The 288358-nt window shown below is 42.4% G+C and overlaps 3 protein-coding genes and 1 pseudogene across 5 annotated transcripts; 1 reads left to right on the top strand and 3 right to left on the bottom strand.

Moving 5' to 3' along the window:
• Positions 1–85006: 85006 nt before the first annotated feature.
• On the top strand, positions 85007–202263 carry ocrl (OCRL inositol polyphosphate-5-phosphatase). Of its 3 annotated transcripts, XM_078547056.1 has the most exons (24): positions 90819–90896; positions 105408–105450; positions 115539–115767; positions 120922–121013; positions 123727–123765; positions 125543–125650; positions 129555–129674; positions 132075–132183; positions 133279–133440; positions 135862–135963; positions 138174–138288; positions 139442–139558; positions 140978–141165; positions 142476–142587; positions 143562–143671; positions 147150–147285; positions 169318–169428; positions 171890–172055; positions 177775–178010; positions 190018–190137; positions 191018–191102; positions 193236–193363; positions 195442–195553; positions 199826–202263. In XM_078547056.1, the coding sequence occupies exons 7-24, from the start codon at positions 129605–129607 to the stop codon at positions 199948–199950; spliced, it is 2304 nt and encodes a 767-aa protein (XP_078403182.1). In that variant the 5' UTR covers positions 90819–90896; positions 105408–105450; positions 115539–115767; positions 120922–121013; positions 123727–123765; positions 125543–125650; positions 129555–129604; the 3' UTR covers positions 199951–202263. The 3 variants fall into 3 exon arrangements, with proteins under 3 accessions (XP_078403180.1, XP_078403181.1, XP_078403182.1); XM_078547054.1 differs by lacking the exons at positions 105408–105450; positions 115539–115767 and adding an exon at positions 85007–85150 and having other exon boundaries at positions 90817–90896; XM_078547055.1 differs by lacking the exon at positions 105408–105450 and having other exon boundaries at positions 90814–90896.
• Positions 202264–213662: 11399 nt separating this feature from the next.
• On the bottom strand, positions 213663–239176 carry LOC144684038 (protein eva-1 homolog C). The gene is made up of 8 exons (XM_078547755.1): positions 238976–239176; positions 235417–235540; positions 232532–232731; positions 229590–229713; positions 220268–220420; positions 217365–217508; positions 217202–217273; positions 213663–214033 (listed from the first exon to the last, which is right to left on the bottom strand). Exons 1-8 carry the CDS (start codon positions 239174–239176, stop codon positions 213663–213665), a joined length of 1389 nt encoding a protein of 462 aa, XP_078403881.1.
• A 28717-nt stretch (positions 239177–267893) lies between these two features.
• Positions 267894–286585, bottom strand: rab33a (RAB33A, member RAS oncogene family). Its single transcript, XM_078547057.1, has 2 exons — positions 285935–286585; positions 267894–270071 (listed from the first exon to the last, which is right to left on the bottom strand). Exons 1-2 carry the CDS (start codon positions 286187–286189, stop codon positions 269631–269633), a joined length of 696 nt encoding a protein of 231 aa, XP_078403183.1. The 5' UTR covers positions 286190–286585; the 3' UTR covers positions 267894–269630.
• Positions 282569–282687, bottom strand: LOC144684106 (5S ribosomal RNA; annotated as a pseudogene).
• Positions 286586–288358: the final 1773 nt, after the last annotated feature.

Raw genomic sequence — 288358 nt, 5'->3', positions numbered from 1 at the left:
GGCTTGCTATTTGAGAAATGTTGTTATTTCTCTTCTTACATAAAAGCAAGAAATACAGGTGAACATATCAGATGTGCCCTGCTAGTATCATTATTTTACTAATCCAGACCAGGCCTGCAATATATTTTGATATTAACTCTCCCCTACTATTCTTAATTGAATGCCAACAGTTTTCTCGATGTATTAGTGCTGTGCTCATTACACTCAGTAGGTGAAGTGCTCCACAGAACAATTCCTTAGAAAGGTAAAATATCTTTTTGCCAAACAGTAGTAATCCTTATTAAGAAATGATAATGTAGAAAATTGTGAATATAACATTGAGTGCCCTCAATGGTCTAGCAGATCCCAAGTCGAAAACCTGCTTTGTGCACTTCTGACAGTCATTCTGTGACCCCTTCTGTAAAGTGCTTGCGTGTAATTTTCAGAGGAGAACAAACTTGATTGGGTTATGATGCTCCTATAGTGGAAGAGCCTGCTGGCACTCACTCTCTGGGTTAATACATCAACAATGAACACTTGAGTCAGGTATTAGAAGACTAAGACACATGTGGGACCTTACTTCATCAAGTCAGTACCAACAAGAGAGGAAAAGAGTAAAGGGGAAAGATTAGAAAGAAAGAAAACTCATACTCAGCAATTTCCCCTGTGGTATTCTAGTTGTACAATGTACAGTTTTGTTATTTTAGTGGTAAAAGCCTTCACCTGCTGTCCTGCTTTTCTTGCTCATGGCTTATATAATGGTTGCAGTAGTTTTAGACACTGAAAGCTGCCTTTGAGGCAGTTGTATCTTGAGTTTTTGCAGAAAACTCAGTGGCTATTCTCCAGTTAAAGTTGCTATGGCTACAGCTGGCTGCCTGCTGCTAGGCACCAGTGCACAACTGCTTGAATTTTGTTGTTCAATGACAGTGGTCTGCGGCAAAGCAGTCGCATTGGGTTCTTACGTGACATGTACTGTGTATCTAATGTAACAGTTTTTTACCACAAATACTGCATACACATGTTTTTTTTTATTTCTTTTACTGATATAAACATCACCTTATTAACCCACAAAGGTTCAATAACCAGGGGCAGAATTTTGCCCCTGGCGTGCAGGATCGGTGGGGGCTGGCAGGGGCAGTCGGGAAGCTGCCTGCGATTGGCCGCGCACCGTGATTTTATGCCCGCCCATTGTGATACACGAGCAGCAGCGCTGTGCAGGCAAGAGAAGGAAGGCGAGCTGGTCTAGCATGCAATTTGCGCACGCGTGCAAAAGAGTGCTGAATAGTCGCCCTGAGGCACAGAGCTGCCTCAGGGAGATGAAAAATAATTTGAAAATATTAATGAACTGCAGAAGAAATTAATGAAACGTGTCCCCTCATCTGACTCTGTCATGAGCAGTGACGTGTTTTTAATTAAAAATTAAAGTTTTTAATTTATTTGTAATTGATTTTGGAAACCTCATCCTGCCCGTGGATGAGGTTTCCAAAAAAACACAAAGGCCGCTTTGCCTTTCCGCCTGCCCGTCAGCCATTAGGTTGAATGGGCAGTGAAAAATTCAGCACAATTGTTAACTTAATGGCCTTAATAGGCCTTCTAATTGTCAGCGGGCGCGCTGCTGGCTCCGGCGCAAGCCTGCCAACCAAACTATCGCGGGAGTGCGCGTTGACGTCAGCACGCTCAACTGATGTCAACATGCTTCATTTCACGTTCGGGTGTGTTGGGCGCGTGCCCGCACGCCAAGCAAGCAATCCTGCCCCAGGTTCTTGTGTAGTACAAACCATCATTATTGCCAAATAAATCTAAGTAACCTGTACTAAGTGAAAAATTCCTATGGTTCCAGCAAATTGGAATATGGAACAATGTTAATTTGCATTTCATCTAAAGACTTACCTTATCTGTAAAAAATATTTATTCCATATGAAGTCCTCTTTATAGTGGACAAGAACATTTGTTAATTTGAACATTTCCTTACTTAAGTTACTGATGCATGCAGGAAATATAGGTAAACTAACAAGCATCCCCAATAGTGCATTTTAAAGGCATTTCTAAAGATTCAACATACTTGACATTAAGTGATCATTGGAAATATATTCCCTCAATATAACGAACACCAGTTAAACAGAATAAATCAGGTCAGTATGGATCAGTCTATTGTAAGAGCATTGTGTCATATCCATGCTGCATCTAAACACCACAATGTGGTAGATGAGGATAAATGTATATTCTCAAGCAAGTAACTGTTTCTGATATCAAGCACTGGAGAACGTTGGCTGCTGGACATGAATTTTTAGCCATTTGCATTTCATTTCCTTGCTCCTACTGTGCATTACATTCATTTCCTCAAGATTTTTATAAGTATAGGATGATGCAAGGGCCACAGCACCCCTCGGCTACAGAGATGTGAAAATATGCCATATTTCATGATCCTGAACACTATGCAGTAACCACCTGCTTGGAAATGGTGCAGCCATTGTCTGGGAACAGGATCAGGCTTGGATCTGATCCTTTCCATGGTTGAACAATCTGTTTATACTATTTCATAGGGTTACATAGAATTAAATAAGATATGCAGCACAGAAACAGGCCATTCAACCCAACCAGTCCATGCCGGTGTTAATCATCCATTTGAGCCTCCTTTCATCCTTTCTCAACTAAATCTACAATTGTAACCATTTATTCCCTTCTCCCTCATATGCTTGTCTAATTTCCCCTTAAATGCATCTATACTGTTCATTCCAACCACTGCCTGTGGCAGTGAGTGCCACATTCTTGCCACTCTTCCGGCGAAGAAGATTCTTCTGAATTCCCTATTGGAATACTTGGTGACTATCTTACTATTATTAATGGTCTCATCTTGTGCTCTTCCCACAAGAAGAAACATTATCTCTGTATCCACTCAGCAAAACCCTTTATAATTTTCAAGACCTCTATCAGGTAACCCCTCAGCCTTCTCTTGCAAAAGAAAAGAGACCCAGCTTATCAATTGTTTTCTTATACATATACCCACACATTTCTGGTATCATCCTTGTAAATATTTTCTGCACCCTCTCCAGTGCCTTTATACCTTTCTTATAATATAAGGCAGAATTTTACAGTCCGTCATGCCTACCCCAACCTATCTGTAATTTTATGTGGGTCAGGCGAATCCTAGGGTGGCCCTCCCGGCCATGCCCCAATTGAGGCCCTTAAGTGGCCAATTATTAAATTGTAACATAGCAAATACATACCAAGAGAGTTTGAGAGTAATTGTTAGGAAATTAAGCAGAAGTTTATTTAATTAAAAGGTTGGTTTTGAGTTTTTTTTAAAAAGTAAAATGAGTTAGGAAGCTCCAAGATGATGAGGTATGATGATTGAAGATGACTGAGAGTGAAACAGATGGAAGGGATGCAGATAAAGCCAGAATCAAGACAATTAAAAATTAATTAGATGGTTTTCTCTAACTACAACTTTTAAAAAGTTACAAAATAAGTAAAGCAGTGGCAATACTGCTGTAGATGCAAATAGGTTAGACTTGTGGTGGAATTCATATTCTTTGGGCATTCTGAATTTGCTTTTGTGTCATCTACTATTTACCTCATGTCTTATGCATCTGGCCTTGAGAAACCCAGAGCTTTGCTTTTCAGTCAACTTTTAAAAATCATGTAATTTGAAAAGTAAATGTGAACCGAATTATCAAATGATAGTAGTTCCTGTTTGTTGTTTTCCATAGGTTATAAAATGGACTTTGTTTTAGTGGAACACTGCTTATAGTGAAAGCATTTCATGGTTCCAATTCACTCACTGTGTAAATGGATGGGAGAACATTATTTTAATGAAATTAGGGCCAACTTGAGTGCTGCTCCTTCATTGTTTAGCCTACAAAGAGCAGTGGAATGTGCCTCCCTGATCAATGGAATTCAATGCACCCAGTCATAAAGTGCTTAATCTCTGTCTGAACACTCACTGAAATCCCTTAATTACACTTTGAAATTATTCATTGGAGAAAAAACAGCCTGCCTCGGGAATGTATTTTATTCGTTACAATTTCCATTGACCAGTGGCATTCCCAGTTGGTTATAACTGTAATAACCCTGTAGGTGATTTCAGTACATTTCCTGCTGTCAGAGTGAAACATCAGAGTGATTTCCTGCTCTCAAAATCCAGAGTTAATTTGAAATATGCCTGAAAATAGATTTATTCTGTTCATTAAATGATATCTGCATTTCAAATTTATTACAAGCATGCAGTTTTACTTATCATTGTCACATTTTATATGAGATGTCATATTGTATATGAGGTCCTACCAAAGGTTGCTTCAAAAGTGTAATAAAATCTACAAGATAGCCGAGCACCTTTTGACAAATCTTGCAGTTGCACTGTACTGCTGGCATTAGACTGGTATCTGTGGAGCACGAAGCACAGACAGCAGCATGTTATACTCAACAAGTATAATAATAATATATGGATGGGTAGGGGCTGAATCTCTCCGCATAATCTGGCTTAATTTGCAATCATATGCTGCTCCTCTTCATCCAGCATCTAGATCATGAAAAGTGGAATTTGCATTGGGAAACCCATTGTGCAGCCCTTAAACCCATTGCTCAGCAATTCCTGGGAAAGGAAAAAATGCATTCCCAAAGTAAAACAGAATATCGAGGGAGCCTACCTGAGTATAAAAATGAAAAAAAATCCAATTCTGCAGTCAGTCCCAGGAAATGTCCAAAACTCTCTGCAAGCAATCTAAGTGAGCAGTGTCCCTTGAACAAAATACTTTCACCTTGATGACTGAGTCATGGTGAGTTGCACTTTTTATACATTGACATTCCAAAGGATGGATGGGAAGGAGGAAGGCCTGAATGGGTGAAATCAATCATTCTAGTTCTGTCATTTACCTTCTTCTGCAAGTTAAACTCAATTTCTATTCAGTCCCCCAGTGGAAACCCTCCTGTTGTGCAATTTTCAATTGTTGTTTTCCCCTGGTATTCTTGCGAAGTGTCCTGATAAGTGCAAGTTGAAAAGCTTCAGCATGTCTCTTTTTTCAGTAATGCTGTTTTCAATTTGGTAAAACGATGTTACACAGTCTATTTTTACTGGAACTGTCTGCCAGACCTGATGTGAATGAGCCTGTGAACACATCCAGTGATGGAGTGTAGTTTCTTAGATATTTATTTTGAAACTAGTTAGTCTTTGGTGGAATTACACATGGGAGTTGTATCTGATTAAGCACAGTTTGGCACTAGGGCTATACTGCACCAACACGGGGCAGGGAAAGGGGAGGAACCAGAGAAGATGGGGCAGTGGTCAGGGGAGAGGAAGAAGGGAAAGGGTTGTGCCAAGGAGAAGGAAAGAAGGGTTCAGGAGGGAGAGGAGGAAGGAGAAAGGGGGACAGAAGAAGTGAAGGTGAGGGGGAAGGTGAGTGGAAGAGAGAGGGGGAGAGGGAGAATAGGTGGGGGAGATGGATGGGCAAAGAGTGTTTGGGGAAAATCAGAGGGGAAAGGGATGTGTGTCAAAGGGGAGGTCAAGAGTAGCAGGTTGTAAAGATTCTTTTGCAGGTGATTGGTAGAGGTGGTTGGCCCAAAAGGTCCATCAGCAAGGAGATGAAGGGTATGCAGGGCAGAAAGTACCGAACAAATGCAAAATACTGCAAATGCTAGGAATCTGAAATAAAAACAAAAAATGCTGGAAATGATCAATAGGTATGGTGGCTTCCATGCATGGAGAGAGAAACAGAGTAAACATGTCAGGTCTATGATCTTCCCTTGGAATGATACTGGAGATACTGTATGTGGGCACGGAGGGAAAGAAAATGATGATCAGCAGAACCAGGAAATGCAGATAGAACTTAATGGGGAAGGGTGGGGAGTGAAGGTAGTGGGGTACATTAAGACTGAAAAAGGAGGGGATTTTAAAGTGTTTCTGAGATGGGGGTAGGAGGTTCACAGCCAGAAAAGATCAGCAGAGGTTGTGAACCTCCCTTCAATGGAGAATATGGTTTCCAGCCCTGAAAAGATGAATGACAGAGGGCAGCAAATAAAGTTTGTTAGCAAGGGGTGAGAGTATGCCAGCTCCAGAAGGTCAATCAGAAGAGGGGGAAAGGGAAGGAGGCTGCCACAGGAAGTCTGTCTGTAGGAGGAGAGGCAGCCTCAAGTAGTCCGTCAGTGGGGAAGGACACCCCAAAATACTGTCAGCAAAAGAGCAAAAGGTCTGAACTGCACTAACGGGCTGGTCGAGAGCTGGGTGGGTTGAGTGTTGCTCTGTGCTTTAATAAGGGTTGGGAGACCAAATCATAGCGGCAGAGAACTATAGTTACACTAGAAGGTTATTAAGCCTGTTTGTTAGTCAGTTGCTTGACCACTTCCTCCGTTGGAGGGCACTGAGAGTGGTGTTCATGGCTTCATTCCTGATGCTATGAGGTGGATCTCCTCTATACAAACATTCATTCTGCATTGCCACCCAATGGACTTTAATGGAACTGCACTTTTTGACACATTGATTTTTACAGCCAAAATTCCAGTTTGGAGCTAAGAATATGCAAAGGTCCTTGAACATTATAAGTGCCAATCACAGTGCACCAAATAGCACTGCAGGTGAATGGTGACACTTTTAAAATAGTTTTTTTTTCCATTGACAAAGTCTGAGGTCATTTTCAGCATATTTCAAGATGGAATGTTGACCCACCAAAATATTTTTAATACATAATGAATATTTCTACAGGCCACGTACAACTAAATATGTCATATTTGTACAAAACATCAACCATAACAGACTTTGATTTCATTCAAACTGTAGTCTATAGTAGAGCCCTCATTATCTTCCCTGATGACTTCTTCCCAATTTTTGAAGTTGTCTTCCCTCCTCTACAAAAGGTGTTGATCTGTTTTGTGATATACCCTACATGCATAAGTGTTTCTTCAGTACTTTGCCCAAATCGTAATTCTTCATGTTAGAGGCAATATAAACATAATACAAACACCATAACCAAAGTAAATCCTATCTGTTCCCATTGTACGAACTTTCCAGTGCATCACTAACTGAGAATCAGGAGCTTGAATCCTGGTGGATTTGTTTCTTCCCTACCTGTCCTACCTCAGCACAGACAAAGAGCTTTGTGTTATTTTCATTAAACAGAGAATGTTTTCACATTCTGCAACAATCATTGACAGCCATTTTGAAACAAAAGTGTGTTTATGACATGATCTTTCTTTTCTGCAATGGGACCAGATGCATTGCTGAAATCAATGTCTAATTTCACATCACAATTTGTCAAAATATGCAAAAATATCAAAATTCATAATATCAGCAGATTTGTCCAGAAGCAAATTGCACTTCCTAATCACATAGCAAACTGCCACGCTTTTCAGGTAGAATAGGGTATCATCCTGTTTAAAATAGATGGGGGTGATTGCACAGTTACGAAACAAAGAGGTGATTGGCAGTAATATTGCTGGAGAAAAGAACTAAGATAAGGAAGGTTTGTTTTACTTTTGCCTGCTTCTGCCTTTTCACAGTTCCTTCATATTTCTATCTCAGGACGCCAAGCTCTTTCTTGAGTGCATTGGTCTAAGTAATTACCCCTCCTAATAAAGAGGACAAATATAACACTTAGAAAGTTCTGTATTAAAATGGTCAGTCAAACCCACAGGCCTGGATTTTCATTCTTGAGGTGGGTAGGGCAAGTTGGGAAAATTTTTGGCTTGGCCTGCCTGCCTCAGGAGAAAGTGTCAGCCAAGGTGGCATCTTCATTGCTAGGGGACGAGTGTGAACTAGAATTGGGCCAGCCAGCCCAGGAAGAGGTGCGGAGGCAGCCACAGGGGTTGCGGGTGCGGAGGCCAGCTGTTTAAAAGGACAGCCTCAGTACCACGGAACTTTGTCCCAGTGAAAAAAAAATATAGGTCCTCCAGCCTTCACCCCTCACACCCCCTTCACCCTCCAACCATTCTTCATACCCCATCCATGCCACCTCATGCCCCCACCCACCCCCAATGTCCCTGCATGCCCACAATGCCAGGCTTTGCCCTTCTACCCACCCCATCAGGCTCCTCATGGTCCCTAAGGCAGGCTCTGGTACTCCCATGCCCATTGACTCACTGTACACCTTCTGGAATCAATGAACACCACAGCGTAAAGTGGATAGATGTCCGTTATTCTAATAGATATCTGGCCTTTTAGCCAAGCCTCATTATGTACACTTGGCTGAGAGCCCAGACATCTATTCAAATAACAGAACACCTGCTCCCCAGAGGAAACATTGTTTGATTGACAGCTCAGGCTCTCTGATCTTTGTCAATTTCACAATGTTTGTTGACATAAGTGGAAGGTTTGTGGGTTTTGAAACTTCAAAGGGCCTGGATGATTGACACTTTTATTAGCTTGCCGTCCAATTTTTTTTTCATACGCGGAAGTGACCAAAGGATTAGCTTTTTGTCACAGTTTTTCTTTTTACATGTACCACTCTACACTGCAGTATTCATTGTTTCTAGAAAATGGACAGTGGGTCAATGGGCATTGACATGACAGAGCCTGGCATAGGGGTCATGAGATCCCTGAGAGGGTGGGTAGAAGGGCAGAGCCTGGCAGTGGGGGCATGAGGGGCCTGAGTGAGTGGGTGGAAAGGCAGAGCTTGGCATGGGGGCATGAGGGGACATAGAGAAAGGGTGGAATGGCAGGCATTGGCATAGGGGGCCTCTTGCACCTACCTTTTAAAAGGTTCCCTCATGCACACTAGGGCTCATGACTCCTCTAAGGGGCCATGAACCATGACTCTTTAAAAACATGGCCCAACTCCATGGAAGTTGCAGAGGAGCGGGAGATACCTATCTCCGCAATGGAGCTGGCCACGTCAGAAGTGCCAGGATTCAGGCTTCTGACAGGAAGTAGCCTGCAGCCATTAAAGGCACCACCAAAAATCAGACAGCCCAGGAATGGGGTCGGGAATCAGGACCCGCTGTCATTTTTAAAGGGCTGCCAAGTCAACCCGAACTTGGTGAAAATCCAGGCCACAAAGTGGTTCAACGCTAATATCTTTAATGACTTGTTCCAGGAAAATGCTTTTATTGATTAAGCAAAATGTAAACCCATTCTGTCCTGAAGAGATCCAGCCATTTTTAATATTTCCCCCACAGGGTTGATTCCTTTGAAAGCCCTTTGAATCATGGCATCAGTTTCCAGATGTACATGGACAACACCCAGCCTTACCCCTCCCCCACCTCTCTTGATCCTTCCTCTGTCTCTTAATCATCCGACTGCTTCTCTGGCATTCAGTAATGGATGGAGAGAAATTTCTTCAAATTAAATATTGGTAGACAGAAGAGATTGTCTTCTGTCCCCATCACAAATTCCACTGCCTCACCACCAACCCCATCCTTCTCCTTGGCAACTGTCTGAGCCTGAACCAGACTGTTCACAGCCTGCTTGTCATATTTGACCCCGAGATGAATTTCCTAACACACATCCTCACCATCACTAAGACTGCTTAGTTCCACCTCCGCAACGTCACCAGAATTCAAACTTGCCTTAGCAGAGTCAGCACGGCTTCATGAAGGGAAAATCATGCCTGACAAATTTATTAGAATTCTTTGAGGAGGTAACAAGCAGGATAGATAAAGAGGAACCAGTAGATGTAATATATTTGGATTTCCAAAAGGCATTGGATAAGGTACCACACAAAAGGCTATTTAATAAGATAAGAGCCCATGGTATTGGGGGGTAGTATATTAGCATGGATAGAGGATTGGCTAACTAATAAAAGACAGAGTTGGGATAAGAGGGGTGGGGGGGGCAGCATTTTCAGGATGGCAACCTGTAACTAGTGGAGTGCCACAGGGATCATTGGGCCCACAATTATTCACAATATATATTAATGACTTGGATGAGGGAAATTAATGGACTATCACCAAGTTTGCAGATGACACAAAAATAGATGGGAAGGCAAGGGGTGAGGATGACACAAAGAGTCTACAGAGGGACATAGACAGGTTAAGTGGATGGGCAAAAACTTGGCAGATGGAATATAATGTGGGAAAGTGTGAGGTTATGCACTTTGGCAGAAAGAATAGAGGAGCTGAATATTATTTAAATAGAGAAAGACTGAAGAAAGCTGCAGCACAGAGGGATTTGGGGGTCCTCATGCGTGAATCCCAAAAAGCGAGCACACAAGTTCGGCAGGCAATAGGTAAGACAAATGGAATGTCAAACTTTATTTCAAAGGGAATGGAGTATAAAAATAGGGAAGTCTTGCTAAAACTATACAAGGCACTAGTTAGACCACACCTAGAATACTGTGAACAATTTTGGCCCCCTTATCTAAGGAAAGATATACTGGCATTAGAGGCAGTCCAGAGAAGGTTCACTAGGTTGATCCCAGGTATGAAGGGATTTTCTTATGAGGAGAGGCTGAGTAGGTTGGGCCTGTACTCATTGGAGTTTAGAAGAATGAGAGGCGACCTTATTGAAACATATAAGACTCTTAGTGGGCTTGACAGGATAGATGCTGAGAGGTTATTTCCCCTTGTGGGAGAGTCTAGGACCAGAGGACATAACCTCAGATTAAGTGTGTGCCCATTTAAAACAGAGATGAGGAGGAATTTCTTCTCTCAGAGGGTAGTCAATCTGTGGAATTCTTTATCACAGAGGGCTGTAGAGGCTGGGTCATTACGTATATTCAAGACTGAGATAGACAGGTTTTTAATCAGTAAGGGAATCAAGGGTTGTGGGGAAAAGGCAGGAAAGTGGAGCTGAGGATTATCAGATCAGCCATGATCTCATTGAATGGCGGAGCAGACTCGATGAGCCAAATGGCCTACTTCTGCTCCTACGTCTTATGGTCTTATGGTCTTATCTGCTACTGAAACCCTCATCCATGCCTTTATTACATTTAGGCTAGACTATTCCAACTCAACCCTGGCTGGTATCCCACATTCAACCCTTGAAGTTATTCAAAACTCTAATGCTCGTGCCCTTACTCACACCAAGTTCCACTCACCTTCTTCCCTGTGCTCACTGATGTACATTCGCACCTGGTCAATAGAGAACCATAGAAAGCCATTCAGTCCATCAAGTATGCTGCGATTCTTTCAAAGAGAAATCCATTTAGTCGCAAACCCCCTACTCTCTCCCTCTGCTCCTGAAAACCTTTCCTTCTTCCCTTTTGATGGCTATTACTGAATCTGCATCTACCACTCTATCAGTCGGTGCATCTCAAATCCTAACCATTCATTTCATTCAGGTTGTTCCACATGCCATCTCTTGGTCCTTTGCCAGTCACTTTAAATCTGTGCCCTTGAGTTATCAACCATTGAAAAGTTTATCTTTATTTATCTAAACCAGGGCTTCCCAAACCTTTTCCCAGTGTGACCCCATTTTAACATTTAAATTGTTGTGACCCCAAGTGGGAATGGGAACTGCTCTTGAGCAGGAGGCTGGGAGAGAGTTGTTGAGCAGAGGTGGTAAGAGTTGTTAAGCGGGAACCATTAGTTTTGTTCACAACTTATTTGAAGTCTGCCAGGACCTCAGATCTATGAATTGCTCAAACACATGTTTTGGAGGCATGGCACCAATCCAAGGCTGGTCCCACCAATTGCTACAATGTGTGTCCAAAGCACCTCCTCCAATAAATGCATTCACAGAAGTCCCTGATTAGCCAAGCAGAGCAACGAATTGAAAGACCAGCCAGGGCACTGCAAGAATGACCAATGAGGACACAGGGAAGTTGTCCCATTGACGAGCCATTTAGGGCAATAATATTCTCGACCTAGCCAGAGCCTCCACTCAAAAGCCACCATTGTTGTCTCGGAGCTTGCCATCCCAAATGATCGTCCTGCAACCCCAATGGGAGATGCAACCCATGGTTTGTGAACACCTGATCTAAACCCTTCATGATTTTAAACATCTCCATCAAATCTCCTTTTAGCCTTCTCTGCTTCAGGGGAACAAACCCAGCTTCTTCAGTCTATCCAAGTAACCATTATCACTTGTCCTTATAATAAGTCTAGTGAATCTCTTCTGTGCCCCCTCCAAAGCCTTCACATCCTTCCTGAAGTGTGGTGCTCAGAATTGGAAAAAATACTCCAGGTATGACTTGGTTTTTATACTGGGTTTTATATAGGTTTAGCATAACCGCCTGGTTTTTGTGCTCTATGCCTCTGTTTATAAAGCCCAGGATCTGATATGCTTTATTCATTGCTTTGTTAACCTGTCCAGGTTCAAAGATTTGTGCACAAGCAATGCCAGGTCTCTCTGTTCTTGCAAAATCTTTAAATTATATCATTTAACTTGTATTGTCTCTCCACATTCTTCCTACTGTCAAGGTCAGAGTTTATATGTTTTGTTTTTGTCCCTGATCGAAATGTTAATGTGTAAGGTTAGTGTGCTTTCTTACCCTCAGGTTTGTCCCAATTTAAATGATTCCAGCAGCAATCTTTTTGTGAATTCAAAAATAAAGATTATTTATTAGCACACACTTTCTCCAGAGGTTTACACATAATTTGTCTTACATGCTATCATACGCACACAAGGAATAGATACAGATGAAGAAAAACACAATACCATTACAATCTGGAATTATTTCAGTATCTTTTGTAGCAGGCCTGTAGTTTCTTGGGTGAATTGATGCTTTAGCTGGATTGGAGTTCTTGTAAAAACAAAGGATTCTCAATAAGCTGCAAGACTTCTTACAGTTGAGTTGCCAGGAGGTCGGTTCTCAGGTGAACTTGAAGATGTATCAGGTTGGGGGAAGAATCCTTCTCCCACTTTCAAGGTATAATTGTTTTACCTTGCCTGCATATTTGTCTTGCAGCTGGCTTGATGGCGTTTCAGATGGTGTTTCAGATGGTATCTGTCATGGTGTTTCTGATCAGAATAACTTCTGCTGTTACTTTTAAAAAGAACAAGTAACAAACATGGCTGTCTTAACCATGTGACCTGTGATGAGTCCAACGTCTTTCTTCCAAAATACGTGATGTGTTGGGCTGATACACGTCCTGTATTGCAACTTTTCATACTTTGAGAGTCTAAGACATCCAAGTTCTTTGTGTTTGGATGTGCAGCCATCACAATGCCATGAAAGGTCGATAGGATCCTTTTCATATCCGTCTGCCAGCCATGGAGTTTCGATGTCTTGGTTGTCCCTGCGAAACATGAAGCTGAGTTATTCTGTGAACCCCAATGTCTGAAGGTTTCGTTCCATTCTTAAACAATGATATGTGAGAACTGGCTGTAAGATTCCTTCATTCAGGTCCATGTTTAATCAAGTATTGGCCTCAAACTCTATTATCTAACAGTTCAAATGCAAAGAAGTCACATGGTATGCTGCAGCCATCTTAATTTTTGTTTATATTTTTAAAAATAGCTTTAAAATTTGTAATATTTTCATACCTGTTCTGGGCATGACACTACCAAAATACATCTCTTCACGCTTTTCTATGTTGAATTTCATTCACCATGTGGCTGCTATTCTACCAGCCTTTCTCTATCCTCCAGAAGTTTACGATTATCATCTGGTTTCATTCCTAGCTTTGGGAGTTTTTTTTTACAAAATGATAAATAAGATTTTAAGTTGCCAATTACAGAGCAACAATGGAATACACTCTTGCATAACATGAAAATTTACTCTTGAGCAATACTATGTAGTTTATGTTATGGTTCAGTTTACTGATGCAGAAAAATTAAGCTTTGCTGGACGGTGCTTTTTTATCAGATGTGTGCTCTTCTCACACCTTTCGTGACACTGCACTGGTTGGCAGTTCTTGGGTATCTGAAATTACAAAAGCAGGGTGAGGGAAGTGGAAAGCAAAAGGTCCATAGTCACACCTTCTGCAACTTGCACTTCATTTCAGATAGCAGGATGAGAGTGAAGTGAAAATTGGAGGTGCATAAGGTAGGAACATAACATTCTGAATGTTCTTGGCGACATCAGATGCAATGGCCTCAGCTACTGTTGGCCCTCTAATGGAAGCGTCATCCCCTTCAAAGGGTTTAGGAAATACAGGTGTATCTGTCTCCTGCTGGTTCTCCGTTGCTCCCTGGGGTTACGTGTAACCTTGTCCTGCAAGAGAGAGGAAAGAATATCAGTCAGTGTTGTTGTAGGTTTCTGTAATGGGCCTGCCATAGCTGAATAGTTGGAAGTGTATGAAAGCTGAGATGTATGTGCATGGCTGGAAGCATTGTGTGAGGGTAAGGTGAAGCATCTGAAAGTTAGGAATGAGTCCTGACTGCTGACGGGTGTCAATGCTTTATTAATTACATTGGTAGGTTTGATGGCAATCACATTGTTAAGGTTTAATGGCAGTCACATTTGTTAAGGTTTAATGGCAATTACATTGTTAAATAGGTGATGGGCATTTGTACACCTATAAATGGAGATAGCCGGGATACTGGTTGATTGGAGTAGTGTTGACTGTGAATTAAGTCAATAAATTCTCTCCAGCAAAGAAAGCAGCTGTGTCTTTGTTTTCACTTCAGTAAATGGCATGGATCTGAATAACAATGGGTCTGAGGTGTAGTGATCAGTATGAGAGATTGGTGGTGTGTGGGTAGGAGATGTCATTGTAAGATGCATATACCTGTTCAGTATGAGGTCATTGAACTTTTTGTGGCCAGATCCTTGGGCCACCTATTCCCATTCCCTTTGTGGAGTGTGCCTTGATGGTCACCTGACCTCCTGTGGAAACAGCATCTCAGCATTTGAGCTCCTGTACTAAAGTGCCCAATGCTGCATCAGAGAACACAGAGCCATTCTGGCCTGTTTTTTTTTATTGTAAAAATATACTTTATTCATAAAAAATCTTCAATCACATTCAAAACCATTTCAAAAACAACATTACAAGGGTACAATCCAGGTTAAACTTTTACAAAATGTATCACCAGGTGCATCAGTACAAACAATATTACAATCATTTACAGCCTTTCATTTTGATCTGTACAGCCCGAGGGGCTCTAAACAGTTCCCAGTCTCTCGGTGCGCTGTGGTAGAAAGGTCTTAGACAGCGACCCTTCCCCATTGCGCCTTTGCGGCAGCTGCCCCAAGCTTTAGTGCGTCCCTCAGCACGTAGTCCTGGACTTTGGATTGTGCCAGTCCGCAACAATCGGTCGGGGACAACTCTTTGTGCTGGAAGACCAACAAGTTTCGGGCAGACCAAAGCGCGTCTTTCACCGAGTTGATGATCCTCCAGCTGCAGTCGATGTTTGTCTCGGTGTGTGTCCCTGGGAACAGCCCGTAGAGCACAGAGTCCTGTGTCACAGAACTGCTCGGGATGAACCTCGACAGCAACCACTGCATCTCTCTCCAGACTTTCTTTGCAAAGGCACAATCCACAAGGAGGTGAACAACGGTCTCTTCCCCACCACAGCCACCTCGAGGGCATCGTGCAGAGGGGGTGAGACTCCTGGCGTGTAGGAAGGATCTGACGGGGAGGGCCTTTCTCACCACCAGCCAAGCTACGTCTTGGTGCTTGTTGGAAAGTTCTGGCGATGAGGCATTCTGCCAAATGACTTTGACAGTCTGCTCGGGGAACCATCCCACAGGGTCCACCCTCTCCTTATCCCTCAGGGCCTCTAGGACGTTACGTGCTGACCACTGCCTGATGGACTTGTGGTCAAAGGTGTTTTTCTGCATAAATTTTTCCACCAGGGACAGGTGGTACGGCACGGTCCAACTACTTGGAGCGTTCCGCGGCAGCGTGGCCAGACCCATCCTTCGCAACACCGGGGACAGGTAGAACCTCAGCACGTAGTGACACTTGGTGTTTGCGTACTGAGGGTCTACGCACCGCTTGATGCAGCCACACACAAAGGTGGCCATCAGTATGAGGGCGATGTTGGGCACGTTTTTTCCCCCTTTATCTAGAGGCTTGTACATCGCGTCCCTGCAGACACGATCCATTTTCGACCTCCAGATAAAGCGGAAGATGGCTCGAGTGATCGCCATCGCGCAGGAGTGTGGAATGGGCCAGACCTGCGCCACGTACAGCAACAGCGAGAGTACCTCACACCTGATGACCAGGTTCTTACCCGCAATGGAGAGGGAGCGTCGCTCCCACATGCCCAGTTTCCTTTTCACCATAGCCACTCGCTCCTTCCAGTTTCTAACGCATGCCCCGGTCCCTCCGAACCATATCCCCAGCACCTTCAGGCCGTCAGCCCTGACAGTGAAGGGGACAAAGGATCGGTCAGCCCAGTTCCCAAAGAACATGGCCTCGCTCTTCCCACGATTTACCTTGGCTCCCGAGGCCAGTTCGAACTGGTCGCAGACGTGCATCAGTCTGCGCACCGACAGCGGATCCGAGCAGAAGACGGCGACGTCGTCCATGTACAGGGAGGCTTTTACCTGAGTGCCTCCACTGCCTGGGATCGTCACTCCTCTTATGCCCGGATCCTTCCTGATGGACTCGGCAAAGGGTTCTATGCAGCACACGAAAAGGACAGGCGAGAGAGGACAGCCCTGCCTGACTCCAGATTTAATCGGAAAGCTATCTGTTTCCCACCCATTGATTGAGACTGCGCTACTGATGTTAGTGTAGAGCAGTTGGATCCAATTTCGAATTCCCTCCCCAAACCCCATTTTGGAGAGCACATCCCCCATGTAGGTGTGCGATATTCTGTCAAAGGCCTTCTCCTGATCCAAGCTGATGAGGCAGGTATCCACACCCCTGTCCTGTACATAGGCAATCGTATCCCTGAGCAGCGCCAGGCTGTCAGAGATCTTCCTGCCTGGCACAGAGCAGGTCTGGTCAGGGTGAATCACCAATTCCAGAGCGGATTTGACCCGGTTGGCGATGACCTTGGACAGAATCTTATAGTCCACATTCAACAGTGAAATGGGTCGCCAATTTCTAATTTCCTCCCTTTCCCCCTTGTGCTTGTAGATGAGGGTGATGATGCCTTTCCTCATGGATTCTGACATGCTGCCGGCCAGGAGCATACTCTCGTACACTTCTAGCAGGTCTGGGCCGATCAAGTCCCACAGAGCCGAATACAACTCCGCCGGCAGGCCGTCGCTTCCGGGGGTTTTACTCTTCTCGAAGGACTCGAGGGCCTTAGTCAGTTCGTCAGGAGTTAGCGGTTTGTCTAGGCTCTCCCGCGTACTGTGGTCTAAGACCTCCGTGATAGAGGACAGGAAGGACTGGGAGGCCGTGCTGTCCGTGGGCTTCACGTCATACAGACCGGCATAAAAGGATTTGCTGATCCTCAGAATGTCGGACCGTGATGACTTTACTGAGCCGTCTTCTTCCTTCAGGCTGCTGATCACAGAGCGCTCTCTGTGTACCTTTTGGAAGAAGAAACGTGAGCACGTCTCATCCTGCTCCACGGAGCGGACTCTGGAACGGAAGATGATCTTGGAGGCCTCCGAGGCAAAGTGCGAGGCTTGCTGGCCCTTCACCTCTTGGAGCTCCTCCTTGACATCGACCCCCATCGACTGCAGCCGGAGCAGATTCTGCATCTTTTCCTGGAGTCGGGACATTTCCCTCTGTTCCTTTCTAGCTTTCTGGGTGCCTTTGCGGATGAAAAACCTCTTGATGCTTCCCTTGATCACTTCCCACCAGTGTGTCAGGGACTCAAAGAGGGGTTTCACGGTTCTCCAACCTTTGTAATCCCTCTTGAGCTCCTCAATGTTCTCTGGGGTCAGCAGTTGCACATTTAGCTTCCATGCCCCCCTGCCCACCCTCAGGTCTTCCTCCAAGTGGCAGTCCGCCAGTAGGAGGCAGTGGTCAGAGAAGAACACCGGCTTGACCTCGGTGGATCTGACTGTGAATGCACGGGACACAAACAGGAAGTCTATCCTGGAACGAATGGACCCGTCTGGCCGCGACCAGGTGTATCTACGCTGCGCTCCGTCTGCAGGGTTGCTGAAGACGTCGTGCAGCTTGGCATCCTTAACTGTTTCCATCAGGGATCTGGACGTAGCGTCCAATCTGCTTCCGGCCCTGCCGGATCGTCCAGCCGCATCGATGATGCAGTTGAAGTCCCCGCCCAGAATGACCGGCCTGGAGGTCGCCAGCAGCAGTGGGAGCTGCTGAAAAACCTCCAGCCGCTCAGCCCCTTGTGCCGGGCCGTACACGTTAATTAACCGGAGTGGAACGTTCTTGTACATTACGTCTGCTACCAGGAGTCGCCCGCCCACCACCTCCTTGACCTCGGAGACGGTGAAGTTGCCTCCCCGCAGCAGAATACCCAGGCCGGAGGAACGAGAGTCGTTTCCGCCCGACCAGATCGATGGCCCGTGGGACCACCATCGTGACCATTGCCTGTAGGAGCTGAGGTGCGGTATCGCACACTCCTGCAGAAACAACAGGTCAGCTTTGACCTTGGCTAGGTAGTCCAAGGTCGCAACACATCGCGTAGTAGATTTAATGCTACGCACATTTATGGATACAATCTTTAAACCCATATTAAAGCATTTATTCTCCTACCAAACCCACTGTCTCTGAGAGTCCCAGACCTTTAGTCTGCTCCTTCATACCCGTAGTGAGCTCAAATTCCTTCACTTTGGATGGGCTGAGGTAGATCTCCTTGGCCGTGTTCTGCTCCAGTGGCATCTGGAGGTTCACGTAGTGAGCGGGTTTTGAGATGACCTTTGCTGGAGAAGCTTCTCCAAAACTCACCCCCTCTGGGGGGTTGCTGTTCCCGGCTTCCTGGGGCTGGGGTGCGATGATTGCCTCACTGCTCCCAGATTCCAGGGGCTGTGGTGCACTGGCCTCCTCAGGTTGCAGGCAAAGTTGGGGTGCGCTGGTCTCCTTGTTGTCTCCAATTTTCTGGAGCTCGGGTGTCTCGTCCTCCAACGCCCTGGAGCTTTGCCGCCTCTTCTGTCGGTGCCGCTCTGGCACTTCATCATCCGAAGAGCTGCTGCCCTTGTCATCCGTGTCGGATGGGAGACGCCTCTTGCCGCTTCTCTGGGAAACGCCTTTGCTTCTTCTTCGCTCCCTCTTACTTTTCTTGTTCTTCACCGTCCGCCACTCCCCCTGCTGCTTTTCCACTGCTGCCTCCTCCTCCATTGATTCGCTGTCCTGAGGACTGGAAGGTTCAGGGGGTAGTGCTGTTGATTGGCTCTCTGTTGCCTCAATCTCTTTCTCCACCTTGTCTCTCTCTGTGTCCTCCTTTGTCCCGTTGAGCTCCCTGGGGGCCTTGGTGGTTGGAGTGACACGGAACCTTTCTTCTGCTTCCCCCTGGTCGGCTTTGGCTGCCTGTGCGTAAGTACGGCAGCGTTTGGGGCAGGTCCTGTAGAGGTGACTTGCCTCGCCACACAGGTTGCAGCACTTGGCCTGTTTGCAGTCTTTTGTCTGGTGCCCTTCCTGTTTGCAGATCTTGCAGAGGGAGGCGCTGCAGTTGGCCGCCACATGACCAGCCTTGCCGCATGAGCGACAATGCTTGGGTTGCCCAGCGTAGACCAGGTAGCCCCGGTTTCCCCCGATCGCGAAACTGGAGGGAGGGTGGAAAATGGCTCCCTTACCATCGGTCTTTAGCGTGACCTTAAACAGGCGTTTGCCTGTCCAGATCCCCAAGTCGTCTCGAATCTCGGTGCCGCTCCCCACCTTATCGAAGTACCTGGTGAGGAAGGTGACCACGTCGGCGACAGGGACGAAGGGGTTGTACACGCCTGTTGCTCCACCAATAGTGTTATTCCTTCCCTCCAAGCCCTTTACACATGGTTCCATCAGCTGCTGTAGCCTGAATGCACCTCCCCTTTAAGACATGCTGGGAGTGTCATGTTAACCATGCTGAACATGCAACCAGTCAGCAACATGTCTCACACTAGGTTGCACACCATAATTGTTGAAATGAGCATGCAGCACAAAGTTTGAATGTTGCCTGCTTCACAATGACTGGACATGTCCAGTCGTTATCATGCATAGCAACCTCAAAGCCCACTAATGGACCTAATTGAATTTTTAGCTTATCCAGTATATCAAATTCTCAACAGAATTAAGACCTTGCCCCCCTACAAGAACACACCTACACATCACTTAGAGCAATCGAAAGTAATCCAAATACACAAACATAATCCAATAAAGGGTTAAGAGGTGCCCTCATTTTACACACACATGCACAGATTATTTTAAACCCTTTACACTACCATTGTCAGAAGTCATGTGTTTTAAATTTCATAACTATTTAAATTATAGAATTGCAAGTATGAAACAAGTGTTTATACATAAGTAATGCAGTAATATTCATTGTGAATCTATTAGAATTAGCTTTTCCAACTCTTCTGTCCGATTTAATACACATAATGGACCCACTCAATTACATTACAGGCAGAACTTTACGCCGGCGGGACTTTACAATCCCGCCAAAGTCAACGGACTTTGGAATGGCTCGCTGCAATTCACGGCCCTGCCCTCGCTGCGACAGGACCATAAAATTCCATCCTATATAATTGAATTGTTCTCAGTTGATACCAGGAAACATTTGTGGTACAACATTTTTATGATAAAAGTAGTTTAATATTTTTTTAAATCTCAGTTTAATCCAATTCATACTGCTTCATGTTTAAATATGCCTGTTGTTTTAAAAATGCTGCTTCTTGTACTTACTAAGATATTGGCTTCCTTAGCTTCTCATGGAATGAACAGTATCATTTTTAAACACTGCACCCAGTATTTCTAATAAAACAAATGCTGACAGCACTCTAAAGCTGGTTACTTTTTTTAAAGAACTATATGTGTTGATCTAATGTTTTCATGTTCAGTTTCATCTGGTTGAGTAGGTATGTGGTGGTCTATCTATGAATTCACTTCCAACCCTTCACAGATTAATTTGTCAGTGTGAACCTAACTCATTGCTGGACAGCTGTATAGCATACATTTGATCCTCTGCACACTACTAAATATGTATTAACATGCTAGTGACAAATGTGAATTTGTATCGTACTTCATTGTGTTCTAATATACTTCCAAACTCCCAACTGGGTAGTCTTTGGCCTTAGCTGGCATGTGCGTGATGGGTGGAATGACCTCCTTCTCTGCTGCATTATTCTACGATTCTCACATTTTTCACAGTACTACTTCAGCCTTGGGTTAGAGAGGGAAAATCAGCCAGGGTTCCTGCTCCTGAACCCTGTCACTTCCTCGTCACTCCCTCTGTGTCCCCAGTAAAATCCTTGTTCCCTCCCACCCTGGTCAAATCCTTGGTACAGAATCTATCCTTACTCTCTCAAATCCAAGGCACGCAGGCTTGAACATATCAGGCAGATAATTAGTTTAGTCATTCATCACCATGTCAAGTTGGGCCATATCAATTACTACTGGGCCTTGCTCTCCTCTGCTTACCATTCCTGGATCATCCTGGAATGCAAAGTTAAGCCCTGGTTTATTTTCTTCACAACCAACCATCTCCTTAAAACCTTCTCCCCTTACCCCTCCACTCTCAACTTCAAGAACAAGTGCAATGAGTTCACCTGCAGTTGCTGACTAATTGGATATTAATGGGGTAAAACTGATTCAGAAAATACAGTTAAAAGAGGTTAAGTAGACTCTGGTTCTAGGTAGCTATTTTACCTAACCTGTTTTATCAAGTAATAGGGTTCCACCATACTTAACTACAGAGCAGACTTGCCTGAACTGCAATCTTCCTGGCTGGTGTCTACTGTCATGCTGTGACTACCACCTGCAGGTTAAAACTAGAAGTACATTGGAAATGTATCAGCACTTCTTAACAATTCAGTTCATATCCAAATTTTATTTCAGATCCTCCAAACTGTAAGAAATAGGACCTTTAATAAATGATACTATAAGTATAGGATTCTTATGGAATTGGCAGGCAAAGCATAAGGCCACTCCAGTAGAGAAATAGTGCTGTTAAGAAGAGAGTTCCAGGATTTTGACCCAGGGATAGTGACGGAATGGCGATATTGTTCCAAATCAGGATGTGTGTGACTTGAAGAGGAACTTGCAGGTGATGGTGGTCCCATGCATCTGCCCTCGTCCTTCTAGCTGGTGGAAGCCTCTTGTTTAGTAGGGGCTGATGAAGGAGCCTGGTGAGTTGCTGTAGTGCATCTTGTAGATAGTACTCACTGCTGTCACTGTGCATCAGTGATGGAGGGAGTGAATGTTTAAGGTGGTGGCTGGGGCGCCAATCAAGCATGCTGCTTTGTCCCGGAAGGTGTTGAGCTTCATGCGTTTTGTTCGAGCTGCACTCATCCAGGTAAGTGGAGAGTATTCCATCACATTCCTGACTTGTGCCTTGTAGATGGTGGACAGGTTTTGAGGAGTCAGGAGATGAGTTACATTCCGCAACATTCCCAGCCTCTGACCTTCTCCTGTGGCCACAGCATTTATATGGCTGGTCCAGTTTGGTTTCTGGCCAATGGTAACCCCCCAGGATGTTGATAGTGGGGGATTTAGCAATGGTAATGCCATTGAACATCAAGGGGCGATGGTTAGATTCTCTCTTGTTGGCAAGGTTATTGCCTGGCACTTGTGTGGTGTGAATGTTACTTGCCACTTGTCAGCACAAGCCTGGATATTGTCCAAGTCTTGCTGCATATGGACACAGATTGCTTCAGCATCCGATGAGTCACAAATGGTGCTGAACATTATGCAATCATCAGCGAACATCCCCATTTCTGACCTTATGATGGAGGGATATTTCCCCCTGCACCAACCCTGAGCTCATTTCTCTCCTATCTCCCCTCATGCCCTCGCCAAGTTCAACTTGTCCATGAGACCCACCTGCTTCTCCCTTGACCCTATTTCCACTAAACTACTGACCACCTAACTCCCTTCCTGGTCCCCATGTTAGCTGATATTCTAAATGGTTGTCTCTCTTCAGGTGCTGTCCCTGTCTCCTAAGCCTAATCCTCTCTTCCATCATCACTGCTCTCCTTGTGAAACCAACATTTGAGCCCACAGTAGTTGAAAACTACAATCCCACCTCCGACCTCCCTATCCTTTTCAAAATTCTTGAATGTGTTATTACCTCTCACATCCATGCCCATCTTTCCTGAAACTCAATGTTTGTATCCCTCCAATCAGGTTTCTGCTCCATCACAGTACAATAACAGCTCTTATCAATCCTATGCGATTGTAAAAAGAGTAAGCTTTTCCTCCTCATCTTTTTTGACCTATCTGGTTGACCACACCATCCTCCTTCAATGCCTCTCCAATGTCATTCAGCTGGGTGAGACTGCATTTGCCTTCTTATCTATCTAACCATAGCCACTTGAAATGGCTTCACTGCCCACTCCCTCACCTTTACCTCTGGTGGCCCCAAAGATCTATCCTTGACCCCCCTCCTTCCAAAACCACAGCATTGGGTTTTCTGATGACACCCAGCTCTACCTCACTAGCACCTCTCTTGACTCTTGCCTCTAAATTGTCAGACTGCTTGTCTTTCACCAAAACTGGATGAGCAGCAATTTCCTCCAATTAATTATTGGAAAGACTGAAGACATTGTCTTTGGACCCCGCACAAAATTCCATTCCCTAGCTACCAATTCCATCCTTCTCCCTGGCAACTATCTAAACCAGACTGCTCTCAACCTTGCTATCATATTTGACCCTGAGGTGAACTTCTAGCCACATATTCTCACCATCACTAAAAGCACCTATTTCTCATCTCCCTAATATCCCCCCATTACACCCCTGCCTCAGCTCATCTGCTGAAATCATCATTCTTGCCTTTGTTACCTCCCAGCTTGGCTATTCTAATGCATCTCAGCCAGCCTCTCATTCTACCCTCGGTAAATTTGATGACATCTAAAACTCTGCTGCCCATGTTGTCATGACTCACTGGGGATAATGAGCTGTAATGTCAATCCCCATTGTTCCCCAAGCCGCAACAAATGTGAAAAGATTGACCAAACCACCAGATTACCCCAATTCTACCTAACTGTTTAATTTAGCTTAAGAGAATACGAGCACCATGTTTGTAAACTTAATAAGTAAATAACTGTTTATTGAACAAACTGTCGTTAACCAGTGGCAAAAGAAAGAAATATGAACTGCTAATTTCTAACATGAAAACTTAAGCTCCACCCCATTCTTAAATCCCTATATATACACACACACAAGACACATAAGACACACAAAAAACATGGATTTTAAGGGTGGGATAAAACAGTTCAAAGCACCAATTCTGGAGTACAGGATTTGATGGGTTGATTTTGATCGATGTCTTCCAAATTCCTTTCAGTTCTTGTTGATGACATGAGGTGGTCTTCCAGCACTCTCAGTATTTAGTTCACTGGTTGATCACTTGCCTATCAATGTCTCTAACAATGATTTTTCCCCCTTGCCTCTTGACAGGGTCTTCAGAGAGCGAGAGTCGGTATAGAGATATGAGAAGAAAAGCCAGCTAACTATTATTGTGGAATTACTGGAATCTTCCACACACAGAAGAAAGAGGTTTTAGGTCTTGTTCCTTTCATGCTAGGATCTATTCTGCTGCCCTGCTTCTCACACAAAACCTGGTCACCTGGTCAGGAGTCAACTAAAATATTAAAATATTGTTGCCAGGCAGCTCCCTTGCTCCAGGACTCCTTTCCAACACCATCCTGTCTTTCATACCACTCTGTTCCAGGGCTGCAACATTGTATATATCTCTCATCCTGTTCCAGTGGACATGTCTTTCAACTTGCAGCCATTAGAATTTTAATCCACAATCCAACAGAAATAAAAAGATATGTTTCTTACAATGTCCTTACTCACACCCATTCGCCTATCATCTGTATGCTCACTGATTACATTGACTCCCGGCCACGGTTATGGTAAGTAACATTGTGATTTTAAAATTCTCATTCTTGTTTTCAAATTCACCCTCGTCCCCATGGCCTTGCCGCTCCCTATCTCTGTAATCTTCTCCTTTGAAGGGAAAGAGGCTGCCTGTCCTGCTGAAAATATCTGTTCTCCTCTATATCCAGCTGCTTGAACATCACCAGCTGATGACTGAGCCTGCAGCTGCCTAGGCCCTAAACCCTGTAATTTCCTTCCTAAAACTCCCTCCCCTCTATCTCTCGTTCTTCCCGTAAGATGCTACTTAAAACCTACCTATTGTCTAAACTTTTGGCCTAAAATTGCCTTATACAGTATCCAATTTTGCTTTGTAACACTCCTGTGATGCACCTTGGGTAATTTCATTGCATTAAAGATTCCTGGGATAGCTTCTCCTATCCTCAAGATCAAACAAATCTCTCCCCCCATCCTGGAGTCTACCCCTCTCCATGGTACAGGCTGTTCTTGTCCTGCAATGTCCTCTGGTCTACTCGAGTCAAGAGGCCCCAACCCCCACCCCCATTGCACCCTGGGCTACTCCCCCAAAGACTCCCTCCCCTCCGACTAGCTGCCATGCCCTGACCGCACTACCCCATTCCCCCTAACTACCGTCCTGAACTCCGACTACCCCCCATCCCCTGACTATACCCCACCTCCCAACAGCCCTCTCTCTACCACGACAACTGCCCGACACCCACCCTCCAGCCCACCCCACCTGTCCCAAACCCCCACTGCTCTCTGACCACACACCACCGACCCCCTCATCACCCATGGCTTCACTTCCCCTGATGCTGCTGCCCTACACTGGAAGGACTCTGGAGCTGCTGTGTTGCATATTTCTCACCAGGCCCAGGACGGAAGATCGGCTGAGGAATGTGCAGCTCCCGACCTGAGTAAGTAAAAAGGAGTGGAATAGCAATCCAATGGTGATGGCCACTCCTTGGAAGTTCTGAGCCGTTGTCTCTGTGGGAACTCCTAGCATGTATTCAATATCTCTCTATGGAGCACCCTGCAAGTACAATCCACATCCTACCACTCTGACATGTAACTCATTGAGATTGTGCTAATAAATTGTCCAAATTGTTTATTTTCATTATCTTACAATTCTCCAAATTTCATACATGTGGTAAGATGTTATGATACTGGTACTACTTGAATGCAGTTGCTTCTCTTCTTGTAGTACAGTGAATGAAAGCAAAACCAGTACAAGTAGGAGGATAAACAATCTCATAAATGGAGATTAAATTATATGATCAATAATTCCATTCTGTAGGAAATGGTTCTTTGCATTTGGTAACTACCCAGGGTGGCACACTTGAAACTGGGCACTAGTATCATGCAGGTTGATTTCCCCTCATTCTGTGGTACAGCATGTTGGAGCATTACTGACAATAATCCTCAACAGGCTGTAGAAATCTCTCAAAAACAATACAAAGACAGAAGACCTGGACAGTACACCAGGAAAATGTATTTCCCATACAAAACTTACAGAACCAGTCAATTGGACAAGGCAATTGTTGAGATAAAAGCAAAGGCTGCAGATGCTGGAAATCTGAAATAAAAACATAAAATGCTTGAAATAACCAACAGGTCAGGCAGCATCTGTGGAGAGAAATAGAGTTAGCCTTTCAGATCCATAATCTTTCATCAGAACAGCTTGTGGATTGAATTTTTGCGAGGAGCTGGAGGTCACCCTGCTGGGGCTGAAAGTGGGAAGCAATCCCACTCTGACAGGCAGCAGGATCCCTGGGACGGCATTTTGCAGCAGCAGCCAATTATCAGGACACTGCTGGGACTACTGTTCAATGGTGGCCTGGCCCAAAGAGCTGCTGACCCATTAGTGGGCCAGCAGCTCAGTGCCACCTCTAGCAGTACCCCCTTAGGTTTGGGGGTGGCCATTGCTGCTGGGGACCCTGTCTGTGGGCCATGGAGAGCCAATTAAGGAGGCCGCACCCAGGAACCCATAGGGAAGCCACCAGGGTTTACCTGGTGGACTCACCATATGGTAATGGGTCCTCCCAATGCAGGAAGTGGTATTTAATTGGCCCAATAAATGGCTTAATTGGTCATGCCACACCACTGTGCAATGTTCAGCACTATTCGTGACTCCTCAGATAGTGAAGCAGTCCATGTCCAAATGCAGCAAGACCTGGGTAATATCCAGACTTGGGCTGACAAGTGGCAAGTAACATTACCTGACACTTTGTGATACTTATGTGGCACAAATGACCATCTCCAACAAGAAAGAATCTAACCATGACCCCTTGACACTCAGTATTGCTGAATCCCCCGCTATCAACATCTTAGGGGTTACCATTGACTGGAAACTGAACTGGCCTAGCCAGTTGGATCAAAATCCTGGAACTCCCTTCCTAACAGCACTGTGGGTGTACCTACACCACATGGACTGCAGCGGTTCAAGGCGGCAGCTCACCACCACACTCTCAAGGGCAACTAGGGATGAGCAATAAAAATGCTGGCCCAGCCAGTGAAGAACCACATCCCATGAAAGGATAAAAAAAATATATATATACTGAGGCTACAAGAGCAGGTCAGAGGCTAGGAATCCTGTGACAAGTAACTCACCTCCTGACTCCCCAAAGCCTGTCCACCATCTACAAGGCACAAGTCAAGAGTGTGATGGAATACTCCCCACTTGCCTGAATGAGTGCAGCTCCATCAACACTTAAGAAGCTTCCATCCAGAACAGCTTGTTTGATTGGCACCTCCCTCCACCACCGACAAACAGTGGCAGCAGTGTGTACCATCTACAAGATGCGCTCGAGAAACTCACCAAGCCTCCTTAGACAGCACCTTCCAAACCCACGTCTGCTACCACCTAGAAGGACAAGAGCAGCAGATACATGGGGAGACCACACTGCAAATTCTCCTCCAAGCCACTCACCAACCTGACTTGGAAATATATCGCCATTCCTTAATGTCGCTGGGTCAAAATCCTGGAACTCCCTCCCTAACAGAACTATGGACTGCAGCGGTTCAAGAAGGCAGCTCACCACCACCTTCTCAAGGGCAAGTAGGGATGGGCAATAAATGCTGACCCAACCAGCGAAGCCCACATCCCGTAAACGAATTTGCAAGATGCCATAGTCTCAGGAAGATGTTGATCTCACCTCCCAATGCCTTCTCCGCTGCCTTCCCACCCTCCCAGCATATCTCCATGGGTCAGGAGTTCCCAATTAGGCTGGATTTTAGAACAACTGACAATTGCAAGTGATACATCTTCAGACCATCAAATATCACTCATTTGGATTAAAAATGTACTTCACTCCTGAAAAACACGTCAAAGGCCTGGTTAGTACTTGGATGGGAGACTGCCTGGGAACGCCAGGTGCAGTAAGCTTCTTCCATGGCTACCTTTGCGGCCGGGTGTCCCTGGAGAGGAAGCACACGGTGTCTGCCGGCACCGTCCAGGCCTTCCGTGCTCGGTGGGCACCGCAGGGACTGGGATGTTTTATTGACCCCCTTAATCACGTTTTGGTTTAATGTTGGTAAGTTTTCTTTAAACTTTGTCTTTGGTTTTTCAGTCTCCCTAATTTAGGGGCTGCGTTTATTTTGTTCGTGATTTTGTTAATTTAGTTTATTTGGTTGACTCTAAAAGAGTTTAAAAAAAACATGTCAACCCACTGCATACGGAGAAGCTGACACAGTCCCAAAACAGATGGTAAATCAAAAATAACCTACAATTTAAAAACACACTGAACAAATTTCTATGGCTAAAACCTTCAAAGCAACTGAATAAACTACATTTATTTTCTAAAAAAATGCAGTGGCATCTGAACTTTTCATGACTTCAGCTGCAGTATTACCTAATATTCCTGCAGCTGCATTATATAGGGGAACACTAGTGTCATTTTTACAGTAATGGTTGCAGACATTTTGAAGGGAAAAGTGAGCTCTGATGGTGTAATATTTATCTCATTAGAGATCCTGGAGGCTTGATTCTAATTAAAATTTCATGTTTGACACTTTTTTTTGGGTCTATTTCCAATACCTTAATCAACTCTTTTTAATGTCTGTTTACATATTTTTATTTCCATCCTTGATAACCCCTCCATCTTTCTCCCTGGATGATATATCTGTGATCACCTAATGCAAAGTGTAAGTACCCTGCAAGCTTCCACAAAGATGAAATGATATAAATAAGCCAGTCAATTGGTTTTTGGTGGTAATAACTGAGGAACTATGTGAATATGTGGCTGTGATAAACTATCTCCCCTCATACTTATTGACCTGTCTGCAGCCTTTGATGCAGCTGGCCACACCATCCTCCTCCAACACCTCTCCACAGTTGTGCAGCTGGATGGGATTGCACTTGTGTGGTTCCATTTTTATCTACCCAGTCATAGCCAGAGTTTCACCTGCACTATTTTCTCTTCCCACTCCTACATCATTTCCTCTGCTGTCCCCCAAGGAGCTATCCATGCCCCAATTTCTCACCTGCATGCTGCCCCTCAATGACATCACCTGAAAACATAGAATCGCTTTCCACATGTATGCTGATGTCATCCAGCTCTACCTCGCCACTACCTCTCTCAACTCCTCCACTGTTGCTAAATTATCAAACTGCTTAGCTGATATCCAGTACTGGATAAGCAGAAATTTTCTCCAGCCAAATGTTGGGAAGACTGAAGGCATAGTCTTTGGTCCCCATCACAAACTCCGAGCCATCCCTCAGCTGTTTGAGGCTGAATCAGATTGTTCCCAAAATTTGACTTAAGATGAACTTCTGACTACATATCCACACTATCACTGTTTCCACATCTGTAACATTGTCCAACTCCTCCCCTGTTTTAACTCATCCATGCCCTTGTTACTACCTCTAGACTTGACTACTACAATAAATCCTGGCTGGCCTCCATCTTCCATAAACATAAGTTCATCCAAAACTTTGCTGCCTATTCCCTAGCTCGCACCAAATCTTGTTTACTCACCCTGCGCTCACAGACTTAAATTGGCTCCAGGTTAAGCAATACTTCAATTTTAAATTCTCATCTTGTTTTCAAACCCCTCCAGCCTACAACCCTTCACATTATCTGCACTACTCCAATTCTTATCTCTTACAATTTTAATCACTTCATCATTGGCAGCCTTGCTTTCAGCTGCCTGAGCCCTGAGCTCTGGAACTCCCTGTCTAAACCTTACTGCCCCTCTTCCTCTCTTCAGACATTCCTTAAAACCTTTTTCTTTGACCAAGCTTTTGGCTGTCTGACCTAATATCTCCTCATGTGACTCAGCATCAAATCTTGTTTCATAATTCTTCTGTGGTACACCTTGGGATGTTTTAGGGTATTAAATGTGCAATATAAATGCTTGTTGCTGTTGTTGCTAGATTAATGTTGGTCAGAACACTGACATATGTCTTACTCTGAATAGTGCCAATGTTTTCTTACCTGCTGAGTGTAATTAGTGGAAGGCACTACAAATACAACAGAACAAGCAGCAAACCCACAACACACCATTTCATCAATCACATGTAGCCTCGGCCTTGAGTGGCATTATCAAAATCAGTGTGAAGGTGAGGTGGAATTAGATTCCACTCCCAATCAGCAAAGCCTGTTTACTTTGTTATTTCTTTAGCCAATTATCAACTTGCACTCACACAGTGTTGGTCAAAAGCAGAAAGCCTTGCTTTTTTGGTGCAATGAAACAGATGATCCCTAAACAGAAAACAAAGATTTTATCTTTCTTATTTTCCACTGTCACAAGAAATATTTCCTATGGCAAGAAGGTGCACACTGAAAACATTTAGGCTTGCCCTCATACTGGTGAAGGGAGAGTGAAATTGACGATCACAGCAGCATGAGTACAACTGAAAAAGCAAACGGGTTATGTAAAAGAGGTGATGGTTGACAGCCATGAAGCTTGGAGCAGTTACTGCAAAGGCACAGAGGGGAAAAGCCCTTTGAGCCTAGTATACCCAAGGCCTAGAAACTGAAACACCCCTCGGTCTGTATATAATGAACCTTGTAAATATTAACTGTAATTGTAAATGTAGTGAGTAACATACAATATTGGAAGAAACTGATTTGGTTTGCACCTTATATAATGTCAACTTTGAACGATCATGTCATGTAAATTTTATGAATAAGGTATATTTTTGGAACAGGAGAAATGGTTGGCAGCCAGGAGCTCAACTTGTTCAAACATCTTATGCAATCTATCTCACTCATTTTGGTCCTTAATCTTACACCTGGCACTTTCCTGATGTTTTATCGGCACAATCAGAATAGATAAGCATAATCAGAATAGGTTGCCGGTCTTTTGCATGACTCATAGTGTTGTGCTATAGACCAGTGTCTGAAGAGGTATTGAAGCAAGCCTTTGGCTCATTTGTTTGTTTGGTAAATGATACATCACACAGAAAAACACAAAGATGAAGGAAATATATATTCCAAATAGTAATGGGGTGTAGTGATAGATTTAGCTACAAGAAGAGTGCTCACATTTCTTAAGGAAGAGAAGGAAGGTATAATATTTACACTAAGATAAAAGCAAAAAACTGCAGATGCTGGAAATCCAAAACAAAAATAAAAATACCTGGAAAAACTCAGCAGGTCTGGCAGCATCTGCGGAGAGGAACGCAGTTAGCGTTTCGAGTCCGTATGACTCTTCAACAGAACTAAGTAAAAATAGAAAAGAGGTGAAATATAAGCTGGTTTAAGGAGGGGGGGGCGGGGGGGACAGGTAGAGCTGGATAGAGGGCCAGTGATAGGTGGAGATAGCCAAAAGATGTCATAGACATCTTACATATAATATTTACACCGTCTGCATGCTAAACCATTTAGTGCAAGAATGGACATTATACCAAAATATTTAGGTAAATAATTAATAGATTTGTGTTTGGATAGGCTCAAACTGGATTTACAAGTGTCACATGAATGTAGAGACTGCAATGCTAAATAATTAAACGTATGTGAACTCTATACTCATAATACAATAGATTTTAAACATGCCTTTTTGTAACTCTATCAGGATGCACCCAACTGACTAATTTCAACTGAGAGGTATAATCAATTATTTGGGAAACAGCCACTTGGATTGACAGCATATGCTGTACTCTTTATAAGAAAACATCTGCTTTTCCATGTTAAAAAATCTCTCATTGCTTTTTTGGAATATTAAACTTGTATTCTCTGGCCAAACGGCAGGACCTGTAGTGGGCTGGAAACCCGTTGAGAGCTGAAATAGTCTTTGCAGGGCTATTTAACTGAGCAGAGCAATAGCATTCCGCTTTTGGGTCTTGCAACCAATCAGAGGGGGTGGGGTGGAATGACGCGCTGGATCTGTCAAAAGAAGGATTTCTCATGAAAGGGATCCAAGCATCAGTCAGAAAGGCTGAACCGGAGATGGATTCCGGAGGCAGCAGCAACCAGAGGAATGGAGAGGAGACCTGCCAGCCCCCAGGTTTCGGACTCTTACCTAGGGGATCTGAGAGTCTGCAGTAAGGAGATCTTTCCCAAGGATGGGAAGAAGAGCACAGCCTCTCAAGCTAAGCAGGATGAAGCCAAGGAAGTTAGCATTAGGAGTGTGTTCCCTCCAACTTGGAGATACTGCACCAAGAGGATCAAGGACCACAGGAGGGCAGGAAAGCTCCACACTCCAACACTTTCCCAGCATTCTCCTGCAGATCACTCCTCAGACCAACAACACACCTTGCAGATGCACTCATTCCCCTCTGTCCAGGAGTCTCCCCACAACCCCATCTGAACAGCCAACATTCATACTCGTCCTCATCCCACACCCTCTCACACATATGCCTCACAGTTACACTCCACAAATATTGTCCTTCCCTCCTCTCCACACAAGCCATTTCTAACAATCATAGCTCTCTGCTTTCTCTCCTTGAAGAGAGCACATAATCGTCATGAGAGCCTGAGCTTCCTGGGATGCTAGTGCTCAGCCATGTTGAGAGACCTGATTCCCTGCCTGTAGATCCTGTGTTAGGGTTTTGCCTCCTTGGAGGTGGATCTCTGTTCATCCCATCTACCCCGCAGAGCAACATATAACTAAGGAGAAGGCAGCAGGTTCTGCTGGTGTTGTAGCTCCTGCTACTCCCGGTGCCATTGGTCTTATTTCAGTGCTCCGCTTGTTCTTCATCAGAGGCATAAGGTGGAACTGTTTAAGTTGCTCCCACGTCATGGTGAAGGCCGGCAGCAGGGAAATGCAGCTGAAGGTGTGTGAAGTACAAGACAGGTGAATGACCTGCAAGAAGTTGGCAATCACCTGCCAAGTACTGTAAACACTCCTGAGAAGGAGCACTGTGAGCAGGAGCCTCTCACCTTGCTGTGGCTGGGTCGCTTCAGTTTTGCTATTCAAAGGCTCCCCAATCTCAATATCACCGTAGTAACATCCCGCGATGTGCACTCATCTGGTTGACCCTGACAAGTTACCGACAGCTAACGAAACAGATTTGCTGGCTGTCAAAGCCAGGATGCTTGGTTAAAACAGTAGTTAATGACCTATTTGCATACGAGAATTATTTATCCGGGAGCTTCGTGGGGGTTCCTCGCTCACCCACAAACCCGCCTTAGTGAAACCCAGAAGTGGGCAGCATGATGTCGGCATCTCTCCCCTCTGAAGTCACTTTTAGGGGATTTAACTCCCTACATGCACCCAAACCAGCCTCTCCTTGCCTGTTAAAATTCCTCTAGCAATTAAACATATCCAGAATCGGTTCCATTGAACTTTAACTGGATATGTAAGTGTCAGGCTGCAGTAACTGAAGGTATAGCCTCTCCAACTGTCTATCAGGGGTTTTGTGATGTTATTGGAGGCTCTGAACTATGAGCCCCAAGTGCAGGTAATCGGGTGGGGGTGAGCTTCCTTTCAAGTATCCTGTTCAAGCATGTAGCCTCTGAAAAGCTCCCTGTAATAAAGTTTTATCTGTTTCTTGTTGAAACCTATCTGGCCCGTCAAGTCAGCATACACTCATAGAAGTTTACAGTACAGAAGGAGGCGATTTGGCCCATCGCGTCCACCCCAGTCAACAAAGAACTGACAACACTAATCCCATTTTCCAGCGCTTGGCCCAGAGCCTTGGAGGCAATGGTAACGCAAGGGAATATCTAAATTATTCTTAAATGTTACAAGAGTTTCTGACTCAACCACCCTTTCAGGCATTGAGTTCCAGACTCCCACCATCCTCTGGGTGAAAATATTTCTCCTCAACTTCCCTCTTGGCCTTCTACCTCTTACCTTAAATCTATGCCCCCTGGTTATTGACCCCTCTACTAATGTAAGAAGTGCCTTCAAATTCACTCTATCTATGCTCCTCATAATCTTATACACCTCTATCAGGTCTCCTCTTAACCTTTGCTGCTGCAAGGAAAACAAGCCCAGCTTATCCAATCTTTCCTCAGGGCTCAGACCCTCCAGCCCAGGTAGCATCCTGGTAAATCTCCTCTACACCCTCTCCAGTGCAACCCCATCCTTCCTATAATGTGGTGACCAGAACTGCATGCAGTACTCTAATTGTGGCTTAAACAGTGTTTTATACAGTTCCAGCATTACCTCACTGCTCTTGTATTCTACACCTCAGTTAATAAAGACAAGTGTCCCATATGCTTTCTTAACTACCTTATCCACCTGCCCTGCTACCCTCAGGGAACTGTGAATATGCACATGAATGTCCCTCTGATCTTCAGTACTTTCCAGGGTCCTACCATTCATAGTGTAATCCCTTGCCTTGTTAGCCCTCCCCAAGTGCATTACCTCACACTTTGCCAGGTTGAATTCCATTTGCCACTGCTCTGCCCACCTGACCAATCTATTGATATCCTCCTGCAGTTTATGGCTATTCTCCTCACTATTTACTACCCTACCAATTTCATGTCATCCGCAAACTTCTTGATCGTACCCCCTACATTTAAGTCCAAATCATTTATGTACACCACAAACAGCAAGGGCCCCAGCACCAAGCCCTGCGGAACCCCACTTGAAACAGACTTCCAGTCACAGAAACATCCCTCTACCATCACCTCTTCTTCCTGCCTCTCAACGAATTTTGAATCCAACGTGCCACTTTGCCTTGGATCCAATGGGCTGTTACTTTCTTGACCAGTCTGCCATGAGGGACCTTATCAAAAGCTTTGCTAAGGTCCATGTTGACCACATCAAATGCATTATCCTCATCAACACTCCTGGTTACTTCCTCAAAAAAATTCAATCAAATTTATCAAACACGACCTTCCCTTAACAAATCCATGCTGACTATCCCTGATTAATCTGTGTCTCTCCAAGTGCAGATATATTCTGTCCCTCAGAATTCTTTCTAGTAACTTCCCCATCACTGAGGTTAGACTGACTGGCCTGTAATTTCCTGATCTATCCCTTTCTCCCTTTTTTAATAATTGAACAACATTAGCAGTCCCCCAGTCCTCTGGCACCTCACCTGTGGCCAGAAAGGATTTGAAAATTACTGCTAGAGCCCCTGATATCTCTTCCCTTGACCCTCTCAACAGCCTGGGATACATCTCATCCGGGCCTGCGGATTTATCCACTTTTAAGGCCGCTAAACCCACTAGTACCTCCTCTCTCTCTGCCTTTCACAGTCCTCCACCTTGATGTCTATACCTGCGTCATCCTTTTCCATTGTGAAGACCGACGCAAAATATTCATTGAGGACTGTACCCACGTCTTCCGAGTCCACACACAAATTAACTCTATGGTCCCTAATTGGCCTTACTCTTTCCCTAGTTATTCTCTTGCTCTTTATATGTTTAAAAAACCCCTTTGAGTTTTCCTTTATTCTACACACCAATGCTTTCTCATGCATTTTCTTAGCTTTCCTAATTTTCTTTTTAAGGTCCCACCTGCACATTTTATACTCCTCTAGGGACTCTGCCATATTGAGTACTCAGTACCTGCCATAAGATTCTCTTTTTTTTCTTAACCCTAACCTATATGTCCCTTGACATCCAGGGTTCTCCGGACTTGGTCCCCTCCTTTGTCTTTACGGGAACACATTTGCCCTTTTCTCTCGCTATTTCCTCCTTGAATACCTCTCACTGCTCTGACACAGTTTTATCTGCAAGTAGCTGCTCCCAGTCCACTTGGACCAAATCGTATCTCATTTTAGTAAAATTAGCTTTTCCCCAGTTTAGAACTTTTATTCCCAGCTCAACCTTATCCTTAAACTGAGTTATGGTCACTATCTCCAAAATGGTCCCCCACTGATACACCTTCCACCTGCCTGGGTTCATTTCCGAATATTAGGTTCAGAACTGCCTCCTCCCTTGTTGAGCTTTCTAAGTTCTAGCTGAAAAAGTTCTCCTGGATGCAACTTAAGAATTTTGCTCCCTCCCTACCCTACACGCTAAAACTATCCCAGTTAATATTTGGGTAGTTAAAATCCCCTACTATTACTGCCTTATTATTCTTACACTTCTCTGAAATTTGATTACATATTTGATCCTCTATCTCTCCCTGACTGTTTGGGGCCTATAATATACACCCAACAACGTGCTTGCCCCTTTTGTGTTTTTTACTTTTACCCATATGGCCTCATTTAATGATCCTTCCAAGATATCATCCCTCCTCACTGCTACAATTGATTCCTTGATCAATATTGCGACCCCCAAAACACACCCCCCACCCCATCCTCTTCTATCGCCCTCTCTATCTAATCTGAATACCCTATAACCAGATATGTTGAGCTGCCAATCCTGCCCTTTTAGCCAAATCTCAGTCATAGCTATGATATCATACTCCCATGTGCCTATCTGTGCCTCAGCTCATCTGTCTTACTCCTCAGGCTCCTTGCGTTAAAATATATTCCATTTAGCCTTGCTAAACACACCTCTTTCTCATTTAGCCTATGTTTCATCTGCCTTACAGACTCACTTCCTAGCGTTTTAGCTTCTAATTCCATCTCAGCTTCTCTCCCGTCTGACCTACTTTTCAGGATTCCATCCCACTGCCAACTTAGTTTAAGTCCACCCCAACAGCATTAGCAAACCTCCCCACGAGGATGTTGGTCCCATTCCTGTTCAGATGTAACCCTTCCAACTTGTACAGGTCCCATGTTCCCCAATGCCCCAGGAATCTAAAGCCCTCCCTCCTGCACCATCACTCCAGCCACACATTCATCTGCTCTATCCTTCTGTTCCTATACTCACTACTACATGGCACTGGAAGTAATCCGGAGATTACTACCTTTGAAGTCCTGCTTTTCAATTTCTTACCTAACTCATAAGGTCTGCTTGCAGGACCTCATTTCTCTTGCTTCGTATGTCATTGGTCCCAACATGGACTGCGACCCCTGGCTTTTCACCCTCCCCCTTCAGAATGCCCTGGAGCCGTTCCATGACATCATTGACCCTGGCACCTGGGAGGCAACATACCATCCTGGAGTCACATCTACGGCCGCAGAAGCGCCTGTCAACTCCCCTCACTAATGAATCCCCTACCACTATTGCCCTTTCACACTTCTTCCTCCCCACCTGAGCAGCTGGACCACCCACAGTGCCGTGGCCTTGGCTCTGGTTGACTTCCACAGAGGAACCGTCACTCACCGTTTTCCAAGACCAAAAAACAGTTTGCGAGCGAGATGCACTCAGGATTCCCTCGCTACCTGCCTGGTCCACTTCTTCTGTCTGGTAGTCACCCATACCCTCTCTGCTTGCACTTCCATAAGCTGAAAAGTGACCACGTCCTGAAACGTGCTATCCACGAACCTCAGCCTCGTGAATGCACTGTAGTGCCCCCATCTGCCGCTCAAGCTCCAAAACCTGGAGCTCGAGTTGCTCCAGTCGGAGGCACCTCCTGCACACATGGTCATCCAGACCACCAGGAGAGTCTAGGATTTTCCACATAGCGCAGGATGTGCAAATCATGGGACTGAGCATATTTTAACTAAATAGAATATGGACCCTTGCATTTATTTTACCCTTACTCTTACTTGAGTCACACTGTTTTAATCTCTCTCTTCTGAAGTCAAACTGAAGTCCCCGCTGCTCTCCGCACCCTTTTCAAACTGAAGACAAAGGTAAAATAGGTCCGACATTGCACCTCGCCTTGTTAACGTGAGTACATGGAATCTTAAGAAAAAGAGAAAAGTCTATTCACCAGTCATGCCACTCTTCAGCAGAATCAATCCTTACAATGCAACTATGAAAGACTGGAGCCAGTATGTAAAGCGCCTTGGTTTTTATTTCATAGCAAACAAAATTACCACAGAGCAGAAGCAGAAAGCAATCCTTTTGTCTGCATGTGCAATCTTCCAAAGGACAATGGAGGGTTTTTTGCAAGGACTTCCCCAAGTGGTAGTATACCTGGATGATGTTCTAATCATAGGGTCAACCAAGACCGAACACTTGGCCAACCCGGAAGAGGTGCTGAGAAGATTCTTGGAAGCCGGTGTACAATTAAGGAAAGAGAAATGTACATTCCAAACATCAGAAGTCACTTACCTGGGTCACAGGGTAGACGCCATGGGTTTGTATTTGGTAGAAGGGAAAGTTCCGGCAATTAAAGATGCGCCTTCACTGTCCAGTGTTAATGAACTTAAGTCTTTCCTGAATATGATCAAACATTATAGCCGCTTCTTGCCAAACTTATCAAGTGTTAGCACCATTAGACTTGTTGTTAAAAAGGAATCACCGCTGGTTGTGGAATTCACAACTAGGAGAAGCCTTTGTTAAAGTAAAGAAACTATTACATTCATCGTGTTTATTGGTACACTATGACTTATCGAAAAAATTAGTATTAATATGTGATGCCTTTCCTTATGGTGTAGGAGCCATGTTATCACAGAATGGAAAATGGATCAGAAAGGCCCATTGGTTATGCCTCGAGAACCCTCTCCACAGCCGAGAAGGGCTATTCCCAGCTAGAGAAGGAAGGTTTATCGGTGATATTCGGAGTGAAGAAATTCCACCAGTACCTGCATGGACGACATTTCACAATTGTATCGGACCATAAACCATTAATGAGTTTATCCAGTGAGGATAAGGCCATTCCGCTAATAGCATCAGCAAGAATACAGCGTTGGGCTTTGTTATTATCTGTGTATGAATATACTTTTATGTACCGTCCTGGCTTACATATTGCAAATGCAATGCACTCAGTCACCTCCCATTACCAGATAGCATTGTATATGCTCCAGTGCCATAACAAGTTGTGCTTGTACTGAATTTCTTGGATTCTTTGCCTGTGTGTGCGAAGCAAATTAGATATTGGACGAACAGAGGTCCAATTTTGTCAAAGGTCAGAGACCTTGTTTTGCAAGGGTGGTCAAAGACCTGTGTCTGAAGAGATCAGACCACTCCGTGCCCGAAAAACAGAGTTAACTTGTTAAGCTGGAACATTGTTGTGGGGTCTCAAGAGTCGTCGTCCCTTCACAAGAAGAGAACCACTCTTGACAGAGCTTCACAGTGCGCACCCAGACAAATCGTGAAACTATGTCTGGTGGCGAGGCATTGACAGTGACATTGAAAGCATGGTCAAGCACTGTCTCCATTGTCAGCAACAACAGAAGTTGCCTGTTTCAGCTGCACCGCATCTGTGGGAGCGGCCTGGTTGACTCTGGGTTAGACTACATATTGATTATGTAGGATCATTCTTAGGTACCATGTTTTTGTTGATCGCGGGTGCACATTCTAAATGGATGGATGTGTATGAAGTCAGATCACCAACATCGAGTGCAACTATCGAAAAGCTGCGTCATTGTTTTAGCATATTTGGCCTACCGGAAATCATCGTTTCTGATAATGGTAGTCTTTACTAGTACAGAGTTTCAGAGATTCATGAGTTTAAATGGAATCAGACATATTAGACAGCACCGTTTCATCCCTCATCAAATGGTTTAGCTGAGACAGCTGTGCAAACTTTCAAATCTGGAATGAAGAGGTTATCAGAAGGCACTCTCGAAACTCGACTTTCCTGCTTTCTTAGTTATCGCACACCACATTTGATTACGAGTTCAGCATCTGAATTATTGATGAAACGTTGCCTATATACAAGGTTAAGTCTGGTATTTCCAAACTTAGAAGGGAAGGTAGAAAGGAATCAGAGTAATCAAAAATTGAATCACGATATTCATAGCAAAACTTGCACATTCACTATAGGAGACATAGTATTCGTGTTGAATTTCAGAAGTGGACCTTGTTGGGTCCCTGGAACATTGTCTCAGAGACTGGTCCCTTATCCTTCCAGATGGAATTGGAAGACAAAATTGTTCAAAAACACATGGACCATATTCATGATAGTGAGACATTTCAACATCCAACTATTCTGCCTGTGGTTAATGTCAAACCATTAATCCCTGTGGTGACAGATTGACCTAGAATAGACATGTCCTATGTCTCTGTAGACTTGCCAAACTTTGAACTGCCACTTTCTAATGATGTATCTAGTGATGCAGTTCCTGATCATGTCGATCTTGTGGAAGAACCTCAAGTGGCAGAGCTATTTGACTCCTAACCAAATAAGGAGTCATGTCTCAAATTACTCATATATTGTAACCCAAAATGTTATGCTCTGTAATGAATATAATTGAGTTGTATAATTGAGTATACATTTGAATGAACTAATGCTAACTGCTTCCATCGTCTGCTCAGGAAGCCTGTTCCATAGATTGGCCACGTGCTCACTGAAATATTGGACTTAATATTTAAGGAGCGGTGGACAGTGAGCACCATATGGAGGAAGTTCAAAAGTCCTGGGAATGCAGAGGTAGAACCTCATTATTATTTTCATCTTTTGTTCCACTCTACCCCTCACCCCTCCAGCAGCCAGCTAGATTGACTACCAGCGAAAAAACAGGGGCAGGAGGCCATAACCAGGGACATTTGGAGATAGTGTCCAGAAATCGATGAAGATCGGGCCTGGTGAGGGAGCTGGGTAGGGTAGAAGCTGGGTAGGGCGGTATGTGGGTAGAGTGGCAGGGTGGCAGGTGGGTAGGATGGCTGGTGGGTGAGGTGAGTGATATGAAGAGATAGGTTGGTAGGTGGGTCTGGGGAATCAGGTTCTCAGAGGGCTAGTCGGGTGATGGGGGCTTGTCAGGTCGGGTCAGGGGGAGTCCGGATGTCAGAGTGGGGAGTTGGAGGTTAGGGAGGAGTTGGGACTCCGGGCATAGTTAGGGGGTCGGGGGAAGTCAGGGAGTCAAGGGGCAGTTGGGGACAGTTGTATAGTTATCCAGGAGTTAGATTAGGATTTTTCAGTCTAACATTTCCTGGGTAACTATCCAGGTAAGTAAGTCGGAACTGTCTGAAGTCTCCAACTCCAACTCAGAGTTGGAGACTTTTGCAGGGGGTCCCAGGAAGCAGGGAATTTGCCCATCGGAAGTTCAAACTGCCCGAGCAATTCCCACAAAGTCAGTACGTCGGCACTTCTGCGGGGTCATGAAGCACATCTTGGGGTGCATGTTTGGTCTCTGACTATCTGGAGACCAGGAAATCTGGGCTAATATACTTTTACGAATTTTATGAAAAAGGTATTTTTTTTATGAAAAAAGTTCAAAACTGCATATTTCCATCAGGGTTCTCTGAGCATCCACTGTAGCTTCAGTGGACAATCAACAGCAGTCCCAGAAAAAAAAATGGAAATGGCCGTTAATGCAGTTATTCCAGGATTTTCACCATTCTTCAACTGGAATTACAAGAAATCAATTTACTGCATTCACATATTATTATACTAAGAATAAAGCCTCCGAACACCCTGGATAGCTAGGTTTTCCACAGGATTTGGTTGTTACTGAAATTAGACTTAAGACGCTGCAGAATCCCAATATGTAGGTGTCTGCCAGATTCTCAGGATTATATTTTTTACCAGCTGTATTGATCAGCTTTGCAACAATCTACAGCAGAAACCTAATAATAGGTTCAAACAAAATTCCTTGAAGAAACTCCATCTTGTTGATATTGAAGACCACAATTCTGCTTGCATTTATTCTGTTAATGGAGGGCATATTACTGTAGTCTCCTCTAGTGTATATCTCAAAGCTGTACTTACAGTTTATGTTCATTCTAATCTGTTCATCAACAATTTCATCCCTGGTGACATTCTTTAAGGTTCTCACCTTCATTCTGACTAACCTCTTGCTGATATAGCATGAGAAGCATTTTACTGTTGCGCTCAGCACCTTAATTCAGTTCAAGCTTCCTCTTTGTTATGAGTTGAACATTGCTGTACTCCTCTTAATTGGTAACCTCACCTTGCCCCCTACAAGCAATATGAGGTTCAGTTTTTCTATATTCACCTTAGATCACCCTGTAAACACATTTTGATTCACCTATTTTTTAGTCTGTGCATGGTAATCATGGGTAGGTATTACCCAACATGTTCTTTAGCATGTGTTTGAAGTTATTCCATTTGTCATCAACAACGACATCAATAAAAAGAAAAATTAGTCTTTGCTCTTCCCTCATACCAGAAAATATCAAAATTAACGGCCCACATATTGCTGTGTAAGATGGCAAAGCTGTCAGCATTCACTGTCAATACTCCACTGAAACCGACAGCAACTTCAGAAGTCTGCACATGCGCAGAATAACATGGAGATCCAAGAGTTGCTGTCAGTGAGTGTACACTCCTCCATTTGGTGCATTGTAGAGGTTCCCATAGCCTGCAATCTCCATTGCAATCATAATTTGACAAGAACTTCTGCTCCTACATTGTTAGTTTCACTGTAAAAACTCTTAAACATGTTACACCTTGTTGAATGAGGTGTAAGTGGGTTGTTAATGGTGTTATAACTTATAATTAGTGCTAACCACCTTCACTGGCCCAGAAAAGTTAAATTTATATTTGTAGAATTTCAAATTCCTCCACAATGATAATAAAGACCCACATTGTTTAAAAAACCAAAAAAAGAGTATTTTTTAAGAGTCAGTCACATTGACTATTTGAAAATTTAAATTAAAAGTGAATGGATTTTAAGAATTTTTAGTTTTCTGGCTTATTGTGTGAATGCTTCAATTCGGTTGGTTACCTTTCTGCTCGATGAAATTGCTGCATCAAGGCATCTCCTTCACTTAGTGTTGAATTTAAGTAGCTGTTTGGAAAGGGGAAATTCCTGCCACAGGAACCGATGGATCTTTGTGGGCAGCTTTCTTCACCACTGACCACAAAATCCTGGCCAATAATTTTGAGGTAGTTCTTAGCCCTGTTGCCACAGCTTTCATTTTTTGTATGCTGCCACTTTCACATTACTTTATCAAATTAAGCTAAGAGCTGCCTCTCATTCATTCTCTGACATTTTGAACAATGATGCATTTACTACTTGAGACACTAAATCACTTTGACAACATCAATTTATATTTGATTGAAATTCCATGTTGATATTACCTACTTATTTTCGCACATCCTCTTTCTCTATCTAGAAAGTATTCCGTTCTTATTTTGAACTGGTGCAGTGCAGCAAACCCTTTGTTGTATGTGAGCTGACTTTGTCAGAAACACCCAACAACAACATCTTGCTTTAATGTAGAAAGAAACATCCCAAAGTGCCTCACAGAGGTATAAAAAAAACATGAACATACAGACAAAAAACAGATTTTAGGATAGAGAGTCAAAGTTTAATCAGAGAAATGGAAACATGATGGAATACACTCCACTTGCCTGGATTAATGCAGCTCCAGAAGTATCCAGAAACTCAAAACAAATTAGTACAAAGCAGCCTGCTTGATTGGTACTCCATTCAGCACCTTGAACATTCTCTTGCACCACCACTAGCACACAATGGCTGCAGTGTTTATCACTTATAAGGTACACTGCAGCAACTCACCAAAGGGTCCACAACAGCACCTTCTGAACTCATGACTTCTACCACCAAGAAGGATAAGAGTAGTAGGCACATATAAACACCACACTCTCCAAGTTCGCCCCCACCCCACCCCAAGCCATAAGTCATGACTTGGAAGGGGGATTGGATTTGCCACCTGTTTCATACAACACTCAATTTGCTTTGCAGTGAAGTTAATCCAATCGCATCAGTTTATTATGCCGCAGGTTATGTCAAAAGACGGAATTGCATAGAATTTACAGAACATAAACATATTACTCAGCCCAAGTCATCTCTGCCAGCTTTTATGCTCCATATGAGCCTTTTCTTAAGAAATATGGACATTATGGCAAGACCTAAAATTACTGCACATCCCTAATTGCCCTTGAGGAGGTGGTACCACTGCAGTTTGTGTACTGAAGGTACTCCCAAAGTGCTGTTTGGTGGGGATTTTATAATTTTGACCAAGTAACAATGAGGGAATACTGATATTTTTCCAAGTCAGAATGATTTATGGTTTGCAGGGGGCTGGGGGTGGGGGAGGGCGTTGGTGGTGAATTTGGAGATTGTGGTGTTTCTATCCAGGCAAATGGAGAGTATTGCATCATGTTCCTGACTTGGACCTTGTAGATTTTGAAAAGGTTTTGGAAGCTGAGTCTCTCATCGCAGAATACGCAGCTTCTGGTCTGTTCCTGCAACCACAGTACTTACGTGGCTGATCCAGTTAAGTTTCTGTTCAATGGAGACCCATGGGGTATTGATGCTGGGAAATTTGATGACGGTAATGCCACTAAAGGTTAAGGAGGGGTGGTTATAATCTCCCTCTTGTTGCAGATGATCATTGCCTGGCACTTGTGTAGCGTGAATGTAGTTGTTACTTATCAGCCCTGAATGTTGTCCAGGTCTTGCTGCACACAGGCATGAACTGCTTCATTATCTGATGAGTTGAGAATGAAACTGAACACTTTACAATCATAAGCGAACATCCCCACATCTGGCCTTTATTATGGATGGATAGTCATTGATGAAGCATCTGAAGATGGTTAGGTCCACGGCACTGCCCTGAGGACCTCCTGCAGTGATGACCTCCTTCCACCCCTCTTCATCTGCCTCTACCAGCACATCATTCTATGGGCAGAATTTTGCTGTCAGTGAGCAGGGGGCAGGGCCCGCTCGCCGACGCGTAAAATGATGCGGGATGATGTTGGGCAGAACCCTTGACGTCATCCCACCCCATTTAAACTTTCAGGAAGGCGGGCCCACTGCAAAATCAGCTGCGGGCCTGCCGACCTGCCAATGGCCAATTGAGGCCATTGACAGGATCATTTATACAACTAAAGGACCTGCCCGTCCAACCTTAAGGTTGGCGGGCAGGCCAGGAGCCCCAGCGGCAAATAAATAAAACATGAAACCTCATCCACCAGCGGGATGAGGTTTCATGCAGGGTTTCAAAAATTTTAATAAAATTATTATGTAAATAATGAACATGTCCCATCCCATGTGACATTGTCACATGAGGGGGATATGTTAGGGATTTTTTTTTCTATTTTTAATATTTTTCAAAGTGTAAGCAATCTCCCTGGGGCAACACTTAGCCTCAGGGAGATGTGCGCTCTGTCATGCGCATGTGCGAAAGAGCGCACTCTCGCTTTTGGGGAATCCCCCCCCCTCCCCGCCCACACAGGTAGCGCATAGCCCTTCCCGCCAGATGTCATGCTGGGCGGGCCTTAATTGGCCCGCCCACGTAAAACGGCAGCGGGGCCCACTTCTCCGGCGAGGATCGGCTCCCTGTCCGCCGGAGATTGGGTCGGGCCCACCCGCCCGACAGGCAGAAAATTCTGCCCCATGTCTTTCTTCCTCATATGCTTATCCAACTTCCTCTTAAATTACCACTTGTATTTATATAAGACATTATTATATTGAAACATCTGAAAGTGATTCATACATTGAATTACTTTCAACATATTAATATGTGGGAAACACAGCAGCGGTTCTACACCAGCAATATCCTATGAATAGCAATAATGTGAATAACAAGCAAACTCATTCTTTTCATGGTTTTAGTTGAGGGAGAAATATTAGTCAAGACACCAGGAGAATACTCTGTCCTTCCTAAAAGTAGCATGGAATATTTACCATCCTCCTGAACTACTAGAACAGATAGAGGAGATTACAATTTAATATCTCAACCAAGATTGAACAAGTGCATAGAGGTCTAAATTTCATGATGTACCAAGAGCTTCCCAAAGAACAATTAGATTGTGCAACTTGTAAAAGCACAAGATAAAATAAATTCCTATTAAATCCTTACTAATTTCAAAACAAAGCATCGTTGAATCTTGGAATATAGAGTAACATCTCACCTCAAATCCCAGTACTGCCCAGCCACTCTGGTAACTGAATGCAGGACTGGGATTCCATGGGTAATCATGGAACACTCATTAGGACAAAACCCACAAAAAAGCTCATTGTCCAAGCAGCAACTTGTCAACTCATTGCTTTTTAGGTTGGGAATGGAATTTAAAAGAGGAAGGAACTGTTATCACCATATTGGAATGTGGCAGAGAAGTGAGGTATTTTCAGTTGTGCACCCAAAAGTCCTGAAATAGATGAGAGGTTATATTGAGATTATTTAACAAAGCACTGCAATAAAGTCAGCCATCCGTTTAAGTTAATGTCATCTTTTTTTCTACTTGGAATATTTTGCCTATTAACTCTTTAGTACAAGAGGACATTTTTCAAAAATATAAGATCTGAATATTTATGTTAAACAAATTTTTTATTGCATGCTTGGGACAGATTTTAAAAATAACTTGATATTCATAAGAGTTTGAATCTTTGAGATGTAATAATTGTACAGTATGATTAAAAATCCTTATGTACATAAGTACTCAGCTTGAGTTTGAGTGTTTGTTTAAAAGTGTATGTTACAAATTCAGAGCCTGCTGTCAACAACCATTTCAGGTCCAGTGACATTAATTGCTCTCATAAACTAATCTCATTGGGGGGAAATTTGTTAAAGGCCATTTTCAGGCATGTGTTGGTCATGCAATCATACCACAACTCGTCCTGTTGAGGCAAGCAACATGCAAACTATGCATTCCCTCCTCATCTAAATAATTTCAATGCGCAGTCCAGTGCAGAACACACTTCTGATTGGCTGTATGCTTAACAAGGTGCCCAGCAACATGCATAGCTAGCACAACACACATCAAACCTACACCTCATAAAGACAATCTCCACCACTTAAAGGGACGCAGCACTTATATAGCAGCTGTTGCAGATTATCTTTGGAAAACTTGAATAGAAGAAACAGTACACCAAATTGAAGAACAGGCCAGAGTGAGGGCTTCCAGGTTTTCTGATGTGACACTAGAGGCATTAGTCCAGGAGTTAGAAAGGAGGAGAGACACAATGTTTTCACAGGGAGCCAGGAGGCAACAAGGCAGATCTTGAGAAGGGAACAGGGGAGCAGGTGACCAAGGGGGTCAATTCCTAGAGTCTGGCCTGGAGGACCTGGCTACAATGCTGAAAGAAGTTCAATGATCTCACACAAGTGGTCAAAATCAGTGAATGCACCTTCACATGATTTAAAAAATTAAATTAAAAATTTAAATTAAATTTAATTTAATTTTAAAAATTTAATTAAAAAGTACTATAAAAATTCCCTGCAGTATTTTGAAGAAAAGCAGGTGACTGAGCTCCCCCTTGTGCCCCGGCCAATATTTATCCCTCAACCAATATCACTAAACTAGATTATCTGGTTATTGCTGATTGTGAGATTTTGCTGTGTGCAAATTGATTGCCTATATTAGAACAGTGACACCAATTCAAATGTACTTAATTACCAGGATTATGCCCGGGCTGGAGAGTTTTAGTTATGAAGAGAGATTGGATAGACTGGGTTATTTTCCCTGGAGCAGAGAAGATTGAGGACATGACTGAGGTGTATAAAATTATGAGGGGCATAGATAGGGTACACAGGAAGGAACTTTTCTCCTTGGTGGAGGGATAAATAACCAGGGGGCATAGATTTAAGGTAAGGGGCAGGAGGTTTAGAGGGGATGTGAGGAAGAATTTTTTCACTCAGAGGGTGGTGGGAATCTGGAACTCACTGCCTGAAAGGTTGGTAGAGGCAGCAACCCTCATAACATTTAAGAAGTATTTGGACGTGCACTTGCGATGCCATGGCATACAAGGCTATGGGCCTAGTGCTGGAAAATGGGGTTACAATAGTTAGAGGTACTTGTTTGACCAGCGCACACTCGATGGGCCGAAGGGCCTTTTTCTGTGCTGCAGACCTCTATGACTCTATGATATCCCCTACCCACCACACCACTCAACGCACATTACCACCATCATTCAACCATCAGAAATCTCTATCAATTCAAACTCATGCCTAATATTCAGGTACTCTTCCTCACCCTCACATACCTACCAGTGCTGCCAGCTTCACACCCACCTCTCGCTGCTTTTACGCACCTGCAGCTATTCAGCCATGGCAAGCACATCACCAAAATTTATTGCAACATATTCACTGACATTCTTTCATGAAGACAGCATTCGTCCTCCCACCACCGCCATTCTGCCAGTGCCCTTGTTGTTACCTTTCTGCCAGTCAGCCCAGGCTGCTGCCACCCATGTTGAGACGGTGCATTCTGAAGCCAGAGTTTCAAGGGCCAGAACTGCTTGAGGTCTTCCTGCAAGGGCATCTGCAGTATTCCCCATTGAAAGTCAACAACCTTCCACCAGCCATGCTGCAGCCACTGGGGTATACTGTCTAGCAGCATTAAGGCAGTGCAAGACCTGCAATAAGGGGATAGACAAGGATGAATAGTTCAATATTGTATGTATTTGAAGTGTTCCTGGATAATTTTTAATCCTTATTTGTTGACGGTGTGATGAAATCTATTAGTTTTATTTTTTTTCTTTGTCTCTGTGTTCTTGTAAGTTAACACCTGTGGAAAGAGGCATTTGGTTAACTGGAGATTGTAACATTCAAGGCATCAAATGTTCCAGTGGTTGATACATTCGATTCTGCCGAGGACCAGGGGCAGGACCCTGTTCATATATTTTAATAGGTCACACAGATCTGCTTGAGGGTCAGTGAATAGTAGTTAGTGAACAGTTAGTCGAGAGCAGGTAAAGAGGCTCCATGCAGTTAAAGTGCTGCTGAAGAGGCAGCTGAAGGTTGTTGGCTCTGTGCAATTGGGGCCCAAGGAAGCCCTGGGGCACTTATCAACTTAGTGGAGTGGAAAGGAAGCTGTCTGTTAGAGAGCTGGAAGTTGGGCAAAGAAAAGCCTGTATGCAGTAGTGGTCTGTTGGTGAAGTTGGCAGTTGGGGCAAAGGAAGGCCCGTGGCCGGTAGGGTTCTGCTTGGAGGAGCTAGAGAGCTGGAATTGTGCCGGTGATTAGATGCTGGAGTGCAGCCTTGTGAATTCAGTGCAACAAAGCCTCAGGAGAAGAGATTGAGCAACTGGGATGTGAGCAATCAATGAAGCAGTCTGAATTGGAGTAGTTTTTAGGGGGAAATCAGATTCTAGACCTTCAAAAGAGAAGAGCTGAAATCCCTCATGGGGGAGACAGAATTTTTGTGACTCACAGTGATCGCTCTCATCTGGGTGGGATGCTGAGAAATTCATAGTACCTGTCTTGATTGTGCCTGCTATTTAATGTGCAGTTTATGGTGTGTTCGACCACTGTTTGCTGATTACCTTATGTTTACCTCATGTTAATTCTGGATGTTAGAGTATAAGATAGATATAGTTGATTGTTTGCATTGCTGAATTTAACCACACAACAATGAAGGAGCTGTGAAAAAGTTCCAAGTCAGGATATTGTGTGACTTGGAGGAAAATTTCAGGAAGAATAAAGAAGTATATTATCCAAACAGTGAGAAATTACAGATTTTTGAGATTCAGAGGGACCTGGGTGCCCTATTGCATGAATCACAAAAGGCTAGTATGTAGTACAGCGAGTAATTAGGAAAGCTTTAGAGTGTTGTTGTTTATTGTGAGGGGAATTCAATATAAAAATAGGAAGGTTATGCTTCATTTGTACAGGGCACTGGTGAGACCATATCTGGAATACTGCATAAAGTATTAGTCTTCTTATTTAAAGAAGGATGTGAATGCATTAGAAGCAGTTCAGAAAAGGTTTACTAAACTAAAGTGTAGACATGTCCGCACAAAGGAAAAGGGTGGTATTGCCAAATCTAGAGTCCCCTGGTCATCCAGAAGTATACAGGCCAAGATAAAGCAGAAAAGGACAGCTTATGGCAGTCACTAAAGACTTAATACTGTAGAAAGCCTAGAGGAGTATAGAAAGTACAGAGGTGAGGTAAAAATGGAAATTAGGAGAGCAAAGAGAGGATACGAAAAAATATTGGCAGGCAAAATCAAAGAAAATCCTAAGATGTTTTACAGTACATTAAGAGCAAAAGAATAACTAAGGAAAAGGTAGGGCCTGTCAGAGATGTACATGGTAACTTGTGGGTTGATGCAGAAGATGTGGGCAGAGTTCTCAATGGGTACTTTGTCTCTGTTTTCACTAAGGAGAGAGATGGTGCAAACATTCTAGTTAAAGAGGAGGAGTGTGAAATATTAGATACAATAAGCATAATGAGAGACGAAGTATTGGAGGGACTAGCAATCTTGAAGATGAATAAATCACAGGGCCAGATGGATTATATCCCAGGCTGTTGAAGGAAGTCAGGGAAGAAATAGTGGATGCTCTGAGGATAATTTTCCATTCCTCACTAGATAAGGCAAGGTCCCAGAGGATTGGAGGTCTGCGAACGTTGTACCAGTATTTAAAAAGGATACGAGGGATAGGCCAGAAAATTATAGGGTGGTCAGTGTGACTTCGGTGGTGAGCAAATTATTGGAAACAACTCTGAGACAGGATAAACTGTCACTTCGAAAGGCACTGATTAGAGGTAGTCAGCATAGTTTTGTTTGGGTAAGATCATGTCCTACTAACTTAATAGACTTTTTTGAGGAAGCAACAAGGAGGATTGATGAGGGTAGTGCACTGGATGTTGTCTACATGGATTTCAGTAAGGCATTTAACAAGGTCCCACATGACAGACTTGTCAGGAAAGTGAGATCTCATTGGATACAGGGGAAGGTGGCAGGTTGGATCCAAAATTGGCTCAGTGACAGGAAACAAAGGGTAATGGACAATGGGTGTTTTTGCGAATGGTAAACGGTTTCCAGTGGTGTTCCACAGGGCTCAGTGTTGGGGCCCTTACTGTTTGTTGTATATATTAATGATTTAGACTTAAATGTGGGAGGCACGATTGGGAAATTTGCAGATGACACATAAATTGGCCGTGTAGTTGATAGTGAAGAGGATAGCTGTCAACTCCAGGATAATATCATTCATTTGGTTTAGTGGGCAGGGAAGTGGCAAATGGTATTCAATCTGGAAAAGTGTGAGGTAATGCATTTGGGGAGAGCAAATAAAGCAGGGGAACATTTGATAAATGGAAAGTTATTGAGAGGGGTTGAGGAAGTGAGAGACCTTGGAGTGCATGTCCATAGGTCCCTGAAGTGGCAGGACAAGTGGATAAGGTTGTAATTAAAGCATATGGAATGCTTTCCTTTATTGGGCAAGGTATAAAATACAAAAGCTGGGATATAATGATGAAACTATATAAAACGCTGGTTAGGCCACTACTGGAATTTTGTGTGCAGTTCTGGTCACCACATTACAGGAAGGACATAACTGCTTTGGGTAGAGTGCAGAGGAGATTTACAAGAATATTGCCAGGGCTTGAAAATTGCAGCTATGAGGAGAGATTGGATAGGCCAGGGTTGTTTTCCCTAGAACAAAGGAGGCTAAGGGGTGACCTAATTGAGGTGTACAAAATTATGAGGGGCCTAGATAGGGTAGGCAGAAAAGATTTGTTTCCCCGAGCTGAGGAGTCAATTACCAGGGGCCATAGATTTAAGGTGATTGAAAGAATTATTAGAGGGGACATGAGGAAAAGCTTTTTCACCTAAAGGGTGGTGGGCATCTGGGATTCACTGCCTAAGTTGGTGGTTGAGGTTGAAATGTTTAACTCATTTAAAAGGTACCTGGATCTGCATCTGAAGTGTTGTAACCTGCGAGACTGCTGACCAGGTGCTGGAAGGTAGGATTAAAATGAGTGGCTAGTTTCTTTTTTCTCTTTTTGGCTGGCACAGACACAATGGGCTGAATGGACTCTTTCTGCACTGTAACTCTTCTATGGTTTTATGGTTCCAATACCAGGGATAGGTGGGTTGTCTTGAAAGGAAAGGTTGGATGGACTAGGCTTGTATCCGCTGGAGTTTAGAAGAGTAAGAGGCGACTTGATTGAAACATATAAGATCCTGAGGGGTCTTGACAGGCTGGATGTGCAGAGGATGCTTTCTCTTGTGGGAGAATCTAGAACTAGGAGTCACTGTTTAAAAATAAGGGGTCGCCGATTTAAGACAGAGATGAGAAGAAATGTTTTCTCTCAGAGTATTGAGACTTCGGAACTCCCTTCCTCAAAAGGCAGTGGAAGCAGAGTCTTTGAATGTTTTCAAGGTAGATAGATTATTGATAAGCAAAGGGGTGAAAGGTTACCAGGAGTAGTCGGGAGGTTTCAGTCAGATCAGCCATGATGCTATTGAGTGGTGGAGCAGGCTCTAGGGGCCAAGTGGCCTACTCCTGCTCCTAGTTTGTATGTTTATATGTAAGTTGCAGTTGGTGGTGTTCCCGTGTGACTGCTCCCCTTGATCATCTAGGCAATAGAGATCTCAAGTTGGTCCCCTGGCTTGCTGGTAATGGTACAGTTTAGAAAGTGCTGTCAAAAAAAGCTTGATGAGTTTCTGCAGTGCATCGTGTAGATGGTATGCACTGCTACCACTGTCTGCCATTTGTGGAGAGAGTGAATGTTTGTGGATGAGGTGCCAATCAAGCAGCTGCTTTGTTCTGGATGGTGTCAAGCTTCTTGAGTGTTGTGGAAGCTGCCCTCGTCCAGGTAAGTGCAGAGTATTCCATAACACTCCTGACCTGTGCCATATAGATGGTGAGCAGGCTCTGGGGAATAAGGAGATAAGTTACTCGCTGCAGAATTTCCAGCCTTTGCCCTACTCTTGTAGCCACTGTATTTATATGGCTGGTCCAGTTAAGTTTCTGATCAATGGTATACCCCCGGATGTTGATGGCGGGGAATTCAGCAATGGCAATGCCGTTAAATGTCAAGAGCAGATTGCTCATTTCTCTCTTGTTGGGGATGGTCATTGCCAGGCACTTTTGTAGCACCTATGTTACTTGAAACTTATTACCCCAAGCTGAATGTTGCCCAGATCTTGTTTCATGAGGACACAGACTACTCCAGTATATAAGGAGTTGCAAATGGTGTTGAATATTGTGCGATCATCAGCAAACATTCCACCTCTAACCTTATGTTGGAAGGAAGGTCATTGATGAAGCAGCCAAAGACGGTTGAATCTAGCACTCTACACTGATGAAATTTGGTAGAGGCAGAAAGTTCAAAAACTTGCCATTTTCTAGCCTCCAATCATCCATTTTCGATTTTATCCTATGGAATGAGTTCTGTATACAGTCACATCATTGCCAACCTTCAAGTAAAGCAAATAGCCCTGTAAATTTCAAATTTCATAGCCAGTAATAAAGTGCTGTACAACGATACCCTAAATCCCCACCAGAAGTCTTCTGGCAGCTGTTTTGTAGAATCAGATAATGGATGTCACAGTCTATTTTTGGTGGGGACGAATTAAACTGACATTTCAATCATCTTGTTTGGTCTTACAAATATTGAATAGTAATACCATGTAATAAGGGATATCTGAAGGTTGAAGTTACAAAACCAGTAGGCGCATACTTTGAAAGCAACTACTAGTGAAATTTCATAACAACTGTTAGCACTTCATTCCTGGCTGACAAACATTTATCAGCATTCAGTCCAAGCTTGCATGGGCAGCTGAACATTTTTTTCTGACAGTTTGTCTGAATCACATTACATAACTCATCCTTTTTATTAATCTTTCACAGTGTGTCGCCATTGCTGGCAAGGCCAGCATTTATTGCCCATCCCTAATTGCCCTTGAGAAGGTGGTAGTCAGTCACCTTCCTGAGCCACTACTGTCCTTGTGGCATAGGTATAACCATGGTTATTTTAGGAAGGGAGTTCCATAATTTTTATCCAACTTCAGTGAAGGAATACCGATATGGTTCCAAGTCAGGATATTGTGTGACTTGAACATGAACCTGCACATATTGATGTTCCCATATTCCTGCTGTCTTTGTTCTTCTAAGCAATAGAGGTCATGGGTTGGTCCCCTAGCTTGATAGTAATAGTAGAGTGGGGTTACGCTGGGCCATGGGGTTGCAGATTGTGGTTGAATACAATTCTGCTGCTGCTGATGACCCACAGAGTCTCATGGATGCCCAGTCTTAAGCTGTTAAATCCGTTCCAAGTATATTTAGAATGGTGGTGATGTCACATAACACAATGGAAGGTGTCATCTTTATGAAGATGGAACTTTATCTCCTCAAGGACTGGGCAGTGTTCACTTCAACCAATACTGTCATGGAAAGATCCGTCTGTGACAGGTACATTGATGAAGGCAAGGCCAAGTAGGTTTTTCTCTCATGTTGGTTCTCTCACCGCCTGCCACATCAAATCTGGCATATATATCCTTCAGGACATGGCTAGTCGGTGCTAACAAGCCATTCTTGGTGATGGGAAATGAAATCTTCCACCCAGAGTACATTCTGTGTCCTTGGTACCCTTCATTACAGAAAAAGCAGAAGTCATCCAACATCTTAAAGCCCCAGTGGAAGCGCAGACTGAAGTAATGAAATGTCAAATTATTGCCACGCATGCCCAGCTTGGTGCCATGCAGGCTCAGACTGCTGCCATCATGGCTGTGGATAAGAGTGCTCAAAGGGACTTGCAGCTTTCACAGCAGTCCAGCAATCTCTGCTCCATTACTTAGATTTAGGAGACGTCACCCTGGGTGAGTGGCAGTGGTATGCTGGAGGACCATTCTGCTGTCCTCCCTCAGGAGGAGAGTATTCAGTAGGAGGCATTCAAAAGCGAGATTCTATGGGCAGAGTGTAGACATGCCCCCACAAAGAGAAAAGGTGGTACTGCCAAACCTAGAGCACCCTGGTTACCTAGAAGCATACAGGCCTAGATAAAGCAGAAAAAGGAAGCTTATGACAGTCATAAAAAACTTAATAGGAGTATAGAATGTACAGGGGTGAAGTTAGAAAGCAAATTAGGAAAGCAAAGAGAGGATATGAAAAAATATTGGCAGGTAAAATCAGACAAAACCCAAAGATGTTTTACCAGTACATTAAGAGCAAGAGAATAACTAAGGAAAGGGTAGGCCTATCAGAGATGTACATGGTAACTTTTGCATTGATGCTGAAGATGAGTATTTTGTCTCTGTCTTCACTGAGAGGGATGATACAGACATTCTAGTTAAAGAGGAGGAGTGTGAAATATTTGATACAATAAGCATAATGAGAGAGGATGTACTGGAGGGACTAACATCCTTGAAGGTGGATAAATCACTAGGGCTAGATGGATTGTATCCCAGGCTGTTAAAGGAAGACAGAGGGGAAATAATGGATGCTCTGAGGATCATTTTCCAATCCTCACTAGATATATGCGAAGTACCAGAGGATTGGAGACCAACAAATGTTGTGCAATTATTTAAAAAGGGTGCGAGGGATAGGCCAAATAATTATAGGTTTTCAGTGATGGGCAAATTATTAGAATCAATTCTGAGAGACAAGATAAACTGTCACTTAGAAAGGAACGGATTAATCAGGGATGGTCAGCATGGTTTTGTCATAGAGTCGTAGAGTTTTACAGCGCGGAAAGAGGCCCTTTGGCCCATCATGTCCACTCCAGTCATCAAGCACTTATCTACGCTAACCCATTTTCCAGCACTTGGCCCACAGCCCTGTATACTATGGCATTTCAAGTGTTCATCTAAGTATTTCTTAAATGTTGTGAGGGTTCCCACCTCTACCACCCTTTCAGGCAGTGAGTTCCAGATACCCCCCCACCCTCTGGGTGAAAAAACTTTTCCTCAAATCCCCTCTAAACCTCCTGCCCCCTACCTTAAATCTATGACCTCTGGTTATTGACCTCTCTACTAAGGGGAAAAGTTTGTTCCTATCTACCCTATCTATGCCCCTCATAATTTTGTACACCTCAATCAGCTCAATCAGGTTCCCCCCTCAGCCTTCTCTGCTCTAAGGAAAACAACCTCAGCCTATCTAGTCTTGCTTCATAGCTGAGATGCTCCAGCCCAGGCAACAACCTGGTGAATCTCCTCTGCACCCTCTTTAGTGCAATCACATCCTTCCTAGAGTGTGGCGACCAGAACTGTGCACAGTACTCCAGCTGTGGCCTAACTAACATTTTATACAGCTCCATCATAACCTCCCTGCTCTTGTATTCAATGCCTTGACTAATAAAGGAAAATATCCCATATGCCTTCTTAACCACGTTATCTACCTGTCCTGCTGCTTTCAAGGATCTATGGACATGCACACCAAGGTCCCTCTGATCCTCTGTACTTCCTAGGGTCCTACCATTCATCGTGTATCCCCTTGCCTTGTTAGTCCTCCTAAAATGCATCACCTCACACTTTTCAGGATTAAATTCCATTTGCCACTGTTCTGCCCATCTGACCAGCCCATCTATATCATCCTGTAGTCTAAGGTTTTCCTCCTCGCTATTTACCACTCCACCAATTTTCGTATCATTTGTGAACTTACTGATCATACCTCCTACATTCATGGGCAGAAGTTTTCGCTCGGCGGGTGGGCACATGCCCGACCCACTCAAGCATGAAATGATGCACGTTGATATTGGTCAAGTGTGCTGATACCAACACACAGTCGCACGGTAGTTCGGTCGGCAGGCACATGCCGGAGTCGGCAGCACGCCTGCCGACAATTAAAAGGCCTGTTAAGGCCATTAAGTAATCAATTAAATCTTTTTTTTTGCTGCCCATCCAACCTAACGGTTCAGCAGGCAGGTGAAAAGGCCAAGCGGCCTTTGCATTTTTTTGGAAACCTCATCCACAGGCAGGATGAGGTTTCCAAACGCAAATGACAATAAAATAAAAGTTTTTAAATTTAAATAATAACATGTCGATGCTCATGTGACAGAATCACATGAGGGGACATGTTTTATTACATTTTTACTTTTTTAATTAATTTTTTAAATATCTCTTCCTCTCCCTCAGGCAGCTGCATGCCTCAGGGAGATTATGCAGCGCTCACTCGCACGCATGCGCGAAGTTCGTGCTCGGCCCACTCGCATTTCCCTGCCCCCGCCCGCACAGGCAGCACTCAGCACTGCCGCTCACATTTTACACTGTGTGGGCATTAATTATTTCAGCGGCAGGCGGGGATTCATCATGCAGGGTCCAACAGTCTTTCTCCTTTCTCCTTAACCAATGAGATTTATGGATTTGAGGAAAAAAAGAGGAACGATTGAGAGCGGGCGAGAGAATTAAAGTGGGTGAATTAGAGTAAAATCAGTTACAGAAATAGAAAGGGAAAGAAAGATGGGATTGAGAGAGTGAGAGAAAAGAAAAGTAAGAATGAATATAGAAATAATAAAATTACCAGTTGCAAAGAAAATGTGGAAGGCTAAAGATTCTAAGGTAAGGGGCAGGAGGTTTAGAGGGAATTTGAGGAAAAATCTTTTCACCCAGAGAATGGTTGGAATCTGGAACACACTGCCTGAGGAGGTGGTAGTGGCAGGAATCCTCACAACATTTAAGAAGTATTTAGATGAGCACTTGAATTCCATAGCCGACAGGGCTGCGGGCCAAGTGCTGGAAAATGGGCTAGAGTGTCACAGAATCACAGTGCAGAAGAGGCCCTTCAGCCCATCGAGTCTGCACCGACACGTGAGAAACACCTGACCTACCTACCTAATCCCATTTACCAGCACTTGGCCCATAGCCTTGAATGTTAGACGTGCCATGTGCTCATCCAGGTACTTTTTAAAGGATGTGAGGCAACCTGCCTCCACCACTCTCCCAGGCAGCGCATTCCAGACTGTTACCACCCTCTGGGTAAAGAAGTTTTTCTTCACATCCCCCTTAAACCTCCTGCTCCTCACCTTGAACTTATGCCCCCTTGTGACTAACCCTTCAACTAAGGGGAACAACTGCTCCTTATCCACTCTGTCCATGCCCCTCATAATCTTGTACACCTCGATCAGGTCACCCCTCAGTCTTCTCTGCTCCAACGAAAACAACCCAAGTCTACCCAACCTCTCTTCATAACTTAAATGTTTCATCCCAGGCAACATCCTGGTGAATCTCCTCTGCACCCCCTCCAGTGCAATCACATCCTACCTATAATGTGGCAACCAGAACTGCACACAGTACTCCAGCTGTGGCCTCACCAAGGTTCTATGCAACTCCAACATGACCTCCCTACTTTTGTAATCTATGCCTCGATTGATAAAGGCAAGTGTCCCATATGCCTTTTTCACCGCCCCACTAACATGCCCCTCTGCCTTCAGAGATCAATGGACATATACGCCAAGGTCCTTTTGTTCCTCAGAACTTCCTAGTGCCATGCCATTCATTGAATACTTGTTTGTCAAATTACTCCTTCCAAAGTGTATCACCTCACACTTTTCAGCGTTAAATTCCATCTGCCACTTATCTGCCCGTTTGACCATCCTGTCTATATCTTCCTGCAGCCCAAGACACTCAACCTCACTGTTAACCACCTGGCCAATCTTTGTATCATCCACAAACATACTAATCCTGCCCCCCACATAGTCATCTATGTCATTTATATAAATGACAAATAATAGGGGACCCAGCACAGATCCCTGTGGTACGCCACTGGACACTGGCTTCCAGTCACTAAAGCATCCTTCTGTCATCACCCTCTGCCTCCTACAACTAAGCCAATTTTTAATCTACCTCATCAAATTACCCTGTATCCCATGTGCATTTGCCTTCTTTATAAGTCTCCCATGTGGGACCTTGTCAAAGGCTTTGCTGAAATCCATATAAACTACATCAATTGGACTACCCTATCTACACACCTGGTCACCTCCTCAAAAAATTCAATCAAATTTGTTAGGCATGACCTCCCTCTGACAAAGCCATGTTGACTATCCCTGATCAAACCTTGCCTCTTCAAGTGGAGATAGATACTCTCCTTCAGAAATTTCTCCAATAGTTTCCCTACCACTGACGTGAGATTCACTGGCCTGTAGTTCCCTGGCTTATCTCTACAACCCTTCTTAAATAGCAGAACCACATTAGCTGTTCTCCAGTCCTCTGGCACCTCCCCTGTGACCAGAGAGGAATTTTAAATTCGGGTCAGAGTCCCTGCGATCTCCTCCCTTGCCTACCTCAGCAGTCTGGGACACAAATCATCCAGACCTGGAGATTTGTCCACTTTTAAGCCTGCCAACACCTCCAATACCTTGTCACTCCCTATATCAATTTGCTTAAGAACCTCGCAGTCTCTCTCCCCGAGTTCGATACCTTCATCCTCATTCTCTTGGGTGAAGACAGACATGAAGTATTCATTCAACACTCTAGCAATGTCCTCTGGCTCCACCCATAGATTGCCCACTTGGTCCCTTATGGGCCCTACTCTTTCCCTGGTTATTCTCTTCCCATTGATATACATATAGAATATCTTGGGATTTTCCCCACTTTTACCAGCCAGAGCTTTCTCATATCCCCTCTTTGCTCTAATTGCTTTCTTAAGCTCCACCCTGCACTTTCTGTACTCCACTAATGCCTCTGCTGATTTGCTTCCTTTGTACCTGCTAAAAGCCTCTCTTTTCCTGCTCATCGTAACCTGAATATCTCTGGTCATCCATGGTTCTCTGGGCTTGTTAATCCTCCCTATCACCCTAGAGGGAACATGTTGAATCTGTACCCTCCCCATTTCCTTTTTGAACACCCCCCACTGTTCCTCTGTAGATTTCCCCACAAGTAACTGTTGCCAGTCTACCTTGGCCAGATCCTGCCTTATCCACTCTCCCCCAATCCAAAACATTTTTTTGCAACTTGTTGATTTCTTTGTCCATAACAAACTTAAACTGTACCATGCTGTGGTCGCTATCACCAAAATGCTCCCCCACCACCACCTCAGCCACCTGTCTGGCTTCATTCCCCAGAATTAGGTCCAGCAATGCACCGTCCCTTGTTGGACCCTCTACATATTGACCTAAAAAGTTCTCCTGTACACATTTCAAGAAATCCACTCCATCCAAGCCCTTAACACTATGTCTATCCCAATTAATGTTGGGAAAGTTGAAATCACCAAATATAATTACCCTATTGTTATTGTTTTTACACACCTCCACAAATTGTGCACATATTTGCTCCTCAATTTCCCGCTGACTATCTGGGGGTCTATAATAAACAACTAATAATGTGGTTGCCCCTTTTTTATTCCTAAACTCTACCCACAAAGCTTCATTCGATGCCCCCTCCAAGATATCATCTCTCCTTACTGCAGTAACGGACTCCTTAACTAATAATGCAATGCCGCCTCCTCCTCTTTTACTCCCTCCCCTGTCTCGCCTGAAGATTCTATATCCCGGAATATTGAGCTGCCAATCCTGCCCTTCCCTCAACCACATCTCAGTGATGGCTACTATATCATAATTCCACATGTCAATCCTCACCCTTAACTCATCTGTTTTACCTGTAATACTCCTGGCATTAAAGTAGAGGCCTTCCAGCCTTGCCTTACTCCCTTGAAGCTTATTGCAGCTATATTCCCTCTGACTTGATTGTTTTACTATATTATGATGTGTCCCTATTCTGCTAACATTCTGTGTCCCCTCCCCCTGCCGAATTAGTTTAAACTCCTCCCAATAGCACTAGCAAACCTGCCTGCAAGGATGTTAGTCCTGCTCTGGTTCAGATGTAGACTGTCCCGCTTGTACAAGTCCCACCTTCCCCAGAAATGGTCCCAGTGATCCAAGAATCTAAAACCTTCCCTCCTGCACCAACTCTTAAGCCACGTATTCATCTGTGCTATTCTCCTATTTCTGAGCTCACTAGCACGTGGCACAGGGAGTAATCCAGAGATTACAACCTGAGAGGTCTTGCTTTTTAGTCTACTGCCTAACTCCCTGAATTCTTGATGCAAGACCTCATCCCTCTTTCTACCAATGTCATTGGTACCAACATGTACCATGACCTCTGCCTTATCACCCTCCTCCTTCAGGATGCCTTGCAGCTGTTCAGTGACATCCTGGACTCTGGCACCAGGGAGGAAACATACCATCCTGGAGTCACGTTGACGGCCACAGTAGCATCTATCTGTTTCCCTGACTATAGAATCCCCTATTACTATTGCCCTTCCTCCCCTCCTGTACAGACAGGCTGCTTATGGTGCCAGAAGCTTGGCTCTGTCCACACTCCCTGGAGGAACCAGTACCCTCATCAGCCTCCAAAAATGGAATACCGGTTTGCGAGCAGGACCCCAGGGGACTACTGAACTACCTGTCTGTTTCTCTTGGACTGCCTGGTGATCACCCATTCCCTTCCTTCCTCAAGTCCCTTCATCTGTGATGTGACCACCTCTCTAAATGTACTATCCACGATGCTCTCAGACTCGCGGATGCTCCACAGTGTCCCCAGCCGCCGTTCCAGCTCTGAAACCCGAGCTGCCAGGAGCTGCAGCTGGGCACACTTCCTGCACACATGCTAGTCCCGGGCACTGGAAATGTCCCCGGCTTCCCACATGGAGCACACCACAGCTTTGAGCGCTCCTGCCATGGCTTATCCCTTTTAATTAAACCTTTTAAGTCAATCACTCTAGGGCCCTTCTTTCCTGATCCACATTACTGTAGAGTATACAAACTGTAAACCACAAAAAGGCCTTAAACTATAAGCAATTAAAGTAGTGAATACCTTACCTACTACTTACCAGTGATTCCTTTCCCTTGTAGTCTCTACTGCTGCAGCATGCCCTGAAGATTTAAGAAGTTGGATAGCAAGGAGAAAATGCAAAGAACACCTCGTCCCCTATGCACCGAATTCCCGCTTTGCACAAATTCCGAATACCCACTCTGGCTGTACCCCATTCAGGCTGTGCTCACTCTCCTGTTCCTGTGCAAGCACATTGTAGCGTGCTTTTAGATAGTCCCTTTCTTAAATAGAGCTGACTTGACTCACCACTAGTTAAGCTTCAAATAGTAATTAACCCCTATTCAGGCCCTAATCAGGCTTCAGGTGATTGACAGTTAACTGTCGCACAATCAGCTGAGTCAGCTACCTTACCAACCTTTTAACTAGACTACTGAACTTGCAAAAATTATAGAGAAAGACTTAGCAGTTCAATTCCCGCTTTGCACCAAATTGCAAATACCCACTCTGGCTGTGCCCCATTCAGGCTGTGCTCACTCTCCTGTTCCTGTGCAAGCACATTGTAGCGTGCTTCTAGATAGTCCCTTTCTTAAATAGAGCTGACTTGACTCACCACTAGTTAAGCTTCAAATAGTAATTAACCCCTATTCAGGCCCTAATCAGGCTTCAGGTGATTGACAGTTAACTGTCGCACAGTCAGCTGAGTCAGCTACCTTACCAACCTTTTAACTGGACTACTGAACTTGCAAAAATTATAGAGAAAGACTTAGCAGTTCAATTCCCGCTTTGCACCAAATTCCGAATACCCACTCTGGTTGTGCCCCACTCAGGATGTGCTCACTGTCCTGTTCCTGTGCAAGCACACTGTAGCAGGTAGTAGATGGGTGTTTGATGACCAGCATGGACACAATGGGCTGAAGGGCCTTTTTCTGTGCTGTATATCTCTATGACTCCACGACTAAGGTCTTTGATCCATCTGGCCCCACCAGTATTCCATTGGTTCATTTCTAAGAATGCTGAATCCTGACCAGAACCTGTCTAGCTCCTTTTTGAATCTGTTAATCTGTTGAGGTTTCTTATTCAACCACCTATGCTGATAATATAACTTGTAGCTAACATCTTGCACATCTTTGTATTAGTTACAATCTGGACATCAGAAGATTCGGAAATTATTACTTTCTGGGTACTCAACTTAACTTTTATGCAACCTTATCACTCCTTAAAATCTTTAGCTTGGTAGCGCTCTTTTCTCAAATTCATAAGGTTCTGGGTTCAAGTCCTACTCCAGGACTGGAGCACAATATGAAGGTTGACACTCCAGTGTAGTACTGAGGGAGTGCTAGTGCTGCATTGTCAGAGATTCTGTCTTTCAGGTGAGATGTTAAACTGAGGCCTGCTTGGATGGATTTAAAAGATCCCATGACACTATTTTGAAGAAGAGTAGGGGAGGTATCCTTGGTGCCCTGGGCAATATTTATCCCTCAAGCAAAATCACAAAAGCAGGTTATCTGGTCATGTTCAAATTGCTATTTGTAGGAATTTGTTGTGAGTGAATTGGCTGCTGCATTTCTTACATCACAACAGCGACTACAATTCAAGAAAGTACCTCGTTGACTGTAAAGCATTTTGAAACATCGAGTGGTCATGGAAAGCACAATAAAAATGCAAGACTTTATTTTTCAGTCTTTTTTCAAGATGTGCCTATCTTGCAAATTTAGTTGAATGGTGTTCAAGCAGTTAACATTTTTAATGCAAAAGCAGCACAGGAGCAGTGTTGGAGACATTTTTTGTAAGAATACCCATGTGGAAGCTGGGACCCTCAAAAAATGATGGAGACCTGGTGTAATCAGGTTAGCTTGTCTCTAGCCAAACTTGTTTGACCCTGAGAGCAGCATTTCTCTTTTCTTGATCTGTATGCCAGAGGGTTGTGAATGCTAAGGCTCAGATAGAAAAAAATTCTGGTCTCACAGGGAATCAAGGGATATGGAGATCAGTTGGGAAAGTAGAGTCGAGGCAGAAGATTAGTGATGATCTTATGAAATGGTGGAGTAAGCTTGAGGGGTTATATGGTCTTCTCCAGCTCCTATTTCTTGTGTTCCTATGTTCTCCTCTCTACACAATATTTGTTATTCAATTTGAAAAGCAAGCTCATGTAAGGAAAAAGACAATATTTCCTCACAGCTGAAAACTGAAAGAAAAGTAAATTCCTGCTTAGCGCAGATTTAGAAAAAGAGTGAGGAAAGAAGGCAACATATACTCTGATCACCAAGAGGAACTTAATGAATAGAGCAGCTTGCAAAATGCTTAAAAGAGGAAAAAAGCAGTTACTCATTTAAAAAGTTCCTGTTTCTCTGTAAAGCATCTTGCATGTCATTCAAACTATAAACTTCCTCTTGGTCACTGTGGTACATCCTTGCAATGAAAAGTAACTATTTATGCTCCATTGAGTTGCCAGGCAGTTTTTTCACTTTGTTTTATGCAATTGTTGTTAACTATTCCTTTCCAGGGTGTAAATTAATAAGAATTTATGCCACACGCTTTGTGATGAAGTCTATGATGTGTATTATAATTTTTTAAAATATTCACTACAAAATTTGGCTCCATAGCACCACTGGAACCCAGAGCTGGGAAACTGCAGGTCCTTCCCCTTCTGATAACTCTTGGCACAGCCCCCAATCATTGCCATGTTAGGAAGGGCAGGAGCATGGGTGTTCTCTGTGTGTATCAGAATCATGCAGAGTGAGCAGATCAAATATCAATTATGTCTAACACTGATCTGGTATCCAGCTTGCACTTTGTACCTAATAGGTGTGTTAATGCCCAGGGCACTCCCCACTAACACTATTTAAAGGGCTCACAATGGAGCTTTCAGGTGAAATGCTTTTGACTTTCTTCTGTTGCTACAGTGTTGGTGGAAGTAGTGTACTGTGTTCTCAGAGAAGCTCACACAAGTTCTTGGAGTCAGAGGGAGTGGTGCCATACCTTTGCAAGGAGTTGAGTGGATTTTGGAAGTGTCTGGGCAGAAAGCTTTCTTGGGCTGCAGCATGACAGAGAGATGGAGCAGAGGTAGCAGAGAGCGGAGGCAATGCACAGAGGGAGGTGCAGGAGGGCTCTCAATAGGAGGCGTAGGATATTCAGATAACATGTCTCCTGCTTCCACCTTAGCAGGACCAATGTCTTAGGTGTCTGCAATTCACCAAGTGGATCGTTACTGAATTGTGGGGCCTCCTCCAACTGGACCTAAAACTGCAGAGCAAGACAAGGACAGCACTTTCAGTGGCCATCAAGGTCATCATTGCCCTCGATTTCTATGCCTCAGGATCTATCCAGTCTGGCGCCAGTGACATTGTCAACATCTCTCAGTTTGTCATGTACTGCTCCATCAGGGAAGTCAGTGAGGCCTTGTATGCAAGGAGAGGGTGCTTCATAGCCTTCTTTCTAAGCAGAGAGAAGCAGGATGAGTGGGCATGTGTCTTTGCAGACTAGTGGAATTCCCAATGGTGCAGGGGGCCATTGACTGTTTGCACTTGGCTATCTCAATGGCGAGATATTACTGGAACTGAAAGCGTTCCCGTCCCTCAATGTCCAGTTGGTGTGCAACCATGCTCAGAACATCATGTTGGTAAATGCCACTATCCTGGCAGCAGTCACAATGCTTTTATCCCGTCCCAGTCAGCCACTCCCGCCATTTTTGAGCCATCACATTGAACAATTGGGTGGCTGGTCGGCAACAAGGGCTACACAACTTCCCTGTGCCACTTAACCACACATAGTACCATAGAAAAGTTACAGCACAGAAGGAGGCCATTCGGCTCATCTTGTCCATGCCAGCCCGAGGACACCCAGGTGCCCTTTCTAATCCCACCTTCCTGCACCCGGCCCATAGCCCTGCAGCTTACAGCACTTAAGGTGCAGATCCAGGTACTTTTTAAAATAGTTTAGAGTTTCTGCCTCTACCACCAACTTGGGCAGCGAATTCCAGACATCCACTACCCTCTGCATAAAAAAGTTTTTCCTCATGTCCCCCCTACACCTTCTGCCACTTATGGGCAGCATGAGAGCCATGCTGTCACTAGGAACATCATGGAACCAACCATTGGCCTCCTCAGACAATGGTTCCGCTGGTTGAACCACATGGGAGCCTTCAAATTCATGCTGGAGCATGTCTCCAAATTTGTGAAAGTCTGATGTATCCTTCATAAACTGGCAATCATGAGGACACTGCCCTTGCCACCAAGCCTTGGGAAATCACTTCAGAAGGAGGAAGAAGAGGAGGATGAACGTGAAGGTATCTAGGGGATCACAGCTCCAGACAGGCTCTCCATGAGCATGACTCTGGTTCGCCTGAAAATATCCCCAGATTGGTGCTATTCCATAATTGCCCACCTTACCATCCCTTTGCAATGGACTGGCACAGCATCCTCTTAGCCAAAATCCTGCAATAAAGCACACCACAAAAGAATAATTGCATAATAAACTTCCAATAACGTATACAAATCCTCTGCTTTCACTTTGTGCCTGTCTTGAGGCTGTCTTTGCCTAGCTTAGTGATCCAAACATTACTACCTCAGCAGCTATAGCATGGTTGGCTGATGGCGTTGATTTTCACGAGGGGGAACTGCAGATCCCTAGTGATTCATATGCTGGTTGGGTGGCCTATTTTACTTTGAGTTACTGTGGTCTGACTCAGGTAGTTACTTCCTACTGGTTTATTAACACTATGTACAAGATAGGTTACAGAGTAGGTAAGTCTCTCATGAGTACAGACTATTCCATCTGCTCTCTACAGATTCTCTAACACATGACTGCTGATGTCACTGTTACATCATGATCTACATTATTAACTCGTTAACCATAACTATTCAACTAACCCATTATACTATGCCACTCTCAGTATAATATCAACTTCCTTAATTTTTTTTTATTCGTTCATGGGATGTGGGCATTTTTAAGAGTCAACCACATTGCTGTGGGTCTGGAGTCACACGTAGACCAGACATTCACATTAGTGAACCAGGTGGGTTTTTACAACAATCGACAATGGTTTTGTGACTTTTAATTCCAGATTTTTATTGAATTCAATGGTGGGATTCGAACCCAGGCGCCCAAAGCCATTACCCTGAGTCTCTGAAATATTAGTACAGTGACAAAACCACTATGCCACCACCTCCCCCCAAATAACTATGTTAAACTATTTACATTACATTTCTGTTATTTCCATTTACTGTTGCCAATTCTATGCAACTCCTACTCTTCCCGCACCCCATCCCCCAAGTTACTGTAATAAGGGATTCTATCTTCTGCAACGCCCTCAGCTGTCTGAGAAGACATCGTGGAAACATCTGGGCGCTTCTCTAGCCCGTGGAGGACATCAACATCAGCGAATTAGGGCAACAGTTTTCCAGGCCTGCTGGTAATTGGGGTGCAACCTTCACAAGAGCTGAACAGTAAGGGCTATGGAACCTTTTCAAAGAAAGACTGATCCAAAAAAGAAGACTGAAGGACATCCACACTTGCACTCTACTGAACTGGAAGAAGATAGATTAGGATTTGCTCAGGAATCTTCTGCTCTCTCATAACACACCAGGAAATATCTGAGAAGATGAAGTATCTTCAACTCCAATGAAGACTCTCATCACTGTATCATTCACTGCTGCATTGAGGACAAAAAGGGTATTGAAGATCTGAGGTTCAAACAATTCTGAACAACAAGAAGAAGAACAACAGAATTCCAGTAGGCATTGCAGAAGATGAAGAAGAGATGATTTCTCGATGACATTTCAGAAATGACATTCACTTTCTGTAGGTTGTAGTAATATTGCCACACTTTCCTCAGTGCGAGGCTGCTGAAGGACAGCTTTAGTGAGAAGAAGATTTTCCGATGTGGCTGAATTGTGGGCTTCAACTTACTTTCACCCAAGCTTATGGGCTCTACCAACATTCTGGCAATGTGATCCTCTATGCAATCAAGCATTTTGTTCTCCCTGGACAATTCTTCTTGGTCAACCAGTGATATATAAGGCATGCATTGGTGGGTTCAGTGGGAAAAAGATACGATTGCTGCTCTTCCACAGCAAACACAACTGACTCCTCAAAAACGAAGCCAGCGACTTCATATGCTTCGCCAGTAGATTTGAATAGCGTACCAACCTTTAGAACCTCATCTTCCAACAGATCATTCAGTGCTACAACGGCTTCTTTCTCATTACCTTATTCAGGAGAGAGCAAACCCAGGTCCAAAAGGTCTTCTTATAGATGGCCCCAGTGCCTTCTGTATCCGCATCCTCTGGCCTAGATTCAAAAAGAACTGAGGGGTCCACAATCTCAATCTCCACTTCTGTCTTAGGTAGGTTTCTAGATTCTTGCCTCCATCAGGTTTTCTTCCAGTTTCGTGCTGTGGGTTTTCCATCGATGGCACCAACCCTTCATTAGATTGTGTCACCACCGCTGATAGCTTGTTTCGAATGCTGGTTGGGTGACCTATCCTACCTTGAGTTACTGTGGTCCGACTCAGATAGTTACTTCGAACTGGTTGATTAACTCTATATTTAAGAGAGGGTACAGAGTAGGTAAGCGTCTCATGAGTACAGATTGTTCCATCTGCTCTCTACAGAATCTCCAGCACATGACTGCTGATGTCACTCTTACATCATGACCTACATCATTAATTCATTTCCATAATTATTCTATTAACCTATTTTACTAAACCTAGCAGGATGACTTCAAGCAGCTCTGGCCCTTGAGTACCCTGCTTTGGACTGCGCCAGATCAGCATGGCTGACAGCAGTCTAGACTGGCTGGCTAACAGGTAACAGCAGGGGCACCAGAAGAATGGAAATGGTAGGAGTATGAATGCTGTCATCCTGAGAAAGAAGGGCAGGCTCTTGCAGCATAGAGGCACTACAAATCCCTTGGGGTAGCACCTCAGCAATCCTAGTCATCTGCTGGAGTACAGATTGTTGGACAGCTGCGAGAGCCTACATGCCCCTTTGAAAACTGGTATCCACAGCCATGATGGCAGCATCCTAAGCCTGCATGCCCCAAGCTGGACATGGCAACAAGCAAGAGATCTCATGACCTCAGGCTTAGTTTCTACTGCAGCACTGAGATGTTACATGGTTTCTGCTTGTTTGGCAATGGAAGCTGAAGCATTGACCATTAGACACAGAGTATGGGTTACAGGGAGAGAGGTGTGGGGATCGGCTACAAGGACAAAGGGGTGGGCTCTCAGTGGACCCCCCTGGGCGCCACCCCCATTCCTGATGTCCAGTTCCTCACTTGATTGAAGGACCCCGGCCCACCCCCCACTGATGTCACAAGATGGGTTAATACCAGTGGCGGCGGGTTGAGGCCCTTAAAGTGGTCATTAATTGGTCACTTAAGGGCTGCAATTGACAACTGGGCAGGAAGGTCGACCATGGGCCTTCCCAACCTGAACAGAATTCTGGCAGAGGTAGGAAGGGTTGCGATTCAGGTACAGCACCCATCCTGTCTAACTAAATGCCCTTCCTGCAACCAAGTTGACCACAAGAGAGAGCAGAAGATTCCACCTAATATATCGGCACTTGATTATTGTTGAAAAGAGAGATTTGTTACTGAAGCTTTTCATCTGGAACTCATCAGGACTAATGCAAGAATGCCAAATTTCAGATGATCACAACAATTTATACTGCAGGAGAAAAGGTGCTGAAAGGTTGGCAAGTTAACTCTGATTGGCTGAGAAAGCAAAGGGGAACAATAGGTTCCCCAAGCTCTCGGGTAATTTCAAAAAGGCCCGAGGCTTGAACAAATTCCTTTTGTTTGCAGAGAACTGGTCCCTGCATATGAATGTATGTTACTATTGCAAGTAAAAATGAGCCACATTACGAGCTTGACTGATTATCTTAAATTGGTTGTTTGTTGAGAGGAGGCAGTGGTGTAGTGGTAATGTCACTGGACTAGTAATCCAGAGACCATGGCAGATGGTGGAATTTGAATTCAATAAAGATCTGGAATTAATAGTCTACTGATGACCATGAAACCATTTTCGTAAAAACCCATCTGGTTCACTAACGTCCTTTAGGGAAGGAAATCTGCTGTCCTTACCTGGTCTGACCTACATGTGATTCCAGACCCACAGCAAAGTGGTTGACTCTTAACTGTCCCCTGAAATGGCCTAGCAAGCCACTCAGTTGTATCAAACCGCTAACAAATCCAAACAAAGGAATGAAACCGGACGGACCACCCGGCATCGACCTCAGCACCAGAAACAGCAACAACAACAAACTCAACCCTGTCAACCCTGCAAAGACCTCCTTGCTAACATCTGGGGGCTTGTGCCAAAATTGGGACAGCTGTCTCACAGACTAGTCAAGCAACAGCCTGACATAGTCATACTCATGGAATCATACATTACAGATAATGTCCCAGACACCACCATCACCATCCCTGGGTATGTCCTGTGCAACCGGCAGAACAAACCTAGCAGAGGTGGCGGCACAGTGATATACAACCGGGAGGGAGTTGCCCTGGGAGTCTTCAACATCAACTCCAGACCACATGAAGTCTTATGGCATCAGGTCAAATATGGGCAAAGAAACCTTCTGCTGATTACCACGTACCATGCCACTCTCAGATGATGAATCAATTCTCCTCCATGTTGAACACCACTTGGAGGAAGCACTGAGGGTGGCAAGGGTGCAGAATGTACTCTGGGTGGGGGACTTCAATGTCCATCACCAAGAGTGGCTCGGTAGCATCACTACAGACCAAGCTGACAGTGTCCTAAAGTACATAACTGCTACACTGGGTCTGCGGCAGGTGGTGAGGAAACCAACAAGGGGGAAAACATGCTTGACTTCATCCTCACCAACCTGCCTGCCGCAGATGTATCTGTCCATGACAGTATTGATAGGAGTAACCACAGTGGAGACAAAGTCGCGTATTCACATTGAGGATACCCTCCATTATGTTGTGTGGCACTACCACCTTGCTAAGTGGGGTAGATTTTGAACATATCTAGCAACTCAAGACTGGGCAACCATGAGGCACTGCAGGTCATCAGCAGCAGAATTGTACTCAACCACAAACGGTAACCTCATGGCCTGGCATATTCCCCACTCTACCATTACCACCAAGCCAGGTGATCAGCCCTGCTTCAATGAAGAGTGCAGGAAGGCATGCCAGGAGCAGCACCTAAAAATGAGGTGTCAACCAGCTAAGCTACAACACAAGATTACTTGCATGCCAAACAGCATAAGCAGCAAGTGATAGATGGAGCTAAGTGATTCCACAACCAATGGATCAGATCTAAGCTCTGCAGTCCTGCCACATCCAGTCATGAATGGTGGTGGGCAATTAAACAACTCATTAGAGGAGGAGGCTCACAAATATCCCCATCCTCAATGATGGGGGACCCCACCATATCAGTGCAAAAGACAAGGCTGAAGCATTTGCAAGAATGTTCAGCTAGAAGTGTCGAGTGGGTGATCCATTTCAGCCTCCTCCGGAGATCCCCAGCATCACAGCTGCCAGCCTTCAGCCAATTCAATTCACTCCACGTGATACCAAGAAATGGCTGAAGGCATTGGATACTGTAAAGGCTACGGGCCCTGAAATATTCCAGCAATAGTACTGAAGGCTTGTGCTCAAGAACTAGCCATGCCCCTAGTCAAGCTGTTCCAATACAGCTACAACACTGGCATCTACCCAGCAATGTGGAAAATTGCCCAGGTACGCCCTGTCCACAAAAAGTAGGACAGATCCAACCAGGCCAATTACCTCCCCATCAGTCCACTCTCAATCATCAGCAAAATGATGGGAGGGGTCAGCAACAGTGCTATCAAGCAGCACTTGCACAGCAACAATCTGCTCACTGACACTCAGTTTGGGATCCGTCAGGGCCACTCTGCCCCCCACCTCATTACAGCCTTGGTTCAAACATGGACAAAAGAGCTGAACTCCAGAGGTGAGGTCAGTGTGACTGCTCTTGATATCAAGGCAGCATTTGACCAAGTTTGGCATCAAGGAATCCTAGCAAAACTGAAGTCAATGGGAATCAGGGGAAAAACTCTCCACTGGTTGGAGTCATGTTTAGCACAAAGGAAGATGGTTGTGGTTATTCGAGGTCAATCATCTCAGTTCCAGGACATCACTGCAGGAGTTCTTCAGGGTAGTGAGCTCGGCCAAACCTGCCTCCCCCTGCTGCGGACACGTGTCCATGCGGTGACCACCAGATTGTGAACCCAGGCCTGCTCTAGATCTAGTGTGTGTCTCTGCGCTGGTGGTGGTTATGGGTAAGCGCTGTGATGAGTCTTCCAGGCTGATTATTTCCAGCTCTTCAAAAGAGGAGGTGTCCTCTTGGCTGGAGGTGAGGACATGGATGGAGCGTCTCTGCCTGCTCTCTGATGAAATGGTACCCACAAGTGCGTGCATGGAGGTCTCCATGGGGAGGATGATGGATGCCATGAAGACCTTAGTCCAGCAGAATGTGGAGATGCACGCAGACCTGCACTCCATTGCGGTAGCCATGGGTGAGTTCCTGCAGTGGCAACGTGAGAGAGAAACGTTCTTCCAAGTGCTCCTTCCCCTCAAGGAGTTAGGTCGGGGTCCTCAGGCATCCAAAGGGAGGAGAAGCAGCAGCTGGACACCCCTGGGTCATCCACTCAGGAATCTCAGAGGCTGTCCGCTCCCTCCAAGTCCCATTTGCCTGTCACTCCCTCTCCTCGCACTCTGTCACTGTAGCTGGCCCACAGGAAGACAGCCAAAACAAGCGGGGCCTTCCACAGCCTTGGCTTTCCAGAGGACGCTTGCTGAAGTCATCAGAGGCAATGGGGCCAACCATTGCACAGGCTGTCTTCACGCCTGCTGCGGATGTCAGGGCAGCACCTAGAAGAAGTGGTAGGCCTAGAAAAGTTAAGAAATTTTGATCACAAGTGGTTGCACAGCTGAACACATTTTGTTGCTTTATAATCTGAAAATATATTCACTTTCACTAAATAATGTGTAATGTTGTCTTTCAGCTTCATGAGTCCTCCCACTGCATCCCAACCCCACCCCGCCAACTAGCAGTTCAGCTGCAAGCAGCCAGACCATGTATAATTCTGCAGGGAGAAGTGTGTGTGTGGCAGGGCCTTTCGGAGCCTCGTGCAAGCATTCTCCCAAGCATGCAGAGCCTTCATCCATCACACTTATCTTACTGTCCAGAACATTTTCAATGCTGACTACTGGGGTTTTCTTTCGATTGTCCATCTGAGCTAACCGTCCAACACGAATCTCCACCCACTTTCGATTTCGACAACCATGGTTGTGGTCAAGTATCTTGTCAGCTCCCCCGTTCTTTCCCCTCCCCCACCATCCAAGTCCTTCCCCCATCACTGTGGACCCCCCGGCATCACCTTCCAGCTCGCCACTGTCACCTACCAATCCCAACCTTTGTTATTCCAGGATCTCCAGGTGAATGTGCACGTTCCCTACCTCCCTGAGAATCCCATCCCCATCCACATTGACCTCCCCAACCTCCTCCTTCCCACCGCCAAGGTCCGTGTCTGCCTCCAAGTCCCTACCAACCACCCTCACCTTCCCTTCTACCGTTACCGATATACCCTCACCCTCCCACCCTACCGGCTCCCCCTGCCCCCTCTCACATTCACCATTCCCTCCTAACACATCCACCCTCAGTTCGCTCCCCAGGAGGCAGTCATTGACTCCACGTTGCATGTTCATCAGGACATCCCCCTGCTTACTCCCCCCTCCACCCTTACTCCCTCCTCCTCCCCAGATACCTTCCTCCTCCAAACTCGCTTTTCTCCCCACCGGACATCACCCCCCCCAGAATTCTTTCCTCTCCCTGAACTCCTTCCCCTCTCCGAACCCCTCACTTACACATTCCTCCACCCCTGTACTCCCTCCTCCCCCTCCCAACCTCACCCCCTTACACCTTCGTCACCTACCTCCCAATCTCACCCCCGTGACACATTTGTTCCCCCTTCCCAGTCTCACCCCATTGATACCTTCGTGCCCCCCAACAAAACCTCACCCCCCGACACTTTTGTTCCTCCCCTCCCAACCTCACAGTCCCCATAACACCTCCCACCCCCAACCTCACCACCACCCCCCCTCCCTCACCCCCAGTACACATTTCTCTGCCACTCACAGCTAGGTCTTCCTCTCCTATCCCTTCACCAATCATCCATAGCAGCCCATGGCCCAACCATGATGTTCTGAAGCAGACCCGATGAATCAACTGAGACTTCCCACCTTCCAAGAGTTCCTTCGCGGCAGAGCCATGTCCATGAGAATCCACCCAGCATGCAATGCATGTGTTCCTCCAGCATTCGGTTGCTGTAGGGTTCCAGAATCATCATCTTATTTGATGTCCGTGATCTGAGCAAGGCCCTAAATGTGAGTGCCGATTTCTGCATGCCTCGCTCGTCCAGACGTGTTCTGGGCCAACATGTCTTCCCGCCGGCATAACGGTAAATCGGGCATGGGGAACTATTCCGGTCAGGCCTTGCTTTGCATCCCTGGATGAGTACAACTCCAACAACACTGAAGAAGCTTGACACCATCCAGGACAAAGCAGCCCACTTGATTGTCATCCCATCCACAAACATTCACTCTCTCCACCACCGACAAACAGTAGCAGCAGTGTGTACCATCTACAAGATGCATTGCAGGAATTCACCAAAGCTCCTTCGACAGCATCTTCCAAACCCATGACCATTACCAACTAGAAGGACCAAGGCAGCAGATAAATGGGAACACCACCACCTGGAAGTTCCCCTCCAAGCTACTCACTATCTTGACTTGGAAATATATCACCGTTCCTTCACTGTCGCTGGGTCAAAATCCTGGAACTCCCTTCCTAATAGCACTGAGAGTGTATCTACGCCACAGGGACTGCAGCGATTCAAGAACACAGCTCACCAGCGCCTTCTCAAGGGCAATTAGGGATGGGCAGTAAATGCTGGCCTAGCTAGCGACGCTCACATCCCACGAATGAAAAAAAAAATCCCATTACTGGGTTGCAAATTGGGTTCACGCTAGCCTCCAGCAGGTTTCACATTCCACCATGGCAGACATCATCAGATGATCCTACTGTGATTTCACACCAACATGAAACTGATTTCTGCCTCTCATGCCGAATTGTGCCCCCCACCCGCCATGACAGCCGCCGCCAATTGGACTGGACGATTCCACCCTATAAGTGGAATGTGGGTTTGTTAATGTACATTATATCAATTAGGCCATCATTTCCCCAAAGGTTCCTTGATCAGTGACTCTCCTCCTCTAAACATCCCCTGGATTTAAAAAAGAAGCTTGTAGCAAACTGTCAATTCCACACAAGACTACTGAATTTTGGGGAAGTTGTAATGGCTAATACTTAAATTCTCAGAAAGTCAAGGCAGACAAAAGACTCATACATGCTAGTAACTCCATGGCTGGAGTTTTACCAAGCCACTGGAAATGGGCTGGGAGGCGAGGGGGATGGTAAAATGGCGTTGGAAGGGTAGCCCAATGTGGTCCCATTGCCCTAGGACATTCTCACTGGTGGGAACGGCATCGGCTCGGCTTCCCACGTACCAGAGATAGGTGGCCAATTAATTCAATTAACTGGCCTATTGACGGCAATTTACTCGGCTGCCAGGATTTTACAAGCATCAGAATGGCTCCCTGCCACATGGGGATGCTGCCAGCTACATCATTAAGTAACCTTACAACAGCTTTCTAATGTGGCAAATGCGGGGAACATTCCTTCCCGGAGCCTCCATGTCGCACAAATGGGCCACCCAATACCAATTGCCACCTGTAGCCCCGACACCAGCGTTGGAGGGATTAAACCTCCAGTTGCCGGGACCTGCCTGCCGGTATGGTCCTGGCACATCAACATTTCAATATGGAGACACCCTTTCTTTCCCCTAGCAGCCTTAGCAGTGGTCACATCTGTTGGTGGCACTGCCAATGTTGCAGAAGTGCCAGCACTCTGACAGGGCGGCCCTCCCAGGGGCGAACTCATAATGGGCTGCCACTGATAAAATTGCTGCTACAGTTCCATCGTTTGCCTCGTAGGCTTGGGACTCACATTGGTTTCACAATGTGTGGATAGAATCCTGGCCCAAATGTGTCCAATTAAAACATGATGCTAGATTAAGCAAGATGTGACTGAATCACAGAATCTCACAGCGCAGGAGAGGCCCTTCGGCCCATCGAGTCTGCACTGACACTTGAGAAACACCTGACCTACCTACCTAATCCCATTTACCAGCACTTGGCCCATATGTTATGACATCCAGGTACTTTTTAAAGGATGTGAGGCAACCCGCCTCCACCACCCTCCCAGGTAGCGCATTCCAGACCGTCACCACCCTCTGGGTAAAAAAGTTTTTCCTCACATCCCCCCTAAACCTCCTGTCCCTCACCTTGAACTTATGAATCAACTATAGTTGTTGGCCATAATAGTTGTGCTCTTTAATGGGGACTTGATTTCTAAATATAGACGTGCTGCATGTGAAAATATCATGCTATGGCCGGCAAACCATAAAAAAGGTTAAAGGCTTAATTGAATAAGAACCTAATCAAATAAAAGTAAACCTTGCAAAATGTATCACAACTTCCTTTTTTGATAGCACAAGTCTCTGAGCAAAGATAGAGAAAATTAACAGTAGCAATAAATACAAGCTTATCTGTGCAAGGTTTGTTAAGATAGAATGAGAAGAAAACAACTGAAGGAATACGATAACGAACTTCAATTGGCATGTTGCCCCAGGCATCCCAGAGTAAACCCAAGCATTCAAGATGAAAGCTGGACCATCCAACTTAGTAGAAGGACAAAGTTATTTGTTTATGGCCGAACTACAGAGGGATAGGTTAAACATTTGAATCCTAGAAACTGAGTAAAGAATGCTGCATCACTGGAGATGTTGGCCTTCAGATGAGATTTTAATCCAATGTCTTATCTTTTTGTTTTGCTGGTTCTGGTATATATTTAAAAATCAGCAGGGAGTTCATGGTGTCCTGGCCAATATTCCTCCCTCAAAGGGCTGCACAAAAAATAGATTAACTGGTCATTCATTTCATTGTTGTTTGTAGGATCCTGTTGTGTGCAAAAAGCCACATATGCTTACATAACTGTAAATGTGCTTCTATGTAATTACTTCTTTGTGAAGCACTTCGAGATATTTCTGAAAGTGGGATAAGCATTGTTACTGCTAAGCTGAGGATGTGCTTGAAAAGTACTGCATAGGCCTTGTTCTGTGTTAAATACCATATTAAAAAATGAAAGGTACTGCACATTGAGAAATTGGCCACTTGTAACAATAAAATCTTAAAGGTAAGATTGGTGATAAGCTGCTACATAAAAGTAAGCCTAATTTTTCCTAGGGGATTAATTCAATAAAATACCTCCATTCAACTGACTCCTCAGAAACCATCTCCATCTAATGTTTTATATCAGTTTTACTTGGAGAGAGTTAAAACAATTTGAAAATGAGTGAATCCTTGTTCTAATTGTTCATTAAAAAGTACAAAAATCAAAGCCCTTAACACAAAATCTGTGCATTAAAATGGGTAACAGTTACAAACACACAATTTTAATAGAGGATAAACAGAAAATAATTGAGGTTGAAGCACTAACATATAAAAATACTGATTGGTGATGTTCATTTAACATATGGGCTACTTCTAAAATACAGAAAGGAATTTCCCCACATTCACAGTGTTTATAAACACTATAAGTCCTGACACCTATCAGCCAGACATCAGCAACAGTTGTAGATGACACAAAGCTGGGTGGGAGGGTGAGCTGTGAGGAGGATGCAGAGATGCTTCAGTGTGATTTGGACAAGCTGAGTGAGTGGGCAAATGCATGGCAGATGCAGTATAATGTGGATAAATGTGAGGTTATCCACTTTGGTAGCAAAAACAGGGAGGCAGATTATTATCTGAATGGCTATAAATTGAGAGAGGGGAATGTGCAACAAGACCTAGGTGTCCTTGTACATCAGTCACTGAAGGTAAGCATGCAGGTGCAGCAGGCGGTAAAGAAGGCAAATGGTATGTTGGCCTTCATAGCCAGAGGATTCGAGTACAGGAACAGGGATGTCTTGCTGCAATTGTACAAGGCCTTGGTGAGACCACGCCTGGAATATTGTGTGCAGTTTTGGTCTCCTTATCTGAGGAACGACGTACTTGCTATAGGAATACAGTGAAGGTTTACCCAACTGATTCCTGGGATGGCAGGACTGACATATGAGGAGAGATTGGGTCGGTTAAGATTATATTCGCTGGAGTTCAGAAGAATGAGGGGGGATCTCATAGAAACCTATAAAATTCTAACAGGTCTAGACAGAGTAGATGCAGGAAGGATGTTTCCGATGGTGGGGGGGTCACAGTCTGAGGATATGGGGTAGACCATTTAGGACTGAGATGAGGAGAAATTTCTTCATCCAGGGAGTGGTGAGCCTGTGGAATTCATTACCACAGAAAGTAGTTGAGACCAAAACATTGCATGTTTTCAAGAAGGAGTTAGATATAGCTCTTGGGGCGAAAGGGACCAAAGGGTATGGGAAGAAAGCGGGAGCAGGCTATTGAGTTAGATGATCAGCCATGATCACAATGAATGATGGAGCAGGCTTGAAGGGCCGAATGGCCTACTCCTGCACCTAGTTTCTATGTTTCTAACAGTTGTACATTTGCACTTGGCTGGCACTGCATCCACCAGCACATGCATGGTTTTCTCATTTCATTTTGTGTCTGAGAAATAGGTGCAGTTCCATCTAACTTTTAGCATTGCAGAATTTAAACAATAATACTTTATTTAAAGCATGAATGTTGTGTAGTGTTTTGAGTTCAAAGACATAGTGCTTTCTCAGAGTCATTACTGAACTAATTATAAGATGGCAGCTTACAGGGCTTCCCTCATGGCAGAGGTCACATGACTACAGCAAGGCAGATAGGACATATAGTCCTGTTGCATTCCAAAACCAAAACATCCCCATTTTCATAACAAAAAAAAGATCCAAAATCCCCATTTTCCGAATGAACAGAAGACACATTTACATGCACGATCATGTGTAACTGAGAGTTACCCAAGTTACACACTATACACCCACTGTTTTCATGCATTAACAACTGCTTGTTCTACTAGTCAGTCTCTGTCTCTGTATTGCATACATAGTCTTTAAATAATGCAGGTCTCTTAATGGTACATATGTGCATTGTCTTTGGCTGTTCATCTGGGTGATGTTCCTTATCTGCAGAGTGTCATTCCCGTGGCACTTGTTGCCATGGTAACTGTTGTTGTTCCAATGCCATTGTGGGAGAGCCGTGGACCTCTGGGATTGATTGTAGTTCTGTACTCAGTACAGTTGATGAGATCCCTTCTACCTGACCAGCTGATGGCTGTGAAGAAACAGCTTTGCTAGTTGTGCACACATGCTCGCATTTGCGCTGGTATATTTTGTCGTTCACTTCCAGTGCATACGATCGAGGTGACAATTTCTCTACGCATGTCCCAAGTTTCCATGTGGGCTGACTCCTGTTGAAAGTGTTGAAGGTTTGTGCCCTGACTGGCTCTCCAATGCTCAGCTCTGGCAGTGGTTTGGCAGCCTTGTCAAAGTGAAATTTGGCTTCCTGCCATTTCACCCTGACTTTTTGAAACATGCCTATTACTACTTCTGGTTTCAGTAGCTTTTTTGCTATTGGGAGAGTCATTTATGTGCAGTGTAGTATTAGTTGTTGGATTGGACTACTTTCCATGTCTTCAGCCGGTGTGCTTCTCCACACGAGTTTTGCCTTGTACGAACCTGTGCTATATTTGCTCAATTTCTTGTTGATTCCTTTGGCGATTTTCACTGTCGCCTCAGCCTTTCCATTTGACTGGAGATAGTGCAGAGATGATGATGTAGTGTTGAATTTCTCAATCCTTTATGAAGCAGCTGAATTCTTCACTCGTGAGCTGAGGGCCATTGTCACTCATCACAATGTCTGGAATGCCGCAATGACTGAAATGTGCTTTCAGGCATTCTGCTATTTCTCCTGTTGTCATTGAAGTCAGCTGCTCTAACTTCCAGTAGTCAGAATAGTAGTCGACAGTGCTAAGATAATCAGTTCCTGTTATAGTGAAGAGATCTACTCCCAGCTTCATCCATGGTCTGTCTGGGAAATCATGTGTCATCAAAGGCTCTCTGCCTTGTTTAGCTTGGTACACGTTACAAGCATTGCACTGGCCAAAGTGGTCTTTAATTTCAATGCTCACGTTTGGCCAGTAGAGCACTTCTCTTGCCTCAGACTTGATTCAGTTCCTTGATGGCTTGTATGAATGTGCTTCAGCATTTTTCTTCTCATGTCCTTAGGGATGATGACCCTATTTCCTTTGTACAAGATGCCATCTTGGGCTGTCAATTCATCTCGTTATGCCCAATATGCTCATGAACACAGATGTGTCCTCAATGCTCTTATGCCATCTTTTCATCACTACTTGGAGAATTTGTTATGACCACAGCCAGTGTTAATTGCTGCGCAAGCCAACTCCCAGAGGGAAACTTGGCTTACAGGCCACAATCTTTTTTTTTGTATTCTAACAACGAGAAGAAAACATACCAATCTCAACAGTAAGAGGTCCAGTAACACTTTTAGGTTTTTAAATATTGGAAGTAAAAGTTTTATTAACAAAAGAAAATAAAAGAAAACTTAAGTGTACAAGATTACAGTTACACAATTAAGGTTAAGTCTTAAAAACATTCCCTCCAAAACTCTCTACTGGTCAAACCCACAAGTAAACACTTTCCAGACAACACTCCCTTATAAATATTTAAATAGGGAATCCAGTAATTTCACACAGGGCAGACTGCTGCCACTTCAGTAAAGGTAAACCACATGACTGGTACACTCTTCCACTTTGCTGTGGAATTCACTTCAGAATAAAACTGCTTGCTGCAGCCCAAGACTTCTCAACAGCTCAAAAAGCTCCAGCTATCTCCAGCCATCTCCAGCTTAACGGCTTGACAGCTATTCATCTCAACTACCTCAGCTACCTCTACCTCACTCTACCTCAACAGCTATCCTTAGTAACTTTAATACACCTTTTTCCTTTCAGCTCAGTCCAATTGTTCTCACACTCCTTTGAAACTCAAACCCTTTCAAATACAAGATCTTTTATGGTTCCATCTTGTCTTTGCTTTTGGGTCAATAAAAATATAATAACCCCACTACTATTTATCTATGGACTCCTGCAAAGTACAAACATTTTCCCCTCCTTTGAAATTTGACTCTCCTTTAAAATTCAACAACCTCCCAACTTATCTAAAAATACACAAATTCCATTTGTGTTAGTGCCCTGGATACAAATGTGACCATTGTCCTTGCTGCATTAGGGTTGCTCCAAGAACTCTCTTGCTGGCGTCACAGTGGAAGATGACTTCCTCATTTTCGTAATAGTATTTCAATACTGGTGTTGTTGTCACTAGTTGTTTGATTTTAGTGAATGCTACTTCTTGTTTTGTGCCCCAATAACAATATATCTTCTTGGCAGTGAGCTTGCATAATGGCTCACACACCGACGCCAAATTGAGCAAAAATTTTGCTAAATGGTTCACAAATCCAAAAAATCATTACTTTGCTTTCAAATCTGTTGATCACTGCATCGCTGCTACAGCTCTCACCTTGTCAGGGTCCAGTCCAAGTACTGGCTGTAAGCACATGACCTATGTATTGACTTTAGGCATCTTCAGTTGCAATTTTTTCTTGTTCAGTTTCAGGTTCATCTGGTGAGCTCTCTCTAGCAGTCATGTTAAATTCTGATCATGGTCATCTATGGCTTCTTCCATTGTGTCTCCACATCCATAGACTGTAGAACATTCACTATGGCTTCCACCCCAGGAAATTCACTGACTATCTCATGCTGTCTGTGTTGATACTCTTCTGGAGCCATGGAAATGCCAAACGGCATGTGCAACCACCTATATCTTCCGAAAGGCATCCAGATGTAGTTAGAAAGCTGCTGCTTCCATCAGCTTCACTTACCAGTAACCATCCTTCGCTCTAGGGTAGCAATGCAACTTGGCATTGGGTAGTAAGATCTCTTCAGCGCTTTATTTAGATCCTTTGGGTCTAAGCATACTTGCAGATTTCCAGGTTGTTTCACTGCTACCATGCTTCTAATCCATTCTGTAGGAGTTGTCACTCTCTTGATTACTCCCTTCTTTTCCAGCTCTTCTATCTTGAATTTTAGGCTTGACTAGAGGGCAGCTGGTACCCTTCTCGGCAGATGCTGAATTGGTCTTACACTCACATCTACTTCTAGATGATATTCTCCTGGTAGACATCCCAAACCTGTAAACACATCCTTGTACTCCTCTAGGATCTGTTCGGCAGTCAATAATTTTGTGTGCTACGGCACATTGTACATCTCTGTTGACACATCAGGGTTACCAGTCCAAGCTTTAGACTTGCTTCAGCTGAGATGACTGGGCTGTTGCAGATCATCAATGATCTGGAACTCTAGATCTTTCTTCTTGCCATTGCACTGGGCTTTCAGACTAATTTTTTTTCCTCTCAGTATGAATATCTTGCCATCATATCGTCTCAACTTTATTTTCAAGGGTTTTATTTTTGGATCACATATTGAGCCACTTACAGATCTGTGAAGGTCATGATGTTGTATGACACACCACTGTCTATCTGACACTTCTTACTCGCTTGATACACTTTTTCTAGTGTCAACAGTCACAAATCATTTATCATCTATAAACTTGATGGAACCAACTTGTTGTCTCATGTATAGTTCTTCATCAGACTCTTCTACTGATATCTCTCCAGTGACCATCTGTATTGACTTGTTTTTGCTTTTTTCTTGCCAAACACTTGTGTGTGAAATGATTCTGCTTCTTGCAGTTAAAACATTACTTTTGCCATGCTGGGCAATCCTCCTTTTCCTTTGTGTGATGTCGTCTGCAGTATTTGCATCCTCCCCTTTGTCCGTAATTCTTCTTCTCTTTCAGCCTGAAATGTCTCGCAGCATAATGTATCTCCTGGTCTGTTCTGCCATAAATATGTTCTAGCTGATGTTTTACAAGCTTCGCATTTCTACATACGTCTATCACCTTCCTGAACGTAAGTTTCTCCTCTTTCCGTAGACTTGCCCTCACTGAGGGTCACCTAGGCCTAAGAGAATTCTATCTTTGATCAGATCATCTTTTAGTTTCCCGAATTCACATGATTCTGCGAGCTTTGTTACTGCAGTCACATACTGTTCAATGGGCTTGTTTGCACCTTCAGCTCTAATGTTGAATACGCAGCATTCATAACTAACATTCACTTGGGCTTCAAAATGTGTATTCAAGGCATTCAAAATCTCTGTCATCTGTTTTCTTTGTTCATCAGATGGAATACTATTTGTAGCAGTCCCTCCCCAGCAGTGTTAGAACTGTGGCTACTCTTATCATCTCCGGCTTGTTAATTAACTCTGACGCCAGCTTGTAATTTTGCCATTACAAGTGAAAAAACTGTTCTGCCACATATTGTCTTTCATTTCTACTGGAGAAGAGAGGGAAAAGTTTAAGCCATGTTCACTTGCCCAGTATTTTACTTGCAGCCATCTGTTTGTATGCTTGCTTTTCCTTGTTCTTTTTCAGCATATTTTAGCAGATTTGAACACTTATGTGTGCCTTTCTGAGCTGTGGCTTCTCTACAGCACTTCCAGGGTCTAAAAAATCTATTTTAAATCCCACTTCTGACACCATGTTTCAAGTTCAAAGACAGCAATGCTTTCTCAGTGAGAGTCTTTATTGAACTGATTGTAAGATGGCAGCTTACAGATCTTCCCTCATGGCAAAGGTCACATGACTACAGTAAGCCAGATAGGTCATGTAATTCTGTGCATTTCAAGCTGCAAACATGTAGTTTAGAATGACTAGCTGTCCTTCATTTGGGACTGTTTGTGTGATTGCTTGAAGGTAGAAGTGACAATTGCGGTACACCTTACTTTGTCAATTATTTTCAGTGTGCTATAATGCACAGCTAAACCTTGTTTATCATGGACAAAATATCAGAAAGTTTATTAACTGCACAGTGCTCCGTGTATTTGCTAACATAACACCTACCTAACAAGTAAGCAATATTTATGTGGTGCAGAGCATCTGCACATGATACAATGATCTATGCTGAGTTAGACTCAGCCAGAGTGAGAGCAGAGCTATTGCATATGGACAGCGTGCTATGGAAAAAAAAATACTGAATTGAGACACCCTCCTTCCCTTCTTCTGTCTTTGTTCGATCTGCACCATTTTTGATGCATGCAATGGGAAGCGCACCCTGTGCAGTTGTGACATTACCAAACTCAGCATTTTTTTATAAACAGGTGTCCAATTTTCTACCTGTTTTGCACCTGGATTGTGCAGCCATTGGTTATTAAGGTTAATAAGGTTTCTACCAAAAACATCAGAACTTAATTCATTATCTCACCTGTTGACTCATCCCTATTGAATCCCCAGTCTAATTTGGTACTTGACAAAAAGGGTTAATACAAATCATTGGTCTCTTCTCACATTGGGGAATTGGGGTGGAGAGTGCTGTACTGAGGAAGCCTGAAAAAACATTTTTTATGCCATTTCATGGACTCCCAGGCAAGCTCGTAACTTTTGCGGCCAGAATGAGTCTGTGTTTCACATTTGCATGATGTGTGTGAAGTTCCATTATTTGAAGAGGCTGCTCCTCAACTTCTGGCTGCAATTCACATTCCTAATCTTTGGCCACCTGTGGGGGGTTGGGTGCTGGGCATGTTGGAGCACCACCTCCTGGGTCCACAACTGGGTCTGGGCAAGGTAACCATCCACAGGGCTTGTTTGTTAGTGGGTGTAGATCATGTCGGGTAGAGGGAAAAGTGGTAAGGGGCTGGGGAAAGGCGGAGCCAAACGGCACTGTAAAGTCCTTCGCGATAATATCCAGGGTATCACGGAGCCGGCCATCTGGCACCTGGCCCGCCGTGGGGGCATCAAGCGCATCTCCGGTCTCATATACAAAGAGGTTCGCGGAGAACTGAAGGTTTTCTTGGAAAATGTTATCAGGGACTCGGTCACCTACAGTGAACACTCCAAGTGCAAGACGGTGACGGCCATGGATGTGGTGTACGCACTAAAGCACCAGGGGTAGACCCTGTATGGCCTCAGTAGTTGAAGATAGTTCCAGAAAGATAGTAACCATCCACAGGTTCAGCTAGGATGCAGCCAATGGGGTTGATCATATGGTTCTGTGGCAATCTTCCACAGCTTTGACCGCACCTGGGTATGGGTTGGCCCTGGAGAAGGAGCATGAGTTCTGCCCAGTAGGCTTGAGGCCTCTGTGACCAGTGCCTCAGGGCCTGGAAAGTATATAGTACATTCTGAAGATTGTGGTTATTGATTTTTTTTTCTTGATTTGAGTATTATTGGGTGTGCCCTTCTAAAAAGGGGCACTTTTGCTTTGTTATCGAAATCTCCTCGACGGTTCATGAATGTTACAGCGGCCCCCACAGAAAAAAATGTTAGTGATTAGATCTTGAAAAGAAACAAACTTTGCGTGCCTCTTTTCAATACACTCGGTTGCTTATTTTGAGGTAGTAAAAGGTGTCCTGTTGAAATCCAGTCGTGCAGAAATTACCATCCTGCCGACCCCTCGCTGTGCAGCGCTCACGAATCCGCACGTGCTGCAAGGCGGCGCTCCACGCGCCAGAGGCGGCGCCGCTCTTGTCCTGCCTTAGTGAGAGGGCCGAACTCGTTGGCGCTGGCTGACTGAGGCAATGTCGCCGAGGTGAAGGCACCGAAGGAGCTGTGGACGAAATTGAGCAAGCGGGGCGGGGAGCCGAAATTTTGGGAGATCTTATGGAAAAGCCGGCACCGAGAGGGAAGTCCCTGATAATATCCTTTCAGCTGGGCATGATGAGCAAATCAGCGACGGGGTGTATAGCATAGGGCCGGGATCCTGGCAACCGAGAAACAACTAAAACAAGCCAGGGCCCGGGCTGGCTCAAGGTGCAAAGGCAGCCCCGCGCCGCCTGAAGCAGCGCCTGGGCCAGGCCAGGATCTTCCTGCTGCCTGTCACTATACAGCACCAGAGCGGCTCTTGCACCGCTGCAACTTGTCCAATCTCGCAGCCTTGTAAGATGCGCAGCGACTGTTTTTTTTAACTATACATACGGTTTATCTTTGTGTGTGTGAGATTACTTTTAATCCAGGTTTCTGGAAATGCCGTACCCCACTGTATGTAGGAAATGTTTGTTTTAATTTGTTGCTGAGTTGGTGTTCTGCAGTCTGCCCTTTTTCGTTTTGCTCTACCAGAATATTGATGCGCGCTACATCACTAGCTGGATCAGAACTGCCCTGTTTAAAGCTCTTCAACTTTGCAAAAGAAAGAATTGTATTTGTGTTGTGCCGATTTATGTATGGGATAGGGTCCCAGATATGGTGCCAGCCCACATTGTATAGTACTAAATCCAAATAGCACTCCTCTGTCTGGACGCAAAATGAATGTTGGGTCATTGTATAATGCGGGGACATCACAGTTCAGCCTCAGCTGACGTCAGTCTATGCAGATGGATTACAGAATAGTAAACTGGAGTAGGATTCCTGATTATTTATTTTGCTGCCTTTTACCAACTCCAGGGTGTTGAGGCTAATTGTAATTGTACTCACTGTACACCTTAGATCAACTAACTGAGCATGCATGGACCTTCTGGTCTGTATAGCTTAATGTAACCTCACATGATGCATGTGAAAATGAGCTGAAATGCATGTTTACAGTGTACAGACATTCTGATGCAAATAACAAAATGGGCCATGAGTTTATGCATTTTTGTATGACTTCAGTCAAAATGTTCAACATCAATGATTGCAATATAATTATTTAAATAATTATGATTGCTACATAAGTACCAGTGAGTGAACAGTATGGAAATATATTTAACGATATTAGACCTCCCAGCTTTAAAATAAAAATCAAGTACTTTAATAGATATACCAGAACACAAATGTGCGTGTGCCCCAAAATGAAAGCTCTTTATTTCTCTACTGGTATAAATAAGATGTTATGTAACTGCTTTGCTTTTCACAACTGTTCTAGACTAGTGGATCTAATGTGTTGCTCATGATACAAAGCGACAGAAGAAACTGGTAGAGGCAGGCAGCTGGGGCAGAAGTAGAGTAGGCAGTGAGAGTTGGGTTTGGTAGCCAGTTATAACTGATGCTCAGGGTGGAACTTTGTACCACAGTCCCATTTGTGTCTCAAGTGTTTGAAGGTGAAGTTAGTTTTGAATTGAGATAGCTGCTTTGTTTTTGGTTTTGCAGTGTTGATTATTCTTAATTGCATAACTGACACTGCATGGGTAGCATGCACTGATTGCATAGTCAAAAGGCTTCTCTGCATTACTAACTTAAGACAGATGAAATGTTTACAACTCCTAAACTTCTTGCCTTGCTTTCTGGTGATGAGGGGTTGCTTTATGATCATTTTGTTTCTTATGGATCTGATATCGTATTGATCCCTGCTAAGTTGTTGATGGACAATAACTATTGGTTAGCAGACACCAATAAGAGAATTAGTAGAAACACTATCTATATTCCTGCACAGTGGTTTTTGGACAGTGATCAGAATTGACTGGAACTCATTAACATTTCTATGTGCCAACCCTCTGGCAGTACACTCCAAATAAAATCGGAGAGAATTACAAGGCATCCAACCAGCAACCATCACTTTCTTTTGATCTGTGTCTTCTGTTAGACATACATTCAACATCACCAGTCACAGTTCTATTATCAAAAGTGTGCTGCCTTTATGCAATATGATAGCATGGGTTAGAAACCACATCAATAAGCCTCGTAGTTGTTTGTAATGGATTTTAATATCTCACAGGTGCTTCTGATTTTAACATTGGAGGAAGTACAGTCAAGGGCATTCAAATTAACATCTTGGATCAGAAATCTAAACCACAAAAATAGCAAGCTTTTGGTATATCTTCATGAGTTATTCAGTATGCTGAGGGGTACATGTATAGGTAAGTTGATTGCTAATAATTTTGCATAAATTTGACAGCTCGGATCACGGGTTCAAGTTCAGAAAATAATTTATAATAATTTAGATTTACAAATATTCAAGTGATGTAAAACATATGGAATGTGCCGCTTCTGGAAAGTGAATTATAGCATCAGATTCAGGGGGATAGATATTTGACAGAGAAATTGGGCTAAGAAGTATGATAGTGTATATTGCTTTTTGAGCTTTGATTTATCCAGATGGTCCACAGTGATCTCTTAAGGATTGAGGTACCTTCTCTAAAATGCAAATCACGCTTTACCAAGAAGATGTGTGTATTTTAAATTTATGTTCCCTGTACAGTACTTGGCAGTACTCACCAATACTAAATTTCGCTACATTGAACGTCTAATTGGCCTCCCGATGCAGATTGTGAGGCTGGTTACTGGCCAGTGTAGCAATGATTCAGTGATGGCACTCTCACGTCTTAAGCCAGAATGGCATAGGTTTAAATCTCACTCCAGGACCTGAGTGTATACTCTAAGTTGACACTTGTGTAATACTGAGTGAATAGTCTGAGATATTGTTTTTCAGGCGAGACAATAAATTGAAGCCCTGTCTGCCAGCTCAATTGAGCATAAAAGATCTCAGCACAGTCCAAAAAATTGCATGGAGTTATCCTGGTGGCCTGACCATCCTTTATCTTTCAACTAATGCCACCAATAATGGAGCACTTGGTTGCACAAACGGTAATTAAATAAATGACCAAGTGAGACAGAAGCAGATTTAAAAGTACAAAAATATCCTACTAGTTAGGATTTTTATTCCCCTCAGACCATCCAGGGGTATAAGAGGACATAGTTTAGTTTTTACTTGTTAGTAGCAATATTGTAATTCTATGAAATAAATTTTAAAATTTTACAAGTGTTCTTTTTTAATCTATGTTTGCCATTATGCTTGTGTAGAGACAGGCCGTACTATTTCTTTGCCTCCCCAGGCACCTATAACTTGACCTTATTTCTCAGACAGTTGGTGGGAAAGTTGTTGCACCATGCTACAGGAGTTATACTAATTGGAGGGAGGCAACAATTGACATGAATTGATGAAAAAGCTAACAATATGTAGTTTAAGAAAATAAATTGATTTTAAACAAAAATGCATACCTTTCATTAACTACGAATTGCAATCAACCTTTGCTTTTAACAAGATGATTATAACAGAATGAACATATCAAAACAAATCTCTGTAAACTCTGGTTGTTATGTGTAAGATAGAAAATGGTTTGTCCGATTTCTATGTATACTTGTTGGTTTTGGCAAATTCATGTTAACATGATTGTGTTTAAAGTATTTTAAAATACTTCCTTCATAAATTGTGGAAAATTTAAGAGTTCAATGAATTTATTCATAATAATTCAGATGATGCACTGTTCCAGAAGAACAAAAGTATTGTGCAGTGCTATGTACAATATGTTCTGCTGCCCTTGATGGTCACAAAGACCAACTGCTACCAATTAAACATGAGGGAACCTAAATTTAGTTGAATCTTAGATTGCAAGTCAGAACGCTGGCCTTTTTTATTGTGGTGCTAAATGATGCATATAGTACAAGGAAGCCCATCAGGGACCCCAATCTGAGTGGAAGAAAAAGCCATTTTCTTACCTGTGACTGGGAATAGGCTTAAATTGCTTTCTGTTTATTATGGTAGTGAAAGTATTTTTAAGTTGAAATCCATCCACATTATTGAAAATAACTTTTTTAAGGAGAGAAATGGGAACAACAGTGTTGTTGATTGGGGAGGTGCGTGCTTGAAATGGGGGTGCTGTGCTGATGGGGCTAGGGGAGCTGGGGAAAGAGAAGTCTATTGCAGCAGGGGAGGGAGCTCTGCCTTGCAGACTGAACATAGAGTAACTCTGACTTGTTCCAACCTTGGTATTATGCATAGGTTAAATTTAAGGGTGAGGAGACAGGCATGGCAAAGGTTTACAGGAAGTCTACACTATAATGTGTGTGTGTCTGTGTGTGTGTCTACAGGTCTATATATCCAAAGTCATTGCAATCCCCTTTTCCCTAATAGCCTGGAAGCACATAGTGAACTATTGGTTTTGGTTACCTACATATGTGATCTTTAAAACAAATTTTCATAATGAATTTTAATTCCTTTAAGCTTAAGAAGTGGTACACTACTAAAAGAAAACTAAATTGATGTTAGTACCAAAAAAAAAGACGAGATGGGGGAATATACCATGATTAACCTGGCTGCAAACCTGAGGTTTTTAATCCAAATTCATGTACCAACCCATTTATTAATGGTCAGTAGGGGGAGGAACTGCATTATTCTTCTGCTTTTCCTTTGTGAAAATGCAATACACTTTCAAAAAGCCATCTGTGTTTAGCATTTTAAATATCAACAAAAGAAATCACAAGTATTGTCAGTGGGCTTAATATTGGATAATTCAGAACAGTAACAGACTTGTTAATATTTTAAATGCAAACCTTGTCGAAGCACATTTTTGAGATTCACTATTATCGCAGAATGAAGGGAAGAAACAAATTACCTCAACATCAGGAAGGCTACTGATGTATTTTAGAAGTTATTTGCATTCAGAATGCACACATGATTGGGAGATCCATTAACTGTTTTTGGGGAAAAGAGTGAAATCCTGGGTTTTTGATGGATGTTGAGGTGATGAAAAAGTTTTAATCAAGATATTAAAAACCAGAAATACATTTTAATAGATAAATAGTGTGCCCTTTTCAGACATAATGTAGAATAGTACTTGATGCATTAGGCTCTAGCATACTCCTTTTTTTATTATAGGCATCTTCTGACTTGCCTTAAGAAACACCATATTAGATCCATTTTACGAGATCGAAAGTCAGTTAATGATCTGTAATTTAAAATTTATCAGCAAATCTAACTGATCGTGACTTTAGTTTAAATTTACTCTAATTGCTTTGAATTGCTATTTACAACAGAAAATCTTGGAGACTTTAAAACACATGCAGTGCTGTTGTGTACATTTAACCCGGTATATTATGTTATATTCCATAGTTGGGAGAACATAAGTGAGAATCCAGGTTGGGAAATGGTTTCATTTGTTGCCCTTTTTTAATAGTGTTCTGACTTTCCATTGGCTATTTTAATATGCTACAACAGTTTTCATTAGAATTTTATACATCAAATTGCCACCTTTTCATCGGTAGAAGCTTTATTTCTTTGCTATTTTATAAATATGAAATTTGAATTAGTCAAATGCAAGTAGGAGATTTGATGGGCAGACATTAATACAACACCAGTGAAAGTGTGAATTAATATAAGGCTTTAACCAAATTGCCATACAAGATGTAACCCTTGATTCAATTGTCTTGCAATTTCCCCATTTTTTCCCCTCTACTCCATCTAACTCCAAGTCTAATTTTTGTACATCTATCTTTTCTTAAGGAGAAAGTTCTGGCATAGGTATTCCTGATGACTGGCAATTAGTGCCACTTTGATTATATGTTTACTTTTATCCTCTTGATCTGAAGTGTATAGTTCCTTAACAATTTAAAAAGCTGTCAATGGTTCTGAGCTGAAAGATGGAATGAAAGTACCTCGGGTTTTGTATCTCATTGAAAACAAAGGTGAATATGAGTAAGTATGTGCATGTTTTTATTTGTTTTTGTGTGTTAGTTGTGATATATTCAAGTTGACTTTGCTACTTAACTACTGCTCCCAAAAAAAGCCAATAATTTCATCTCTTGGTTTGACGTAACCATCTAGATGCATGTGCACAGGTGAGATTAAGTTAGCCTTTTTGGTAGATTTGTGTGATCCAGTGGTTAAAGCCCAGATTTAAATGTCTTTGTCACCAGAAGTTCCTATGTAAGCAACTCCTCTGAGCAAGAGACTGGGTACAAGTGAACACCATTCTAATATACCTGTTCTATAGACTGGAGTGTACTTGTATTAGCACTGCTGGGATGTCAGCAAGGTGCAGTGCAAGCGAATGCCCCCACCTGGAGGATATGGAGATGGGCACTGTCAGATGACCAATCTCAAATTAAGAACTAGTTGTTGGGGAAATTCAGCTTTTTTTTGCAGCTGCTTGTGTGTTTGTTTTTAAATTGGCTGAACATGAAAACAATTGTCTAATCTGCAATTGTTACTTTTAACACTGTACCTCCATTTTGATACTTCCTGTGAATGAGATTTATGTTCTTACTCATCATTTATTCACTGGAAGCAACATTACTTGTTACTTTCTGGGCTTTTCATTTGATCCGTGAGTGATTCAAGATATAATTTTTTTTTAAAATAGTCACTAGATTGTTCGTATGGTGAAGAATTTAGAATAAGAATTCCCACCTGCCCTTGAAGACTCAATTTTAAAACCTAGCAATTAAAAATCCCATTTATGTGAATTAGTTTCATTGGTTTTTGTTAGCATCTGTGCTAACTTTGCCTAACCACTAATTTTTGCTGAAATTAAATTGGCTGTTACTTATACTCACACTTACTGGTATCTTGGCCACTATATTAATGAGAAAGAAGTTAATTTTGGTTTTTGCCTGTAATAGTAACAACAAAGAAGAGAGTTTCTGTAAATTTGTAGATTTTCTTTCCCTTTTAAATTTAGCCTTGCATCCCTTTATCACCTTGATTCTCTTTCCCTAATGAATGGTGGGATGGCCTGAATTGCATATTTTTATTTTGATTACCATCAACTTTAAAGACCCAATGTCAGTGTCAACTGATCCTAGGTCAGTTAAAGCATAGATCATAAAGTCACTCTGTTCAAGGCACAAAACAATTCCCCACAATACACCGGTGGGGCATTTTCCCTTTCCGAAACATGCTTGTGACCTTTGAGTGAGCTTGCCAATTTATGATAATTTTCTGTTGTTGCTTTCCCAATTGCCTGGCTGGTTATGGTAAAAGATTCTAGTTTGTCCTTTGCAGCCACATCAGGTGTACTGCAGAATGCTCTATCAATTTGATTGATGGAGAGATAAAGTTTTGCTAACAAGGCAACCAGCACTCGACCTGTTCTTGTGCTATACATTAATCAATATATCATGAAAAGTGTGTTGTTTGTAAAATTCATCCAATTTCCTTATGAGCAATACACTTGTCAGCAACAGAGTGGACAACCTGTTCCTGGGCTGCTACTTGGCTGAGCTGCCTGTAAGAAGGTTCTTTTACTGTCATCTGAGAATGAGTTCCTCACTCTCATTTCCCCCCCTCCCCCCGCCCCGACTAGAAACTTGGCAAAACTCCACTTTTTTGCACATTGGTGTTCCACCAGGTTGCAGTAGAAAATATTTCTAGTTCCTGCTTAGCCCTTGTCTGTTGACTATGACTTGCCTTGTGCAAAAGTGCCATTGACAGTTGCATTTAATTTTGTCAAAATGGTTCTGTTGCATTTTGTTTTTTCCAACACTTGCTGTTTTGCTCTTAAACAAGAATCTTCATAATAGCACCAATTTCCATTGGTAGACTGAATTCATATTAACTGAAACTTCTGGCTTATTCACAGCTCTATATGGGTTAGAATGCCTTATGTTTAGAAAGAAACATGGGATTGTAGTATAAAAGCAAAATACTATGGATGCTGGAAATCTGAAATGAACCAGAAAAAACTGGAAATACTCAGCAGGCAGCATCCATGGGGGGAGAAACAGGGTTAACATTTCAGATCAATCACCTTTCATCATGATGATCTGCTGCATATTTCCAGAAATTTCTGTTTTTGTATCCAATTGCAGTATATTGCTCATTGGAAAATACATGGGGTGCGCACTGTGGTTCCCCGCCAATTCCAAAGTTAAAAAATAATGTTCCACCAGACCAATGTTAGGTTTCAGGTTTAGCTTAATAATAGCACTCTTGCCTCAGTTGTGAGTTCAAGCCCCATTCCAGAGACCTGACCATCTAGTCTAGGCTGACACTTCAGTGTAGTACTGAGGGAGTGCTGCACTCTCAGAGAAGCTGTCTTTCAAATTAGGTGTTAAACTGAGGCTCTATCTGGCCTATTGGATGGATGTAAAATATCTCACTGGTACTACTTGATGTAGAGCAGGAGAAATTTCCTTGTACTTTGTCCAACATATATCTTTCAAATAAAAACAAATTTTACATTAATTTGTTTTTGTTGTTTCTGGGACCTTGTTTCAAAAGTACTTTATTGATTGTGAACTCTGTGGGACATGCTGAGTGATGAAAAATGGACTATGAATGCAAGTTCTTCCATTCCTTCAGTATATACAAGCTAAAGGTTTTTGGTCAAATTTATGTACATGTTGAATAGTAGTTATTACAGGTGCAGATTGCATTACAGATATTCAAGCAGCGCATTACGTAAAACAAAATTGGAATCAGTCCACAAAGTGTTGTTTGTCCTTTATAAAGCATTTCTTAAGCTATGTCAAATAATGGAACTTATGAATGCAACATTCAAGCATGTCTCTCAATGTACCTTCAAAATGAAATGGTAAATGCAGTTGCTCAGAAATCCAGGTTGACCACAGACTTGAGATGCTTTTTGCCAAACTGAAACTAGTGCATTATTTGATCCATACCATAATTCTACTGTCATTGCTAGCTCTTTCTTTTCAACTGAAGGGGTTGCAGTACAAGAATAAAGAAATCTTTATGAAATTAAATAGGGCTCTGGTGAGTCCACACCTGGAATACTGTGTATAGTTTTGGTCTCCTTACCTAAAGAAGGGTATACTTGCCTTAGAGGGTTCTCTAGCTTAATTCCTATGAGGAGAGATTGTGTGAAGTAGGCCTATATTCTCTGGAGTTTAGAAGGGTGTTGATCTCATAGAAAATATAAAATTCCAAGAGAGCTTTTAATTTATTCTTCATGGGACTTGGGCATCACTGGCTAGGCCAGCAATTTATTGCCCATCCCCAATTGCCCTTGAGAAGCTGGTGGTGAGCTGCTGCCTTGAACTACTGCAGTCCATGTGGTGTAGGTACATCCACAGTGCTGTTAGGGAGGGAGTTCCAGGATTTTGACCCAGCAACAGTGAAGGAACAGCGATATAGCTCCAAGCCAGGATGGTGAGTGGCTTGGAGGGAAACTTGCAGGTGATGGTGTTGATTGTGGGTTTGGCAGGTGCTGTCGAAGGAGCCTTGCTTAGTTGCTGCAGAGCATCTTGTAGATGGTACACACTGCTGTCACTGTGCATCAGTGGTGGAGGGAGTGGATGTTGAAGATGGTGGATGGGGTGCTAATCAAGCGGGCTACTTTGTCCTGAATGGTGTCGAACTTCGTGAGTGTTGTTGGAACTATATTCATCCAGGCAGACAGAGAGGGTTCCATCATGCTCCTGACTTAGGCCTTGTAGATGGTTTGAACAGGCTTTGGGGACTCAGGAGTTAAGTTACTCTCTGCAGAGTTCCCAGCCCCTGACCTGCTTTTGTAGCCACATTGTTTATATGACTGGTCCAGTTCAGCTTCTAGTCAATGGTAACCCAGAGGATGATGGTAGTGGGGAATTCAGTGATGGTAATGCCATTGAATGTCATGGGACAGTGGTTAGATTCTCTCTTGTTGGAGGTGGTCATTGCCTGGCACTTGTCTGGTACGAATGTTACGTGCCACTTATCAGCCAAGCCTATATGTTGTCCAGGTCTTGCTGCATATGGGCACAAACTACTTCGGTATCTGAGGAGTCGCAAATGGTGCTGAACATTGTGCCATCATCAACAAGCATCCCCACTTCTAAGCTTATGATGGAGGGAAGGTCATTGATGAAGCCACTAGAGGTGGTTGGACCTAGGACACTACCCTGAGGAACTCCTGCAGTGACGCTTGCTAGGATTGATGCTGAGAGACTATTTCCCCCAACTCTGGATAGTCTAAAACCTGGTGACATAGTGTCACAATAAGAGGGGGGTGACAATTTAGGATTGAGATAAGGAGCAATTTCTTCATTCAGAGGGTTGTGAATCTTTGGAATTCTCTACCCCGAGGGCTGTGGATGCTTTGTTGATGGTTACATTGAAAACTGAGATCGATAGATTTTTGGACACTAAAGAAATCAAGGGCTATGGAGATAGGTTTGCAGGGTGGAGTTCATATATAACAGGCTTGTCTAACCTTTTTGTACAAGGGGCCACATTTCAAATTTTTTCTCACTCAAGGTTACCGATAAGACAATCTTATAGCATGCGGAACTGTAAGAATCCCAACATATGTATTGACCAGTGAAGGTAGGCTTGCGGTAGACCATGGTAGAAAACCCCCTGGCAGATTTCTCAACTAGTACATCAAGGAAGGGGAGTTAATTTGACTGCTCCATCTCAAAGGTGAATTTGAGCGCAGGATGGAGCCCATTAAGACATATAAGAAAATTGTTACATGCAGCTGCAGATTTAAATATAACAAACTTATCATCCACATATTGGAAATATGTGAGGGGTAGGTGTCATTCCATCGAATGAATGAACGTTTCTCATGGAACCCAACAAAGATGTTTGAGAGAGCTGGGCCTAGAGGGAATCCCATGGCAACATCATCTGTTTGAGCATACATGATGTCATTGAACTCCCCTTTCTTGACGTACTAGTTGAGAAATCTGCCAAGGGGTTCTCTACCATGGCCTACCTTCACTGGCCAATATGCACGTTGGGATTCTTACAGTTCCACATGCTATAAGATTGGTCTTATCAGCAACCTTTTAAATAGGGCCAGAGCCATTTGCACACCATGCAAGCTTGATACAGAAATAGGGTGCATCAAAGGTATCCTGCAGGATAATGGCTATTCTGATCAGATCACTTTGTGCTGTATATCAAGTAAACCCATGAACGAGCATAAGGCCATCACTTTCGGCCCTGAAAAGTGCCCAGTCTACCTCAGATTACCCTAGAAGGCAAGGTATCTCAAAAATTTGAGCAACAGGTGAAGCTAGCTGTTTCACGCTGCCACTATGCAGTAGCAACAAGTGGTATTTACCACTAACAGGATGCTGCTGTCAAGCCAAAAAGGCGTTCTGCCTATCACACAAATAAGTAATGTGGTATATAAATTTCAGCACCAGTGTGACGCTAGGTATGTAGGCCGTACATCCCAAATACTGGTGGATCGTATCAAACAGCATGCTCCAGCCGCTGTTTGCAACGGGCAGGGTACAGACCGTACTCAACCAGCCCATGTTTGCAAAACTCAGTGTCCAACATCAGATGTGATTCCGCAATTGGACAACATTTGCTAAATAATCCTCAATGTGCCAAGAATTATGCTGACCACCAATTTAAGATTGTCAGGCTCGCAGTGTGGCGCATTTGTGTGAACTGGAAGCTACATATAGTAATACACAGGGCCCTGCTCTTTGCTGACAGAAAGAACATGTACATACATTGTGCCGGTTTCAGCTAAACACAATAAGTGACAGTCATTCACTGAATCATTTCTCAGAGCAATGCCTTGACTAATCGGGGTCAAGCTACCTGATTTCAATTTCAAACAATGCTTGGCAGTTAACTATCAATCGCCATCACTGGTGCATTCTCCATGACAATGCCACTTACCGACCAATCAGCATTCTCCTCACACATATAGCGTAAATTGTTGTTTTCTCCTGATATTGGTATTCTTGAGAAGTGTCCTGGTTGGTGCAAGACGAAAAGCTTAGACATGCCTCTTTTTTTTCCAGCAATTTTAGTTTTGTTGGAACAGAAACCTGTATTTGATTAAACTCTAAACAAGCTTTGTGGTACCAAGGTATATTTCATCTTTAGTTTTGTGCAATGTTTATATCTATTAATATGTGACTATTTGTCTAGAAACAGAAATCTGGCGTCCCTACCTGGTCTGGCCTATATGTAACTCCAGCCCGAAACCAAAGTAGTTGACACTTAAGTCTCAAGTGGCCTGGCCAGCCATTCAGTTGTGTAAAACCAATACCAGCAGATCAATAAGGCAGCCAACCGGTACCACCTTGGCAGCTGGGGATGGACAGTAAATGGCTGTGTTGTTAGTGGCGCTCAAATCCAAGAAGGAATTAAAAGGCATCTTGTATAGAACTAATGACCTGGCCACGTCCTTTCGTTGTTGTTGAAAAAGCCATTCACGTAACGTGTACTGGCCTGCATGACTATCTTCCCATGTCGGATACTGTCTATATTTATCTCAAACAAAATTAGTTACTGTTTATCTTTCAAATGATGAGAAAGCATTTGTAGTCAATTGCAATATGGGGTGGAATTTTACAGCCCTGTTGCAGCGGGGGTGGGACCGTAAAATGCAGCAAGCAAAAGTTAATTGACTGGTCCCGCCGGCGTAAAATTCTGCCCATGATGTTCATCGTTTTTAAGGTTGCAAACTATTGGATTACTTAAGAGATAATATTGGCAGGCTATTTGGCTACGGTTATTCTGTGGACCGAGAAAGCCACTCTTCTTCCAGAGGCGTACTATATCAGACTTGTGGTATGTGGAGAATACAGATAATGAGAAAGATAAAAGTTACTGTATAATTTATGAAAATACGCTTCACTTACCGAATTCCATCAACAGCAACTTGGTTATATGACATCTTTCATGAAACAAAATGTTCCAAACCTCTCCGGGAGTTTTTGTGGATGCTGAAGCATTGTAGGGGAGGTGACCGAAAGCACAATTGGAGAATTTAGTTATGAGGAGTTTGGGAGGAGAGGAGTACTAAAAATGAGATCTAAAAGAAAAGTTTAGAATGCGGAGTTATCACAACAGAGACCTTCTGAGACTGCAGAAAAAACGCATAGAAAATTAGACTTGAAAGAGTGCAAAGTGTATACATGGAGTAGGGAAAGATGGTGAAATTATTTCAAGACCCCTATTTAGCCACTCTCATTTAGGCATGAACTATTTGCAGCTCTTAATGTATTTGTTGTGTTCTGATAAAATCTGAGGTGCATCAGAGCATAGGAATAGTTGTAGGCCATTCAGCCTTTTGGGGCCCAATCCACCATTCAGTTAGATCATGTCTAGTTTGTACCTGAACCCCAATTATTTGATTGCTTTGCATCCCTTGATTGATTTACCCAACAAAAATCTGTTAATTACAATCTTCACATTTTTGATTTCAAAAAGCTTCCATATTCTTTTGGGAGAGCAAGTTGCAGATTCTAATATGGTCTCTGTCCTGGATTCTCCTACCTGAGCAAATATTGATTCAGGCCATGTCAAGTCAAATTATCATTTTTAACCTCAATTACAACACATTTCTATCTTCTAAACTCCAGGGAATGCAAAGCATTTTTATGCAACCTGTCCTTAGCAGAGCACCCCTGCCAAGAGCAATAGATCATCTTGCCCAAAACTGAACGTATTAAACCAGACAGGGTCTGATGAATACTGCATACAACTGAAGCATCATTTTCACACTTTTGAATTCCAATTTTGAATATAAGAATATATTGTTTTTTTACGATAATGAACTAGTAGTCCAGATGCCAGACTGATCCAAAGATGTGAATTCAGTTCCCACCACGGCAGCTGGAGAATTCAGGTAATTCAATAAAGTCTGGAATAAAAGGCTAGTATCAGTAATGGTGACTACAACTACTAGATTGTCATTGAAACCTATCTGGCTCCCTAATGTTCTTTAGGGAAGGAACTCTGTCGTCCTTGCTTAGTTGAGCTATATGTGATTTCAGACCTTGCTTAGTCAAGGTATATGTGACTTCAGACCTACAGCAACACGGTTGATCCTTAATTACCCTTTGAAGTGGCTTAACAAATTAGCCATTTAGTTACATCAAACCGTTGCAAAGCAGGAATAAAACTGGACAGCCTACTTGGCAGCAACCTATGCTTCGGATACGACAAAGGTACGCCCATCCCAGTCAACCCTCACAACATTTCTCAAAAACCTCTGGGGACCTGTGCAAAAATTGGTATTAGACCAACAGCCTGACATTGTCATATAGAGTCATAGCTTTCAGCCTATCCTGACCCACCAGCAGGACAGGCTCACCGGAGGTGGTGGTGCAGTCCTGTACAGTTGGGAGATAATGGTTCTGGGAGCCCTAAACATTGACTCCAGCACCAAATAAATTTCATGGCATCAGGTCAAACGTGGACAAGGAAGCCTGCTGCTGATTAGCACTTACCAACCTCCCCCAACTGATGAAATTTTACTCCTCCATGTTAAATACCTTGGAAGGAACATTTAGCAAGGGCACAGAATGTACTCTGGGTGGGGACTTCAATGCTCATCACCAAGAGTTGCTCAGTAGCATTTCTACTGACTGAGCTGGCCAAGACATGAAGGGCACAGCTGCCAGACTGGTCTTGTAATAGATGGTGAGAAAACCAACAAAGGAAAAAGCTACTTGACTTAATCATCACCAATCTGCATGTCATAGGAGTGGCCACCATACAGCCTTTATGGAGATGAAGTCCCATTTTCACACTGAGGACACACCCTCCATCGTGTGTAGCATAACCACCACGGTGAATTGGATAAATAGATATACCAGCTCCAAACGGGCATGAGAGGCTGCGGACCATCAGTAGCAAGGCAGCAGAATTTTACTCCTCCACGATTTCTGCCACACTCTACTGTCATTACCATCAAGCTAAGGCACCAACTCTGGTTCAATGAGGAGTGTAGAAGAGCATGCCAGGAGTAGCACCAGGTGTAGCTAAAAATGAGACACCAATCTGGTGAAGCAACAGCACAGGACTACATGCACGCTAAACAGCGGCAACAGCCTGCTATAGCCAGAACTATGCGATCTGGCAATCAACGGATCATATAAAAGCTCTGCAGTTCTGTCACATCCTGTTGTGAATGGTGGTGAACAATTAAACAACTAAGGGAAAATAGAGGCTCATCATACGAGTACAAGAGGTTGAAGCATTTTAAACTTGTTTCTCAGCTAGCAATGCTGAGGAGGTAATCTGTTGCTGCCTCCTGCTGAGCCTCCCACCATCACAGAAGCCAGTTGTGAAGCCATTTTGATTCACTCCATGTAATATCAAGAAATGGCAGAGCACACTAGATACAGCAAAGGCAGTGGGCCCCAACAACATTCTGACTGTATTGCTGAAGGTCTGTGCTCCAGAACTAGCTTTTTTAAATTCATTTACGGGGTGTGCACATTGCTGGCTAGGTCAGCATTTTTGCCTATTCTTAATTTCTCTTGAGAAGGTGGCAATAAACTGCCTTCTTGAACCGCTGCAGTCCATGTGGTGTAGCTACATCCACAGTGTTGTTAGGGAGAGAATTCTAGGATTTCACCCAGCAACAGTCGGGATGGTGTGTGGCTTGGAGGAGAACTTCCAGGTGGTGGTGTTCCCATGCACCTGCTGCCCTTGTCCTTCGTGATGATAGCGGTTGTGAGTTTGGAAGGCGCTACCTAAGGAACCTTGGTGCATCTCTATCCAAGCTGTTCCAATACAGCTACAACATCTACCTGAAAAAGTGGAAGTTTTCCCAGGTATGTCCTGTCTACAAAAAGCAAGGCAAATCCAACCTGGTCAATTGCACCCCATCAGTCTACTCTCAATTGTCAGCGAAATGATGGAAGGCATTGTTGACAGCACTAAGTGCTTACTCACTAATAACCTATTCATCAGTGCTCAGTTTGGGTTCTGCCCAATCTCATTCCAGCTTTTGGCTGTTTCATTAGTGACCTTACATCATCATAAGGTTAGCAGTGGGAATGCTCACCAATGAATACACTTTTTTTCTATTTGTACAAGGGATGTGAATGTTGCTAGCAAGGCCAGCATTTATTGTCCATCTCTAATTGCCCTTGACCCAGTGTAGGTGAGTTGCTTTCTTATACCACTGTAGTGTCGGTCCACCCAGAGTACAGTAAGGGAGGGAATTCCAGGATTTTGACAGTGCATGAACAGTGATATAGTTCCAAGTCAGGATCGTGTGTGGTCATTTCCATTTGCAACTCCTCTGATATCGAAGCAGTCCTTGCCCAAATACTCAAGACATTCAAGCTTGGGCTGATGTGTGGCACAGTTGCTAGTTGCCACTTCAGTGTCAAGCAATGACCATTCCAAAAAGAGAGTATCTAACCACCTTCCTTTGACATTTAAAGGCATTACCGTTGCTGAATCTCCCAACATCAAAATTCTGAGGATCACCATTGACCAGAACTTAACAGTATCAGTCACATAAATACTGCGGCCACAAGTGCAGGTCTGAGGCTGGGTGTTCTGCCATGACTGAACCACCTCCTGATTTCACACAGACTTTCCACATCTACAAAGCCCAAATTAGGATGAGTGTGATGGAATAAGCTCCACTTGTCTAGATTTGTGGAGCTCCAACAGTGCTTGAAGTTTGACACCACCCAGGACAAAGTAGCCCATTTGATTGGTACTCAAGCCAACAGCTTAACCATTCGTTCACTCCATGATAAAAGTTTGTACCACCTACAAGATGCACTGTAATAACTTGCTAAGACTTCTTCGATAGCATCTGCCAATCTACAACCTCTATTGCCTAGAATGACAACGGCAGCAGTTGCAAGGGTACCACCAGCTCCAAGTCATACACCGTACTGATTTGGAAATATATTGCCAAACCTTCATTGTTGCTGGGTCAAAAATGCTGAAATTCCTTACTTAACAGTACAATGGGAATATTATCACCACAGGATTTCCAGCAGTTCAAGAACACAGCTCACCACCATCTTTTTAAAGTCAATTAAGAATGTGCAATAAATACTTCAGCAACATCTAAATCCCAAAAATGGTTAAAAAATTGAGATAAAGGCCAATGTTCCATTAGCCTTTTTGATTACTTTTCCAGTGTGTGTACTAGTGTTTAGTGACTTGTATGCATGGACACCTAAATTCCTTTTCTTCTCCAAAGCTCCTAGTTTATCATTCTTAAGAAATATTCTGATTTTTACCTTGAATTCAAAGTGGATGCTCCACCCACTGAATTTCATTTCTCATAGTTTTCCCCATTCATGTAACCTGTCTTTGTAAATTCCTGTTCCCATCTGCAAATTTACTGTACCTTCTAACTTTGTGTGATGTGCAAACTTGGATGTACGACTCCCCTTCATCCATGCCATTAATATATATGGGGAAAAGTTGAGGTTCCAGTACAGATCTGTGGGGAACACAAATTGTTACGCCCTTCCAACAAATTAAGACCTCTTGTCCCTAGCCTGTCTTCAACCTCCCAATCATTTACCAGCCCATACGCCCTCATTTTTTTATGGGGAACCTTATCAAACACCTTTCTAGAGGTCCACAGGCATTCCCCTATGCACCATACTAGTGACTTCAAAGTGCAACTAGATTAGTCAGACATGCCATACCCTTCATGAACTGATACAGATTTTTTGATCAGTTCATACTTGTCCAAGTGCACAGTAACTCTAAATTTGATAGATTCCAGTAACTTCACAATTGATGTTAAATTGTTGGGTCTGTAGTAACTTGGTATCTCTCTCCCTCCCTTCTTAAATAATGGCATTTACAATTTTCCAATCAAAGTATCCAATTCTGAATCTAAAGAACTTTTGAAAATTATGACAAAATGTCATTTTCTCACCAATTTTTTTTAATACATTGGAGTGGAAACTATCAGGTCCTGCAGATTTGTCTATCTTAAGCCCCATTATTTCTTTCATTACCATTATTTAAACTTATATTAAATCCACTAAATTCCTCCCCTATACTTATTTTTAGATTCCTTGTACTGGTGATCTTTTGTTGTGCTCCTCCATTGTGAAAACTGATGTAAAGTCTTCTTAAAGGAAACATGAGAAAGGATCCCTGAAAATGTCCATCCAGCCTTCCCCACAAAATTGTGATATCTTTTGCATCACAAAAGATACATCCCCGATCCCATTTGGAGGCCCAGTAATCTCATGGAAGAGGTGACAAAACAAATTTAGAAAATTCCAGGTCAATTAGGTGGAGCATTCTGAAAATTTGTCCCCTTTGCTCACTTAGCAAGTCTGTCTTTTCCTTGTTGTTCATTGTAGATTGTAAAACTGTTTGTTTAATATTCCTTGCAATGTTTATTTTAACACCCCTTTTGTGCCACATCACTTCCTCCGTACCCCTCTGTTGCTTTTTCTAAATTTCCCAGTCTGCTGAATGTCCACTTTTCCTTGCATTTGTGTAAGCAGTTTTTTAAGCTTGATGCTGTCTCATGGCAAGCTCAACCGCATAGGGGAATTGATTTTCCTGTATTAACTTGAAGTTTTTGGTACTTTGCAGTGTAGATCATAAATATCACTCTTAAGTGTTGCATAAAGGAACAAGGGCCTGTTGTGAGGGAATCTGATTTTAAGTTTAATTTGTATTTTTTGAGGTGGATCTTAACTAAAACAGAAACCGAACTGAAAGGGGAACAGAAAGGGAGAGAACACAGATAAACATAGAAAGGAGTTTCTAAGGAAATAAAAACAGAAGTAGCTGGAAAAACTCAGCAGGTCTGACAGCATCTGCGGAGAGGAATACAGTTAACGTTTCGAGTCCGTATGACTCTTCATCAGAACTAAGGAAAAATGGAAATGAGGTGCAATATAAGCTGGTTGAGGGAGGTGGGACAGGTAGAGCTGGATAGAGGGCCAATGATAGGTGGAGGCAAAGAAGAGATTGCCAAAAGATGTCATAGACAAAAGGACAAAGGGGTGTTGATGGTGGTGATATTAGCTAAGGAATGTGCTAATGGTGACATTAAGGGTAGAAAGCAGGGTGAGCAAGTGACAGCCCGCTTGGGGGTGGGGTGGGGGGAAGGGATCGAAATAGGCTAAAAGGTGGAGATAAAACAATGGATGGAAATAAATTTAAAAATAATGGAAATAGGTGGAAAAAGAAAAATATATTTAAAAAATTATAAATTATTAGAAAAAGTGGGTGAGGATGGAGGAGAGAGTTCATGATCTGAAGTTGTTGAACTCAATGTTAAGTCCGGAAGGCTGTAAAGTGCCTAGTCGGAAGACAGATGTTTGGAAATGAAAACTTCTGGCAAACTGAGCCTATTTAAAAGATATAAAAGGACATGGACCATGCCAAGCTGAGGAGTAGCAGTTGAGTCCAGTGGTGCAGAACATGCAAATTGAGGAAGGCAGAGTCCAAACCCAGAAGCTGGGTAAAATATGTTGCAGCCGTTAGTTACTGCAAGATAACATTGATGGGTCTACCCCATTCAGACTGAGTTGAGCAGGTACTGCAGACTTGTGCCATTTGTGGTGACGACCGTGCCGGTGGAACTTGGTTGTGTGCTGCTGTTGGCTGGGGATCAGACTAGCTCCGAGAAGGATGGGAGCTGAGTTTGAAAGACTTTGTGACTGAGTGTGATGACTAAAATCTGAGCAAATTTTTAAGATATGTCTTAGTTGCATCTGTCATTTAATGTGAAGTTTATAGTTTATGTTAGACCACAATGTGCCTGTTAATTCGTGCTTAACGCATGTTAATTCTGGATATTAGAGTATAGGATAGATAGTATTTAGTGTTTGCTTTGTTGACGCTTTTATAGTATAAAAAATCTTCTATTAAACCCTGAAATCTTATGGCTTTATTCTTTTAGTAAATAATCAGGATTTCATATATTTTTTAAATTGTTACTGGTCTCTACCGAGATTGTAACAATGTAAAAGACTTGAACTTGGTTAATTATTGCGCAGTTGTTGGCTGGTTTAGATGCGAATTACCACAAAAATTTCTTGATTTATTTTGTATGTATCCATTGAGATGGTTGACATTTTTATTTAAAAAAGATATATTTAGAAGATTGACTAAATGTGCAATGTAAGTTGGCACCAGTGTGTATTATTTATTCAGTGTACCCTCTCAGCTGTGCAGTTGTTTGGCTATGCAGCAAACTGAAATGTACCGCACATTTGTTGTGCGTAGCCTGTTTATAATAAAGAAAACTTAGGGAGCATTGATTAGTGTACACTTTAGGCATTGATGCCTTTGTACAGTCATTTGCAATTTTACTGTCGGTTGGTATTTGTTAATTCTAGTTTTGAGGACTAACATATTTACGCAAGATATTTCCCAATTAAAATTAATCTTGCTGCATGTTTTTTTTTAAAAACTGATGCAATTAGTTAAATTGATGTGTCCACTGTAAATGGTATTATAATGGTTTGCTTACCAAGAAAATAAAGGAACTTGAAGTTTGCAACATTTTAAAACTCTTTGTAATTTATTTTTTGTATACAGATTCTGAGATAATTGTCTAGAACTGTGGAAGCTTGAAACAATGGTGAAAAGTAGGAAATTACTTCATAATTTCTACATTGCGGTTTGAAATTTGGTTATCTAATGGTGCACTGCCCCACATTTACACCTTGGGGTTAATGGTTTCCACTCTGAATACAGCGATGGATATAAGCTTCATTCTGATGTAATGCTTGTACTAATATTGACGTATTCACATCTTTTTACCAATGCTTAATGCATTCCTGTCCATGTAAAATTTGGTGCCTCGTATTTATTTAATTGACGTTTTAAAATGCTTCCCTCAGAATATTGAAAGATAAGTTGTATTCTCCATTTTAAACACTTCTACCAACTTCAAACATTGCTTTGAATGTTATGCCAAAACACATCAGCTACGATGATGAAAAAAAATCATTGCAAAGATTAAATACTGCTGTTTTATGATCAACTGTAGATTTCTCTATAACCTATACAGTGATTATGTTACAATTGTTACGTACTTCAGCAGTAGCAGCATTACTCATCAGCTGCATACAATGACATGGCTTCTGCCGGCCATGATATTCAGGTGGTGGCAAGAAAAATAGTGATAACAGAATAAAACTGCTCCACAGTGTATTTCACCACGGGTCATCAGGAATGGAAGTGTCCTCTTTTGGCCTTGAGTCTGTGAAATGGATTTGGGAAGTCTTGGTCCTGTTCCTAATAGACCTGTGCTACAGCACTAAAGTGCGATCAACTTAGTATTAAATAGACAGACAGCCTCATTCAGATTGTACAGGTAATAGAATAGTGCCATGCTTAATGAGTTTAGGGCTGAGGGATGTATTGTTGGATTGAAGTGAAATAATTATTCTACTAATTTAAGAATATTGGGACTGGGTGGCTGAAACTGAAAGTGGTGTATTTCCCAACCCTAACACTCTCTCCTGATGACCAAAGATTAACAAAAAAAACCTATCAATGGCAGCCATTATTAATTCATTGCAGTAAGTTATTATTTTGGGTTCACATGACACTTTATTGTGCAAGCCTTGTTTTTATATTTTATGAAATCTTTCAAAAACGAACATTACTGGCTTGCTGTAATTGTTGTTTATTTTATTAATAGAGCACCAAGATATAAATGTTCACAGCTTATGTAAATAGGCAATGTAATGAAAATCTCAGGTATGCCATATTTGTATCAAAAACGGACTCATTCCACCATTGGTTCTGTCTGGTGGCAATTTTTAAAAATGAAAACAGACTATTATCAGATGTTATGGTTACTTTATGCCTTTAGTAAGTTTAAAGACTGGCAAATTGAAATAGACGATAAGTGTATTCTGCTGCATGTGTTAACTATTTCCAGTAGACCTTGAGCCTAAAATCAAGCATCTACTGCATAGTAACCAGATTTGTTATCTGAACCTGTTTGTTCCACAAAGGCTTTACTTTCCAACCATAACTGTTGAATGCAGACATTCACTCTGCTTTTATGATCAATGTTTTGTATTTTCTACTACTTTATTGGCTTTATGTCGATAAAATAGTTCATTGTTGTCACAATATCTCTGTTTTACTCAATTAACTTTCTATTTGTATTGTACATAGTACAAAGATTATTTTTTCTCATTGCCAGCTTGAGTTGCTGTATATGATTTACAATATTTTCGCCAGCTGAATATCTGCTTAAAACTGTAATGGCAGTATGACTCAAAGTTGGATATTTGGACCAATTTTGAACAGAATCAAATTTCTGAATACTGTACCTGTTTTTATACTAGCAGTGTTTTATATGTAATGAGTTTCAATGTTGGATCACTCCCTTTAACCTCCTGGTTGTCATCCTGCCTGAACCACTTTAAAAATAATGTTTCTTTTTGATCCATGGATTGTGAACAAACTGGAAACATTACTTTATTTTTAAAGAAATGAGTAATACTTGAGCTTTATGACTAGAGTTCTTCACTTCAATAGAGATGTTTGAGGAGATCTCATAGAAATATAAGATGCTTAATAAGAAAATAAGCCTAGTTGGCATTAGACTATAGCAGGACAAGGTGAATGAGAAAATGAATGAGAAATGGCAACACAGAGCAGGACAAGCTGTTGGAAGAGGGAGGGATGATGGGCGGCAGGGAGAAGGGCTCGCAGCAGGTGGCCATGTCCATCCAAGGTGTTCAGAGAGCTATTCAGTGAGGAACATTGTGTTAGATATCCCTAATTCACTGTGAATATCCTTACTGAAATCTGCCATATGCTGCAACTTCAGAGTAAGGTGAGGACAGGATTGCAGACCATTTCTTCACAGTGGCTGTGAAGGGTGGTTATGAACTTTTACGCTTTGAACCCATTCCAGGTCAGAGTAGGGGATATTCACAACATCTCCTAGTTTACCAAAACTTGCATATGGGAGGTCACTGAGATTCTGTATTCTAAGAGGTGAATACATTTTTCCCTCTTGCCGGAGAGCAAACATGTGACTTCCCGAGGATTGCAGGCTTCTTTACAGTCACTGCATGTTAACCCTGAAATGTATTGCAACCAAATGTGATTCCACTCCCTCAACATCCATGTGGTGTGCCACCATATGCAGTGAATCATGCAGGTCAGTACCTGGTTTTCAGGGTGACAGGTGTTGTCTGTTGATGGCTTATGAGTCCAGTGTGCAACACATAGATATGAGGCAGCATGCATACAACAAAACCCATGCTGTCAGACAAAGCTTTCACTCTCTGGACCGCTCTAAAGGAGCTTAACAATATTTGGGAGAGTGGGTTGTCAAAATTTGTAGCAGTCATCTTCATGTTGCACAACCTCATTATGAGGGCACAACCTTTGCTATGAGCTGTTAAGCAACCAGAGGGATGTAGGGAATGAAACTAACACAGCCCCAATCTGGGTGGATTGTTTATGAATGACTCATTTGACCGTGATATTAGTCAAGCACCCCAATTCCCCATTTGCCAGCAGTCATTCCCCTTACCATTCCTCTGTTACTAACCATCACAGCATCCGCTTGGACACAAAGTAACAATTAAAACCAACACATTCTAATAAACATTCCAAACAAAATTTATAAATCAAGCCACGCCATATTGCATGCAGACATCATCTAATCCCTATTATCTGCTTTTTGCCTGTCCTAGTGCTCCTATGCATTGTTACTGCTGTGGCTGCAGCATGGCTGGTGGAAGGCTAATGATTTTCAATGGGGGAGACAGCAGATTAACCTTTCAGGACGCCCCTGAGTAGCTGTGGCCCAAGGAAGCCAGGATTCAATCTGCACCGTCTCACCATGGATGGCAGTAGTTTGGTTTGGTTGGCTGATGAGCAACAGCATGGTCACTGGCAGAGTGGCAAGTGTGGGACGATGAATGCTGTCATTCTGATGGAGGACGTCAGGTTCATGCTCCACAATTTCATGACCGCTCCCTCAGGGTGGCGTCTCAGCAATCCTAGTTATCTGTTGGAGGATAGATTGCTGGGCTGCTGTTGCACCCACATACCTCTTTGAGCACTGGTATCTACAGTCATAATGACAGCAGTCTGAGCTTGCGTGATAGCAAGCTGACCATGTGTGACTTTAGTCTGAGCTTCACCCAGATATTGAGTGGCTTCTACTTTTGCTACAATAGAAGCTTAGACGTTGGCCATCATACACTACATGATTGGATCTGCAAGTGTGGAAATGGAGTAGGCCACCACTTTCTGGAACAGATGGGCTGCAATCGCTGCACAGATCCCCACGCTCCTTGAAATTGCAGGCAGGTTTTGTGGCAGACCTGTTAATACATTATACATAGTCATAAGCTGTGTTCTGTAGCCTGCCCCATCAAAGTGCTCACCTGAGTCCTGTGCAGCAGAACATGTGAGCGATCTCACACTCCAGCGAGCTGGTAACTGCATTCCCCTAGCTGAGGGCACGCAGGCACGGTGTCTCACCACGTGCAAATCCCACCTCTGTGTCATGGTCATAAATTACTCCCAGAAACAGTATCTGAGCTGATACTGAAACGGAAGCAGTGGGCATGGCATAATCCTATATCGCAATCCCCATGCTAGTTTTCAGACTTTGTCCAATTTTACCCCCAAGAGTCTAAACTGCGTGCAGTTCTGGTTGCCATTTTATAAAAGGGATGTAGATGCACTGAAGAAAGGAACAGAGATTTACAAGGATGGTGACCAGAACTGCGCGCAGTACCCTAACCAAGGTTTGATACAAGTTTAGAAGAACTTTTCAATTCTATCCTCTAGAAATAAAGCCTAGTGCGTGTTTGCATTTTTTATGGTCTTGCTAACTTGTGGCACAGCTTTTAGTGATTGATATATTTGTACTCCAAGATCCTTTTATTTGTCCACCCCACCTAGACTTGCACCTTTCAAGTAACAAGTTACCTCCAAATTCTTCCTATCGAAATGTACTACCTCACATTTATCTGTGTTGAGCTTCATTTGCAAATTATTTCTTTCTGTAAGTTTTTTTTTGATGTTCTCCTGTAATTCTCCTCAATATTGACTATCCCCCCAATTTAGTGTCATCCGCAAATTTAGAAATTTGTTTTTGATTGCAAGTTGCTAATGTAAATTCTGAACAGCACTGATCCTTATGGAACACCGCTTCCCACCTTCTGCCACTCTGAATAGCTACCCTTTACCCCCACTCTCTGCTTCCCTTTACTTATAATTCCTTTACTCTATCCTATTCATCAATACAGTCAGTTATGTGAAAGCTTAAATTGATCAGCAATGCATGCCAACATTTCATTGAAGGAGGCTCTGTAATAACTTGTAATGAGAATGTTACGGTTGTGGCAGAAGAAGCTGTTGTGTGGCCTTTTCAAAAGAGAGGTGCACTATCCCCTAAGTGCAACCTGACAACCAATCTGCTGTACAAGTTCTAACTTATTACCGTGTTATTGTCAGGGGAAAGATGTTAGGATGGCTCCCCACTTTTTCCCACCTTTTGACTAATCGTAACAAGATGAGTGCTGTAACAGACACAGGACGGGTCTTCTCATAAGTTTTAGAAAAAGAATAAACGTTTATTTCTCAACACCGAAATGTAATTGCAACAGCACCCAGTCACTCATTCACACAAGACACACACACCAGAAAAGATGGTTACAAAAAAGGTAACATGCACTGAGGTTTTTAGAAAATGCCTAAAAAGTCACTCTTATGCTTGGCTTTCGAGATGGAAGCTGAAAATGTTGCAGGCCTGATTATTTCCTTTTGATTCAGTGCAGCAAATGGAGGTTGGAAGTTTATGGCAATGTATTCACAGTGGCTTACTGCTTGCAACAGCAAGTCTCTCCCTTTCCTCCATTTGAGGTGAGTTGAACCCCTGTAGTAAAAATCTTGCTTGGCTCTTCAAATCTGTAGATAAAAGGATATTTTTTATCCTTTCATGAAATGTGGCATTGCCGGCAAGGCCAGCATTTGTTGCCCATCCCTAATTGCCCTTGAATTGAGTGGCTTGCTAGGCCATTTCAGAGTCAACCACATTGCTGGGGTCTGGAGTTACATGTAGGTCAGAACAGGTAAGGATGGTAGATTTCCTTCCCTAAAGAACATTAGTGAACCAGATGGTGTTTTACAACATAATAATAAAAGCAAAATTCTGCAGATGCTGGAAATCTGAAATAAAAATAGGAAATGCTGGAAAAATTCAGCAGGTCTGGCAGCACCTGTGGAGACAGAAGCAGAGTAAACGTTTTGAGTCCGTATGACTTCTTCAGAGCTGAAGAGAAGTAGAAATATGATAGGTTTTATGCTGTTGAAGAGAGGGGGTGAAGCATAATAGAAGGGCAGGGATAGGTTGGAGTTTAGGAGAGATTAAATGACAAAGATGTCATGGATGCAAGGCAAATAATTTTTCCGGCAATTGATAGCTTCATGGTTACCATTACTTAATTGAATTTAAATTTCACCAGCTGCCATGGTGGGATTAGAACCCATGTGCCCAGAGCATTAGCCTGGGCTCTGGATTACGAGTCCAGTGATTTTACCACTGTGCCACCATCTCTCTCTTTCCCCCTACCCCCTCCCCTCGCTTCTCTGCCTATTAGGGAATTCTAGGCAGGGCCCTTTCTTTTGCTGGGCAGGATCTCCTCCCTCTGTGGTCTCTTTGTCTCCCAAATTGACTGACACGAGGCTGCTGTTTAAGATGTGTGTTAATAAATGTTTCCTTTCGTAAGCTGGTTTCTGTCAGGTGACCATGGTATCAGTGTTCCCATTGTCCACTCAAATGGTCCCTGATGACATTAGCATTGACACACAAAGGGGTTTGAATCTCTGCCATTTGCATCTCCTTGTGAATGGATGGTTTTTCTTCACACCTATTTTGTGAAATTTCAACCTGCAGGCAATAAGGGTGGGATTTCCAGCCCCATCCACCGCCAGGATCGTCCAGCCCCGCCAAAAGTCAGCGGACTTTTGGCTGGGTCACCGAAACTCCCGCGGCAGGTCCTGCCATGACTGGGCCAGAAAATCCCAGCCTATGTCTGGGTGGCTATGGTACATCAGTTTCTGTCAACATTTAGGCAATATTAGGAGAGATCTGTACCATTTTAATGTCTCTTCAATGAAATGACCCAAAAAGGTCATTTACAGTTCGTTGTCCTGTCCAAACAAATAAGCCACTTCCATCCTTGGGGAGTTTCATGTATATTTGCAGGCAAGGAGGGAGGTCACCTGATCCCCTTGACTTATAATGTTTCAATGTAAATAGCCCATTTTCCATTCTGCTTTTTAAAAGCAGTGTCCATTTTTCAAAAAAATCATGGGCATAACTACGTGAGCATGACAACCATGTACTGTATTCCAAAATGTTTTCCTGAAAGAAATCCAGCTCGTTAGCATTTAGGTGAATCAATACTAACTGCTTTTACCATTTTGTAGTGAATCTGTTCCATCAATTTCCTACCTGCTTGCTGAAATGTTGCTTCTGTAGATTAGTTTTGAATTTACCCCTCTCCTGGTTCACCCCATCTCTGTAATCACATCCAGCCCTACAATCTTCCCACCTTCAAAACTTTCAGTTGCTCCAAATCTGGCTTCTTGCATATCCTCCACTCCAGGAGTCAAATTTTTTTTTTGAGCGCTCTTATGACTTTCTTGAAGGTTACTTTGAATTTCGGGGGGTTGCTTTTTGATTTTCACATTTTGAGTTCAGGACACTATTCTTCCTTTAATTCCTTGGTATTTTCTCTCAAATTTGAATTCTAAATACAATTCCTAATTTACAACAATAAACTAAGATCAGATAATGAAACAGAAATCGCAGAACTATAGAGATGGAGCATGGATATAATTATATTGTTATAAAAGTTTAACATAAGGAATGAGATTCAATTTTGTAATCCAGTCAAGAATTTCATTTGTATGTCAGTTGAGCTTCGCTGACCGCTTAGATGAGTGTTTCCTCACTGTACAGGATAAATAACATGCTTGCAACACAATTCTGGTTTATGACACCTTGTTAGAAATATCAGTTCAAAGTACCAAGTTACTGAACAGCATTTAATAAAACAGAACCAAAAGATAATGCGCCTCTCCACCCATCCCACTGGAATAGGAGAGAGAGACACAATCTGGGCTGCTGCCCACCAGTGCTGGCTGCTCCCAAGGTGCAGATCCACCCCAGCTGAAGCTAGGCCCAGACGAAGTTGTAAGTGGATCCCCCAGGATCCGAGCCTCGCAAACCTCCACTGGCAGGGGAATAAGCACAGGCTGGAGAGAGTGTGGAGTCCATGGCAGCTCCTCCCTGACAGACAGCAGTCCCAGCGACTGGTACCTGCTCAGGCCAAAGCCAAGACCTGCTCCACAGAGCCATTCTCCAGTTTCTGTCGGCTGTATCCGCTGGCTTTTGTGCAGTACACAAGGGTCACTGTGTCAAGGCCAGAGTCAGGTCGGCACCTGACTGCCATCAAGTTCTTGGAGCTGGCCAGCAGTGCGACCCAGCGTCATCCCCGGCTATCTCCAGCTCGCCATCTGCGAGGATCTCAACAAACAGTTTGGATAGCCCAGGGTGAGGTCATGCACAACATCCAGGCTATGCTGCTGCTCAAAAAAACCAGACACCCCAGCAAGATAAAAGGACAAGATCAGAAAATAAAAGCGGGAGAGAGTGGACCTGTGATTGGAGGAGCTCGAGCAGCAACGTTGGCGAGACAGAATCTGTGATTGGAGGATAAGCTCCTCACAGATTTTGTCTCCTGCACTCACTGTTCCTCCAATCAAAATACAGTGACCTTTCTTGAACTTTTCACCCCGGTCATTGAGTTTTTGGGAGTTATTTGTAAGGTTCCAGGGTGAATTTGTCATCTGTGCCCACCCACTCCTTTCGACTCATCATTGACCGCCATGTCTTCAGTTGACTAGAACCAAAGCTCTGCAGTTCCCTTCTTAAAAGTCCACCTTTTGGACCAAGCTTTTAGTTGCTCAGGAAGCAGGCGCAGATTGGAGAAATTTCCTGACCAGTGAATGCTAATGATTGGACTTGGTAGTAAGCTCCAAAAGTGCAATTTGGCAAAATTAAAACAACTAATGTGACAAAACTGTTGCAGTATTTGGGTTATCAGTTACTTCTGTATTAACTATGTAAAAAGGCTGTATCTTAGAGGGAGAGGACTCATGGTATGCACACCTTTGATGGGGCTCAACAAAAAAGGTTGCAGAAAATTTACGAATATAGATTTATCATTTTTTTAAGTATTTCTGTTAGTCATGTTTTCTAATTTTATACAGCCTATCAAAAGGGTGTGTAGTTGGAGTTAAAAGTATTTTATGTTGTGGTTTTAAGTATATTGCTTCAAGGTAATAACTTGAAGTATAATAACGTTTAAAAGTTAAACATTAAATGTATAAAATACTTAGAAGCTGGATTTTGCGATACAAATGTGCCCTCTTGTACTACATGCTGTGTAAAATATCCACATCTTTTGTGAATCAATATGAATAAACCGCTGCATTGAATTTACTATTATCACTTGCATCTTGTTCTTATCTCTTCATGAAACCTTGGAATCCCCTGCTGTTGATCAAATAGGGCCATCGAATCTTCTACGTCAATGAACAGGCAGTTTGGGCCACCATTTCACGTCACCATTTCATGTTTTCGTTAATACTGCATTCCTTTGGCACTGCATTTGAATGGCAGCCTGGATTAATGAAAGAATGAAATTGCAGCACCTTTCACAAGCTTAATGACTTTAAGCACTTCACAGACAATTACTTTTGAATTGCTATAATAAAGGGAAATAATTTGTTTTACTTGTGTTGGTTGATGGATAAATGTTGGTCATGTCACTTGCAGAACTCCCCTGCTGCTTTTAGTACTGCAGGATCTTGTAGGTCCACCTGGGAGGGCAAATGTGACTTCAGTTTAATCTCATCCAAAAGATTGTTAGTGCTGACATCCTTGTTCTCCCCGTTATTTATGATGCTTGCCTCCTGCCCCACTCCAAGTTGATACTAACATTCTTCATCCCACTTACATGCTGAAGCCCTGAAATGGGACTTCAATTCTGTTTATCACTGAAATCAAAAGATAGTGAAATATCTTGTTTCTCAAGATATAAGTTGTTTTTCTTCCCTCCATAAAATGTTTGAGTTATTTGCATTCTAGAATATTTTAAGCTTTGCTCTATGAGAGTGGGTTTGTGGTATTTGCAAGTAATTTTGTTTATTCCTCTCTACATAAAATCTTCCTTCTCTCCTAAGTTTATATACTATAAGAAATTTTCTCTCCTTCCCTGTAATAAATTATTCCTGAAGAAATTGTTATAGCACTGCCAGGTGAAAGTATTCCCATATCTCAAAGATTAGCATCTAAATATAGTTGCGACACCCTAGGTTCATGTCAAGGTGGTGCCCTAAGTCCCCTTTGGACCCAAAGCACAAAAAAACTTACCTCAAATAACATTGTTCTGCTGAATTGTCACTTAATTCTAATATAAACATTCTTAAAAAATAATTTTTTCCCACCCTGTAACACCTGATATTTTGTAAATTTTCTACCTGCATCAGGTTATGCTTGGGTATTGTAGTTGCATAGGAGCAGCATGAATACGACAACTCATGTTTCTTTCTTTTTTCTCCCCTCTCCTATCTTTTCCCCCTTCTTTCTGTCTTTCTCCACAGGATCTTGAACTTTCTGGTCCCTTCAATCTGGTCTCAAGTGATATGGGTCTCCCGCTGTGCTTGGGGCACTGTAGTTCCAGAGTAGGAGGGTACAAACAATCCCCTTGTTATATTTCACTCCAGCCCATCCCCAGGTGAAATTTCCAAATCGGGCTCCTCACCGATAAGTCTGCCTTTCTGAGGGAAACTTCTTGCAAACATTCCTAACATTAATCAACCAATTCCATGGGTAAGGTTTAGTGTTTTTATTAAGCAATTTTTTGTGTAGTCACAGATGTTTTTAGTTCTATATTCTCAACTTAGTGAAGAAAATTTGATGAGGAAAACCGGGATTTATTTGGTTTTGTCATATTTGCTCCTTAATGTTAATATTGGAAAATGTAACCGTTTGCTTATTTCTACTTAATCATTCTCATTAGCAATTACTAGCTGAATCAAATCTCATCAGATTTATTAACATTTAACCAACTGAACATTTTGCTAAAAGCAGACCTCACTTAAAAGTCACCAATCATTAATTTTCATGCCGTAGACAGTTGACCCTGGAAATGTGATACTTTCGGATGTAACACATTTAGTGCAGATCAATTGCAGGCCTTTATATTGTGTCGATGCAGATTGAAATGGTGAGAACTATTAATTCTTAATAGTTCGAATATGTTTATTGTTATATAACATTGGAAATTAGATGGTTATCTAAGGGTTGTGCTTGAGGCCAAATGAGGCAACATCAAAATGGTGTTGTGGTTTTTAAGTTTATACTTTCAAATTAATAACTGGAAGGATAGCTTTGAAATGCAATCCGTTTAAAAGTTGAGTGTTACATTTGTACAATGCACCCTTGTAAACTGCATGCTTTATAAAATGTGCTTTGTCATGTGACATGCATTGAATTTACTGCAATTTACATTCTATGAACCTCTTGAAAACTTTCGGTGCCCTCCCATTGGTTCCTTTGAGCTTTAATCTTGTATTTTGCGAGGAGCATCTTTGGGATAGCCAATATTCAGAATTCCAGGAAGTCAGAATGTTGTACTTAATACGTAATTAAAGTAATCCCACTTCCGATAGGTAGCAGATTCCAACCTGTGCAAACTGAGATTTGACCTGAAGTGGCCATATGTCCTACGTGACAAACATGAAATTAGTAAAAAGTCTATTTATTTTAAAATCTCGCTTGGCAATCATCACAATTTCTTTTTGTTTGATTTCTTTGGCTGTAGAGATTATAAAGTATGGGGCTGTTATGTAAATGTTACTTCAAAGCCATTTATTTCTCTCATACTTTATGATCTATTTCAGTGTTGTATTCAATTTGGTCAGCTTGATATATGTCAAATGCAGACAGCGGTATTTCCTTTGCCCCAGGAATTTGGGGAAGACATGAGTCAGGTCTAAAGTAGGAGCAGGTCTGTGATTCATAGTCAATTTGATAAACAGCTCTAACTCAGAGACTGGTTGTGGGTTTACATTTGGCCAGCACATCAGAACTGCAATTAACAGCATTAAGGTAAGTCAGAGATTCTGATATTGAATAGCCTAGGAAGAAGTAAAGCAACCCAGCTGTAAGAGATACTTTTATGTTAAATAGATAGTGATGCTTTTTGATAACCTGAGGAGAATAATGAAGTCTGTAATAACTGTAAATCTGGTTACACCTTTCCACCAGTTGTGCCGCAGCCTCTGCAGTGGTGCTCCAAGCAACTCTACTACACTGCTTTCCAAACTGGTGTATGTTTTTTCCAATTATCTATAAATAATAGGTGCCATTCTGGAATCAGAGGTAACATTTAGACCATGGTTCAAGCCACAAATTTGAGACTTGAATTTATAATCCAGACTGACACTTCAGTGTAATAATGAGCTACATTATTGGAGGTGTTTTCTTTTGGATGAAACATTAAGCCTTTCTGGAGGAAGTTGAAGATCCATTGTTAGTACTGAGTTTGAAGATAACTAATGCCTCCAGGATTGAACAAGGCTTATACACCATTTGAATTAATATATGCTTCCAAACCACCTCCCTGGTCAAGTGGCTGGCCCAGCTTTTACTAAAGTTCATTTGAATTACTTAATGGTGCCTATGACCAATTTTATTTTTTTAAGCTGTTGGTTGTAAAGTTAGTCATGTGTGTAAACAAATCGAAATTGAATTTGGAGCTCAAGGTAATATCATATGACTGATACAATTATGCCAATTTGTTTTGCGATTACAATATAGGGAATTAAGTTTTATTAAAAGGAATTGAAGAGCAAACAGTGGCTGGGCATCATGCAATTAAAGTGCTAATAATAAATTAGTTAAATTAATAATAAACTACTAGTAGCTGGCAAAAGTATGGGTCATCTAATGGCATATTGTTCAAAGCCTGGGAACAAAATAACTTGAGATGTTACATGTAATGAGTAGAGTCAAGAAATGCTTGTTAACAATTTATTTGTTGTAAAACAAACATTTACATTTCATTAGCTCCTTATCACATTCATTATGAGCATTTCAAAATGCTCTACAAAGTTATCCTCAATCCCTCAAAACGAAGCTGACACTTGCCAGGCTTCATGATTTTTGTGTCCTCGTGTGACTCAGCAGTCGGGGGTGGCGCGGTCAGGGGGGCAGGTGGGGGTGGAGGCAGGGGTGGGGGAGTTCTTCCACTTACATCACTTCTCCACAGCACAGTTTATGCTGTCAGTTTCCAACTATGTTGCAGCTTGTCAGATGAGGCGCCGCCGCATGGCACAGCTTGTGGCAAGTTCCTCCCACACGTCCATGTCTATTTGTCCCCTTTAAATGAGACTTGCAGGATGTCCTTAAAATGTTTTCTCTGTCCTCCTTGAGATTGGGCACCATCCTTAAGTTGTGAAAATTGGATCTGCTTTGGAAGCAGTTATTTGGTATGCGAATGCATGTGCTTTGAAATATAATGTTGGTAACAGGCAAGCTGTCCACTGCAAGATCCTACAGTAACGGTGGGATGGGTGATTGCTTAATGAGGCTCTGGTGTTGAACTTGAATCTACTGTGCAAAGATGTTGCTATTTGTACAATAACAATTGCTTGGGTGGAAGTTAAATTACACAAAGGTTGCACGTTTTTATTTAAGACTGTTGTTCATTAGTTGTAAACAGTAGCATAGTTTGTGCATTGACTTCATAACTCATTCCCATCAAGAAAGCTCAAGATGGTTTTATTACTGCTATTTGTAGAGTGTTAGTGAAGCTGCTAATGTTTGCAAAGCTATTTAAATTGCAAAACTATTTTGCTGGTTCAGAAATTTTAAATACTGCAATCAACTAGTAAAAGCCTGTCCAAGTAAAGCAACAAATCTGAAACCTGTGTGGATGTTTATTAATTTTTCTACTGTAAAACCAAAATCTTAGCTCAAATTCCATCTTGCCCTCACACCCTCAACTCAGCAAGTGATTCTTCACTCTGGCTAATTTCCAGCTGATCCAGTCTCCGCCCAGGATGTGTGCCGCATTTCTCGCTGATAAACCGAACGTTAGCCATTAGCTAGCTGAAACTTAGCATTCACAAAACTCTTATTAAGACAGTGTTCTATTTATTTACCTAAAGTGAAGAGGTTGCAATGAAAGAATTTAAACTTCTGGCCTGTGATGTAAACATCACTGTTGGACCCACAAATGATTCGCTGGCAGTGCCTCATACATTGGGTATGATCACTGGAATCATTGTGAGTTATGCACCTACAATATGTGGCTGCAAATAAAACAGATTTTTAAAAAATAAATTGTTCCACAGCAGCTGCTTGTTCCTGAGTGATGTTATCAGCAGTGAGTGAGACAGTGGGGGCCTGGAGCATTCCATGACTATAGCAGTACACCTTTTGATGTCGTTGGGAGTGCTCATCAATCTAATCCATTGTTTCTAAGGTAGAATATCTTACCATAAAAGAAATCTCAACCAAGCAGTCTGCCAGAAGACTGAGGAAACTTGCTCTAGTCAATGGCAGGTGATCTTAAAAGGATACCATTGCCACAAAAAAGTTGGCAAACTTTTTTTTGTAACTAATAAACCATGTCAGAATGCTTCTGTGTGACCCCTTTGATATCATGATGAAAATAACTTCATACCCTCTCAGCTACCACCTAGGCCATATCTTTTTCTACACTTTATGGTCTGACTTCTGAAATTTCTTTCATTTTTTGCTACAGTGTAGAACTTGCAAAAGAAAGAGATGTGATTAATGGGTTTCTAAATAAACATTTTTGTTGTGCAGATGAGATAATAAACATTTTGGAACATGTTTTGGGGTACAATGCAAGATACCTGTTTGGGCCGAATGGCTTGTTTCTGTGCCATAATTGCCATGTATGCCATTTGATCAATTTCCTACAGAAGGAAAAACTGGGGATGCTGGAAATCTGAAATAAAAATAGAAGATTCTGGAAATGCTCATCAGCTTTGGCAGCATCCCTGCAGAGGGAACAGAGGGTGGAATTAAATAGTCTTGTAGCTGGGCCAATTCACTGACCAGAAAGTCAGCAGCAACCTTGCCGCAGCTATTCTGGATGTCCAATATAATGCCAATCAGGCACTAACCTGATTGGTGACAGGGTCTTTGGCACTTTGGGTTGGATGCCCTGCCTCTGAGAGCTGCTGACCAATCAGAGGCCAACAGCTCACCAGCACTGGCAGCTAGGAGGAGGGTCATCTTTGGAGTCCTGGAGGAAAGGTAGGTGAGGCAGGATCACCGGGGCCAGTCAAGGAGGTCCTGGCAAGGAGGAGAGTTTAAAAGGCAGACAGGGGTCTTCCCGTGTAGGCAGACCTTGCCACCAATAGTCTCTCCATTCGGCACAGGCTACCCAAGTAGGAGGGATTCCCCTTTTCCCTCCCCCCAACCACCAAGCCAAAGGCATGCTTGCCAGGGTTTATCTGCCAGCATGTGTGTGGCCCCGCTGCTGCTAGTTGAATACCAGCTGCGCTGGGCTGAGGCCTTAAATAAGGGCCTCAGTTAGCCTCCGGGCTGGAAGGCCATCTACGACACTTCCCTGTCCAGACTTAATTGGCGGGAGTCAGGAAGGCAACAGGGTCTCCATCCTGCACCTTCCTACCCCATTATGTACACCACCCCCCAGCCTACTGTCCTATTTTATGCACCCCATCTCCCAACCCATCTTTGGGGGGTGCGTTAAATTCCGACCAGAGTCAAAGTTTCAGGTTTGTGAAGGATACGTCACAGGCTGGAAGTGTCAACTCTGTTTCACTCTCCACAGATGATGCTAGACCTGTTGAGTATTTCTAGCATTTACTGTTCTTGCATCAGCATCCTGTTTTATGCTGTTGGGACCTTGGAAGCTTTTATTAACATGTTGCAATTGGTATACAGTTAACTTAATAAAGGTAGTTCTGTTTCTTCTTCTAGATTATCCATATCTGCAACTTCAGAAGCTAATGTTGGAACCATCGCTGGTCAGACAGTGATCCCCATTAATAACCAGTTTCACATTATACAAGGTACAGGGAGCAGTAGCTCTGACAATTTTTTAATCTGCAATAACACCCAAATAAAAGGAAGATACAGTGGAAATGTATTCTTAATAACTTTATAATTATAGAAAGCAGAGTAGAATTAATGTTACCTAATAATAATACCATTGTTTTCTGGTTTAAACAATTTGATTAAATTTGAGTAAATTAAATAATGACTTGACATTAGTGCTGTGATGCAATGTGCTGCAATATGATATGGAGAAATAAGATGTGGGTTTTTTTGCATGGCCTTGGCTCTATATAGTTGAACAGGTGCTGAGCATAAGCCAATGCTTCACTTCAAAAGCAAAAGGCAAGGAAAATGTGAAGTTTAAACTCTCGATCTTAGTCACACATCAGCATCCAGTTACAGTGGTTCTGGCAGAAGCCTGAATAAAGATTGCCTGCCTGTATACTGCAGAATTTTGCATAGTTGAAGCAATTTTTTCATCATCTTGGCTAATCATAGCACTTGGGAGAAAAATAAAAACTAGAGCTGTGACCAGTAAAGAGGATGTTTGGCAATGATCCTTTCCTTCTTCTATTTGTCTTGTTCCCCTGGATCCACGTCTGTCTTTGTAATGGACCACTGCCCCCTCTCTATGAACCAAAGCTTGTAGAAGTAAAGACCATCTTTGCTTCAGTGACATAAATGAGAATTCAGTGTACACAACAGGAGATAATGCCTGCTATATCACTAATGGAAGCTACTCAATGTTTTGGGGCGTATTGCTTATTCCTGAAATTGTTCGTCACCCTGAAATCCATATAAACAAGAGACTTTGATTCATGGGTTATGGGCACAGTGGGAGAATGGGTAGGCAGGTTGATTGGAAGCAGAAATTATCTTGAAAATATAACAAAGCTATTTGTTTAGGCTATCAATGAACACTTTCTCAAAACCCTTACCACTCACATTCCTCCAACTTTATCAACCCCACCGCTCTCCTCATCTACTGGGGGGAAAAATCTCCCCAACCACCTCTCTCTCTCTCCCACTGTGCCCATAACCCATGAATCAAAGTCTCTTGTTTATATGGATTTCAGGGTGACGAACAATTTCAGGAATAAGCAATACGCCCCAAAACATTGAGTAGCTTCCATTAGTGATATAGCAGGCATTATCTCCTGCTGTGAAACACCCAGCTCCCTCACCTTTGCCCCACCAACCATCATTATACCATTACTGTTGATTTCCTCAGCTGCTCTTTTGATTCTTCCACGAAAGACCTTGTTTCGGATTGTTCACCTTCTCTACATTACTGTTACTAACCCCAGGATAGTTTTTGTCACTGCTTCCTTACTCCAAGGCAGGCAAACTTAGTCACATCTGGCACATGTCTAGTCTAGTCATTTGTCACCACATATTTGCTCAGTTATCATCCCTCTCAATTCCAAAGCTACCATCATTGCTTTCTCTTCAAAAGCTTATATGTTCAAGCTACATGTTCTCTCCAATTATTGCCCTAAATCTAACCGCCCTTTTGAACATGCTGCCAACTCTCAGCTCTCCAAAAGCACTCTGCTCAAATCCTTTCAGTCTGCCTTGGTCGCCTAACCAAAGTCAAGAATAACATTCTTTGTGATGGGACCATGTTGAATCATCCTTTTTTCCCCCTTCATGACATTTTCAGTGTTTGATATAGTCAACCACCCAGTTTTTACCTTTTACCTCCATTTACACCCATATGTTTTCGTTTCTACATGTTCAAACACTGCCAGTATATTTTCAGAAATTGCTTCTTTTCCAAACTCTCAATATCCTCTCCAGAAGCCCCCCAAAAATCAATTGTTGTCCCCTCTTTTTCCTGATCTTCACAATGTTCTTTCTCAACACCATCTGGATGCACAGCTTCAACTTCTTTATGTATGCTGATCACATTGCACTTTGCCTTTTTACAGCACTTTTCATAACCCAGTGACTGCCTGTCTGACAAGGGTAAGCCAAAGTTTGCTTCAACTGAAAATCAACAAGCCCAACACAAAGTTTCAGTACCCAGTGGAAAAGTTGTTCTTTTATCTTTGGCTTTATTCTCACACCAAAGCCACCTATTTAAGCAATGTAAAACCATGGCATCCTGTTCAACTCAGAGTTGAGTTTCAAATCCAATGCTTTCCAATTCCAGGGCCACTGACTTTGACCTGCATGCATTGCTGCTGCCTCACCTTTGTTGCTATTGAACCCCTTATCCACACTTTAGTTAATTTAGCCTCAGTCTCTGTTATGTCCTCCTTGTTAACTAGCCACACCTCCTGCATCCATCACGGTCCATAATTAGCTCCAACTTTTTGAAAATTTGACTGCCCTTATCCTGATCACCTCCATCCTTGTTGACTTATTATGTTGACTCCTTGTCCTTCTTCAACATTGATTTTAAAATCAGGCCTTGTTTTCAAATCTCTCCATTGCCACCCCCCCCTCCCATCTTATCCTTGCAACCTCCTTCAGTCTTTCATCCCCTCACATTCTTCAATCCTACAACGCTGATCTTTAATGCAGCACCCCTCACTCCACCCTGTCATTGGTCACAAAGCCTTGAGCTGCATTGGTCCCACTCTCTGGAAATCTCTCCTTACACACATTCTTTAACATTTAGCGCTATACATTCTAATGATGAAGGAATTTTCAGCTGTATCTCTTGTGCAACAAACTGTCAGATACTTTACCATAACCTAAGAATACCTTGCTTACTTTCAGAGGCCGAAGATGCTCTTTTAATAGATGACCCTTTTACACGTGAGTACTTTTTAATATTTTTTATAAAACTTAAATGTAAAGGCAGAACAGGGAGGCTTTTTTTGCTTGCAGAGGCTATTCATTTTTTTAACAAATATGCTCAAAATAGAATTATTGACCCCACAAGCACTATATCAGTTTGATAAGTCTTAATTTATTCTGGGAAATGTAGTAGTTTTTTCAGTCTAGCTGTTATCAGGATAGTTTCCCCCCACCCCTCCACCACATCTGACTCCTTGTTCCTATTATGTATTAAGGCCCATGGCTTGCATAGTAGCTCAGGCCTTTTGCTTCCACTCTTGGTTTAGTTCACTGAGCTCTCAGCATCCCATTTATTTTAGTTTAATCCATCACATGGAACTTTCTCTCCTGAATTTGGACTTTGAGGTATAAAACATGGCTATTGATTTAAGTATGCAAATTAGTGCAAGAGTGATCTATTATATGCCAAAGACGGCTCTGCAAATCTCAGTGTATATAAATACTAAATGCTTGCCTGGGTGCAGGGGAGACGGTGGCGTAGTGGTAATGTCACTGGACTGGGTAATCCAGAGACTGAGTCTTATGCTCTGGGGACCAAATCTCACCCTGGCAGCTGGTGTAATTTGAATAATAAATCTTGAAATATAAATATAATCTCAGTGATGATGACCATGACAGCTATCACTGATTATTGTAAAAACCTACCTGGTTCACTAGTGTCATGTAGGGAAGGAAATCTGCCTCGTTACCTGGTTTGGCCTACATGTGACTCCAGACCCATAGCAATGTGGTTGACTCTTAACTGCCCTCTGAAATGGCAGCAGCTATTTTAAATAATATTATCTTCCGAGCCTGGTCCCTGCAGATTTGTTCAACTTATTTACAGCTTAAGCTTTTAAGGGGGAAAACACACCTTGGACTGCACTCCACTCTTAACAAATGCTGAGTGGTACCCAATCACATTTATCCCCCTGGGTGCTGTTAATGACTGGCAGTGTTCAACCACAGGTGAATTCTCTCCATTAGTAAATCAGCATGCTCCTAATTTAACTGATACAGTTATACCCATTTTTTCACTCTTAAAATGTTTTGCCTGTCTCCCTGGGTTGAGATCAATTGATGGAAAGCCACTTGGGAATTTTTAAGGTGTATGACGCATTACCAGTGTTAACATGGTTCACTTAATAGCATGCTTGACTCTGAAGATTACCAGGACTTGAGCATGTAATCTAAGGCTGACAGTCCAGTGCTGCGTTGTTAGAAGTACTGTCCTTCAGCTGAGACATTTAAACCAAGAACTCCTCTGTCTGGTCTGCTAATTCAAGCATAATGAAAGCATAAATTGAAGAGGGTGTTGCCTCTCACTAATGTCCTTCGTTAACTTCACCAAAGTAAAGATTTACTGATCTTTTGTCTCATTGCTATGTGCAACATGGATGACGCAGTGTCTACATAAATGTGTTTTCACTTCAAAAATAATTCATTTGACATCAAGCACTTTAAGATGTCCTGAGGATATGGGAGGTGTTAAATAAATGTAAACACTTTCTTTTAGCATTGCTGCTGTTCTCTTCCTAACTATTTGTTTTGGACTGCACCAAACAGGATTAGGGCAACCAACTACACCACACCTTGCTGCCCTGCTCAGTCCAAAGCCTCTCTCCCTGTTTTACTGCCACCATGGCCAAAGCATGATTTTGTTACTGTTGAACTCTGGTGGTCTCCTTGGCATCCCAAACTGCATTCTTTATTAAACAGCTCCTGTGATTGATTGCTTGGTTGATTTTTTTTTTAGGCTTATGTAGGATCCGTATACAAGGGGACCAAACAAACTACCTCTTTGAGCTGCCAGATGATGAGTACTGCCTCAGCTTCCTCACTGAAGTGAAAAAGGTCCAACAAGGTAGACAAGCTGCTTGAAATGCAAAATGTAAAATAGGGGAGATGTTGATTCCTTTGGAGCAAATATAACACCTGACTTCTCCACACAGTGAACCGACTTGAAAAATACTTCAGATGAGCTGTCTAAATGAAAGACATAATTGCCCAGGCAGTCATGAAAATGTCCCTAAATTGAGGGGTGCAAAATTAAATTGCCCTGTTTTTTTTTGTAGGTAGCATACACTGTCAAAATGGATGCACATGGGCTGCCCACTAAACAGTCTTATAAGCATAGACACCCTGGCATTTTATAAGTTAATTGTATTCAGATACTTTTAAAAACATGGGCATCATTGGTTCAATTGAATAAAGTTAACTTGCAATTTGTTATTGGTACCTTACCACTTGTAAACATTCTATCTACGTTCTTCTAGGTGTCGCAAGTTGATTTTTGCCATCTGTGGATTGCTTTTAATTGCCTTTCTGTGCTGTAATCAGGTTGATAAAGCTCATCCTGAAGAATTTCCTATGCGATATGTTTGGAGAGACAAGTGCACTGTTGAAGCTGGAATTTATAAGTTCAATTAATGGTGTGGCACTTAGTATTTCATAATAAATGGTTAAGAAGAAACGGATTTGATAGACTATAAAGGACAAGCAGAATATGTCCTTTAGTATTTATTCTGTGAAAGTCAACATAACTTTATTTCAGTTTATGAAGTCAATTAATTAAAAAATTAATTTTTGCTTTTTCATTTTAATTAAGATAGTATTATTAATTTTGATGAGGTTATTTGAAAATTTGTGAGCAATTGTGGGTTGAGTTCAATTTCACAAAATGATTTTAACATTTTTGTATTATAATGCTGTTATGTAATGGTTTTTGTAAAGAGTTCAATAGATAACAAGAATGCAGCGGCATCATTCTGTTCTAGTTATGCCACTAGCTATTGCCAAAGTCATAGTTAAAAAGAGATATTTGAGACATTGGATGGGCTTAAAATTGATAACAAGGAGGTATGAGAAAGACTGGATATACTTGAAATTGATAAGTCAGCAGGACCAGATAGAATGCATCTAAGGAGACTGACTGAAGTAAAGGAGTAAATTGTGGCAACACTGGCCATAGTTTTCCAATCCTCCTTTGATACAGGGGTGGTGCCATAGGACTGGAGAATTATAAATATTACATTCTTGTTCAAAAAAGGATGTAGGATTGACCTTACAACTACAGGCCAGTCAGTTTAACCTTAGTCATGGGAAAGCTTTTAGAAATGATAATTCAGGACAAAATTAGCAGTCGGTTGGACAAGTGTGGATTAATTAAGGGATGTCAGCATGGATTTGTTTAAGACAAATTGTGTCTAACTAACTTGATTGAGTTTTTTTTGATGGAGTAGCAGAAAGGGTTGATGAGGATAATGTGGTGACATGGACTTCCATGGCTTTTAATAATGTGGCACATAAGATTGCCAGTGAAGTTCAAGTCCATGGAATAAAGAGGAAAGTGGCAACATGGATACCAAATTTGGCTGAGTGACAGGTGTTACAGACAGGAGGGGGTTTAATTTAAACATCCCTGAATTCTCCTCTCACCAACCATCCGTAAGCAGAAAGGTGTTTTGATTTTGATTTCTCCCTTTATAAGCAGTTGCAATTTCCCAACCCCTCAGTTTTGGTATGATCCAATTTCTATTAATAATCCCACAGCAAACTCAAGATAGGGTAAATTCAGAGGGTTAGTTCATTTGCATGCACTGAAAGGTGAGAGGAGGGTCACAACATTGCCTCCTCCTCACTCACACAATAATAGAGGGGGATAGAGAAAGAAAGATTTACAGGGCAAAGACCACAGAGTAAAGAATTATTGTTTCATATGTGTCCAGAGTCCAGAATCAAAGTCCAGAGGTGAATTCCTTCACGGAGGCCAGCAGGCTGACCTGATGCTGGATAATTCTATTTTCCAGTAAAGTTGATTTGCACAATGGGATGGGGATGCAGAGATGAATTAGTCTTGTAGGCAATAGAAGTTCAGAAGTCCCAGTAGCAACAGTGTAGATGGGGGCCAGGTATTCAACTGGACAGAGTCCTTTTTCTGAGCTGCCGCTTGCTGGATGCTTGCTGGAAGATGGCAGGCTGACCTTTGCAGCTCCACAAGCAATATTACAGATTCCTTTGGTTGGGGGTGGGGGAGGGGGGTCATGTCACATGACAAGGGTATATATTCCTTTGTCTGGGTCCCTGAAATGGTTAATGTTCCAACCATTAAGAATTTGAAAGGAAAGTTGCAGGCCACTTTGCCTTTGCAGATTAGTAGTCTCCTTTGGCCAGGCCTGGGTTATGAAATGTAGATGGCCTTTGTATAATTCCCTTTGAATTTGGTCTCTTCGGTCCACAGAGTCGTTCGCATCTCTTCAGAGATAGCGAGAAGCAAATATCTTCGATATTGCTAGATTAGCTCCTATTGTTCGAAGGTCACAGCCAGACATGGCATCAGTCATTTTAAAAGGTCATTGTCCAGTTTTAAAATTTTAGGAAGTAGCCATGATGATACATATATATTTCATAAAAATATAACGTGAGATCTTGGCTCCATTACATAGGAAACAAAGCAGTGGTAAATGGTTGATTTTCAGATTAGTGGAAGGATTCCAAGGATCGGTACCAAGGCCAGGGCTTTTGTTCATGTATATTAATGACTTAAGTGTGTAGGGCACAATTTCAAAATTTTCAGATGACACAGAACATGGAAACATTGCGAACAGTGATGAGGATAGTGATAGGCATCAAAAGGACATATTGTCAATAAAAAGACCGATTGTTTAAATGGGCAGACACATGGGAGAAGAAATTTAATGCAGAGAAGTGCGAAGTGATTCATTTTGGTAGGAAGAATGAGGAGAGACAATATTTTTAAAAAGGGCGAAATTCTAAAGGCAAGCAGGAACAGAGAGACCAAATTTGTTGAAGGTGAAGGGGCAGATTGAGAAAGCAGTTACTAAGGCATACAGGATCTTTGGTTTCCTAAACCTAGGCATAGAGTACAAAAGTAGGGAAATTATGATGAACACTAGTTTGGCCTCAGCTGGAATATTTTGTATAATTCTAGAGGGTGCAGAAAATATTTACAAGAATGATTCCAGGGATGGGGGACTTCAGTTACATGGCTAGCTTAAAGAAGCTGGGGTGTTCTCCTTAGAGAGGAGAAGGTTGAGAGAAGACTTGATGGAAGTGTTCCAAACAAAGAGGCCGAGACAGAGAGAAACTGTTCCCTTCAGCAGAAGAACCAGCGAACATCGATATAAGCTAGATGGCAAAACAACTAATAGTGAGATGAGGAAAATCATTTTTACGCAGCAAGTGGTAAGGATCTGGAATGCACTGCCTGAGAGTGTGGTGGGGGCAGATTCAATTGTGGCTTTCAGAAGGGAATTGGCCAAGCATCTAAAGCGAAAATGGAAAGGGTAGGGGAGTGGAAACAGCTGATTTGTTCTTGCTAAGAACCGGCATGGACATGACATGTAACCACGCTGTAACCATTCTGATTCTAAGTACATAATTTGAGTTTTGTGAAACTGTTACATCTTCTTAAGGTACATGTTTTTCCACGGTTGAGTCATGAATATTTTTTCAGAAAGCATGAAGGCTTTGAAAAATTGATTACTGTAGAAGACCATCATGTAAGCTATTTAGAGTGTATTCTTTGTAAAATTAGTTGGATGAATAAAGGCAGGATGATTACACAGCTCATCAACTGCACATTGAACTAAAGAAAAGTCTATTTTTAAGTCAAATCTAGCTCTCTTCTCAAGAAATCACTCAAGGAGATTTTCTAAGTTGTTTGACAGGGAACCAAATGTGAATTTTTTGCCATTTCCTTATGGTGGTGGAAATTATATGACTGTCCTTTTTTTCCATTCAACAAGCCTTAACTAAAAGCATTGTGGCTGAGAAAGTGATAAAGGATCCATTTGGAATGGAATCAGCAAGTTGGCCCCAAGTGTTAGACCCATTACATGGCAAACCAAGTGGAGCAGTTAACTCAGGTAATTGGTCCAAGCTATTACTTGACAAATGCCTTGAGAATTAAACGACAAAAGTTGGGCACAACACAGTCTGGGGCCTGAACTTATTTACTCAGAACAGTTGTAAAATCTCTCAGTAGCTGAGAAATGGAGCAAGAAATCTTGGCATTAACTGACCCAATAAGGTCAGAACAAAAGTTGGAAAAGAAAAGAGTTGAAAAAAGAGAATCATTTAATGTTCTAACAAAATTAATACAGAATTTTATGTGAATGTTAGAAATTTGGTACTTTAAAATCAGGCCCATTTAATCTAAATTTTAACTTTATAGGCAAATGAGTTTTGAGTGAGCTATAATATTGCCCAGTGTTTCCCATCTTGGCCCATACCTATCCATCACACTGATTTGGTGAGCTTTTACATTGTGTCCCAAAATATATTCCCGCAGAATATATATATATCTCACATTGCCTTCACTGGTGGCAAATTGCTACACCCTTGAACAGTTCTAGTCAGGTTACAGGTCATGGCCTGCCTCAGTGAACTGTGCTGGCTTGAATTTATTGCAATTTGTCACAGAATATTTTGACTTAACTTCCTCACAGAAGGAAATGCATCAAGTCAGTCATATTGAATCAACCCATCACATTTCCAACTTTTTGCTGACGTATCATGAAGCTTCGTAAATAGTATACAAAATATGCAAGTGAATAGAGTATGAATTACTTTAATCTCCTTCAAGATTTAGAAAGTGTTGAGTGTATAAAACACTATTACAGAAATCATCACATTTATGCTTCTTTGTCTCGTAGTTTTAAAAATATATATTTTACAAGGAGATAGAATTCTTAAAACAATTGGCTTTTATTTAGCTAAGTACAAGTGTTTGACTGTCACAATATTATTAATGCAGTGATCTGATTGAGCTTGTTATCACACTTTCAAGGACTCATGCCTCTTCTTGAACAGTTTGAAAAAAAGTCACTATCCTGAACCATATAAAATGTTATGGCTAAATGTTTGAGTTTAGATCCATATGGTTGGAAATGGGCTTTAGACAGATTCAAATTGAAATACCCTGTTTGCTCTTGTGGCAAGAGCAGAAAAATGTGTTTAGGTGAAATTTTAAGGGATGTATATAGTCAAGAGAAAGTCCCTAATCACTTAACAAGTTCTGCTAATATTTGTGAAAGAAAGACTTGCATTAATCTGTCTTTCATGACTCCAACGTGCTTTACAGTCAATTATGTACTTTGAAGTGTAGTCAATGTTATAATGTAGGAAAGCCAGCAAGGTTCCACAAACAACAATGTGATAATGACCTAATAATCTGTTTGTGTGATGTTAATTGAGGGATAAGTGTTGGCCCGGACACGGGAGGAAATAAATCGCCTGCTCTTCTTCAAAATAGCACCATGGAGTCTTTCACATCCACCCAACAAGGCAGACCGCACCTCGAATTAACACTAATTTGAAAGACAGCATATTTGGCAGTGCAGCAGTCCCTCAGTACTACACTGGAGTATCAGCCTTGATGTTTGCGCTCAAGACTTGGAGTGGGAATTCAACCCATAACCTTCTGATTCATTCTACCAACTGAACCAAGGCTGGCATTCCCAAGGTGAAGAGGGTTCAGAAGTTATAGACAAAAGTTAAATTAAAGGAAACTCAAAAGCCCACTCTTGAGTCTGCAGGCAAGGGATTATGCAGCCCAGCACCTCATTTATCCCCACCCCTCCAACCACAGTTTTGACAGATGAAGTGAAAGTGGTGCTGTGTGAAGTGGTTGTAAGAAGAGATTTGTCTTTTCCATTCCATGGCACCGTCTACATATGCCAGCATTGCAGCTTTCCTAGAAAGATTTGAAGGCAGGTTGGAGGCTGCAACCCAAATTGTAATGAATCTGCTAGCATAAATAGCATGGTATTTAGAATTACTGTGAAAGAGCATTTGTGGCACATTTCCTCTGTTATATTGGGGATCTTTTAACCTCCCCTCCCTAACACTGCGGGTGGGATTAAATCAACAACCCTGTGATTGGTACACCCCACCTGCAGAATCCTCAGATTCCCCCACTCAAGCCTACCATCTCTTGTTTTCGTTCTCTTGAGTTCTGCTCTGTCCCCATTGCCACTGATAGTTTGGGACACCAATTGCAGGCTTCTTCTGCTGGCTTTCCAGACCTGTAGCTGAACAGCGCCTCAATCTGCCCAGCTGCCAGTTGTGGAAATGGAGCAAAAAAGAACGCTAATGAGGTCTTGAATTTGACAGCACCTCTGCCATTCCAGGTTTCCTGACTCACACTGCTTTGAGGCCATTGTGTTTGATAGTTAAATCTGTCAGGTTCTTGCAATTCTGGAGGGATTTATGTAGTTTAAGAAAATCTTTCAAGTTGGTTACCTCGCAGTTTTCTTTTCTGTTAGAGTATAGGTTTGATGATGATTTCACTGATATTTTAAATCTGGAAAAGAAGAATCAACAGAATCAAACTGGAAGCAGTTTTACATCTGTGGTAGTGCCCTCTCGTATAGAGTGAGTAACAAATCTAACTATCTTGCACCACTGTGCTGCATTATCTAGGACCACATTTGGGCTCCTAAAATTCACTTCAACTTCCATAGATAAGTGTGAGGTAGGTGTATAAGCCAGGATTTGAAACTTCTGATCACTGAATCTTCAATGACCCTGCACATCATGAGAAAATGCGTTCAGGGTCAAGAATGAATCTTTCATGCTTTAAGGAGTAGAAAAATCGAACAGGATTTTCTCCATTCCTCCTCAATAGGAACATTGGAAATAGGAACAGAAGTAGGCGTTTTGGCCCCTTGAGCCTGCTCCGCCATTCAGCTCAATCATGGCTGACCTTCTACCTCAACACCATTTTCCCCATATTCCTTGATATCTTAAATATCTAGAAATCTATCAATCTTTGATTCATTTCTTCTGAAACTGTTCACTCCTTGTTCCACTACCACTGACAGCCTTAGTGGGCAGTGTGTGAGCTTTGACTAGGAATATGGCAGCTGTAAGGATATAACAGAACCCGAAGTGTATGTACACTTTCCAGGGAGGGTTATCAAATAACAAGGATTAGAAATCCTAGCCAGTTTTTCTGCTCCCTATAACAAGACACCATGGCAAATTGTAACACATCTCTCTGTCATCTGAAGAATGGTGGTCAAACCTGGGATTACTTTGTTTTTTAAGGCTTCACCAACTTGTGTTCTGAATCATTTTTTGACTGGGCAGTGCCAATTAAGTCACTCTTAAAAGCAGTTAGCTGTCTTCATGGATTGCTTCAATTCATGCATTTTAATTTTAAAGCATGGTGCTCTGAACCTAATCCCAACCAAATGTTTTCTCATGTATAGGTAAAAACTGAAAATACCCACCACTGAGAAAGTTGATCCTTTACGGCTCTGATTTAAAATTTTAAGTGGAGTGACAATATAAATTGGTGTTTCATTCTTGTCTTTGCCATTGACTTGTAGAATATAGGTTCATACTAGCTGTTACTCACAGAGCAAGCTCTTATTGTATTTTCTATTCCTTTCTTTCTGATTTCTTTTCATGCACATTTTAAAGCAGCACATAGTAACTTAATTTTCTTTACGTGTTTGGTTATAGACCATCTATTGAAAAGGATGGGTCACGGAATGGGCAGCCAAGAGTATCCAACACAATGCGGAAGTTGTTTGAGCCAAGTAATCAATCTGGGGCCAGAGAAGGTCTGATTAAGCACTACCTTACACGCCGTGAGAAAGAATTTGTCAACATTCAGAACTTCAGGTCAGTATGTTCTTCCATTTCATTGTATGAGATTCTGAGCCCATGTTAGGGCAAGGATTCAGGAATGATGGCTCATTTCATTTAGTCTTTCTAACATTTGTTGTAGAGAGTATACTTTTGTCTCCTCGTTCGAGGCTTATTTTATCTCGAGGACTTAAAAGCACACGATGCAAGTCCCTTGTTTATTATCTTGAGAAGCGAGAAATCATGATCAAGTCTGAAGCTCCTGTTGTCTGATATGTATTTGAATGAGTATCTTCATCCAGACAAGCTACTCGGAAGGACTTGTGGATCTAGATGATTTTCATCCATCTCTTTGATGCCATTTTCCTGTCGATTAAGCCATTATTGGTTTCATATTTTCACATTTCTCCCTTGGAGAATAGTGTGAAGTAATGGAAAGACTTTTAGGCCAGTTAACAATTTTTATTGTTCCTTTATCAAGCAACTATCTGGTTTTAAAAGAATTTTTAGATTTCTGATATAAAAAAAGTTTGTGACAAAATTCCACATTTTAACCAACTGTATTCTCTCATTACTGGTATCATTCTAATAAATCTTTTCTGAACCATTTCCCATAATGGATGCTCAGCATACAGTGCTCCAACCACGAGCTAACCAATACAAAACTAAGATACTGTGGATGCTGAAAATCTGAAATAAGAGAAAATGCTGGAAATACTTTGCAGCTCGAGCAACATCTGTGGAGAGCGAAACAAACTTAGCATTTCAGGTTGATAACCTTTCATCAGAGCAAGCAAAAGTTGGAAATGTAATATACTTTAAGCAAGTGATGGGGAAGGATGGAAAAATGAACGAAAAGGAAGATCTGATAGAGCGAAAGATGAAGTAGATTAAATAACAAAAGGTTTGGTGGTGCAAGGCCAAAGGGAGTGATAATGGGACATGTAAAGAAACAAAAGACGTGTCTAGGGGAGTTGTGAATGATGAACAAGCTGCTACCCATAAGCGAAAGCAGGAGAAAATCAAGAGATTTAAACCAAAACCAGCCAAGAAAAAGAAACAAAATGGGGGCAGAGGTTATGGTCTGAAATTGTAGAAATCAATGTTGAGTCCGGAAGGTTGTAAAGCACATAATTGAAAGATGAAGTGCTGTTCCATGAGCTTACGTTGAGCTTCATTGGAATAGCATAGGAGGCAGAGAACAGAGAAGTCAGCTTGAGAGCTCTGCTGATGAATTAAAATGACCGGAAGCTTGGGGTCACATTTGCAGACTGAATGGAGATGTTCCGCAAAGCAGTCACCCAATCTGCATTTGGTCTCCCCGTTGTAGTATAGACCACATTGTGAGCAGTGAATACAGGATACTAAATTCAAAGAACTGCATATAAATCACTGCTTCACCTGGGAGGAGTATTTAAAGCAATGATGGGCAACCTAGGCTAGTGAGTGGGCCGCATGAGTGGCTCCTCTTCATCTCAGTGGGCTGCAAGATTGCAATCGTGCATGTGCACTAACCATGATCCCATGAATAATAATTTGTGGAGCGTGCCGATTGAACCATAGCAGCGCTTTGGATGCAGAGGGAGCACAGCTCTCACAGTCAATGTTGTGTGCAATCAGCACGCACCTCATTTCACATGCGCTTGCTTTGCGTGCGTATCACTTTAGTAATACCAGTAGGAATAAAACTACGTGGATGGAAACCAGCAGAATCTGGCAACCCTGCGCACAGGCAATGGTCAACAAAATGTTTCATGGGCCGCACTCATGGCAGACATGGTAGAGGGCCCTGTCAACCACGATGGGGGTGGAATCCTCAGTTGAGGAAAAGGGAAGACATATCTGAAGCACTGGTGTGGAAGGTTGCACTTGTTGTGATGATGCAACCGTGACAGTGAAACTGGGAGAATGGAATGGAGTCCTTACATGAAGCATGGTGTGAGGAAGTACAGTTGAGGTAACTGTGGGAGTCATATGAACTAACCAAGGCCTTGTCCAAATTCAACATTGTTACCTTGCTTTTATATTCACTGCTCCTGTGCATAAAAACTATTATCATTATTTGCCTTTTTGGTGGACTTTTATACCTACTCAGTCCCCTTATCTATGAGGTAAATAAAGCTGACACAGGGGCCTTGCACCAGAAGTGCTATCTTACCAAAGCCACCTCAGTAGCTAATGCATACAGTTACAATAAATGCAACATTAAAACATTATTGAGTGCTTTGAATCTGCATATCAACTATGCCCAAGACTGATTTAAAGTGCCTAATATAAAAGAGATGGAGTGCCTAAGACAATTTCACACTTGTGCATTTTGCTATCATGTTTACAGCCAATGAATAGAACTGATGTAATTTTGAAAAAATCAGATGTTGAATTCCCCTTTGGAAAGTTCAGTCTTAAATCATACATTAAGGGACTAGATGAGAATTTCATGTATGATTCTGTCTCCAGGTTTTTCATTGGCACCTGGAATGTGAACGGACAATCTCCTGATGCTAGTCTGGATCCCTGGCTTCGTGCTGACCATCATCCACCTGATGTGTACTGTCTAGGGTAAAATACATCATTAAATTGTCATAAATAAAGAAAATGCTTTTTAAAATTCTTTTACAGAATGTAGGTGTTGTTGGCTAGGCCAGCATTTGTTGTGCATCCCTAATTGCCCTTGAGAAGGTAGTGGTGAGCCTCCTTCTTAAGCTGCTGCAATCCATGTGGTGTAGGTGCACCCATAGTGCTGTTGGAAAGGGAGTTCCAGAATTTTGACCCAGCAAGAGTGAAGGAATAGCAATATAGTTCCAAGTCAGGATGGTATGGGGCTTGGAGGGGAACTTCCAGGTGGTGGTGTTCCCATACATCTGCTGCCCTTGTCCTTCCAGGTGGTAGAGGTCACGTGTTTGAAAGGTACTGTTGATGGAGCCTTGGAGAGTTGATGCAGTACACCTCATATATGATACATACTCCTGCCATTGCATGTCAGTGGTGGAGTGAGTGAATGTTTAAGTTGGTGGATGGAGTGCCAATCAAACTGCTTTGTTCTGGATAGTGTCGAAGCTCTTGAATGTTGTTAGAGCTGCACTCATCCAGGCAATTGGAGAGTATTCCATTTTCAACCAAGCCTGAATGTTCTTCAGGTCTTGCTGCATATGGATATGGACTGCTTTGATATCTGAGGAGTCGCAAATGGTACTAAACATTGTGCAAAATCCCTACTTCTGATCTTTGTGGAGGAGCAGTCATTGATGAAGCAACTGAAGATGGTTGGGCCTAAGACATTGCTGCAGAAATTCCTCAGGGTAATGTCCTTGGACTGAAATGATTGACCCCCAACAACTACAACCATTTTCCTTAATGCTAGGTATAACTCCAACCAGTGGTCAGTTTTCCCCCGATTCCCATTGACTTCAGTTTTCTTGGGCTCCTTGGTGTCAATTCAGTCAAATGCTGCCTTGATGTCAAGGGCAGTAACTCTCGCCTCACGTCTGGAGTTCAGTTCTTTTGTCCATGTTTGGACGAAGGCTGAATTGAGATCAGGAGCTGAATGGTCTTGGCGGAACCCAAACTGATGTGCAGTGAGCAGGTCGTTGCTGTGTAGGTGCCACCTGACAGCACTTTAGATTATGCTTGCCAGCATGTTGCTCATGATCAAGAGTAGACTGATAGGGCAGTATTTGGATTTGTGCTAATTTTTGTGGACAGGACATACCCGGGCAATTTTCCACATTGTCTGGTAGATGCCTTTATTGTAGCTACATTAGAACAGCTTGTCTCTGGGTGTGGCTAGTTCTGGAGCACAAATCTTCAGTACTACTCCCAGAATGTTGTCATGGCCCATAGCCTTTGCAGTATCCAGTGCCTTCAACCGTTTCTTCATATCATGTGGAGCGAATCAAATTGGCCGAAGTCTGGCATCTGAGATGCTGGGAATTCCAGAGGTGGCCGAGATGGATCATCCACTCAACGCTTCTGGCTGAAGATAATTGCAAATGCTTTAGCCTTGTCTTTTGCACTGATGTGCTGGGTGCCCCCGCTCATTTAGATTGGGGATATTTGTGGAGCCGCCTCCTCAGGTTGGTTGTTTAATTGACTCCACTATTCACGATTGGATGTAGCAGGAATGAAAAGCTTTAATCTGACCCATTGGCTGTGAGATTGCTTAGCTCTGTTTATTGCATGCTGCTTTTGCTGTTTGACATTCAAGTAGTCCTTTATTGTAGCTTCACTAAATTGATACCTCGTTTTTAAATATTCCTGGTACTGCTGCTGGCAAGCTCTCCTGTACTCTTCATTGAACTAGGGTTGATTCCTGGCTTGATGGTAATGGTAGAATGAGGGATATGCCAGGCCATGAGGTTACAAATTGTGGTTGAAAACAATTTTGCTGCTACTGATGGCCCACAGCACCTCTTGGATGCCCAGTTTTGGCATGCTAGATCTGTTCTAAATCTATCCCATTTAGCACATTGGTGGTGCCACACAACATGTTGAATGGAATTCTTAATGTGAAGACAGGACTTCGTCTCCACAGAGAATGTGCAGTGGTCACTCCTACCAATGCTATCATGGATGAACGTAGATTGGCAAGGGTGAAGATGAGGTCAAGTAATGTACCAATTTATGATTTATTTACTACAATTCTTTGTATTAAATCTAATGAGAATCTTTTGAAAAATAAGATACATTATCTTGCAGGAATTATTTTTCTTTTTGAAGGATTTTGCTTGGGGCGTTGATTTCAATTAGTGGTTCTTTTACTTGTTTTTAAGTTTTCAGGAGTTGGATCTGAGTACCGAAGCCTTCTTTTACTTTGATTCTTACAAGGAGCAAGAATGGCTGAATGCTGCAGAAAGAAGTTTGCATCACAAATCCAAATATTACAAAGTAAGTTATAGTGCCATCAAATTGTGGAAAATTAGTTAAGTGCCTAAATAGTTGAAGAGATTCAAAGGTAAGTCACTGATTAGTTATCTACAAAGCTTCAAACAGAAACTGTTTATTTTGAAGGAAAGGAAAATGGCTTGCAATTTCTGCAGTCCAATCACAAAGTTCTAGGCAGCCATAAAGCCTTGACTTTCAATCAGTAGTGAAGCTTATATTTAATGTTTTAAAATTTCAGCAAAATAAATTTCTACCAAGAAACTAGTACTAGTCTCGTGTTTCTACTCATTTTACAATAAGGAGCCTTTCCAAAAAAGGTTTCAATTTTTGCATAGGCTGAGGGGCGGTGGGGTGGGGTAATGCCATTCTGCAAACTGTACTGTAAGAGGGAAGAACAATTGAAAACAGCGCAAAAGAGTAAATATTACTACATTACTCTAAATCCTAAAACCCTTTGCTGCAAATTAAATATTTTTGAACAGCTTGGGTTCAAGTTGAATTTCTAAATCAGAGGAGGTATCTTTGATGCATTTTATAATTGTCAGTGTAATTTTACCTTCAGGCACTCTTATTGGATAAGAATCTTTTTTACGAGCGTATTTCTTGGTATGCCAGAATGAATTGGTTATATTGTAACACTGGTGGGTATCGTGGGGGTAAGTCACAGCCAGTTAAATATTTCCAACTGAAGAAGACTGTCTGAAAATAAGAATCCACAAAAAGCTGAAACAGAGAAAATAATCTTTCACACGAAGTATGTTCAGCTGAGCAGAATAGCTTCAATGTCATATGGGGGGAGTGTTAAATTAATCTGTCAGATGAGACATTAAGCAAAGGCCCTGTCTGCATCAAAAATATACTGAATGGAGAGAGGTAAAATTAAAGAAACAGTTTCCCTCAGCTTTCCACACAGGCACCACTAGCTGGCAGAGGCCTAACTGCAGATCACTTGCCTGTTCTCACAGTTGGGGAATTGTATGACAATGGTGGACCTAAGAAAAGAATGAAAGTTTTAAAAAAAAAGACATGGCTTATCATCCTCCAAATCCTCCTTACAAAAATATTACTGCAAGACCTACTGTTACACCTTTTGTGTAGGTTGCTCAAGAATGCAAATTGTACCTGGATGTTTTTTCCCCTTTATTTACCACATTAGATGAAACTCATTCGTTTAGTTGGAATGATGATGATCGTGTTTGTCAAAAAGGAACATGAAAAGCACATAAGAGATGTGGAAGCAGAGACAGTAGGGACAGGAATCATGGGAAAGATGGTAAGAAGAAAGTTAATGATATCATTGAAAGATATGCACATGAACTGTCAATAACCTATCTATTCTGTTTCCAGATACTCAATAACCTATACATTTCCAGCAATTTTTTTTATTTTTAATGTTTGCTGGAAGTACTTACCGCTTTCCACATAAAGGTCTTTTGTATTAAAATGTGACACAAAACAATTCACATTATGGGTCCAGATCTTCCAGCCCCCGGATTGTTGGAGACTGGATGTACCCCGGAAGATGCGGTATGGGACATCTCACAAGTCCCAAAGCAAGGACTCCAAGGGAACTACCCAGAAAGTTTGAACTTCTGATGAGCAATTTCCCTGCTCCCCGGGACCCTCCAAAGAAGCCTGCAACTCTAAGTGAGACATGGAGACTTTGGATGGTTCAACTTATTTACCTGGCTAGTTACCCAGGAAATTTTGCACAGAAGAAAACCTAGCCTAACTCCTGGGTAAGTATAGAACTGACTCCCCAAGTCAGTCACACTAACGCCGACACCACCTCGACCCCCAACCCAACCTGACTATCCCCAGACCCGACCTGACTAGCCTCCACCACTCGACTTCCCATGACCCTGACAAGCCTCCGATCCAACCTGGTTCGCCTCTAGCCTACCTGCCACCCTGCCCCCTACCCCCTTACCCATCCTACTCCCTTAGCCACTTACCCTTCCCACCCTACCTACTTACCTTTCTGTAGCTTTTCAAAGAAGCTTTGGGACATTTAAGCTCTTCACTTACTAGAATACGGCAGCTAGTGCCATAAAAAGGGGATGTGGCTTCTGCCCCAATTCTCTGTACTACTCTCTCCGAGGTTTGCAACACACAGTCGGATGTGAAGGATCCTCCATCAAAAAATTGCTCAGAAAAATCAGAGAAAGGTAAGTATCTTTTTGTCTGATTAGGGTCAGAAATAAGGTTTCTGATCCTGAACAGAAGATCTGGGCCATGATTTCAAAGCCTTTAATTATAAAATCTCCTGGGTTTTCACATTCTAAGGTATGTGTTTAATATTATTGGAATACTGGGATTAATAAACTATTAATCCAAAGTTGCCTAGTGAATCCTTAAACTTCACCTTAACTGCTCGTCAAGGCACCATCTGGGGTTTATTGCCAAGCCTAGGCCTAGGAAAGAATGGTGCCTAAGTTTGGCTTGCCACACCACATTACATCAATTCAGGTTGATCTAGCATTTGCATGATGCACTGCCAATCTCCCATTAGGATATGCTCGACATGTTTATAATTATTTTTGTGTTTCATGGCTATGAAAATGAATTAAGTCATTGTCCCTATATTAAAATATATCACAAGGTCTGCCTTCTCTATAAAATGTGCAAGTTTCTGCCAAATTGGGCCAGAATTGCAAAAGACTAATTAACATGTGGGTGTCCCCATTCTCAGGGTAATAAAGGTGGAGTGGCAGTACGGTTTGTCTTTCACAACACAAGTTTCTGCATAGTGAACTCCCACCTAGCTGCTCATGTGGAGGACTTCGAGAGACGAAATCAGGATTACAAAGATATCTGCGCTCGCATGATTTTCCAAGTATCTCAGCAGAACCAACCTTCTATAAGCATTAGTAAACATGAGTGAGTATGGAAAAAGGCTTGAGGAAGGGGGACTAAGTATTGAAGAGTTGATTTTCTGCCTGTGTATTGATGGAAACACAACCTTTATTCTGAATGAATGTATGTGTGTAAATTTTGTGCTCACCAGGATGAGGAATATTTGCACTGGGTCATAAGGTACCATTTCAATTCAAGCACCCAGTTTCTCCAGGGTCACGAATAACATGTTCAAGTGCAGTATAATTCTCCCTTTCTTTTGCCCAACAATGTGTGTCACAGCCTCACAGTCTCAGAAAAACGTGCCTTATTACCTCACTAACATTTTTTGCACCAGTTTCTCTGATTTTGGTTGCTAATTAATAGTGTTTTCTGCTGTAGGTCCATGCAAGCTCTTTGAAACTGAAATGAGACTGTCTAAACTAATTTATTTAGACTCTTATGAAGATAATGCAAATTTTTGTCCCTTTAAATTTGAACCCAGACTGCAGAAGTGAAAGGTACTGAAGCATCCAGTCCCCCAGTCTTAATTTCAGACTGGACAATTGGGCAGGCACTTAAAGAAAAAAGCAGCACTGTGTTGCAATTTTAACATTTTCCAGTATAGGTTTTATTTGTGCTTAATGCAACAAGTCGACTTCCATAAGTAAGCTTGCACTTATGAATTTACTTGGAAGTATATAAGAAACTTTGCGAACAAGTGAACATTGAGCATTTGCTATTTGGCTGTGCATTGTAAATTGTACAGCTTAGCCATGTGTTCTTCAGATCCTTTTCAATCAGTGGAAAATACAATGCAGATTTTTTGCAAGTAATATATAATCAAAAAATATAAATCTATAGATAGACCTAATAAACACATCATTTCTGTTGTAAAGCAATGCACAGTATTTTTGGCCATTTCCTAACATCTGGTAGTACAGGTCTGTTGAAAGCGGATTAACTGGTCCTTGGCCATCTGGGTACTTGATGCAAGAAAAATATAAAATAAGCCCAAACATTTTAAATAAAGCACAATTAGTTGAAATGCAGAATGGATAGTGCGGCTGATGTGAACTGCAACTACAAACCAAGTAATCCAGGACTTTCATGGGTAGAGTTAAAAGGCAGATTTCACTTACTATTTATCTGGAAAAGTTGTGCTGTGAACGATTTCTCATATATTCACAACAGTGCAAATTCCTATTTGAACACAGTACTCCTTTGTGAATGGGGATCATAAAACTACCTTGAGCAGTATGGCAAATATTTACATGTAATGTCGTTTTCACATCTTTCCAGATCAGTTGCAGCATTTTCTGACCTTTCTCGTATTATTCATATTCTTGTCTCAGCGTTGTTATTTGGCTTGGGGATCTAAATTACAGACTCTGCCTCCTGGATGCCAGTGAAGTGAAGGCATTGATAGAGAAGCAAGATTTGAAGAAACTTTTGGAATACGACCAGGTAGGGAAAGTTAAATTTTATACCATCTTTGCCGAATTACTTAGAGTTGTAAAAATAGTGCCACTAATAATTTCAGTTTAGTTGTTGAACTGCAATTATAAGTAAAGTATTTTAAAATGGAACAGTTTTGTTTGGTACTGCTAACTTGTTTATGTTATTATACTTGAGAATACCAAATATTAAGTTTTGTGACCAATTATTAAAATATCCAGGTTTGGCAATTATACCTGCAGCCTGTTTCTATATTTAAACTCTATTAATGGGAACATTTGGAGTATATGCAGAATGCTGAAAGAAGAGCAGCTAAATGCAAAGTTTCTGATTTTTGAGTATGATCAGCATGGGGAGCATTTGTTTATGTTCCAAGTAGTTTACCAGATATTTTTCATATTCAACAGCGTGACACTGAATATCTCTTACTGCCAGGATTTTTTTTTAATTCAGCATTTCTTCAAGTAATATTTATTTTATAAGTGTTAGCTTTGAGAACCTTATGAGCTGGTCTGTTTTAGGTCAAATTGAAGAATAAGACAAAGGAAGAAAATCTTTGAGGAGGTGGTGGGGAGCACTAAGATTGCCAGTATGCTGTGAACATTTTCTGGAGAGGGAGCTCTTTACAAAAGCACAATGTTTTTTATTCCGTTGTATTATTGACTAATTCTTTATTTTTGGAAATTGTGATTTTTGCTTCAAGAACTGGTAAATGTTTTTAGGTATTTAAGGGGAGAAGTATGTCCTGCTAGCAATATAAACTTTACTACTTTGCAGTTCGGAGAAATGTTAGTGTAGGTTTGTATTTTGTCTTCACATATAATTCAGTGGCAGCTTGATTTCAACATCCTTCAGTTTGTCTGTATTACAGGAGGCTGTCATTTGCATTTTTCACATTTTTTAGATAAACTAGGAGCATTATTTGATTAAAATATGTCTAATATTTGACTATGACAATTTATTCAGTTTTTATTCTTTTTCAGTTGAATATTCAGCGCAAAACTAAGAAAGCTTTTGCAGACTTCAATGAAGGGGAAATTCATTTCAGACCAACTTACAAGTATGACACCAAATCAGATCGATGGGACTCAAGGTAAATAATCTTGATAGATTTATTTATGAAGTTGTGAATAGTGGTATCTAGAAATAACCCATTCACACAGATGTTTCTTCAGTTGCATGTTATCATTCACAGATTTTATGATGGAATTGGTTAAATATTGCGGCCAACAGTTTCCAATTTGGGCACAGTTGGGGAACTGGACACAAGTCTCGGTTTTAAGAAGTGTTTTGCTCGAGCTTCCACCCAATTCATTCTCATCACCGAACAAATCATCTTCTGTGAACCAGCACAATCGGACAGCATTTTAGAACATAAATATACCAAGGAATATTTTTAATGCAAAATTTAAATTAGAGTGGTAATCTGGTGCAGTGTGACTAATGTAACTCAAAATGAGTTACATCACAAAAAATAAACAATTTTAATCAATTTCTGGTCCAGCAGAGTAACCTGATTTTACATAACTGAAAATGAATTTAGAAAACTATACAGAACCATTTACTAACTGTATTAGCCTACTGTAGTAAGTTTCTTAAATTTTTTAAAAATAGTTAAAAGCTTTTAAAACATGCCTTTTGGGTGTCCTGGCATCTTTTAATAAAAGCTAAATTTTGAGTCTCCTCGAAGGCCCACTAATAGACACAATTAGTGAAAAAGCGCAAATTTGGACTGGATGTGTGATCAGTTTTAGTGGATGGAGCCTGTTTCTGCACTTTTAAAAAAAATTAGTCAAAAGATCACAAAAACTCGATGCAATGGCCATAATTTACATTTGAAATTTCTCTTTTTTTTGTGCTGGTTTTGGGAGCAGAAACTCTTGCAATGCCTTTTTGCATTTTACAGGCCTAGCTTGGTATCACCTAATTGCTACTACTAGATTAATTTTGGCTTCGCTCTTCACACCCACCTTTCAACCTTGAGGGTGTTCTGCACTCTGGCACTTTGCTTTCATCAATTGGGAGAAAATTTAAGATAAAAGCAAAATACTACAGATGCTGAAAATCCAAAATAAAAACAAAATGTGCTGCAAATCCTCAGGTCTGGCAGCATCTGTGGAGAGAGAAACAGTTAACATTTTTAGTCGAATGAGTCAAGTGCCCCACCAGCCTCCACGTTCAAAAGATCAACCACTGCCATTTCTGCCATCTGTATCATGATGCCACCACCATACCCATCTTCGCCTTCCCTGTCAGCATTCCAAAGGGACCATTTGCTCCATGACCCCCTGGAGCTCTCTATTGATCCCAACATCTGGTCCACTTCACATGGCACCTTCCCGTGCAATAGCAGGAGGTGTAGCACCTGACCTTTATTCTCCTTTCTCCTCACTGTCCAAGGCCCCAGCACTGTCCAGGTGAAGCAGCTATTTACTTGTACTTCTTTTCAATTCAGCATGCTGCATTCACTGCTCACAATTCAGTGTCCTCTGGATTGTGGAGACCAATTTGCAGAATACCTCCACTCAGTCCGCAAGCATGACCCCAAACTTCTGGCTGCATGCCATTTTAATTCGCCACCTTGCGCTCTCACTCACACTTCTGTCCTTCATTTGCTGCAGTGTTCCAGTGAATCTCAAAGGAACAGCATCTTCTGATTAGGCACTTTGCAGCCTTCTGGGCTCAACATTGAGTTCAACAATTTCAGACCGTGAACTCTGTCCCCCATTTTGATACTGCTTTATTGCCATGTGCCGGTCTGAATCTTGTTTTTCATGTTTTTGCTTTCGGACAAAACTGTTATTTTTCCATTCACATTACTCTACAAATGCTTTGTTTCTTTACTACAACCATTACCACTCCCTTTGCCTTGTGTGCCATGATGCTTTGCCCTTTAATCTCTCCCATCCTCTACCCTATTCCAGATCTTTTTTTTGTTCTTCCTTCACCTCTTCCCTTTCAATGTCATAAAATCTATCACATTTCTACCTTCCTTCAGTTCTGAAGAAGTCGTATTCAAAATGTTGGCCAGGATTTTCCATGCATTGGGCGGGCTTGGCGGGAGCGGCGTGGGCAGTCGTGGAGCCAATTAAGGCCCGCTAGCATGGATCGTGAGCAGAAGTGGTACCTGTGCGGGCGGGGGGAGGAGGGAGAGTCGGGTCCAGCGCTTTTTTGTGCATGTGCACATAAGAGCGCTTCAATCTCCCCGAGGCACAGAGATGCCTCGGAGATTGAAGCGCTTTTTCAAGACATTATTAAAAACATTAAAAACCTAATGAAACATGTCCCCTCATGTGACTGTGTCACATGAGATGGGACATGTTTTCATTTACAAAATTAAGTTTTTATATAATCAGTATTAGCTTTAGGAAACCTCATCTCACTCATGGATGACGTTCCCTAAAAAACGTAAAAGCCGCTTGGCCTTTTTGTCTGCCCGCAAACTGTTAGATTGGACAGGCAGCGTAAATTTGGAGCTAATTAGCATGTTTAATGGCCTTAATAGGCCTTTCAATTATCGGCAGGCATGTGCCGGAGTTGGCTGCGCATCTGCCGATCGAAATATTGCGAGACAGCGTGATGACGTCAGGACGCACGCCCAACGTGATTGCGCGTCATTTTACATTCCAGTGTGTCAGGCCCGCCCCTGCACGCCAAATGTAAAATTCTGCCTGTTAACTCCACAGATGCCATCAAATTTGCTGGGTATTTCCAGCACATTATGTTTTATTAATGAAAATTTAATAGATGTGCAGTTTTGACCTAGCTCCTTAAAATGTACTGGGAAAATCAACTATTAATTGGCAGTAATTTATCATCTTTGAGAGGGAATAAAGTCAAAGGTGGAAAAAAAAGTTCTCATAAGGGTGTAACTTCTCTTAGAAGTTGAGGCAATGTATGCTAAACTTTACCAACGCATTGCTTTTAACTATCCAATGTTGACATTGGGTGCCAAGGACATCAATAATAGTTTTTCACCAAAAGTACAAAACTTAATCAAATAAATATTTTGTATGAAGAATTTGTACTTTTTGAGAAAGCGTTATTAAGGAGATTTTTTTTTTTAAACTGTAAGTTGTGTTCCTACATAACTCATTTTGGGTAAATCTTTGTTGCTGCTCTATATTTTAAAAAAAGTAGTGATGGCTCCCCTCCTGGAGTATAAGAAAAATTGTCTAACTCCCTTGGCTGAGAATGCCAGCTAGAAGGCTATTACAACTTCCTTTAATTGGGGTATGCTTGCTGGGCATCGCAGAAAAATGGACACTCTATTTATTCCTCTTCTCTAACCTCCCAACTCCCTGCCTTTCTCTATATCAAACACCTCCACCGCCATCCACCCCACCCCGACCTTCCACTGACCTAGCCCACAAAATCAAGGAAACGTTAAATCTCTGTTAAATACTGGCAAGTCATGTAAACCATGAATTAGGTCTGTGTCTCAAAAAGATGCACACTTTCTGTGGGTTTTGATAGTTAGCATACTGCAAGTATTTCCTGTTTATTATACTATATATTGTATCCCAAGGCCATTGTACCGCTGTATCATGCTGACTGTTTCTCCTTGGCAGCGGCAAGTGCCGTGTCCCAGCATGGTGTGATCGTGTACTCTGGAGAGGTGAAAGTGTACACCAGAAAAGTTATCGAAGTCACATGGAGCTTCGAACCAGCGACCACAAGCCTGTCAGCTCACTGTTGGATATTGGGGTATATATTGTTTGTGTGTATGTGTCTCTCTCTCTCTCTCTTGTGCTACCTTTCTACTGTACATTAAAAAAACTTTCCTACCACTAATGTCAACTGCACCCAAAACAAAATTGGTCAAATCTGTGGTGCTACAATCTGTTAATCCAAATCAATTCTCCTGAATTGCATATTGCTCTCTTCCTCTAATCTTGATGTTTACTAATCTCTACTTCAAGTTACCTCGTCTTCTCTCATACCCTTTTCAATGCTGTTGTTCAACACATTTCACCTAATAATCACAATAGTGGTTGGAGCTGGAATAAAGTTGATGAGCCCAGGTTGAAACATCGAAGAGGTGATGGGCTAAATTTAAAAAGGGATGCTGAATCCAATTTGAAATAGCGAGACAGAACCTTCAACACACACAGAATTAGAATTATCAAGAAGCAATTTAGGGTGGCTTAAGTTCAATGTGAACACATGCAAAACTTTGTTTCTTTTATATTTGACTTGAATTGTAAGTTCAGCTTTTGGACTATAAGACAATATAGTATAATATAAGCATGCAAAACCAAAACATGGACTACCTCATCCCATAATGCTGTCTGTTCAACAGAGTTGGAGAAATGGCAAAATATGCAGACTGTCCTTCCTCACCTCAGCTATCCTGGGCTATATATACTACTGATTTTTATTTGCGTGTAGGAACAATTATATACAGGAAAGGACATTCTGTGTGGGGCAAGCTGGATGAACCAATTATGATATCTTGTGCATCAGTATATGTATTCCCAACCCCATGTGAAAACCATGTGATTTCCAAGGAGAGGCTAAAAATCAGGTTAAAACCCCAGGCCAATTGTGGCTGGATGGGGGATATGGAGGAAATCTGGAAAGTTACTCTCCTCTGCAACCTCCCCACCAGCTAATCACAGCTAGTTCAGGAGATCACTCTGGCCCTGATAGCGCCTCATTTTCCCAACTTTTATAAGAGTTAGTCTCCGCCTCCACCAACTCTTGCTTGAAGGAATTCAGGAAATCGGCATCTATAGCACGTGTTTACAGCCTGTTCTAGAAGTCCTCTCTTCTCTAGGAAAAGAACCACTTCCTGACATCTAACAGAGATCTGGCCTTGTACAGTTAAAAATTGTGACCTTAGTCCTCCCTAACTTATTTAACAAATAGGAGCAACCATCCGAAACATCAGTCTCTCTAAACAGATCCAAACCCATCTGTAGTAATTATTTTCTGCCAGCATCTGTCCAGCCTGCTCGCAATCCAACTTTAAAAATTTCCACTGGTGCCAGTAGCTTTGATCTTGGAGAGAAGCCTTTTGTCTGATACCTTATTAAAAGCTTTTTTGTAATCGGGGCTTCCCTCATCCATCATGGTCGTTTCTTCAAAAAATATAATCAAATTTGGAAGGCATCACTTTTCTTTGAAGCTATGTTAGTGTCCCTTTATATGTTTCACTCTCTCAAAATAATCATATATTGCAACCCTAATGATTCACTCGAGCATCTTTCCTGTTACTGATGTCAAACTAATGGGCCTAGAGTTACCTCTGCCTGTCTTGTCCCCTCTTTTTTAAGGATGGAGACTGCATTAGCCTTCTTCCAGTTTGCAGGGACTATCCCAGAGTGCAGTAAACTTTTAGAAATGTAGGCAAGGTCTCACAGCAAGTGTTTCATCTCCCTGAGAACCTTCTGGTGCATATCATCCAGCCCAGCTATTCTGTCTGTTTTCAAGTTCATAATTCATATGTTCACCTATGTTTATTACTTATTTTGTTAATTTCATTAAATTTGAACTGTCAGGCATCATCTTCGAGAGTGAAAACTGATGCTAAGTGCTCATTTAATATTTCTGCCATACCCAGAGAATCTTCCTTCAAATGAATGTCATCAGTACATTCTGAGCTCGATTCTGGTGGTAAATGAAGAGCAACTAAAATACTGAGTCCATGCTGCCTATTATTCAACTGTACTTGGTTCAATTGGAGAGATTTTTGATAGTAAAGGAAAAGAAGAGCAAACACTAACTTTATCCTGCTTGCCTTATTTGGCTCCAGACTCTTTCAAGCAGCTCCCAGAACAGAATTATCAATGATTGTAGAAGTGTCTGTGTTATAGTCTTGTACCTTCCAATAGAAGGAATCCAGGTGGAAAAAAAAGTTTGTATGGTAACGTGAAAGAATAAGGAGAAAAAAATTCTGATTCTGAAACAGTTTTAAGAAGAACTCATGGATCTTCCCCCAATAAATTGAAGGAGATAGTCTTTATCGTACCCACCTTTGTGTTGCTGTTCTTTTTGTTATGTTTCTACCTCTGTGCCTCACTCATTTATGCTCCCTTTCCCCATCACTCATTCTTCTCCTTCCCCACCCAATTTAACTGTCATTAAAAAAAAAGGAGCTGGAGTAGGCCATTTGGCCGATCAAGCCTGCTCCGCCATTCAATGGGATCTGATTGTGGCCTTAACTTCACTTTCTTGCCTGCCCCCCCCCCACCCCCCGCCCCCGCCGCAATAGCCCTTGACTCCCTTGTCAACCAAAATCTGTCTAACTGAACCTTGAATATATTCAATGACCCAGCCTCCACTGCTCTCTGGGAAAGAAAATTCCAAAGTGACCCTCTGAAAGAAAAAATTTCTTCCACAACTCCCGCTAAAATGGGAAACACTTTGGATGAAATATTCCATTTTGAAACTAAGTGCAGTGGCGGGCAGGTTTCACAGTGCGTATCCTACTGCTCGGAAGGGTGGGAAATCGTGCCCAACTCCACACTTGGAAGCTCACTAATTATGCATAGGTGAATATCTCTTCGAATTGCCTGGTGGGTCGAGAGCTGATTTGTCCACCCCGCCATTAGCTGGTGGGGTTGAAGGTCTGTGTGCCATATTTAAATGCCATTGGAGTGCACATATCTCTCTCTCTCCAGCCCACCTCTCTCCAGGACATGTGCAAAGATGTTTTCCACCCAGAAGAAGGCTGCAAGCCAAAAGAAGGCAGCATCCCACTTCACCCACCAGGCCCCTGAGGCCTTGATCAGAGGAGTGCGGACACCTAGGGATGTCCTGTATTCCAGGGACAGTTCAAGGAAGCACAACAGCCTCACCCCTCCAGCCTGGAAGGCCATCACAAAGGAGGTCAACACAGCTGGCAACTGCGACCGAAATTAAACCCAGTGCAGGATCTCATCCGCTCCGCCAGGGTAAATCATCCTTCAACTCCCTCCAATATCAAACTCTCATCATGCACTGAAAGGGCTACGTTCTTCAGGGATCTCTCTCAACCATGAGCAGGGGACACATATCACCGCTTTCACATTGCTACCTTCCCATCTATCACACTGTGCACTCGTCATCCTCAGGCCTGGTGGGGAGGGCTCACCACACACATGGAGCATGCATCTTTGCCAACCTATGCTCCACCCCTTTGCATCACATGTTTGTTATCCAGGGCAAGCTTGCCCACAACAAATGAGAAAGAGTGCAGACCAGCAGGGGAGGGGGGTGGAGCGGGATTGGCCAATATCATTGCCCTAAGTAAGATCGAAGAGACTGCAACCAAGATTTCTGGGGAGAACAGGGATCGCTCCTGTGGGGCAGGGGAGATCAAATTGTCTCAGCAACCTAGAACAGATCACATCTCCATCAGTTCATCACGTCATGACAATCTAAGTGAGTAACATGCAGCCTTATAATCCTCTTGTTCATCATCTAAAACTCTTCTCTACCTTATAGGCAGCAGTAGATTGAGGCCCACAAAGGTGCCCACCATAAGTCTCAGCCCCCAGACCACATCCGGAGGAAGCTGAGGAAGAACGGTCACTGTGCTCACCCGCACCCTCCACCAGTGCAGAGACACACACCTCGGTGACGCATAGCTCTAGATTAGGCTCGGGCTCACCTACTGGAAAACACCTCACTGACACGTCCCCACAGCAGTTGGAGCCAGGGACAGCCCACGCCTCAGGCACTTGGAGGGCTGCTGGAGTCCAGCCACCTACTCAGCCCGAGTCAAGTGATGAGCTTCTGCGAGCAGCCATCAACTCAACGCTGGAGGTGCAACGACAGCTGGCAGCGGAACACCAGGCAGCGATTTGGCAGTCACTCAGCAGACGAGAGCAAAGGATGGAGGAGTCTGCGTTCTGCCTGATGTCATGGCCCCGACATATGAGTGCCTCAAGGCCATGGGAAAGTTGGCAACCACCATGGATACCTTGGTCCAACAGGTTTTGCCAGAATTGCGCTTGGTTCTGGACTGCATGGCCACACACCCTGGTGGACAACATCACAGGCGTAGGGGACTGGGTCGAGGGACCTTGACCTCCCTCCAGGTGCACCTTCTCAAGAAGTCAGGATGGGACCCTCGGGCATCCAGAGGGAGGATGAACATCAACCAGACACCCCAGAGGCCTCTTCTCAGGATGCTCCTAGGGTGTCCAGCCGCTCAGAGTCTCCTCTGCCTGTGAACCATCCGTGGCAGCTGCTCAGGCCTAGGGGGGTGTATCGGCCCCTGGGCAAGAGACCCTTATAAAGGCCGGGGCCCTCCAGAGGACCACCAGAGGACACCTGCCAAGGTCATTGCAGACATCTTTCTTCCTCTATGGTGTTGTCACCTTCAAACTGAACCTCATCACCCTTGAGGTTCCTGGGCCTCCTGTTCTTCATCCTCTTATTCTCCTCCATTTCACCCTCTGGCAAGGGATCACACCTTTGCAGCGTGAGGTTGTGAAGGGCACAACACATAGTGATGATGCAGGAAACCCTATCGGGAGTGTACTGTAGCAATCCAAACATCTGAAGCGCATCTTCCCCAATATTCTGCTCTACTAGGGAGCATGTGGAGCTGTGAGCAGCATTGTACCTCACCTCGGAACGATTCTGAGGGCGACGCTTCGACGGCATCGGCCAGCATTTCAGAGGGTGCCCCTTATCAGGCCCTTTGAAAATCTTAGGCACTTGGGAGTGACTCAGAATGTATGAGCCATGGCAACTCCCAGGATATCTGGCACAATTTTTTAAAATTATTATTCATTCATGGGATGTGGGCTTCACTGGCTGAGCCAGCATTTATTGCCCATTCCTAGTTGCCCTTGAGAAAGTGGTGGTGAGCTGCTGCCTTGAACCGCTGCAGTCCATGTGGTGTAGGTACACCCACAGTGCTGTTAGGAAGGGAGTTCCAGGATTTTGACCCAGTGACAGTGAAGGAACAGCGATACGTTTCCAAGTCAGGACGGTGCATTCCAATGATCACACACCAGTTGTACATTCATGAAATGGTAGCCTTTGCAGTTTATAAACATTAGGAGCTGCTGCCATGGAGCCCTTAAAGCCACATGGGTACGGTCGACTGCACCCTGCACTCTTAGGAAGGCTGAGGTAGCTGCGAAGCCGGTGAATCTCGCAGCCTGGCCAACTTCATCCAGAGCAAACCTCACATAGTGATGTGCCTTGCTGTGAAGAGCACCTGTGACCTTTATGTATCGATGTGTTGCAGATTGAGAGATGCCACACAGGTCCCCTGTGGATCCCTGGAAAGACCTGCAGGCAAAGAAATTGAGCATAGCAGTCACCTTTAAAGCCATGGCAGGGGATAGCCTCCAACTCCACAGGGTATCAGGCCTTCATGAAGAATGTGGTAGGTGTGATCTGCCATAGCCTGGGACAAGCGCAGACGTGCCTAGCATTGTCTTTAACTCATTTGAAAATAGAAGAGTCATCTTCAGTATACTCTTGGTCTGGGGATTTGCCTCCTTTGCCTGGGTCTTTTCTCTTGAGCCTCTTGTTCTTGCTCTGGTTCCCCTTGACCCTGGACATCAAGCGGGGCCTCCTGGTGGAGCTGTGCTCAGCGTTGCCTCTCCCTCTTTGCCTCCTCCATGCATTGCTACCTTCAAAAAGACAGCAATGAGCCCTGAATCCATTTGTGCTTTTACCTTCTCTCTGAAATGAAACATTGAAGACATTAATGAGTAACGGATCAAGATATTGAAGCTCACAATCTGTTATCTACAGCGACTTTAATGGTTTATAGTGGTTTCTGCCCCACTTGCATTGTCGCTAATGCTGCCTTGTATTTGAGGCGTCACCACCCACATTGAGGTGACCAAGATGCCATCCCAGAAACATAACATCTGAATCCCTCATTGCTATGAGAAGGTTTGACTGACACGCGCTACCTAACCTGGCTCAGTGCTCTAATCTCTGATCTGGCATTCTAATTAACAAAACAAAAACAGAATTACCTGGAAAAACTCAGCAGGTCTGGCAGCATCGACGGAGAAGAAAAGAGTTGACGATTCGAGTCCTCATGACCCTTCAACAGAACTGAGTAATATTAGGAGAGGGGTGAAATATAAGCTGGTTTAAGGTGGGGGGGGTTTGTGGGGGGAGAGAAGTTGGCGGGGGGGTGGTTGTAGGGACAAGCAAGCAGTGATAGGAGCAGATAATCAAAATATGTCACAGACAAAGGGACAAAGAGGTGTTGAAGGTGGTGATATTATCTAAACGAATGTGCTAATTAAGAATGGATGGCAGGACACTCAAGGTACAGCTTGATGCTGCCAGACCTGAGTTTTTCCAGGTAATTCTGTTTTTGTTTTGGATTTCCAGCATCCGCAGTTTTTTGTTTTTATCTAATTAACAAAAGGTTGCTGATGATTGATGACTGGATATCCTTTGGCATATGAATTAGAAGCAGGAGTAGGCCACTCGGCTCCTCAACCCTGCTCCACCATTCAGTAAGATCATAGCTGATCTGAATGTAACCTCAACCCCACATTCCTGCTTACCCCTGATAACCTTTCACCCTCCCCCCTTGTTAATCAAGAATCTATCTAGCTCTGCCTTAAAAATATTCAAAGACTCTGCTTCCACTGCCTTTGGGGAAAAGAGTTCCAAAGACACTCAACCCTCAGAAAAAATTTCTCCTCATCTCTGTCTTAAATGAGCGACCCCTTATTTTTAAACAGTGACCCCTAGTTCTAGATTCTCCCACAAGAGGAAACATCCTCTCCACATCCACCATGTCAGGAACCCTCAAGATATTAAACATTTCAATTAAGTCGCCTATTACTCTTCCAAGTTCTAGTGGATACAAGCCTAACCTGCCCATCCTTTCCTCATAAGACAACATGCCCATTCTTGGTATTAGTATAGTTAACCTTCTCTGAACTGCTTCTAATGCATTTACATCTTTCTTCAAATAAGGAGACCAGTACTGAACACACTACTCCAGATGCGGTCTCACCAATGCCTTGTACAAGCATAGCCTCCCTACTTTTGTAATCAATCCCCCTTGCAATAAAGGATAACATTCTATTAGCTTTCCTAATTACCTGCTGTATTTGCATTCTAACCTTTTGTGATTCATGCACTAGGACACCCAGATCCCTCTAAATTTGAGCTCTGCAGTCTCTCACCATTTAGATAATCTTTCTTTCTATTCTTCCTGCCAAAATGAACGATTTCACATTTACCCACATTATATTCCATTTGCCAGATCTTTGCCCATTCACTTAACCTATCTATGTCACCTTGTAGCCTCCTTACTTCCTCTTCACAGTTTACTTTCCTACCCATCTTTGTCTCGTCAGCAAATTTAGCAACCATTCCTTCAGTCCCTTCACCCAAGTCATTTATATGAATTGTAAAAATTGAGGCCCCAGCACCGATCCCTGTGGCACACCACTCGTCATACCCTGTCAACCAGAAAAAGACCCATTTATGCCAACTCTCTGCTTCCTGTTAGCTAGCCAATCTTCTATCCATGGCAACATGTTGCCCCTTACACCATGAACTTTTATTTTCTGCAATAACCTTTGACACATTATCAAATTCCTTCTGGAAATCCAAGTACAGTACATCCACTGGTTCCCCTTTATCCGCAGCACATGTGACTCCTTCAAAGAACTCCAATAAATTGCTTAAACATCATTTCCCTTTTACAAAACCATGTTGACTCTGCCTGATTGCCTTGAATTTTTCTAAGTGCCCTGCTATAACATCTTTAATAATGGCTTCTGACATTTTTCCTATGCAAGGAGCTCAGAAATAGGAGAATAGCGCAGATGAATACGTGGCTTAAGAGTTGGCGCCGGAGGGAGGGTTTTAGATTCCTGGATCGCTGGATGTGGAGAGGATGTTGTGGGAGAATCTAGAACTAGGGGTCACTGTTTAAAAATAAGGGGTCGCTCATTTCAGGATGTTAGGCTAACTGGCCTATAGTTTCCTGCTTTTTGTCTCCCTCCCTTTTTGAATAAATGAGTTATATTTGCTATTTTCCAATCTAATGGACCTTTTCCCCCAAATTTAGGGAATTTTGGAAAATTAAAACCAGTGCATCAGCTATCTCACTAGCCACTTCTTTCAAGACCCTAGGGTGAAGTCCATCCAGACCTGGGGATTTGTCAGCCCGCAGCCCCAACAATTTGCTCAATACCACTTTCCTGGTGATTATAATTTTCCAGAGTTTTTCCATTCCTTCCATTTCCTAATTTACAGCTATTTCCAGGATGTTACTTGTGTCCTCTATAGTGAAGACCGAAGCAAAATACCTGTTTAATTCATCCGCCATCTCCCTACTTTCCATTATCAATTCCCCAGATGCACTGTCTATAGGACCAACGCCTCACTTTGTTGATTGACTCTCTTTATATTACTAGCTAGCTTTCTCTCATACTCTAATTTTTCCCTCCTTATTAATCTTTTTGTCATTCTTTGCTGTTCTTTATATTTTTTCTAACCTGACACCCGTTTCCATAATTATATGATTTTTTCTTGAAGTTTGATGCTATCATTTAACTTTTTTAGTTAACCACAGATGGTGGGCCCTCCCCTTGGAATTTTTCTTTCTCATTAGAATGTATATATTCTGTGTATTCTGAAATATCCCTTTTAAACATCAGCCACTGAACCTCTATTGACACATCCCTTAACCTCATTTGCCAGTTCATTTTAGCTAGCTCTGCTTTCATGCCCTCATAATTGCTCTTATTTAAGTTTAAAATACTAGCCTTGGACACACTCGTTTCTCCCTCAAAATGAATGTAAAATTCAATCATGCCATGATCGCTGCTACCTAGGGGTGCCTTCACCAAGAGGTTATCAATTAATCCCATCTCATTGTTCAGTTCCAGATCTAGTATAGCCTACTCTCTGGTTGGCCCCTGAAAGTGCTATTTTAAGAAACTATCCTGAAAACATTCTATGAACTCCTCTATGTTACCTTTGCCCATCTGATTTTTCCAGTCTATATGTAGATTAAAATCCCCCATGATTATTGCTGTACTTTTCTGGCATGCTCCCATTATCTCTTTTATACTCTGTGCTACTGTGTAATTACAATTAGGAGGCCTGTACACCACTCCCACAAGTGACTTCTTGCCTTTATCATTCCTCATCTCAACCCAAACCGCTTCTACATCCTGGTTTCCTGAACATAGGTTATCCCTCTCTAATGTGCTAAAACCATCATTAATTAACAGAGCCACCCCTCCACCTTTTCCTAACTTCCTGCCCTTCCTAAATGTCACATACCCTTCAATATTCAGGTCCCTATCTATATCATCCTATGGCCATGTCTCTGTAATTTCTATCAGATCATACTTATTTATTTCTATTTGCGCTATCAGTTCATCTATTTTCTTTTGAATGCTACAAGCATTTAGATACAGAGCCTTTAGTTTTGTCCTTTCATTATTTTTGTCGCGTCTAGCCTTATCTGCTGATTTACTTTTAGATTTGTACTCTGTAGCTTCCTGACACAGCCTGTTTATCATTTCCCATATTAATATCTGTCTCTCTTGCCTTGCCTCTACTCTTTGGTTTACCACATCTTCCCAAATGTGATCCCTTGCTCCCACGATTCTGTTTAAAACCTTCTCTATTTAGGTGGCTCGCAAGGACACCAGCACGGTTCAGGTGTAGATCGTCCCACTTTCCCCAATACTGGTGCCAGTGCCCCACAAACTGGAACTAATTTCTCGCACACCAGTCTGAACCACGCATTCATTTCTCTAATTTTATTTGCCCTATGCCAATTTGCACATGGCTCAGGTAATAACCCAGGAATTGTTACTTTTGAGGCTCTGCTTCTTAATTTGGTGCCAAGCTCATCATACTGACTATGCAGAGCCTCCTTCCTCATCCTACCTATGTCATTGGTACCTACATGGACCACAACCACTGGATCCTCCCCCTCCCACTGCAAGTTCCTTTCGGGCCCTGAGCAGATGTCCCAAACACTGGCATCGGTTTATAGTTTGTATATTCTGTAGTAACGAGGATCAGGAAAGAAGAGCCCTAGAGTAATTGATTTAAAAGGTTTAATATAAAGGGATAAATCTTGGCAGGAGAGCTCAAAGCCATGGTGTGCTCCATGTGGGAAGCTGGTAACATTTCCAGTGCCCGGGACCAGCATGTGTGCAGGAAGTGTGTCCAGCTGCAGCTCCTGGAAGCTCGGGTTTCAGAGCTGGAAAGGGCTGCTGGGGACACTGTGGAGCATCTGCAAGTCTGAAAGCATCATGGATAGCAGGTTTAGAGAGGTGGTCACACCGCAGCTGAAGGGACTTGAGGAAGGAAGGGAATGGGTGACCACCAGGCAGTCCAGGAGAAACAGGCAGGTAGTTCAGGAGTCCCCTGAGGTCCTGCTCGCAAATCAGTATTCCATTTTGGAAGCTGATGAGGGTGCTGGTTCCTCCAGGAAATGCAGACAGAACCAAGCTTCTGGCATCAGAAGCAGTCTGTCTGTACAGGAGGGAGGAAGAGCAATAGTAATAGCGCATTCTATAGTCAGGGGAATAGATAGGCGCTACTGTGGCCATCAACGTGACCCCAGGATGGTGTTATGCCTCCCTGGTGCCAGGGTCTGGGATGTCAGTGAACAGCTGCAGGGCATCCTGAAGAGGAAGGGTGATAAGGCAGAGGTCATGGTACATGTTGGTACCAATGACATAGGTAGAAGGAGGGATGAGGTCTTGCATCAAGAATTCAGGGAGTTAGGCAGTAGACTAAAAAGCAAGTCCTCTCGGGTTGTAATCTCTAGATTACTCCCAGTGCCAAGTGCTAGTGAGCTCAGAAATAGGAGAATAGCGCAGATGAATACATGGCTTAACAGTTGGTGCAGGAGGGAGGGTTTTAGATTCCTGGATCGCTGGGGCCATTTCTGGGGAAGGTGGGACCTGTACAAGCGGGACGGTCTACATCTGAACCAGAGCAGGACTAACATCCTTGCGGGTGGGTTTGCTAGTGCTGTTGGGAGGAGTTTAAACTAATTTGGCAGGTGGAGCGGACACAGAATGTTAGCAGAATAGGGACACATCATAATACAGTAAAAAAAAGTCAAGTCAAAGGGAGTACAGCTGCATAAAGTTTCAGGGGAGTAAGGCAAAGCTGGATGGCCTCTACTTTAATGCCAGGAGTATTACAGGTAAAACAGATGAGTTAAGGGTGAAGACACATGGAATTGTGATATAGTAGCCATCACTGAGACGTGGTTGAGGGAGGGGCAGGATTGGCAGCCCAACATTCCAGGATATAGAATCTTCAGGCAAGACAGGGGAGGGGGTAAAAGAGGAGGAGGCATTGCATTATTAGTTAAGGAGTCAGTTACTGCAGCAAGGAGAGATGATATCTTGGAGGAGGCATCGAATGAAGCTTTGTGGGTAGAGCTTAGGAATAAAAAAGGGGCAGCCACATCATTAGGTGTTTATTATAGACCCCCAGATAGTCAGCAGGAAATTGAGGAGCAAATATGTGCACAATTTGCGGAGGTGAGTAAAAGCAATAATAATAGGGTAATTATATTAGGTGATTTCAACTTTCCCAACATTAATTGGGATAGACATAGTGTTAAGGGCTTGGATGGAGTGGGTTTCTTGAAATGTGTACAAGGGAACTTTTTAGGTCAATATGTAGAGGGTCCAACAAGGGACGGTGCGGTGCTGATTCTGGGGAATGAAGCCGGACAGGTGGCTGAGGTGGTGGTGGGGGAGCATTTTAGTGATAGCAACCACAACATGGTATAATTTAAGCTTGTTGTGGACAAAGAAATAGAAAAGTTGCAAAAAAATGTTTTGGATTGGGGGAGAGTGGATTTTAGTAAAATAAGGCAGAATCTGGCCAAGGTAGACTGGGAACAGTTACTTGTGGAGAAATCTACAGAAGAGCAGTGGGGGGGCATTCAAAAAGGAAATGGGGAAGGTACAGGCTCAACATGTTCCCTCTAGGGTGATAGGGAGGAGTAACAAGCCCAGAGAACCATGGATGATCAGAAAGATATTCAGGATACGATGAGAAGGAAAAAAGAGGCTTTTAGCAGGTACAAGGGAAGCAAATCAGCGGAGACATTAGTGGAGTACAGAAAGTGCAGGGTGGAGCTTAAGAAAGCAATTAGGAGAGCAAAGAGGGAATATGAGAAAGCTCTGGCTGGTAAAATTAGGAAATATCCTAAGATATTCTATAAGTATATCAATGGGAAGAGGATAACCAGGGAAAGAGTAGGGCCCATTAGGGACCAAGCAGGCAATCTATGGGTGGAGCCAGAGGACATCACTAGAGTGTTGAACGAATACTTCACATCCGTCTTCACCCAAGAGAATGAGGATGAAGGTATCGAACTCGGGGAGAGAGACTGTGAGGTTCTTGAGCAAATTGATATAGGGAGTGACAAGGTATTGGAGGTGTTGGCAGGCTCAAAAGTGGACAAATCTCCAGGTCTGGATGATTTGTGTCCCAGACTGCTGAGGGAGGCAAGGAAAGAGATCGCAGGGGCTCTGACCCAAATTTTTAATTCCCCTCTGGCCACGGGGGAGATGCCAGAGGACTGGAGAACAGCTAGTGTGGTTCCGCTATTTAAGAAGGGTTGTAGAGATAAGGCAGGGAACTACAGACCGGTGAGTCTCACGTCAGTGGTAGGGAAACTATTGGAGAAAATTCTGAAGGAGAGAATCTTTCTCCACTTGGAGAGGCAAGGTTTGATCAGGAATATTCAGCATGGCTTTGTCAGAGAGAGGTCATGCCTAACAAATTTAATTGAATTTTTTGAGGAGGTGACCAGGTGTGTAGATGAGGGTAGTGCAGTTGCTGTAGTTTATATGGATTTCAGCAAAGCCTTTGACAAGGTCCCACATGGGAGACTTATAAAGAAGGCAAATGCACATGGGATACAGGGTAATTTGATAAAGTGGATTCAAAATTGGCTTAGGGTGATGACAGAAGGATGCCTTAGTGACTGGAAGCCAGTGTCCAGTGGCATACCACAGGGATCTGTGCTGGGTCCCCTATTATTCGTCATTTATATAAACGACATAGATGATTATGTGGGGGATAGGATTAGTAAATTTGCTGATGACACAAAGATTGGCCGGGTGGTTAACAGTGAGGTTGAGTGTCTTGGGCTACAGGAAGATATAGATGGGATGGTCAAATGGGCAGATAAGTGGCAGATGGAATTTAACCCTGAAAAGTGAGAGGTGATACACTTTGGAAGGAGTAATTTGACAAGGAAGTATTCAATGAACGGCATGGCACTAGGAAGTTCTGAGGAACAAAGGGACCTTGGCGAGTGTGTCCATAGATCTCTGAAGGTGGAGGGACATGTTAGTGGGGTGGTGAAAAAGGCATATGGGATACTTGCCTTTATCAATCGAGGTATAGATTACAAAAGTAGGGAGGTCATGTTGGAGTTGTATAGAACCTTGGTGAGGCCACAGCTGGAGTACTGTGTGCAGTTCTGGTCGCCAGATTATAGGAAGGATGTGATTGCACTGGAGGGGGTGCAGAGGAGATTCACCAGGATGTTGCCTGGGATGAAACATTTAAGTTATGAAAAGAGGTTGGATAGACTTGGGTTGTTTTCGTTGGAGCAACCTGATCGAGTAGTACAAAATTATGAGGGCATGGACAGGGTGGATAGGGACTAGCTGTTCCCCTTAGTTGAAGGGTCAGTCACGAGGGGACATAAGTTCAAGGTGAGGGGCAGGAGGTTTAGGGGGGATGTGACGAAAAACTTTTTTACTCAGAGGGTGGTGACGGTCTGGAATGCACTGCCTGGGAGGGTGGTGGAGGCGGGTTGCCTCATATCCTTTAAAAAGTACCTGGATGAGCACTTGGCACGTCATAACATTCAAGGCTATGGGCCAAGTGCTGGTAAATGGGATTGGGTAGTTAGGTCAGGTGTTTCCCACATGTCAGTGCAAACCCGATGGGCCGAAGGGCCTCTTCTGCACTGTGTGATTCTGCAATCAGGCAGGCAACAAAGCCAACTGGACTGTCGCTCTTTACTACAGAGAACAATGGCCTGTTATGAATGCCAATTCTAGAGAGCAGTGACTGGCCTCCGTTAATGGAATGCATATATGCTGCACATGTGCCTCCATATCAATTGACTGCTTTCCCAAATATACATTCGGATGTGTTAACGCTGATATGCTGCAAAAGTGAAGTTAAGCTGTTGACTTATGAGTCTTCCTGCTTGCGCTGACAAAGGCATTGGCTTCCAATGGCTTTCTTCGCAAGGAGGTCGTCCTACTTTCACTCTAATAAGACTCCAGTTCAATCTTGCACCACAAACAAGTTAGAGAGCACCCCCAGAAAAGGCTCCTTACCCCAGCAGTGCACTCCTCCCACACAGCCTTCTGCACCACTATTTCAAAACAAGCTTTGACGCTCCCTTTCTCACTGTCCGTGTCCCAGAAATCTACGTGGAACCTCATGATATGAAGGTAGAGCTCCCTCCTGTTATTCTCTAGTCTCCCTCAATAATACTGGGTCCCATAGTTGTTGTTGTCAACATTCCTACCCTCCCCACTGAGCCCATCACTACTGAAGCACCCATGCCGCACATGGACATCTACCTTCCCCATCTGAAGGCTGAGAGTCGCTGTCGCCTACCGAGGTGAACCCCTCTAGGAAAGCTTCACTTACCTCCCCCCACCCCCCTTCATTTTATGTTCCCCAAATACAGGCTGCAAATGCCTTTCATTACCATCACCACACCATCTGCAGCCCAGTACAGAGACAGACAAGCCCGTGGACAGTGACTGTGACACAGCCCTGCACACCAAGTCGTGCATTATTCCTACTGAGCACAGCCCTTGCCCTTCCCTGGAGCGGGAGTACACTGTGCTCCCAAAGATTACTCCTGTCACATGCTCACAGCACCCCATGACTGTATCCACTCTCTGACTATGACTGTGAGGTCCACAGAGCCCCAGGAGTGTCTCTGCTCTCTGACTGCTTTCCACAGAGCCCCAGGAGTATCTCCACTTTCTGACTGCTTTCCACAGAGCCCCAGGAGTGTCTCCACTCTCTGACTGCTTTCCACAGAGCCCCAGGAGTGTCTCTATTCTCTGACTGCTTTCCACAGAGCCCCAGGAGTGTCTCTATTCTCTGACTCCTGACTGCAAGCCCCAGACCAAGGACTATGACTTTCACAGAGTTCCCCATGCCCCTCATGATTGAAGACTACACTGTCTCCCTTCCCCTCCCCCACTGTCCTCCCCCCACCCCGCCCTACCCCACCCTTATAAGTCTGTGCGCAACCCATCCATCTTGTGGCACACTATCAACCCCCCACCCCTTTTCTATTTGAGAGTCTGTGTTTATCCCTTCCCATTGATACATGTTGTATGCCCTTCATCCCCTTGTTTGACAGTGTTTCAGTTGCCCTTTTCGGGCTCCAACTTCCCACCCTTGGGTCTACACTTTGCCTCCCATCGTTCACCCTCCTCCCCCACCACCTTGCAAAGCCTCCAAAGCGTTTCAGTCCTGCCCCTCAGCCTTCCATTGTGCTCCCTTCCCTATACCAATCCCTTGCAAAGCCTTCCTTCCCCATTGACGCCCATGTCCCCCATAACCCCCCTTCCTCACCCCACTCCACAAACCCATTTCCTGGTTGAAATGCTGGCTTCTGAATGTTCAACCCTGTATGAGTATCGCTGCACAGTGCTGTGTTCTGGACAACGGTGGCACCCACTGGGTTTATACCAGCCCTTCACCACCATGCCTGCACCCCCCAACCCAACCCTGGTTGCAATTCACATAACAGTAATCTGGTTTACTACTTTTTCCCCTACTTTTTGATACTTTCATTCAGTTTTTTTTTCTTTTAATTTGCTCTTTTTTTATTTTCAGCTTACCCTTTTCAGTTTCTGTCTTTTGTTAACCTTTTCTGTCTTTTGTTAACCATCTGTGACTCTTGTTTTTGTGTGGCTCATGTGGTGAATTAACTCTTAGCTGCAGTTGGTGGCTAAAGGATGAGAGGAAGGATCAGGTGTGGAGACTGCAGTTTTGCAACACAGATAGCAGCTGACAGAAAACAAACCTGAAGGGTTTAGCACCAGCTGCCTGGAAAATGCAAATAACAGGATTTTGGAGGACTGAAAGGCAAGTGCAGTACAGGTGTATGACAAATTAAAAGCTGTCAAGTTTAACCCCAACGCCCAGCCATCACCAGCTTTGGCTCAGTGGTAGTACTCAAAAGATTGCAGGTTAAAGTTGCACTCCAGAGACTTGAGCGCATGATGTATCCTTTCATTTCAATGCAGTGCTGAGAGAGTGTTGCATTCAGAATGTAGAAGTTGGGATTTTGGTGAGGTTGGCACTCTATTAAATGGTAGTTGAGTAGTCTCAAATTGAAATTTAATTTAACTTAGAACTTTACAGAACTATAAAAGAAACTGCAATTAGTCGACACTTAGCAGTAGCTGCCTGCCAACGGGAGCTAACAAATAAGCTAATCAACTATAAGTGATTGCCTGAATATGGGGCTAATTACTGTGAGCAGAAAGCTGAGCTTGTAATTTGGTTATGGCTGAAAAAGATGTATAAAATAAACAGTTATCCATTGAAGCACACAATAGGAATTTGGTGCAGAGTGGGAAGAAGATGCTGTTTTTGCCTCCAATATATTGCAGTGTGTTACAAGTAAATATTTAATTTAATTCACCTAAAACTTAAACTCAATCAAGTAATTTGTGGGGAAAAAACTAAAAGCTATAAATTAAGTTGGTTATATACACAAACTTTAATGAAATAAATAAAACAAGGTTACATATTAATGGCAGTACAGTTGGTGTGACACAACTGCAGAATATGGGAGTTTGTGGAAAGCATTATGACCCAGACAACCACATCTATAGTAAACCTGTGTGTACTAAAGAACTTTACTTCGGACTTGTTATCTTAGGTACAGATTATACTCTTTCGAGTTATCAACAGTCACAGATTGCAACTCTTTGAGTACAATCACAGTTCTTGGTTTTCCGGGAGTGGGACATGAACCCACAACCCTCTGATTCAAAGGTGAGGGTGCTATGAACTGAGCCACAGCTGACACCTCTAGGTACAGATTATGGAGCATCAGGGAGGAGAGTATTACCTGTATTAATTGTATAAATTAAGGTTAAGTGCATACAGGTGGGGAGCATTCATTGGATAATCACTTAAACACATAAAGAGACACTTAGGAATAGTAGCGGTGGGTTGTAGAGTTAGGAGCTATACATTCGGATCTATTCAAAGTGAAACATTACAAAACTGAGAAAAGATTGATTTCTGGTCGTTTCCTTCACCAGCTGGCTGTCAGAATTGTGGCAACCTGGGCCCTTTGATGCAGGAGGCAGTCACACCCCTTAGTTAGGATGTACTACAGGTCTGGTTAGTGATCAGGGTCAAGAGGATGTGACTTCGACTAATACAGGTAAAGGGACCCCCGGTGTTGTGCTGAAGGAGCCTTGAACTTTGTCCTTAACCAAGAGTTATGAGGTTTTTGCTTTGTGTAAATGAGGGCAGGGTGGATAAGCAAACTGGCCATGGCACAGTGGTACGAGAGACCAATAATGTAGGGAAAGTGAAAAGGAGTGTGATATTGGTAGGGGACAGTATAGTCAGGTGGATAGATACTATTCTTTGAAGCCACTTCAAATGTTATGATGCTGCCCAGTACCAGATTAAGGATGTTTACCTGGGGCTAGAGGACAACTTGGGAGTGGGAGGGGAGGATTCAGTTGTCACGCAGCACATAGGAACAAACAACATATGTAAAACGAGGTTCTACTGAGGATATTTGAGGATCTAGGCCAAATTAATCAGTAGCACCTCAAAGGGAATAATCTCTAGATTGTCGATAGGTAGTACAGAACTTGAATATTGCTGAAAAAAGACATTTTGTCGAAGCTTTTCATCTTGCACTCATCAGGACTATCGCAAGAATACCAATGTCAGGGAAAGCAACAACTTTGTATTAAACGAGAAGAGAGTGCTGATTGGTTGGCAAGTAGACTCTGATTGGTAGAAGCATTGTCAAGGAGAAAGCACCAGTTAATTGTGACTGGCAGTTAACTTCCAAGTATTGTTTCAAATTTAAACCAGGCAGATTGACTCTGATAGGGCAATGCCTTTACCTGAGGAATGAACCAGCGAATGGCTATCACTTATTTTGTTTAGCTGAAATAGGCGCAATGTATGTACATGTTCTTTCTGTCTGCAAAGAACAGGGCCCTGTGTATTAATATATGTAGCTTCCAGTACACACACATGCGCCACACTGTGAGCCCAACTGACAATCTTAAATTGGTTGTCAGCTAAACAAAATAAGTGAGAGCCATTCACTGGTCACTGGCAAATGTGAAATCGTTCATTTTGGCAGGAAGAATAAAAAAGAAGTTTATTATCTAAATGGTGAGCGATTCAGAGGGATTTGGGTGTCCTAGTACATGAGTCGCAAAAGGTTAGTATGCAGGTACTGCAGGTAATTAAGAAAGCGTATAGAATGTTATCATTTATTTTGAGGGGAATTGATTACAAAAGTAGGGAGGTTATGCTTTAGTTGTACAGGGCATTGGGGAGACCACATCTGGAGTATTGTGTTCAGTACTGGTCTCCTTATTTAAAGAAAGATATAAATGCATTAAAGCAGTTCAGAGAAGGATTACTAGACTAATACCAGGAATGGGTGGGTTGTCTTATAAGGAAAGGCTGGACAAATTAGGCTTGTATCCACTGGAATTTAGAAGAGTAATAGGCGACTTAATTGAAACCTTGAAGATCCTTAAGGGCCTTGACATGGTGGATGAGGAGAGGATGTTTCCTGTTTTGGGAGAATCTAGAACTAGGGGTCACTGTTTAAAAATAAGGGGTTGCTCATTTAAGACAGAGATGAGGAGAAATTTTTTCTGAGGGTTAAGAGTCTTTGGAACTCTTCTTCAAAAAGTAGTGAAAGCAGAGTCTTTGAATATTTTTAAGGCAGAGCTGGTTAGATTCTTGATTACCAGGGGCGGGGTGATGAAAGGTTATCGGGTTGGCAGGAATGTGGGGTTGAGGTTACATTCCGATCAGCCATGATCTTATTGAATGGTGGAGCAGGCTCGAGGGGCCGAGTGGCCTACTCCTGCTCCTAAATTGTGTGGTTATATATTCCTCAGGACACGGCATTGCCCTATCAGAGTCAAGCTGCCTGGTTTAAATTTCAAACAATGCTCGGCAGTTAACTGTCAGTCACTATTAACTGGTGCATTCTCCATGACAACGCCTCTTTCAATCAGAGTCCACCTGCCAATCAATCAGTACTCTCTTCTCATACAATACAACGATGTTGCTTCCCCTGACGTTGGTATTCTTGCGATTGCCCTGATGAGTGCAAGGCGAAAAGCTTCAACACAATGTCTTTTTTCAGCAATCTCTAGATTACCACCTGAGTCATTTGCAGATTGACATAGGGTCAGATGGACCAGGTATTGTTTAAATGTCAAGGGGAGATAGAATTTAACTACCTTGTTGTGGATGGTCATTGTTTAGCACATAACTTGCCAGTTATCAGCCCAAACCCAAATGTTGCCCAAACTTTGAACATATGGGAACAGTCTGCTTCATTATTTGAGAAGGTGCAAATGGAACTGAACACTGCAATCATCAGCAAACATCCCTACATCTAGTCTTATGATGGACGGAAGGTCATTGATGAAGCAGCTGTTGATGTTCGAGCCTAGGACACTTCCTTGAGGAATCCTGCAGTACTGCCCCAAGCTGGGATGATTGGCCTCCGGAAACCAAAAGCATCTGCTAGGTATGATTCCAGTCAGTGATACAATGATAGGTGGGAGAGTAAGCTGTGAGCTGTAAAGTTTGCAAAGGGATATAGATAAGTTTTTTTATTCGTTCATGGGATGCAGGCGTCACTGGTTAGGCCCATTCCCCTTGTTTACAGGGCATTTTAAGAGTCAATCGTATTGCTGTGGGTCTGGAGTCACATGTAGGCTAGACCAGGTGAGGACGGCAAATTTCCTTCCCTAAAAGACATCAGTAAACAAGATGGGTTTTTACGACAATCGGCAATGGTTTCATGATCATCATCAGACTTTTAATTCTAGATTTTTTTTAATTGAGTTCAAATTCCATCATCTGCCATGGTGGGATTCAAACCCAGGTCTCTGGCTTACCAGTCCAATGACAATACCACTATGCCACCACCACTCCTGCAAAAAGGTGGCAGGTAGAGAATATAATGTGGGGAAATGTGAGTGTATTCACTTTGGTGGGATGTTCGAATAATGGTGAGAAATTATTAAATGCTGTTGTTCAGAGGGAATTGGGTGTCCTTGTACACAACAGTGCTGTGGATGTTCCTACAACATGTGGACTGCAGCGGTTCAAGAAGGCTGCACATCATTCATCATCTTCGCAAGGGCAATTAGGGATGGGCAATAAACGCAGTGACATCCACATCCCCTTAATGAATTAAACAAACACAGTTAACATGCAGGTACAAGAAGCAATTAGGAAGGCAAATGGTACGTTGGCCTTTATTGCAGGGGTGTTGGATAACAACACTAAATCTGTTGTACAGGTCTTGGATGAGAACATACCTAGAATATGGTGTACCATTTTGGTCTCTACCGAAGGAAAAATATATTTGCCTTAGAGGCTGTGCAAAGAAGGCACAGGCACTGGACCCTGTAACTGTGAAGCTCAGGTGTGCTGGATTTGGGGATTTTACAGATTTTGGATCCTAGGCCTAGCGTGTACTTAAAATACAAAAAATAAAGTTTTAAAAATCAAGAATAAAAGGTTTTTGTTCAAATTGCTACCCAGGGTGCCAGGTTTGAATGTCGGTTTTTGAGTCCTTCCGGATTTTGGGACACTGGATAAGGGATCTAGTACCTGTACATTAGATTGATTCCTGGCTAAAAGGGCTGTCCTGTGAGGAGAGTTTTAGTAAAATGAGCCAAAAGTCTTTGGTTTTAGAAGAATGAGAGGCAATCTCATGGAAAATATAAGGTTCTGAGGAGTTTTGACTAGGTAAATGCTGAGACTGCTTCCACGCCTGGGCAGTCTAGAACTGGGCAGCATAGTCTTAGAATGAGGGGTTAGCCATTTAGGATTGTGATCGGAGAAATTTCTTCATTTAGAGGGTTATGAATCTTTGGAATTGCCTACCTTCGTGGAATGTGGATGCTAAGTCATTTCAAGATGCATACATTCAAGACTGAGATAGATGGAATTTGGGACCCTAAGGGCATCAAGGAATATAGGGATCAGGTGGAAAAGTGGAGTTGAGAATGAAGATTAGCCATGGAATGGAAGAGCAGGTTCAAGGTCCTGAATGGCCTACTACTCCCATGTTCCAGATGACGCGTCTGCCCTAACAGATGCCATGGCACTATTTGAAAAAGAACAGGAGAGTTCTCCCAGTGGAACCAATATTGATCTCTCAGCTAACATTTTTTTTTAAAAAATCAAATTATATAGTCATTATCTTATTGCTGTTTGTGGGACCTTGCTGTGCACCAAATTAGAACACACATTTTGGACATTAGAACAATGACTACACTTCAGAAGATGTTGTTTGGCTGTAAAATGTTTGGCAATATCCAGAGGGTCATAAAAAACAGTGTATAAGTACAAGTTCTTTCAGGCATGAAGGATATAGTGTGATGTGACCTTCCTGCAAATCAGAAGTGTACACTGTCTGTAAAAAAAAAAAATATATAAATAAATGTAGAGTGTGTGTCCAAGAGAAATGTCAGATTAACTTCTTCCATTCTGCTGTAGGTGAAAATCGTAGATGAGCAGAGGTACAAAAAGGTATTTGAAGATATCGTTCGAGTGATGGATCGGATGGAGAATGAGTTCCTACCTTCTTTATGGCTTAGCAGAAGAGATGTAAGTACATAACTACTAATCTTGTTTAAGCATTATCAACCCTTTTGTCAGCTACAATATTGCTTGTGTTTTTGGTATATAATTGGTTCTAAATGCCTGTGACCTATGTGAAAATCTCCTTTTATTCCACATGTACTGTAACTGAATTAACTTTGCCAGTATTGCAACCGAACATATCGGAATTGTAGCCCCTGGAACCATTAAATATCACTCTTCGGGTAAAATAGATCCCGGGTTATTTTTCATGCAACATTCAAAAATAGTAGAATAGAAGCAAAATGCTTGAAATACACAGCAGATTAGACAGTATATGGAGAGAAAAACAGGTAACATTTGAAGTCGATAACCTTTTATCAGCTGGACGGTGAGACGGTAAAAGTGTAGCTATTATGTCTCCTGCGTGGAAAGTTGCCATTGAAAAGGGAGGAGGTGTTGCCAACCCCGTCACTTGACCTTTTTTTGTTCCCATCCTTCCTCCCTTTCTCTTGCTTAAAATGTAAAACATTTCTATCTTTTCGCAGTTCTGATTGAAGGACATCGACCTAAAATGTTAACTGTTTTTCTTTCCACAGGTACTGCCTGACCTACAATATTTTGCAGCCTTTTCTGTTTTATTTCAGATTTCCAGCATCTGCAGTATTCTGCTTTTGAACAAAAGCAGTACTTTGATTTTTATAGAATTACTCCACTTCTATTAGTACCACGCAGGTGGATTCAATACCAGAATATTGCTTAAATTGTGGTACAATATCTGCATATGCAGGTCCATGCAAATGAGAGAAGCTACATGGCAACTATAGTATTACCACTTTTTGCGATCTGTGCCTGGAATATTAAATGTCTACCATACACGTAGTCCTGTGATAGTTGAAATGAAATTTCTGTTCTTTGGTCAGCGTTCCTGGGATACAAAATTAGCCTGGGCCACATTTTCCATTCATAATACTGTTTAGCATTTTGAACTGACTATGTGCCATCGAGAATGTTCTATGATATAAGATTCAGTGGATGATGTAATATTTTTAATGACAGTCGTGGGAGACTACGTCATACGAGTAGGGCTAGAATGGGAAAGATATATTTATAATGAAGTAACAAAGAAGATCTTTGATTTCAGAGCATTGCTGAAATTTTATGCCGCCGCCTGCTCTCCAGGGAATGGGGTGGGGAGGTCATGAAATCAGATGGGATAGCAGATGTTGCCACGCCCATCCTGCTTCCACTGGTATTTTACCAGCGATGGAAGAGGCGCTGTGCAGCCCACCTGCCCTTAGGCCAATTGCATCCCTTAAGTGGCCACATAAGGGCCTCTTTTTGCAGCCGCTGGTGCTTTACCAAAAGCAGAAGCCCAGGCTGCAGTGGCGAGGGTATACCTTGGCGGACTCCTGTGGGCTCAGGCTGGGGGGGGTTCCCTCCTAATTAAAACCCCTGTGCCCCATGGATGGGGATCCTCTCCCCTCCCCCCCAACCAAGGAAAATAACCCCCATCCTTGCTAGAAGACATCCCCCAACCCACCCTCGCTTCTCAATCACCGTTTCCCCACCCTCACCGGGGCATGCCTGACAGAACCTGGCAAGCCCACCCCACGTTCTCCAGCCTCTAGAACTGGCTTGGTTCATGGACTGTTACAGCCCCAGCACTGGCTACCTCTCCTGGTGACTGAAGAGCTGTCACCCCTCTGATTGGCTGGCAGCTGTTGGAAGTGGATCATCCTGCCTCAAGGGGATGGAAGCCACGACCTTAGATAACTAATTGCCTGAGCCCTGCAGAATAGTGTGGTGGCGTTTAGGGCCTACAAAAATGGGCTCACCTCAACTTTCCAGGCAGTGGGCAGGGTCACCACCTCCATGTTAAGTCCCAGCCCATGTTTTCTGTGACAGTTTGCACTGAGGTACTAACTGATCATTTTTACCCCTAATTCAAAATTCTTCAATACAACATTAAAAGTGCAAGGTTATCAAGGTAGAATACATTAAAATAAATAGTTTAATAAACCAACTTAGCAACAAAATACTTTTCATTGGGGAGCTTAGAATCAATCTGCAGCTACTGTGCTCGATGCAGCAGTGTGATGTTCCATTTTGCAGCTTAATGTGTCAGTCATTAACAATAGACAAATTCTTCAACCATGAATTGAATACTGTATGATGGAATTAGTAAATTTTCATATTCCATTTAGCCTACACAGCACGGACATCTCATGTTAGTCTGTACAGAACATTAATGGTTAATCCTTTGAGATTTTTGGAAGCGGCAAAGTGAAAGCAATAGGAAATCATTTATGTGATAAAAAGCTACAGGTCAGTTATTCCAGAATCTTTGCGATACTCTGTATACGCAATTCAATTAAAAGAAAGCACAAATAATTTAGCTTGTTTATTAAAAACATCTTCTGGAGTAATTGAACAAAACGAAGCATCAACAAAAGACTCATGTTTTGTTTTATTTTCTTAATTGCAGTTTATATTTGGGGACGTTAAGTTCCGGCAGCTACAAAGAGAAAAGTTTCAGATAACTAATGATGGACAGGTGCCGTGTCATTTCTCCTTCATTCCCAAACTGAATGATAGCTATTACAGCAAACAGTGGCTACGGGCAGAACCTTGTGAAGGATATCTCGAACCTAGTAAGTAAAGTAAGAATAACAGCCACCATTTAGTAGTCCAGCAATGTAATGGTGCTGTACAGGTCAGTGACTTGTATCAGCCTAAGTTGAATTATACCTAGAAATAATTCTGACTTGACCTTTAGGGTGGGATTTTCCGGCCCCACTCATCACCGGGATCGTCTGGCCCTGCCCAAAGTCAATGGATCTCTGGCTGGACCGCCAAATCTCCCGAGGTGGCTCTCGCCACAACGAGGCCAGAAAATCCCAGCCTTAGCCTCTAAACTTGAAACTTCAGTATTATTTGTAGAGTTCAGGATGAATTTTTTCCTAGTTTCAGCCTAGCCTTTAGTTTCCAAATTTTAATCATATTGTATGTGACACGCTGTCGAAGGGGCTATTTGATCCATCATGCTTGTGCAGGTTCTTTTGAAAGAGCTATCCAATTCCAATCCCACTCCCTTGTCCTTTCCACATAGCCCTGCAATTTTTCCCCTTCATTAATATTTTACTATTAACCTTTGGAAAAAATCCCCAAATTGTATGTTTTGACAAATGAGAACTGTTTCACTTCATGCACAGCTCATGCAGCCACAAGTAATGTTGACAAATAAAGAAGGTCTTGAATGATAAGGGCTTTTATTCATCTGCTTAAAGTTCCAACATTTGTTTCATCATTTGTAGACTGTTGGATGTTCTTTTAATTCTAGAAAACATTGTAATTTTGTTCTTGTCACTTGAATGTTAATTTTAGTCTTCATGAGAAATTTAGGTTCTAATTTGAATTAAATCAATGAGAAAAACTATTTTTAACCAATGAATGTTTTCCTTCTCGACTAAAACAGCCCTACTCAACCTCCATGATAATAAGCAAAATCTGACACACACATTAGCTGGTGGATTTTGAGTTGATCTTTTATACATTTAGTCAATACTATTACATCTTTCTGTACTTGAACAGTACTACAAAAATATAAATTGTTATATTCATTGAAAAGTAAAACTGACAAATTAAAATTTAATTATCTTCTATGTGAAGGGTGTTTTCACCTTGTGAACCCCAAAAGCCTTGCAAAAAAATGGCAAAATACTTATTCTGAAAAATGTTTCCAAACTGTTTTGTTATACATAAAGGTATAGGTAACCAGGTTAAGATTGCATTCACAGTTTGATTGCTCCCACCCCACCTCCCTAGATCCCCACAGAATGCTTCGAACTTTTAATCTTTATTTTAAAAAATCATAAAAATTAAACGACACGGCTTTTTCCATCTTTTAAAAAGAAAGGTCAACAAATTATTTGTTCAAGTGGCCTAAACAGTCACTTTCAACACTACAGAGAGACTCTTTCTTTCTTCCTCCCCAACACCCTCCCGCCACACCCCAAAGCCCCCACTATGCTGATGCTCTCTCCAAATCCAAATCCAGAGGCTATCTTCTTTTAACTGCTGTGTCACAGTAGCAGTCTCCTCAAGGACTGTGCTGTGATATGGGAGGTGCTAAAAATAGCCTTTTAATATGGAATGAGACAAAGAGAGCAAAGGAAAATGAATGATGTAAATAATATAAAGAACAAATAAAAGAACTGTGAAGGGTATACTTAAATGATTTTTATATTTACTCAAATAAAGAAAGACTGGAGTTTATGGTAATGAGAATATTGGCATCTCAGAAATATGTCCAATGCCAGAGGATGACCAAGAACCAGAACTAAGATACTATAAAATATTTAAACTATAGATGTACAAAGAAAGGTGGAGGAATTATGTAATTGGTCAGGAATTTAGAAGTTACAAAAAAGTGGCTGTAACAGTAGAAGGAGATGAGGATAAAATAACTTCTTTTACTGATTGTTCAGCCTGAGCTACCTGGCAGGAGGCAGAGAGTGGCGATAAGAGGGTCCTTCTCAGGATGGCGGCCGGTGACTAGTGGAGTTCCGCAGGGGTCAGTGTTGGGACCACAACTTTTCACTTTATACATTAATGATCCAGATGAAGGAACTGAGGGCATCCTGGCTAAGTTTGCAGATGATACAAAGATAGGTGGAGGGGCAAGTAGTATTGAGGAGGCGGGGAGGCTGCAGAAGGATTTGGACAGGTTAGGAGAATGGGCAAAGAAGTGGCAGATGGAATACAACGTGGGAAAGTGTGAGGTCATGCACTTTGGTAGGAAGAATAGAGGCATAAACTATTTTCTAAATGGGGAGAGAATTCAGAAATCTGGAGTGCAAAGGGACTTGGGAGTCCTAGTCCAGGATTCTCTTAAGGTTAACTTGCAGGTTGAGTTGGTAGTTAGGAAGGCAAATACAATGTTGGCATTTATTTCGAGAGGACTAGAATATAAAAGCAGGGATGTGCTGCTGAGGCTTTATAAGGCTCTGGTCAGACCACAGTTAGAATATTGTGAGCAATTTTGGGCTCCGTATCTCAGGAAGGATGTTCTGGCCCTGGAGAGGGTCCAGTGGAGGTTCACGAGAACGACCCCAGGAATGAAGGGCTGAACATATGAGGAACGTTTGAGGACTCTGGGTCTATATTCGATGGAGTTTAGAAGGATGAGGGGGGATCTGATTGAAACTTACAGAATACTGAAAGGCCTGGAAAGAGTGGACGTGGGGAAGATGTTTCCATTAGTAGGAGAGACTAGGACCCGAGGGCACAGCCTCAGAGTAAAGGGAAGAACGGAATTCATTGCCATAGAAGGCTGTGGAGGCCAGGTCATTGAGTGTATTTAAGACCGAGATAGATAGGTTCTTGATTGGTAAGGGGATCAAAGGTTACGGGGAGAAGGCGGGAGAATGGGGTTGAGAAACTTATCAGCCATGATTGAATGGCGGAGCAGACTTGATGGGCTGAATGGCCTAATTTCTGCTCCTATGTCTTATGGTCTTAATAGGGCTGATTTCCCCGCTCAGGTACTCTGTCGGGAGAAGAGCTGCTTAACATTTAAATTAATTAATGGAAAATCAAGAACTGCAGACCCACAATTTCTTGACCATCATTACTATAAGCAGCTGACTGGGGTAACTCCCTTAATGTGAATAGGACCAAACAATTATTAACTAACTTAAAGAACACTCATCAAAGGTGAGTTGGCAGACAAGGACAGCTGTGGAACTTTGTAATGTTGAAATTTCCCATAATTAATACATCTCTGAAATTGAATGGTTAGATCAGAGACCAACAGAAGGTGGACATGAAATACAAATTTGCTTATACAGTAACATAGTTTTCTGGTGGAGAAGCTTAGCAAGTCAGGAGAGCTGTTTAGGAAATGACCGAATGAGCACTTAGGATCTAGCCAGCTTTGTGCCATCAGAATTTTTGTCAAAGCTAAGATCAAAAATAATATGGTGCAAGAAGACTTAGAAATCACATTTAAACAGAAGGAAAAGATGGAATGTATTAGAAAGTAAAGCAAGCCAGGAACTTTCTCCATTCGAGCACTGGGAAAACAAAGTATCTCATCAGCTCCTGGCAAAAAGTCTGTGTTCTCGCCTCCAACCCCATTCCCCTTCTTTTACTGATTGTTCAGCCTGAGCTATCCGATATTCTGTCTGTCACTAAGCCTGCTCATTTTTACCATTGCCCATTTCTGTTTGTACCTCAATTATGCCAGTTACTGAAATGGAATAAAACAGACATTTTACCTCAAGACCAATGTCCTACTGGTTGATTTCCCAGGTTACAGTGTTAGTAAACTCAAATTCACCCTTATGTTGATAAGTATTAAGTCACAATGCCTAAATTTCTTGCCTTTGCCAATCGCAATTGTTTACTAAGGAGGTTAGATGAAACCTTAAAAAGAAAAGCAGGAATACTTTAAAGAAGCAAGGATATAAAATGCAACTAAGGATAGCTAAAGAACATATTTTTTTAAAAAGTAGGAGAAAATAATATCACTTTGCACAGAGCAGCAAAGTAGGCTTAAGTCTTGCAACTGTTTTAATAGTAGAAAAAAGATGGATCCATTAAAGGATAAATTGGATAAATCTATTATAAAATTATCAAAATTTGGCAAGTATGCAAGATTAATCTTCACATAAATATTTACAACTAAGAATTATAAACAATTAGTAAATGGGTTTAAACAGTGTACAATGCATATAGAATTAACAGAAAAACATCCATAAATACAGGATATGAGTATCGGAGGAATAAGGTTAGTCGGTTTTCCAATAGGCAAAAGAATCCAGCACAAATCTGTACAAGGCTGCCTAACATAACATTCATGATGATGCAAATGCATGAGAATGCCATTAAAGAACTGTAGCATTATAGAACAGAAAACATAATTTTCAAATTAAAAACAAGAAAGATTTGTTATCTTTGGGAGACTTGAGGACCATTTATGCAGGTGTGTAAGATATGATATTGTTTCAGTGAGGATAAATAGAATAATAAATATAGGAATAATAGCAATAAAATATGAAAGGAACTTAACTTTGTTGTGGACATCCTCTGAATGTTGAAGACACCACCAAAAATTCAGGGAGGATTTTACCTACCCAAACCGGCATTTAATTGAAACTAGTATTCAAACAAAACTAAAAGTAAAGCTGTAAAGTCTGAGAAAAGCAAACCAAACAACCCATGCATTCCCACTGGCTATAGAAAATATCCAGTTAACACATGCATGTTGCTATTCAAGGACCATCCAGGCACAAACAAAAGCTGCAAACATAGGGAAGCTTTGTTCATAATAATCTGCAACATTCTGTACCTAAGGTTGGCAGGTGTGTCGGGCCAGGAACAGACCCATCAGGAGGCCGTCCAGTTTCCTTACCCTGTGCAAAGATTGAGCTAAACTGCAGAATGGGGGAACTTAATTAAAATTTTTGTCGTATAAAAGAATCCTATTTGCAGTAGATCAATGGAATTGTGAGTTAGTTAAAGCCTTACCGTACAGGCATAGATCACATCCCTTTAAAGAGAGAACACCACCAAAGATTAAGGAATGTGGCCCATCCAAAACAAAAATTGGGAATCATAGAAAATTTAAATCAAAATAGCTCCCTATATCCCCCTCACAGCCTTGTACCCTTCTCAACCTTGGTTACGTGCTAGAACTTTTGCCTCTTGAGGTTGAAAATTGTAGTTTCAGCCACACTTCAGAGACTTGAACACATTGCTGCATGCCCTCGGCACAGCACACGCCCAAGGTGTAACCTTTTAGTTCAGACATTAAACAAGATAGATATAAAAGATCCAGTAGTAATATTCAAAGAGCAGGCAAGTTCTCCAGTGGCCTGGCAGACACTTATTCCTTATGCTGTCTGGAATCTTGTATGCAAATTGACTGCTTTGTGTATTTACATTGCATACTGACTCCACTTCAAAAGTACTTTATTGGCTGTGAAGCACTTTCGGATGTCCTGAGGTTATAAAAGGCGCTACGTCAGTATTTTGCTTTCTTGCATCTTCTATTGCACCCTTTGACTCTTCTTCTGGCCTTCTGTATTATTTCCCCTTTCTTGCCCGCCTTTAGCATTAGAGAATTCAGCACTGTTCTTTGTAGTTATTCTCTCAATTCTTCCACTTTTCTCTACCTATAATCACCTAAGTAAAACTTGCTTTTTACTAAGTCATCCTTTCTAATTTCTCACTCCATGGCTATTCCCCTACCTAGTTCAACTGTGAATTGGGAGTTCTCTTTTGAAGGTACCATATAAATGCCATGGTTTTATCTAAATGTCTCTATTTAAGAAGAGCTTCTGAATACTTGTACATGTTCTCTTTCAGATGAGTCTGTGGATATATCACTTGAAGTTTATGTTAGCAAGGAGTCTGTGACATTATTAAACTCAGCTGAGGATAAGATTGAGGACATCTTGGTTTTGCATCTGGATCGGGGGAAGGATTATTTCCTAACGATTGGTGGAAACTACTTACCAAGTTGCTTTGGTACATCACTTGAATCACTGTGTCGAATGAAGAAGCCAATTAGGGAAGTGCCCATCACCAAGCTTATAGACCTGGTAAGTATTTGCATTAATGTTAAAAGAAAATCTACATTATTAATGTTTTACAAATTTTGGGCACTGCCTCTTGCAAACCTTTCCTATTGTACACTCCACCCCTCCCCTCACGATTTAAATTAAATGACCAAAATTACATTTCTTTGTCTTAGAACAATGCAGCAAAGAAAGAGGCCCTTCAGCTCATCGTACCCATGCTGGCCCTTTGAAAGGGCTATCAAATTAGCACAATTTTCCTGCTCTTACTCATAGTCCTGCAATTTTTTTCCCTTCAATCGAATTATAAAATTGCTTTCTGTTTGACAACAATGACAGCTATGAACTTAAACGAAAAGCCTTTGCTGAAGAAATGTTGCTGATATTAGTACATTCTTCTCTTGCTTTAACGCAGCTCTATTTATTAATTGAGAGATTTAAATCCATGCAAGTGGCATTTGCTGTAAAGAAAATGGTTCTGCTAGGAAAAGCACCAAATGATTGGCCTTTGGTTGTCATGAACAAACCACTGTTGAACATTTGTTCTGATCGAGGCAATGGTGTTTCTGTAGAAGACTTTCAGCCCTTATTGTATTGTCTAATGATATGAAAATGGTAAGCAATTGCACAAGCTAAAAGATATGATTTCTGTAAAATGACCCTCCACTCCTCTTCGTGATAGATGTGTTGTGTTATCAGCACAGGAGTCATTAGTGAAGAGTACTATTAATGGAGAAGCTAATTTGGGAGCAAGAGTATATTGTTTATCAGGTATTTTTATTGTTTATATTGTTTATTTTGTGTGTAAGGTCCAATCCATCTCTCATATACGTGTCACTGTTAACTTTTATCTGGGATGATTCCCTCAGGATTTTTTTCTTTCTGCTCTACCTTCAGCAGCTGCTATAGCAATATTCGTCCCAGTTTGTCAGTTATGAACTGTTGAAAGTTTTGGTTTCTTAGCAATAATGTTCTAACTCAGACCCAGGTAGTGTGTTGGTTTAACCGCCGGCTTTTCACCTCTGGGTTCAAATCTAGACAGAAAGATTGTCTGCTTTTTGTAAAGACCCCGCATGAAATCAGCTTGGGAAATATGGATCCACAGCATAAAACTACCCAAAATGGGACATTAGTTGGCATTAATTTGGTAATCCCACTCCAAGGGGAGTGGTGGGGTGTACAAGGTAGCTTGTGTGGGAAATAGGAAAATCTTACACTGGTACTACAGGGGATAGACTTCAGAGACTAGGGTGAGGATACATTGTAGAAGTATTTTTACTGAGTCTAATGTTCTATATCTGACCTGAAAGTACTAGCTGTTAACATCCAGTGCCTAAAATAGAGGATGTTCATTTCCCTAGCATTCATATCCCTTACTTTGATCAGTACAAGAAAGTAAAAGATGTTATGAAGCTCATCATTTTGCACAAATTTGGAGTCACTTAGGACTAAAGATAGTTGGTGGAAAATGCCACACTGATGCAATAAGAAGTACTCTTTTGAAGTTGCAGCTGAATTATGCTTTTGGAACCGAATAAAGGGAGCTTTATCCTGAATCTTCCTCTTTTCTACCTGACTTAAGAGTGTTTTATTCACAAACACAGAAGTTTTTCAAAAATTCTCACATTTCCTGGTTGCTGAATTGTACATCCTCAGGTTCATTTCTGAAGTAAGGTTTTTGAAAAGTGCATATTCTGAAAGTTGTGAACAACACTCCAAAGGAAAGAAGTAATTATAGTTACACTTATCTCAGTCCTATTGTTTCTGCACGTGATACTTTACAGAAATCTTTCTCTGGCTGATGCTTTTTTTCTCTTTCTATCTCTTGTGCTGTGTTCAGGATGATGACCACATGTTACAGAAGGTAATGGTACATTTGGAAAGTGTTAGACTAATACTGGTTGACTACATCTAATCCTTTCTAAGTATTTCAGATTTTGAAGGTTAGAACTGTTCTGAATTTCTCCAATGGCCTTGGATATAAAGTAACTGGTGTACTACTGAACCATACAAACTAGGAAATGCCAGGTTCGATTTCCAACTCTATTGAGCTATCTCATTGCACTTGATCTATCACTATAGTAATCTCTACACTCCTGGCTAATGAGGTTTAATTACAAACAGGATCCTTTCATCTGATCACTACCCAATGACCCCTGTTGGAAAGTGCACAAAAATGGATAGCAGTTGCAAAGAAAATTTACCTCTATGAAAGAAGGGCTTTATCAGCTCTTTCTCCACCAAATAGTGAGCTAAGAACTGACGCTTTCCTTTCTTTTCCCCAAATTAAATTGAGTAGCAAGTAATTCTGGCACTTGAAATGAAAAAGACTTGGTTGGGAAACCAGCACTGTAAATTGTGAGATCTGTTGGCATTTTTTAATAAGATAACATTGTTGGGTCAGAAATGCCAGTAAAGGAAGTACATTTTTACTGTTAGCTTAAGTACTCAGGTAACTGATCAATGTTAACATGCTGAAAAAAGGCTGGAAGTTTTCTCCTCCTCCTCCTTGGATGGACGTGCTTGGGTGTTGGTATCTCAATGAAATGACCATTCATTTATGAGCCTACACAGTACCTGGTGACTGGCTATTAGATCTTGCAGGGCATCCCATCTGAGTCCAATTCTATTCTTGCCCAACCTGTGTGTGCACAGGAATCACTGAAGAACAAGAAGGGTTGAAAACACTGGATGAATTATTTTTCCCTCACTCTACCATTGCCCATTGTCATGAAAGTGTAATAATTTTAATATTTTTCTGGTTTATTGTAAAGTAGGTTTATGGGGGTAAGTATAGTTAGGTCTGTCTGTGTGTGATTTAATTACATTTGAAGTCAAGTTGACTGCAGGCTTTGACTCATCAAAAGAATCTAGGTGCTTGACATGCTAATGAGTAAACATGGATGCTGGCTCAGCATGTAAGGTGTGAAGGGAATTTGCATTTTTTGATAGACGAGAAGGGGGATTTGGATTTCAAAGGGAACTCAGTCTGTTTACAAATAGCCAGACATGCAAGCTAAGGAATGTGTTTATTTTTCCCAAGGGTTGCCGACAATATATAGTGACAACATGGAAGTTTTTATATTGTGAGGAAGATACAGTTCCAAAGACACATGGAAACAATCAAATTTACATATTATAAAGAAGAGAAACATATATAAAGGAGAATATGTCAGGGGAAGGCATTGTGAGATCGAACTGAAGCGTGTGAAATAGCCTTAATGAAACCTCCAGTATTTGTGTATAAGCTTGCTGTCGACTGAAACTGAAGCTGGAGGAGAAAGCCATTTGGAATTCCGCTGCCCAGAGTATTGTGTTAATTTGCTGGATCTATTTAAAATCTAAAATCTATTTTTGGACCATTGCCTTAAAGGGGGTGTGACTGGGAGTCAGGTTAGTTAGGAATTTTAGGAGTTATTATAGTAGTAATTTGTAGTTCTATGTATGTGCTTTAAGTCTTTTCTTTTGTTAATAAATATTTTTAATGTTTTTTTTTAAATCTCTAGAAGTCTTGGTGGACTTATTACTTCTGAATTCAGTGCACGCATCTCAAAATAAATACAAATTACATAACTATTGTGATAGCGCGATCAAGTTTCCCTCGTGGATTTGATCTGCCTGACACACATCATCTGCGGTGTCATAACAACAGGGACACTGAAACCAATTGCACTGTCCCAACTGATGTCCTGAAATCAGCTAACTCTGCATAGCCTGGTCTGAGATATTAAAGTAGGGAGCCTTTGAGCCAGACCACTGGAGGAGCCTCCTAGGCATCAACTTAATATAAAATAAAAGGTTGCAATACTGATGTCTGTCAAAATATCTTTTTGGAGCATTTTTAGTGAATACAATCCACCAATAGTTACAAAATGACCCACAGGCTTCTATGGCACAAATGCACTGTTGCATTTTTTCTGTGTGAATTCTTAAAATATAGTATTGGTACCTTAAGAATTCCGAGGGAGGCTGACTAACTTCTAGTTTTCTAGTTTGGAAATTATGTTTGACAAATTTGCTAGAGTTCTTTGAGGATACAACAAGCGAGTTAATAAAGAGGAACTGGTAGATGTAGTGCATTTGGATTTCCAGAAGGCATTTGATAATCATGCTTCATAAAAGGTTATTGCACAAGATAGGAGCTCATGGTTTTGGGGGTAATGTATTAGCATGGATTGAGGATTGGTTAACACACAAGGCAGAGAGAGTAGGGATTAATAGGTTTTTTCAGGTTGGAAAGACATAACTAGTGAAGTGCCATATGATCAGCCCTAGGGCTTCAATTATTTACTATCTTGGAGGCAAGGGCAGAGTGTAATGTATCCAAATTTGCTACTGATACAAGAATAGGTGGGAGGGCATGTTGTGATGAGGACACAAGGAATCTGCAAGGGGATGTAGATATGTTGAGTGAGTGGGCAAAACTTGGCAGATGGAGTTTAATGTAGGAAAGTATGAGGTCATGTACTTTGGTAGGAAGAATCAAAAGGCAGACTATTATTTAAATGGAGAGACTCCAAAAAAGTGCAGCACAGAGGGATGTGGGTGTTCTTGTGCATGAAAAACAAAAAGTTAGCATGCAGGCGCAGCAAGTAATTAAGAAGACGAGTTGAATTTTGGCCTGTATTGTTAGGGGGTTGGAGTTTAAAAATAAGGAAGCCTTGTTACAACTGCGCAGGGTGTTAGTGAGGCCCCACCCAGAATACTGTGTACAGTGTTGGTCCCCATATTTAAGAAAGGATATACTGGTATTGGAGGCAGTTCAAAAGAGATTCACTAGCCTGATTCCTGGGATGAAGGGGTTGACTTATCAAGAACGGCTAAACAGGTTAGGCCTTTATTCATTAGAGTTTAGAAGAATGAGGAGTGATCTTATGAAACGTACAAGATTCTGAGGGGCCTGATAGGGCAGATGTTGAGAAGATGTTTCCACTAATGGGGGAAGCTCGAACTAGGGGACATAGTTACAGAAAAAGGGGACACTCATTTAAAGCTGAGATGCGAAGGAAGCTCTTCTCTGAGGGCAGTAAATGTCTGGAATTCTCTACCTCAGAATTGTGGAGGCTAGATCACTGAAAGTATTTAAAGAGGTGGTAGATAGATTTTTAAGATATAGGGGAGTTGAGGGCTGGCATGACAGAGGCGTTGAGGCCTGGGGCAGATCAGCCATAATCTTATTGAATGACGGGGCAGGCTTGAGGGACTGAATGGCTTACTCCTGCTCCTTTTTCTCATGTTCAAGTCTGACCCTGTTATCAACTAATATTTACGGATCAATTTTGCTACTTTTTAGATTAAATCTAATTCATGGGCAGAATTTTCCATTCGGCATTCGGGTATGTGCCCGACACACCAGAACATTAAATAACATGCGATGACGTCAGGCGTGCGTTGCGAAGTCTCGCGATATTTCATTCGGCGGCGCACGTCAAAGTTGGCTGCGTGCCCACTGATAATTGATAGGCCTATTAAGGCCATTAACCAGGTAATTAACCTGAATTTTACGCTGCCTGTCCAAACTTACAGTTGGCGGGCAGGCAAAAAGGCCAAGTGGCCTTTACGTTTTTAAGGAAGCCTCATCTGCGAGCGAGATGAGGTTTCCTAAAGCTTTTACAAATTAAAAACTTTTTTTGAAAAATAAAAACATGTCCCATCTCATGCGACACGGTCACATGAACGGACATGTTTCATTAAATTTTTGTGTTTTTTTTTCAAAAGCACTTCAATCCCCTTGAGGCAGCTCCATGCCTTGGGGAGATTGAAGTGCTCTTTCGTGCGCATGCGCTAAAGAGTGCTGGATCCAACTCTCCCTCCTCCCCTGCCCACACAGGTAGCGCTCAGTGCTACCGCTCGCAATCCATGTAGGGCGGGCCTTAGTTGGCCCGCCCGCCTGAAATCATGGTGTGGAGCCGATCATGGGCGGCAGTCGGCTCCGCAACTGCTCCTGTTGAGCCCGCCCAACGAATAGAAAATCCTGGCCCATGGTCTGAAGTATCTGTAGGCTGGTGAACCAGGTGATCTGTTAGCATTCACAGGAACGTTTTTTACTTCTTCTGGGACTCCTTATGCAGAGTTACAATACTCAATCAGCAAAGCATGCTGTATATACTCTAAGTGTGGAAAGTTGCAGGATTTGGCGTAGCATATGGCACTAAATCATTTGCTTTAATCATGATGTAAATCTACTTCCATACCAATCTAATTAAACATTCTTGTTTGCAATGATGTAGCCTGCTGGTAAGGTGGCTCCAATAGCAGCTGTCTTTTGGTGCACTTTTCTGGGGCAAAAAGGAGTGCAGGTGAAAATAGCAAATTTTATAAAGGATCGATGGATAAATATAAAATTGATAAACATTAATTGCTGGTTACAGTTTATAGCTTATGTAAGTAGTCAGAGAATGAAGAAGATTATAAAATACATAAATTTTCACAGCATTCTTGAATATGCTATAAGTCATAGAGTAATTTATGGTATGGCACAGAGGAGACCATTCTGACCATCAAGTCAATGCCTACTCTCCATAGAGTGATCCAGTCAGTCCCGTTTTCCTGCTCTATCCCTATAGCCCTGCAAATTTGTTTACTTCAAGCGTATATCCAGTTTCTTTTTGAGATCATTGATTATCCCCATTACCCTCTTGGGCAGCAAGTTCACTTGCTGCATTAAAATAAGCTCTTCCTCATGTTCTCCCAGCATCTTTTGCCCAAAACCTTAAATCAGTGTTCCCTAGTCCCTCTACCATCAGCTAATGGGAACAGCTTTTCCTTGTCTATCTTATCCAAATCTATCATCTTGTACACTTCTATCAATTCTCCCCTTAATTTCCTTTGCTCCAAGGAGACCAACCTTAGCTTCTTTAATCTAATCTTGTAGCTAAAGCCTCATATCCCTGGAACCATTCTGGTTAATTGTTATGATGTGGTAGATAACGTGTGCCAGGCAGATCAAACCCACGAGAGAAAGTTGATCGTGCTATCACAACGGTTTTGCAATTTGTATTTATTTCAAGATGCATGCACCAAATTCAGAAGTAATAAGTCCACCAGTAGAGATTTTTTTTAAAACTAAATTAAAATATTTATTAACAAAAGAAAAGATTTCAAGCATATACATAGAACTACAAATTACTCCTATAATAACACCTAAAATTCCTAATTTTTTAAGGCAACGGTCCTAAAATAGATTTTTAGATTTTAAACAGATCCAGCCAATTAACAAAATACCCTGGGACTGTGGAATTCAAAATGGCTTTCTCCAGCTTCAATTTCTGTAGACAGCCAGCTTATGCACAAATGCTGGAGGCTCCATTAAGACTACTTCACACACTCCTGTTAGATCTCATGATGCCTTCTCTTGACACACAGCCTCACTTTCCTTTTATATATGTTTCTCTCTTTTTAATATGTAAATTCCATTGTTTCCATATGTCTTTGGAACTTTACCTTTTCATAATGTAAATCTTTTCACGTTGCCAATATTCTCATTAACCTCTTTGAAATTCAAACCTCCCTTCATTTATCTAAAAATGCAATTTTGTGACACACCTTACATGCTAAGACCCCAACCATGTTTACCTACTTAGCATTTTAAAGACACCTTACCTCTTTTGATAACTTCAATCTGCAGTCTGCTTGGCTACAAAATGTAATTAAATGACACACAGAAGAAAAGCACAACCCCCCCCTATAAACCTACATTACAATAAACCAGAAAAATATGAAAATTATTTAACTTTCATGACAGTAATCTCCTCTGCAGCCTCTCAGGGACCCTCACACATCCTTCCTAAAATGTGTTGACCAGAACTGGCTGCAATAAAGATGATGAGTATCTTCCTCACTGTTTGCCACTCCTTCAAGTTTGGTATCGTTGGCAAATTTTGACATTTTGCTCTGTATTCCAACATCCAAGTCATTCATACATAGCAAAAAAGTCTTATTTATATGCTTAAATATTATGTCTGTGGAATATCTTGCCACAATTTTGCTCCTTTTCCTATTACTTTCAATGCTGGTGAGAATTCTCTTCTGACTAAAGGCAACATCAGCAATTGTGAATGAAGTACTAAAAAATTGTACACGTACTGAATATTGAATGGTGAGGAATGAATAACTTGTTTATACATCTGCGGCTTTAACATTCTTGGAAATAATAGACTAAAATCAACATCTTTCAAGGTACAGGGAAAAGAAACCTGTTAATAACTCTTGGCTAAAAGCTGTATTTTTGCATTGTTGATGAACAGTATTCTATTTGCAAATTTTGCTGATTTTATTTAGCCATAAATTGTTGCCTCCTGCTCTGCTCATGTTTTTTCTCTGATATTCATCTTTTTGCTATTACAGTTTCCTTGATCTTCTTTAAAAAAACCAATCTTTCCATTTATTATATCCAAAATACTACCGGTTCCCGAAAAGTACACGTTTTCTTTTCCTGCACTGCATCTCTATGTTATGAGTACTAGTGGAATAGCTTTACACATTCACACATACAGTGAACGCATTGAGATGAGTACTGATGGAATGTCCATTTTTCAACTATGTAAATTATTTTTTCTCTAATTTCCAACAAAACGTTGAAGTTTTTCACTCCTAACTTTACCTGTACTTGAATAAAATTAAATCCAAAATATTTCTAGAATTTTTTTCATAAGTTTAAAAACTGAAAATTGAAGGTTTTTAAAAGTTTCAGCTCTAAGATATGCTGTACAACAATGCAGTGTAACATTGATGTGATATCTTGGAATGTTGTGAACCACACAGTCTCTCCTGATTTTGCAATTTGTGTATTTAGATAGTCAAAGAAAATGGACCTGAAATAGACATTCCTACTACTAAAGAGTAAAAAAACCCAACACTTCTTCCAGGCACTTCTCCCACTCTTCATTTCCTTAGATGGTTTTTGTCACTCTCTCCCCTTTGGCACTCCTGCATTTCTTTCTTTCCCACAACCCAGTTTAAAGCCTTGCTCCTTGGCAACTGGCGCTTAGATAACCATGCGCACGCAAGAGAATCAATGCATCCATGCATTGTTAATAAATGAACATGTTACTCATCAGATCAAAAAGTAAGCTTAGTGCAAAGTCAACATCACTATATTCCCTTGTGGCATAATGTAATGAAACGTATAATTTTCTCATGACTCCTGTAATTTAAAAAAAGTGAAATTTTGCCAGAGATCAAGTCATAGCCTTTTAATGATACGAGAGGACTAACATAATTTCTGAATATGGCACTTGGCCACAGCGCACAATTATTGCCTAGAAATGAGAAATTCTGTAGGTTTTTTGGAAAAGAAAAAATAGTTGCTTTTTTCAAAAATGAATGCCTCTTAATTCAAACTTTTTTTGCAAAACATTCGAGTTTCATGATGAAGATCAATCTGATTGCTATAAAACATTATAAAAATACTGTAAAGTACTGTTGTACTATTTAATCAACAAAAGCCTAGATCCTGGTCTGGATTTGAATGAGCTGTATGAATCACAAATGACTAAGGACTTGTCCCTTTCCAACAACTGGCCCTGAATTATCCAAATTCTTTACAGTGATCATGGGGGATTTCAATATGCAGGTAGACTGGGAAAATCAGGTTGGTAGTGGATCCCAAGAAAAGGAATTTGTAGAATGTCTACGAGATGGCTTTTTTGGAGGAGCTTGTGTTGAAGCCCACTAGGGAACAGGCAATTCTAGATTTAGTGATGTGTAATGAGGCAGATTTGATAAGGGAGCTTAAGGTGAAGGAACCCTTAGGAAGAAGTGACCATAATATGATAGAATTCACCCTGCAATTTGAGAGGAAAAAGCTGGAATCAGATGTAATGATATTACAGTTGAATAAAGGCAACTACAGAGGCATGAGGGAGGAGCTGGCCAGAATTGACTGGGAGATGAGCCTAGCAGGAAAGACAGTGGAACAGCAATGGCAGGAGTTTCTGGGAGTAATTTGGGAGACACAGCAAAAATTCATCCCTAGGAAGAAGAAGCATACGAGGCAACCATGGCTGACAAGGGAAGTCAGGGACAGCATAAAAGCTAAAGAGAAAGCATACAATGTGGAAAAGAGCAGTGGGAAACCAGGGAATTAGGAAGCCTACAAAGACCAACAGAGGACAACTAAAAAAGAAATAAGGAAGGAGAAGATTCAATATGAGGGTAAACTAGCCAGTAATATAAAAGAAGATTGCAAGAGTTTTTTTAGATATATAAAGGGTAAGAGAGAGGCAAAAGTGGACATTGGGCCGCTAGAAAATGACGCTGGAGAAGTAGTAGTGGAGAACAAAGAAATGGCGGAGGAACTGAATAGGTACTTTGCGTCAGTCTTCACGGTGGAAGACATGAGTAACATCCCCAAAGTTCAAGAGAGTTGGGGGGCAGAGGTGAGTATGGTGGCCATTACCAAGGAGAAGGTGCTAGGAAAACTGAAAGGTCTGAAGGTGAAAAGATCACCTGGACCAGATGGATTACACCCCAGAGTTCTGAAGGAGATAGCTGAAGAGATAGTGGAGGCATTAGTGGTGATCTTTCAGGAATCACTGGAGTCAGGGAGGGTCCCAGAGGACTGGAAAATCGCTAATGTAACCCCCCTGTTTAAGAAGGGAGTGAGGCAAAAGACGGGAAATTACGAACCGATTAGCCTGACCTCGGTCGTTGGTAAGATTTTAGAGTCCATTGTTAAGGATGAGATTTTAGAAAACTTGGAAGTGCATGGTAAAATAGGGCAAAGTCAGCATGGTTTCATCAAGGGGAGGTCATGCCTGACAAATCTGTTAGAATTCTTTGAGGAGGTAACGAGTAGGTTAGACAAAGGAGAGCCAATGGATGTTATCTACTTGGACTTCCAAAAGGCCTTTGACAAGGTGCCTCACAGGAGGCTGCTCAGTAAGATAAGAGCCCATGGTGTTAGAGGCAAGGTACTAGCATGGATAGAAGATTGGCTGTCTGGCAGGAGGCAGAGTGAGGGGATAAGGGGGTCCTTCTCAGGATGGTGGCTGGTGACTAGTGGAGTTCCGCAGGGGTCAGTTTTGGGACCACAACTTTTCACTTTATACATTAATGATCTAGATGAAGGAACTGAGGGCATTCTGGCTAAGTTTGCAGATGATACAAAGATAGGTGGAGGGACAGGTAATATTGAGGAGGCGGGGAGGCTGCAGAAGGATTTGGACAGGTTAGGAGAATGGGCAAAGAAGTGGCAGATGGAATACAACGTGGGGAAATGTGAGGTCATGCATTTTGGTAGGAAGAATAGAGGCATAGACTATTTTCTAAATGGGGAGAGAATTCAGAAATCTGGAGTGCAAATGGACTTGGGAGTCCTAGTCCAGGATTCTCTTTAGGTTAACTTGCAGGTTGAGTCGATAGTTAGGAAGGCAAATGCAATGTTGGCATTTATTTCGAGAGGACTAGAATATAAAAGCAGTGATGTGCTGCTGAGGCTTTATAAGGCTCTGGTCAGACCACATTTAGAATATCGTGAGCAATTTTGGGCTCCGTACCTCAGGAAGTTCTGGCCCTGGAGAGGGTCCAGAGGAGGTTCACGAGAACGATCCCAGGAATAAAAGGCTTAACATATGAGGAACGTTTGTGGACTCTGGGTCTATACTCAATGGAGTTTAGAAGGATGAGGGGGGATTTAATTGAAACTTACAGAATACTGAAAGGCCTGGATAGAGTGGACGTGAGGAAGATGTTTCCATTAGCAGGAGAGACTAGGTCCCGAGGGCACAGCCTCAGAGTAAAGGGAAGACCTTTTAGAACAGAGATGAGGAGAAACGTCTTTAGCCAGAGAGTGGTGAATCTATGGAATTCATTGCCACAGAAGGCTGTGGAGGCCAGGTCATTGAGTGTATTTAAGACCGAGATAGATAGGTTCTTGATTGGTAAGGGGATCAAAGGTTATGGGGCAAAGGCGGGAGAATGGGGTTGAGAAACTTATCAGCCATGATTGAATGGCGGAGCAGACTCGATGGGCCGAATGGCCTAACTTCTGTTCCTATGTCTTATGGCCTTATTTACTGTGTTTTAACAGGAGAAATCTCGTTTAGAGCTTGTCTCAGTGGATAATGTTGCAACTGATAATAAACCTCTACAGATTCCGAAGGAAATTTGGTTGTTGGTAGATCATCTCTTTAAAAATGCAAGTCGACAGGTGGGTGTAATAAACTTTCTTTCCGCCTGTTCAGCCTGTAAGCTATCGCTCTTAACAATTCATCCATTATATCTCAAAAGATAGCGATGTACCGCTGGGAGGTGTGACTATAGGTAAAACCTTGTGATCTTGTAGTTTGCATCTCGTGATATACAAAGAAAATGGTTAATTAAATGTTGATTCTGGCGAATGAAAGGAGTTCTATCTGAGCTATTTGATTTTGTAAAAACAATAATGCTGCTACATTTTGGATGCATTAGGATTAACTTTGTCTGTTTAAAGGAATGTTCTTACGGTAGTCTTACCACAAAGTTTTCATAATCCCATAGTTAATTATTTTTTGCATCTGTCACCCCTTCATTTTTGAATGTGCTGATCATTGCTGGGATATGATTCATTGTTCTGGTCGTTCTTAATATAAGAGTCTAAGCAGTGTTGCTAGGATATAAGACCATTAAGGGCTTCACAGTGAAACCTGATCTTGTCCGATTTGTGCACATCCAGGAGTTAAAAGAAACCATTTTCAGAATCAAACTAATGCCTCTCCCCCAACCCTTCTCCTTAAGAATTACTAACTCGACATAGTTGTACCTGGAACCTCATAGTCCATATGCCTTCCTAATATAACAAGCTCACTAGGGTCATTGTTTTAAGTGTTACCCGCTGATAAGAGTAGGCAGCTTGTAGCAGTGAGGCATGAGGTCTGGGCCTAGAATTTCATCTGCATAGCACCTTTTTTTTGCATTTCTCAAAATGAGCACCCTCAAATTTCTAGGCCATTGTATATGAAACCAAGCAGGAGAGTTTGAAATGAGTTTTACCAGTGCAGAGAATTTAAAAGATTGGAGGAGTTTTCATTAACCTTTTGCTGTTTTGACAGGAGGACCTGTTCCAAATACCTGGTACACAGGAGGAACTTCAAAAGATTTTTGACTGCTTGGACACAAGCATTCCACAAACTATTCGTATCCTTTACACTACAACATGGAGCCAGAGTCAAGTTTTTTTATTCTTTGTTGGGGTGTGGACGCCGCTGGAAGGCCAGCATTTGTTGCCCATCCTTAATTTCCCTGGAGAAGTGGCGGTGAGCTGCACCCTTGAACTGCTGCAGCCCTTCTGGTACAGGTACACCCATAGTGCTGCTAGAGAGGAAGTTGCAGGATTTTGATCCTGCGACGGTGAAGGAATGGTGATATAGTTCCCAGTCAGGATGCTGCGTGGCTTGGAGGGGATCTTGTAGATGGTGGTGTTCCCATGCATCTGCTGCCCTTGTCCTTCTAGGTAGTAGAGGTCACGGGTTTGGAAGGTGCTGTAGAAGGAGCTTTGAGTTGCTGCAGTGCATTTTGTATGTAATTCACACTGCTGCCACTGTCAGTGGTGGAGGCAGTGAATGTTTATTGTTAGATGGGGTGCCTATGATACTCTTCCAGGCAAGTAAAGAGTATTCCATCACATTCCTGACTTGTGCCTTGTGGATGGTGGGCAGGCTTTAGGGAGTCAGGATGAGTTACCGTGTGTATATATATATATTATATATATATATATATATATATATAGCTTTTCCAGTTCAGTTTCTGGTCAATAGTAAAACGCAAATTGTTGATAGTGGGGGAACCAATGATGGTAATACCGTTGAATGTCAAGGGGAAATGGTTATATTCTCTCTTGTTGGAAATGGCCTTTGCCCAGCACTTGTGTGGTGCAAATGCTACCTGTCACTTATCAGCCCAAGCCTGAATGTTGTTCAGGTCTTGCTGCATATTGGCACAGACTGTCTCAGTATCTGAAGAGTTGCAAATGGTACTGAACATTGTGCAATCATCAGTAATCTTCTCCATTTCTGATCTTATGATGGACGGAAGGTCATTGATAAAGCAGTTGAAGATAGTTGGGCCTAGAACAGTACCCTGAGGAATTCCTGCAGCAGTGTCCTGGGACTAAGATGATTGGCCTCCAACAGCCACAACCATCTTCCTTTGTGCTAGATATGATTCCAGTCAGTGGAGAGTTTTTCCCCTGATTTCTATTGACTTCAGTTTTGCTAGGGCTCCTTGATACCACATTCTGTCAAATGTTGCCTTGATGTCAAGAGCAGTCACAATATGGAGCCAGGGTCAAGTTTTTTTTATTCTTTCATGGGGTGTGAACATTGCTGGCTTTATTTTACAGGCAGTTGCACTGTCACTATCAGAACTAAAATGTATGATAGTCTCTAATGAAAGCGATGCACGTTAGATTAATGGAGGGATGATCATTATAGGTTAATGAGCTTAGAACTTTGGCCGTGTTACACCCAAGGAAAGCTGTTTTTTTTAAATAAAATGCTAATGTTTTTAAGTAAATGCTCAGCAAAAGTTAAGGAATCAGTAGTATTAATGATTGCTGCAATTTGGTGGCTTATTTTCCCATTGGAAATATTTTATTCCATTCTCTTTCTTAGCCCCACAACGCCCCCCCCCCCCCCCCCCCCCGCCCCCCAAGACAAGGTCATCAAAAACCCTTTTGCTCCTGATGAGAAGCATTATGTTAAGTTTCAAGATTTTGAGCAGGCAAATGTATGGTATTATGGAGTTGGAGGACATAACTTTACTGTCATAGCTTCATTACCACAGGTTTGTCCATCTTAATTATATTTTATATAAGGGCACCAGGTTGCTCTCGTGCCTGTGGTGGTATTTTTGTAGCATTGTAGAGTATAGGAAGCCTGTGTACATCTTGGCTGTAATTAGTATTTGGTGTAGGAAAAAAGGACTCCAAAAGAGGCTACATGATTAATTTTTCTGCACATCATTTGTCTGACAATGGTTTCAGTAAAGTATGTGGTATAGAAAGCTGACCAATTTTTGATGAAAGGTTTCTGGGTATTATGTTCCCTCAATTGAGTTTTAGGAGGTTTTTTTCACTGTTGTCAAACCTCCATCACTTACCTTAACTCAGCGTCCCCTCATTTTTATAAAAGTCCAGATTTATTGCAATTCCATATATTTTAATATATGATAGAAACCATATAGGTTTTCTGTGCAAAACCAAATTCGTATCTGCTATTAGATACTCGGGACCAATTTATGCTGTTGACATTTCCTGATTTTGTATACTAGCTGGCAGTAATCATTCGGTGGCTGAAGCTTTGCTCATCTTCCTTGAAGCCCTCCCAGAGCCTGTGTTATGTTATGAGCTGCATCTTCAATGCCTAGAAATTTCGTTCGATAATCGCAGCTGTAGACATGTAAGAGTTGCATTTCTGTAATTGTTCTGTGAGACTATTATGATACTGTATATAAAATGGAATCACAATTGCTTAACGATTCATAATTTGTGCAGATACCTTATATTCTCTGCAGATAACACCTATCTAGCCAACATAGCTACCTTATTAAAACAACTTGCATTTATATAGGGCCTTTACCTTAGACTGGATCGGTGTGGCACAGGTCATTCACAGAAGCACAATTCGTAACTGCATTGTTTGAATGAACTTGCATTAATGGTGATTTTGTGCAGAAAGTAAACTAGAATAAGTTAAGAAAAGTAACATTTTCACGAATAATTCAATAGCAATCAACCAGTATAAGGCTATGATTTGTGCCCTAACACTCAGTTCAAAAAGTACCTGACTATAGTGACAGATTTCCCTAGCTACACTTTTTTTTATTTCCAGGTAGCTGACTCACCTGAACTCAAGATGTTGCATAGATGCCAAAGCCTTTAGGGCTTGATTTTATCAGGAAGGTTAGAATTCTTGGTCAATAATTAGAAATCCCAGCTAGATACAGTATGCCTTTGAGGTGGTTCCAGACTGGGGAATATTTCTGCTATCATTAGAGTACTTTCCTCAAGACCAATGGAAAATTCAGATGAACTAGTATTTATGAATTCTAGGTCTTACCTAACATAAGCACATCTCCATAGGCCATGGTCCTTCATATATAATCGTTGTCCTTGGATGTTGAGATTAATACTTTTAAGATAGTGACAGAAACTTAAATATGTTGAAGAAATTTCACTTGTACGCTGCATCATAGGTGATGGCAGATGGTTCTTTTGTAGATTGGAGTGCTCAACTTCGGGGAGATTGGCCCCAAGTATTATTAACTGAATTACATTTCATCACCTGTAAGATGATAAGTTTGTCTCGTAAAGTAAATCATAGTAAATTTTACCGTTCGAAGAGAAAGCTCAGAAGAAATCCGAAGTGTGGCCTGTGAATGTAACCACACGTTACAAACATATGAAAATGACAGGCAGGGAAACACCAGTTGATCCATCAAGCCTATCCCACCCTACAATGGCTAGACCATCATGATTAAACGCATCTTCCCTACCACCCATACTCAGCCACACAATCTCCTGGGAGAGGCAAAAAAAATGAAATATTGGTTACAATAAGTGTAACACGATAAGCAATTCAAACCAGTCCGGGCAATCAGATGAACCTATTAAGTTCAGGGACTCAGCAGCCATCGGAAAAATATTCCAATGGCTTATAATTCTCTGGAGAAAGAAATGGTTTTGTGGAAATCCCCATATGAAGCAAAAACCCAGATTCCAAATGACTGCCTTGGCTTTTTCCGACAGAATCACTGCAAATGCACATATTTTTGCACCCCATTTCCCACATTCTGTGTCATTGACTCCCTGTCAGCAATCTGAGTCAAAATCCACATATTTGTCTCCCAAATCCTCCAGGTTCTAGTTGCACCTTACCTCTCCAAATCTGTGTCTCATCCTGCATCTTCTGGACTTCAGCTTTCAGCCTGTTAAGCCGTATCACATTCTCTTGGTAACAGAACCTTTGGTCACCTCATCCTCACTCATTAGAGTTCTCCTAAATACCACCACCTTGCCTTCAAAATACTCCTAAGAACCTATATCTTCAACCATAGCTTTGGGCACTTACCCTGATTTCCTTCTTTCTGCTCAGGTCTGGCACCAAATTGTTGAGCGATTTAGGACTTCTTGCCAAATTAAAGGCACCACATAAATAAAATTGTTTGTCTTTCCATGATGCAGAGACATACTAATCCTGAACCTCTGTAGATTTAGTGCAAATTTATTTGAAGCCCAGATCCCTACAAATTTATTAGATAATAATTAGATTTAAAGAGAAGTTATTTTAACAGCATTGTATCCATCATGCAGTGTAATGGGTATTTTAATATTATTAAACTCTATCATTTCCAGTTGTTCATTGTTGTAGTATTTTACACCATGTTGTGCCACATTGGCTGTTTAATGTCAAGTTGTCGCATTGATGATTTTTAACAGTCTTTGCATTGCCATAAATATTTGCTTCTTTTTCTCCAGTTGATAACTCAATTACCACGCAGTCACAAAAATGTGTTTAAGTACTTGATGGCATTCCTGCGGGAATTATTAAAGCATAGTCAAGACAACAAGCTTGATGCTAAGATGTTAGGTAAGAAAAGATGGAACACTTTTGACCTGTGTCATTAACAGATAGAATGCCATGGAAACTTTTCCTAGATTCTCTAATTAAGCTTCTTTACCTGCAGATCCTAAAACATTCTTTCTCAACAACAGCATGGCGCTATACATCCGAGTGAGATTGCTGATGTATTAAATTGAATTATTTACTCTGATCTTGTTACCACTGTTTTAACAAAACTGAAAATGGTCATATTCCAAGCGAAGACTTGTGCAATCTCCCTTTTGTGCATTTTAGCTCTAGTATCTCCAAGTGTATTATAATTTATTCAAAATATCTATTGCGCCAATTTGAGATGCAGAGCTTGGAAGATTTCCATTAGGCCAGCTCTGTAACTAATATTGCATTATTTATTTAAAACAAATTATTCCCTCTCCATATAATATGGAAACTTGAAAGACAATTTTAAATACTGGCAGTGATGGAAAGTAGGCCATAGAAGATTGACCAGACAGATACTGTCTGCCTAATTTTGCTTTTCATTATGGAAAAGAAAATCAGGTGAGGTCTTATAATGGGTGGCCAGTGTGCTATAGACTGTTTTCTGCCAACACCTGATGTTAAAAATAACTGTTTAGTCTCCAGAATAATATCTTGGACTGGAGGAGCTGTTGTACTTTTAAAACTATAAGTGAATAAGCTGCTACTGTGGTGACACTCTTATCTCTAAAGCGATAAGAGGCTAAAGATTGAAACCCCCCCTGAAGGAATTGACCACATAATCTTGGTCAACACTTTAATGTTATACTGAGGGAGTTCTGCAATGTCAGATGCAACAGTAAACAGAGGCTCCATCTGCATGTTTGGATGCATGCAAAGAAAATAATGTGACACTTTTTTGAAGACTAAGGTATTCTCCCTAATTCCTGGCCAGCATTCATTGCTCAACCAATATCACCAAAACAGATTAGCTGGTAGTATGAATTTCTCTCTGATTCAGCAGCTCATTGGTGGGTTTGTGTACCTTACAATCATCTGCTCACCTTTATTTTCCAACACAATTGCTGACCTGGGAAATTAATAAAGAAAACCCTGCATTTTGTGAATGGGTGTCACCACATGCGTGTCTCCAGGTTTCAAAAAAAGTGGTCTTATGAATACTTCAGTGAGACCAAACCGAATATAAACCAAGAAACTTAAATATTTTTAATTCATACATGTTGATGAAGAAAGTAACGATTACAGTCAATACAACTTAACTCATAAAATCTGGCGTAAAACAGAAGGTACTGCATACAATGCTGTCCCTGTTGGTGGACTAAAGACAGCTTTTCTGATCATTCTTTCTAAACCCAGTCAACCCTGTACTTAAGAACAGAACTTTCTCTTTGTAAGTATAGCTTCTTTACCAGATCTCAGATTGTCCCAGACAGTGTCTTCTTTTTCTCAGCTGGGCTGTAAGATCAAGGTTTGACATCTGATCCTCCCACAGCTCTTCATGCCTAGGAGTTGAGCAGCTCATCAGACTAGCTGCTAACCACCCAGGAGTGAGTTCCAGCCAGAAAGGTTTATGCTGTGTATATATAAAAGCAGTCCCCTCCAACTAATATTATTGCTTTCTAGAAGTACTGTATCAAAATGTGGTAAGGATTCACATATTGTCACAAACTGTTAAAAATAAATTAAAGGCTTGTAATTATATAGTACCTTTTGCATCTCAGGGCGTCACAAAGTACTTCATAGCAAATTAAGTACTTTTGGAGTAATTATTGTTATGTACGAATTGTGGCATTCAATTTGTGCACAGCAAGCTCCCACAAGCAGCAGCATGATAATTACCAGATAGTCTGTTTTTTAGCGATGTTGATTGGGAGATAAATGTTAGCCAGGACACCTGAGATAACTTACTGTTGTTCTTCAAAATAGTACCGTGGAATCGTTTACATCTACCCTGAGAAAGCAGGCAGGGCCTCGATTTAATGTCTCATTAGAAAGACGACCCATTCAACATTGTAGCAATCCCTAAATACTTCACAGGAGCACCAGCCTAGATTTTTGTGCTCAAGTCTCTAAAGTAAGACTTGCAGTCACAATCTTCTAACTCAGAGGCTAGAGTGCTATCCACTGAGCCATGGCTGACACATGTTAAGCAATATTGTCTTTTGGGAACTCATTAAGTCATCCAGTCCTCTCACTGTTTCAGTGACTTCAGCTTTTTTCTGTTGTCAAGTGAATAAAGAGTGCTGCACCCTCTGGGCAATTAAACCTCAGCATCTGACTTTATATCAAAAATTCTTTCTGGGGCAAATGGTCAAACTTTCAAAAAATTGATACTGATCAGTCATGTTGCTATTTGTATGATCTACCTGTACACATATCGGTTCCACATTTACCTAGAAAACAATAGTGCCTGTACTTGTTGACTGTGAATTGTCTTGGGTCATCTGAGGACATGAAAGATGCTGTGTAAATGCTTGTTTGTTTTTCTTTATAAAAACAATTACTTAATGAAAATAGTGCTATAAGTGCTCAGTTGGTCAAGCAGCACCCCTGGAGAGAGAAACAGTTAACAGCTTAGGTCATTAGAATGCATTATTGAACCTGAAAGGTTACCTGTTTCATCACAGATGTTGCCTGATCTAAGTATTTCCAATGTTTTCTTTGGCCTGAATTTGTTTCCGCGTCGGGCGGGCTCAGCAGGAATGGGCAGGACAGGCGAGGAGCCGACCGCCGCCCGTGATCGGCTCCGCACCATGATTCCATGCAGGTGAGCCAATTGAGGCCTGCCCTGCATGGATCGCGAGTGGTAGCGCTGACTGCTGCCTGTGTGGGCGGTGGTGGGGAGGAGGAAGAGTCAGATCTAGCGCGCAGTTCATGCATGCACGCAAAAGACCGCTTCAACCTCCCTGAGGCACGGAGCTGCCTCGGAGATTGAAGCGCTTTTTAAAAAAATGAATAATGACATTAAAAATTTAATGAAACACCTTGTGATTGTGTCACATGAAATGTGACATGTTTTTAATGGCAAAAGAAAGTTTTTATTTAATTTATATTAGCTTTAGCAAACCTCAACCCACTCATGGATGAGGTTTCCTAAAAAAATATAACGGCCACTTGGCCTTTTTGCCTGCCCGCCAACTGTAAGGTTGGGCGGGAAGCATAAAATTCAAGTTAATTAGGTCCTTAATAAGCCTTTCAATTATTGACAGATGCGCAGCCAACTCCAGCATGCGCCCGCCAAACGCAATGTCGTGACAATGCGCAGTGACGTTGGGACGCCACCCAACGTCACCGCGCATCATTTTACCTTCCGGCATGTCAGGCGCGCGCCCACATGCCGAAGATAAAATTCTGGCCTATATTTTAGATTTCCTGTATCCACACTATTTTGCTTTTGTTATTAGACATGTCATTTAATATTTTTCTATTTTTGTATTGTATTCATAAACTGAATATAAGGACATATCTCCATCTCCATCCCTCCCATAGACAATCTAACAAAGTTCACACATGAACAATGTCTGCTGACAGGATTGTTAGCAGCTGTGGAACCAACTCCCTGCAAGGGTCATTAGTTTCAGGAAAAGGAGGGAGAAAATTCAGGCCAACGAAAGTAAACCATATACATCCAATGGTTTTAGCTGTTTTAACTCTGCCTATTAGGTCATGACAATTGAGAAACTCTAGCTGATGATCAATGCAAATTGCAACACCAGCTGTGGGCAGGAATTCGCCTTCACGATGACTTGTATTTCAAAAGCTCCAAAGCAAGACATCATCCTGGCAAGCAAGGCATCAGCAGAGATCATCCTACACCACCAGCAAGGGACAGTTTCACGTGTGGCACTTGTGTCAGACTTTGCCTTTCCAGAATCGGCTTGTTCAGCCATCAAAAGAAGTACATGATCTCATCTGACCTCACCAAAGTCCTGAGGCTGCATTCTCATCGTCTCTCACAGATGGAAGGATGCCACTGGGACAGTAGTGGCTATTTGTTCTGATGCACTGAATTTTTGAGTTTGCTTCTCCTGCCTGTTTCAGTTAAGGATAGTCTAAACCAAATGAGAATTTAGAAGGTTTTCAGGTTTGAATTATGTCTGATTTGCCCAAATATATTTACAGAATTGACTTAGGCAAGTGTTCTGAGATGCAAACCTAATTATTAGTTTGACATCTATAAGTCAGTTATTAAACACATGTTTGAAGACCAAAATGTTAAGGTATATGAAGAAACATGGTTGAAGGGATTAGTATTTCACTACAGGCATATTATATAATTGTTTGTATTCCTTTCATCCACAGCTACGCTCTTTGCAAGTTTGCTTTTGAGGCCACCACCAAACTTAATTGGACGGCAAACCCAGAACGATCGCCAACGTGCTGTGGATTTCATCTATGGCTTCCTGATAAGTGGAGACGGTGACTAAATGTCGAGTATACTTCTGATAACATCTTCACTGCACTGTGACAGTAGCTGTATTTGTTGTGCTAAAATGGTGATCGAATGATACAGATGAATGAGACCTGTTTTATCAATGCATTTCAGTATTGATCTGAGTGAATGAAGGTAGCTCCTTAATCTTTTCTCATCAAGTAGTTTAGAATGCTCGTCACATAGTGATTCAGCATAACCATACACATTTCCAGCAATTTTGTAACACCTTGTCAATCTAAATTTTTGTTACAAATTATTGTGTCATTTTCTTCCAGCATTGTATCTAAACATCTATATTTGCTGCCAGGTTAATGGAACTTAGAGTGGGAATCTTTTATGTAGTTGAAGGTGACTGGAGGGCTGCAATGAGCAAGGAAGCTGCCTCGGATTAAACAGGGAATATACTACGATACCACAGTATATGAAGCCCATATATGCCTCCATTTTTGAAACACAATACTCAATTATAATTATAGCAAGTGAACAGAAAATAGTTAAAACAGGAGTGAATGAGCGCAAACAGTAACTTATTCCTATTGAGTACTTCAGTTCCCACAATTGTGGTGGGACTTTTATCTACGCAATAAATTCAGTTTCATTAGGTCCTGCCTAGACAGAGGGGTAAGGTACCTTGTGTAAAAGAGAGTCCAGTTTTGGAAAGATATTAGCCTAGATTTCCAAGTAAATATGACTACATTAAGACAATGGATTACATTGGGGCAAGGTAAAACGAATGGGTTGACTTTTAGAGATACAAATTTAATGATATAGATCACAAAATTGTCTGAAAGAGTATGGTTAATGCATAAAGTTTTAGAAAATTGTCAAAATTTTAGATGCCTTTAAAAATAATTAGACCTCCAAATATACAATCGGTCTACTGAGTTCATATAGATGACCCATAAATGTGTTTTGCAAAATTCTATTCAAGAAATGGATGGAGCGAGGTTTATTTGTTATTTTTCATATTTATTGAAGATTCAGTTTGTGATCTGAAAATAGCATATGCTTTACCTGTAAGGTAATAGTGCAGCTGTGTGTTCTAATTTCTACATGATGAAGTAGAAGCCTACTCTGCCATGTACGAGGAAAAGAGCAGTAGTGCCAATGCAATATTAGATTCCAGACCAGTTATAGACCACTGAACTCCAAATACAGTGGATGGGGAATTCAAATTTAATTCAGCCTATTTCCAGCTCACCTTCTAGAAACGCATTTCCTGTTTGCCAAATCAAAGTAATATTACAGTGCCATAGACAACTCTGTCCCTTCAATCAAAGAAATAATGTTGCATAAATGGTACTTAAATGTTTCTATTCAACTGGGATAATTATAGGTTGAATCCATGTATCATTCAATCACTAGTAAAAAGCCATGTGATAATCAGTTTAGGCTGATGTATTGTTGCCAGATCCCAGCCATGGGGAGATGAGCATGTGTACATATATTTAAAAATCTATGGCAGTGTCCTTAAAGAAGAATTTATGTGTAGCCCTGAGTACTTTCAATATAATGTATTCTCCAAGTTAAGATGAAAAAATCATTTTTTCAAAAACAAACACCTCCCACTTCATATGAGATGTTTGTAAATGTCTGTAGAGACACCTTGTATTCAATCTGCACATTCAGTAAGGAGCAACTCCACAGAGAATATCAACACTACAAACCTTTAAGTTGAATTTCAATCATTTGTTGTTTTTCCCCTCTCAATGCATTACCTAGATGAGATGAATAGTATAGTACTTTTGTACAATGAACTTTAATTTTTAATGCAATTTAGCTTGAATCTGAGTTGAAAGATACAAGCCAGTTAATTAGTCCAGATTACACACCAGCTGAAAAAGAAATATAATCAAGCAGCTCGATTTCCAAATTCACTGATACCAAGAAAAGCAAAAGTATTGGTGTCTGATCTTTGGGCTGATGTTTTTGCCAGCCAGTGCTGGCCATGGTAAATTGATACCCATTGAAACCAGGAACAAAATGAAACTTCTTTAAATTCCTGCCCTTGAGTGTATTGAACTATTGAAATCTCTTGATCTGTTATTTAAAGGTTTTATCTTCACTGTTTTTATCACTGTAGTTCCAGGTGGAACTCAACAGACTTAATGAACTAAAAGAAGGGCCTAATCAAAAAGACCAGTTACAGGAAGTGTTCAATGTATTTGATACCGAGGGCAGGTAATTAGATGCCAATCTATGATTCAAAATTGTTATGTAATACACTACAATGTATGTTTCAGTCTCTAGGTTATTTCATTATCTTATGGTTAAATTTTCCAATTAAAATCAATTTAAATCTGTATTCAAATAGCATCATTTGTCATTTCTTTAAAATATATAGTTCTTGTTTCTGTTATTTGGACCTTTTGAGTTATCAGATAACTCCCTTTTGATAATTGGCTCTTTAAACTTAAGTTCCTTAAGTATCAGAAATTGTGAATCAGGAGGTATATTCTTGTATTTATTACACTGCAACTATTATGATATTCACTATCTAGAAGTTTTTTTGTGACATCTGCAGTATGTCTTATGTTAATTATGCAGACAGTTAATTTTGCAAGTGGCAATGAGGTACAGCCAGTTCCAACAATGTCATTTTTTACATGGGACATGAAGTAACTGTTACATTCTGATACATCTAAAATATATACTGTTAAATCTTTTCTCACAAGAATTGGATTGTTAAAGTATTCTATGATGTTACAGCTGCTGCAAGTGTTTCTGCTTGTTAATTGTATTGCTAAACATAGCCCTAGCCCATTCTTCGTACTTTGAGTAACAAAATAGGGGCTTGTGTTCAACTTTGATATTCAGTAGAGGGAAGCTCTTTAAAACTGTGTTGACTTTTTTTTTAGTGCTCTGTATTTATGATCAGATTTTAAGGAACTACACGTTAAAGTTTAAATTATTTATTCATACAAATGACCCATCTGGAAGTAGTATTGTTTTGATGCAGTGCTTTAACTGTGCACACTTTCCCTTATACTGTACTGTGCACTTGCTATACGAGTCAGTCACCACTCCATTGTATTTCATGTCAGAGTACTGTCAATTGAGCTGCATTTGTAGATATATTTGTTTTCCTTTTATATAAGCTATAAATATGGAGCTACCTTGAAATCCGTTTCTAGTTAACAGTAAAATTGCAAGCTTGCAATCCTTATTAAATGCATATTACATTGTCAAGTTCAAATAGTTTGGTAACTTCATCATTGGTAAGGTAATCTCAGCTGTTTAAAACAAGCACCAATAATTACTCTTGCGAGACTAGGACTTCCTAGAAATTAATCTCTTAGAAGTGCTAAAGCTTATTTTAATATTATGTTTTATAAAAATGTAGATAATTTTCTGCTTTGGGTTTAAGAAGCAGCCTTTTAAAGAGATTTCTATCAACTCGTTCTTAAGGTGTCTAAACAGATGCTGCACGTCTGCTCAGGACAAAAGCTGGTTAAAATAGCAGAATCATCTTCTGTGGATGGAAGTGACGGTGTATTTTGAACTTGACATCATTATTAATCATCCAAAAATATAATGGCAACAACAAACAAAACTTTTATTTTTTAAAATTTGTATTACCTGTATGAATTGTTCATAGTATCTCGCATGGTATACGCAGAAGGTTTGCTTCAACCTACAGCAAAGCAATTAGTTGAGACTAAAATGGTCACAAAGCCAAGTTTTGGTGTAGCATTTGGCACTTGCCTCTGCTTGGCACTTGCCTCTGATTGCTGAAGCAGATTGCCTTTGTCATGTTCTCTCCTCAACAAGTTAAAATTGTAATAAAAACAAAGTGATGGAAATACTTAGGTCTGGCAGCCTCTGTGGAGAGAGAAACTAAGTTAATGTTTCGATTAGAATATGACTGTTTTTAAGAACTGAAGGAAGGTAGCATTTGTCCAGAGTGAATGTAAATAGAAGAATGAACAGCTTTTTCCAAAAGCAAAAACACAAAAAATAGGACATCTTTGTCATTTAATCTCTCCCACATTCCACCCTTTCCCAGACCTTCCATTCTGTTTTTCCTTCCCCTCCCTTTCAATGGTATAAAACCCGTCATATTTCTACTCTCCTCCAGTTCTGAAGAAGATTCATATTTGACTTGAAATATGAACTCTTTCTCTCCACAGATGCTGTCAGACCTGCTGAGTATTTCCAGCACTTTATTTTTATTGTGGATGCTGGAAATCTGATTTTTTTTTTTGCTTTTATTTCTGTTAAAAGGGCAACCTGGATGGCCAAATTGCAGGCCTATGCCAAATATCCTCTTTTTGACACTAAGATGCTTTGTACTACTATGCCAGATCATCTTTCTCCATTTTCCCATCCTGTTGCGGTGGGACACTGCAGCCTCTGCTCGGCTTAGAACTAAGCAGGGTGGAGGACCAAATCTACATACTACTTGGCATTGAGCTTTACAGCTCTCATTCTGGATATTGCTGCAGGCAGGCTTCAGTACTTTGTCATAAGTTGTTGTGGAAGGCACTGTTCCTAGTCAATTGTGTGATATTTAATACTGTTTCAAATTTGTTTTGAAATTTACTGAAATGTTATATGCAGCTCCACTGTCTCTCACTGAACTGCTTCCATTTGTTTTTTAGTCACTTATGCAGAAGATGGAACTTTCCTTTACTCCATGCATAGCTTTATGTTCATAGTTCAAATACCAGTCCAGGGCATGAGCACAAAAATCAAGGCTGGCACTTCACTGCAGTACTAAGGGAGCATTGCGCTGTCCACGATCCCATCTTTCAGATGAGACTTTAAACTGAGGCCCCATCTGCCTGCTTGGGTGGATGTAAAAGATCTCATGAAACTACTTCAAAGAAGAGCAGTAGAGTTACTCCCAGTGTCTGGCCAAAATCTATCCCTTAATCAACTTCACAAAAACAAATTATTGTTATCACATTGCTATTTGTAAGGGGTCGAGTGGAGATGAGTTGCTGCATTTCCAACAGTGGCTGCGCTTCAATAAGTACTTCATTGGCTGTAAAGCACTTTAAGACATCCAGTGGTTGTGAGAAGAGCTATATAAACACAAGTCTCTCTTTTCTCTCTAGTTTCATAGTACTAAATCATCTTGCAGTGAATGCACACCCTAAGCGTAAAAAGAAATAGATTTATGAATAAGGTTGATGTGATAGGGCATGAGATGGAGATCCCTTTGGTTGATTGAGCTAATGCAAATAATAAAACCTCCACTAAATGTACAGATTCCATCATCCTACTAAATTGCAAAGAAAAACCTTTCATTTGAAACATGGAGGAAGAGAAGAATTGTTTTTAGAATTTTTTTCTCATTTATTTCATGCCATTTAGAGTCTCTCACAAATAAAGAAAATCAACTTTCAGGACAATATTTTCACAAACCAAATTTATCAGGTGAAAGAAACTGGGAAGTGGGGAGGAAATTTGGACTGTGCAGTGCCTGTTTTTAAGTGCTACCCAGCCACATCATAGTCAAAAGCTAGGTTCAAGATGGAGGTACACAGGATGCCATCGTGCCATTGTGGTAAAGGGATTTGGATATGCAAACTTAATGACTGATGGCAACATGGCAGCTTATTATGTGAATATGTGCGTTAACAACAATGCTGCCATTTTCGAACTGTGTGTGCCAACCAATGCTCTGTCTTAACCTTACACAGCTGAACACAACATTAAACAGAATGAATGAACCTCATCAATGCTATTTAGAAGAACCATGAACAACTTAGGTTCACCCCTTGATTATTTCTTTATGGTGCTGGTATAATTGGGCAGAATTTTGCCTTTGGCAGGTGGGCTCGGCGGGGGTGGTCGGGAAGCTGACTGCCACCCGCAAAAGGGGCCAGACTGCGATTTCACACTGGCGGGCCAATTAGGCCTGCCCAGCGTGAAACGTGAGCGACCTCCCTCAGCACTGCCTATATGTGGGTTGGGGGGGGGGGGGGGTTGGGCAAGCACGAACCTTGTGCATGAAAATCTCCCTGAGACACAGCTGCCTCAGGGAGATGAAGCGTTTTTTTAAAAATAAAGATTTGAATAATATCCCCTCGTGTGACTCTGTTACGTGAGCAGGGACATGTTATTAGTTACATTTTAAAACGTTTATTTTAATTTTACTTGCTTTTGGAAACCTCATCCCGCCCTTGGATGAGGTTTCCAAAAAAATGCAAAGGCCGCTTAGCCTTTTCGCCTGCCCGCCAACCGCAAGGTTGGACAGGCAATGACAAATTTAAGTTAATTGATTGTTTAATGGTCTTAATAGGCCTTTTAATTGTCGGTGGGCGTGCTGCCGGCTCCGGCACGCACCCGCCAACCGAACTATCGCGCACACTCATCCACACACATCACTTCACATTCGAGCGGGTCGGGCACACACACCCACCTGCCGAGCTAAAATTTTTGCTCCTTTTTTTTGGAGCTTTCCTATATTTGGCTGAAGTTTGAATAGTCTAGAGGGATTGGGTCTGACTGGTGGTGAAATATTTTTCTGGTCATTTAAAATCTTGTGCAGAAACAAGATGCCCCCAGACTTGGGTGACTTACCAGGGTTTTCTCTAGGAATTAGACATGACAGGGAGAAAGAAGAGAGGCCATGCAGAGCAGAGCAAGTTGCCAGAGAGGAGGACTGGGGAGAAGGATTCTTAGCAGGAGGCCAAATCTTTAGATGGTCTTGAGATAGCAATTTGCTTTCCTCAACTTCAATGAGGACCAATGCCTGAAATGTCTTCATAAAAGAGACCATTGCTGAATTCTGCCAACTGCTGGACCCACATCTGAGGTCTCAAAGCAGGGGAAGGGCCATATTGCATGTAGCTGTCAAGCTGACCGTGGCTCTTTTATGCATCTGGCTCCTTCCAAGAGTAAAAAGCAATTTTTAAAGACCTAATCAGAAGTTAATAAAACTACTCTTAGTTGACCATGCTAAATGAAATAACTTTTACTGGGACAGGCCATATTCCTGTAATGCCTGATACAGAATATATTATCTTGGAGTAGTGTTAAAATCTCTGCAACTGAAACCTGGAGCAGTTCAAATTAATGGTTTTCCCTCCAGATGAAATACTCTGTCGGGCCTGTAATGAATGACCCACAATTAAGTTACCTAAATGTTAATTGTACTATGGAGTATTCATAGCAGTGAATAACACACCAACGCACTTCATAATACACAAAGTAAAATTCCTTGTCATATTCATGGAATTCATCCAGCTCCTATTGTGAGAGGAAGGTATACAATTAAATTTTATCTAACAGTGAACATGATTTTTCTTTGTTTTTGATTAAAACTCATTCATTCTATATGTAGTTCAGTATATTAGTGTCATGTCATACAGAATGAAAAAAGGATGATAAAATTATTTGACTTTTAGAGGGAACAAAAGAAAAAGATGAACACATCTGACTTAATATTTCTTTCAATTAAATTGTGTGTAGAACTTGCAATGCCACAATTTCTGTAAATGAGTCCTGAAAATGTCTATATATACTGTGTGAAGTACTGTTCCCTACTCAGTCACTGGAATTCTGTATCGAACAATTGTGGAGGCAATAAAGATGCTCATTTGTGACTGGAAGACACTAATTGATGTGACAAATCACCTGACCTAATTATTGTGTATGTTCTGCCTCCTGATGTTTGTTGCATTTCATAACTCCTGATTTTGCCAAATAGGTTTGTTTCAGGAACAGTAACCAAGGGTAAACATGGGGTAGTGTTGTATTATATTCCAAAATGATTTATGACAATATTGTTCCTGTGTGTGTACCTATGTATCTCTACCATGCCACATCAATCACGACTGCCTCACAGTCAGTGCAGCAAACTAATTTCATTCTGCCACAGGAAGATATCTGAAAAATACATTTGATGTAAGCTCCTGTATCTGTGTTTAAAAAGTGTGATTATTTCAAACTTCTGGGAACCACATGATGAAATTTTATTGCACTCACAATAACTTTTGGTGGTCAAATTTACATTAAGTGGAGTGGCACTAGTTGCTCTGGGCAACCTGAATCAGTGCTAGGCGCAAAGCATTACAAGGCTGTAACCATGTGCAATTAGTTCAAACTTCAGATATGTCACAAAACTCTGCTTTTTTTTTCATGCTAATCAGAAAAGCAATTCAAGGTTTTGAAAAAAAGACTCTTCATTGGCTCAGGTAACTCTGGTTATATGTCAAATGTGCGCAACATATTTTTCAATTGCTTACAGCAGCCGTTGTGACATTACTCAGCATCTCCAGAACAAAAAAAACACATGGAGGCTGAATGAAGCAAATGTGCAACTCCAGATAAGTACTTTGGGTTTTTTTGAGAAGCAAAACACAGAAGCTAGTCAAATACATGTTAATCAGCGACTGTTTGCTTACCATAGCGTGGGCATTGGACACACTTTCAGACCTAGTGGTTGTACCTCTCATTTGATTTAAAAAAACTTAAACCAACCCAAGTTTTCATCTGCGTGCACAATATCTGAGAAAATAATTTGCAACGTCTTGGCTCTCAACGTACTGTCTCTAGCATAAGAACTATTTTGTTTGTGTAAGTGAATTTTGACCTGAACTATACTGCTTTCTATGATAAACGGCTGAAAAGACAAGCAGACCCTTCAAAAAAAAATCGCTTCAAGCTGGAAATAGAGACCACGAGAAACGTCGCACTGTAGAAGTTAGCAAGTTGAGAACAGGACAGACTTCTAAAGAGATGTAACTATTTAATTTTAAGTATATACTTACATTTTTTGCACTTAATGTTATAATAACAGTATTTCTTTTTAATAGGGGCTCAGTGAACTTGATCTTATTTTGAATGCTTGTACGGCATCGTTCTGATTGATCGCCCTTGAACTCACTTGAATACGAATAACTTTACCACATGTTCCATTCAACAAAGGAATTATGGTCACTCTACGCATAAGACTTAACAATGCCATTCTACCCACAGCCCTAGGAGGGAGGCTCCAAGTTCTGGCACAATAAAGCAACCTGATTGATCATGGTGGAATTCCATAGTCACACTAGTTTTGGAAATTGTGTTATGAGAAGGGGACAAGTATCCAATTTGTACAGAAGCTGGCTGAATGCCATCTATAAAGTTACAAAGCAACTCATTAAAGCAGATACAATGCATAGTCTTCTCAACATCCCAGTTATGATCATCATCGTCAGTTTCCTTTCATTGTAGAAGATGGCTGTTTCTTGAGTACATCTGTTATGCGTTCTAACGTATTTGTGGAGCCCAATTACAGATCTGAATGGCTTTCCGCAGTGCGGGAAAGCGTAAGCTGTTTGAATTTGTTGGGACTGCCTGGTCTTTCTAGCTTGCCTTTTGTCCTTAGCTGCCTGTATTTGCTGTTCAAAGGAAACAGTGCCATTCCTTGAGATCGCTCTCCAGGTACTTCTTTCTTGTGCATTTTCTCTGGCACATTTCCTGAGGCTCTCTTTCAAGGAGCCCTTGAATCTTAATTTCGACCTACCTATCAGGCGGTGTCCAAGTTTAAGTTGTGAGTACATGACTATCTTAGGGATTTTATCGTCAGTCATAGGTGCTATATGTCTACTCCATCTGAGTGGGCTCTAAAGATGAGTGAAACAAAGAAAATTCTGGAAATACTCAGCAGGTCTGACAGCATCTGTGGAGAGAGAAACAGAGTTGATGTTTCTAGTCCATCTGACCCTTCTTCAGAGCTACAGAGAAATAGAAATGTGATTAAATTTATACTGTTTAAGGTGGGTGGAGCAGGTGAAGCTGGATATCACTAGTGATAGGCGGGTGGGGGGGTGGGGGGTGCAAAGGAGAGATTGACAAGGATGTCATGAACAAAAGGACAAAGGGAGTGTTGATGGTAGTGGTAAGGGCTAAAAAAAATGTGCTGACCTAAAGATGAGTGCTTCAATTCCAGACATTTCTGCTTTTTGAAGTACCTCAGTTTTGGGCACTTTGTCCTCCCATTTGATGTCCATGGTGTTCCAAATCTCATAGGAAACCTGTCCAACTGCTTAATATTTCTGGAGTAGGTAGTCCATGGCCAGAATTTTACCTTTGGCGTGCAAGTGCGTGCCCGACATGCCCGCGTCCTGACATCGCGCACTCTCGCGATATTTCATTTGGCGGGCACGTGCTAGAGTCAGCTGTGCGCCCACCGGTAATTGAAAAACCCATTAAGGCCATTAACTAGGTAATTTGAAATTTACGCTGCCCATCCAACCTAATGGTTGGCGGGCAGGCAAAAAGGCCAAGCGGCCTTTACATTTTTTAGGAAACCTCATCCACGAGCAGGATGAGATTTCCTAAAGCTAATACAAATTAAATAAAAACTTGATTTTGAATTTAAAAACATGTCCCATCTCATTTGACACAATCACATGAAGGGACATGTTTCATTAAATTTTTATTGTCTTAATTTTTTTTTAAAGCGCTTCAATCTCCCTGAGGCAGCTCCATGCCTCGGAGATTGAAGCACTCTTTCACACGCATGCGGGAACTGTGCGCTAGGCCCGCTCTCCCCCCCCCCCCCTGCCCGCACAGGTAGTGCTGAGCACTGCCGCTCGCGATCCATGCAAGGCGGGCCTTAATTGACCCACCTGTGTGAAATCACTGTGCAGAGCCAATCATGGGCGGCAGTTGGCTTCCCGACCATGCCCGACGAGGGAAAAGTTCTGGCCCATGCCTCACAGGCATACATAAGGTGGGTGGAGCAGGTGAAGCTGGATAGAAGGCCAGCAATAGGCAAGGGCAATGGAGAAATTGACAAGGATGTCATGAACAAAAGGACAAAGGGAGTGTTGATGGTAGTGGTAAGGGCTAAAAAAAAAAGTGCTGACTTAAAGATGAGTGCTTCAATTCCAGACATTTCTGCTTTTTGAAATACCTCAGTTTTGGGCACTTTGTCCTCCCATTTGATGTCACACAGCATTGTACACAGTAATACACACCAATTATGATCCACTTACCCTAATATGGGTAAGTTCTTGCATTCCTTCCTACTTGCACCACATCCTTGGTGTCAACAAGAGAATCTTCTATAACTAATACAAATTGAGGTAGCAAGAAAAATGATCTATTCTGATAAATCATGCATCCCTGATGCCAAATGAGGGAGAAGATTTCAAAATCTTGTTTGTTGGAATTTGGCTGGTATGACAATAGCAGTCCCTACCATAAATCAAATTCCAAACTCCTGTGCTGTGCTTACCTGAACATGTTGATCTGAATTGTAGGGTAGTAGAAATGGCTTGGCTCAGTAATATGCTTTATACAGTGTCCACTTGCATTATATTTTTCATGTTAAGGGTTGGCTTAGATATTAAATATATATAAATTAATATTTTAAGGGCATAATTCTATTCCCTGAATGTCTGTAATTCAATTTTCAAGAAGTTCACAAAGTCCTTAGACAGCACTTGTAACTAGGGGAGACGTTGGTGTAATGGTATTATTACTGGCTGATAATTCCAGGTACTGCTCTGGGGATCTGGGTTCAAATCCCACCATGATGACCATGAAACCATTGTGTTGATTGTCATAAAAACCCATCTGGTTCACTAATGTCCTCTGGGCTATCCTTACCTCGTCTGGCCTACATGTGACTCCAATTTGGCTCTGAAATGGCCCAGCAAGCGATTCCTGCCAGCGATCCTCTTCCCACCCCACAATCCCATGAATGAATAAAAACGAGGTATTTGTTTATATCACAAGAGGTGCTAGAATGAAGATCTTACAAATTAAACCAGACTACATTTAATGCTTTAGAAATCTCAGGATCCATATGCCTCCATGACTTGATTCCTTTTAGAACCTGTTTAGAAGAATTATAATCCCAATACAGAAAAGTGAAACCGCACCATTCACAATAACCACCAGGTGGAGCAAATCCGCTCATTTATTTACATCTGAAATCAATGAACAAATAGATAATTAGTACATTCGTCTAAATTCCTCTATTTTAAGGGGTGACCATTCATTTATTTTAACCATGTTAACAGCACAATTAAAACAGCAGAGTTTTTTTCAGAAGAATGCATTAAGCATTTGTGCGTCAATGTCCTATGCTGTATATTCAGACCAATTCTGAATAGCTCCCTCAAACGGAATTATGCCAGAAATTGCATTATTGTAATAATAAAAATCACATGATTTCTGCATTATTTCCTGTGTTACACTGCACAGTTTGCAATGCCAGAAGAGATTTCAGCTTTGAATAATCTGCAGCATAAATAATATCTGGGATTTACACGTTAATTAAAGACTTCCTTATTTTGATGTTGGACATTTTCTGATGCAAAGAGTAATAAAGCTGCACAGCATCGTATAACTGCGCCTGTAGTATTTTTCGTTCTTCAGTAGTTTACAGTTCAGTGCACCATACAGAATGTGTGATATCTAAATGCTGTAATATGAAAAATGTTAGCTTCTTGCATGTTATCCTACATAAAGCTTCATGCAAAATGTTTGCCCTGTGCTGTTAGGGGTGGTTAGGTAGGAAATACTCATTTTATGGAAATTGGATATTCAAAAATAAGAAGGGAAATGGAAAACTTTATTCTTGTAGGAATATGTATTCTAATTCAAAACATCGCCCTTTCATGCCCCATTTCAAATCCCATCTGGTTCCTGCTTTCGTTCTCACAACAGCAGTGACAGGTAGAGATATTAAAATCTGAAAGCATTTTATTCCTTATCGATTGGATCTGTTTCCCCAATCTGAGAGAGTGAGCCAATAGGGATTGACAAGAAAAGTGGAACATCGGGAAATATCTGGTGGATACTGGGAGTTTTATATTTGGAATAAAATTTTATAAAGTCTAACTGCCTTGATTATAGGGACTGTGGAATAAGGATTCCAACACTCCAAGGTTGCCCTGAAGTATCCAGCAACAGCAATTTGTATTTTTGTAGAGTCTTGAACACAGTAAAATGTGCCAAGGTGTTTTACAGGAGCATTATAAACCAAAATTTGACACCAAGCCACACAAAGTGGTATTAGGTCAAGGACCAAAGTTTGGTCAAAGAGGTTTAAGGAGGAAAGAGAGAATGGTGGAAAAGTTGAAAGGGGGGAATTCCAGAGTTTAGGGTCTTAGCAATGGGTCAGGCATGTGGCCAGAAGCTCATCTCAGACACAGGTTATGAAGAGCTTGGTTCAGCCTCACAGGAATTAAAGATTAACCGAAGCATCATTGCGGCAATGAAAATGTTTTTGTTTCCATTTCCTTTGGGCACCAATAAGTTATAAAAATATCAGCGATAGAAACAGAAAAGGCTGTTTGAGTGGGCTGGGCAATTGGAGGTGGGAGGTCATATGATGAAACCTTCAAGAATATATCTAACCAATGCTGGCAACTCGACTGCTGTAGTAGAGAGGTGAGAAACAGAGATTGGAGAGGAAGCAGTGACAAATACCCAAAGAATAAAGGAAACAGTCCAAAGGAGAATAAGAAAGCAAAGAAAAAAATGCTGCATGTATGAGTCAAGAAAGCAAAGAGACTGAAATAGCAGAAAAGGATGACCCATTGGTCAGCAGCTATCTTCATTGTGGAAGTCGTATCCTGGTTGCTTTTTCTCCTGGTGCATTCAATTGGATTCCAGGAAGTTTGTGTTTTTCATACACTACCATTACTCATGCCTGTTTCATAAAACACTCAAACTTCACGTTGATGTCATCTTTAACCTTTGACTCAGTACCTCATGACTCTATATAGCATTTATTACTCTGACTATTCATCTAGGATGCGAATTCAGGTTTTGGATTGCATAGGGACTAGACTCCTTATTCAGCCACATTTCTTTGTCTCCTTGTTCTTTCTGCTCGACTCTGTCAACCATCACAGCTGCTACTTCTGGGCTGAAGATATTGTCTGAGGTCCTGTACTGTCTGGTCAGCCTTCGAAATGAAGCATCAGAAGAGGCATCATCCTCATCATCTGAAATCTTGGTACGCTCATTTTCACTTTCTTGGTTGTCTTCTGGTTCACTAAGGAGCTTCCTGATGTCTTGTCTCACCAACACGTGAAATCCAAAAGCACAGAGGATGAATACCAAGCCAGAACACACACCTGACACGAAGAACAGAGCTGCTTTCTCTGGGAGACCTGGGATGAAACAGATTAGGGAAAAATCAAACCTTTTATGCAATCTGTAAACAGAGTTGCCACCCATCTAGCTTTTGAATGGCCTTCCTGAAAAATTCTGAAATACAAAGCAGAGGCCAAGGAAAGAATTTTAACTGCCTCCCCTCCACCCCTCACAAAACAACTGGATTGGGTTGGGTGGAATGTTAAGATGTTAAAAATCGCAAACATGAACTCAACCAGCCTCGAACGCAGTCACTTCCAGTTTTAACACATGCCAATGGGATGTAGGCAACTAACCCATTTCCAAGAGGTAGGTTCATCATTTAATATTTTAACGAGGGTACATGTCTCTCATTTTACCTCCATTTTAAATTTCAGCTGGCTGTTCAGGTTTCTTGGACTTCGGGACATCTGGCAACTTGAGGACTATTGGATCTAGCAGGTTAGTGCCTTTCCAGTGCTGCTTATGGGCCAGAAGGAACAGTGATACTTCCTCCTGACCCGCCGAGCTAACCTGCATCCAATATCCCACCCACCCCGTGAACGGCTGTCTTCCTCCTTCACCAACCTTGCAATCTAATCTTCCAGACCCCGTCATGCCAAGCTACGCTGCCCCCTAAACCACAATCTCCCACTGCCATCTTTCCAATCTCCCCTCTGTGGTCCTGGCAACAACCACACTGATCTCCCATCCAGCCCATCTGATCTCTTGGCATCTGGCCTCCAATTTCTCCTCCCACCAGCATTTCTGATTCCTCCTTCCTCCTCTCTACTTTCTGTCTGTAAGCTAATGCTCACCATCCAATAGCTAGCCAGCTTCTCAAACTGGCGCTGCCAGGAAAACTCAAAACATTTTAATCAGGTCCAGTGTTAAATTCGACAAAACCTGAGGGTGAGCTCTTCCTCCCAGATTCTCGAATGCAAAACTGGCCCTCACCCCCGTTTCCTCCTCATCCACCCCCAACATAAAAATCAGGCCCAAACAGCTGTACATCTGCACTCTGAAGAGCTCTGAAGAAGAGTCATACAGACTCGAAACATTAACTCTGTTTCTCTCTCCACAGGTGCTGCCAGACCTGCTGAGTTTTTCCAGCATTTTCTGTTTTTATTCCAAACATCTGTACGTGTTCTCACTTACAATATAAAGATTTTAGTTATTAATGTTTTCAATGAATTTTCCTCAATGACAAAGAAAATATTAAAAATCAAACCAGGATCCCATCCACTGTCTCACCGCTATCCTGCCCTTCATTTAGTTTGGATTTGTCCAAACATGGCAGCATTAGAAAGTTTGCTACCTAAAGCTGTCACTTTCAGCCATTATTACTCTCCTCCTGAGCTGTCAGTGGGATTTTGGGAGTGAATATTCAAGTAATATTATCAAGCCTCAGAACTATGCAAAAAAAAGACTGGCCCATTCATGTTATAATCAAGTTAGTTGCTTCAAATATTTTCTTTTATATAAAGACAAATCTATATGCACCTTTTTTGAGGTAAAAATTAAACAATTGGACTTGCTGTCAATAACTGGGAGAGAATAGACCAAAATATAGATGAAAGTAAGAGGAATGTTAGCAAGTTAGTGGAAAATGAATATTCCCAAATTCCTGGAAAGTTATACCATTTATTAAATGAATTTAGTCGTTTTCATTTTAAAGCATTATTAGAGGCACATTGGCAGCACAGAGAAACATACCCCTAATGTGCGCAAGAGTGGCCAGAGAACTGCTAACAATCACGACATCTTTGGCATAAAGCATGGATATTCTTGGGCCATTATACCAACCACCTGCAGCAAATAAGTACAAACTAACTGAGAGGGATTTCAAAACTGACTATCTCTACTATTCAGTACCATACTATGAAGAGTGAGTCTCAACCAATTTTAGGCCGAAAATTATGAAAATAATGTGCATGGACTTAGAATTATGCTCTGTAAATGTTAGGTTAGCACATTTGTATACAGAGTGAAATGGGTTAAAATAAATTGGTTAATATTTTCCTTTAACAAAGCAGACAAATTAATTGTGTATAGATATTGTAAGTAGTTGTGCCCTACTGTTCATACAGGTAATTTTGAAAGCAATGGTTTTATAGAATTGACACATCATTTACATTTTCTGCAGATCACATCAGTATTTGTTTTCATTTGTTATGTTTTCTTGAAACAAATTCACTTTCAAAATTTTCCAATAGACAGTACACATATTTATAATCACTATTACATTTTTTTATTACGGTCATCCTTGCCTAACTTAAAGAATGCCTAATTTGGTCTTTATGGTCTTTTCTCATTCCCTCTCTCAATGTACTGCTTCTTCCCAGGGTACAATTCAATGCTGCCCCCCAATCTCTCACCCAGTGCTCATTCTTCAGCAGATGTTGGTGGGCTATGACAATGCCAACTGCTGAAATTATCTGTACATGAGTTTCTTGACATGTTTTTATATTTGTTCCAATTTTCTCCATTTCTCTACTGAAGGCATTGGCTCCTTACAGAACACAAACACCAGCATCCCTGTAGTGCTTTGCTCAAGTGACCTGTCTTCATGTGATCCATAATAGTGAGTACTGCAGACCATGCGATCTTAAATAAAAGGCATTATGGTTGATCTCAATCTTGTCCTAAGCATCATCTACACATGCACACGTTGTAGTGATCATTGGACAGCAACCCAGTCTGAAAAACCTGGCCAAATTTTCCCCTCCCACATACAGGCCAGAGAGGTCCATTGTAGCATCTTACTATTGACTTAAGTAAGATAAGTTAACGCTGAAGTTGAACCTGGGATCTTTGGGGTAGTAGACAGAATTTTAGTTGTTATTCTCACGCGAAAAATAGGTTTTCTCTTTGGAAAAGAAAATTGAGTAAGGCATAAAACAGGCCGCTAATTCGCTATCTTTCCTCACAATGATTTAAATGACCTTCCTGTATGGCTCAATTACAAGTGGTTTTCAGCAATTATCAACTATATTTGATGTAAGTTATTAGTTTCCTTTGCTTTAGAGATGAACAATGACTTGCGACAAGAACTACTTGTTGTCGGACCAACTCTTCAAAGTGTAACAAAACTATTGAAAAATAAATGTTATAATGTAGAACCAACATTTTTCATTAACTAAATAAATTGAAAAACATTCCTTTTATTCAATTGCATAAACAAAGTCAAATGTTAGAATTTGTACCATGTGTATAATCCGATATTAAGAATGGCTTCACTGCTCCTTGACCAGCTTCTTCAAACAGCTTTTTTGGAACTGAAATTTTAAAATATAAATAATTACACTGATTAATTGTTTTTATTTATCTGTTTTACTAGTAGTATTTAGAAATCTCTGATTTTCTTACCACATGTGTATGATACTTGGAGTTGTTTGCGGACTCCAGGGAAACAGGGATCACCGAAACTCATAACACTGGCAATAATCGAACAGTTAGGTTTGCCATGGCAGCTCGATGATGTTTGTCTTAAAGCTGTAGGTGACAAGCACTCTGGAAAGAATGGAAGTTATTCATAGCACTGCATCATCTAATTTCTTCACAATTACTCATCTCTGCTCCTCTCCTGTTCTCCTGCCACGACATTTCACAGGAGCCAAACACACTCCACTACTCACCCCAAACAACTCCCTGTGTGTATCTTAAAGAGCAAATATTTGCATTTTATTGTACAGGTGAGGGGAGATTAACCAATTTTGAAGTTATCAGTGATATTTTTGGATCATTTTACTCTAGATATTTTTGTCTTTAGTCTTTCAAACTACTTTCGTAAATGAAAACATCACTTCCTGTAGTCTGAAGAGTGTCTATGCTTACCTTGGTATATTGGTAGGTTTGATAACTTGCCTAGGATAACAAAGGGAAAACCATTCATTTGCTTATGTTAGTTACTGGTTCTATCCTCTTACTTAACTATAACTTTTCAGAAGTTCAAGATACCTTTGAAGTTTTCAGATGCATTCATTGATTTGAAAAGCACAGGCTAACAAGCACAACTGAATTAGTAACCAGAGTTTGTAAATGTACGCACCTTTCTGCTGAATAGAAAAAGAGTTGCTTGTCATACACATACAATTCAAACAGCATGTTTGTGTTTGAGTTACCATAAATCGCAGTGTATAAGTTGACCCGACATGTTTTCAACCCATTTTTCCAGCCTCAAACATCATGTTTCTACATATACTCTGCATATAAGTCGACCCCCCTTTTCAGCTATGACATGCTATACTCACATTAGTAGTCAGCCTCAAATTTTCACCCCATGAATACATGTTTTACTTACTGGTACCTTTTAACTGGATGCAAGGGATCAAGCCGGCAATACGGGCTGTGTTGCGGAGGTGCAGGAGTTTAAGATGTGCCCACTCTTTGCACTGGATCCCAATTACATTTCAAAATGGCGACCGCCCACACCGGCAGTTCACTTCTATACTCTGCATATAAATCGACCCCCATTTTTGGAGGGATTTTTCTGAGGCTTCAAAGGTCGACTTATACACCAACATCTACGGTATGCGATTTGTTTCCTGCTTCAAGCAAACTTCTGACAGGTTGGCTGCTTCGCCATTGAAACATTCTATCATTTATGCTGGACAATGATTTCTCTGAGTGAAGCTATTTTTAAATTCCTTTTATACTGTAACTGAATTACAGAAATCACTACCAAGCAGAAAAAAAAACACAAATGCTTCAGTTTTGTTACACCATCCTTAACCAACATCCACACAAAGGCCAGAATTTTCGGCTTGACGAGCGGGGGCGGGGCCCGCTCGCCGAGGCGTAAAATGACGCGGGGAGATGTCGAGCACGTGTCCCAACGTCACCGCGCATCATTTAGATTTTCAGGTCGGCGGACACACGCCAGAGTCGGCTGCACGCCCGCCAAACTGTCAAAGGCCTATTAAGGTCTGTTTAAAACTAATTGAACTAATAAACTGAGCTGCCCGTCCAGCCTTAAGGTTGGTGGGCAGGCGAAGAGCCCAGGCGGCCTTCGCATTTTTCATGGAACCTCATCCACAGGCAGGTTTCATGAAGTGTTTAAAAGTTGAATTAATTTTTTTTTTAAATTCATTGACATTTCCCAGCTCATGTGACAGTGTCACATGAGGGGGCATGTTTTAATTTTTTTTAATTTCTTTATTTAGATGTTTAAAACTTAAACTAATTTCCCTGAGGCACACAGGTGCCTCAGTGAGATTTCTGCACTCTTTCGTGCGCATGCGTGAAAGAGCGCAGGCCCCGACTCAGGGAACCGCCCCCTCGCCCACACAGAGAGTGCACCGCGCTTCTGGGTGCGCATCACGGTGGGCGGGCCTTAATTGGCCCACCCACATAAAATAGCGACACAGACCCAATCGGGGGCACCAATCGAGTTCGAGCCTGCCCCCATACAACCCTCCAGACGTGGGGAAAATTCTCCCCAAGAGCACTTTGCAGCATTGGTCAGTGGACAATAATCAGCAACAAGACTCCTGGTTAATTTTTTTTTTTGTTATTCCCTAGCATAGACTATTGAGGTTATTGTAGTGCCATTACAACAACAGCAATACCTTATATTTATACAGCACCCTTAACATAAAAAAGTCCCAAGGTGCTTCACAAGAGTATTGTAAAACAAAATATGACACTGACACATAAGGAAATATTTGGTTGGATGACCAAAGGCTTGATCAAAAAGGAAGGTTTTAAGGAGTGCCTTAAAGGAGGAAAGAGTGGTAGAGAGCCATTAGGGTTTAGGTAGGGGTTTCCAGAGTTAAGGCCTAGGCAGCTGAAAGCAAGGCCAGCAGTAGTGGAGCAATGAGAAAACTACCACTTAATTTAACATCTATTTCATTCTCCTGATTTCAGAGCAACAAGGGGACAATAAAAAAAATTGTAGACTGTGTTTAAAAAAAAAGTGTAATTAGGTTTAAAAACAGTTGGCAGTCAGTGAAAACTGTCAGCTCCCCAATCACTTGGTGAACTATGTCACTTGGCATAGTACTGAGATACATGGACCAAAAGGATTTCAGATCTCAGTACCCAAAATGTGCTGAGTCCACTTATCTCAGTAAGGTAATAAGGCTAAGGAGAAGGGCAAATAAACACGAGGGTTCTTGCTCCTGGTGATCAGTAACCAGTCAGTAGAAAGTGCCTGTGTGACAGCAGTATAGAAATAAAAACTAAAATACTGCAGATATTGGAAATCAGAAACTAGAACAGAAAGTGCTGGAAACACTCTGCAAATTTGGAATCCCTGGCTATAGGCTCACCGATATCTGGCGTTGTGTTGTTCACTGAGGGGCATTCCATATTCCCATGGAGGGCTCGTCCAAAACTTGCAGCGTAAATGACAAGGATGCTTTGGTTCTTACACTGGAGTTGTAGTTTCTCATTCTCGCACACAAGTTTGCTTTTGTGTCCATCTGTAACATAAAGGGGGAAAAAAAGGATTAGATTGGAAGACGGGGCTGGGGATTGGGATGAGTGATTAACCCATGCCCATTTGTTACAATCATGCTGCCTGCTCATTTAAGTGCTATTGAATGGATGCACGCTTTGGCAGTGGGCCCCAAGTTCACATTAGGCTAGCACCACTTAAAACTAGTCTTCACCTCTTAAAGGGAAGATGCAGTCTGACTGCAACAGGTGTGGGGAGTGGCTGAGGAAGAGTGTCTGACCTGCAAGAGGAGTGAACATGGTGGAACAGGGCAGACAGAATGCTCTAAGATTCTCTAATGTAGCACTGGAGCCTTAGTGCAGGAGATGAACAGGAGGAGAGAGGGCCCCTTCTCTTAGGGAGCCAAGAGGCACTCAAGAAAGACACTGAAAAGGCTTTGGGAGCAGATAGCCTTTTCAGACAATGCCATCTTCAACCCTGATACTTTTATAGTCCTTCAGCAGCTTATGCACCTGTTTGGATTCCTTCATAAGATAGTGCGAGTCATTGGACATTTAGTTTTCCAGTAAAAATGAAGTCTACTGATGTCTTCATCCATGAATTGAAGCTGCCTGAGGTCCTCATTTGCCATAAGGTTGGAGATTTCTTCCCCAGTAGGCCCATTTCCACCAACAGCTGCAGGCTTAAGAACACCAGTGGGAGTTTTTGGTTGGATGTGACTATCTTTATCACTGAAATTGACGATCGGCCTGGGTATTCTACCCTTCTCTTCCATTGAGACTAGAGCTGCTCAAAGAGTTACACCAGTTGGTGATGACTAGCATGATCCTTTAGGGATGGTGATAGTGTGGGCAGGTAAAGTAATAGCTTGATTTTCCGCTACTCAGATGATTCTCAGCTCAGATATAGGCCAATACATCTCTTGAGTGCATGAAGCAAAGTTGAGAACTCTTGTCCTCCTCCTGCCAGGCTCATAACATCTTTCTTGTACTTGTCACCATACATGCTTTCCAGGGAAAACACAATTGACCTTAACACTACAGGTGTCCTCAACTTCCTCACATCTACGGGAGTATCTACTGGGTCACAGACCACCAGAAATCCAAGGTTGTGGAAGGTGTGGCAGAGAGCAGATATGGACAGCTCAACATAGCCGTGATAAGGGATGTCCGACCCTTGCAGAGCAGAGATTTCTTTGAGTGAAGAGATGTCCACCAACTCACATTATGCAGCTAAGTGCTCCCTGAAGAAGTGATTGGTAATGGTCGACACTTCTGTTCCTGTGTCAATTAGACACGACACCTTGACCTCGCCAAATCTCACATCAACTGTTGGACAAGTTCCTGTTGCTTTTGGTAAGACGGAATCGCTTCCAAAAATAATCTTGCCCTCCACCTGGCTCTCAGTAGAAGGCTTGCCTAGTTAACATCTGATGTGAGAGAAGGAATGCAGTTGCAGTTGATGGGGTCTCTATTCCTGCTGGCTGTGAGGTCTGAGGTTGCTGGGAGCAGTTTTATTTAAAGTGCCCAACACCGTTGCTGTTCCAGCATCTGTTGGACGTATCCCTTGGATGAGATCAGCCTTGAAGCTTGTTTTGGAGATAGGACAGCAAAGATTGGATCTGAGCTCGCTGTGTAGCGATGTGCTCCTCTTGTCTCTACAGCATGAGGTCTACATCCCCATTAGTGCCGATAGTCACCTCCCTGACAGTGGGTCCTTCCAGGTCTTAGTAGTCCAATCTTTCCCCATGATCCTGATGATGTGATCAGGCGCATCAAAGAAAGATAGTTGGGGCTTGACGGTGTTAAGTCGCCTCAACTCCATCTGGATATTTTCATACCTCACTGCTTCCACCAGGTGATTTTTCAACTGTGTCCCTAGTTGGTTGAAGGAGAGATCCGGGAGGACAATGCAGTCAAACAAGTTCACACACTCAAGAAGTACTGAGACCAAGCCCTCTCCTTCGGTCTGTTTACACCGGTAGAAATTCTGCTACAGCTGCAGCAGACTCCAGCTGTTCCCAAATATCTTTCTCAGGACGCAGCAGCAGCACAGGGCACACCTTTCTCAGGACACAGCAGCACAGGTAGATAAGGTGGTTAAGAAGGCATATGGGATACTTGCCATTATTAGCCGAGGCACAGAATATAAGAGCAGAGAGGTTATGCTGGAGCTGTATAAAACGCAATTTAGGGCACAGCTGGAGTACTGTGCAGTTCTGGTCAGGATGTGATTGCACTGGAGAGGCTAAAGAGGAGATTCACAATGATGTTGCCAGGACTGGAGCATTTCAGCTATGAAGAGAGACTAGATAGGCTGGGGTTATTTTCCTTGGAGCAGAGAAGGCTGAGGGGGAGACAAGATATAGGTACAAAATTATGAGGGGCAAAGGTAGGGTAGATAGGAAGAAACTTTTCCCCTTAGCCGGAAGTGTCAATAACCAGCGGGCATAGATTTAAGGTAAGGGGCAGGAGGTTTAGAGGGGATTTGTGGTAAAACTTTTTCACCCAGAGGATAGTTGGAATCTGGAACACACTGCCTCACAATATTTAAGAAGTACTTAGATGAGCACTTGAAATGCCATAGCCTACAGGGCTACGGGCCAAGTGCTGGAAAATGGGATTAGAATAGATAGGTGCTTGATGGCTGGCACAGACATGATGGGCCGAAGGGCCTGTTTCTGTGCTGTATAACTATATGACTCTATGACTTCAAAGATCAGTTGCAAGCTCCTTTTGACTTCAAAACCTCTCTCTAGTATTTCAAGAACGCTGCCTGCTCTATCACATTGAGGCCCTGAGATGCCATGACCATCTGGGCATCTTCAATCCAGTCTTCGGCCACCGGGCTGATTGATGTTTCTGGTCTCCTTCCAAACCTATCTAATTTCCTTCCAATTGGTAGGTAGAATATCCGGAAAGGGATTCTTCTTCTTTCCTTCACTGCCTAAAGTGAAGGCATATTGGGAGCCTCTTCCTGGTCTTGGCTTAAATTTTCAACTTCTTCCTCCAAAACCTGTGCTCCCAAAGAGACTGGAGCTGCTTCAGCCTCCCTCATGGACATGACCAGTTGCAGCTCCTCCACTACCTGCTCCATCTCTGTCAAACGCCTTTCCATCTCATCCACCATGACTCAAACACTGAGCAGTACACAAGAGGTTGAGCAGTGCTGGTGTCACTCTGGACCTTGTCACCCACACTCGAGGTAAACTTCTTAGGTTTGATGCCTGCATTGTAGAATCTGACTTCCAACACCAAAACATAATGCAGGATTTAAGCACACAGAATGCATGAAAGCTCAGCGCAATGATCCTTTATTCCACCGGCCAAACCTACAAGCACATTCATGAAAAAACTCAACCTACAGAAACAAACATTTTATAATGGACAGATCGTGGCCCAACACTCCAGATACACAAGAAAACCATCGAGAGCTCAACTCCTGGTGTCTAATCAGCCGTGCAGCAGAGTTGGTTCTAGAACAGTGGGAGCAGAAGCAATGGTTAGTGATTGCAGCAAAGGAACAAGCTTGCGAGCCACCACGCTTGTATCGAAGGGTATCTTCCTCATCCCAGGGCTTCCAAGACTTGGGGGGTGGGGAAAAGGGGATTCTGTGCATTCCAGATGGTCTTCCTTGGTCTCTAACGGCTGCATGCCTGATCCACTTCCTCTCACCAGTTCCCCAGACACTGAGAGAGGTTTCGGGCTGTTCTCTTTGTGGCGCTTGCTCCTACCACACCACAGCTCACTATTCCAGGGCTCCTGCTTCTTCTGCCTGCTGCTGCTCTCTCCTCGTGACCTCTTCAGCCTGCGTGCAAGGCTTTTGGCTCCCACCCTCAGAGATGGTCACTCTCCACCATTGTTGCCTACTGGCAGAGGCCCGGCCAACAGACCTTCTCGGCAGCCGCAGGGAATGCGTGGTAGAGACTGCGCCACAGAAGGCGAAGTCCAGTGTCCAGCCCCGCTCCAAAGTCCAGAGTCGGAGGTCAGGGCTCGTTTTGACTGCCCTGCTACAAATGCTTGCTGCCCATCTGTTTGTGGCTTGCGCACTGCAGCCAGGAGCCAGGTGATCAGTGAATAGCCCTAGTGACCCAGTTGCCACCCTCTGGTTTGATACTGATGCTGATACTACTACTGATGCTGCTATTTGTATACTGATACAGATATGATGGAATGGCAGAGTGACAGAGAATAAAAGCATCATGATTGCTGCCAGGTCATTAGCCTGCATGATGTGCTGAGCATGGTCGCACACCAATCGCACATTCAGGGAGTAGAACTGTTGGTGATTGCAGTACATCTCTGCATTTAGAAGCAGCGCCCACAAAGCCACCCTGCTCGTGGGAAAGCTTGCCATCCTGGCAAGGCCACATGCACATTCTGCCTACTTCTCTCAGGTCAGAGAGAACACAACGTATCTCCAGAAGAAAGAAAACCTGCCAACTCTCTTGTACAGCAGTGGACAACAGACTGGGAGAAGTTAAAGGTGTCACCAGCTCTGCCTGCAAGGATTCCAACATAAAGTTTCTGGCAACAACCACTCTTAAATTCATAACCACTGGCAGTGCTGCCTTCATCCTCTCCTCCTTCTCCCTGTCTAAGCAGTGTGTCCTCCTCTCTGTTGCCTCTGCCCATTCTCCCTAATTTGCTGCAGGCCAAAGGGGATGGAAACTCCTGCATCCATGATTGAGAACAAGTGGTCTGAGCATAATCTTTGAAATCAGAATATGAAATCACCAAATACATTACAAATTTCCATCAACTTAACCAACTTTAAATAGCAGCACTTCTACAAATTCAGACAGAGCCAGTAAAAATCAATCAGCAACTAACCTGAAAGTGGTTGATAGGGGGAGTCCTTTCTGCTGCTGAACACACATTCGGCTGCTCGTGTTTAAGGGAGGGTGGAACAGTGAGGCCAAAAATGGCTGCGCTAGTGTCAAATTAGCATTACACACTGACTGACATCGCAATCTTTCTAATGTGCCAGCTGCACTGTAAGTATGTACATGCAGCACAGTTGCCAAAACAGCAACCATAGCACCAAAACTATGAGAGCTACAGAGCCGAATTTTGCAGCCAAACCTTTCAAAATTAGCGCAATAATGCTATAGATCCTAATGTGTTTTATAAGCAATTTGTTTTTGTTTTCATTGGAGTGATAGGGTGCATGGCATCTCATAGGTGCACTAAAATAATTGTGTGAATCTTAAAATACCTGCAATGTCAATTGGATTATAATTCAGCAATGCTGCTTCAAATTGCCCTCAAGAAATTATTATCCTCAAATAAGTGGAAAAATGTGGAATGGAATCTTAGTTATGTTCAGTTGTTGAATTGAGTAATTCCTTCCAAAGGAAGCTGCATTGAATATTTGGAAAAAGCAATGGAGGCTATAGGCCAAAATGGTCAAATACTCCATAAGACACAATTAATCTTCTGTTGTTCAGGCTGGGGAAGAAGTATTGTCTGTAATGGTAGCTTACAGCTTTGAATAGTGAGGCAGTGGCATAGTGGTATTGTCGCTGGACTAGTAATCCAGAGACCTAGGGTAATAACCTGGGTTTGAATCCCACCATCATAGATGGTGAAATTTGAATTCACTAAAAATCTGGGATTACAAACCTGAAGATGACCATGAAACCATTGCTGATTGTCATAAAAGCCCATCTGGTTCACTAATGTCCTTTAGGAAAGGAAATCTGCCATCCTTACCTGGTCTGGCCTACATGTGACTCCAGACCCACAGCAATGTGGTTGACTCTTAAATGCCCTCTGAACATAGACAATAAAGGCTGGTCTAGGCAGTGATGTCCACATCCCATGAACAGATGAAATAAAAGGCTGTAATTTTCCTGATAATCTTGGAAATCAAGAAATATCTATACGGAACATTTTCTCAAGATATGAATTGGGTGAGGTAGATTCCAGGAGAAAGTCGACTTTGGGTCAACTGTCAGAAGTGGGTTAGACTGCCACAAAGCCTTTTCTCATTCCATTGTTTCTTCACATCTCCTTATCTTCTAGAATGTATTGAACATGAGAGGGTGTTAATGGAGCTATTGAATTTGTTCTCTTATTATGAGCAGGATTTTTCAGATGGCTGCGTTTTCCACCCTGCCACCAAAAAAGTCAGCAGGGAATGCAGCCCTGCTCCTTACAGCTGCCCCACAGCCATTTAATACTCTGTGGAGTGTTAATTGGCCGGAGGTGGGCCATCTTGCCGACATCTAGGGACAAGGCCTCACTTCAGATAGTTGCCAGCCGATCTTATTGGCCGGCATCTCACAGCGCCACCGAGAGTGGTGGCCAACACTGGGACCACGTCCAGTCCCAGGGAACAAGAGCCAGGATCTGGATGGAAGGTGAGTACTGCAGGTTTCTGGACAGAACCAGGGCAAGAGACACTGGGGGGAGGGGTTCAAGGAGGGGTGTGGGGGCTGGGTTTCAAAAGCCAGGGGTGGAGGAGACACCTGTGGGTGGGAGGGGGTGGCGGGTTAGGCAACCGGGAAAGAAGGCCCACGAATGCACATTCGGCTGCTCGCCCTAGGCCAAAGCAGGCTAACCTGCCGAGCCCACCCCTAACCTCTTCCCACCAGCCTGAAAATTGTGGTCGGGCAGGTAGTGGCCCTTGTGTGGCTCTAATTGGCCACTTAAGGACCTCAACTGGGGCAAGGCTCACACACCCCACCGCCGCTCCCCCCAACTCCATAAAATCACGGCCAGGTAAGGAGCAGGAAGGACACATAGTTTTACGGGACCCCGGACTGTAAAATTCTGCCTTATCTGTGTGCTTGTGGTGCAATACTTCAAAGGAAAAGAAACAAAATAAATATTAACTGTGCTAGTCAAACATTAAAATTTAAATTAGAATAATTGCAATCCAAAAGTTTGGATTGATAAGGTTTTTAAAGGTGGGAAAATGGGTTTATGGAGAGAGTTCCAGAGAGAAGGACTGAGATCGTTAAAGAATCTGCTAGCCATGGTGAGGTAAACGGAGGGATCTTGTGCAGAAGGCCAGAGTCGGAGAAATTAAGTTTTTGGGAAGGATGTAGGGCTGAAGGATATTGCAGAGATAAGGTAGGGTGTGGCCATGGAAGGAGAAAGTGGGCATGCAGGAAGCAATGTAAATCAGCAAGGACCAGTGAGTATACACTTTCATCTACACTAAACGGGCAGTAATCTGGTGGAATGGTTAAAACCCAATTTGTATTCCATTAAAATGATTGGTGGAGGACGGGAAGCCAAATATGTTCAGAATAGTCAGAACTAGAGTAGACAAAGCCATGCATAAGGTTTTAGAAGAGAGGACTGAGGTAGGGACAAAGGAAGATAATGTTATACAGGTGGAAGGAAGTAGTCTGGACAAGATAGGGAATTTAAAGTTAAACTCAGGACTGAACAGCCACCAAAGTTACAACACATGTCAGCCTGAGACAGCAGCAGGGCATGAATGGAGTCAGAAGCAAAGATGCAGACTTTGTAGCAGGGGTCACAGGCAATGGCTTTGGTTTTCCCAATGTTAAGTTGAAGGATATTATGGCTCACCTAAGACATTGTTTTATTCATTCATTGGATGTGGGCATCGCTGGCTACGCCAGCATTCATTGCCCATTCCTGATTGCCCTCGTGAGTGTGGTGGTGAGTTGCCTTCTTGAACTGCTGCAGTCCATATGGTGTAGGTACACCCACAGTGCTGTTAGGAAGGGAGTTCCAAGATTTTGGCCCAGTGACAGTGAAGGAACGGCGATATATTTCCAAGTCAGGATGGTGAGTGGCTTGGAGGGGCACATCCAGGTGGTGGTGTTCCCATCTGTCTGCTGCCCTTGCCCTTCTAGATGGTAGCGTTTGTGGGTTTGGAAGGTTCCTGCAGTGCATCTTGTAGATAGTACAAACTGCTACAACTATGTGTTGGTGGTGGAGGGAGTGAATGTTTGTGGATGGGGTGCCAATCAAGTGGCTGCTTTGTCCTGGACAATGTCAAGTTTCTTGAGTGTTGTTGGAGCTGCATTCATCCAGGCAAGCAGGGAGTATTCCATCACAATCCTGACCTGTATTTTGTAGACGGTAGACAGGCTTCTGGGAGTCAGGTGGTGAGTTACTCGCCGCATTTGGACATGGACTGCTTTGGTATCTGAGGAGTTGACAATGGTGCTAAGCATTGTGCAATCACCAGTAAACATCCCACTTCTGAACTTATGATGGAAGGAAGGTCATTGATGAAGCAGCTGAAGATGGTTGGGCCGAGGACATTACCCTGAGGAACTCCCGCAGTGATGTCCTGGAACTGAGATGACTGACCTCCAACAACCACAACCATCTTCCTTCGTGCTATGCATGACTCCAACCAGCGGAAAGTTTTCCCCCTGATTCCCATTGACTCCAGTTTTGCTTGAGCTCCTTGGTGCCACACTCGGTTAAATGCGGCCTTGATGTCAAGGGCAGTCACTCTCACCTCACCTCTGGAGTTCAGCTCTTTTGTCCATGCTTGAACCAAGGCTGTAATGAGGTCAGGAGTTGAGTGGTCCTGACAGAACCCAAACTGAGCATCAGCAAGCAGGTTATTGCTAAGGAATTGCCGCTTGATAGCACTATTGATGTTCCCTTCCAACATTGATGTTAAACAAGCAGTCTGACAGGACAGAGAGGGTCAAAAAGTCATGAGAGGTCAGGGGAGAGGTAGAACTGGGTTTCATCAGTGCCGATAGAAAAACTGATCCTTGCCTCCAGATGCTGTTGCTGAGGAGAAGCAAACAGATAGGGAAGAAGAGGAGACTAAAGATAGACTATGGGAGACTCTGGAGGCTTTTTTACTGGATGAATACATGATGAGGTAGAATTTCCATTGAAGTCATTTCTCCAGAGCTTCCAAAGATTTTCTGCTGAAGTTATTGTGATGAATGATTGGGAGAACCCTTGCAGAAATTCCAGGCCGATAGGTATAGTGAATTAAACTGCTGGGGATATTCTTAGAGGGTGAATAGGGAAAGCAGGATTCTCTGGTATTTACGTGTAACCCCAAACAATATGCTTGCTAACATTTTATCGCAGCAGTACTTTTTGTAAACAAACTTCCCTGTTCCCTAACTCTCACATACTCAATGTAAATATGGTACCAGGAGCTGGGATTGGGGCTGTGTGAGATCAGAGTATTTGTGTTGCTTGCTAAATCTCACTATCTAGTTTTATATTTACCAGGTTTGCATTTAAATGAAACAATCAGATATTTTCTGGTCCCAGGACAGGGATCGAGTCCAAAGAGCCGACTGTTGACTGAAAACTGGCAGGAGCGCTGGTCTTGACATTCATCATATACTTTCTGTAAAAAAGACAAATAGTGTTTCCCATCCAAGTTAAATGATGAAACAAATCTGATCATGATGCACTAAACTGCCGACAGGGTAAATAGCATTTCCTATTTTTTCCTTCTTTGCAGGGAGGCCCCACCTGAAGCAAGCAACATTAGTGAAACATATGTTTCTAAGTGTCTCCAAGTTACAGCTTGTACCTGAAACCCACAGTGATATTCTGCATATGTTGTGATATCTCAGCAATTTGATGCAGTTGAGCCAATGCATAACAAAAATGTTTTTTAAATACAATACTCCTTACAGCAAAACTATCTGATGCATCAGAAGTTTGATCGGTACAGGCTAAAGATTGCTGAAACAATATCAGTAAATATAAATATTTAATAAACCCCACAGCAAGACACACCCTGTTGCCTGTATTTTTGCTCTGGTACATTCATATGTGTGATCTCATAGCCATGATAAGAGATGGCACAAAAGGTCAAGGACTTTACTAAAGAAAAGGATAAAGGCTATCCTGTGCAGATCTTTGGAGCCAGAAGGGAAAAAACACTCCTTAAGAATGCTGTGGGTCAGTTCCAGCCCATGCTTAACCTTTGATGCACTCATCCCCTCTCCTACTGTTCTCCTGCACCCCATGACCACCACATCTCCCAGTATCTGCTTGCGGGATGGGTCAGCATCTGAATTTGTCAGACAGTAAGCCTCAGATTGGCATGTGGAGCAATTGCTCCATTAACTGCCATTCATTTTGAGCATGGCTCCTATCAACAAACCAATCTGGCCTTTTTAAAGAAAGGATATTAGTAAGTTGCCTCTACCGTGTAAATAGCAACTTTCCACTGCTACATTTTAATGCAGAAACTGTGTGAGTTAAGTTGTAGCCAGGTGATTTGTTTTACATAGAGTTACATAGATTACATAGAATATATGACACAGAAACCAGCGCAACCAGCCCAAGCCATTGTTTATGATCCATTCACGTGTTCTCCCATCCTCAGCTAACACGGGTATTTAAATGGCTGATGATGACCATGGCAATGGTAGTATCTAAATCTCTGACCCTGAGACTGTGAACTTGTCTGCCATGGATCTCACTGAAATCCAGTGAACCTCCTCAAGAAAAGAACTCCCTTGTAATTAGCAACTATCGATTTCTGCCATTTCCATGGCTGTGGCCTCACTGCAGGGCCTCCTCACATGTCAGCTCATTGCCTTGGCTCAAAAGCTCGGCCTGGATTTTATTATTCTTTAGGCTTCCTACAAACATGTCTCTGAGGTTGATTTCCAAGTTCAAGCCATACCCACAGTGACAAGAGAGTTTCTTTAGTTCGAGAATGTAATCTGCCGCAGACTCAATTGGCAGCTGCATCCTTTCATATATGCAACTCTCAGCGCAATCTCATTCTTAGTCGCACCATAATATGAATTCAGGATTTCATTAATCTCAGCATATTCCACTGAACTGGGGTCTCTCGGACATCTTGATTAAAAATTACATCGAAAGCACATGGGCCTATCAGGTTGCTATTATTCCTATCATCTCCTATTATTTGCTTTCAGCCAAATATGTAACCTTCATTTGTAATAACACAATTTCTTTCTCTTAGGGTTGAATTCCCTCATTGTGCCCAAATATGCCTTCAATGCCATTATTTTCAATTACTTACCATGTTGACTTACTGTGTACCTAAACACAATGTGTACACATGGAGCAATCTTTCATGTCACTCAAACTTCCTCAAAATCAACACTAGTTTCAACAAGTGTGTCACAATGTTCTTCAGTCCTGAACTTCTCAAATGAAGTGTAAAAAAGAATTCCATCCTATCCTTGTCATTATCTTCCTGTTGTGTCTTGCATGAGAAAAGATTAACATGTGACTCACAGCAGCAGCCACTACTGAACAACTTTATTTACACCTCCCAATATAAGGGGACAATAAAATAAAATGTTCAGATCTTGCAATACACTACCCTATTCAAGTGTTCTCCCATTTTTCCTCAACTAACTCTATCACACACTATTCCTTTCTCCCTCATAGGCTTATCTAGCCTTCTCTTCAATGTATTTATACTATTCGCCTCAATGACTTCCTGTGGTAGAAAGTTCCACATTCTCACCACTCTCTGGGGGAAAGAGTTCCCTATTTGATTCCTTTTTTTGGTAACTATCTTATATTGATGGCCTCTAGTTTTGCTCTTCCGCACTCTCACTCTGTTGACTCTGATCAAAATCTTTCATTGTTTCGAGTCACTCCTCAGCTTTTGAAACTAAGGGACTAAACTTGTTTGTCATTTTCCTGATATTTCTAACTTCATCCTTGTAAATCGGTTTTGCACCACTCCAGTTCCTCTATATCCTTCTTGTAAAATGACAGCCAGAATTGTATACTGTACTCCAAATGTGGCCTAACCAAGGCTTGCTACATGTTTGGCATAACTTTTCTAATTTTCAATTCTATCCCTCGATAAATAAACCCTAGCGCTTGGTTTGCTTTATTCCTTATTAACCTGTATTGCTACTTTTAGTGATTTATGTATTTGTCTTCTTCGATTCCTTTGCTCATCTACCCCATTGAGGTTCCTACTTTCCAAGTAAAGTGTGATCTCCTTATTTTTCTTACCGAGCTGCAATAGGTCACACATATCTGTGTTGAAATTCATTTGCCAATTATATTCTCGTTCTGCAAGTTTACTGGCATCATCTTTTAGTTTGGTGCGGTATTGACAATCCCCCCAATTTGGTGTCATCCACAAATTTAGAAATTGTGTTTTTAAGCAATTAGTTTACATTTTCAACCTGGACGAAAGTTACATTACTCACCGGTATAGCAGTGAGGGCCGCACAGTTGGTGCTTTCAGCTGAAGTATTTCTTGTACTGGGACACAGGTGTTCGCTGGGAACACGGCGACCATAGAAAGCAGACAGAATGCTAATGGATGTCTGAGGTGGGCAGCTTACTGAGAGGCGATCCCCGTCACACGCATGAACCGTGTGGTTCTGCAGAATCTTCAGAAGGTAACCTAGAGAAAGAAAACCGATTACTGAAGGACTGAGAGATGGCCCTATCCTTGAAGCTGTGAAAAAAAAGCATGCTGTAAAACACTGTTATTTTGCACAATCTGCCTTCATCATAATATATTCCACACGGTAGGAGTTCCTCAGGGTAGTGTCCTTGGCCCAACCATCTTCAACAGCTTCATCAATGGCCTTCCCCCCATCATAAGGTCAGAAGTGGAGATGTTCGCTGATGATAGCACATTGTTCAGCACCATTCACGACTCCTCAGATACTGAAGCAGTCAGTGCCCACATGCAGCAAGATCTGGACAATATCCAGGCTTGGGCTGACAAGTGGCAAGTAAAAGTCACGCTCCACAAGTACCAGGCAATGACCATCTCCAACAAGAGAGAATCTAACCATCTCCACTTTACATTCAATGGCATTACCATCACTGAATCCCCCACTATCAACAACCTTGGGGTTACCACTGACCAGAATCTGAACTGGACTAGCCATATAAATACAATGGCTAGAAGAGCAGGTCAGGGATTGGGAATTCTGCAGCGAGTAACTCCCTCTGACTCCCCAAAGCCTGTGCACTATCTACAAGGCACAAGTCAGGAATGTGATGGAATACTCTCCACTTGCCTGGATGAGTGCAGCTCCAACAACACTCAAGAAGCTTGACACCATCCAGATCAAAGCAGCCCGCTTGATTGGCAGCCCGTCCACCACCTTCAACATTCACTCCTTCCACCACCAACACACAGTGACAGCAGTGTGTACCATCTACAACATGCACTGCAGGAACTCACCAAGGCTCCTTCGACAGCACCTTCCAAGTCTACAACCGCTACCATTTCTCAAGGAAATTAGAGATGGGCAATAAATACTAGCCAGCAATGCCCACACCCAGTGAAAGGATAAATAAAAAACGCATTCCTGTCCGTTCTCACCGCACCCACCCCCACCCTCAGACTGTCAGGCACAATGTTGAAACAAACATCCGCACTTTCATCACCTTGAGGATTGATTTCTAAAATGTTTAACTTGCCAACTTTCATCCCCAGTGAAGTTCTATCCCTGATAAGGGATCCTTAGATTTTCAAATTCCTCAATAGACTTGCCCCACCTTAACTACAGGATCTTTTATAACCAAGCTTCCCAGCTCACTCTGTCTGCTCCCCTGAATCCACATTACTGCTTGTTCTCAATCAGAGGCTCATCTTTCAGCTGCTATGCCTGTTCCAATTGAAATATTTTCCCTACCCCACTCTCAAAACCTGGCTTTTCAGCCATGCCTCCTCTACAATTCCATCCCTGCTCAGTATTTAACTCACCCCTTATAAATTGCTCAGATATTCCCTTACTTAAGAAATGATATTTAAATACAAGGCCTGAATTTTTCCTGCGTCGGGCGGGGTCGGCCGCGAAGCTGTCCACTGCCCGCAATCAGCTCGGCACCGCGATTTCACGTGGGCGGGTCAATTAAGGCCCGCCCAGCGTGGATGGCGAGTGGTTCAACGCTACCTGTGCAGGCGGTGGGGGAGGAGGGAGAGTCAGATCTCGTGTGCAGTGCGCGCGAAAGAGCGTTTCAGTCTCCCTGAGGTATGGAGATTGAAGCGCTTTTCAAAAAAGTAAATGAAAGCATTAAAAATTTAATGAAACATGTCCCCTCGTGTGACTGTGTCACATGAGATGGGACATGTTTTTATTTTTCAAAGAAACTTTCTATTTAATTTGTAAAAGCTTGAGGAAACCTCATCCTGCTCGTGGATGAGGTTTCCTAAAAAATGTAAAGGCCACTTGACCTTTTCGCCTGCCCGCCAACTGTAAGGTTGGACAGGCAGCGTAAAGTTAAGGTTAATTACTAGTTAACGGCCTTAATAGGCCTTTCAATTATCGGCAGGCACACAGCCAACTCCGGCGCGCACCGCCGAACGAAATATTGCGAGAGCACGGTGACGTCGGGAGGCATGCCTAATGTCATCACGCATCATTTTATGCTCCGGCGTGTCGGGTCCGCCCCCACACACCGAATGTAAAACCCTGGCCCAAGTTGTTGTTGTGGCCTGTAGTAATAATAAAGTTAATTGAAGGAAGAGAGGTTTTTCCTGAAAAATTATGTTCTTACTGATTTACATTATTCTTGTGTAAATTACTTTTACTTAAGCTCTGAACATGCCAAATCTAAAGAAAGATCATGAATTCTGCAAATCTCAAATAAAAACAGAAAACGTTGGAAATGTCCTGCAGGTGAGATAGCATCCAAAAGAGAAAAGACAGGTTAATGTTTCAGATGTCATCCCTCAGCAGATATTCATCTCCACCCAAAACAATCTACCCTTTTCTTTTAGATACTGATGAACTTCTTCTACTTAATGGAATGGCGAATGATAAACGATAGCCTTTTTTTTTAAAAAAAGCTATGAATTTTAACAGAATATGTACTTAATTAGTGTTGCAGCTCAAATTTTCTACTCCCTTGACCCTGAATAATTTTTGTGACATGTAAAATTAATAATAAATGTATCAACAGGATATGGAAATATCAGACTAGTGCAAAGCACATTCGCAGTGTTTCCATGGAAATCAGCAGTCCACTGGAGAAAGCTCTCATCATTCTCCACACAATGTTTGTTTTTCATTTCCCCAGCAGCTGCAGCTGGCATGTGTTGTTCCCAGGCAAACACACACTGCCGTACCAGCCACCTGGATACAATGGACATTTGTGCTCTGATCCATCTCCTGTGCATGCCATTGATGGGCACCTGATACTTGCTCACGCCAGCTGCTTTCTTTTTCATTTCTACCTATCTTTCCCCTCTCCTGAAAAGGCAGAGTCTTACGTAATTATAGAAATGTTACTGTAGGAGGAGCATCCAACATGCCCCTGTGCCTGAGCTATCTACTTGCTCTTTCCCCCAGACACTTTGGGAAGAATTTTCCACTCCCGCCAGTGGCGGGAATCATGGCAGGCGGGGGCACTAAATTTGGTGTGATGGAAGAAATCAATTTTCCATCGGCGAGAAATTAGTTTGGGGTTTTGTTCTCCCGACTTTGATGGCAGGTTAAAGGCGGGTTGAGTTTCCCACTGATCTATGTCAGCATCCAAATTTGCATACCACATTTTCTCTACCAATCAGAGTCTATTTGCCAACCAATCAGCATTCTCTTCTCATACAGTATAAAGTTGTTGCTTCCCCGACATTGATATTCTTGCAATGTCCTGATGATAGGTTCAGAGTAATGGGGAAGTCTGGATAGTGATAGCAGGAAGGAGAATTAGAAGGCCATGAGTATGGAGGAGAATGGGGGGAAACTTGGTGGGTGATGGGGAAGGTTGGAAGCTGGTCTCCCAGACCACGAGATGAGGAAAAATTTCTTCATTCACTGGGTGGTCAACCTGTGGAATTCTCTACCACAAAAGTGCTGTGCAGGCTGGACCACTGAGTATATTCAAGAAAGAAATTGATAATTTTCTGGATATTAGGGGCATCAAGGGGTATGGAGAGAAAGTGGGAATATGGTGTTGAGATAGAGGATCAGCCATGATCATATTGAATGGCGGAGCAGGCTAGAAGGGCTGAATGGCCTACTCCTGCTCCTAGTTTCTATGTTTCTATGTTTCTATTACAAAGGTCAGCAAAACCATTTTCGATCTCGCCTTCCAGTGACACAGTTAGAAAATCAAGCCAGGAAAAAAATCAATCAGGGAGGGGTGTCTAGGCACTTGGAAGTTCAGCACAGCAATTCTTGGCTGATTGAAGGAACATCCTATAATTGCCTTGCTCAAACCATGGAAATCATTGGTCAGCTGGGTCCTGGACTCGAGGGTCTAATGCACAATGAATGAGTTGGCTCCTTTATTAATGGTGCACATTCAGGTGAGAATCCATGATGTTTAGGTGCTGCAGTGTATATGGTCTTGATTGGCATCTGGTCCTTAGAGTCATGTCAGAATGGATGTAGGGTTAAAAAATCAATGGGCACATCTGCAGAGGCAGCATGGGCCCTACAAGTCTCCATGTTCCCAGTGCATAGCTCATGGCATTCATGGCACTATGCTTGCAGTCAGGACATAAGTGCAAGGATTGAGTATCCATCATTATTGTCAAGGCCACTGGAGGACAACCAACACAAGGCTGACAGTGACTCCTAGGACTTGAGTCTTTGGACCCTAATTAAGACGCTCATTATGAATGTGCAGTCACATCTGAGGGCAAACCTCAGATGCGTGTCGTCCTCCAGGGTGATATCATCCTTCAAAGGGTTGGCCTTGGTATGCAATGTGCAGACTGAGGGAAAGTCAAAGCTGGAGACTGTATTCTTGCCTTCTATATGGAGGGAGACTATTCCACTGGAACTACTGTTGATTGCTCAATTGTATCCATTCGCAGATACAAGGAGGAGCGGAGAATGCAGGCTGCAGGCAATGCAGCCTTCTTGATAGCTTTGATTAGAATGAGGAGAAGAAGGGCCTGTTGCCGATTGGCACAGCTCAGGGAAGGCCATCACCCAGAGGAATAAGAGCCAACGGGGCCCCAGGAAGACCCAGATGCTGACGAGGAGGGACCAAATCTACGAAGATGTTTGGTGCATCCAAGGGTCTACAGAGAATGCAGCACATACACAGAGATGAGCAAAAGACAAGGCCGCTGACAACTTTGCGTGCTTCGGGATGTGTCGGCTCATACTTGCTACATTCTCCGTGAGCAACTCATGCAGCATCAACTTGGAGGCCATCCAATGCTGGTTACTTTGAAGGTTCTGCTGCACTGAACGTTTTTGCCTGCAAATCCTTCCAGAGCTCCACTGGGGACCTTTGCAGAATCACAAAATCAGCGACACACAAATGCATAAGGGAGGTGACAGATGCCCTTTTCAGAAAAGCTCACCTTTATGTCCAGTTCTGCATGGATGAAGCAAGCCAGGCTGTCAGAGCTGTGGGATTTGCCATGGTCTCAGTCTTCCCGCACACATGTGGCCTTGAGAGCTCCCTGGCAGCAGCCTGGGAGATTCAATAATAGAAAAGGATTTCGCTCTGAACGTTCAGCTAATTTGCGATCACGGAAAGCAGATCCAGCATGTTTGTGCTAACTACCCAGGGAGCTCACATGACTCGTATATTTTGAGTCACTCCCAGTTGCTATAGATATTTGATGGAGCTTGGTACGTAAATGGTTGGCTCCTCGGTGATAAGGGGTACCCCAGAAATCATGGCTAATGACGTCGGTTTGTCAGCCATAGAGTGCATCTGAGGAGAGATACAATGCTGTACATTTAGCCACAAGGTCTTTAATAGAGTAAACTATTGGACTCTTAAAGATGCATTTCAGATGTTTGGACCAATTAGGGGGGTGGCTCTTCAATGCTCAGTACAGAGAGTGTACCGCATCATCGTTTGCTGCACCCTGCACAGCCTAGTGCTGCAAAATGAGGTGAGTTGCCAAAGGGAGGCATGGAGGAGCTACACATCTCCCTGGATGAGAAGGACTCGGGAGGGGATGAACCTGAAGAGGGCAAGGATTCAGATGAGCCATTTGAAGTTGCCATCGCACAGGCATGACGTGGCAGATGTACCTGTGACAACCTCATAGCTATAACATCCCAGGAGGAATAAGATGAAGACAAGTTTTCACATTTGAAGTTCTCGTCATGCTTCTATGCAGGGGGCACAACAAAACCTTCTTTGTCAGAGTCAACATATCAGGAAAGGTCATCAATCTCACAACGATCACTGAGGAAGCATAGGTCACCTTCAATCCTAGTGATGGGGTCATCCTTGGAAGGCACAGTAGAACATGTGGCCACTGTAGAATTTATAATCACTCCATTGGACACCTCCTTAAGCAACTACACATAGTGCAGACCTTTCAAATACAACAGCAATAAGTCACTGACCATGTCGTCCATCAAGAGGCTGAAACGCTATTGCACACATGGATGCACTCATGCCAATGTGACAGGTCCAAGTGAAAATCCCTCCAAGGTAGCCACCACCCTTCACATGGAGACTCAATGTGCCTGAATGCCAGAGGACTGACATCAGGCAGAACGTGGACGGACTCTTTTCTCCATCCTTCATTCCAATCTGGTGACGGTCTCTGACAACTCTACCTGACGTTTCCCTGCCTGTCTTTGCATCTCCAACATTTTGCTCGGTGCTGATTGCAGAGGCTCATCATCAGACCTGGACTCGGTAGGGGCCTGGTCTTCAGCAGTTCACCAAGTGCCAGAGACATCGGCTGCCACTGCCTCCACCTGCTGTGGATCCTTGTCGGTGAGGTGATCACCGGATTGTGAACCCGAGCCTGCTCTAGAACTAGGGACCACCAAGGTGCATGTATCTGAGCTGGTGGAGGATAGGTAAACGATAGGTCTTCCTTTGGATGCTTCCTCTGCCTCCTCATCTGAGGAGCTCTCGGGGCTGGGCCGAGGCGTTTGCTTGTGGTCATCCTCCATCTTTTCTTGTTGGTGGCTGGAATAGAGAGGAGATAATTAGTGATTGACTAAACAGGCTCCAACATTGTAGGCCACATAGTCATTGTCCCCATGTTGTCAATGTACTCTGGATGGCCCTCACTGGCTTGTTGAGGAAGGCCGATCCCACCTTCCATGCATCAGAAATTCTTTTCAAACCTTCCTTTTTATGTTCCAGTATTAATGTTAAGATTATACCTTTGTTCCAATTTACTGACCAGTAGAAATAATCTTTATTATTTACTCTTCCAAACCTTTTCAAAGTTGAACACTTCTAGTAGATACCCTCAATCTCTCCTTCTCCAATGAATGCAGCCCTAGCTTTTTAAGTGTCCTGTCACAACGATATCCTCTTAGTCCTGGTTTCAGCCTAGTGAATCAAAGTTGATATTTTCCATGGCTCCACTATCTATAATGGGATGCATAAAATTACGTCCCCCATACCCATTATTAATTACAATATCCACACCTTGGACACTTCACTAACTCTATTTGTCAATTTAAGAAACATGCATTAACTGCTTCTTCTTGAGTTCTCTGTACACAAAGGCAGGTCTGACCCACAGCACCACGACCTCATGGGTAGGGCAAGGAGGCATGTCCTGAATCCATCCCTGCCAGAACGGGGATTGAACTTCATGCTGTTGACACCAATCTCATTCACACTGGGCATCCAGCCAACTGAGCCAATCAGCTCCCCAAAGTCTGAGTTGCTGTGGCAACACACACTTTTACATGCATCTTGTAGCCTGGAGCTATGGATAGTGATGGTAGAGGCTCCAATTTCTTTCCATCACATGGCTGACCAGGAATCTCTCCCACTCTTACTGCCTGCCATTGGTAAATGTCGGAAGGATTTAAAAGTTGGTACTCAACCTGTTTGGCCACGTTACGAACATACCTTCCTTGGCCATCCAGTCCTGGAATGGGACTTCAACCCTGAATTTCTGGGCCTTAGGTAGGGACACTACCCAATGCGCCACAAGACCTCCTCCTCATTTACTGCTACTCTCTTTCCAAGGCCGGTTTTTTTTTATATCAATTCTCTTACTTTACCTTTAGTACCATGACCTTTACTCTGCCATTGTCTTCTTATTTATCACATTACCTCAATTTTCAAACACTGTCAAATAGAGTTCCCGACTGCCCTAGCTCCCTCCAGTGTGTGGCTAAAATAGTCATTCTTAAAATAGGAGCTCTGGCAGTGAGTGTTAACATACTATTCAGTCATTGAACACCTTATAGTTAAACCCAATTTTGTCCTTGCCTTATATCCATTTATGTGCACTTTCCACTAAGAAGCTGAAACCCTGGCTCAAATTCCCTTCCCTGTCCAGGGTCACTGAGAAAAATTGTAGACTCTGTACTGGCTAACAGTGTTTAGACTAGAAATTAGACCTGGGATCTTCTAGTCTGCATTGCATAGTACAACGTCCCAAGCGTTTAATTCTTTTGGGAGTCAACCAATCAAACTAAATTAACAAAATGAGGGACAAAATAAATTGGTGAGAATTAACTCTTTTGGAGTCAATCAAATAAACTAAATTAACAAAATGAGGGACAAAATAAACGCAGCCCCTAAATTAGGAAGACTGAGAAACCAAAGACAAAACTTAAAAGAAGCTTAAAAACATTAAACCAAAATGTATTTAAGGGGGTCAATAAAACACCTGAGTCCCCGCGGTGCCCACCGAGCATGAAAGGCCTCGACGGTGCCAGCAGACACCACGTGCTCCCTCTCCAGGGACACCCGGCTGCGAACATAGCCGCGGAAGAGGGGCAGACAGTCGGGTCGGACGACCTCCTCGATCGCCTGCTGCCTGGACCTGTTAATGGCCAACTTGGCCAGGCCTAGGAGCAGATTCATGAGGAGGTCCTCCTCTCTCCCGGCCCTTCTCCGTGCCAGGTGCCCGTAGATCAGGAGCGTGCAAAATGCAAACAAAACATCAATAAAAGGTTTTTTAAATAACTGAAAAGTGAGTGCAGCCTACAACACCTTATATAAGTGTGGTTCACGGACTTCACAAGGCCGCAAAAGTCACAGGTGTCTTGGGAGTCCGTGAACCGACACAACCTACGATTATGTGGGACTGCTGCGTGCAACACCCTCCACCCCAGGTCCCCGATGGAAAGCGGGAGGACACCTCCATAGAGGACCTCAACGGGGACCTCCGCTGCCGGATGGCAACAAGGCATGCCAGGGCGTGTCCGGGCGGCGGGCGAGGGCAAGGAAGTGAAGGGTGTGCAACAGCAGCCAGTACAGGAAACCCCTCTGTGCTATGCTAAAGGACAAAGAGGGCATTTCCACAAGGCGACTCAGGTTGCGGGGCACCGGCTCCCGAGGGAGGGTTTGGGGCTTGGGGCCAATGTGGAATTCCGTCCGAACAGGGGTACGCTCAGATGGAAAACCATCGCGCACCTGCGCCAACTTGAGGCCCAGTATATACCAAGCTTTTACCTACTTACCCATTGGACCATGTAAGAAAGCAGGTTTAATATACGAGTAAAGAAAGATACCAATATTTGTCTTAAGGGTGTCTTAAGGGTGTAATAGCCAATATTTATACAAAACTGAGAACGTATTCAGAGTTCTCATTTCCGTGTGGAAAACAATATGCTTTTATTATGATAGGAATAAATTTAAAAATAAGTTTAAAAATGTGACTTTGATAATTTAACAGCTGGATAGTTAACAAGGTGAGAGTGACTGCCCTTGACATCAAGACAGCAATGATTAAGTGCAGCATCAAGCAGCCCTAGCAAAATTGAAGTCAATGGGTATCAGGGATTGGAGTCATACCTAGCACAAAGGAAGGCGGTTGCGGTTGTTGAAGTCAATCATCTGAGCTGAAGAACATCACTACAGAAGTTTCTTAGGGCAGTGTCCGAGGCCCAAGCATCTTCAGCAGCTTCATCAATGACCTTTCCTCCACCGTAAGGTCAGAAGTAGGCATGTGTCTTGATGGTTACACAATGTACAGTTTCACAAGTCAGGAGCGTGATGGAATACTCCCCAACTGCCAGGATGAGTACAGCTCCAAATGTCACTGGATCAAACTGCACTTGTGGGTGTAACTACATCACACAGAATGCGTGCCCGACCTGATCGAGCGTAAAATCGCACGAGAAGACGTCAGGCGAGCATCCTGACGTCATCCTGCATGCACGCAATCTTCAGGTTGGTGGGCACGTGTGGATGTCAGAGCTGTGCCCACCATCAATTAAAAGGCCACTGAAGGCCATTAAAAGCCCAATTAATACAGATTTTACATTGCCCCTGTGATTTTGTGCTCGGCTGGATGGATGGCTGCTGGGTGACAAGGTCTATCCGTTGAAAAGGTGGCTTTTGACACCTTTCCGCCATCCAAGAACAGGGGCAGAGCAGTATCCTAATAGGAGTCATGCCTCCACAAAGGCGGTGATAGAGAGGACCATAGGCCTTCTGAAGATGTGCTTCCAAGCCTGGACCATTCAGGGGAAACACTACACTATCCCCCAGAGCGGTGTCACTGATCGTGGTTGCATGCTGCGCTCTCCACAATCTGGCACTTGCAAGAGGGGACCCACTGGAGGAAGATGATCTTGAGGCAACCCCGCAGGCCACAGAGGATGAATCCAGTGGTGAGTCAGAAGAGGAGCATGGTGAGGAGAATGCTGAGGGTGTGGAAGCAGACCTCTGTATCCTTCAAGGAGGGAGGGTCACCAAGGACGCCTTGATCCAACGCTCCTTCAGCTAGACTGCCAAAGATCTGCTTCCACCTCATGGCAGGGCTGCCACCTCCATCCAGGATGTCTGAAAGGACCTTTTCATTTGAAACCAAAGTCCACTCAGTGCCTGTGCAATAAGGTTTAGAGTCACTTACGTCCAGCATTACATACTGGCCTACCCTGCACCAGAAAAAAAAAGTGAAGCATACTCAAGCTATTGTGACAAAAACAAAATTTATGTAATTTTCACACTCAAAAGAAATTAACATTACCATCTCTGGTGTTCATTTCCACAACAGTAAACAGATAAACAAAACATTGCACAACAGAAGATCACCCATGACCAGTCCCTCTTGTGCTCATTGTACGAGTGCTACATCTTGGTGCCCCCACTTCGCTGACAGTGGCATTGGAGACAGCCTGCTGACCCTGTTGTCTTGTTGGCCTCGATGACCTTGGCAGTCGTCCTCTGGCCAGTGGAGCCTGTGCTGGCCCCAACTGGGAGGGAGCAGCCAGTGCTACATGACATCTGCCTAGTCATTGCAGCTTCACCAGATGCCACGGTCACTGGCAGAGGGGCAGAGGGGCAGAGGAGCTGCTGCCCTCATCCGGAGCGCCCTGAGAGGAGCCCGCAGAGATGACAGGCAGCTCATGCACCAATGTGAGGTCACTCTGGGCCTCCCTGTTCACCATTGATGGATGGGCACCTAGCTGGGATACTGGGTGCCTCATCCATCTCCCACACTGGCACTGGCCACCTGAGGTCAGTGCCTGTGTGAGGGCTTACACGTCCAAGCACAACCCCAGGAACCCCTGATTTTGTTCCTGGAGCTGCCTCTCCATGAGAGTCACCACTCTGTCAATGGAGGCGGCAGTGCGCTCGGCCATGAGGGTCAATGCAGTGCTGATGCTCCGCATGATCTTCTCCATAACAGAAACCTTGGCACACAGACCCTCATGGATCTCCGCCAGATCCTCCCGCACATCTCACTGGACATCCAGCTTCTGCCGCTTAATGGGCGACTCCAGAGGCTAATTATCTGCCTTCGATCCAGCCTTGTTCTGGTCTCCAGCAGTCCTCCGACTGCCGGCGTACTGGGCACTCTCTGCCTCTGCCTGCACCTCAAGCGAGTGTGAAGTGCCCTCACCAATGTGCACCGACATTCTACCCAAAGATCTAATGCCCACTGAATATGCTGGTATCTGCGTTGGTGCCTGATTCAGGGAGCGGGTGTGATGCAGGTGCAGCTGATGCCTGGTGGTCGTCTGGCATCAGGAGTGGCTCTTCGGGGCCTTGCAAACAAGTGCCTGCTGGTGAATCTAAGAGAGAACAACGACATGTCATTAGTTTAAGTCATCACACTTTCACTGTGGATGCCAGGCACCCTGGTGAGACAATGGAGATCTGCATCATGGTGCCATCATGATCAATGGGGAATCCAGTTTTGAGGCTCCCATCAATGATGAGACTACACAAGAATGTTTGCACCATCCGAAACTCTCACCTCTGTGCACTGCACTCTTACCTTCGTCTGACACCCCAGCCTTTCCAGTTCCAAGGCATCATGCTCAAATCTTGTCAATATTAGGAGGTTTGGGGGGCCTCTGCCTGTCCGTGACCTCTCAATGTTGTTATGGCTCATCTTCTCCTTAAAGGACAGAGGACCATTGATTAGTCCACTCTCTACCTGCAGCGCCATTGCAGCCTGGCCAACTTTACCTGAGGAACAAATTGCGGGGCACATCCAAGTCGTGGCCCTCGAGCCACAAGCCACAAGGCAAGTCCAAGCAGCCAGGGCTCACCCACTTTGGCCAGCTCCAGCGTCATTGACAGTTGGCACTCAGACTCTAATGCCCCTGAGTTCCATGGGGGGAATAGCCAGCCCTTAACACTTCTCCACACTGATCCATGCCAACATGGTACTCACCCTTGGCCAGCGCAGCAGGTCTTTGAACCTTTTGCAGCACCGCACCCATGTGCGCCGCATAACGTTGTGGCTGCTGATCTCGGCTGCCACCTCCTCCCAAGCTTTTTTTGTCTGGTGGGGTGGCCTCCTCCTTCCATCTCTGGGGACAAGGGTGTCCCTCCTGGCAGCCACCTCCTCCAAGAGCACCATGAGACACTTGCCTGATAAACAGGAGGCCGAGTGCCCACCCGATCTGCTCTCCCACCTGGCATCTCCAGCCGCATCTTCACTCTCCAAAACACAGAATATATTATTCTTCCCTGGCAGCCTTCAAGAAGCTGCCTCTGCCGTTTTTAAATCGCCCGCTGGGTCATCATTGGACCCAGTGCCCGACAAGTCCCCGCCCCCGCCCAACCTTTCCCAACCATTGGGAAGAGGCATTTCACGCTGGGTGAGCCTTAATTGGCTAGCCAGTGTGAAATTGCGGTCGTGGGCTGATCACAGTCAGGGGCCTGTTTCCTGGCCAGTCCTGTGCCCGCCGATCATGTGTGCCCGCCGGGGTAAAATTCAGGCCAATGAAGCAGCTGAAGAAGGTGGCTCAACATCACCTTCTCAAGGCCAATCAGGAATAGGCCATAAATGCTGACCTTACCAGTGATGTGCACGTCCTGTGAATGAATGTTTTAAAAATTGCCTGCAGTATTTAGGGTCAGATGTCCAAGTCATCACTGTAGTGCTTTGTTTTCAGACTAGGGGGAGATGTGAAAGGATGTTTTTGTTTCATGCTTTGGGTAGAAGGAAACATGCCTGCATTGATCACTAAGTAATGAGTTTCTAATGTTGAAGAGTAGAAAATAAAATCAAAGAATTGCATGTGGAGTGGGGGGAGGTTGAGGAGTGGGAGGGGGGGTGGATTCTAATCTGAAGAATTTAAGGATAAACTTCCCCGTAGCTGATTTCAGCTAGGAAAACGATATTGCTGCTATTATTGGCCTCATTGTCCCAGGAGTACTGTAGAGGGATGATTGTCAGTCAGGATTTTCACTCATTGCCGGGGATTTTCCACTTCTGTACTCAACAACCAAAAAAAAAACTCCTCTCATTTAAACAAGTTGGTGGAGAATTGGGGGCTGGCAGAAATAGAAAATGCTGACACATTTTTTTTATCCAGAGATATCAACTACTCCGGAAAGTGTGCATATGCGAACACAGAAAATGGACAAGATCAGGGTGTTGAGCCTGTATACATTTCCAAAAATATAAAATGCTCCCAGTTCACACCCAAATGACACACTGCGTTAACACAAGACATATGCATAACTGGCCTCTTTTGCTAATTTGAGAGCCCTAGCCCAGTAAACGATACCTTTAGTTAATAACTGATATGTGATACACCTCTGAATGCAAACACCGAAATTTTAAAAAAAACACATCCAAGGATTTTTAAATTTGAAATAAATTGTTCTGCTCTTATGGCAATATTGACTTTTCCTTAATTTATTAATCTACGTTGTAAATCTTACTGTATTCTAAAGATTAAAACAAACCAGAAACTTTATCAGATAATGTCAGATGATGAAGGTCCTTCGGCTCAAAGGATCTCACTGTCTTCCCATTACAGAATCGAGCACTTACCTGAGAAATCCGGAGCAGCTTCAAACTGAGCCCAGAAATAAAACCAAAACAGTGTGACAAATGAGAATCCCACTTGACATCTAAACTTTTTCAATGTACTCATATTGAAGACTTGATAAGACTTCTAAGTTGTATATTTTCATTCTAATGGGTGAATAATCATTTCAGTTTTTCTATCGCATTTGCTGTCAGGCTCCCAGCAGCTGTGATGCTTTCACTGGTAAACTGATGAGTTGGCAGCTTTCTTTCTGACTGTGGAGTGGTACATGGAGCTAGACACCAACTATTTGTCACATATTAGATCATGACAGCTGTTGGTGAACACTGTCACGAGGCAATATTTATAACAAATTCAAAGCAATTCTTTGCTGAAGGTTCCGCTTCTCCTTGGAATATTGTTCAATGGGGGCAAAGGCAGCACTCACATTCTGAGTGACTATACTGAACATGATTGTGAGTGTTGGCAGGTTATACAAGCATAAGTAGCATAACAGCTGAGCCCTATTCCCTCCTCACAAATATCCACACATGTACATTTTTTAGCGAGAGTCGCTATATAACCACAAAAAGCAGGAACCCTGACTGATCCCTATGGCGAGAGTTAGGGTGTAAAACATTAGGTGTCACAAAGGTTCTGATGAAAGGTCATCAGCCTAAAACATTAGACTGAATTTTTTTCCAGCATCAGGCCTAAATGGGGATCTGCAGCCTGCCTATGAGGTCAGTGCACCTACCATGCAACCTTCCAGGAGTGCCACCTAATTGGTTGCCTCAAAGCTTCCTGTGCTATTAAGGACAGCAGCAGGCAGGTTTCCAAGTCTGGAGGCCCAATCAGAAAGCCTTCAGCAGAGGATGGCTGGCAGCCCCACCTAGAGAGGTGGGTGCCACTGATGCAGATAGGGGAGCCTGGTCAACATGGCCCTAATTACTGTTTTCTGGTATAACTTGTGCCCTAATCTATACTGGGAATGTTTCCCTCTTCACAGGAGTGACTGAGGTCTGGCTCAGGCAGGTTTCTTCAAAATTACTTTATTTACACTACATAATAAGCTACTAGGTAAGTACGTTTCTATTGTGTACAAACTATTACCTCTTTCTAACAGAGCCTTTAACAAATGACTGCTGAAGACACTGTTACATCATGATACAAATCACTATCTCATTACCATAGCTATTAACCCATTATGCCACATCTCCCAAGTATAATGTCAGCTTTTTTAATAATAATATTAAGCTTTCTCTTTAACTATTTACATGATATTTACACTACCACCATCTCCCCGCAATGTCCAAAGTTCACAGGTTAAGTCTTTGCAGTGCCTTCACAGTTCTCCCTGATCTTGTTCTTGTCACCATTGAGCGGGGGTGATGGTCTTGAACAAGTTCATTGACTGGGTCACCATTCTGTGAGGTAGTTGACGTAGCCCTTTGTTGGATCCTGTGGATCCTCATAACCAGTTTGTTGTGAGAGGTGGTCAGGTTGGTTCTATTGATAAAGTTGATCAGTAGACAATTCTTAGATGGAAACTTTAAGTTTATTTACAAAGGTACTCAGCAGCAACCATACCTGTGCTTTCATTTCAAGCTCTATTGCTACACTACTAACTACAGAGGTAGCCCGCTCTACTCTCCTATTGGGTACTAAAGATCATGTGAAGATCAGAGAAGTGCCGAATTCTTTCTGCGTCTCTTCATACTTTTCCAGAGGTACAAACTTTGACCTGAGGGAATCTGGTAGTCTGTGAAAGTCTTTCAGCAGGTTTTCTTTTTCCTTTCAGAGGTTGCTTACCTCCTCTCAAACTCTGTCATTGAGCATGGTCTCTTCGAGTTCCTTTTGTTATTCTACCATGCTTTGGTTTAACAGCCTGTGTTTCTTCCGGTTGATGAGTCCTTACACACTCCTTTCCCAAAACAGGAATGCTTCCAGCTTCCTTTTGGAATCTCAGTGGCCAAATCAAGGCTGATTTCCCTTAGCCAATTTCACCCTAGGAGGCTTGATCCTCTGCCTCTCAATACCAAAACTGGCAGCTTTACCAATTGGCTTCCATAATGGACAGTTATTCTACTTATGCCTCTGATTTCAATGTCTTCACCCGTGTAAGTTTTTAATTGGGCAATTGTTTCTTCTAAATTTAATTGATGTTCCCAATTATTCAGATATCTGAAGGTATGTTCCCCAATTACTGTAGTGGAAACTTCCATTCTAACAGGTCTGCCATTTGCTTTCACTGTTTCGAATATTGGCTCTGTCTTTCAAACCTTCAGATCAAACAAGAAGTAAATATCTGAATGTGTTGTTTCAGGCTCTTCTTCATTGTAGATCTCACTAGATTTTTACTTTTGTTTAAAAGCCTGCTTGAATCTTTCCTTGCACTGTCTTATTATTTGTCCATTTCTGTGACAATAATAATGTTTGATTTTTTAAAACTGCTAATAAGACCATTTGTTTCCACCTCTATTGAAATTATTCTTTGTTTTCACTGCTAAATCATTTTTTTCTCATTTTCCGGCTAGCAGGGGTTGTTTCCCACTTCTTGGCAGAGTCTTACGTTTTTGCATCCTTTTTGGCTGGGGTTTCCCACCCAATGTGGAGGACGGTGCCATTTTGTGCGCCCAATGTGGTTTTTGAATTTCTTACTGCGCTTTCCATGGCCAGTGCTATCTCTAGCACCTTCTTTAAATCCAAATTTGCTTCGGATAACAATCTCTTCTGAATTGTGTCCTCATTCACACCGCACACTAAACGATCTCTGAGCATGTCATTTAGAGATGTACTGAACTCACAATGTTCCGTTAACTGCTTCAAACTTGCCACATCACATGCAACTGTCTCCCTGGGGATCCATTTCTCAAGGTAAACTTGAATCTTTGCATCATTACTGAGGGCTTTGGCTGCTAATGACTCTTCATGAGCTCCACCAATTCATCAAAATTTTTCGAACCTGGGGCACTGGGTGCCATCATACTACGAATCAAACCATAGGCTTTATTTCCATATGTACTTAAGAGGATTGCTCGCCTCTTCTCTTCCCTAGTAATCTTGTTCGCTTGGAAAAAGAATGCGAGGTGTTCAATTTAAGGAGACCAATCGCTCATGGCTAGATCGAAAGGATCAATTCTTCTGCATTGTGGCACTCTGAGAGGGAATTACTTCTACGATTCGAACGGAACTTCTACTTACAATTACTGGGCAAGGTACAGTGCTGATTTCTTTACACTTGATTTCTTCTGTTAAGCTTGTTTTATCCTCATCGCCAGTTCATTGGATCCTGTGGATCCTCGTCACCGGTTTGTTGTGAGTGGTGGCCGAGTTGGTACTATTGATAAGAGTTGATCAGCAGACTCTTCTTAGTTGGAAACTGTAAGTTTATTCACAAAGGTACTCATCAGCAGCAACTACACTTGTACTTTCACTTCAAACTCTATCGCTACACTACTAACTACAGAGGTAGCCCACGCTACTCTACTATTGGGTACTAAAGATCATGTGATATTCCTTAAAAAGTATTATTCTTAAGGGTATATTACATACTAAATAAAACCATAATTACCACATCCTTGGATCATCATTCCAGAGCTTATGATAATCAAACTTATTTGTTCTTGAACCACTCATAAGATTAGACCTTTTCTATTTCTCTTGAACGTGCCAAACAGATTTTGGATGGGATAGGAACGTGGCTGTTCTGTTCATATAAGGGCATCAGGCTTTCAACCTCAAATCCAGGCTTTCTGACCGATACTAACGATGCTAAAGCCTTCGCTCTATTCCTGGAGTTATACCAGTTCTTCTGTTTTTCACATTGGCCATTCTCCATATTCCTCACTCTGGTGTAACGTTCGGTTGTAGACTTTGCTTTAACAAAGGAATTTGTGTTTTCAGCCAACGGCCCATGAGCAGCTCTGCCAGTGAAAAGCCATTAATTAAGGGTATAGCTCTATAATTCAGCAAGGCTAAATTCCAATTGCTATGCTTAGCCATTAGCATTTTAATGGTTATCACCACTCTTTTGTCTCTCCATTGGTCTGTGGGTGAAGAGGAGAACTAGTAACATGAGTGATTGCACAGTCTCCTGAAAATTTCTTGAAGTATTCATTCATGAACTGTGGCCCATTGTCCAAAACAATTTTGTCCAGAAATCTACACGTGGAGAAAATATCCTGTAATGCCCTTGTCACAGTTTCAGCTGTCATAGTGTGAAGTCTGGTAGCTTCCAAACACCTTGAATAATAATCCATTGCGATGAGGTATATTTTTCCTCTAAAGTCAAAGAGATTTAGTTCCAATCTTTCCCAAGCCTATCTGGAAAACTAGATGGTAATAAAGGTTCTGAGGATGGCTGGCTATAATTGCACAAATATGGCATGACAAGACAAAGTCTTGAATTGCCTTTGAAATGCCTGGCCACCTCACAGATTGATGTGCACAAGCTCTACACTTCACTATTCCCAAGTGACCATCATGGGTTCTATGGAGAACCTCCTCCCTTACGGCTTATGGTTGAATACTAGAAGATCATCTGCTATTGTAAGATGTTTCCTCTCTTCCTGGTACTTTCAGAAGAACTGGTCGCTTGAACTATATTTTGACCAGCCTTCTTGGCAAAATTTCCTAATCTGAGTACACACTACATTTTCCTTCTGTGCTTTCCTGGTCTCTTGTCGTTTTTTCTCAGAGGCTGGTAAGGATTTTGTTATGACTGATGAGAATGCTTCCACCTCTGAAATAAGCACTAAGTCTTGGGTTACTGTATGATAAACCATAGCTCTAGATAACGCGTCAGCTGTGGTCTGTATTTTCCCTGGCACATACACAGCTGTATAATGATAACACATCAGCCTAAACCTGAAACATTGAATGCCTAGAGGCATTTTGATGATCTCTGTGGAATTCAGAAGGGTGACCAATGGTTTGTGGTCTGTCTCGATTTGAAATGTTAATTCCATCAAATAACCCAAGAAGCTCTCTGACACCCAGTCACTGTCAATTCTTCCTTCTCTATAGCCACATGGTGTCGTTCCGTTTCTGTCAATGCCCTGGGAGCAAAGAAGACTGGCTTTTTACTACCATCTTTCTGGATCTGAATGAGTACAGCTCCAAGGCTTGTTGAGGATGCATCAATGGCCACCACCGTGGGAAATCTGGGATTATAATGTGCCAGCATGTCTGAAGAGATGAGCCTTTCCTTTATTCTCTGAAATGTGTTGGTTTGCTTAATTCCCCAAAACCACAGTTGGCATTTTCATAATAGGCCTCTCATAGGTTCAGTGATTGTAAATTTCGAATGAATTAATCAATCTGATTGACAATTCCGAGGAGTCTCTGGTAACAAACTTTGATTTCAGAAAGTCACTGATGGCTTTTGCTTTTTGAGGATCTACTATTATGCCCTTTCGTTGTATGATGTGCCCAAAGAATTTATGGTAGATTTTTGCAAATTCACATTTCTCATTTAAGGTGAGACCTGTTCCCTTTAACATTTTCAGAATTTCAGGAGCTCTGCAAAAATGCTCCTGCCTTGTGTCTCTATAAATAAGCATGTCATCCATATGACAAATTATTCCCTGTTTTCCTTCCAGAATGTTTGAAATGGTTCACTGGAATATCTCCAGAGCTGATGATATCCCAAAGGGAAGGCGGTTAAAGCAGAACTGCCCGAGCGTTATAGTGTCTGTCAAGGAAGTCTTCATAGTCTTCTGTATGTTAACAGCAAGTCTTTATTAGCTAGTTATAACTATATATATATAGAGTCTTAACACGTCTCTGGCCAACACCACATTGACCCTAGATCTGGGTCATGTGTCTTCTTACATCACTGTGTGGACGATACTGTACCCAGTCCCACATTAACCCTGAATATACCAGACCCTTATTCTACACCTCCCCTCCAAGTCTTTATCCCCTGGTTATAGAGTTACATTAGTTTACTTCAAGTCTTATGTCATAAGCCTTATGCATTTACCTTAATGTTATTCCAACATTATTGCTATTACAGTATTAGCTATTACAGTATTAGCATTAACAACATTCTCACTTCCCCACCTCCTTTTTCAAGTCATTGAAGTTAGAGGTTCAGGCGGTCTGGAAGCCTTATAACCCTTCCACATCTCATTTACCATTCTGTCGGAAGAGTGGCAGGCTCTGTTGGTCAGGTTCTTGTTGTTGGCTTGGAGGTTGGACTGGCATTTGGGTATAGTTTCATTCTTTTACTCTATTGCTTCATGTTGAACAATGCCTGGTCAGTTTGGCTGTTTCGTTGATCCATGGTTGCTGTTACTCTCAATCGTTTCTTGCAGGATGGACAAACATGGCATTCGTCTCCTTGGTGCTGCTTTTTCTTCTTTCTCTGCGTGGGCCATCTCAAAGCCCTCTGAGCTGAGGAAGAGTGCTCCTGGCATGCTCACCTGCGTGTTGTCGATGGTGAGAGACTGGTACTAGGTTCCAGCATCCCTTGTGGTTGTGGCATATCTGACTGGAAGTTGCAGTGTGTGCACGGTGGTTGCTATGTCGACCAGCTGTACCATTGTCATAGTTGGAGGTAGAGGCTTCTCACCCTGCAGACCATTCTCTGGCACCACTTCCACCGGACATGCGATGATAATCTCGTGGATGATAGGTTGGTCTGATCATTGGGAGCTTTCTGGGATCTGGAATTATAATTGACAAACTTTCTCCACAAAGAGAGAAGGGAGATCGAAGGCAAAATCCAAGTATGAATACTCTTTAGTACTCAGGGCCGTGCTGTTCTGGCTGACATCCTCCGCCATCTGGAGGAGATCCAGGGCAACGCAGGCATCCCTGCTCAGGAGAGAGAAAGGCTGATTACAGATGACGTACATCAGCTCAAAGATCTGTTTGCTGCCCTACCTCAGTGAAGAACCACAATCTTTGACCTCACCCAAGAAGCATGGCTGTGTGACTTCTGGGCTTTTGGTCTCAACCTCCTGGATTACCTTGGGAGCATCTTTGTGGTGCTGGGTTTTTGACTTGCATAGTTTGCCAAAGTGTCCCTGTCTGTTGCCCTGGGAATATTGGGTTGTACCCACAGAACACTGATCTCTTCTGTGAGGGTGTTCGCACCACAACACTGGCAATGTCCCTCTGCTGGGCGGTTCAGGAATTTCTTTCCCTGACTTGGATGGTCCCTGCAACTTTGTGACCTGATAAGCTGGACTGAGGGTTGGCTTCTGCCTCGTGTTGTATTCGCTCCCCTTAGGATTGTCCTGTGTTGCTCGCATAGCTCTGACAGTCTAACTAGATGGATTGCTTTGTCTAGGGTAAAATCATCTTTAGCTTGTAGGAGGTCAGGGAGTGCATCATCTCTAACACCCGCCAGTTGGGGTCTCTTCCTGAATTTATCTCATTCCAATATTTTGTTGAATCTCAAGTTGAAATAAAGGTCAAAGGATTTTAAAACCTCCTCAAATTTGGCAGATGACTCATTAATACCCTTTTGTGCAATGATGTCATCTGAAATTGGCCCTATTAAGTAAAGAAGTGCGTTTACTTATTCATCTTCTAATTATTTTTATTTAAAACTGAGGCAATATTCTATCTTAAAAATCTTTTGCTCCAAAGACGCCAAATTTGTGATTGTCCTGGGCCTTGGGTGAGTCCAGTGGAGTTGGAAGTGTGGAATTATGACTCATGTTGAAGATTTTTAAAGTGTGAGCACAGTTTTAAGAGCTTACAGGCTTCCAAGATGGCATCGCTGTTCACTGCAGAACAATGGATTTCCCACGCTTGTCAGTTTTGGCGGGCTTCGCAAAATGGTGGCTGCACACTTCTGGAAGAAGAATTTTTAACAATGGCTGCATGGGTTCACTGTCTGCCTACTTGATTTATTCAGTGATATAGTGTTGCGAGCAGCGAGGCTTTCAAATTAACCGTAGGCTTGTTGTCTAAGGATCCGGACGATCACAAGGTTCCCGAGAGTTGAGTGAGTTAATTAATTTTTTTTCAATTCGAGGGCCACATATTGAGGCTTGGAGTCGGGGGTTGGGATTTGCAACAGGCTTTGTTCAAATGGCGCTTCTGACTGAGTTGGTAAAAGGGGCTTCTCAAGACTGGCTGCAACCTGGAATTTTGAAAGATTTAGCTCACCCTTGCAGGCTATGGACTCTTCATACTGAAGCTGGACTTCCAAAGGAGACCTATGGAATCTTTTGCTTCAGTAAAACTTCTGCCTTTAGCTTCCAGGCTCTTCTGTCTGGGGTTTTTTCTGGCAAATTTTCTCAGTGTCTGTATCTTCAGTCGGGAGCCTCTTTCAGTTCAAAATCCCTTGAAGATTTATTTGCTCTTAGTTTTTCAGCACTCTTGTCAGGTTGAGGGTTTTTTGATCCCTAGCTGCCACCATGTTGTAGTGGTTATAGAACGTGTCTGTTAAGACTTCATAGTCTTCTGTATGTTAACAGCAAATGTTTAACTATTTTTAATTATGTACATATACAGTAAGAGGTACAGACAGGGAACTATCTCCACATCTAAGGATGGAAATTTCCATGCCCGCTGGTGTCAGACATGCTCAGTGGGTTGAGTGGAAAATATGACGAAAAGGCCAGAAATCAGTTTCACAATGTCGTAAAACCAGTTTGCGATCATCCGCTCAGCCCGTCAATGGTGGCTTGTGTTTCCCGGCGTTGGACATCAGGAGCCTCATTGTAATACATCTGCATATCATTATAAGGCCAGCCCACTGGAAACACACACCCCACCCCCCCCCCCACCCCCCACCCCCCGCTAGATTGTCCACCCAAGTCGGTGTGATTGCACGCCGGTGCAGAAGATGCCTTGACAAGTGTGACGTGCAGAAGTTGGGACTTACCACCAGGCCCTTTCTCACATCGCGGCATTCAAGGAGCAGGAGATGCTGGAGCCGGATAGCAATGGGACACTGGAAGAAAGTCCATGGCATGTTGGGTGGATTCTCATGGACATGGTTCTGCTGTGAAGCAGCTCACGGAAGTTGGAAAGTCACCGTTGAGGGTCTGCTCACAACAGATGATGGGGTGGAGAGGAAGGTCCAGCTGTGTTTGGGAGAGGAAGATGTACCTTGGGGGTGGGAGAGGAATGTCTAGGATTGACTGGAAGAGGAAGAGGCATTGGGGGCTGAGATTGGGAGGTGGGAACGAAGGTGTCGGGAGGAGGTTGGGAGAGGGAGATGGGAGTACAGGGGAAGGAGGGGGGTAACGGGGAGAGGATGGCAACTGGGGAGGTAGGTGTAAGGGAAGGAGTTTGGAAGGGGGAAGTATTTTGGAGGGGCGAAGGAGTGCAGAGAGGAGATAGAGTCTGAGGGAGGAAGGAGTGTGGAGAGAGGAGGGAGTAAGGGTGGAGGAAGGAGTCGGGAAGGAAGAAGGAGTAAAGTTGGAGGAAGAAGTAAGGCTGGAGTAAAGAGTCAGGAGGAGGGAAAGACTAAGAGTGGCGGGAGAAGTAAGAGTGGAAGAAGGAGACAGGAAGGGGGAAGGAGTAAGCGGGGGCAGAGTCTGGGAGGGGAGGACTAAGGGAGGGTAGTCTTGGAGGGAGAAGGGGGTCCAAGAGTGGAAGGATCCGGAGTGGGGGGTATGTCCAGGTGAACGTGCAAGGGAGGGCTCTGATGAGTCCATGGCTGCCTCCTAGGGAGTGAACTGAGGGTGGGTGTGGTACGAGGGAATGGTGAGAATGACCGAGGGCAGAGTGAGGCGGTAGGGTAGGGGGGTGAGGGTTCGACGGTAGCGATAGTAGGGATGGCGAGGGTAGTTGTTGGGGCCTTAGAAGCAGACACTGACCCTGGGGTTAGGAAGGAGGAGGTCAAGGAGGTTAATGTGGATGGGGGTGGGATTTTCGGGAAGGAAGGGCATGTGCACTTTACCTGCACATCGCCGAAGGAAAAGGGTTGTAGCTGGTAGGTCACAGAGGGGAGGCGGAAGGTGATGCCGTGGGGTCAACTGTGATGGGGGAAAGGAAATGGTTGACTGGGGGAAGGGAAGGGACAAGGGAGCGAATGAAGAACTGTATCACCACCATGCTGTCTAAATCGAAAGTGAAAGGAGAGTCGTGGTGGGCGAGATCAGGTGCTGCATGGGAGTGTGATCAGTGGGTGGGCGAAGATGCAGGTCAGCTCAGATAAACAACTGAAAGTGAACCCCAGCAGGCAGCATTGAAAATGCTCAGCACACTGAGGTGAGTGTGATATGGGAAGGAGAGTGCTTGCACGAGGCTCCGAAACACTCTGCCACACACACACACGCACACACACACACACTTCTCCCTCCAGAATCACTCGTGGGCCAGCTGCTCCCTCTGTGGTGACAGAGGACAAGGTTGAGGGGCTCACAGGCAAAGGGGACTCAGGGGGAGTGGACAGCCTCTGAGATTCCTGAATGGATGACCGGGAGTGTCCAGCTGCCTCTCCTCCTCTCTTCAGGTGCCTGGGGGCCCTGGCCTGACTCCTTGAGGGGAAGGAGCACCTGGATGGACCTTGAGGTGCCCCGTTACCCTCTCGCGTTGCCACTGCAGGAACTCACCCATGGCTCCCATGATGGAGTGCAGGTCTGTGTGCATCTCCGTGATCTGCTAGACCAGAGTCTCCATGGGCTCCTCCATCCTCTCCATGGAGACATCCATACATGCACATGTGGGCTCCACTTCATCAGAGAGCAGGCATGCGCACACCTCCGACTCATGAGCCACTCTGTTGAGGGCTTCCAACAGCTCTGCGTGATGTTCCCATGCCTTTTGCTGACTCTCCAGGATGAGTTGGAAGGCCAAATCCAGAGGTTCGTTATCTGACTCGGACCTCACAGATGCCTCTTCTCCAGCAGCCCTCCGAGTGCCGGCTGAACCTGCCTCCTCTTGCTGCAGACATATGTCCATGTGGTGACCACCAGATTGTAAACCTAAGCCTGCTCTAAATCTAGGTCTCACTGAGGTGTGTGTCTCTGCGTTGGTGGAGGGTGTGGGTAGGTGCTTTGACGGGTCTTCAAAGCTGCTTATTTCCAGCTCTTCAATGGAGGAGGTGTCCTCTTGCCTGCAGATGAGAACCTGGAAGGAACTGAAGAACTGGTTGGGTAAGGATGTCGGTCGCTTGGCAGAGCTCCCTGTGAACCAAAGTAGAGGGAATTAGTGCATGGCAGCAGAGTCAAAAGCTGGAGCGAGAACACTCACATTTGCATTGAGAGAGGAATGATGTGGTGCAGGATCCTCACGAGGGTGTTCACTGCCGACCTCACTGTCACCGCAGGCATGATGCACGTCCTCACCAGTCAGCACGATGGCACTCTCTTCAAAGTGAGTGAGGGACCTAATGCGGGCCACTCCACCCCCGGGCTGGGACCTCTCCCTGCTGTTGTGAGCTAGCTTCTCCTGCATGAAAACAAATGGAGAGTGTGAGCAGAACACATGGCACTGCCTGGAATGTTTGTGTGGTGAATGGAGCCATGGACAGGGTGAGGACATGAGCTCCAGAGGATATGAGCCAGATGGAGATGTGAGGGTATGTGTGAGGGTTAATGTGTTGTCACTTGAGATGTGAGACCCCTGTGGGTGTGTGAGTGTGTCAGTTGAGAGTGATGAGGAGTGACTTACCCTGGCAGAACAGATGAGACCATTCATCCTATAGCAGCACTGGGTAGCTGTCCTCTTTTGCAGGGCATTTGCGCTGACCCCCTCTGCCAACCCCTCCCAGGCTGGATTGGTGATGTTGCTGCCCCTCCTCCAGCCAGAGTGAGGGTAGAGGACATCCCGGCGGGCCTCCACAGTGAGGGACTCGTCACCGAGCCAGAGGGCTGCAGTCTTTATGCCTTTCGGGGCCATCCTGTCATCTGTGCAGCTGCCCTGGGCTGGAAGCACTGAAATGTATGCATGCGGCTGCACTTTAAATGTGGCGCCCGGCGAAATGAAGCAGCGAGGTGATGGCATGGCAGGCAAGTGAGAGCCCACCCGGTGTCGAAACGGCGTGTTTCCCAGGAATGCATAATTAATGGGGCGGGTTTGGGACAATATGGTGTGAAAAGCCGCCATTGCAGCCGGTGGGTAAAATGTTGTTTTCCCCACCTGCTACTGCACTTAGTGCAAATATGGGACAATTCGGCCCCAAGTCTTAACTTGTCTCTGGCCAACACCACACTGATCCTAGGTCTGGGTTATGTGCCTTCTTACATCACTGTGTGGGTGGTACTGTACCCAGTCCCACATTAACCCTGTATGTATGAGATCCTTATACTACATATAAAAGCCTGGACTCCTAATAGAGGGCTATTTGCCAAACCCTGCTATTAACGTCAAGGTGAGTGAAGAGGACACTGTTGGCAAGTTTTGTCAAGTTGTCATCCACTGATGCCACAGGATGGATTTCTCTCTGGACTGCTTTGTTTAATTACATGCAGCCTACGCAACGCCTGAGCTGACCATTTGGCTTGGGACTTTTACCAGCCCTAAACACCACGGGGTTGGCTCTGTGGCAGGTGATATGAACCTTTATGTAATGTTCTGTCGAGTTCCTCTTTAACTTTTGCCAGCACTGGGTGCGGTACCCTCCTGGGAGTATATAGACGTACAGGCTTAGCATCTTGAAGCAACATATTCATGCTTGATTTTGCCCCTGAAAGAACTGTGGGAATTCTTGATGGAATTCTGTCCAATTGTCATGTTATAGGGCTTTGTCCACTCTTTTCAGAATGCCCAGTTGTATACGTGCATTTCTGCTCAGTAAAGAGGGCATAGGGGCTCTCTGTAATCTGTCATCCCTTGTGGTGAAGGGTGGCGGTTATCTGACTTTTTACATGAAGATCCCTATCACCTGGACCTTGCAATTTAATGCTAGATGGCTGAATGTCTACTGCTTTGAGTCACTCCAAATGATCAGCCAGTATTGTAATGCTGGCTCCAGTTTTAAAACCTTTAACTTCTAAAGTGACTGACCAAAAGTCTTGTTCATGATCCTTTACCTCTCTTGGGAAATGTATAACCTCATTTCTTTCCTTATTGTTAATTTCTTGAATTGTCTGCATTTCATAGACTTTCTCTTGCTTTCTTCCTTTAATGAAATTTTTAGATTTGCAGAACTGCTTGAAGTGTCCTGCTTTCCACATTGGAAGCACTCAGCTGGACAATCTTGCCTTCTGTGCTGCTTTTAAATGCCGCAGCATGGGCACCTCAAGTTGGCTGCTGGAGGGTTTCCTGCCCTTTTGCCTGTTTTGATGGGCTTTTGAGTGGGCGTGGCTGCCATCTTTGGGCCTACCAAACTAACAGACTCATCGGAAGCCTCAGTATTTCAATGGATTATAGCCTGATTTTGCTCCCTAAGTTTGGCCTGCCTATTGAACCATTTGATCGAGTGTTAGGTCATCTTTTGTCTATAAGAAGTCTGACAGCCATTCATCACGGGCTCCAATGACAATGTGGTTATGAATAAGTTCATCCTTTAATGCACTGTACCCATAACAGCTGGCTGGCCCATATAGGTCTGTAAGAAACAATTCAACAGATTCCCCTGACATTTTGGATCTCTGATTGAATTGCATTGCTCGGTCATGAGGGTCCATTTTGGGCTGAAATATGCATCAAATGCTTTTAGGACAGTTTTGAAGGCTGTAGAGGTCTCTTCTACCCCCTGTCTCAAGTGGACATTGTTGGCAACAGGCCCCACTGCATAGAGGAATTAACCAACCTGGTGCTTCTGCTCTTTGGCATGCAACCCCGATACACCTCGATACCTCAAAAAGTGCTTTTTCCACAACTCCCAACTCTGGCCTCTATGTGGACCTTTGAGGTTTTCAAACAGCTGTGGAAAGGGCAGTGACTGCTCAGCTGGTGCTGACATCATTACCGATTCTCAGTGTGCCTCCCACCAAGGTGAGTCTTCTGTTTCTTCCTTTGAAGAATTCTTCCAATTTCTCCTCGCGCGTGTTCTGTTGATGGCACCGAATCATTGTTAGGTTGGTGTCACCACCACTGCTACCATGTTTTGTGGTTTATCTTGTGGCCTAATCTATACTGGGAAGATTTCCCTCTAAACAGGAGCGACTGAGGCCTGACTCAGGTAGGTTTCTTCAAAACTACTTTATTTATACTATATACATGATAAGCTACTAGGTAAGTACATCTCTTTTGTGTATAGATTATTCCTTCTTTATCACAGAGCCTTGAACACCTGACTGCTGATGTCACTGTTACAGCATGATACACATCACTATCTCATTATCATATTAACCCATTATGTTGCAGTTGCCTGCAGAGAAGGCAGCGAATAAAGAGGCCCAAAACCAGTCAAACTTTCATTTCAGTGCCTCAACCACCTGGGGGCAGAGCCTCCAGCTCCGTTGGGCCCCAGGCCTGCTGCCAAGAGGCTACGTGAAGAGGCCACTCCAGTGGCAGGAAACCACAAGCGCATCCCATAATGGTTCCTAAATGGGGCCTTTTATTGCCCCAATTGGCTGCCCTCCTCCATGGAGCCGGCAGCCAGCCTTATTTCTAATGTGCCTCTGTGAAATTACCTCAGAGGTAGGCAAGTGAGGGAACCATTCCAACACGGCTTCCACCTATTTTCCCTGCTGCCTTTCATCCAACCCCATCTCCACATGGGAGCCAGGAAATTCAGCCCGTTAACTCTGTTTCTTTCTCCCCAGATGCTGCCTGACCTACTGAGTATTTCCAGCATTTTCTGTTTTTGTTTCAGATTTACAACACCCGCAGTATTTTGGTTATGTCACAAAGGCAGCTTTGTAGGGTTGTCAACCCTCCTGGAACTGCTGGGAGTCTCCAGGAATCAGCATCAATCCCCCGGTGACCAAAGAAAGCCTCCCAGGAGATTTGAAAACAATATTTTAATAACTCCATTGAGTGAGTTGGGCCAGCTTGGTCCACAAGCATCATCACATGGCCATGCCCACCAATCCCCACCACCCCAACCAGGAAGGAGAGTCCCATAATGCTGGCTGAGAAATGTAGTTTCTCTTTCACTGCAGGGCAGAGAGCAGGGAACTGGGTGGAGAGCAGACTACAACTCCCTGAGGACACTGCAGCTGAAGGATGGGGGGGTGGGGGGGGGGGTGGGGAAGGTGGGGCAGTGGCATGAGTTGTTAAGTGAAATGCCGGAAGTTGAGGTGAAAGTTGAGAGTGGCAGCTGGATATGACTATGGCAGATGATAAGGAGCAGCTCAGTTGAGATTGAGATTTTCTGATGTACCTCTCCCCACACACCACCACCACCCCCCCCACCAAAATATTGCACATCAACAACAGTAAGAGGTGGTGGGACAGGGTTTGTATTTTCTCTGTTCATACAGCCAACTCATAAATCTAGAACTCACTCGCACCACGCTGCCACCTTTCCATGAAGTCACTTCCACCGATATCTCCCACAATATGTCCAGCCAGAGTTGGTAAGCCTACAGATGCGATACAAGGGAGGTATTAACCTTTTGTTGGGAATTGCTTCCAGTTAACTTTGTTTGCAACTTTTGTTTTTCCAGTTAAATATAGCTGAAAAGAGAGACATGTTGCCAAAGCTTTTTCTCTTGCACTCATCAGGACAAGTGCAAGAATGCCAAATTTCAAACTGTTGTAACAATTAATACTACAGGAGAAAAGGGTGCTGATTGATTGGCAAGCCAACTCAGTGTATGTTTGATGTGAGTCCATGATTGGGCAGCACTTGCTGAACAATCCTGAGTGAGCTAATAGCTACACTAACAACCAATTTAAGATAATATTCGAACTCATAACGTGGCTCATTTACACTAGCTAGAAGTGACATATATTCATATGCAGGGACCCATTCTCTATCGCCAGAGGAATATGTTCAAGCCTTGTGCCTTTTTTGAATTACCCAGGAATTTTTGGAGCCTATAGTTCCCCATTGCTTTCTCTATGGCAACGCCTTGGCCGATTAGAGTTGACTTGCTATCCAATCAGCATCCTTTTCTCCTATAATATAAATTGTGATCATTTGAAATTTGACATTCTTGCGTTTGTCCTGATGAACTTCAACAACATGTTTCTATTTTCTATTTATTGTGCTTGAAGGGGTAAATGCAGAACCAATCTTAAACATTATTTCACTAAATATCACAAATTCCAGGGCAGATCAGAACTCTAGCTGACTGGGATATCGCATTTTACCATGTGGTCTCCTTCACTACAGAAGATGGAAGGCTGCCTATGCTTTTGTATATAAAAATTCATTTTTTTAAAAGCCAGATTGCCGGGGCTTGGCAACAACATGTGGCCCTGTTCTGTCAGACTGGTACCAACAGATGAATTTATTGAGCATTAAATCTATAAATGAATAATACTCTAATTCTGCTGCCCACATCATCTCACATCAAGTCCATTCATCGGTCACATCTCTTCTCACTGACCTACTGCAACATGTCAGATTTTTACCTATTTGGCTTAGAAGGATTCTGACTGAATTTATATTTTGCTATTGACAGAAAGTCAAATCGAATTTACAAAGAGGTTACTCCCAGTGATACATAAACCATTCAGAATATAGATTATGTAGGACACCAAATGGAAAAATTCTCTCTTTTTGTATTTCCCACAGGACACATTAGTTGCAACCATGATTCCTACCGCCCAAATGTCTCCAATTTAATATCCTAATCCTTGTTTTTAAATTAATCCAAGACCTTTCCCCTCTTGCTGCACAATCATGGACTCATATCTAACATACACTGAGTTGGTTTGCCAACCAATCAGCACCCTTTGCTCCTGTAGTATAAATTCATACAACAGTTTGAAATTTGACATTCTTGCATTTGTCCTGATGAGTGCAAGAGAAAAAGCTTTGGCAACATATCCCCTCTTTATCTCTGAAATTTTCTGCGGTTCTACAACCCCTTCTGCACACCTCTGTCTCCATTCCTCTACCTCAGAACATTTGTGTATTCACTTTTCATTTGCTCATTATTGGTAATTGCTTAAATTCCATTCTCTGGAATTCCCTCCCCAAGCCAGCATCTCTCCATCTCGCAAACCTCCTTCAAGATCCTCCTTAATACCCAGTTCCCTTCTTCATCTGGCTCAACTCATCAAACATCTTTCCTTAAGTTCTGTGAAGCATCTTGAAATGATTTTCTATGTTAAAGATGTTTCATTGAATCTGAAAGTCATCTGACAGATGGGATTGATAGGGTATCCATTTGCTATCATTAGAATCCCCAAGTACAGTAATTTGAACATTGAATTTAATTCAGATAATACAATTTTCTGACGGGAATATGTATTGATCCAGATCTAGGTGAGAGTGATGAATTGACTGTGTTTGTCACTGATCTCGAAGCAAATTGCTCACAAAAATCTAGCGATCTCTGTGGGGTGGATTTCACCTTTCCCAAAATCAATCTCATTCTGGCACCAACCAGAGGAAATCGCCAATGTCCAGCAGCAATGATGTCATCAAACTGGCTAACCATCAAATCACATTGAAAAATTGTCACAGACGGCAAACCAGGAAGTTAAAAGCATTGGATATCTTTCATTTTAAAATTATTTTACAGAGAGCAAAATGAAGATTGGAATATAACTTGGGAATAAGGTAGAAGTTTAAATATAATAAACAAACATTTTTTAAAGTCCATGGAATTTTTTACCATCATGGAGAAATTTGACATTTCACAATATAGAATTAATTTTTCAGAGCCAATGAGGTTGTTGACTTGGTACACAATTAAAAATCCAATTCCACCTCATCACCATATGTTTTGCAAGGGTTTTTATAGTCTATCAATATGCATTGATTTCACATCAATTCAAGTGAGTCCTAAGATTTCCCTCTGCATTGACTCCATCAGCATAACTGATGGAGAGGCAGGCAATCACTGACAGCAACTCCTGGATTTCCACCTTTAACTGCACATGTGCAGAAACCGGGAGTTGCTGTCAGTTTCACAGAGTAATGACAACAAACACTGATAGTGTCCTCGCGGGGCTTTTAATTCTTCATGGGACATGGGCATCGCTGGCTGGGCCAACATTTTTATTGGCCATCCCTAGTTGCCCTTGAGAAGGTGGTGGTGAGCTGCCTACTCGAACCTCTGCAGCCCATGTGGCTTAGGTACACCCACAGAGCAGTTAGGCAAGGTGTTCCAGGATTTTGACCTAGCAACAGTGAAGGAAGGGCGATATGTTTCCAAGCCAGGATGGTGTTTGGCTAGAGGGGAGCTTGCAGCTGCATGCTGTTGCCATACATCTGCTGCCCTTGTCCTTCTAGGTGGTGGAGGTCACAGGTTTGGAAGGTGCTGTCGAAGGAGCCTTGGTGAGTTGCTGCAGTGCGTCTTGTAGATGGTACACCATGCTACCACTGTGCATTTGTGGTGAAGGGAGTGGATGTTGGAAGTGGTGGATGGGGTGCCAATCAAGCAGGCTGCTTTGTCTGGGACAGTGTTGAGCTTTTTGAGTGTTGTTGGAGCTGCACTCATCCAGGCAAGTGGAGAATATTCCATCACACTCCTGACTTGTGCCTTGTAGGTGGTGGACAGGCTTTGGGGAGTCAGGAGGTGAGTTACTCTCCACAGACTTCCCAGCCTCTGACCTGCACTTATAACCACAGTATTTATATGGCTAGTCCAGTTCAGTTTCTGGTCAATGGTGACCCCCCAGGATGTTGATAGTGGGAGATTCAGCCATACAACATTCTTTTGTTAAATTGGATATCAAAGAAGACATGTGGTACTTAAATCCATTAATCCATTTATCCAGTGACAGCTGTGATGAGTCACACATTGTTATGTAGATTTATGATCCAGAGAAATCATATTTATCAAGAAACTAGCCATTTGATGGCAAGCATTTCATTAATTTTTAAAAGACCATTAATTTTAAAGTAATGATTTCCCCTAACCCCCTCACCATACAAGCATGGTGGAAGCGTCTTTTATTTTTTCATACTTTTTTGTTCTCCACGTGTTTGAAAACAGATAAAGGTCCGGATCCACAGATCTTTAAAGATGGTGGGCATGACACAGATGCAGAAGTCCCATCCCTATTTCTGACAGATCCAAATTTTGCTGGTGGGGTAAGGGGGTGGAGCATGAATCACACAGGGGGGAAACCTGAACTCAGCAGGTCCATTTGAACTCAACACTGAGTTCAAACAGACCCCATTTTGGCTGTTGCAAGGGTCTTACCCCACAGTATAGGAGTCACAAGTTGAAGGAGTAGATGTACACACTCTTGAAGGGTGGATAAGGTCTGTATAATTGTCAAAATCTGAAGATTTTTTAAATGCCTCACTCTTTAAACTTTAATAAAACTGAATGTTAAAAAACCCTCAGCTGGACTGCTTTGACAGGCCTGGTTAGGAAAAAAGATAGCATCTGGTCAAGCAGTTTCAATAGAGTTCTTTGGTGACAATCCCCCAAGGGCTATAATTAGTCATTATGAATGCCTGACAGTTTCAAAAGCCACAATTATCTCAGCAGGGGGTTCGGATTTCACAGTTTTAATGATAACTTAAAGATAGAGATTTTATTAAAGGATTAGCTGTCTTTGATATGAGGTCTGAATAGAAGTTTGTTTGTTTTATAAGAGATTAACCACTTGAGATTTAAAAGCTTTGAATAGATTCTATGAATGGGTTCTTTTTCATTATCAAGTGTGTAGGAGTGAAAGCTATATTAGATTGTTAGAAGTTTATTTTTCTTCATTTCCACATGACTCCTGAGGTCTGCCCATGGTGGATACTAGGTGAGTGGCTATGAAGGGCGAGAGGCCGTGGAGACTGGGTGTGGAGCATGAGTTAGCATTGAGTTAGCTTGGAGGGTAGGAGGAGCCATAGGGCTGGGTTGGGTGGCATGAGTTGGCATTGAGTTGACATGGAGGGTCAGAGGGGCCTTGGGGGTGATGGGGAGGGTGGTGGGGGGTGGTCAGTGAGGAGTGAGGGCTATAAGGCCTAACAACTTCTAAAACAAGTGAACCAAGGCTGCCTTCTAACCAGCCTGCTTCGACACTCACCTGCCTCTGTGGCTGCCTACGCTCTGCTTCTGGGGTCAGCAGGCCAGACTGCATCCCGCCGTCCCCCAGAGCAAAAAATTGTGCATTTCATGGTACTTTTTAACCAAGGTGGGTCCAATGATTCTGGATGTTTCCCGAGTAGAGCTACTCATCTCAGTGACCAAAATCCGGTCCGGTCCTTTCTAGGATCGCATTTTCCAAACTACACACTTACTTTTGCTGGTCCCACCACAGGTCACAATGGTGATAAACAATAGAGCAGGCCTTAATGAGAACCTATATGAGTGAATCATTAAACAGAAGTGATTTGCTAAACAAAACAATTGAGGAACCCATTCAGACCAATTGTTATTTCCTGAAACAAAGTACTAAGAGAGATCTGATGTTAACACACTGACCAATAAGTATCAGAATTTGCCAAATCACCAAGCCTGAGCACAAGAAATTGGAATTGATGGAAATTTACCTGACTTTTAAGGGGATAAACAAACCAATTTTCAAAACAAAAAACTAATGGAAAAACAGTCTCAGTGGTTTCTCAGTATCAAAAAAAAGTTTATTTTTGGAAGAAATAAATTGAATGCTAACAAAACCTGGCAGCCAACAACACTGTTGCTTGAATTTGGGATAATTTTGCAAAATGAGAAATGCAGTGTAATTTAGTAAGTTACTTCTGGGAAACTAAGATACCATCTGAGATAAAGGACAAATAAGCAAAACATGTTAACGGCCTGGAATCAAATAGAAATGTTTGATTTCCGTTTTAAAGGTATTACGAGAATAGCTCACCTTGGGTGTAGTTCAATGGGATATACCAATTTGGTGTTGATGTACATTTTAGTAAAAGGAAAGCATGGATGAAACTAGTGAATTGATACCTGGCAAAGTGAGCAAAATTAAAGTAATCAAGGGGGTGGAAGATTTGGATTTGAATAATTAAGGGCTTGGAAGTAAGAACATAGAACTATCCACAAGGTAGATACAGATAAAGGGAGAGCAGGAGGATCTTTTAAGTCCACATATGATGTTATTTTAATGTTAGCAAGTGAGGTGATCTGCAAGTGAGCAACTTGGGAATATTCAACACTCATGAGCTAGAGAAAGAAAGTGATTCAGAACAATAATGAGACAAGAGATAAGAAGGAATAAGATCTTGCCCTGTACAAAACTGAATATTCCATAGAACGGTTCAGTGTTAATAACTACAAGGAAAAAATTGCATCATGACATGTTCCTTGAGGTGGTACCGTGATATGTGAACATTTTAAAGGCAGGCCAATGTAAAACATGGGGCAAATATAGGAGGCCACAGTAAAATTTCAGCTGTTTAAAAAGTAAATCATGCAACCAGGACTACAGATATTGCAACACAAGACAAGTTTTTTGTGGTAATATAGGCACATCAGGGGAAATCCATGGTGGTGGATAATGCAGTTCTGAGACTGCTTTACATTACAAATGCAACAATTATGCCCTCTTCACCTCAAAAACTCAAGAGCCATTTTCAAACTGTTTACATTTCATATTTTATTTTTATTCTTCATTTTCTTTTAAATTAGAAACAAGTTACATTGAATTAAATTACAGATATGCACTGCTCTCAGAGTGCATGTCAGTTATAAAGAATTTACACTAACTACAGTACAATACTTCCATCACTACAATATCCCTAACATGTACTTTAGCCTCAGCTCCAACACCATCAAACTGTAGAGTTCAGATACTGACAAGGCTTGTTTGACTGTACAATTCAAAGCACCTGCTTGACACATTTCCAAATGCAGGTCCATTAGTACTGAAATGTGAAGATATACTTTAGTTGCCATCAGTAGAAATAGCCTGCAAGTATGGGGGATGCTAAAAGAATAATTTCAACTTTGTTCATTTAAATCCACTATTTAATATCTTAGTCTTTAGAATAGATGTCAGGTTTTTAAAATCTTTTCAGAGATTTAACTGTTTAATTCTAAGAGAAATCTAATCTCTTAACTAAACAAAGCACCATTTGTATTAGATTAAAGTGCTTATCAAATCAAAACTTGAAAAGAATTGCACTCGAGTACAATTTTGTTCCCTTTCCCTATGCCAAATCCCAGTTTTCTGTGATATTTCATTTATCAAAGCAAATTGGAGGACATTCCACAGGCTTGACTTTTAAAGATTGCTAAAAAAAAAAGCTAAAAAAATGAACCATTCTTCAGCCACTTCTTATTAGATCACAGCTCAAAGTGTTATGACCTGGTAATCAATAGTCATAAACTGATCACTTTATCTTTGGGTCAAAAATTGTGAAAAACTACAACTAATTGGTTTTGTCTTCCCAGATTACAGTTAATTGGCCCAGTTAAAAGTTTTATTTTCTTCTCAGACTCAAAATATGAGGCATTTAAACCAATTCCATCATTCACGCAATTTATCATTGTTATCTTCAGCAGCTTCTGCTTCACTCAAAAATTTACAATGCAGCTGGACCAGGTCTCAACCAACTCAATAGCAGAGGCTTAAACTCAAAGCTTGAAAATGACCCAGAGTCTGAAATCCTAATGAAGATCCCAGAGACTGCCACTAATAATATTTTCACTGATCGCTCCCTCCCAGAAAACCATTTTTACGTTTAGCTAAAAATGTTAAAATTATAACATTTACCCATTTACAAATATTGCCACTAAATATATACTGATATTTGGCTTTTCAGAGGAGTGGTAGCTTTCAAGAATCAAAGTTCCTAGGACAGCGTACTCCAAAACTCAAACCATTGGCTATGATGGAACCAATAGATGGAGTAATGCAACAAAGTTGTGCAGGGAAAACAGGTTGAAGAATCAGGACTATAATGTTGCTGCTTAATCTCTGACCTGCATTCTTTTGCAACATGTTTCCCACAGAGAGCACAAGGTTGTGGGAATAGCCCTTTTATTTCATGCATCCCGAACTTTAACAATACAGTTGGCAATGCGATCTCACCACCTCAATATCCTGCACATCACTGTGTATTTATAAACTTGGCAGCTTTTCACAAGATACTTTTTCCAGATGGCAATGTTTACCTTAAAATTAGCTTAAAATCACTGAAAGGGTTACAGATTTATTATAAAAGAACTGATTAAAGTGAGCTTTTCGGACTTAGGAACCCCAAAAGTTCACTGATTTTTCCCAAATGTCATATATGTTAAAGAACAAGCAGTTTTAGCAAACTGATGCAGGCACAGTCTAAAGCTTCAGTCTCACTCATCCCCTTGGTCTAAGCCATTCAACACGGACACATATTCTTAGCATTTGACTGTACATGAACTTTCCCCTCTCTTTTCTCCATCTCTCGGAATGTCAATGTTTTTTGTGCCTTCAGCTTGCATGCCAGAGACATGAAAATGGATTCCACATGGTCACTTTCTTTTGGATCCTTTGCCGATGTCTCAAACAAAAGCATATTGTTGGCATCTGCAAATCGGAGTGCTATGTTGGAAGATACTTGTATCTCATTAGTGAGATCACATTTGTTACCCACCAGGACCCTTGGCACACTGGGCGAAACGGAGTGGCTGTTACATTCTTGAATCCATGCTTTGAGATTTTCAAAGGAGGCCAGTTTTGTTACATCGTACACAAACACCACGGCATGTACATTTCTGTAGTAATGTTGTACCATACTTTTTCTGAATCGTTCTTGGCCAGCTGTATCCCAGACCTGAATCTAAGAAAAAAAAGAAATTATAGAATGATGAATGAAATAATTCTATAATTCCCCACCCTTGTCAATTTCCCCCTCTTTTGAAAGAAGTGACTCATGATGAAATGCAGCTCTAGAGATACCAACAGCTTCCAAATGACTGTGTTTTTACGTATGATATAAAAGGGAAATGTCTCTTGGGTCAGGAGTTGGGAGGTACAAGGTGGATCCGACATACGCACAAGCATTGTCCCCGATTTTCCACTTACAATCAAGGAGAGAGACAAAACATAACACCTACTGTTATTACACCAGATAGGGAAAGGGAAAGAAAAAGAGTTACATACTTAATAATGGGCAGGATTTTCCTGTTGTCGGGCGGACCTGGGAGCGGCCACGAAACGGTCCACCGCCCATAATCGAGCCCTGTCTGCGATTTCATGCTGGCCAGCCGGTTAACAGCCAACCAGCATGAAGGACGCGCTGAGAAGTTCAGCGCTGCCGGGGTGGGGTCGGGAGGAGTGCAAGCGCGAAAGTCTGCGCATGCGCGGGGGAGCGCACGCTCTCAGAGAGCTGAAGAATTGTACAATCAAAAAGAAAGATTTTTAAAATGTTAAAAACATGTCCCAACATAGAACTCAGTAACAATAGCAGAAGCATAATAAAAATTAGGTCTAAAATGTTTTTCTTTAATTACTGTTGGAAACCTCATCCCGCCTGTGGATGAGATTTCATAAAAAATCCAAATGCCGCCTGGCCAATTCGCCCGCCTGCCAACCGTAAGGTTGGACGGGCAGCGAAAAATTGCTTTTAATTACTTGATTAAGGGACTCAATAGGTCTCTTAACTGGCAGTGGGCACGCTGCCAACTCTCGCATGCACTCACCAACCGAAATATTGCGAGTGCGCAATGATGTCGGGACACTCACCTGACGTCATTGTGCACTATTTTACACTCGATTGGGTTGGGTGCGTACCCGCCAAGGGACGTAAAATCCTGCCCGTTGTAATCATATCCCCAAAGGAGCTCAAAGAATTCAAAAAAGTCAATAACTTTTAAATGCAGTACGGTTACATGGACAAACATGGCAGACATTTTACACTTAGCAAAGATCCCATTAAAAAAAAGCAAAGAAATGAAATAAAAATCAGAAAATGCTGGAGAGACCCAGCAGGCTTAGCAGCAAGAAACAGAGTTAACATTTCAGGTTAATGACCTGTCAGTAGAACCGGAAAAAGTGAGAGATAAACAACTTTTAAACAAGTGCTGAGCCAGGGAATTATGATTCCCCCACCAAATCTAATTTCTTTAGGGCAGCATAGAGGAATGTTGGTGAGGACAACAGGATATCTTTCTGCTCCTTGAATGGTCCAAGGGATTAACATTTATCTGAACTCTTAACTCAGCATGGAATAAGAATCAAACCTGTCAGGGCCTTTATAAACATTAGGTCACAGAACTACCAAAACAGCACCCTTTTTTGATGCTGTAAAATAAATAACCCTCCTTTAAGTAGGTCTTTCCAAAACATGCAACATCCCTAGCTAAAAAGTTAGGTAACCTTTTCCCAAACTGCCACCTTTACACCTTCGAAACCAAGATACAGGACAATGCAACCATGGCCAGGACTCCTTCACTGTGAGAATAATCTTCTCACCAACTAGAAAGTTTCTCCGCAATGTTGCATATACACAAGAAAAAGTAAATGGTTTCAGCTGCTCAACTTCAGTAAACATGCACTCAAATTCCTGACATTGAACTGAAAGCCTGTCAGCACTCTCAGTGTGGATTCAAAAAATGACGAGTTGTCACTTAGATGAGATACCAGCTGGAATCAGGGATGTGATACTGAATGGGCACAAGATGTGAACTTCTGTCTCACTATTTTCTGTGACAACCATAACATATTTTAAGTAACTTCAGGTTATCACACTCAAACATGCAGGCCATTGAAAGATGTCCAAGAGGAAACAACAGAATGTCTAACTACAATTTTTCAATCCCCCTTACTATGAAAATTATGCCATGTGACTAGAGAGTACCCAATGCAAAATCTTTGTTCAAGAAGGGATGGAGAAGATTAAACCACATAACTATAGGTCTGTTAATTCATAGTCAGCTTTGGAGAAATTTTTACAATTTAATAGCTCTACATAAAATTGGTAAATATTTGGTAACGCATGGGTTAATTATAACTTAATTTGAAGTGATTATACATTTTCAGAACCCAATTGATAAAAAGTCCCATGAGAGGCTTGTTAGAAAGATTCATATCCAAAGCAAACATAACAGCATGAATGGAAAATCAGTTGATAGATAGAAAATGGGTATTGCTCAGTATGGGAATGGCATACCCAAAAAGCCAGTGCCCAGCCCACTTTGTTCTAGATATATCTAGATAATTTGGACTTGACAATTGAGAACACAATCTTAAAATTTGCTAATTACACTGAATGGGAGATTTTGCAAACAGCAAGGAAGATTATAAAAGATTTCAGGAAGGCATAGACTGAATGCATCTGCCACGTTTGCCCAATTTAATGTGGATAAGTGTGAAGTAATGCATCCTTAACAAGGAATGGCAGAAAATACTGAATGGGAAAATGCTGAATGATGCGGATGAGCAGAGAAATCTAAGGGTTAAAATACATAATTCCCTGAAAGTGTAGTGCAGGTAGATAAAGTCATAAAAAAAGCACAATTAGATTTTAGGTTTATAGTGTGAAGAAGTAATGATGGATTTCTACATATCATTGGTTTAGACCACAGTTTTATAAAGTGTGCAGAATTTAGCCCCCATTAAAGAAAGGACATCAAAGCCATTGAGTGCAAATCAGAGCTTCACCAGACTGATGCAAGGATAGGGAAGGAAGTTTTAGATATGAGAAATGACTTGAGATATTAGGTTTGTTTCCAGAGAACAAGAGGAGATTTAATAAAGATATTTTTTTAAAGTTTTGATAGAGTTAGTGCAGAATTACTATTACTTCTGCTGCAGTGTCAGTGATGAGGGATCATATCGTTATGAAGATGCACTATACAGGATATTAATTTGTAATGTTATCTACCGATATCTCTGAAACCTCTCAACAAAACTGAGCCCTGTTTTATGGTCTGAAAACTCACCAGAAGATCTCATTGCTGCAAACTGAGAGTCCTTAGAGGATGATTCCAACTCAACACCACTGTCGTCGAGGGAAATGGGAATCAACCCAGCCACGCCTGCAGAGGAAGCGTTTCAGTGAGAAACCAAAGTGCCACTGTGGAAAGTGACTCTCGTGAACAAACATTTGGACAACCTGTGAATAATTTTTCTGACTTTTTTTTGTACTTGGCCAAGTTTTAACATTGGATACTCTGTAAAGCTTTATTTCTTATTGTGCATGTCTAGGGAAGTTGTGGGTGTGTTTTTTGCATAGTGGGGAGTTTTTTTTTGTTAATTTCTGTATCTTTACCTGAGTGAGTTTTAGTAATAAAGCCAACTCCTTGTTAACTCAAGGAATCTGGCTGGCTTAATTCTTAAGCCGAGCTGTACACAGTTAAGTACATATTGAATTTACAATATTTTTTTTAATTTAAGTTCTGTTATAACCAACACAGGAGTGGCACAGAGGGAGGAGTCAGCTCACCCCTACTAACCTGGTTGTAACAATATATTTAAAAATTACTAAAAGGAGTAAAGAGATTAGGATAAATTCCTTTTACCAAATTGATGGAGAATAAAATACTTTGCCAAGGGCATGATTGAGGCAGAAACCACTGGAACCTTGTGATGCAAATGGCTTATTTCTCTTCAGATTACTCCCAAATCAAAGAATCAAAGACACCAATAATATTAGTCGAGGTTGAGCTCACAGCACATCTGCTGGCCAGCTTTAAATTGAATGCAGTTACTTTACTTATGTACTGATTCAGAGCAATTAATCTTTAAGGCACATATCCCATAATTGCACCAAAAAGGAAAATCGTCAACTCCCTTGTGTTTAATTCACAAGGCTTGATAGAACTACACAAGATTATAATACTCTTTATACACAATCTGCAGATTATTTAAAGGCCTTCATTCTAATCTAGCAATTAACAGTTTGTTCACCAGGTTACAAAGTCCCTGTTGCAACTGTCACTGCCACTCTATCCATCTGCTCACCAGATTACTGAAAACTAAAACTAAATTTGCCAATGATCAAGCAGTTAGAGCATCACAAGACCAGCGATACAATGCATACAAAAATAAATACAGAAAGTCGGAAATACTCAGTGGATCTGTGGGTAAATAGAAGTAAGTCAACGTTTCAAGTGTTCAGCCCTTTTCTTGGGACTCAGCATCTGTAGTATTCTGATTTTCATTTAAACAAAAAGTAACATTTGGCCTCGAGGCATGTTAGCAAGCAGAGGTTTTTCCTGTGGTATTAACTGCCCACATAAACCAGATTTTCCATGCGCCACTGAAAATAGACTCATGACGTGGGGGTGGGCTACCAAGCAAATGGTAGCAACAAAAGACTGGTGGAGTACACCATTCTGCTGTATGAAAGTTTGACCTATTTACAGCACTACTGCCAACAGTTCTGTTGGTAGCGTACAGTAAATAAGATAACACACATACATCTGGAGGCTCCCTAGAGTAACTCTAAAAGCTGGGATTTTACTACACCTATGGAGGCAACATTCCTCCCTTTAAATACAATATAAATAGTACCACCTTATCTGGCCACTAATAGGCTGAGATGTTGACATTGTTCCTATAAATCAGTATTGTTAATGCTGTGGATGCACCTTTATTTTTTGCTGCAATTTTTTAAAAAACAGCCAATTCCATAGCTCCAAAAGCCTGGTTTATTATGGAACTGCTTCTTCAAACAATTTTCAAATATGAATTGGCCATTAGTCAATCGTCTCAGCTGAATGAAAATGCAAATTTGTCCAAGCTGGATGGATTTGTAAAATTCAACCTCACATCCCCTCCACTGACCATCAATTTTTTTTACATTCCATGTACAGGGTAAAAAATTTGGGGGATACTGTTGAAATCTGACACCATTACTGCAGAATGCAGAGCAGACATGGCCAGTTATCAAAAGGCTGCCATTCTAGTCATACACTACACACAGAAGGGTGCGCAAGTGGTGAATAAACAGAAACATTTGACAGAACTACTCACACTAACAACTACCAGCAGAGCATATGTCTGATAAACAGAACACAATCAAACACCTGAATAAAAAATATTTTCATCCCCACATTACCACAGTCTTCTCCACCCTTGCCAACCAATCTTTGTTAACAGCATTTTCAAAAGGGGATCAGAGGAATCTTCATGTTCATAGCTTAAACCTAACAAGGCCCCAATCTCCGATTAGTAGCTCAAACATACACACAGTGAGGGATTCCTTCAGTTGGCAGGTTAAAGTAGAAGAAAACAAACAATTTGCTGAGAAACAGAAAAAAATGTCAAAATAATATATTGATCATTTTTAAAAATATGTAATTAATAAAAATGACAAAGTGCCAAGCAGCAAAACTAACAACTCTTTCTTGTCTTTTCACTTAAGAAGCACAGTTAGAGACAGACAGACAGGCTAGGTCCCAAGTCCTGGTCACCAGGGAAGGGGGAGCAGACCAGGATTGAGCTAAAGAGTTGGGTTTAACTAACACTGACCTGGTGTTTGCCTCCGGTGGTGCACATGTCAAGTTGGCCTCAGCAGAATTCACACGAAAGTGGGTGTCAGAAGTGGGTTGCCTTTCCTGCTGTCCCGGCCTGGTGCGTGGATAGGTTTTCGGAGAGGGTGGAGGAGGACGGGGAGGGTGTGTGTCTCCAAACCGAATGTGTGTGTGTGTGTGTGTCCAACAGTCTTGCTCATAATGTGGAAAAATGTGAGGTTATCCACTTTAGTAAAAGGAACAGATGTGCAGAACATTTCTTAAATGGTAAGAGATTAGAAAGTGTAACTCTTTTCAGAGTTTACCCTTTACCATGTAACTCTTTCGAGTACATTCACAGTTCTTAGTTTCCGGGAGTGGGACATGAACCCACAACCTTCTGATTCAAAGGCGAGGGTGATATGATTAGAAAGTGTAGATGTACAACGGACCTGGGTGTCCTCATCAATAAGTCACTGAAAGCTAACATGCAGGTGCAGCAGGCAATTAGGAAGACTAATAGTGTGTTAACCTTTATGACAAGAGGATTTGAGTACAAGAGTAGCAAAGTCTTGCTTCAATTGCATAGAACCTTGGTTAGACCACACCTGGAGTACTGTGTGCAGTTTTGGTCCCCTTACCTTAGGGAAGATATTATTGCCATAGAGGGAGTGCAATGAAGGTTCGCCAGACTTGTTCCTGGGATGGAGGGATTGTGCTATGAAGAGAGACTGGGGAAACTGGGCCTGTGAGTTTTGAAGAATGAGAGGCGAAACCTACAAAATACTTAAAGTGATAGACAGGGTAGGTGCAGGCAAGATGTTCTAGACTTCCCTGGTTGGGGAGTCTAGAACCAGCAAACAATTTCAAAATAAGACGGAAGCCACTTAGGACCAAGGTGAGGAGATTTTTTTTCCTCAGATGGTTGTGAATTTTTGGAATTCTCTACCCCAGGGGGCTATGGAAGCTCAATCATTGAGTATGTTAAAAGCAGAGATTGCCAGATTTCTAAATACCAATGGCATAAAGGGATATGTGGATAGTGTGGGGAAAAAGGCATTGAAGTGGATGATGAGCCAGCATCGTATTGAATGGCAGAGCAGGCTTGATGGGCTGAATGGCCAATCCTACTCCTTTGTTCACTTCCAGTCTCAGGGTTCTCTTGCACTCAGTCACCCACAAGGGAAGCCAGGCCCGGGGCCACACTATTGTCAAACTATAGGAGAGGTCAGCAAGGGCCAGGGGTCACAGACACCATCAACTTGAGGGAGGAAGGAGAAGCCAGGAGGGGAAGCCAGGCCCAATCTCTCACTGATGGGGAACCAGGCACATTCTATTCAGTCAGTGGTTGTTCAGAACAACACCAATCTTTGGCCGAGTAGCCTGTCTATGGGGATGGTCCATGTATGCAATTGGCTGCTTTGGACATTGACCATCCAGATGGACAGGCTACTGCGACAATAAGCCTGGGACCCCCCTAGAGCATGGACCCCGGTGATTAGCACCATGTGCAACCCCCTCTTCTGGACCCTACAGGAGCCTATAGAAACCAAAACATCTCGTTGTTCCTGGTGCTTCCATATTCCATACATATCACCTGGTGGTCCAGAGTACAACACAGATCTCATAACTGCAACATTGAATCTCTCATTAGGAGTAATCCTGTGAATAGAGTTTTGGGTCAATTGACTTAAGCAGCTGCATCAGTTCATCTGCACGGAGATAGTACAGCAGGGAGCCAGGACAACAGCGTGTTAATAAATATCTTTTCTCTCCCCATTCTAACTTGCAATAATGTAAATCATTATCCAGAAGTGCAGCAATTTGCCTCCAACCTGCAGGTGAAAAATCTGTTTTAACAGTAGATAGATCTCTATGTTAAATAGAGCTCTAGCCAGAGAATCTCATGGCTTCATACAGGTTTGAAGGGGATCTATTTAACACTTGGTTATCCTGCTCACTTCCATTTACTTCTCTTTTTCTGGATTTTCACCACACAATACTTTTTTGGCATCTGCAAAAGGTAACCTAGAGTGATCTATTGGACAATTTTCCCCTTACCTCCTCAGACAAGGAGCTTTCTGACATAAAAACCTTTCCATTGCAACAATGAATCATTGGCTGATAAGTCTGAAATTTCTGCTTAAAACAAGATGTAACCATGTTTCAGTAAGAAATAAGCAAGTTGATTTCATTCAAGGGCTTGGTGATGGAATACCTCATCTGATATAGCAGTGACATATCCACATCAGAAAGGTAATTGGTTAATTCTTGATCTGCACTGAGTAAAGTGATCTCAGCTGGGGTGGGAATGGTGGGAATAGTTGGGCTGTTCAACTATTGGAAGGAGGGGGCATCAAAGCCAAGTCCAAAGCAGATCTCCACAAAGGCATGCGCTCTATGAGAGGTCATTGGATAGTGATCAGCGCTCAGAATCCTAGGTGATATTTTTCTCTTTCCATAGTCTCCCAACTGCATGCTTCCCCGTTTCAGTTGGCATTAACTAAGTCATCATGAAACAAAAATTAAACACCAGACTTTCTGGTCTGTGTGGTGCAGCACCAGAGTGGAGAGTGGAATTAGCTACTCAGCCAAAAGTAGAGCCCCTTCCCTGAGATTACAGTATTTTGGTTGCTAAACGCATATCATTTGTGATAAGAATATGAATGGGAATAAGTAACCTGCCACAAGGACAGTGCAGTGGATGGAACAGAGTGCTGTGACACAATGAGAGAAGGCAGTTTCACAGCTGTGGTTCCCTGCAGAGCTTTTCTCAGTACATTTTTGTGGCCTCTTGTCCTACTTACTCCTGCAATTTAATTTGAAGTAATTGTCCAGAATTAGGAGGGTGGATTTTAACTCCCAAACAGAAAGAAATGACAGTTTTCTCAGCCAGCTAATTTTAACAGCTGAGCTGCACTTATATCCCACCTGCCAGCTCTCTGCCCCAAACTGGCGACAGAAGGTAGCTTGGCCAGCTTCAAGCAGGTCACAATGAGGGGGGCTCACAGGCCTCCCACCAGCACTAAGGAGGATGAAACTGGGGTGGGGTGGAAAGAATAAGTGAGGAGCCAGAAGCTGGGGCTCTCTTTGTGGGGCCCCAGGAAGCACTCCTGTTCCTTCTGGTCTGACAAAGGAAAGTTTTAAATTTGCCTTAGAGGGCCTCCTTTTCTTGATAAGTTTTACTGACTGGGGTGCAAGCTGTAGGCCGTTAAAATGCCAGAGGTCCTACGGACATCAAGATTTCCATTGGCAAATCCCGACGGAGACAGATGACTGCTTTATTCACCTTAAAAAAAAAATGGACCTTAATTACTTAAAAATCCAGTTACTGCTACCATATTATTCAGCCTAACTTTGAGAACAAAGAGCTTCCACTATATTTATAGACAAAAGAGTTTTGTGTCTGATGAGTGGCTGACGTAGTAATGTTGGGTGGTTTCCCACACAATATATCAGTCAGTAAAATATCTGCCCAGTATGTGGCGCAAATTATGCAGCGTGGTTTAAGTTTCATATTTTCCCTATTTCTGTTCAGGAATGATCACAGTTTCCCTAATTTCCTGAACTTGCCCAACTCTGACTGTTCTACTGCACAGCCCCACACTACATATGAATACTATGGCAGATCTATTATCTGCTTTTGAAGCAAACATCCAGTTAGGATTGCCAGGCCCCGCAGATTATCTCGGAATTAATCTCCCAGGTGCTACTGTCAGTCACACAGGAGAAAAGTACTTTGATGTGGGGTTTGGACCATGTACCTCAGTGCCCAGTCCTCAATTCCTGCCTGACACCAATCCACGTCAAGCAGCAGTGTTTCTGTTACCAGTATTGGTGCTGCCTCAAGAAGTGCAATAGAAACCACTCCTTTTGGTGAGTCTTGGATTCCCTGGAGACCAGCTTGTTTTTATTTTACTGTGTTCAGCGTCAGTTTTAGTCCAGTGATGCTCCTGTGCATTTCGCTAAAAGTACTATATAAATGCAAATCAATGTTTTTCCCCACAATGCAGGGGTTGTTACTGACAGCACTAGAATTGCCAAGTTCCAAAGCCAATTTAATTTGGATTTGTGAAGTGAATTTAACCTCCTTCCCCCATTAAACAATGTAAGGTTTTTAATTCAAAATCCAATGCTTTATTATTTTATGATGATCTTGTAATGAAACTGTTGAATCATACACACTTTGTAGCTTAGTATAGAAAATGCCAAGTTATATCACAAGGTTATGTCTTCAAAATAAATGTAATGCAAAGTTAATAGATATTTTTATTCAGTGATATGATCTGTAAGGATTATGAAACTCAGCTGAAAGTAGTAACAACAGGACGTCAGGTATCTTTAGCTTCTTTGAGAATTCAGTTTGCCAGCCCACACACGCTTGATGGAAAAACTCTCCAGACTAAAAGCAGAGAAATGCATTCGAAATGAAGGGCGTTCTCTGTTTGAAATTAAAACAACAGCTGGTTAATGTTGTTGGCCTTCTGGGGTGGAGCAGGGGAGGGTGGTCTGGCACTGTTCTCTCAGGACCATCATTTTAGGCATTGCTGAGATGAGTGGTTTCTCTGCCACTATGGATGGTGGGGAGAAAAAAATTGGACAAAAGCCATTTCTTTCACATAACGTGCTGCCACCTTGTGCTGTCCTGCATTGGCTGACATCACCAGCCTTGTGAACCAAGGGAAGTGAGTTTGGATATGCAGCAAGCGGAGTGTATCTTTCCTGACCTAGTGTCAGGAGTCTCAAGGGAAATAATAACACTTGAAACCTTGAAAATTGAGCATTTTTTAATGAAATCTGATCCGACCATTTTCTTTCAACAGATTCCAATACCACAGTTTGATCAAATGCATGCAAATTAATTTATTTGACCCTTAAATGTCTCTGATTCATTGTTAGATCAGTGGTGTTATTAAATCAGACAAACATGGCTACCAATATAATATGTTTCAAATCAAATGCCCTTACAGTCATTACGTCAGTGCTGCTAGGAATCTGGAGAAAAGTAGAGCTTGGTGCACAGGTGTAAACCTGAAGCACATTCTTCAGCTCCTGGCAATGTTTTAGTTCTCAGAATTTCTCATGTGATAACTGCTGGCATGAATTCGGGAGTAAGACACTTAACTACAGGGGACCCACTTTTATAAGGCAAATCAAAAGCCTTTGCAGAATGTGGGCATGTCATGTGATCAAATATCACATGATCAAACCCCCAATGGCAGTTGCCTTTCTTTTCTCTTGTTTCAGGATTGCTGGTAGCTTTTTTTTTTAAGAAAAAAAGCTTAATTTCTCTTGTTCATTTTTAATTCTAGGTAAGATCCAAATTTTCTACACACTACTTTGACAGGATACAGCTTGAAAGATTCTAACATATTTTAGTAAGGGACATTTTACTGAAGCTGAAAAGGCGTAATTGATTTCAATGAAGTTATGTTTTATTGTTCAACCTCTATTATTGTCAACTACAGTCATGACACTGTCCATTCGCAGACAAAGGAACCTGGCAAGTTCCAATTCCTTATCAATACCATTCCAGTCAGAATCTCAGATGTGCACAACAATGACTTCCACTTTGTTCACCCTCCAGGAAGCACTTCATATCTGTTCAGAGTTTGTGACTAGAATTGCATGATACAGCATGTAATCACACCAAAGAGTTATGTCATTGTCTCATTTAGCTACATTGTTAAAGACCACTTAGCATTGGGGAAAAAAAATTTATATTCTGGCCAAAACTTAATGAATCCTAAGGGAACTGATCGTAATATTTGCAACAGTAACTTCCATCAATGCACCAGAGTGTTTGGAAGCTTGTGGTGGAATTCCCCCATAAATTCTCTTTCGAGAGTGTTTCTCGACCCCAGATTCTGGGTTGCATGTTCCTAGGAACGGGTGGTGGGCTAAAAAGCTCAAAAGAAGTGAATGCGTTGCAGCCAAGATTCTCCCACCATTTATATGAAACGTATTGTTTGCACAGTGTGAGTGGCCTTCCACCAATAGTCTATTCTACAAGTCAATTATCCATTTGCTGAAAAAATTCACCTGAATTCCATCAAAATGTCTTCAGTTCTCAATCAATCAAATATATGCTATTCTATTTGGAAACATATTGCTACAATATACCTAGGTGGACAAAACTTTAAGCTCCACATTAAACAATAGCAAGTACATACAAAGACCTCATATTCTGCCATTTTAAATCCTTGAGCTGCTTGCAATCTCAAATTTTCTGTATTGGGAACAATAATGTGACAGAAGTGTGGCAGGTTAAAGATGATGCTTACATTAAAAGCAGTTTGGCACGTCTTCAAAGAAATTCGATTCTCACCTCCACCTACATACACTAGAGTTTCTTCCGGTCCAGCTGAACACTTACATACATTAAAATTTTTGAAAAAAATAGAAGCTCAGATCATAAAATGAGACAGGGTTCCCTAAAAAGCAGGGTCTGGTTGCAAAGAGGAGGTGAACCATGAAAGAAATTGCACAAATTCCTTCTTAAATCTCTTTACTATCAGTCACCAGGGATGCATGAGATTTTCTGGAGCACCTACCACAGCAGTATTAGTTTCAAAGACACCTATTATGGCACATTACATACTGAAAAAAGATGTGTCGAATATTACACCTATCAACAAGATACTTGTACAAATAATAAACAATGTCACCTTCACTAGCTGTCCCCTTAATTAGGTCTGGAAGTATTTCTCCCCTCTTTAACCCCCAACCCACATCCATCATCCTTGTACTAATTACCTTGTAACTCTTTTGAGTCAAACAATTAAACTAAATTAACAAAATCAGAGATAAAGTAAAAGCAGCCCCTTAAAGGGAAACTGCAAAAACAAAGACAAAATTCAAAGGAAACTTACCAACATAAAGCCTACTGCACCTGTTATTCCCAGGCAGTCTCCCATCCAAGTACTAACCAGGCCTGAGTCTGCTTAGCTTCCAAGATCAGACAAAATTAGGTGTTTTCAGACTAGTATGGCTGTAGTGGCCCACTGAAGCAGGTCATACAAATCGATTGATTGTCCATTGATATCCCAATATCCCAGACAGTGTGCAGTGCCATGAATTGGTGGTATGCACTGATTTCGTATAAAAATCACAGTGGAGCTCCCTCAGTCATTCAGTGATAGGCCAGAAATGTCCCAAATTTGATCTGTTATTTGTGATCTTAGTATTACCTTGGCAGAAATCAGCTAAGAGAGCAACAATTGGCCTCAATGTCCCAAAGTTAAGGAATGAAAATTCAGTCAGAGCTCCCAATCCTGATCGCTATCCAGTACTCTTTGATCAAAGTGCATATATAAGCATATAGCAGGTGAAGGCAGGTTTGGACATCCCAGAGAGGTTCCTCAGCTGCTTCCAGTTCTGGTCACTACAGTTTAGGAAGAATGTGAGGGTCCTTGACAGAGTGCAGAATAGTTCCAAGGTTGAAGGATTTTAGCTACAAAGTTAGGTTGGAGAAGTTGGTGGTGTAGTTGATAGTGAAAAGGATAGCTATGTCTCTAGAATGATATCAATTATTTGGTTGAGTGGGTAGAAAAGTGCAAATGGAATTCCATCCAGATAAGTGTGAGGTAATGCATTTGGAGAGGGCAAACAAAGCAAGGGAATACACAATAAATGGGAGGATATTGGGAGGGGTAGAGGAAGTGGGAGACTTTGGACTGTATGTCCACAGGTCCCTGAAGGTGGCAGCCAGGTTGATAAGGTGGTAAATAAAGCATATAGAATGCTTTCCTTTATTGTACGGGGTATTGAATATAAAAGCAGGGATGTGATGATTGAACTGTATAGAATGCTGGTTATACCACAGCTGGAATTTTGTGTTCAGTTCTGGTCACCACATTACAGGAAGGACATAATTGCTCTGGAGAGAGTACAGAGGAGATTTACAAGAATGTTGCCAGGGCTTGAAAATAACAGCATGAGGAGAAATTGGATAGGCTGGCATTGTTTTCCTTGGAACTGAGGAGGCTGAGGGGTGACCTGATTGAGGTGTACAAGATTATGAGGGGCCTAGGTAGAGTAGACAAGGATGCCCTGTTTCCGCTAACAGGGGCACAGATTTAGGATGATTGGTAGAAGGATTAGAAGGGACAAGAGGAAAAACTTCTTCACCCAGAGGGTGATGGGTGTTTGGAATTCGCTTCCTGGTTTGGTGGTGGAAGCAGAAACTCTCAACTGCCCCACTGTTCAATGCGATCATGGCTGATCTCTTTTCGGCCTCAACTCCAATTTCCCGCCCTCTCCCCATACCCTTTCAACCCGTTACTAATTAAAAATTTGTCTATCTCCTCCTTAAATTTATTCAGCGTCCCGGCATCCACTGCACTCTGAGGTAGGGAATTCCACAGATTCACGACCCTTTGAGAAAAGTAATTCCTCCTCACCTCTGATTTAAGTCTACCACCCCTTAGCCTAAAACTATGGCCTCTCATTCTAGAATGCCCGACAAGAGGAAACATCTGCTCCACATCTACTTTGTCCATCCCCTTTAGCATCTTATATACCTCAATTATATCTCCTCTCATCCTTCTAAACTCTTAACGAGTATAGGCCTAAACTGCTCAATCTCTCCTCATAAGACAAGCCCCGCATCTCTGGAATTAATCTAGTGAACCTCCTCTGAACTGCCTCCAATGCAACTACATCCTTCCTCAAGAAAGGGGACCACAGTGCTCCAGGTGCAGTCTCACCAATGCCTCGTACAGTTGCAACAACACTACCCTATTTTTATACTCTATTCCTTTAGCAATAAATGCCAAAATTCCATTTGCCTTCCTTATTACCTGCTGTACCTGCATACTAGCTTTCAGCAATTCATGCACGAGGACACCCAGATCCCTCTGCACTGAAGCATTCTGAAGTTTCTCTCCATTTATTTCCTTTTTATTCTTCCAACCAAAATGGATAACCTCACACTTATCTGAAGCTAATCAAAATTTGTGAAAATGTAGTGTGTTCAAAAACTGGATCAACTTCACCAAAATGATAGTGTATATTTAGTGCATTTTGTGCACTAAATAAGTCATACCTCTCCTGGTCAGCAAGACGATGGAAAACTGACCTTCCCTCCAGTAAATATTTAGGACTCTGATTAGGGGTGGATATAGGAGCACAAGAACATTGGTACAGGGGTAGGTCATTTAATCCCTCAAGCACATATCCCTTAATACAAAAATCTATCAATTTCAGATTTAAAATTAACAATTGATCTCCCACCCTTTGTTTGTAGATGTGTTTCCTAATTTCATTCCTGAAAGGTCTAGTTCTGATTTTTAGACAATGTCCTAGTTCTACAGTTCTCTACCAGCAGAAATAGTTTCTCTATGTCTACCCAATCTGCTCCTGACTTAACCCTTGGAGTCCAGGTACCATTCTGATCAAATATAAAGGCAAAATACTGCAGATGCTGGAAATCTGAAACAAAAACAAAAAATGCTGGAAAAACTCAGCAGGTCTGACAGCATCTGTGGAGAGAAAGACAGAGTTAACGTTTCAAGTCTGTATGACTCTTCCTCAGAAGACTCTGATCAACCATTCTGACCAACCTACACTACACTCCCTCCAAGGTCAATATACCATTCCTAAGCTGTGGTGCCCAGAACTGCTCACAGGTATGGTCTAACCAGAACTTGGATGCCTGAAGCATGGCTGCCATCCTCTGGCATTCTAGTCTTCCAGATGTAAAGGCTAGCATTCTGATCGCTTTTTTGATTATTTTTCTATACCTGTCCACTACACAGTCTAATTATTTATCTATCTGCATCCCCAAGTCTCTTTGGACCTCCACTCTTTCTAGCTTTACACCATTTAGAAGGAACCTTCTCTCTCTCTCTCTCTCTCTCTTAGGTCCAAAGTGGGTGATCTAACATTTGCCTGCCCTGAAATCCATTTGCTCAGCTTTGTCTATTTACTTAATATATCAATATCGCTTTGTAATTTTATGCTTCCCCCTACACTGCTTGAAATCTCACTTATTTCTGTGTCATCGGCAAGTTTGGATATGAGGCTTTCTCCCATAGGGAGGTTTGAAATGAAGACATCACTAGAACGCAGGTCTGCCTCACATAGTGATCTACTCCTAATAAGACTGGCATGCTCATGAAAGCAAGCAGACTGGGCTAGTCAATATTTCGCCAATGGGGAAGGGTAATAGAATTAAGACGCCCGCATACACAAGGAAACACAATATAGTTGATCATGCCAATACATCTATCATCATGCTGGTTACCTTGATCGTTTCTCCTTCTATATTCACCGGTTTCTCTCGGAAATCTACCCCTATGGTGGCTTCGGTCTTGTCGGGAAACGTCCCTCCACAGAACCTGAAGGTCAGACATGTCTTACCGACATTGGAATCGCCGATTACAATAATTTTAAATATCCGCGCTTGCACGGAGAGTTCCAAAGATGATTCATAATCCGTGGACACCTTTTTAGATGTGAACCCCCGGGTCTCGCCATTCGCCGCCAGTTGATTTGCCATATTGGAAACCTCTTTGTATGATTAGCGAAAGTGAAACAAATCTTCATAAAATGATCTTTTCACGCTTAAAGGGATAAGGAGTCCTTATCCACCGATGAAACCACAGCTGGCCAGTCAAAAGATCTAACATAAAAATTAAATACACAACATTTGTGTCGGGGCTGAGATTGTCTGAACCAACATCGTTACCAGCAGGTCAAAGCTTGTTGGATTCTTTTCCAGCTTGAATGGAAAGGATTGGGTTGCTGATAAAACTGGAAATGTTAGAAGGCTGCTCCTTTTTTTCCCTCTCGCTCCCCACGCGTTGTTTTTTTTGTGCTGATTAATGGGGCCACGCAGTAATTGATCAGGTGAAATTGACGCAGTGATGGAGGCTGAGCGCTAGCGCCAGGACAAAGCACTGCTCACAACATAGCCGAGAGTATCCGTCACTGACAGGGGACTTTAAAGCTACATGTGCCGCTTCATTTAATTAAATATAAAATCTCTCTATGCGTCAAGCATTTTTAAATTAGTTTTTTTTTATCTTCAGTGCAAATTATATTTTTAATATCTAAAATGTTATAACTGGAACTGATTTGTTCCCTTGCAATTTCCTGATGAAAGCAGTGACTGGTGCAGTTCCACAGGAAGGGAATCCTCCTATGGTTGTCCAACTAGATTTTTTTTCAATCCGTGGGTCTAAACTGTGAATGTTATAGTCGTTCATTCTACTACAATCAGTATCATAGGTTAGCTGTCCTTACCTAAATTAGACAGATGCAAGTCCCAGCAAGTGTCAATCAACAGTGCAAACTTTGGTTGATTTTCCACCGCGCTTTATCATTCAGGACTCCAAGGTTATTTGTTGAATTCCTAATGGTGTCCCTGCTGAGATTAAAGAACTGAGCCCAGACCAGGAATGAAATCTGGTTTGCATGGTTTTGTATCAACAACGGCCAGCATTTAAATAGCGCCATGTACAAAACTCGCCAAGGCACCAGAGATACGAGGAAAATGTACACCAAGTCAAAGGAGAGATTAAGAGGAGGGGCCAAAAGCATAATCAATGAGATGAGTTTTCAGAAGGATCTTAGAGCCAGTTAAATGTTGCTTTAACTTCATATTTTTCTCTCTTTGTTAAGAACTATCATTCCTGTAATGAGAATCAGGCCAGGCAGCAACTGTGAAGAATGTTAGTGATAACATTTCAAATCTTTGGCACTGGTTATATTGCTTCCAACAACTTGTGTAACAGCCATAATTTGCTTTGGGATATCATTCTATTGACTGCACCTAACATGGAAAAAAATGACATGCAGTTCTTCTGATGGTATCTCCCTCTTCAGAATGGTGCTGTGGCTCACAAATCTTCAGTGTGGCGTACAAGACAGAAATTCTCAATAACACAGAAAGTAGTTTTCACAGTGCAGAAAAAGCAGATATCAAACCAGACCTAATATTACACCAAGTGGCATGTAAATACAAAAATAAAACACAAACAAAATCCAAAAAGACTGAAAATGTGAAATACTTAGCAGGCCAGGCAGCATCTGTGACACTTCAGGTCAATGGCCTTTCACTACTGATGTTGCCTGGCCTGCTGAGTATTTTTAGCATTTCTGTTTTTAAATACAATGATAATTGGATCTGTGAACTAAAGTAGTGCTGGAAGCAGTTAATAGTAGGCAAAGAACTATTCTGCACTGCTGCTATGAATCTATACCAAATTTTAAAAATTAAAAAATGATTATGAAAGGTAGCTTGGATGCCGTTTGGTATCATATACTGAGGATTATCTCTCTGCTTTTGTCTTCAAACTAAGTAGAAACGCTTGTGGAGTCATGAATATTGAAAGTAAATTGCCAAGAATGAAAGCATCCAGATGTCATCTTGGCAGAACGTTGACCTTTGAACTTTCTCCCAGCACATTTACTAACAAGAGCATTAGGCTTTTCTCTGAGGACATGAACGTGGCCCTCAACTCCCTTCTACCTTAGATGGAATTGTTTCTGTACCTAACTATTACACCACATCTGTGTGCAACTTGAGTCTGGACTGTTCTGGAACAGTGCATCTGAAAAGGAAGGATGTGCAGGGTTACAAGGAGAAGGTGAAGAATGGCACTAGTTGAATTGCTCATTCAGATAGCTGGCGCAGACACGACAGGCCAAATGGCTCCTTCTGCAC

Source organism: Cetorhinus maximus, chromosome 8, assembly GCF_964194155.1.
Source record: "Cetorhinus maximus chromosome 8, sCetMax3.hap1.1, whole genome shotgun sequence".
Classification (NCBI taxonomy): Eukaryota; Metazoa; Chordata; class Chondrichthyes; order Lamniformes; family Cetorhinidae; genus Cetorhinus; species Cetorhinus maximus.
This window is presented reverse-complemented; position numbering and strand designations above follow the sequence as displayed.

Excerpts from the sequence above, each read along its gene's own strand:
- LOC144684038 (XM_078547755.1), bottom strand. The coding sequence starts at position 239,176 with ATGGAGGATGACCACAAGCAAACGCCTCGGCCCAGCCCCGAGAGCTCC. Across the intron at positions 217,509-220,267 it reads CAACACAACGCCAGATATCG|AGTGCTTGTCACCTACAGCT; the intron begins GTGAGCCTATAG and ends CATTCTTTCCAG. Across the intron at positions 217,274-217,364 it reads CCAAGTATCATACACATGTG|TTCCAAAAAAGCTGTTTGAA; the intron begins GTAAGAAAATCA and ends TTAAAATTTCAG.
- ocrl (XM_078547054.1), top strand. The coding sequence starts at position 85,115 with ATGGAAAAGCCGGCACCGAGAGGGAAGTCCCTGATA. Across the intron at positions 123,766-125,542 it reads AATAGATGACCCTTTTACAC|GCTTATGTAGGATCCGTATA; the intron begins GTGAGTACTTTT and ends TTTTTTTTTTAG. Across the intron at positions 190,138-191,017 it reads TTAAAAATGCAAGTCGACAG|GAGGACCTGTTCCAAATACC; the intron begins GTGGGTGTAATA and ends CTGTTTTGACAG.
- rab33a (XM_078547057.1), bottom strand. The coding sequence starts at position 286,189 with ATGGCAAATCAACTGGCGGCGAATGGCGAGACCCGGGGGTTCACATCT. Across the intron at positions 270,072-285,934 it reads TAGAAGGAGAAACGATCAAG|ATTCAGGTCTGGGATACAGC; the intron begins GTAACCAGCATG and ends TTTTTTTCTTAG.